This window comes from Rhinolophus sinicus, linkage group LG06, assembly GCF_036562045.2.
Source record: "Rhinolophus sinicus isolate RSC01 linkage group LG06, ASM3656204v1, whole genome shotgun sequence".
In the NCBI taxonomy this organism is placed as follows: Eukaryota; Metazoa; Chordata; class Mammalia; order Chiroptera; family Rhinolophidae; genus Rhinolophus; species Rhinolophus sinicus.
Window position 1 is genome coordinate 103392353 of NC_133756.1, and position 261596 is coordinate 103653948.

Sequence of the window (261596 nt, forward strand, 5' to 3'; positions counted from 1 at the left end):
ACTCTGGTTTCCCAGCACTTCAGCCAGCTAACAATACTGAGAATACACACAAGGCAATGCTCTCCTCTGCTTTGCGATGCTAAGGACTGGAGGCTTTATTCTGAAGCCAGAATAGTTGTAAGAAGGGAGAGTGAGGTGATCAGATTTGCACACACTAGCTGGATTGTCAAGAACTGATTGTAAGGAGTGAAACCAGAGGCCGGAGACGAGTTAAATGAGTCAAGGGGAGCCCTCAGATTTCTTCTCTGGGTGGCCCCCTCCTCCTCTTAATTACTCTGCTTTGCAAATTGCAGCTGCCTCAGCCTCTCTACACTCCAGTCTCTCCTCAGCTCAGCTAGACCACCATGATCTGCATGGCTTCTCCCTCCCTGCGCTAGTCTGGAAAGTACTTCTAGGCAGCTGGAGTGATCACCATCTTTGTTTCTAGTTCTCTGATTTGCAGTTTTAAAACTCCAGTCAGGCTGTTATGTGGAGAATAGAATGAAAGATAGCAATTATAGAAACAGGAGACCCATTAGGAGACTACTAAAGTCGTCTGGTTAAGGGTAGGATAGAGCAATGGTGGAAGTGAGAAGGTAAGAGTCTGGATATATTTTGAAGGTAGAACCCACAGCATTTGCAGACTTATTTATAAGTAGAGGTAAAGGAAAGAGAAAAATCAAGTATGATTCCAAGGCTTTTTGACTTTATCAGCTCAGTGAATCATGGTATCACTTACAGACATGGAGAAAATTGCATGAGAAGTAGGCTTTTGAATTGTGGTGAAGATAAACATTTTGGTCTCAGGTATGTCAATTCTGAGTTTCCTATTGGCCTCCCTGAGAAGATGATACATAGGAAGTTAGTTATCTGTGTCTGGAAAGTAGGGGAAAGTTCAAGATTGAAGATCTAAATCTGAAATACAGAATGAACTTTAAAGTCAGGACTAGATAAGATCACCTAGAAAGTGAGTGTAGCCAAAGAAAAGGTTCAACATTTAAGACTTGGGGGACTTTGACATTTAGAAGGCAAGAAGCCAGCAAAGCAAATTGATATATCCTCCATATAGTCATAAAGTCATTGCTCAGTGGCATATAAGATGCAAGGTTTCCAGAAAAAATACAACATACATGTCACAATGCAGCCCTGAAGAGCCCTGTGCAAAGCCTAACAACCCCAGAAAGTGCAACCACCCCCACATGACCCACAAGGATCTGAGAGCCATCTGATTTGGAGTCAGTCCATGCCGGGCCAAGGTGAGTTCATAACTAAAGTGCAGCATGACACAGTGGCAAATGCACAGGAATAAGCATCAACAGACATGCAGCCCAGTCCTGACGATTGGTTTAATTAACTGAACTCAAGAAGCCAATATCAATCTCTCTGGACCTGAGTTTATTCACCTGTAAAATGAAGAGATTGAACTAAGTGGTCCTTCAAGTCTCTTCCAGCTTTTTATTTTAAAAATCTTAGAGAAAAAGGTCTAAAGACCGAGAAAGAGATATTTGTAATCCCATCCTCCACTGAAAAGATCTGCCTCCTAACTCACCGATAAGGAGACCTCTCCAAATGTTCTAGAACAAGCAGTGCCCGTGCCTCTTTCTATAGCTAGCTGCTCCATGCACTCTGTGCCTGCCTCCCCTCAAGGTCAAAGAGGACCCACTAATCTCTACAAAGGGAGCTACTTCTCATTAGAGCTCTCAGGGTTTCCTAAGACTCGCAGTATCTGTCAGAAGAGGGCAGGCCACACCACACCAACTGCCACACCAGTTATTGGAACAGAGATAATTTAATATAAAGTATGGTTGGCTAGGTCTGGAAAAACCGAAAAGGCAAAAACAGAACTCTAAGGTATCACCGAACTAACAAAGGCGGGACACAGTTATTACCCCTAGGGCTGGGGAAGCAAAGGGAAGAGGATGGAATGATTAAAACCTACAAGCTTGGAGGAGGGATCTGGGATCCAGACCTCTGAGGAGACACTTGACCAACTGGAGCTGATGGCCCATGTCAGGGAGGGAAGAGGGCTGCCATGAGGCTGATTCTGTGAACGTCGGGAAAACTGCAAATGGATTCGCCAGCTGCTATTGGAACAATCTGACCCTGCCAAGGTGAAATGGAAGCATTGCCTGGTTGATGCTGAGAGGCACCAGAAGTAAACAGATAGGGCCACGTCCATGTCTCTTTTTCCTCCTCCAGCCTTCCTCTAGCGCCCCCTCCTGGCACTAACCGGGTGCAGCTGACAGAGGAGAAAAGTGATTTGCAGTCTGCCTCAGAGCCCAGTATGGAAGAGTAGATTTGAAGCTGGCGGACAACAGATACACTCAGTTATTTTGAAATTACTAGAAACAATACTGGGTTTGTAATCTGTAACACATAATGTAGTATGTTTAAAATTCTCTATTGAGACAGCTGGAGCTTCCTTTATTTTATATGGTATCTGACTTCCTATACTTAAGGGTATTCTTTTAAGTCCAGTAAATAAATGCTCCCCACAATACTCAGAAGGTGTCTACATATCACATTCCATTACACAGACAGTTATTCATCACCAGCCAACCAATGTTTGAGTGCCTATCATATGTCACCTGTTATTCTAGGAACTGGATTCTTACCTATGTGCTCTGAGAATCACCTAAAACGGAGTTCCTCTGAGTTGGACAATGAAGGAAAGAGCATTTTCTCCAGAAAACATAATTAAAATGCAGATGTGCCTTCGCATGTTGGTTAGTCTTCTAACCCTCCCCCAACACTATCCACAAATCTCTTCCTCCATATGGTCCCTTGCCATTCACATGCATCATCCCGTGGATTCCCAAAACAGCTTGTAGAAACAGAGAGAAATAGGAATATACTCATGTCACTAAGTAAAGAAAGCAGGACTCAAGAGAGCTGGTTGCTTACACACAGCTTTGCAAGTAGTTGAGCCATTATTTATACTCATGTCTTCTGATTTAAAATCCAGGACTCTGCCCACACCATAGGATGTGCTTTGCATGAATTAGTTTATCAGATTGGCTGGTGGCATAGACCTTCTGGGGAAATTCAGAAACTGTTCCATCCTTTCCCCAAGCAGTTACAGCTCACCTGTAGCCCCACATCGTTCCACCCAACCAGCCCTGCCACCTCACATGCCTGAACACAGATAGTATTTCATCTAAAATCCTGCAAGGAGGAAATGCTGGGCAGCCTGACAACCCAAAAGGCAAACTAAAAATAATGGAGAGCCTTACCAATGTTCTTGATTCAGAAAATCTGAGAAACGATTCAGAAAATCTGAGAAATGAAGGCCTAGAACACTCAGGATTCTTTCTATCAACAATGATATTGCTCAGCCAGTGGAAACAATTTTTTAAAAGTTAAATAAAAAAATTATATGTGTGTGTGTGTGTGTGTGTGTGTGTGTGTGTGTTTTCTAACCTGAGGCTTATCTTGGGTGAATAAGTGCCATAACTTCTGAGAAACCTCTCAGGCATTGCCTCAGATGTGTTCCCAGACCTGGTTTCCTGAGACTACAACTTTAGCCAAAATGTGCATAGTTCACAGGTCCTTCAGAGAGCTTTCACTGAAGCAATGAACTCTGATTTCTTCAGAGTTGAAAATTTTATTATTGCTCTGAATTTTGTTTTCATTACATACCCCAACACCAATATGCAAACATGCTCCTAGGAACCCCCATGTATTGACCATTGCGTGCTCTGATTGGCATGCAAAAGAGAAAAAAGAAGCATTCTCCATTCCTACTTTTTACCACCTCCATCCCTCCATCATTCCCCACATAAACATGCATGGAACCTCATAACTCCATGCCTAATTAACAGAAGAGGGGATGGTTGAATAAAGAAAACCAGAGCCAGTAAGAAAAGCCAGATGGCCCCCATCTTCACTTGTGAGAACAGACATTTATAGAGCTCCCAGTACACACAGGGAACCCTGAGTTAGCCAGTGAGGACACAAAGTGGTGTAAAGCATCTTTGATGTTCAGATTATTTAATTACCCTCCATCCATAATACCAAGCAAACAGATCAATGAGAACTAGAAAAGCTCCTTGAAAAAATGGGGCATGGCCTTTCATCTCAGAAATTTCAAAGACCCTTTGCAAAAACATTCATTAGGCTCAACCCCATTCCATAGGCTGTGGGTGGAAAACCCAACATTAGCCACAAACTGAACTCTACCTCCATCTCTTCCAGCCCAGCCTCACACAATCACCTCTGTCCATTAGGGTCTGGTTAATTAACCAGTTTGCTTTACTTATTTACTTCTTCTTTCATTCAGCTCTCCAGGAGTGAGCCAGGTGCCATCTTTACGTGGAAGCAGATATGCTGATGCAGGGTGGTCTCCTCCCTTTCCCAGGAGTGTGGGAGGATCAGGAGGAGAGCAGCAGATACAGCAAAAGAGAGTGACAGGGACTGAGGCGGGTCTCTGGCTTCTATCCTCAGGGCACTTGGTCATCACCGAGAGCTAAAGAAGCACCAATCTCACCATACTTCATATATTCTATTTATCATAGTAAATAATTTATTTTATGTGCCTACTGTGTTCTCAGAGCTTTACACATGTCATCTCACTACCTAGCTAAGAGGATACCTCTGGAGTCAGAAAGATATGGGTGTTGATCCATCTTTGTCAGATAGTAACTATAGGAACTTGAACAACATTAATTACCTTTGGAGCCCCAGTTTCCTCATCTGTAAAATGGAAATAATAATAATATTATCAATCTCATAGAGTTGTGAGAATTAGATGAAGAAACTCATGCAAAGCATTTAACATAATACCCACCATTAACTTATTGAAATTAAATGCTTAATAAATATTAGCCAATATTAAAGTTCATCACAACCCCATGAAGCAAGTATTAGATAGCATTAGTCCCTTTTTATATATGAGGAAACAAAGAGAGAGAAAGTCATTTACCAAAGTCACCAACTGTAACTGATAGAGCCCGTACTCAGTGGAGGTGTGACTGACCCAGATCCCATCTGGTAACCACCACAGCATACAGAATGGGTCAGTGTACCACGGCCAAGGGACTCGTGGTCACCATCCTAATCTGGCCATGCCCCAGTCATCCCAGCAGAGAAGTACAAAGAGCAGTCTGGGGAGAGCAGAGATGGGAAAAGCAGAAGATTGGAGGACTTCATTGGCCCAAGCATGAAGCTCAAACTCCCATATAAAACTATTGAAGTCGTGGCAAGCAAAGAAGTGCCTTGGTCTGAGATATTATTATCACTTATTTATTTAAATGAGGATATTGAGGCTCAGAGGGGTTAGGGGACTTGTATTAAGCCATGTGGCTAGTAAGTAACAGGGCCAGAACTGAAACCCAAACTTTCTGGGTCTTAATTTCTTCATGACATGACTGTGCCCGGTGTTATGGGTATGACACCATAGCCACCGTATGCTGTTGACTCTTTTCTGGGTCTGTAGCTACAGAACACGTTCTTGCCTCAACTGCAGGAGAAAAGAAAGTGAATCAACATTTACTGAGCACCTCTTGTGTGTCCAGCTCCTTGCTAAAGGCCTTACATACATGCGTTTAATCTTCACAACAACCCAGAGAGGCAAGTTTAATTTTACAAAGGACACAGAAGTTTGGTCTCTAATTAAGGTAAATCTCCCAAGGATACCACCTAGCAAGAGGCAGGGAACTTGAAATTCCAGCTTTGCTCACCCCACTACCCACATCACAGTACCCCTGGGGAAGGCTTGGGGACAGCCCGTTTATTCATGAGCATGGCAAGTTCTGCACTTCCTGTAGCCATGTCGATTTTCAGTTCAAGACCTTGGGCAGGATCAGCTCAGATGATTGAGAGAAGTGTATTCAAAGCTCATCAGGGAGATAGATAAAACCTGCCAACTGAAACCAGCCTCTTGGATGCTCTAAGAGGAATGAAGAGGTGCCAGGGCTGGCATGACAGCCTGAAGGCCCACAAATTCCATGGAGGACTCAGGATTTGTACCCCCCTGCATTGATCTAGCAAATAACAATAATACATAATAATGGTGCATAGTGCAGAAAAACATAAACTCAGATGACTCAGTTTGATTTAATTCTAAACTGAAAGCTACTTTTTCTTCTATGATTACATCTACAAGTTTGCTCCAAGATGATTTACTGACTATTTTTCCTTAACTGTGGGGACATGTTGGGGTGGTGTGCTATAGCTAGGGTGCTAAATATGCCACCAGCTACTGGCTATCATAAACTTTCATCCCTCAGGTTTCAGAGTCTATTCTCTTGAATTTTTTGTAGTGTTTGAAAAGCAAACAGAACAGAAAAGCAGGACCAAGTAGGAAAATCTAGAGTCTGAGGTAGAGGGTCATCAACGTTGAGCCAGACCCTTTCCCCAAGTTGTAGTCACAGAAGATGAGCCACAGTACAGAATGGTGCTGTCGTTTTGGCTTGAGATCAGGATGGCTTAGCTATAACGACAAACAGAAGCCATGCTTTTGAGCCTGAAAGTCTGCACATGTGGTCTGATCCTAGACAACAACGTATTTGAAAATAAGAGGGTTGTAGGAGACCTGGTGCGTCAGCGCACTAACCTCGCAGGCAACTCACCAACATGTCTTTCCCACACACGTGAAGAATGGCAGCAGCAAACCTGCGCTTCCCCTGGGCCGTCTTCGCAACTGATCTCATGAAGCTCTGAGGGTCCCCGAGGAACTAGTTGGATTGCATTTAGCATACAGGTTAGCATTTACCGTACAGCGGCGTTTAAGATCAGAGATGGGACGAGCACCACCACAGGAGCTTGGCTTTGAGGAAGAGGAAGGCCTGTGAGATGCAGCTGTAGCAGAAGAAAGAGCGTTGGCCGCCTCTAGAAACATGTAAAAAGGATTATACACCATACGTGGGATTTATCCCAGGAATGCAGGCTTAGTTTCATTTCTAAAAAAATCAATCAATGTAATACACCATATTAATAAAATAAAGGGGAAAACACACACACACATGATCATCTCAATAGATAGAGAAAAAGCATTTGAAAAAATCTAACACCTTTTCATTTAAAAAACATTCAACAAACTAGAAATAGAAAGGAGCTTCCGCAACCTGATAAAGAGATCTACGAAAAACCGTTACCACACTTCATTTGGAAGACTGAGAGCTTTCCCCGTAAGGTTAAAAATAGGACAAAGGAGTCCACTCTCTACTCTTCTACTAAACCTTGTACTAGAGGTTCTAGACAGGGCAATAGGCAAGAAAAAGAAATAAAACACTTCCAGAATAGAAAAGAAAAAGTAAAACTATCTCTATTAGCAGATGATATGGTCTTATATAGAGAAAATCCTAAGGAATCCACTAATAAATTATTAGAACTAATAAGTGAATTCAGCAAAGTTGCAAGGTACAAGATCAATAAGCAAAAACAAATTGTATTTCTATACACTTGCAATGAACAATCAAAAATAAAATTAAGGGGCCGGCCAGGTGGCTCAGGTGGTTAGAGCTCCATGCTCCTAACTCCAAAGGCTGCCGGTTCAATTCCCACATGGGCCAGTGGGCTCTCAACCACAAGGTTGCTGGTTCGATTCCCACAAGGGATGGTGGGCTGTGCCCCCTGCAACTAGCAACGGCAACTGGACCTGGAGCTGAGCTGCGCCCTCCACAACTAAGATTGAAAAGACAACAACTTGACTTGGAAAAAGGCCTGGAAGTACACACTGTTCCCCAATAAAGTCCTGTTCCCCTTCCCCAATAAAATCTTTAAAAGTAAAATTAAATTAAATTAAATTACATTAAGAAAAAAATTTTATTTACAATAGCATCAGAAAGAATCAAATACGTAAGAATAAATTTAATAAAAGAAGTACAAGACTTATACACTAAAAACTATACAACATTATTAAAAGAAATTAAAGGCCTAGGTAAATAGAAAGAAAGTCCATATTCATGGACTGGAAGACTTAATATTGTTAAAATGGCAATACTATCAAAATTAATTTGCAGATCCAACACAATCTCTATCAAAATCCCAGCTGTGTTTTCTACAGAAATAGGCAAGCTGGTCTTAAAATTCATATGCAAATGAAAGGGAGCCAGAATAGCCAAAACAATCTTGAAAAAGAACAGGTAGAAAACTTATATTTCCCAATTTCAAAAGTTACTATAAAGCTATGACTACCAAGACATTGTTATACTGCCATGAGGGTAGACATATAGATCAATGGAATAGAATTGAGAATTCAGAAATAAATTCATATTTATGGTCAACTAATTTTCCACAAGGGTAGCAAGACAATTCTACTTTAGGGGAAAAACTATTCTTTTCAATAAATGGTGCTGGGACAACTGGATAGCCACATGCAAAAGAATAAAGCTGGACCCTTATCTCACACACTATACAAAAATTAATTCAAAATAGATCATAGACCTAAGTATCAGAGCTAAAACCAAAAAACTTTTCAAAACAAAAACATAGAAGCAAAATTTTGTAATCTTGGGTTAGGCAATGGTGTCCTAGATATGACATCAAAAGCATAAGCAACAAATATTATATTTATATATATTATATATATTAAATATATATATATATATATATATATATATATAACCTCAACAAAATTAAAAAGTTTTGTGCTTTAAGGACACCGCCAAGAAAGTGAAAAGAACCCACAGAATGGGAGAGAATATTGCAAATTATGTATCTAATAAGGCACTTGTATCCAGAATATGTAAAGAATTCTTACAACATAAGAGTAAAAAGATAATCTAATTTTAAAATGTGCAAAGGATTTGAATAGACATTTCTCCAAAACAGATACACAAATGGCTAATAAGCACATTAAAAGATGCTCAACATCATTAGTTATTAGGGAAATGGGAAACAAACCCAAAACAAGATGGCTAAAATCAAAATAACAAATAATAACAAGTGGTAGCAAGAATGTGGAGAAATTGGAAACCTCACAAACTGTTGGTGGGAAACTTTGGAAAACGGTTTGGCAGTCCTCAAATGTTAAACGTGGGAATTCCACTCCTAGGTATGTCCCAAGAGAAATGAAAACACATCGACAAAGAAACTTGTAAACAAATGTTTACAGCAGCACTATTCTTAATAGTCAAAAAGTAGAAACAAGTCATATGCTCATCAACTGATGAATAAATTTTAAAATGTGATATATCCATACAATTAAATATTATTTGGCAATAAAAAGAAATGAAGTACTGATACATTCTACAACATCTTGAAAACATTATGTTAAGTGAAAGAAACCAGTCACAAAGGACCACATATTCTATGATTTCATTTATATAGAATATCCAGAATAGGCAAATCTACAGAAACAGAAAGTAGTTTAGTGGTTGGCAGAGGCTAACAGGGAGAGAGAAATGGGATTAACTACTAATGGGTACAGATTTTCTTTTTGGCAAGGTAAAAATATTCTAAAATTAGTTAGTGAATGGTTGTGAATAGAAATGTACAATATTGTAATTATCCACTTTAGAGGATAAATTTTATGCTATATAGTAAAGCTATAATTGAAAAAAAAAAGAAAAAGATATAAGGAAAAAGCACTAGACCAAGAGTCAGACTTGAGTTCAAATCCCAGCTCTGCACTTAGGACCTTGGCCAAGCCATAGCACCGTTCTGAGTCTCAGTCCCCCCTCTGTAAGATGAAGATAACACTAGCCGCTTTGTAGGGAGATTGCATGCCTGAGGCCTGACTCAGGGACGTAGCTCGGTACATCTTGTCTTCTCCCTTCTCTCCTCTGCCATCTAGCCTCACTCTTCCCTCCCAGATAACAGAAGAAAAAAGTATCCCATCTTTCTGGGACATGGATGATCTTCATAACTATTCACCTGGGGCTGGCACTTGGTCATCTCCATTCAAAACTAAAAGATAAAAGAGAGATAAAATTAATGAAAAGACAAGTTCATGAAACAGAAAGTAGACTGGTGGTTGCCAGAGGCTTCAGAGATGAGGTGATGGGGTGTTGTTCATCGAGTATGGAGTTTCAGTTTGGGGAATGATGAAAAAGTTACTGATTATGGTTGCCCAACAATGTGAACAGTTGCCCAACTACTTAATGCCCCTAAATTGTACACTTAAAATGGTAAATTTTATGTTATGTATATTTTACCACAGTAAAAAATATTCATTAATTAAAAATATATCATTAATGAAAATACATCATTAATTAAAAATAATTTTATTCAACTCAGAGCTACCTAGTAAGATAATACGGTTGAGCCAATAACAGGTAGAACTTTTCTCCACCACCTGAGTCTTAGGAAGCAATATGGCAATGGGAGATAAGCTTCTGGATTCCAAGATAACAAGCTGGGGGACAGACAAGCACAGAGCCAGTTCTGTTCCAATGGACAGAAATTGGGGAGGAGCACTGTGAAAAGAGTCCAGTCCTTGTCACAGAGTGCTGTTGTAGTGGACGTCATCCCATCCTGTTGGCATGACATTTTGAATCCCAATACTATTTCTCGAGCTTTGTTGGGAGATAAAATATGGCAATACATCCAAACAAAACATTGTCCCTAAGAAGCCATTGACACCATAAAACCACATCTGTAACTCCTTGTGTACCATACCATTTCCCACATTAGACCTACATGAATGTCTCTGGGGTTTCCCTCTTTCTTTTTGGACACCAAAATAATATTTGCAACTTCTTACAGAGCTAGTAGAAGCTGCCTTATTTATTTTCAATGCATTTCTCCAGAAAGTTCCCAAAGCACTCTACTATTCATTTTTTTGTTCCCCCAAGTATTTACTGAGCGCTTACGGGGTACCAGGGTCTATGCTAAGCCCTGGGGCCACAGTAGTGAACATGCCAGCCCAGGTTCTTGCCCTCGTGTTGTTTACAATCCAATGGTGCTCAGAATCTCTAATGCTCAGAATCACTGGCCTGTAAGCTCTTATTCGCCAGTGGATCCCCAGGACTTATACGCGACCTCAGGGTGTGGTGATACAAGTGTGGGATATGGAACAAATGAGACCTGAGTTCAAATCCTAGCGTTCACATTTCCCAACAGAGCTACCTTGAACAAACGTCTTAACCTTCCTGAGTCTTAATTTCTCATCCGTGTAGTATGGATAATAATCTCACCAGCTGCATGGGTTGGGAGAATTGAACTAAACCAAGTAATTAGATCAAACTATTTCAGCAGCTCCCACGTAACAATGACCAAAATGGTCAAGTGAACCATGGATTGCTAAAAAAAGAGTTTACATGTTGGCCTCACTTCCCAACTTTGTAGGTCCCAGCAGCACAGGTTAATACTAAAGCTTATGCTCACATGTTTAGTAGTGTTTAGTACAAAGCAGAGGCTATGTTCTCAGAACTTTAAAAAGTACAGCAAACCTTATATTATGAAACACTGCCAAGGACTAGCCACGCACTGAGCAAATATTCTGGTTAATAGAAAGCTGTCATATGTTCTATACACGGATTGTTCATTTAGACAAATTCTAGAATCATAAAGCATAATTTTGGACATTCGAAGGAGAGCTGATTTAAATCACACAGCTCCCCGGTGCCTGGGTCCTCTAATCACGTTTGTCAATTATTCATTGAGACGTTAATGGATGGGAATCCATCCCCAAGGCTGTCCATTCCATGTTGGGCAGCCAGACAGTTAGAGAGAACTTTTTTCTGGTGAGCCAACCGCGATCTCTCTGCAGCCTTGTAGTTTGACCCCTGGATTTAATGTCTTTCAGTTCACCTTCAGATACTTGAAGACAGTGGTCACACCTTCCCCGAGCCTTCCTCCTCTCCAGCTCTGTGAGTCCTTTTACCAGTTGAGTGTCACCTCCAGACTCACTCCAAATTCGTCAATGTCCCTCTTGAATTGTGTATCCAGAACTGAGCCCATACTCCAGGGCATGTTTTGATCAAGGAAAAGAGGAACAAAGCAACCGCCTCTCAGTTAATGGATTGCAAACAAACATAGCTAATGCCAACTTAATGTGTCCTCATCGGCTCACATATGAAGTCCATGTCCGAATACATTCATATAAATAAACATTAGACATTTACAAACAAGCTTTTTGTAAGCATTTTTAAATACTCAAAATATTTTTAAACAATTTAAAGACACATGGCTGACCCTCACCCCTCCTGAGCTCCTCTGCGCCTTCCATTTCAATTAGTGTGTGAATGCTGCAGGAGTTCATTGGAAGATCCTGGAATCAGAGGGTCTAAGGGCCACTACAGGAGCGGCCCCAGGTCCTCTACCTGGCCGTGTGTGGAGATGTTCCTGCCTACTGGGTTCCTGGGTTGAGAGGCAGGACCTGCCCCACTTCAGATATATAGTCATGACCTCGTATAGATGAGGAAACAACGGGACTCAGCCTCTCCTGGAAGCCTGTCTTGTGGTCAAACATCCTGGACACTTGCTCAGCTGCTTTATAAAAGCAGATTCAGCCCTCTTCAAGCCCACTGAGGGGAACGGAAGGGAAAATGGGTCGAGCACCTATTATGTTTTAGGCATTATGGTATTTCACCTGACTTCTCCCTCTTAGTCCCCTTACCACCTTAGGAGGGACATATGTTGTCCTCAGGGATCACAGTGTGTTTGCGCAAACTGCCCAAGGCCATGCAGCTAATTAGAAGCAGGTAAGAATGAAAATCCTGGCCTGGATGCCCAGACTGACACATCCCTCTGACAGGCCACCAGGGAAGTCAGGTGAGTCATCACTCTTTTCTTTTTTTAATTTTTTAAGATTTTTATTAAAATAGTGCTAACGTACAATATTATATTAGTTTCAGGTGTACACAGTAGTTATTCCACATTTATATACGTAAAGAAGTGATCACCATGAAAAGTCCAGCAACCACCTGACACGGTACCACGCTATCACAATAGTATTGACTATACTCCCCATACTATGCACTACATCCCCATGACTTATTTGCTTTATACCTGGAAATTTGAACCTCTTATTCCTCTTCATCTTCCCCCCCTTTTTAAATTTTTCAATTACAGTTGACATTCAGTATGATTTTATATTGATTTCAGGTGTATAGAATAGTGCTTAGACATTCGTATAATTTAAGAGTGATCCCCCTGACTAGTCTAGCACCCACCTGGAACTATATGTAGTTATTATTGTGTTATTAATCATATTTCCTATCCTTTACTTTATATCCCCATGACTATTTTGTAACTACCAATTTGTATTTCTTAATCCCTTCACCTTTTTCACCCTGCCCCTCTCAACCCCTCTCCCTTCTATCACCCTGACAAATCTAGTACCCATCTGACACCATACATAGTTATTACAATATTATTTACTATAATCCTTATACTATATCTTACATCCCCATGACTACTGTGTAACAACAAATTTACTTCTGAATCCCTTCCCCTTTTTCATCCACCCTCCAAACTCCACCCCACCCCCTCATATGGCAACCATCAAAATGTTCTCCGTGTCTGTGTGTTTGTTTCTGTTTTGTTTGTTTATTTTGTTCTTTACATTCTATTTATAAGTGAAATCATATAACACTTGTCTTTCTCTGTCTGTCTTACTACACTCAACAGAACACCCTCTAGGTCCATCTACGTTGTTGCAGATGGCAAGATTTTGTTTTTCTAATGGCTGAGTAATAGTCCATTGTATATATGTACCACCTTTTATTTATCCATTCATCTATTCAGGGGCATCCAGGTTGACTTCACATCTTGGCTATTGTAAATAATGAACATATGGATGCACATATCCCTTCGAAGTAGCATTTTGGGTCTCTTTGGATAAATACCCAGAAGTGGGATTACTAGATCCTTTTGTGTCTCTTATTATAGCCTTTGTTTTAAAGTCTATTCTGTCTTGTATAAGTAATGCTACTCCACCATTTTTTTTTTTCATGAAATATCTTTTTCCATGCCTTTATTTTCAGTCTGTGTGTGTCTTTTGCTGTGAAGTGAGTTTCTTATAGGCAACATATGTATGGATCTGGTTTTCTTTTCCATTCATCCATGCTATGTCTTTTGATTGGAGCATTTAATCCATTTACATTTAAAGTAATTGTTGATAGATATGTAGTTATTGCCATTTTATTATTCATATGTTTTTTTCTTTAGTTCTGAAGAAATCCCTCTAAGATTCCTTGTAATTCTGGTTTGGTGTTGATGAACTCCTTTAGCTTTTTCTTGTCTGAGAACTCTTTGTCTGTCCTACAATTCTAAATGATAGCTTTGCTGGGTAGAGTAATCTTGGTTGTAGGTTCTTTCTTTTCATCACTTTGAATAATTTTTGCCAATCCCTTCTGGCCTGCAAAGTTTCTGGTGAGAAATCAGCTCACAGTCTTATGGGAGCTCCCTTGCAGGTAGCTAACTGCTTTTCTCTTGCTGCTTTTAAAATTCTTTCTTTGTCTTTAAGCTTTGGCCTTTTAATTATGATGTGTCTTGGTGTGGGCCTCCTAGGGTTCATCTTGTTTGGAACCGTCTGCACTTTCTGGGCTTGAATATCCATTTCCTTCTCCAGGTTAGGGAAGTTTTCTGTCATTATTTTTTTCAAATAGGGTTTCAATTCCTTGCTCTCTCTCTTCTCTGGTACCCCTATGATGTGAATGTTGGTATGCCTGATGTTGTCCCAGAGGCTCCTTAAACTGTTCTAATGGTTTTGGATTCTTTTCTTCTTTTTGCAGTTCTAATTGGGTATTGCCTGCTGCCTTATTTTTTAAATCAATGATTCGATCCTCTGCTTCATCTAATCTACTGCTGATTCCCTCTAATGTTTTCTTCATTTCAGTTATTGTATTCTTTATTTCTGACTGGTTCTTTTTCATGTTTTTTATTACCATTTTTAAATTTTCTATGTCTTTGTTGAATTTCTCCCTAAGATTATTGAGCATCCTTAAAGCCAGTGTTTTGAACTCTGCATCTGGTAGATTGGTTGTCCCCATTTTGTTTAGTTCTTTTCCTGGAGCTTTGCTTTGTTCTTTCATTTGGGACATGTTTCTTTGTCTCCACATTTTGGCTGTCTTTCTATGTTTGTTTCTATGTATTATGTAGGGCTGCTACATCTCCAGATCTTAGTAGAGTGTCCTTATTTAGTAGGTTTCCTGTCGGGCCCAGTGACACAGCTTCCTGGTCACCAGGTATGTCCCTTGTGTGGGCTGTGTGGGTTCTCCTGTTGTAGTTGAGCCTTGGCTGCTGTTTGTATGTCAATAGGAGGGATTGACCCTCAGGCTAATCGGTTGTGATGACTGCCTGTGACTATAGTGGAGGAGCTATTGTACAGGGGCTGACCCTATGGAAGCAGAATTCACTTTAGGAGGGCTCTGGTGCCTTCCCAGTCTGCCCTTTAGGTGTGTCATTCTTGAAGGTGACCAGTGATGCTCCAGCTTGGTTCAAAGCTGGCTACTGGGCATGCCAGCCCTGGTGTCTCCTAGGAGGAGACCTGCTGCAAACCAAGTTTAACCACAGCCTGTGCCCTATCCGGGGCCCCCTGGCATGAGCAACAAATCAATTCACGAGGGAAGTGGCTTGGGTGTGCCCAAAGTTTGGGTGGGGCAGGGTCTCAGAATCACCAGGGCATGGCGGATGAATGTGTAGGCCAAGTTGAGGGAGACTCAGATAAGGTGGCCACCTGCGTCAGCACACCAGGAGTGGGGAGGGCTCAACAAAGAAACAATGGCTTTTGCCAGCTCTTCTGTCCAGGAGAAAGCTGCCCCTCCAGCCTTCCCCTGAAGCCAGACTACTCAATTCCTCCCTGTATCTCCCTGTCACCTTTCAAGCCGCTACCCCAGCACTGGAGATCAGAGCAAGTGAGTCTATCAGTGAGAAAGTCCATGTGCAGGCCCTTTAAGAGGAACTCTTCGGACTCCAGCTGCCCTCTCTCTCACTCAACCACAATCTCTGCTGGTTTCCACAACCAGAGACTTCTCTCCCTGGCACTGAAACCCTGAGCTGGGGAGCTTGGTGTGGGGTTGAGACTCCCCACACCTCTGGGGAGGGGGGGGACTCCACAGTCAAGATATCCCTCCTGGTTTTTAATGGTCACAGGTGGGTGTGGGACCAGCCCATTCTGTGTCTCTGCCCCTCCAACCAGTCTCAAGGTAGCTTCTTCTGTATGTCCTTAGTTGTAGGGTTTCGATTCAGTTAGACTTCAGGTGATTCTCAAGGTTGATTATTTTGTAGTTTAGTTATAATTTTGATGTGGTCATGAGAGGAGGTAAGCACAGCATTTATCTCCTCCATGATCTTCACCAGAAATCTCTGGGTCATCATCATCTCAATCTCAGACTGTGCTTAACATTGTGTTCTACAAGATGGGCCTGGAGGGGTCTGGGTGAGAACCAAAAAGCAGCAAGGGTCTCAGAAGCAAGGGTCCCAACTCCCAGGATCTTAAGGACCCAACAGGGTCTTAGCATTTCCCCCTAATAAGTTACTTGGGTTCCCACCCTGAGCAATAGGTCCCTCACTGGCTCACAGATGTCTGGGTTTTCTCTGTGGTCTGGACAAAGTTTGAATTGGTGCTGAGTTAATTGGTGTATATTAATTAACAATGATGAATATTTTCCTCTCCTCCCTTCACACTTGGTGACATGTTTTGGATTAAACACATTATTCATGATACATAAAACTGTCATGTTTCAAGTCAGATTATTTGGAGGGGATGTCAAAAGAGGGTGAATAAGAAAGAGATTTAAATCACATTTAGGATGTCTGTAGATTTCCAAAGCATTAAAGTTTTCTTGAGAGGCTAACCTGGAGGTTGTACAATCCCCTGTCTGAATGGGGAGCTGAAATGAAGTTAAATGACTTAAATTAGGAAGGCTGTCTCCCAGTGTGTTCGAAGAAGAAAAATATCATTAATCATAATAATGATGTATACTTATATAGGACCTTTCATCTGTGCCTCTCAAAGTATTTTAACTACCATTAATTATACCTCCCAACACACCTCTGAGGTAGGTAAAAACTATTATAACCATTTTATAGGTGAATAAAGGACTACCAGGGGAGGAGGAGTGAATTATCTGGGACCACATAAGTGAATTATCTGGGGCCACATAAGCTGGTGGAAGAGGATCAATTCCAGATCCCCAGGTCAGGGTTAGGGCTGGCCTGTGCTTGTTGGCTCTTTTCTCTGAAGAACTAGCTCTGGGAGAGAGTCAAAGATGCCATTGTGATGCCACTTCTTAGGGCCAATGGAATTGATCACTCTTAGCCAATGCTCTTATAAAAAGAAAAGTGGCCTATTTATGGAGGGCATTAAGGCTGAATAGTCTCATGCTTTGGGCATTTTCTCTTAGAACAGATGTGGCCAGTGATCGAAGAGATGTTTGGGCCATACCTTAGGCTATGACTCAGCTGCCATGAGGCCTGGCCAAGCCGTTCAATACAGTCACAGAGTTGGGTCTCAAAGTATATCTGAACAATAGCTATTCTGCACAGAAGCTCTTCCACATGACCAGGGCTCTGTCTTCTGAAAGTGTCTCTCCCTTGCCCCCTCACTTTCCATTTCCCATTTCTCACATCACAGGAGCACATAGCAGGAATATCTAACCTAGTCTTGGGGACTTGAGGAGAGTCCAAAAGAAGAGCATGAGCACACCAGCAGAAGGATGGGGAAAGGAAGCATTTTAGTCAGAGGTAAGAGCATGGGGTCCAGGGGTGACAGACAGCATGAGTGTGAGGAGAGCAAGTAGTTCTTTATGGATGATACCCAGTGTGTGTGAAGGAAGAGTGAGTGGTAAGAGCCAAAATAAGGAATTTTCTAGAAGGGCATCATTAGTGAGTGGTGAACTGTAGGAAAACAAAATCAAGTCTATATTTTTGGAATAATTTGCATTTTGGAAGCCCAGGAGGAAGGCCAGGTGTGGGTGGAGAGATGCTGAGCTCAGCTGGGACATGTTAACTCTGAGGTGCCTGCAGAGCATCCAAGTGCGGATGCCCAGTGGGCATTGGGTATAGGGGTCCAGAAGTCAGTCTGGGCTAGAGATAGAGTGAGAGAAACTGACTCAGATTTCCTCTATTCCAGCTAATTTATGCAGGAAAGGATTTGTTGCAGTATGACTTATAAAATTTCTGTGATACATAAAATTAAGCTTGGCTGCTACAAATTTAGGACAAGGTAGCCAAGATATACACACAACTACACCATGAGACTATTCTAATAGAAACCCCTCTCCTGCTGCTGTCTGTCACTTGGCATCTATGAAGCCAGGAACCAGAGAATAGACTCTCAACCGCAGCATCCAAGAAGATCCCATCTTTCTCCACATGGTCACCACCTTACATTCCTCACTTCTGTCATCCAAGTCTCAGAAGCTACATCTAGGTCACATGCAGAACCCTAAGTGCAAGGAAGTTTGGGAATTATTGTTAGCAGGATCATTACTACTACACTGAGAACCCGAATATGTCTGAAGAGGTGTATGTTGATGAGAAACCTCAACAGACCAATTCCCCAAGGACTACAGTTATCTAAGGCTTTGGGATAATCCAAATAGAACACTTTGGAGGCCTAAAATCATGAGAACCTCAAATGAAACATAGGAAGTGATAGAAAATAATGGAAAACTAGAAAAAGACAATAGTTTAAAACAGAAAGAGAACTGAGGCCACCTTATAGTGTTAAATAGTCTTAGGGCGGACTGTTTATAGAGAAAAGACTATAAAACCAGAATTTTCTTAACTTCAAAATATTTCCTAATTTCAAATATTCTCTCCCATAGCCAACATATGTACACATAGTCTTATCAGGCATGTGCTCTTGTTTTCATACTATTTTTATCCCCTCATTTCCCATATTATAGCCCTGCCACAACTGTGTCTATTGGAGACTCTCTTCTTTGGCTTCTTCAGAGAATAAATCTCCAGTTTTCTGTCTCACTTTGTGAGAACAGGAGGGGATCTGGAGTTTAACTCCCACTTAAACAGACTGTCAGCCAATCCTCCAATGTTTAGGGCCACCTTTACCCTTTCTTTCCAGAAGGACTAGGTGCAACCAACTTCTGAATCTGCAGAGGGTCCTGTGGTGGAAATAGGTCCTTGGCTTTTTCCCAAATTCCTCTTCTCCTAGCCCAATTCCTTTCTATCTTTCAAAGTCTTATTTCTATCATTTCTTTTCTCCTCCTATTAATCTTTAAGAGTTTGTGCCTTCTTTCGAAAGTCTTCTTATCTGTTCTCAATTTAGAGAGCAGATATGAATAGATGTGTTCACCCTGCCTCTTTTAATCAAAAGCCCAGGCCTTGGATTTTGGTCCCCATTAAATAAGCTTCAGTCACATTTGTTTGAGCATACTTTTTCTTAAATCTGTCCTGAAGTCTTTCCTATTCTAGACCTGGGTCTGGGAGCGAAATGAATGGTGTTCATCATCTGGGAAATATGATAAATGACACTTGTCTCCAGCACTTTCCATGATGGGTTTTAGGTACTTTAAGAAGTGAGGTGTTACCCAAAAGAAGAATTTGCCTTTAGCTGCACACATTTTGGAAAGATCCTTTTTAACCTAAGTATCTCTCCTATCCATGCTTAATCACATCATTTATCAATCAAATTAATGAATTGGATGAACAGTTAAGAGTGGGGGTTTGATGAACTTTCTGTGGGAAATCATCTAATACAGAGACTCCCAAACACCCGTCCACAGGAATATCCACCAATCCACAACAAAATGAGAAAAATAAGCCAAATGCATTCAATATATAAGGCTATTTTCTATTAATCCTTCCCCTCTCTTGATGTTAAAAATCTTCAATGCAATGCTAGAAAGAATGGATTTTAATTAAGATTTGTTGCTTTGCTGTCGTTTGTCCTTTCTCAGCAAAATCAAACCTTGTCGCTACCTAATTAAAATAAAAGTTACAGTTCCATGAAATTCATAAGCCTGGAAGCTATGGGTGTAATAAAAGTTCCCAGTGGAGAGAACTTCTGAGACTTGGAGGGGGCGTGAATGGGGCCAGCATTGGATGAAGCAGTGGAGTCAGCACGATGTGGTTATGACGCTGTCACACATCCATGCATTTCATCCTTCTCCTTCACTCCCATGCAGACTTTCTGGGGTCACATCTAGCTGTAAATACCTCTCTGTTGGCCACACTATCCAGACTTGACATGTGCCTGAATCCCATGATTGCTGCGGTATGTTGAGAGATGTTCATGAAAAGAGGCTGGAGGTGCTTCACTCATGCACTTTGTCAGATTTTATTGCCTTGTCTCTCATTGGGGTATTTTTGCCACATTGGAGCCACATTCTGGGACTTCCTTTCATTATATGACCACTTGACACATTCTTGCTATAAAGACAATATGATGCAGGAGAAAGAACACTGGATCCAGAGTCATGTACTGGACACCATTTACCAGCCGTGTGACTGGGGCAAGCTCTCTGAACCTCAGCCTCCTCATCTCCAAAATAAAGATAATGATGCCTCCTTCACAGTGTGGTTGTGGGAATTAGATTTTTTTAAGTACATGTGTTTGAGTCCATTTGGGCTGCTGTAACAAAGGTAATACTGACTGGCTTAAACAACGAGCATTTATTTCTCACAGTTGAGGCTGGTGAAGTCCAAGATCAAGGCATTGGCAGATTCAGTGCCTAGTGAGAGCCGGCTTCCTGATTCATAGATGGCTGTCTTCTCGCTGTATGCTCACATAGTGGAAGGGGGGAGGGATCTAATCACCTCCCAAAGGTCCTACCTCCAAACACCATCACATTGGGGGTTAGAATTTAATATATGAATTTGGAGGGGGCACAAATATTTAGTTGATAGCAGTATGTGAAGGCAGGCATAGTCTCTGGCATATCAAAAGTGCTTAGCAAATGTTATTTGAATCTGATGGTAAGAATATAAGAGCTGAGAGCAGTTCTTCCCCTAGACACCATTTCCCTTGTAACATGGAATGAAGTGTTGAAGCAGCAGAAGAAGTAGCTAATGGTGGAGTTGAAAATATGAGTGACAGGTTACTAGGGAGCTGTGAAGCAGATTCTGACTCTTAAACCAAAAGAGCTTCCAGCAGGCCTTACCTTCTCACTCTCTGCTCAAAAATTCCTCACATTTGAAACCCATCAATCACTACTGACCTGCTTGGCTTCCATCTTAATTTACATTTTCATGCCGTAACTCCTGGGATGTAATAACCCTGGGCATGGACCTGGCCTGAAAACCCACTGGACCCTGCCTCCACTTGTTCCTAGAATTCCTATCTCTGATTCTAGCTGTAGGTACCACATGTCTATGCTGCCCCAACAAAGGTCTTCACTCTGCCCCCCTCCACAGCCCATGGGAGAGCTGGACCACAGACACAAGTACAGTGTAACATGAGAAATTAGAGTCACCAGCTTGTTGGTGGGCCTTCCTGCCGCAATACCCAGCAAAGCCCTTCTTATGGGGTCAAGCAGAACCCTCCCCCAGCAGGTGCAGGCGGCTCTATCAGAGGGAGTTGTCTGCCCAGGTGTGTGTATTCTGATTCCGTAGTATAAACTTGAGGCACCATAACTGGCTTATGAGGAAAATACACAGGAACTAAAAAGCCATGTTTTCTTAGCATGTCTCAGTGGAGCATGAAAAGGTTGACCCCACTTCATCTAGAGGGTTGGTTATTCAATTAATAACCAGATGTCTATCCTATGAGACCTTGTCAGTTTTACTCACCATTGTACTCCCAGAACCTAACACATAGGAATAATTAACACAATTTTGAAGAATAGGTGAATAAAGATTGAGATGTACAAATTGCAAGGTGTGCAAACAGTCATGGGGATGTAAGGTGCAGCATGGGGAACATAGTCAGTAATATCTTAATAACTGCGTATGGTATCACCCTAGACTTATCAGGGTGATCACTTCGTAAGTTATATAAATGTCTAATCACTGTTGTACACCTGAAAGTAACATAATATTGTATGTCACCTATAATTGAAAAAAATATTTTTAAAAGAATATAATAAAAATTGATATAGAAATTTTTAAAAATGTAAAGAATGGGTAAATAAATGAACAAATGAAGGAATGAAACAATGTGAGTGGATAGGGGTCATCTTGACCAATATAAAAGACCCCGCTTCCATTACCACAGGAGTCAGAGCAGAGGAGGATAGATGGGGATAGGAGGAAGTTCAAAGGTGCAGAGTGAGGAAGCTGAGGGGGTCTCCTCAGGATGTCATTGATTAATACTTTGTGAATTGGGGAATGAAGGGTAATCTCCTGAAAGGGAGGGGTGGCAAAGAAGAGGAGGTAGGATTAAGGAGAAAACTGAAAGTTTGACAAAGTTACTGTAGGGAATGGGACCTGTTTTTCACCAAAGACTCATGGGGCCATTTCTGGGCGGCAGGATAGCTCGGAGGACTCAACCATGATGGCAGGGCACAAGGAGCCATCAACCAAGGCTGGAACAGAGCGGGAGGAAGCCTCATTCAGGGAAGAGTTATGGAGGCCAGCTTCCGGATAGAGCGAGCAATCTCAGGTCACCCACAATGTATCAGGCTCCTACTGTGTGCTGGAGATTGTACTGAGTGCAAAGGAAGACAGGACAGCCACTGACTTGGAGGAGTTAGAAAATGCGTCAAATATGAGGGAGCCGTAAATGCCTAAGTAAAACCACAAGAGGTCTCATCCTAGGGCTCAGCTGTGAATGCAGAGAGCCAAGGCCAAAGCTGTTTTCTCTTCCCCCTCTGCCTGTCCTTCTTTTAAACCAAAAATCACATTTCAACTTCTTGTCCCTGTGCCCAGAATTCTTTTTCAGTGTGACCTACACTTGGCAGTCTCGGAACGCCACCTGGTGGGTTCTTCAAGGTAGTAAATATTTAATTTCTAGAGGAAAGGATTCTAGATTATTCAGAAAAAGAGAAAAATACATTCATTCAGCAATATTTATTGCCCAAAACATTGTAACATGCACCACAAATACAAATATGTGGCATAAAGTTTCTTCCAATCTAGTAAGAAAAGGTGTAATAATTTATTAGGATTTATACTAATTTCTGAATTGAAAGTCTATATAAAGGCAAATTAAATGAGAACTAAAGACTGTTTAGTGAATTATGGTTCCCCACAGAAGAGAAGAGACCATAGTATCCACTGTTAAATAGAAAATCCAGTCCATGTAAACTGTTTTTCTTCTGGGCCTACTCTCTTCTCTCTCTAGCCCCCCAAATTTTAACCTGACCAGACACCACAAAACACTACAAAAACCCACTCTTCAAAGGTGCCAACATGGAGGCAACTATGGACAGAGAAAAGAGAACCAGACTAAAGTCAACAGTCCTGGACTTGAGCTAAATACAGCCAGGCGAACTTAAGGAAGTCTTTTTATATCTCTGAGCCTCTGTTTCTTCACTAGTAAAACAGAAATTAAAACGCCCACTTTTCAGGATGGTTATAAGGATTCACTAAGAAAATAAAGTGGAAAACACTTTCAAAGTGTTGATCAGGTGTTTGTTATTACTGTTATTAATCCATAGAAGGGTGCCTTCCATAAAGGAAAAATGTATAACTTTCCAGGGTGAGCCATCACGGACTCAGGTAGGTAAAAGAGCTGCTCTACACTGGTGGGGAATGACAGAAGCGGAGCTGAGATGCGAAGAATAAAAGACTGCTGGGGTCATCCTAGCCTATACAGCACCTCTGTGCGAATTAGGAAAAAGCCCCTTTTCTCAATTTAAAAGAACTCTTTGTCAATATATCATTGCACAACCTGAACAATCCTAAATCATAGGCCCTGAAAACAGGAATACAGGTGGCTGTGCCCTCTGCCATGTTTGGTGACCCTTCTTTTCTTTAAGCAAGTTTAAATGGGTTCCTATCACTCGCCACTGGAAAAGCACTGATTAATAAAACAAACTGACGTATAGAATGAAGGATAACCGAGACATCAGGGCCTGGAGTCCAGGCTCTGGAAGCTTCCAAAGTATCAAAATAGCAGTGGGAAGGAGGCAAAAAGAAAGCCGGTTAGGACGTCAAATATAAAGTCGTTCTTGGTAATGGCAGGGTCATGAGATGGATCATGGGAGTAGAGGCTGAAACAGAGGAAATGAAAGGGAGAAGGTTGAACTGAGAGGCTGGGCCATCCCCGCAGACAAGGAAATGACCCAAGCCAGTTGCAGGCATGAGACAGAAATCTACGTCAGAGAATTATGGGAAAACTGTTTTCCTTCCCCCTGAGAACCTCTCTGCTACTCTCTCCCACTTACATTTGATTGGTTGGTTTGTCCCTGAATTTGCCTGGAAGCCCAGCTATCCCAACTAACAAGAACTTTTCACTCTTTCCATCTCTGAGGGAAAAAACAGATAAAATCCAGTGTGTTCACCCCACAGAGAAGAAATCCTGAATTGCCCCTGAGACCTGGAGATGCACAGCATCCACCCTGCTACCTCCACCCCACCCCAGGGCAATTAAGACTTGCTGGAAGAATCTTCAGAAACTTTGATGTTATCACTTTGCTCTTCTCTCTCCAAAAGTACCCCAAGTAACCATGATGCAACGCAAAAAAAAAAAAAAAAAAAAAAAAGAAAGAAAAAAGTGTGAGCCTTGAAGTAAAACAGATCTGGTTTGAATCCGAGCTCTGACCATGCACAAGTTATTCCATTGTTCTGAGCCTATATTTCCTTAACTCTAAAATAGGGATAATAATACCCATCTCATAAGGTCTTTGTGATAGTTAAATGAAATAATTTATGTAAAGCTACTACATTAATGCCCACACATAGTTCCCACCTCCACCACCATCGGTCCTTCCGCCCCCGCCCCCGGAACCGCACTCCTTCAGAGGACCCCTCCATTGGCCTTCTCAGAATGATGGCCACAGGGAGCAGGGAAATGAGAACTGGATTCACCGTCAGGAGCCTTGTATTGCCGAGGTGGCTTTAGTACTTCAATTGGCACAACACCCAGTCTGTCTGGCCCTCAGTTTTAAGGGAGCTAATGTAATTTGTAGATATTAGCAAAAATGGACAACATGAGTAAGTTCATATTAAAGGACCGGTGAATGACAGCAAATTGGAGTGCTGCTTCCCTGAGAGTATTTTTCTCTGCAGTGAAATGTAATTAGCCATTCATTTAAGAAAACTGAATTGGGCAAATATCGTGTCCAATCGTGTGCAAAGAATTGTTCATAAATAATCCTTTTTCTTCTGTGCTACTAGATACAAGGGTTGAACATTTATGCATTCATTCATTCATTCACTCACTCAATAAATCTTTACTGAGCCCCAAACATTTGGAAGGAACTATAGTATTCATCTTTGACAGGATGCATTTCAGTCTTTTTAGTAATTTAGTTGATTGTCACTTCCTACTGAGTATACTGTGAGCTTTCTGAGGACAGGTGAGATCCAGGCAAGGTTCAGTGTCTACTGACTGACCAAATGAACCCAAATGACTGACCATTTCTCACATAACACAGCTGCCATACTCTGCTTCTCTCTGACCATTAACTACACTCACAGGCACTGCTTGTCACTCTGGTCAGGCCTAGGAGAGGGAACTGGATTCATCATGTTTCCATCACCCCAAATAAGCCATTCCTTACCCTCCAGATGATTCAGCAGTCTCTAGGCCCTGGCCTGGCCTCAGACCCCATGTTGGCCCAAAGAGGTGCCATTTCTGTGAACACAGCCTGGCACCTACCCAACCAACATGTTAGCTGTCGAGTCTCTTTGCAACCCTCAAGGTTCAGGGGCCATCAGGGCTGGCTGGGGCCTGTGATATTAACGAGGAATGCTCTCAGCACAACTCAGCTCTGCTTCCTGCACATCAGCCCACCAAGAGCAGAGACAGATCTTGCCGGCAATTGCATTTCCCTCCAGTGCTGGGCCATGGCAATACTGGCTGCTGGATTGGTAGCCCGGGAAGGATTTGGCTTCTCTCCTTTGCTTTCGTCTCCTCACTTCCTTATTTCCCATGTCTGTCCTCCCTTCCCTTCCTTGTTCCCACTTCACTTTCTTTTTGTACCCTTCTCCCACACCTACCTCTTCTTACGCTCTTTCGTTATCACTTTTCCTGCTTTCTCATGTCCCCCTCCTCCTTCATCCGATGCCTACCTCCTTTCCCTCACTGTCTCTATTTGTTTTGTGTCTAATTCCATCTCTCTGCTGCTCTGCCTCTTTCTGTCTTTTTGTATCCATCTTTCTCTGTCTCCCTTTCTATATTTTCCTCTTTCTCCCCTCCTTCCTTCTTCTTTATTCCTAACTCCTCACCCTCAATCTTTGGCCATTCAGAGGCAGGAAAGCATGGTGGCTCAGGGCACAAGAAAAGTCCAGTTCTAATGGACTTTTCTAATGTGCTGTGTGACACACTGGTGGGGGGGTGGGAGTTAATCAGAGGAGTCTGGGAAGGAATTTGAAATTATCTATTAGACAAACTTGAAGCCAGGTTAAAGAAGGATTTTTCCCCAAAAATAAAACATAAGGTATCACTTCACACCCACAAGACTGGCTAAAAAACTGATGTGACCAGATGTTGGCAAAGCTGAAGAAGCAATTGGAACTTCCATATATTGTTGGTGGGAGTGTAAAATGTTACAAATACTTTGAAAACGTACCTTTTCTTTCCTCATAAAGTTCAATGTACACCTGCTCTATGACCCCACAATTCCACTCTTTGTTATAGACCCAAGAGAAGTGAAAACTTATGATCACAGAAAGACAAAACATGAATATCCATAGCAGCTTTATTCATAATAGCTAAAATCTGGGAAATACCCAAGTGTACATCAATAAGAAAATGGATAAATGATTATGGTATATTCATACAATGGAATACTACTCATCAACAAAAAGGAACAAATATGTAACTTAATGATAAATCTCTACGCCATTATATTGAGTGAAAGAAGCCAAGTACAAAAGAATTTATTTCATTGATATGAAATTCAAAAACAGACAAATTTCCCTAGTTGACCTTGATTGCGACTTTGTGAGACACTGAAAGAGAGGGCCATCTTTCTATGTCATTAAAACTAATCTACTGTGATTAAAATGAGAACAGTGGTGGTGTGGGACTGGCAGGTAGGCAAGGGCAGGAGGGAGACTAACTGGAAAGAAGGATGGAGTAACTTTCTTAGATGATAGAAATGCGTTATTATTTTGGATGGCGGTTACACTGGTACATTTATCAAAATGTATTGATCTGGACACTTAGGATCTGTGCATTCTATTGTATATAAATTATGCTCATTTTTCTAAATCACCCATAATTACATAACCCACAGAAAGATACTGTTGTATGTCATCTAAATGTGGTGACGAACTTTGTGGAACCAACCACGTGGCCATACGGTCTCACAAATTCATATGTACTTACAAGAACAATTGAATAGCATATTTAAAATTAGAACTGTCCTAAAAATAAATAAACAAGCAAACATAGGACTGTCCTCAAAAATGAGAACCGTATGAAGATGTACAGTTGTCATAAAGCCAGAGCACTATAAACACACATCATTTGCTTCTCTTGGAAGTGAAGAATAGCTCCTAAGGCCTTCAGAAAATAAACACTGATGAGTATTGTTTTTATTCCAGAGTGGTTGGTTGGTGAGAAGAGTTACCAAATACCTGAGGCTATAGAATATGCCAAAGATTGCAGAGGAGGAGTCAACACTTACAAGTGTCCTCTATATTCAGTATATAGACTCCTCAAATCTTAGTCCCAATCTGCTTTTCTAATCTCCCTCCCTACTCCCCTCAATGCCATGCCTGGGATCTTGTAGGCATTTAATTAATATTTGTTGGAAGGAAGGAGGGAAGGGAGAGAGGGAAGAGAAGAGAGAGAGAGGAAGGAAAAGAAAACTGAAATTGTAAATCTAACCATTGCTTAATGTGCAGAGCCTAGCACATTGCCTGGTACAGGGGCAGGGTTAATAAAAGTTTGATGACTAAACAAATGAATATAAGCGTTTCTTGAATTCTTGGACTCATGGATATCTCCCTCCTCCCAACTATAGTATCCTACTCTAAAGAAAGGATCTGATAAACTCAGATCTAAGTGTCATAGGCATGACCACGAGAAGCTTCTAACTAATCTAGAGCAGTGGTTTTCCTGGCTGCACATGAGAATCATTCAGCTTTTGAAAAACATTAATGGCAGGACCCCACATCCAGAAAATCTAGTTCAATTGAACTGGAAAGAAGCCCAAGCTGTAGTGCCTTCTTAATAATGTGCAGACAGGGTTGACCATTTCTGTTACAGTCCAACCCCCTCAGAGGTCCATAGAATTGATATCACTTCTCCATGGGCAGAGAGCTGGTAGGTGACAGAAGTGGGATATGAACTCATAGAATCACTGAGTCACTCTAGCCTTTATCAGTTCTTTATCTCATGAAGTTCTTCCTTCTCTCTTATATATCTCAGACTTGGTTTTTCTCATTCATATATTCATTTAACAAATACTTATTAAGTACCTACCAGGTGCCAGGTATACAGCAGTGAACAAAACAACCAGTTTCCTCTCACCTTGGCTTCAGCAGGAAGAGCCTGTATACCTGGAGGCCTGTCTCAATTTGGATCATTCTTTCTCCACTAGTTTATGAAAGTCTTCTATTTTTGATCTATGAAGGGACTAGGAGCCATGAGCTATTCATCTTTGGAGATGCAGAGCCTAGCACATTGCCTGGTACAGGGGCAGAGTTAATAAAAGTTTAATGACTAACAAATGAATATAAGCGTTTCTTGAATTCTTGGACTCATGGATATCTCCCTCCTCCCCACTATAGTATCCTACTCTAAAGAAAGGATCTGATAAACTCAGATCTAAGTGTCATAGGCATGACCATGAGAAGCTTCTAACTAATCTAGAGCAGTGGTTTTCCTGGCTGCACATGAGAATCATTCAGAGAGCTTTTGAAAAACACTAATGGCAGGACCCAACATCCAGAAAATCTAGTTCAATTGAACTGGAAAGAAGCCCAAGCTGTAGTGCCTTCTTAATAATGTGCAGACAGGGTTGACCATTTCTGGTACAGTCCAACCCCCTCAGAGGTCCATAGAGTTGATATCACTTCTCCATGGGCAGAGAGCTGGTAGGTGACAGAAGCGGGATATGAACTCGTAGAATCACTGAGTCACTCTAGCCTTTATCAGTTCTTTATCTCATGAAGTTCTTCCTTCTCTCTTATATATCTCAGACTCGGTTTTTCTCATTCATATATTCATTTAACAAATACTTATTAAGTACCTACCAGGTGCCAGGTATACAGCAGTGAACAAAACAACCAGTTTCCTCTCACCTTGGCTTCAGCAGGAAGAGCCTGTATACCTGGAGGCCTGTCTCAATTTGGATCATTCTTTCTCCACTAGTTTATGAAAGTCTTCTATTTTTGATCTATGAAGGGACTAGGAGCCATGAGCTATTCATCTTTGGAGATGCAGAGCCTAGCATATTGCCTGGTACAGGGGCAGAGTTAATAAAAGTTTGATGACTAAACAAATGAATACAAGCGATTCTTGGATTCCCTTACATGGAAAAAAAGAAAACAGAAAAATGTCAAGAACACCACTTGTATTAGTCAGGATTTCCTCAATTATATGTCATAGAAATCCAACTTCAATTTTCTGAGGCAAAAGAGGGTATTTATTTGCTCATAACTGGCAAAGGCAAGTGCGTCGAATCCCAGAGCTCAAATCATGTCATTAGGGCTCTATCTCTTTTCTCATTTTGTGTCATCTTGGCTTCATTCTTAATTCAGGGCCTGTCCATGTGACAGGCAAGATGGTTCCCCAGTATTGTCAAGTTCCACATCCTCTGATTTTAGCAATCCCAACAATGGCCACATATCATGTCCAGAGAAGACTCTGTGGACCCCATCTGCCCATTCTTGAACTAAATACTTTGGCTGGTGAAGAGTGTACTCTGATTGGTCAGTCTGTCTCACAAGTCCATCCTGGGGCAGCCAGCAGGGTACCACTACTGTCAGCCTCACAAGAATACAGGGAATTGGCAAGGAATCCCCATTGGGAACCAGAAGAAGGAGATAGGAAAGTGTGCTAGACTACCATGGTCTTCTATCTTTCCATCTTTATGCTCTACCATCCTTACTTGGCATAATGGCTTTTGTCCTCATCCATGTAACTTCATGAATGCAAGACATGTCACAGATCTAAACATTATGATATCCACAAGGTAGGAAGAAAGGGGGAAGGGCAGCCCTAGCTTTATCTGTCATTTTTATCAGGAAAGTGAAAACTTACCCAGAAACTCCCCAAGAAGACTTTCTTTAGACACCACTGGTCAGCATTGGATTGCACTGCTACCGCAGCTGTAAAGGAAGCTAGGAAATCTAATTTTAACAAACTGGAATAGAATTTATGACTAGCTGGGACCAATCCTAATTCCTCTCCCACCCTATACTCCTCTCAGCCCCCAGGGTCAATCATTCCTGTTCTGAGTCCCCATAGCATCCTGGGCCTCCCTCATCAAAGTGACATGTGCTCTGTACAGCAATTGCTTGTTTTTCCAGTGCCCACCTTTTGCCAGGATTTTAAAAGAGATGTCATGTCTATTTTGTTCATAGTTGTATCCCCAGCACATAGCACAGTGTCCAGCTTCATTCCACCAATGTTCTCTATCTACCATGTGCCAGGCATTGTGCAAATAAGTAGGCACTGTGCACTGTGCAAAGAAGTGACCACTTCTTGGATGGATGGATGGATGGATGGATGGATGGATGGATGGATGGATGGATGTGTGGATGGGTGTGTGGATGGGTGTGTGGGTAGATGGTGGATGGTAGCTGGATGGATGATGGATGGTGGATGAATGAAGGAAGTTTGGGTGAATCGATAAATGGCTGGATAGTTGGATGGATGGCAGGTGGGTGAATAGTGGATAGATGGATGGTGGATGAATATCATCACTGTCCAATGGCTCCACCCAGAGCAGCCAGTCTGAGGCTCCCTTGTCCCCCTCTTCTCATTCTTCTCACCCCAACCTATCATTTCACTTTCCTAAAAGCCTTCTTGTTTCCCAGGGAGCCATTAGATGGTCCCTCTTGGTCCTGAAGCAATAGCTAGTGCTTTCCCTCCCTCCTGCCATCTAGCTGAATCTTGAATCAATACCAGTAAACTGGGTGTGAACGGAAGGAGACTGCTCCTTATTTGCCATTATTTACCTCTAAGTGTGTGCCATTGCTTCTCTCTCTCTCTCTCTCTCTCTCTCTCTCTCTCTCTCTCTCTCTCTCTCTCTCTCTCTCAATCTCTCTCTCTCTCCCACCCCACACCCCACCCACCCGTTTTCTTTCCAACTACTTGGGAACTGGCTCAACCAGAGTACAACCAGCTCATCTGCATCTGGCCCTAGGGGACTTGAAGGAGCCAGAGGCAGGTAGGCGGGCAGGAGCAGCGGCAGCAGCGGCCACAGCGCACAGCCTGGTCCGCGCGGCGCCTCTGGGAAGCCCATGCCCGGCCCGTGTCGCCCCGGGCTTTCTCATGAGGCCTCTGCCGAGCCGCAGGAGGAAACACCGCGGCATCTCCCTGGGACTCCTCGCCCTCTGTCTGGCCGCAGCCGGCTGTTTGCAGAGTAAGCACTGGGCTGGGCGGGGTGCGGGGACGACGCGTTGCGGGGCGGCGGAGGGTCCCGGGTGTTGCGGGTGCCTGGCTGCCGGCACTCACCCACCTCGGCGGGCGCTCATGGCTCGCAGGGAACGCGCCGCTTCCCGGGGGCTGGGCGCGGCCTGGAGCTGTGCGCCGACCGCGGCCACAGGGACCTCTTGGGCGACTTCGGGGTGCGCGCCCCGCCCCGCCCGGCCGGGCGTTATCAGAGCCGGAAACTGGCCGGGAGATAACCTGCTCCCGGTCCGGTGGCCGCCTTCTCTGCAATAGTTTTCATTTCTTTTTCCTGGAATAACCAGACTGCAGCTGAGGTGTCCGAGACCTCAAGGGCGCAGGGGCCTGGCTCTCTACTGTGGTGACCCCTCAGGCTTCTGGGTCAATAGCACGTTCTGTGGGTCCCCCCGATAACTCAGACGAACCCACCCACAGTAGAGTCTCTTGAGGAAAAGGGGTTCTGGGGTTTGGGGTTGGGTGTTGGGGCCTAAATGCACCAGTGGTCCTCCCCAGTCAACCCTGAGCGGGAGGCTTGGTGGGTGGACACTTGAATCCCCCTGCTCAACGCACAGCACAAAATCCCATTGATACGAACAACCGATTATAACGCAGCTTTACTTCCTCCTTTAATAACTGTCATTATTAGCATTCGCATTTTACAGATTAGTCAGTCAGCTGAGGTTTAGAGAGTGACTAATGCAGGGCCACTGAAGGTGGGAGGACCTATAGGAAGAGCCAGTACTTGTTAAGCACATATGCACTCACCGTCCCTCAAACTTTACAGGACTTCTATCATTTAATCATCTGAGTAACCTTAAAACATAAGTGCTACTCTTATCCCGTTTTCACAAGTGAGGAATCTGCGACACAGAGAGGTTGTTGTTACTTGCACAGAGTAGACATTGGTAGAGCTAGGATTCAAACCTGGGCGATCTAGCACTGTTGACCTTTGTGCCTCTTTGGCTAGTGCCCAGCTTTGCAGGCTGCAAATATCAGAAACCTACAATAACTGGCATGGGGTATGTGCCTCTGGCTGTCTGTGGGGCAAGAAGTAGCTGCTGTTAGTCCATCAGGTGGGTAGGTGTGTTTGGCATGGCAGTGACCTTTTCCATTGTTTTACACCCCTCCAGCACATGTTTCCAACCCCTATTCTCAGGCAACATCCGTAGAGGTGTTCCTGATGTTTGTGGGCTTGCCATTTGCTACAGTGTATAATTCGTTTATTCACGCACTCATTCAGTGCACTCTCCGCCTGCAGGAAGCAAGCCACAGTGGGTACTGGGATAACCATGGTTCTCAGTCTTGTTCTCATGCAAGCAAACAAGAGTGCCAGCTTGGGGTGGCGAGCTCTGAACGGCAGGATGTGCCAACTTTCTGGAAGCCCTAGAGGTTCAAAACCTAGACTGAGGGAACAAGCTCCCAAAGGGAGCCGCACCTCCTCAGACCTGACAGATGGACAGGAGCAACCAGGGGAATGGAACAGAGGGAATACAGGGTGTCCTAGACAAAGTTGAAGCATGTGCAAAACCTGGAGGACGGGTAAAAGTTTTGCAATTCTTGGACTGAATATCTGACTTGCACAGCTGTAAGCTCCAGGAAAGCAGGCACTCTTTTCCAGTTCTGGGTCCCTAGCCAAGGTCTACTCCTTAAATGACAGTGAATGGCTGTACCCCTGCCTGAATGAGGCCTGTCCTTCAGGGCCAGCCCTGAGGGTGTAGAGTGGGCTCCCTCACACCAGCTCCCTCCATTCTCTGCCTTTTCAGCCTCTGTCAAAAGCTACCACCCAGAAAGTCTGATATTCATCATTTCCACTGAAGTCTATGTTAAAGCCCACCCCACAAACACAAGCACACAAACTCCCTGCATTTGAAGCCTTTTCTCTATCAGTGGGACTATTATGGACTGCATGTTTGTGTCCTCCTGAAATTAATATGTTGAAGCCCTAACTCTCCATATGATGGTGGGGCTTGGAAGTGGGGTTTTTTGGAGGCAATTAGGTTTAGATTGAGGTCATGAGGTTGAGACATCTGTAATGGGATTAGTGCCTCTATAAGAAGAGGAAAGCACCAGTTGCCCCCTCCACCATGTGAGGATACAGCAAGAAGGTGCCATCTGCAAGCCCGGAAGAGAGGCCTCACCAAGCACTGAATCTGTTGCACCTCGAGCTCAGACTTGCAGCCTCTGGAACTGTGAGCAATAAATGTCTGTTGTTTAAGCCCCCCATTCTATGGTGTTTTGTTAGCCCGAGCTGACTAAGACAGGGACTTAAAGGTTATCCCCACCCCGAAAGCTTGCAGGCTTCCTGTAGCAGGCCAAGGTGGGCTGCCTGTCTAGGACCCCTGTTCATGTCCTTTCTCAGTTTTCAGCATGGTAAGGTAGCCAACAGGGAGTGGCCAGTGTTCCCTGGAAGCAGATGATCCAAGACTAAAGTAGGAAAGGTTAGTTAATGGCCTGGGGCCTAGTCAGCTTGCTTCCTGTGGTTCAACCCCAGCTTCTGAGAAGCAGCCTGCTCCCCCAACACACACACACACACACACACACACACACACACACACACATGCACAAATGCCCTTCGACATCTCTACTTTCCCAGGGAGGGGCCAGGGTAGAGGAGTGGTCCCCACTGAGTCACAGCCCAGTACCCTAGAGAGCAGAGAAACAGAATGGGGGCTCAATCTGGGTCTGGGGAGGGAGTCGATGGGCCAGGAGCTGCCACAATCAGAAAGGAATTGTGGGTTCTGGACTTAACCGGGGGTAAGATGGGTAGGAATGGGGCGGACAGCCAGTGTAGGAGGAATCCCCTTGAAGTCCCTGGGGAGACACCCAGATCCATCGCTCCAGGACAAAGCCCCACTGGTCACCTTGTGCTGCCACCCACGTGGCACATGTTTACTGAGCACCTACTACGTATCAGACTCTGCACTGGCCCCAAATGAAGCAGAGAACAATGAGGTGTCGTCTGTCTGCATTGAACTTGCAGATTTATAGACAAAATTTTGCATACGTATACATGTACCTACCAAAAACGTGGTGTTTGGATGTGCTTTCAAATAATACAATAGTGCTGTACTTGCTATTCAGCCACTTAGTTTTTATATTAATTTTTTAAAGCTCTATCCACATTGATAAGCAGAGATCTTGCTCATTCCTTTCAACCTCTATGTCATCATGTAAATGTGCTATTTCTTACTTAGCCAGCTTCCTCCTGATGGATCTTTAAGCTTTTAGCTTTTAGCGCTCACTTAGGGGAGAGCAGACCCTGAATACAGGGTGACAAGTGCAGTGCTAGTGACGTGCCCATCATATGCAGGATGTGGGGGTTCAGGGCCACCTCCAGCCTGACAGGGGCACCCTGCACACACACCTCCTCCCCACAGCGGTAATGCACACACACACAAAAAAAAATGCCTGAGGGATTAAATTGAAGATATTGAGGGGACGGTGGCATCAACCAGAAAGGGACCCAAATTTCTTCATTCCTGATCTCCAAAGGTGTCCTGAATGTACTTCCTGCTGGTCTGGGAAGGGGCTGCAGTCAGGAGACTCTCCTTTCTCCGTTATCCCCAGGACCTGAGGACACCTGTACATTTCAGCCACTACGAGACTTAACAAAATATATTTGAATCTGTCTAAAGTCAGGATGTATGTTACAAATCAATAGCTTTGCTATAATCTCTGTTGGTCTGGACTGAAGGTGTCCTGAAGTCATCAGGACACCTTTGAAGATCAGGAATGTCTGTTGGCTCTGTCAGTCACCAGGAGTCGTCTTACCTGGAAAGTAGGAAAGGCTTCATGGAGAAGGTGAGGCCAAGTCTTGAAAGATGAGTAAGTGTACATAGCAGGGCAGGGTGGAGAAGAGAATTCTAGGCATACAGCAAGTGCTCAAAAACTAGGCGCACTATTCCCCTTGGGGCCTCGCAGGTCGGAGCATGCTAAGCAAAAGAGGAAGTGGCTGCTGCCTTAGCATGCACACACTGGTATTTTAGCTGGTACCCCACTGACACGACATCTCCGTAAGTTCAGTGCACTCAGGACCTCAGTGATCTGCCTGCATCTGGGTTTTCCCTAGAAAAATGGGCTTGGGGTAGGAAAGTATTTACTTAAACTGCAGAAATGGGAGTAGGAAAAAGGCACGACTGGCAAGTTCAAAGTTGGAAAAAGATTTGCTCCCATAACAGGTGAGCTGGGCAGTGAAGGCACCAGTCAGCCCTGTGGGCAACGGGGAAATGACACACTGGACCATAAAAAGAGCACAGGACATTCTTTGTCCACATGTGGTCCAGGAAGCACATTGGCCTTTCCCCCCCACTGAGGCGCACCCCAGGGGGGCAGTTCAGGCCTGTGCCACGTGGCTCTGGGGTTTCTTGGGAACTCTCAGCTGACAGAAGGGGAAGGGCCTGGGGACTGGTCACAGCCCCCGTGCTGGCTCTGACCCCTGTAGGTGAGGTCACCTTCCTTCTCTGAGCACACAGGACAATGTGAGGGTGGGCTGGCTTACTGCTTCTCAACCAAGGCCGCACATTAGACCCACCTGGTGGCAGCAGGGGGTGGGGCATGGGGGTCTTGTAGGACCTACAGATGCCAACCCCCTTCTCCAGACAGTTGATTTGGTTTTGCTGAGGGCTGGACCCAGCACCACTTGTTTCGTATTTAAGGTCCTCGGGTAATTCTAATGTGTGCCAGGCAGAGAGCTCCTGGACTAGACCATTTCTGGGTCCCCCCCCCCCATTAGCCTCCTCCTATGGAATCAGTTGTCAGGAAGCCTGCATATTTCTCCCCCTTTCTGTTCTCAGAATACCCGCCATTGTGTGCAGCAGTCTTGTTTATATCTTATTTGTGGCTTGATCCTGACAAACCTATAGATACTTTCCCACCATGCTTTAGTCAGGAGACAAGGCTGCTTTGCTTCCAAGTTTGGTTTGGTTCAATAAATAGTTCATGAGCCACTCCTTTCTTCCTTCATCTTCCTGTTCCACACACATTTGTGCAGAGGTGTCTGAGGAGGAGCCCCGCTTCCAGTTCCCCAGGCTGGCCACTGGCCCAGGCCTGACCATAATTCCTGCAGCCAAGCTCTACAGAGGGCAAACCCAGCAGTGCCCCACCCCCCAGTGTGGTTCAGGACCAGGCAGCTGCCTCCACCATACGTGGTTTCCTTGGCATCTGAGTAGAAACACAGCACTAACTTGACCAAAGCCCGTGGCCATTCAGGAAAGAGTTCAGCTTTCTGGCAAGGGTGGCTCTTATTTAAGGTAGAAAGTTTCCAGAAGGAATTCCACAGGGAGGAATTTCAGTCTCTTGCCATACTTCCATAAAGGAATCACAGATTTACAAATGCTCATTCCAGTTCTACACCTACTATATGGTTTGGGCTGGAAGAACCAGCTGCCAGGCTCAGATCTACTATTTCAATCCCTGGTACAGCTCCAGCTTCTGCTTACACACCCCTGAGGATGGGGAGCTCACTAACTCCGTAAGCAGCTCAATGCATCTTCAAAGAATTCTCATTAATAATAGCTAATAGTTATTGAGTGATCATTAACCGTCAGAAACTGTAATAATCTCCTTACACGCATTGTCTCACTTAAACTTCATTCTGTTGCAGGAAGCGAGCACCACACTACGTAGGATACAGCAGGTCCTTGAATAACATTGTTTCATTCATCGTCACTTTGTTCACTGTCATTTCATTATAATATCGATAAGAAAAAAAAACAGGAATTCCCAGCTGGGGCCACTGTCTGTATGGAGTTTGCACAGTCTCCCTATTTCCGTGTGGGTTTTCTCCAAGGACTCCGGTTTTCTCCCACATCCCAAAGATGTGCCTGTGAGGTGAACCTGCGTGTCTATGTTGTCCCAGTGTGACTGAGTGTGGGTGTGAGTGTGAGTGCGTCCTGTGATGGAAAGGCGACCTGTCCAGGGTGGGTTCCTGCCTTGTACCCTGAGCTGCTGGGATAGGGTCTGGCCACCATGACCCTGAACTGGAAACAGCAATCTGGGAAAATTATCCTACTTGTTTTTATCAGTCGTTCTTAAATATATGCATAGCTCACATTTATTTCAATGTTTAACATTAGAAATGTTTGGGGTCTTCAGTTAGCAGTTTGGTGATGTTTTTGTGACCAGAAATATGCCGTAGGAACTTAACTCTTGTTTCTATCAATTAGCCTAGGGTGAAATTGGTTTCGTTATATGTTGTTTCACAGTTTCCAAGAACCTATCATCACCGATGTTAAGTGAGGACTTACCGACCTTATTTCATAGGTAAGGTAACTGAGACTGAAAGAAACTGTTTACTCCAGATCACACAGCTGTGACTGGCAAACCTAAATTCTGAACACAAGAGTCTGTCTGACTCCAGAGTCCACGAATGCATCCGTTGTACACACTGACTCAATTCTGTTCTCCAGAACCTGTCTCCTTTCAGTCTTTACCCACTTGTCCTCATTCTGGCACTGCCTGGGTGTCACAAGGCTTTCTTCTCCAAGAAGAGAAGTTATGCAGCAGAAGTGGCCACGGCCTGGCTGAAACGAAGTTAGCAGTGATGTTGGAGAGGAGAGGAGGGGCCAGCCTGCAGGGATGCTGGGAGCACCCTCAGTGCCCGCTTTGCCCTATGCTCTTGCAGAATCGTGACTGCTGAGGTTCTAAAAGTGTGGTCCTGGGACCAGCAGCAGCGTCACCTAGTTAGAAAGGCAAACTCCAGGGCCAACCCCGGGCCTACTGGGTGAGAAACTGAGACTGGGTCCCGGCAATTGTTTTAACAAGCCCTGCAGGTGGCTGTGGTGCAGCTGCATGTTGAAAAATACTGTGTGATAACATTGGAGCGGTGGAGGGGGCAAATGGAATTACTTCACTCACCCTTTTCTGGGTTCGAAAGGCCCTCTTTGCGGGGGCTCTGAGAAGAGATTGGGCTGAGTGGGTCAGGCGCCAAATTAACTAATAATGGACTTCCACATAGAGCATGAGACGCTGAGTTGATGCTCTGCAAATGTTAGCTCCCCTCGCTTCCGTTCCCAAACGCTCGTTGAATGGAATGAGACTGGGTTCAATTCTCGTGGCCTGGAATCAGGGATTCTTCTGGGTAAGAAATCAGGGAAGGGAGTTCCCCTGCCCCCTGGAATTGTTCCTGGCTGTCAAACTCTGTCACCCCCAGGTTTTTTGGGTTGTGTTTTCGTTGACTCATTGGCATCCAAGCCGTGATGATCCGTAATTACAAATGAGGAAACGGTGGGTCCCAGAGGTAAAGGGATTTGTGCAGTCACCCCACTAGGATGTGTGCAGCCAAAACAGAACCCGGGTCTTTGGTTCCACAGAGTGTCCATGGGGTGGCCCTCGCAGGGCTTTCCCAGCCAGCATTGTGCCCTCCTCTGCCACCTTCTGCTCCCACAAGCAGGTGTGCCTTCTCACCTCTGGGGAGAAGGGTGGAGCTGACCTCTCACCAAGCCTGCTGAGTTTCCACTCTCCCGTCAGAGAAGGAGCCGGGAAGAACACCAGGTGAGTGTGGTGGCCCAGAAGCCACATGGGTGTTTCAAGCAGGAGAGAGTGGTCAGCAGTGCCCCAGGAGGAGAAGGTCATCTACTGAGAATGAGCAGGAATTTGGAGGTCCAAAGAGATTGGAGGGAACTTGTCTTAGTCATTGTGGAATAAGGAAGAGTAAATTTACATGAAAAACAGTAAAATTGGCAGTATGGAGACCCTTCTTGAATTCGGTGACCTTGAATGTACCCTGGAAACAGTGGGCTTTGTTGTTTTGGAGAGTGTCTGCTGTAGGAATTCTGCTGCAGTGCTGACGCCCAGGTTTGGGCAGAGAGGAAGCAGAGAGCTGCTGATGGCAGGTGAGAGTTTTGCCAGGCAAAAGACAGAGGCCAGTGGAGTTTAAAGAATTGGCAGGAGTGCTTAGGACATGATGGGAAGGGAACCAAGATAGGGAGGGAAGTAAGGATGATGGATTGGGGAAAGTAGAAAGAGGAAGGACCCAGGAGGCCAATGGTAGAAGCTGAACAGTAAACAGGAAGAAGGTTGTTGGCTGAGCAGGCTGCTTTACTGGAGGCCAAGGTAGAGTAGAAGAAGAATGTTCTTGTAGAGCAAGGATGGAGTGTCCATGAGGATGCTGGAACTGGGGGCACAGTGCTGACGTTGTTGAGAAGAGGAGACAGGAATGACCTTAAGGGAACAGGGTGGGTTTTCTTTTTTTGCAAGAGGGTGGAAGAGTGATAGTCTAAACCCGTGCTGTCCAATAGAAATATCATGCAAGCCACAGATGTAAGGCACATACGTAATTTTAAATTTTCTAGTGGCCACATTAATTTCACCTGTTTTTTTTTCACTTTTCAGTTTTAATAATAGATTTTGTTTAACCCAATATATCCAAAATATTATCATTTCAACATGTAATCAAGATAAAGATTATTAATGAGATATTTTACGCTCTGTTTAACATACTAAGTCTTCAAAATCTGATGTGTGTTTTATATTTAGAGTGCGTCTCAACTAAGACTAGCCAATCTCAAGTGTTCAATAACTATGAGTGGCTAGCAGCTACCATATTGGAAAGCCCAGGTCTATACTCAGAGTATCTTGCTTACTGGAGGCAGCTGTGGGGCAATGAAAAGAGAGTGGAGTTCCAGTCTCAGCTCTGATTTTCTACTCAGCAAGGACTGGGGCACTTATGTTAGGCCTCTGAGCCTCAGTTTCCCCACTTGCGTTATGCAACTCTTCCATTTGGCTATTCCTGAGTCATACTGTACCCTTTATTATAAGCTGGTAATAGTTTCTTCAGTGATCAGATAAGCAAGTACCTTTAAACAAAAACCATAATTTCTTAACCCATCTCCTGCCTCACACAAGTTGAGATAATGCTTGTTAAGTACGTTGTCAATGTGTAAATGTGAATTACTAACATTTTCAAATGTGAAAAACCTGGGGCTCAGACAATGTTTGCACGCATTTCCTTTTGGACGCTGTTTTGCACGCTATTTTTATTTTTTAAGTAGCTCACAAACTCCCTAAAATGTTCCAACTGTTCAAAATGGTATAGAGTGAAATGTAAGGCTTTCTTCCACCCCAGACACACAATCTGCTCCCCAGAGACAACTACAGCTCGAGGTTTTTAGTATATCCTTTCAGAGGTCCATTTATCCGGGTAAGTGGGCATGTGTGTGTGTGCACTTTACTCAAATGGAAACATTCTGTACACACTATTCTGCCTTGTGCTTTGTCATCATTTTTGAGATCATCAAATACTAATGCACATAGGTTTGCCTCATTTTTTAATGTCTCTAGTATTCCCAGGTATGAATATTGGTAATTCAAAGTATGAATGTTGATCATTTATTTAACTGGTTGTGACATAATAAGAAATATGTATTTGGTCTCTGATCCTGGTTCTTGACACAGAGCTCCTAAAACCCTAGTGATTTCCTGAGTGACAGGTGTAACAGGAGCGTCTTTTGTTATACTATTTGGTCTTTAGTCCCTTGGAATCACCAGCGTGATAAGAGTGTCTTTTTGTTTATTAATGAGGAGACTCTTGGAAGGTGAGGGCTGCTTGGCAGAAGAACAAACCATATAGTTAGAGGGTTGGAACTTTCAGCCTCACCACTGACCTCCAGGGAAAGGACAGGAGCTGGGGATTGAGTTAATCACCAATGGCCAAGGATTTCATTCAATCATGCCTATATAATGGACCATCACGCCCTGCTAAAAAATAATAATAATAATAAAACCAAACTGAAGGAGTTCACAGAGCTTCTGGGCTGGTGAACACATCAAGATGCTGAGAGGGTGATGTACTCAGAGAGGAAGGGCATGGAAGCTCCATGCCCCTCCCCACAGACCCTGCCCTAGGTATCTCTTCCATTTGGCTCTTCCTGAGTTGTATCCTTTGTAGTAAACTGCTCATAGTAAAGTGCTTTCCTGAGTTCTTTCAACTGTTCCAGCAACTTATCAAACCTGAGGAAGGGGTGTTGGGAACCCCTGATGTGTAGCCAGTTGGGCAAAAGTATGGGAGGCCAGGACTTGTGATTGGCGTCTGTAGTGGGGGGCAGTCTTGTGAGACTTACCCCTTAACCTGTGTGATTTGTGCTGACTCCAGTTAGTGTCAGAAGAGTTGGGAGTAGAGTAACAAACAGTTTTCCTTCACTGGAGAACACATAGGTTGTCTCCAGTATTTACTACTGCAATTGACTGACTACATACTTTGCTTCAGTGGCGATGCTTGTACTTATATCATTGCATCTAGTACACTTAGTGCTAGTACGATAAGTTTCTAAAAGTGGAATTCTAGGTCAAGAGGTATGTGCTATTTAAATAATTCTAGAGGTTTCATCGTATTGCCCTCCACGTGGGTTACACCCATTTTTAATCCCCACGGTAATGTTTGAGTACAACTGCTGCACACTCCTGACAACACAATGTTATCAGCCTTCTTCATCTTTACCAGTCTGACAGCGGCCAAGTCATTCAGCTTTCCCAGCCTGGGTTTCACTGGTCTGCGATAATTGCGTATGACAGCTAGTCCCTAACAGGTGTTCCCAATAGAAATGGTGGCTATTGCCATTTTGGAGTGATTTTTGTTTGACTGGGGTACAAATACAGGAACCTGAGGAGGAGAGCAGTCTCCCAGCTTCTATCCAAACCTGCACCTGTCCATGGGGTGTGGGTTTGGCTGAGGTCTGGTGACTTCCCAAGGCCATTAAAGAGCAAGATCATGGGGAAGCCCCCTTGGGACGAAATGATCTTTGGTCTCTGAGTCATCAGGCACTGAGGGGGTGAATTACTACTTGAGCTAACAGGAGGGACGGGTAACATAACCCTGTAAGTTATGTGCAATTGTCAGTCATCAACACTATTCGTGACATCTAAACCCAGAAGCCATTATTTCGGGGGGGGTGTTGGCTTCCTACAAGAAGCTGTGTTTCCAGAATTCCAAGCTTGCTTGTTTCAAGAATGGCAGAAGTGAGGCATGGACATGGATAGTTTAGGTGTGCAAAACTGTGCCACTTCTCATCCTAGCTATTTGACTCTCAGCAGACGTAGGATTGGGAAAGGACTCTTGCCAGCACCTCCCTCAGTCAGATCCGTTGCCCTCCTCAGCTCAGCATAGATCCTCCCTTCCTGTTCTATCCAAATGGGCAGCAGTTTGACAGGCAGGGCATATATGTCTTCATTCATTCATTCATTCATTCATCCATACAATGAGCAAACATTTGGTCCTGTCCAAAATATCACACTTAGAAAATGTCCCTGGGTTCAAAGGACCCATAATGTTTATTTATACTTTTGGTTTATAGGATTCATAATAAAAAAATACTATCAAGTTTTATTGGTCCAATAATTGTGTTGTGGCTGTATTGCCAATAACAACCCTTCTCACCTCCGTAGCCTAGCTGGTCATGGCACAAGGGGGTAGGTAGATGGGTCTGGGTTCAAATCTTGCAGAAGAGCAGGCTTTATGTGAACTATGCAGACGAAATGTTTCCATGGACGTTTTGGTACAGGATCAAATACCAAGGACATTTTGGTGTGGACCAAATGTCTCTGTGGACATTTTGGACAGGACCAACTGTGCCACAAGGATTCATACGAGTACATTGTGAGCTCCTACAAGTGCCAAGCCCTGTGCTGGACACAGGGGTGGCCGAGGTGAACTGGAAGCGAGTTCTCACAGTCTGCCATGCACATGTGCACTTCCTGCTGTTTCTTATCCCCAGATAGGGCCACACCCAGCTGTTCCCAACTGTTTGGGCTCCAGCCAGCGGTCCTCCTGAAGGTACACAGATAGGACAAGCACATGTGGTGGGCCCAGAGCAGTGCGGGTGATGTGTGTAAATGATAACACTTCTGCTGCCAGACCGCCCTTCCAGGAGCCCAGCTCAGATCCTGCCATGTCTCTATTTGAAAACCACCCTGGGTCCTCCCTGCCTGAGGAATAACTCCATGGGGTAACCCCCAGCCTGTCACAGATTCCTCATGCTACAGCCAACCTGCACTTCTAGCTCACTGGGTCCCCAACCTGAGGATCCGCTGTGCCTCCCTAGGTGGCTTCACTCTTCCCCCAGCCGGGATTGTGCATCCTCGTTCTCCCATGCTTTTAAAGTCTTATCCTTCCAGCCTCAGCTTACATGAGTGTCTCTCCCCTTCCCCAGCTCCTGCAAACCTGATTCGGTTCTCAATAAAAGGGGGGTAATAATATTCACCAGGCCAGCACCCATGAGCCAGTGCCCTGCTATGGAGGAAGCGTGGCAAGTGTAGACAGGGTTCAACGACTGGTGGGAAGCATCCACTAAAGTGGGGGCGCAGTGGGAGTGCTGACCCTTGGGGGATATGTTTGGGAGCCAGGGAGTTAAGGGAAGAATGGTATTTGTCTTCTCTCAACTTACCCAGAGCTGGAGCTGGCTGCCCCGCACCACTCCTGCGAGGCCCCTCGATGCCTTGGAAATCAGCTATCGTATACCTTGGAATTTACTCTTTGCTCTTCAACATTTCTTTAAGCCTCAGACAGGGTGACCAGCTGTCTTGGTTAGCCCATGACTTCCTGATTTTAGCACTGAAACTCCCAAATCCTGGGAAAATTCAGTCCCAGGCAAACTGGGAGGCTTTGGTCACCCTGAGGCTTGTGACACACTGAGAAGAGTGAGTGGTGGGCCCGTGGTAAATGCTGTGCCCTGGTGGGCCTGACACTTATGCTTCCATCCTCATCTTCACAGCCTCCTCCCAGAGGTTTTCCCTTGTCTACTGAAATTGTGTTCTGAATACTATTGACCTCTGGTGTGATTTCAGGACATGCATCCTTCTTAAATTATCAGTTTTTAAAAAGTAGCAAAACACTACCTCTATAATTTATTTGTAAGAAAAGGAATAAGTAACCATTCTGAGTACAGTTAAGTCTTCACTTAATGTCATCTATGGGTACTTGGAAAAACGAAACAACATATATAAGAAAACCAATTATACCTTAGGCGTTAGGCGAATTGATATAAACAAGAGTTAAGTTCCTATGGTATATTTCTGGTTACAAAAACATCACCAAACTTCTAAATGAAGGCCCAAAATGGTTTTGATATTAAATATTGAAATAAATGTGAGCTAGATATATATGAGGTCTGACAATTAAGCTCATGAACTTGTTGCAATGATGTTGCTAACCTTTTTTGATATCAGAGGGATTATTCATTATGAATTTGTACCCACTGGACAAACAGGTAATCAAGTTTACTATTTGGAAGTGCTGAAAAGGCTGTGTGAAAAAGTTGGATGACCTGAACTTTTCACCAACAATTCATGGCTCTTCCATCATGACAATGCACCAGCTCACACAGCACTGTCAGTGAGGGAGTTTTTAGCCAGTAAACAAATAACTGTATTGGAACACCCTCCCTGCTCACCTGATCTGGCCCCCAGTGACTTTCTTTACTCGAAGATAAAGGAAATATTGAAAGGAAGACATTTTGATGACATTCAGGACACCAAGGGTAATACGACCACAGCTCTGATGGCCATTCCAGAAAAAGAGTTCCCAAATTGCTCTGAAGGGTGGACTAGGTGCTGGCGTCGGTGCATAGCTTCCCAAGGGGAGTACTTGGAAGGTGACCGTGATGATATTCGGCAATGAGTTCACGAACTTAATTGTCTGACCTCGTATTTAAGACAGATTGGTAAAAACAAGTTAGAATTCTTTTCCAACCTGCTATTCCAGTTCAGGGACATGGTGGTTGCAGCCTATCCCAGCCGCTCAGGGCGCAAAGTGGGTCCCACCCTGGACAGAATGCCCTTCCATCACACCCACACTCACTCACACTGGGGCAATGTAGACACGCCAGTTCACCTCAGGGGCACATATTTGTGACATGGGAGGAAACCAGACTCCCCGGAGAAAATCCACGCAGACATGGGGAGAATGTGGAAACTCCACATAGACGGTGGCCCTGGCCAAGAATCGATTTTTTTTTTCTCATCAACATTATAATTAGATGACTTGGAATGAAATTCCATTAACTGAAGACCTGCTGTATTATATTCCAGCCCATTGCTGGGAAGCTGGTTTCACCTGCCTGGTCCTTTCTCTCTAAATAGTTCCCAGAGGTTCTCTCCAGCTCCAGGAAACCAGGCTTTCAGGAAGCTTCAGTGACTTCTACCTTGCTAAATCAGTTCTGTGAATCAGTCCCGCACAGTTCAGTTCTGTGACTTCTTCCTTAAAGGAGACATTTGCATCTATCTGGGAAATGGGTAGAATTTAGGTCTCTGCTTTTCACATAGAATTCAAGTGAAGATGAAAAGCAAGGTAAACTTTTAAACTTTTCTTTGAACTTTGCCCACAAGATTGCTTCAACTAATCAGGGGAACTTAAAAAGATTTTTTTAAAAAACAATTTTTTTTATAATTATTAATTCAACAAATAACTGAAAAATTCAAAATTATATAAATGTGTAACTTAGAAAATAAAACTCTGCTGCTATCCATTCTCTAGTTAACAGTTTAACATATGTTACTCCAACATTCTTCTATACATAGTATATACATATTAACATATATTTACACAAATATAAATAAGATAATATGCTGTTTTATAAATTTATTTTTAACTTAGTAACATATCATGGACATCTTTCCTTGTTCTCACAAAGCTCATTCTTGTTAATGGCTGCCTGACATCCATTTTCAGAGTAAAATCTGATTTATTAACCAACCTCCTTGAGTAGAACATTTAAGCTAGGTCTAGACACTAAGTTTCTCCAGACTTGTTCTGGAATGATGTTAGCATGAGGTGCAGAGGTAGTTATTCATTAATTCAACTTTTTAAACAGTTGACAAGCAGTTTACTTTTAAAATCTTGGAACTGTTAATTTTCCATTTTTGCTATGGACCACTTATTTCTAATTATATGTGGTAGATTGACAGGAGGAAGAATTCTTTGCTCTTAAAACCTAGCTAAGTGCCTGGTTAGTTTGTCTGATTAGGAGATTTTTCTGGTCAAGAGAAAATACAGAAACCAGTACAAACTAGTTGGTCAGTTTCTAGCCGTATCAGTGTTAGCCTAAAAATAGCAGGCCAAAGTGAGAGGCAACAGGCATTAATTTGAGACTTAAAAAATATATGTAGCTATTCAGGGAGCACTGATTCAGGCAGAGGCCCAAATTTTGTTTCAGTTAAGAGACCAAAGCAAAGGGTGTTTATGAGAAAGGGAAGGGGAACAGTTATATCTATAGAAGGAAGGCATTTCTATAGGTGCAGATAAGCTAACATAATGATATTAATTCTAAAGAACGTTTTAAATTTTCAGTCAGGTCGTCATCAGTCCAGTAGTCATAATGTCTGCTTTTTGCAAACAGTTCTGTGGAGCACAACGTTGCTTTAGGTCCAGTCCAAAGGTTATTTGGCCCTGTTTTAATACTGCAAAGGTCTGAGGCATAAGATCTTTCAAGGCAGTTCCTCTAGTATGGAAGTTCGAGTGCCATTTTAAACTAGCTCCATTTATATTATTGTTTTACAACAGCATCTCAGAAACTTGGACTTGTTATTTTTGTTTTTCAGTTTTGCTGTTTCTTGGGGCAAAGTAATTGAAAGGCTCAAATGACGGTCCCCAAGGCTATTAAAAGAGCTGGCAGTCTCCCTTGATCAACATGGTTAACATGAGATGTATATGAAACACACATAAGTGATGACACAGATTTGTCACTAGTTCTAAATATGGTTCTCCAGATCTTTCAGTAATCGCTATTCCAACTGCTCGAATTTGAGGTCAGAGAAATCAGAAAACATAGATTGATAAATGATAGTTAGTCCTTCTACTTGGTAGTAGAATGAGAAAAACACGGATTTTACATCCGATAGAACTGCGTTCAAATCCCACCTTTGCATTGTGTATGGAATACTATTCTGCCATAAGAAAAGATGAAACAGTACCATTTGCAGCAACATGGATGGATCCTGAGATTATTATGCTAAGCGAAATAAGTCAGACAGAAAAAGTCGAGAACCATATGATTTCACTGATATGTGGGATATAAAACTGAAAACAACAAAGGAACAAGACAAACAAATAAAGAAGCAAAAACTCATAGACACAGACAATAGTTTAGTGGTTACCAGAGTATAAGGGGGCAGGGGAGATAGTAGATGAGGGTGAAAGGGATCAAATATATGGTGATGGAAGGAGAACTGACTCTGGGAAGTGAATATACAACGTGATACATAAATGATGTATTACAGAATTGTACACCTGAAACCTATGTAACTTTACTAATAAGTGTCACCCCAATAAACTTTAAAGAAAAAAACAGACAAAACAGAAACCAAATCCCACCTTTGCCATTCCCTAGCTATGTAGGAGTGTTGCTAACTCTTATGTAAAAAACAAGAGATAAGGATTGTAAAGTGCATAATATCTATATAACTATTACAGAAAGCCTTGACTAAGTTATAGTTCTTTCCTATCCATTTGTTAGTTTTTAGAGTTGCCTAATTTTTCAAACCACCCAAGCAGGAACAGTTCTATCAGGAATGGCTCATCCTTCTTGCTTTTATAAATATTTGGCATTTACTTATTCATTCACTCAACAGACATGTATTGACCAATCATTATGTCAGGCATTAAGTACAAGGGACACAGAGATGAAGAAAACACATAATTCCTACCCTCCACGGGCTGACCTGCAATTTGACCTCTGTTTTCTTCCTGAGAAAAAGAGAGAGAGAAAGCGAATGTGGCAAAGTTAATAATTGTGGTGAATCTAGCAGTTATATAGATATTAATTGTACTTTCAACCTTTCTGGGAGTTTAACATTTTTTAAAATACAGAGTTGGGGAGAAAATACATTTCTATTACTTGCCAACTATAATTCTTGAAAGCCATTAGTCCCAATTTTTCAGCACAGAATTTATCAGATTATTTATCTCCAGTTACCAAGCCAGATCTTAGGAGAGCAGCACAAATGGGACATGCTGGCGATGGGAGAGGACGATGAGAAAGGTCTGAAAAAGTAACAGGCATGGTTACCTGCAGCCACACAGCAGGGGCCCCCGGGCAACTGGACACCCAAAGAGTGAGAGGGCTAAACAGGAGGTGGAGGTGGAAACCAAGGGATGGGCTCCAAGCTTGAGTCTTGCCCAATTCACTCTCTGGTCTCCAGCCAACCCTTTCCACTCTTCTCAGTGTGGGGGCATTTGTCACATTCTGTGCCGTCAACTGCCAATCACTGACTATTGATTCAAGCATAGAGGTTTGATATATAAACTTTGGAATCGGCAGCCCTTGTGAGTCTCAGCTTTGAGGAGTGAATTGAACAAGCTAGTTAATCCTGGGGAGCCTGTTATATGTAAATTCTCAATAAAATCACAATAGGCTGTGTGCGGCGAAGAGACGATGTATGTAAAGCAGTTAGCACAGGGCCTGTGCCTGCTACCTACTTAATACATGTGTAACCACATACATTTCACCTTAGCCAATGGCACTATTCATCTACCCATTTCACTCAGAAATCTCAGCTTGATGCCTCTTTGCCCCACCCACTCCCACATCTACTTCGTCAGCATGTTCTGTCCTCCCTACTTCCAAATACATTTCCTAAGTCAGACCGCTTTTCACCCTCCAAGGTTATATCTCAATCTCTTATCCGGAGTCCCCTTTGGCAGCCATCCGAGTCCTCTTCCTGCTTCCACTCTGCTCCCCTCACCCCTAGAATATTCTCCACAGCAGACATTCTCAAACTGAATGGAGAATGTCACCCTCCTACTTCATTTTCCTATGGATTCCCACCCCTGACCCTCACGTCGCAACCTGGGTCCTGCCCAACTCTCCAACCTTGTCTCCTAAACTCTGCCCATGGCTCAGTGAATTCTCACACACTGGCCTTTCTGTTCCTCAAACACACCAGCACTCACTCTCACTTCGCGGTCTCGATGGTTGTTCCCGCTGCCTGAAACGCGCCTCCCAAATGTCTCCACCTGGCTGCCTCTTCTTCCTCCCTGTCCTTTAGGGCTCAGTTCAAATGCCGTTTCCTCAGTGAGGTCCTCCCTGCCTATGCTCTCTAATGGTGTGTACCACCTCCACCCCTACTGGTCGAAAGGGTGCTGTTTTCTTATCCTTAAAGCTCACTATTATCTAAGATGATTGGTTGGCTCATTTAGCCCTTGTTTGTCTCCCTTACAGAATGGAAGCTCCAGGGAACAGTAAACAGTAACCTTTTGTTCTGTTCACTGTCTTAGTCAGCTCGGGCTGCCATAACAAAACAGAGACTGGGGGGCTTAAGCAACAGAAATGTATTTTGTCGCAGTTCTGGAGGCTGGAAAGTCCAAGATCAAGCTGCTGGTAGATCTCGGTTTCTGGTGAGAACTCTCTTCCTGGCTGCCAGGCAGCCGCTTTCTTGCTGCATTTGCTCATGGCCTTTCGTCCATGTGTGCCCATGGAGACAGAGCACAGACTCTCTCGTGTCTCCTCTTACAAAGACCTGAAGGCTGTTGGATCAGGGCCATACCCTTATGACCTCTTTTAACCCGACTTCCTTTGAGGCCCCAACTCCAAATACAACCACACTGAGGGTTAGTGTCTCAACATAGGAATTTGGGGTGGGGGGGGATCTAAACATTTAGTTCATAACATTCACCACTGTAGCATCGGCACTAGAACCGAGAAGGGAGCCTGGCATGTCATGGGCACTCCATCAGAGAATATAGAAGTTCACGTCACTTTGAGTCCATATAAGTGGCCCCACATCTAGCACTCCATCCTGCAGGTCAGGGCGTGTCACTGTACATTCCCCAGGCTGCCATCAATGCCACGGTGGAAGAAGACATCCTGCTGTCTGTGGACTATTCCTGCCATGGCGTCCCCACCATCGAGTGGAAATACACATCCACCTGGGGCGTGCAGAAGATCGTAGAGTGGAAACCAGGGACTCAGGCCAACGTCTCCCAAAGCCACAAGGACAGAGTCTGCACCTTTGACAACGGCTCCATCCAGCTCTTCAGTGTGGGCGTAAGGGATTCCGGCTACTATGTCATCACGGTGACAGAGCAACTGGGGAGCAGCCAGTTTGGCACCATCATGCTGCATGTGTCAGGTAAGAGCCCCAGGAGCCCGGCGCCCCTGTGACTGCAAGTGTGTGTGTGTGTGGGGGGGGGTCAACTTCATGACATTAAGAGATTTATCTTCCCCTTGCTCTCACCCCGCCCCACAGAGATCCTCTATGAAGACCTCCACTTCGTTGCAGTCTTCCTTGCTTTTCTTGCTGCTGTGGCCGCAGTGTTAATCAGCCTCATGTGGGTTTGTAATAAGTGTGCATATAAATTCCAGAGGAAGAGAAGGCACAAGCTCAAAGGTAATTTTCGGGGACTTGTGACAATCAGTGTATGCTTTTACGGCCAGTGGTGTGGCACATGTTAATCTTGTTCTCACCAAATAACCACCTGGTGACTCATTTGCAACTCATTGACTTGTCTTTTGCTTTTCAGAGAGCACAACTGAGGAGATTGAGCTGCAAGATATTGAGTGTTAGCCAAGGCTGAGCCCAATTACATTCCTACCTCAAGAGGAAAATATTATTTTCCAGTGAAAGGAGTAAACACATCAATCCACCCTAAGAGCCTCCTGTTGTCCTGCCACGGCCACCCATTCCCGGTGGGACCGCCAGACGTTCACCAAGGTGACTGCATGCAGTTGAAAGCTGTGGATTGGACAAAGTCAGTTCTTGTACATGCATGAAGTTCAAGGAGAAGAGAGCTTTAGGCTTTGAGCCAGAGCTTTGCTTGGCTGCCGTGTCAGAGCCATGCTAACCCATAGCCAGTGGCACAGGGCTTGGGCCCGGGTCATGGCCATTGGAGGAGTCCCATATCAGAGGGCAGCGTATCTCCAGATCAAGTGTGCAGCTTTCCGTGCGTCTGTCAGCACTGCCGGTGCCCTCCAACCACCTGCTGTGAGAAAACATGAGGCGTTTAGACAGCCTGCCTAAGAAACAGAGGTAGGAAGAGATAGCGTGAGGTTTGCAGTGCTATCACGAGTTGCTCGGAGCGGGGCGAGGGCCCCTCGTGGCCTGGAACTTTAGGGAGAAGAGCTTCATTTGTTGAGGGACCGGCACTGGGAACAAGGAATAAGGAGAAAATTACCTTTCTCTTCCTCTCTTAAGTCCAGCATGAATTGGATTTTCCCTCTTGTGGCCCCAGTGTGAGGAAAACCACAGTTCTCTGTGGGCAGCATCTGGCCTTCAGATGGCCTCCCGACCAGCTGTGCGAAAGCGGGGCCTGCATGGTGGGTGGTACACCTGGGAAGTCGGGCAGCGCAGGCTTCAAAACCTAGCCTCCTCAGTCACTAGCACTTCATGTCTCAAGCCAGCCACACTTTCTCCCCCAAGTGGGCAAAGGAACACTTGGCATTCACCTACCTCACAGTCAGGATATCAAGTGAAGCCCGCAGAAGACATAGAGCTTTCCAAGCAATTTAAGACAAGCATGACGATTCTTCCAGGATCTGAAAAGCAGTGCAATACTGAGTACTGGAAATTGATCAAATGCCCTGGGGTATTGGGTGCCAGGTGAAATTAGAGACTGAATCACAGCTGGCCTTGGCCCTTCCTCTCTGATATTGGTTACTAGGTTTACCTGCAAGTTTCTCCATCCCAACTTCCATTTGGCAATCTCTAAAGCAGGCCTAAATTTATTTTCCATTTCTCTTTTCTCTCACTAGTATTTTTAGCTGCAGACCGAAGGTACCACCCCAATTATTGGTGAAGGCTGCAGTTTTTAGTTATGTCCCCAGCCCTCAGCTGCAAATTCACTAATGCAAAGGAGAAGGAGAGCTAGAACATTCCCTTCTCTCTGCCCTCCCTTCAAATCCCTAATGTCCACATCTTTTCTTCTTCCCAAGTGGCAGATAAAGAGTTGCCTGGCAAAGTTAGTAGGAGGCCTCTCCCCGAGTAATGAACCCAGGGTTGCAGGAAGAGATCTCTTGGAGTATTCAGACAGGAGCTATCAGTGATGGAGAGACGGGCTCTGAAGGCACCACCTGACTCAAAAGGCAAGAGGGCAGACAGTCTAAACAACTGATTTGTAGCTCTAGCAGCTGAGACGTTCTCACTTCAAGCCACCTCCTGTCCACATGCATGTAAACACGCACACCTGTGCCCGTTCCCCAGTCAGAGGAACCTGGCCTGTGCCAGGACGGCTTCTTTCCATGGGTCTCCGGTGCCCTGAAGAAGCAGGGTGAGGGGAACTGGAGAGAAAAGGGCAGTCAAGGATAATCTTTCTTTCTCTTTCACACACAACGCCCATCAGCTGGAAACCAATTTGGATTTGGTAACTGCTGGAATCTGTGTCCTATTTTATTCTACCTGCTTTTTAGAACTCTACATCTCAGTTTGTCAGAAATCAGGGGTGGAAATTCTCATAATAAAAGGAGAAATGGAAATGAATACCCAGTGAGTGGCCTCCACTGGGCAAAACCCAGGTGTAAATTGGCCCCCTGCCCCTCAAAATTTCATGAAAGGTTATACCCTCAGCTTTACATTTCTTCATTTTGCACTTTTAAATCTCTCTCCATCCTGAACATTCCTGTGGAAAGCTTTTGATCCCAGAAGCCTGAGGTTTTTGTCTGTTTTTCACAGAAGAAAATATGAAGTCATAAAGGTTAGCCACCCTAAATGTTAAGCTGTAAGTTATTATGCTTCAAACTGTGAAAAAAAAAAAAATGTTTTAAAGAATGAAATAAAACCTGAAACGAAAGTCCAGGTCCTTTGTGTGTGAGCCCACTGCTGCTGAGAAGTCCATGGCCCTGGGGAAGCTTCCATCAGCTGTGGGTGTAAACAAAACCTTCTGCCACAGTCCTGGGTCTGGCACATCTTTTTAAATGACAATAGAACGAATCGTGTTTGCTCTGTTACCGGTGGTGATAATATTCCTCTGCTCTTTGTCTTCTTGAAGGAATGAATTCAGTTGAGAGACAGCGTTTTGTGCAGGTAAAAGATAATAAGTTTATTAGCAAAGGCAGATACATTCCAAGATGTGGAGCAGACCAGTCCCAAGGGGGGAAGGCCTCTCCTTAGATTGCATAAAGGCTTTTATTTCTATGGGTAGAATTGCCTCCCCCTCTCCCTTCTGTTTATCTCTTTCTTTCCTGCTGAGGTGCCCAGTTCTCCCTTTTGGTTCTCAAGGCCGTTTCTGTCAGTTTTCTTTTTATGATTTGTTTGAACAGCTTACTAAAATGGTCCTGATAAGCCGGCTGTATACTCTGATAAGCGGAATGTCTTCCTCCTTTCTTTGGCTTTTAACAACACATCTCTTTGATTTAGGGGCATGTGTGAGCCTGGAATCCTGCTGGGCTTGTAAGGCTTTGGTGTCCTAAGTGAGGGCAGCTGCAAGGGGTCTTGACCCAAGTCAGAGCTGCAGCAAGGAGCTTTCTAACGGGGGATAGGTCTCTCCTGCTCGTTTCTATCTGCTCTATACCTACCCTATCATTCGAGTATCCATACATATTCTTTAGCAATTCAGAAAAGCAACACTTTATTATCACCATCATTCTTCTCTCTATTGAGCTAAAGGACAAATGGGAAGTTTGTGCTTCCAGAATATGAATAGTAACATAACAGAGTCCTATCTGCTCTGGAAAGGGCTGAAACAAGGATGTGACAATTGTACTACCTTGTTGAACAATGCAAAAGACACTCAACAGAACATACATGCTTTGTCAACAGAATATCCTCTTAGAGGATACTGTGATCTAAGAAACCAAAAAGATATTGTTAAAGCACAAAATTCAACCGAGTAAATCTGAAGCTTTAATTGGCTTTATGAAATGATTCATGAATTGGGCAGCATCCCATCTAGCAATTAGATGGGTGCTCAGCGGGATTGTACAAAAGTGTAAGTTTTTTTATAGGTAAAAAGAGGGTGGGACAAGGAAGTTAAGGGTGGACGGGCAAGGTCACCTTTCCGGGAAAGGCAGGGGGTTTTATCAAGATGACCTCATTAGTGCTGACAGGAAATTCGAGACTGGTTAGAAATTCCACTTCCAGGAGAGGCTGGAACTGCAATTAGGTTAGGTGTTAAGTCTTGGGGGGTTTAGCCAAAGTGACTCCGTTTGGGGTCTGTTTCTTTTTAATAGTATACAGTTGTTCCTTGAACAATATGGGTTCAAAATCTGCATGTAAATGGCCCCTGCAGTTTAAACCTGTGTTGTTCAAGAGTCAACTATATTTTCTTTTCACAATTGGGAATCCATGTTTCTGGAGGGTGGACTATAGTTATACTCAAGATTTTCAACTGTGAGGCAGGTTGATACCCCTAACCCTCGCGCTTTTCAAGGGTCAACTGTATATCATTCTTTCTCATTTCATGGTGTTCTGGGTATGCAAGGGGGGCTGCAATAGAAAACCCTGTCTTCCGAAGCCCTCATGAGATGGTTACTACCGGACGGTGCTTCACGCTTACTCTGATTTGGCCTCATACCACACAGAGGTGAGGAGCAAAGGCAGTGAGAGATAAGAAATGTTATCAGGATATCTTACTCAGTGCAGAGACAAGTCCTGAGGGAGGATGCAATTCAGAAGGGCTGCGTAACATTGGTGGAGAAGAGGGGGCAGAATACAATGCCAGGAGATGTAACTAAGAGCAAGGAACCAAATATGCACGTGATGGAGTGAACCCCCAGGGCTATGACTCAAATGCAGTCTCCTTGACAGTACGGGAGAGGTGGGGCCTGGGGGGAAGAGAAGCCCTCTTTCTGTCATCAGCTTTCATATAGCCAGCAGGGTTTCCTTCTGTCCAGGTTCCAGGAAAACATCAAACACATGCCTAGTTTATTGAAAACAGAGGAAATCCCCGTGGTTCTCGTTAGCATGTCTATCCACAACTCAGCTTCCACTAAAGAATGGTGAGTTGCCAGCAGATGCCCCTCTGTGCACACCCAAACCCATCCCAGCTGTCTGCTTTTCCTTGAGAACATGGTTGCTGAGTTCACTATTTCCACTGCCTTTTAAACCTTAGGTGGGTGTTTTGGGTTTGGTTTAATTACAAAGGTTATAAATCTTTCTTTAAAATTAAAATGATACTAAAGTCTATATATAAAGTAAAAAGTAAAAGTTCTCCCTCCTTCAATCTTCCCCAGAGGGAACAGTTGTTAAATTTGGTCTGTACCCTGCTAGACTTGCTTAGGCATCTATGAACATATCTGTCTATATATATATATATGCATCACAATGTACATATTTATTTTTTATTTTATTATTTTTAAAGAGGGCACAGCTCAAAGGGCCCACGCAGGGATTGAACCAGCAACCTTGGTGTTATTAGCACGACGCTCTAACCAACTGAGCTAACCAGCCACCCCTACAATGTACATATTTGATCTACTTTCTTTTTAGGCACGTGAGATTCTACTATACATATTACCCTACAACTTCCTTGTTTTCTCTAATGTTTCTCGGGCATTATTTTGTGTTTGTTTCTTTTTTCTTTTTTTTTTTTTAACTAAAAGAGTTGAGAGTTTTATTTTCACATTTCACAATACAAATGGAAATTGCCTTTGGGGGAATCCCATTGCACCCTCCCAAACTCTTCTCTCTTTGATAGGAAAGGGGAGCAAGTCTTCCTTGTGATGCTGTTAGAAAACACCTGGAATCACAGCCTCATGATCTCCCGGTGAAGTAGAAATAAATATCTTGGGCAATCTTTCTATTTACATCAGACTTGTTGCTTCAACCAAGATGGCTTCATCTTATTAACTAATGTGTTCCATTTCTATCTCCTATGAATCTTTTCCTCTTTCAGGGAATTCAGAGTCAATGCTTTATAATATTGGTGTGATATATGTAAAGTTTATCAGAGACTGAATGTTTGGGGGAGGGAGAAAGAACATTGCTAATGTAAAATAAGTCTGAAGTTTTAGCTTTAGATTTGACCTTATAAAGTGCATACACAGGTAGGTTAAACTCATTTAATGCAACAGACCAGTGGTTGTTCAGGCCGTTCTGTCCCTAATGCTAGAAACATCATTCCCTCAGGTACCTCATGGTTTGAAAGGATGTTTCCTTACTAAATAAACTCATTAAATAATTCAGTTTCCTGTTTTTATTCATCAACAATGCATGAGTGCCAATTAGAATTCCTGGTCAACCTGAAATGATCAGGGGTATCACTTTGATTTGATGGTGTTCTGGCGAAGAAATCTGATGGTGAAGTTTTAGATGGTAAACCTGATTTCCATTCGGCTTTTTCAAATACCAAACACAGATTACAGATCTTTAGTACTGCGTCTTTGGATCCCAAGGGGCTTGGATTAAGAATACTTGTAAACAAAAAGAGGAGCCATGAATAGATTTGGGTGAAAGAAGATTCTGCCACTGGCCTCATCTCCTTGATATACTCAGTAAATTATAAGGAATTTTTCGAGATTGTACATTATTTTTATATCTCAAACTTCTCCCTCATCCATCAAGTTTCAAGTAATAGTCTGTTTTACAACAAACGTTTCATGATCAGTAAATAGGGAAACAAATACAGTATAACATGGATGTTTGTGGTTTTTATTTGCATTTCTCTAATGATTAGTGAGATTGAGCATTTTTTCATGTTGGTTTGCCATCTGTATGTCCTCTTTAGAAAAATGTCTCTTCATGTCCTCTGCTTATTTTTTAATTGGGTTGTTTTCTTGGAATTTTAAAAATAAATTTTGGATATTAACCCCTTATCATATATGTAATTGGCAAATATCTACTCCCATTCAGTAGGATCCCTTTTTGTTTTATTGATGGTTTTCTTTGCTGTGAAAAAACTTTTCAGTTTGATGTAATCCCACATGTCTATTTTTTCTCTTACTTCCCTTGCCTCAGGAGATAGCTCAGTAAAAATCTTACTCCGGGTAATGTCTGTAAATGGTCTTCATATATTTTCTTCTAGTTTTATGGTTTTAGGTCTTACATTTAAGTTTTAATCCATTTTGAATTTAATCTTGTATATGGTGTAAGGAGATGGTCCAGCTTCATTTTTTTGCATGTGCCTGTCCAGGTTTCCCAGCACCATTTATTGAATAGACTGTCTTTACCCCACCACAAATTCTTGCTTCTATTGTCGTAGATTAAATGACCATATAGGTATGGATTTTTTTTCTGGGCTCTCTATTCTGTTCCATTGATCTATGTGTCTGTTTTTATGCCAGCACCATGATGTTTTGATTACTGTAGCCTTGTAGTATAATTTGATGTCAGGTATCGTTATACCACCCACCTTGTTCATATTTCTCAAGATTGCCGAGCCTATCTGGGGTCTTTTATGGTTCCATATAAATGTCAGGATTGTATGTTTTATTTCTGTGAAAAATGTCTTTGGTAGTTTGATAGGAATTGCGTTCAATCTGTATATTACCTTAGGCAGTATGGACATTTTAACATATTAAATCTTCCTATCCACGAGCATGGTATGTGTTTCCATCTATTTGTATCTTCTTTCATTTCTCTCTTCAGTGTCTTATAATTTTCTGAGTACAGATCTTTTACTTCTTTGGTTAAATTTATTCATAGGTATTTTATTGTCTGTGAATCAATTGTAAATGGGACTGTTTTCTTAATTTCTCCTTCTGGTATTTTATTATTGGTATATACAAATGCAACTGATTTCTGAATATTAATTTTGTATCCTGCTGCTTTACTAAATTCATTTATCAGTTCGAATAGTTTTTTGGTGGAGTCTGTAGGGTTCTCTATATATAGAGTCATGTGATCTGCATATAATGACAACTTTACTTCCTCCTTACTGATTTGGATGCCTTTTATTTTTCTTGTCTGATTGCTGTGGCTAGAACTTCCAGAATTATGTTGAATAGAAGTGGAGAAAGTGGGCAACCTTGCCTTGTTCCTGATCTTAAGGAGAATGGTTTTAGCTTTTCCCCATTGAGTATGTTAGCTGTGCGTTTATCATATATGGACTTCATTAGTTGAGATATGGTCCCTCTATTCCCACTTTCTTAAGAGTTTTGTATCATAAATGGCTGCTGGATTTTGTCAAATGCTTTTTCTGCAACTATTGATATGATTTTTATTTTTCATTTTGTTAATGTGATGTTTCACATCGATTTGTGGATGTTGAACCACCCTTGCATACCAGGAATGAATCTCACTTGGTCATGGTGTATGATCTTTTTAATGTATTGCTGAATTCTGTTCACTAATATTTTGTTGACGATTTTTGCAGCTATGTTCATTAGGGATATTGGCCTGTAGTTTTCTTTTTTTTAATGAAGGGCATTTAGATTGGACTCAATTTTTCACTTTTACAGACCTCCTCAGTAATCCTTACACACTTACCTTGGTGAATCTGTGCTTTGTGAGATATGTGTGTAGGATGCATTTCTGGAAGTGGCCTAGCAGATAGGGAACAGCAAACTTTAGAATCAAGTCTAAACTCTGACTTTTGAGCAGCACTTGTATTACGGTGCTATGTCAAAGAGACAGGGTTTCTCAATTGTAAACTGCTTATTACATCAATAAGGCTTGAGAAACAGTTCCCATCCTACAGTGAGATTCAAAGAGACCTTACTCAAGCCTCAAGTGTGTAACATCTATAAATCTAAACAACATGGAACATTCTGAAATACTTTCTCTTAATGATAAATAATAATAAAGTTGGCATTTTATGTTTTTCTAACTTCTAATTGACTTTTAGATAACAGTTGTTTATTGCTTTTAGTTGCATAGCGCTTTAAAATTTAGCATCCATTGTCAACCATACTGAAACCTTTGAACCACCCATGAGGTTAGCAGAAGCACCTTTGTCCCCATTTTATGCATAAACAGGCGCAGAGGGTAACCTTGTCAAGCCGATACAGCTAAGTAGTAGTAGAGCAAATATTCCAACACAGCTCTTTTGCCAACTTGTTCAGTACTTGGTGAAGGACTAATTGGATTCCTCCAACCAGTCTCCCAAGTTCCAAAGTGCATCCTTCTTACTCTAGGTAATTTGGGTTGAAACGTTAGGCTGGAAAGTGTAATTACAGGCACACAAGTTGCTGGCACAGCAACTGAGCTGCCTGCTACATTTGCTTATAATTCCCACTACTCTTTAGGTAGGTTATGGCTAGTCACTGAACAGTGACCAAATAATGCAGAACGGAAGGCATATGATCTCGTCACTCTTAAGTTATTGCACTCAGATGAAGCTTAAAAGAACAGGTGGTAATATCTGTGCCTGTATTCTCATGAGTTCTACTCAAAATGTGGTCTGGTTACTGGTTCACGAAGAGATGATCATAGAAACAGAAAATAAAGCGTTCTGAAAGTTTTATATTTGATAGCTATTTTATGTCTCGTATAATAAAAGGGGTGGCTTTTATTTTGTATCTTTAAAAAGTTGTCCAGTAATACATTATTATCTTTTACCAAAGTACCAATTTGCAATAGATGGAAATTTTTTTAAAAAGCTGGTCCTTTGGTGGAAGTTTGAGATTCACTGTACTACAGTGTGAGCTTTTCAAAATCACTTAAGACTCCTTATGTGAGTAGAAACTGTACAGATTAGCTTAGTAAAATTAGCTAAGGCAGCTTTGGTGGGCCACCACAACTTATGATGCAGTACAGTAGGATTTTTAAAATAATTAATTGCAGATTCATCCCAATTCTTTCAATTTCCATGGATAGAATGATACAGTATTTTGATCAGAAAGGGAAAAAAGTAAGCAAAACCACAAAGGCGTTATGGTATTATAAACTCCGTTTTACTTTTTAAAGAAAAAAGGTGGAGAAATATAAGGGACTTTGAAATCATTACTTCACAGTCATGTTATAAATTCTTGAGAGTATCTTTTAAAAGTTGAAAGCATTACTCATAGGAAAACATCACCTATACATTATTTATAATGGTACTGAAAGGCCCATAAGCCTTCTCTTCTTAAACTTAAATCTCTTCTGAAGGGAAGTTCCTCAGGCATTTTTGGGTTGGGGCACTAATTCCAAGAAATGTTATTTGCAAAATGTAATCCATTAATCCATTAGTATTTTCCCTGTGAAAAAGCAGAGAGCTGATAGAATGAGACAGAAGACTTTAATTGGAAGAAGCAATCCAGGCTCACTGGGTGGAGGCTGGAGAATGCCAGAGGCAGGCGCATGCATTGAGTGTCACAGGGGAGTGAGGTTGGTCATTCAGGTGGGAGGACAAACCAAAAAGGGACCCAAGAAGCCCTGCCTCCTCAATCTGCCTCCTCCCTCTGTGCCTTCAGCTCGTGCTTTCTGTGGAAGTTTTCCAAGTACCTGTTTAGATTAGATCCAAGCATGCATCAAGACAACTGGAGGAAGAGGTATTTTATTCAGAAGACAAGAGGGCATTTTAACAGCTTTGGTAGGGAAGGGAGGCTAGGTTCCTGTGGTGGGCATGTACTTTGTTACACTTCAGGGAAAGGGTCTGCTTCACTCAGTATGAGTGAAGTCCTGTATGAACGCTGGGTCATAAAAATGTTTAAATATTCTTAAGCAATCTTTTTAAACAAATTGTGGACTCGAGACAAGTTGATTAAAGACACAATTCATATAGGTTGTTAAGAATTCAGAAAGTATCTGGAATTTTTAACCATATGTTTTACTTGATGGTAACATCAAAGGGATATTTTAAAAAGCAAGTTCAAACCCATAAGTTAGCTGCATAAAAAAAGTATTATTTTACATTTCCCCACACTGTAAACCCTGTAACTGTACATAAATTGCTACATTTCAAAACACTTGTCACTTATAAAGTGAAGGTTCCAAAATGTTAGGTAAATGTTTGCTAATTAACACTTTTTAAAAAATAACACTGCTTTGGAAGATTTCTTTTCCTTTTGCTTATAATTGATCTGCAAATACCTCAAGTCAAAGTTTCTGGAAACTTCCCCAGGGAAAAAAAAAATCTGGAAACTCTTCTGGAAAAAAATCATAACAGACAAGGGCTAAGTGCAGACATAAGTAGCTCCATTTTGTAAACAAAGTTTCGACCTTCCATTTTATTCCACTGAACTTCTTTAAATGGTCCACGAAGATGATTCCATTTGCTATCTTGTAAAACATCACTTTTTGCAAGGTCTTTACACTGGTTACGCGGAAACTGAACCATAATCTTGCTGCCACTTTCAGGGCCGTTACGAACTGTGGAACAAAACCAAAACATCAACACACTCATTTTCCAAACTAGTAAACAACTTCATTCTTCCATGAGTACAAAAACCTTGTCTGTTTACTAACTTGAAAGCTCTGTTTATAAGTGCTTTTCAGTTTTAATATGCTAGAAAATTATTTATTAATTCGTATGTAGTAGGCTGGTATAAATATTCATGAATTACTATTTGTACTGTAAAAATGGGGCAAGATAGAATTTTGGCTTAGGAAAGTCAAACGTCCTATGTATTTTCAGAAAATCCTCTATTTATTTTTTCTAAAACTTTATTTAATAATCCAAATATCTAGTATGTTGGTTAATATACAACATATAATGAAACTCAAATGTTCAGAATCAGGACAGCAAAGGATAAAGGAAATATTTTTCTGAATTAGAACTTCAGGTTTTAATGAGGCTTTAACTATTACTCAGGGAAGAAGAACAGGATATTTTAAAATTTGTATCAATAAAGATCTAGCAATACCAAGCTTGCAGGTTTACAAGCTGTGGGAAAAAAATTTCTGATTACCCACTCTTTCAAATATTTAGGACAGGTATTAGAAAAGATCATTCTAAAACCATAACTACTTCAAATATAATTTTCAACTGGGTAATTTGTGTAAGTGCCTATTAAAGTGCCAGCTCATAGCAGGTGCTTAATAAAACACCTCTCTCCTCTCTGATTCCTTCCTTTACCATCTTCAGAATCAGACATCATTCTTCTCATATTTGCAGCAGTACATTTTAAAAAAGTTTTTCTCCATTAAAGGTTTTGAACTACAGGAGTAACAATGCTGATGGCAGTTTTCAGATGTTCTCCTTGGAAAATGTGTTGCCAAGCAAAACATTTTTCACAGCTACCAGAGAGAGAAGTAATAATCTGTTGCTCTGAATAGTGTGGTCAGATATACGCTCAGCACACCCACTACGTGCACTCACTCATTGCAGATCAATTCCTCTTCAGGATATGTAACCATTACAGCTAATGTTAAGGCCAAAGAAGCAAAAGTACCTGAAATAGCATAGTCACCACTGGGGGCGGCCACTGTTATAGCAGAGGCATTGCCAATGCTCTCTACGGGTCCAAGTCCCACGTGATTACTGAAGCTCAGTACTTGCCAGCCCATGACCTTGGCTAGCTGCTGAACTGCATGCACCTGATGCTGTGACATCTGCGAAATGAAAAAGGAAACTTTATTGACAATCAGCACAGATATTTACTTTGTAGTGACCTGACATTATGACTGTAAGCTTGTGGTGGGTTTTCACTGCCTAGCATGGACCCCTGTCCTATGTATGAGGAATCCTCCCTCTGTGTGACCACTGAGGGGAGAGTAGGACCCCAACTTCTCCTGCAGAAGCTAAAATAGCCTGATACTCGCTTTCTCTGTCTGCCGGCAGCCTGAACACAGGCACGTGACCTAAACGTGGCCACTGGAGACTCCTACCTGGGTCCTAAATGTGGAGCAACATTGAGAGTAGCAGGCTGAGTATCTTCCATTTACCCCTTCAAATCTGCTCTCCACCCGCCTCTGCCCGAGGAGCCTGACCGGCATGGTTACATAACAGCTTTCCACGTCCTCTGGTTTCAGGCTGGGTTTAGACAATGGGAGCCAGTGGAATGGCAAGAAAGAGAGTGTGGTCAGCGCATTTATCGTCCTGGTACCTTCCCTGTGAGGGTGTCCAGGCTGGTTGTATCCAGTTAAAAAAGGCTGCTGTTCTTCTCAAGGTGGTCTGTTCTACCTGACTGTCCTCTTTAGGGCTCCTTCCCTGCTCCTCCTCTATCCTTCTGGCTTAAGACTGGTGACTACCAAGCCCCATGGGCCAGCTTATACGGTTACTACAGCAGCAGGTTACCACACTTTTCCTAGTGGTTCTCCTACACCCACACTTTTGTAAATAGACCCTACTAAGTGTGCCACCTGTTTCCTGTTGAGACCCTGACTGGGACACAGGGGCAACGTAGAGTACATTCTGCCACCAACGGTGAAGGCAGTGGGGTCAGGATGGCAACAGCGGCATTCCCCGGCTGTGGTTCTCACCATCCAGTGTCCCTGGGTCCCTATCCATTTGCAAGTCTGGTTCTCTGGACTTAATCCATTGATTCCAGGAGCTACCCAGCAGCCTTCCAATAGATTTCTGTGTATGTGTGCTTCAGTTGGCCAAAGCCATTTTAGATGCAATCAGCCAACAGCTGCTATACCTCACAAGTGCATTTACTTGGCACCAAAGAAGCAAGTCAGTGTAAAAGATTATTGCTTCCAGGATGGAGAGTGTCAGTATATTTTTTGTTTTATGTGAAAACATTGTATCTTACATTAGTATCTCAAAACCTACCCTTTCTCCCCTAAATTAACATTTCACTGGATCATCACAACTCCAGGAAGAGAGAAGGAAAAATACTGTTGTTACTTTCTAGTTGACGAAAGAAAAGTCCAGAAATCTACCCAGTGTCACAGAGCAAGTTTGTGGTGGGGCTAACATCAGAACCCAGCACTTTCCTTACTGCCCCTTAATATGAGGAATTCTTTCATAGGGCTTAACATTAACATATTCCATTTAACGTTGCGGATAATGGTCACCACTATAGTTTTGCACCTAATCCCCCTTTCTCTGGTTTTCTTGGGTTAATACTTCTCTGCTATCTTGTGGTCCTGGAGCGGTTGTAAACCTTGGCAAACATGAGAAGTAAAAAGTTTGCTAGTCTCACAATTGGTCCTTCATTCTAAACATGAACTAAGTAAAAACAAATCTAGGATAGTTTATCAACACTTTCAACTAACTAATAGGTTGTAAAATGTGCACTAGACATTAAGTAAGATGGCAGGAAAAAATGGTTTTCTTTTTATAATTTGCTCCTTACCCACTTTGGTCTGTAAATGGTTATGAGAGGAAGGGGCTCGAGACTCATAGTCTGCAACTGTTACCTGAGACAGAAGGAAATCCTGTAGCTCCTGCTCCTGATAAGACAGTGTAATTACTCTTCCATCTCTGTGTACCACTCGGATCTGCTCAACTCCAATATTCAATTGCAGCTGAATGGACCTTTATAGATACAGATACTAAAAATCAGAAATTACCTTATACAAAGCCACAAATATTAAACCTTAACATCAAAGAAAAAGAACATAACAGATAGCTTTGATAACCTACACCAACACCCACGGGGCGAGGGTTTTCTCAGGTGCCACTGCACCAGCAGCCTCAGGCCAGACCACACAGGTCACAGTGAGCTCCAGTGTACAGACGGATACAGGGGAGGAGCAGCTCGCCAGAGGCCAGCAGCAGCTGCTCCTCTCTGGCAGTCCAAGCGGCAGGACACGCAGCTGTCAGGACAGCAGTGAGATGAGATCCACCCTAGGTGTGAGTGAGACCTGCCCTGACTTGCACACCTCATTCCCACATGAGCCACATGCTCTTGTAACAACTCCACAGGCCTGGTTTCCAGGGTCCCCACAAGAGACACTGCCCGGTTTGAGAAGTCACCCCATCCATGGAAATCCAAAGGCATCCCCATCAGGTATTTACAATTCCTCCCAATCCAGATCCATTTTACTAGTTTGGGATCATTTGTGCCATAAGCAACGTTGCCTAGTAACACGGATGGCATCTTTTCTTATCAGGTTACTAGAGGACTAGAGCTAGAGAATTCACCAAAGGTCACGTTCTCATACAGAAAGGGAAAGGGTTTAGTTAACTCTTCAGCTTCTCCTGAAATAATCAGCAAACAAGTCACATTATGGACACCCTATTAACTTGCCTTAGGTCAAACAAAGAAACTCATAAAATAGTCAATGAATAACATGCAAAACACGACACAAACCAATGTACAAATTTTTAGCATATGACATATATAAGAAGCACTAGGTTCCCTAAGTCAAATAATCTAGATGAACAAATGCACAAAAAATAGCACTTATATCTGTCCACATTTGATATTACCTCTTTATAAAACTTCATTTTACAGTGAATATTTAAAAATAAAACACTTTAGCAATTGTTTACATAAAATTGTAATTCTGATTAATTAAAGTTTATGTATTTCTTTTAAAGAAAAACACAAACTTCAGAAGGCTTAAAAAAAAACTTATAAATCTAACCAAATTCTTTAAATTCTTTATTTATTTTTTTTTAAACAAAGTTGTCAGAGAAGAGGAATTCTTATTATTATTGGTAGGAGCATTACCACTTTAAAAAGCAATTTGGTAACATTAATCAAACTTTTAAATGTCCTCATCTTTTGACCCAGCAATTACACTTGTAGACTTTTCCCATGGATATGCTTGCGCATGGACAAGTTATTTTGCTGGCATCCAACTGAAATATTCATCAATAAATGACTAATTAAAAGTCTTTAGATAGAACACAATAAAGCTGTCGAGAAGAATGAAGTAGGTCTGTATGTGCTGATGAGGAATATTTATTCAACCAATACACTACTACCGAATAAAAAAGGCAAACTAAATGAGAATGACTACTAATAGGTACAGGGTTTCTTTTGGGGGTGATGGAAATGTTCTGGAATTAAGATAGTGGTGATAGTTATATAGAGAATATACTTAAAACCACTGAACGGTACACTTTAAAATGGTGAATTTTATGTTACATGAAATATCTCTTAATGTTTAAAAAGCATATGATATTGTGTGAAAGAGGCAGGGTATAGGTAGGCTATATATGCTTGTAAATGCGTAGACTTTCCTAGAGGATATCTAAGAAACTAATTTGAATACTTGCTTCTGAGGAGTTCTAAGACAGAGAATTACTTCCAGCTTGTAATAGCATAAGATGACCCCAGCTATAAAAGATGAGGGAAAGGCATTCTACTACTTCCTTCTACTTTCTCTCCCCGCTCCTGAGTTTGTCAAGGCTGCATTATCACTAGCCTGTCTTACAGATGTTTACAATGTTTACACTGGGTCCTGTCACCACAATCCCACCGCTATTTGGTCTTAGTTCTAGATTTTTTTTTTCAGTTCTAGATTTAAACAGTGCAATGCTAATAATTTTTTCCCCTCTTCTTTGTGCTCACTCTGTCTCTTTTCATTATGGAAAATGTTGAACACAAATAAAAACATAGTACAATTTAACGAAAGCTAATGGCTCCATCACCCAGCCTTGACAGTTAAAAACGCACACCAAACTCGTTTCACTGTATTCAACACCTGCGCTCCCACCCACCCCCAAGTCACCCCAATTATTTCATGATTTCCTTAGGTGTAAGGGAACAATGACGCAGCTTCACTCCACCATCCTTTCCTAGAAGTTTCAAGACTGATTTCCTTTCCATTGTGTATTCTTTTATCTTCTATAGTTGATCTTTTAAATCATGCTCATCTACTAGTTTTTATTTTTTTTAAATAGTAAAATTATAACCTTCATAATAAAATATAGCATTATAAATAAATATGTTATATTACCCTACTCCTGAGGGTGGTGACTTTCTTTCAAGGTATGCTGCTTTGCTCACTGGAGAGACCACTATGGCCAGTTAGGTCTAAGGAGGTTTGGTAGCTTTCTGCTCAATGCCGAGGTTCATTTTTTACCACAGCTCAAATATGTGACATTTACCTCATAGAGACTATATTATTCTTACTTCTCACTGTAATAAACACTCTATAGTTGATATAATTTACTAGAATGTTATGTCACCCTAGCAAATAAAAACCAAAATCTTGATATAATCACTCAGCAAACATCAACACATAATATACTAAATAACAACACAAACATACTAAAGGAATAACTCATTTTTGCACTTACTTGCATATTTGTTCATAACCTTGTGATGTGATTAAAACTTTCACACTAGATTCATAAACATCATTAATATTTGACCAATGAGCCTGGATCTGAGGATCCTCAATGCGACTGGCTAGGCTGTCAATAGTTGCAGCAGTTCTTTTAAAGAAAAAAAGTTAAAATTGATCAAAAGTCAACCGAAAGTAATAAGATTATAAATCACTTATCAATTGTATGGCGATTTGAAAAGCAGACGACTACTTTTTGAAAATAGCACCAATTGAAAAGCAAGATTTTAAAGCAAGGTCAGTTGTAGCTGAGGCCTTCCTTCACATTGCTCTGACGTGCTGGTTCTCAGCTTCACATTACAACACTCTCGCACGCACAGGCTGATTTCCTTTACCTCCATTTGCTTTCTCCCACTCAGGAACTCTTACCAGAACACAGTGAGAAGGATACTCCCAGGGTAACCTCAGCTCTAAAGAAAATCATTTGTGAATATCAATACTTGGTCCCTGATAACAAATGACTTGGGACACACCCACACCTGAGACCTATTACTGTAATGGAATTACAATTATTTCCAAAAGAAGCTAGAGAGGCTTTTTGCACAATTCAAACCTTAACTCCAAGAAAGATAAATATAAGTATAAATGAGAGCTAAGATTCATCAGGTGCTAATTATGTACTAAATATTACAATATGTGCTTTCATGAATTATATAACATTACAAGCAAGCCTGTGAAGTAGGTACTATTATTAGCTCCATTTTTCAGAAAAGAAAAAAGCAGTGTAGCAACATTAAGTAATTTGCCCACAGTTACAGAGCTGTAATCCATAGTACAAAACTGAGAGTCTAACTCCAAAGTGAGTAATCTTTCCTTTGTATCTTATACACACTAATCAACGGCCACTGCCTAGAGCCAAAGCATAAATCATGAAGGTAACCAAACTAATGGAGGTCCTCAGTTTCTAATGATCTGATTCTAGTACTTGATTGAAAAGAGTAGAAAAAGGCAGGAGGAAATGATAACAGCCATTGAGGACAAGGGGTTTTACATAAACAGGGGTTTGCTCTCTCACAATAAATATGTATGTGAGAGTGTTCATCTCAACATTATGTGTATCAACAAACTAGAAATATAAAATATCTAGCAACTGAGACATGGTAAAAGAAATCATGGAATATTCACTTAATGGAATATATTAAAATATCTTTGAAGGCAGGGTGTGAAATTTTATGATCCCAGATTAGTTTTTCAAAAAAGATACACAAGCCTTGACACATATATATCAAAGTATACGAGCATGTGACTAGATGATCTTGCTGTGTATGGTTTACAGGTGGGGTTGATATACTGGAAGACTATTTCTATACTTATGGAAAAAAGGGAACATTTTTAAAGCTTTGCTGCTTCTAAGACTATTACTACTACTCTGAAATTTATAATGGTTCTACAGATAGCTATTTCCATGGCCCTCATTTATTTCAGGGAATATTTAACTTGATAGTCAGCAATTTGAAAGATTAACAATATACTTAAATTAACAGCTTTTATCATTGAAATGGACAAATGAAAAGTAACAGGAACCTACCATATAATATTTCGTTTGTAAGGAACTTCTTACAAACATTATTTAATTTGATCCTAAGACCAGACTCCTACATCCCGAGGAATAGACTGAGGGCCATAGATATTATTAAGTAACTTGCCCAAAGTTACTTAGCAAGTGGTTACTTAGCAAACAGACTTTTTCACTCAGTACCAATAACAGAATAGAAGAGCACACTTTAACATTTGAAAAAGATACATTTAGGTCCAATCATGTCAAGTTCCTTTGTAACAAATGTGTATGGAAGTGACTTTGCTACTTTTTAGCTGTGTAATCTTGAGCAAGTTACATAGTTTCTCTAGGCCTTAATCTTTTCATCAGCAAAAATGGGTTAACACTATCTACCTCAAAGAACAGGGATTAAATAAGTCAACATACAGGAAAGTACTTTCCAAAGTCCTAAAATGTGTGACAACCAAAAAATACAGAAATCTTTAAAAAAAAAAAAAATTTAAATCAGTTCAGGAATGAGTATATTAAGGATGGGTTGCCACAGAAAGTATGGTGTTCTAAGGCACATGCATAGTCAGTCATCTTTGAAAAGTTTAGTGCCATGTTAGAAACAGCAGATTAAGTTACATGGGCCATAGATCTGAGGTTTCCCCAAATTTGACAGGACCGTCTACAACCATAAATTCTTACACTGCCGTCACCTTCCTCTCTCAGGAAAAAAGGTTAAAGCATTCCAAAAATAATGTATAGGAGATAACTAGTAAACGAAAAAGAACTGCAGTTGCAAAGAAAAAGAGTAACTTTGTTCGTCCTTACCTACTCCTCAGAAAAATATGCTTTGCTTGTTTAATTATTTTTTCCAGAAGCCCTTCACTGGACTGTAATGAATTAATTTCATTTTTATCAAAAGCTTGAGGACCTGAAAGTCTTATTCTCTTGTGGCCAAAAGGTGCACTTGCTGGATGAGGCATCGTGATGGAACTCAAGGTCTGTTTATGGAACTGTAACAAGAACAGCCATTATAAACGCCCAACACCCACACATTACATACTACACAATGCTCAAAGCACAGCTTACAGTTTGGAAACATGAAAGCCATGGATCTGAACCACATATAAAGGCAGTCTTGGAAAACAGATAAACCTTATCATCTACTGGGCCTTGTGTAATGTGAGTTTGTAAAGAGAAGGGTCCCTCTCAGCTGCCATTTTTTTTTAAAACAAGTTTTAAAGTACAGAAACAAACACAACTCTTCAGTAAATCTCATTGACAAAACACATGCAATCAGTATACAGCTATTCCACTATACCCTAGGTTAAAGGTTCCCAAATCTGGCTGCCTAACAGAACCACCCAAGGAATTTTAAAAGAATACTGATTCTTTCACCATCACAAACACCTGACCACATTTTGGGGTGAGGCAGGCGAGGCTACAATACATACTCCGATTCAAAGTTTCTCGGGAGGAATTCTTTTGAAATTAGCCTAAACTATCAACCAGCACTCAGGAAACACAGTTCTAGATGACCTGAAAGTAGATAATGTCCCGAAAAGCTCAACTATCCTGTTCACAGGCTGTAGCCAAACATTTTCCCTGATAACCCAATCAGAACCACTTCCCTCTGTGCCCTTTGGCATATATTTCTTATATCTCTCTCTAAAACTTACAGTGTGTTTCTACCACTAGAAGCTGTATTTCAATCATCTCTGTATTCCCTGAGCAGATAGCAAGGATCTTTCACATCACAGACAGTGAAGGCAGCTGCAATGTGAATAACAGGACTCAGCAGAGGGGAGCTTGCACAGGTATAGTCACTGCCCTGGATATGCTTACCACAGAGCAAACAAAAATATTCATTTCCTTACCTCTCTAATCAGTAGATGCAAATTATGCTCTAAGACATAAAGGTGGTCCTCCGGACTTTGCTTCTCAGTAGATTTTTGAGATTTCTTATCATTTGAGGAATGGCACAAAGAAATAGATAACTGCAAGCCTATTTATAAAAAGAAGTAGAACAGATATAAGTAACTGAAAGTATAAAAAGGCACAACCTGTCTTTATATAAAATCACAGCCGATTTTCAAAAGACGCATTCTAAACTTGAAGAGGAGGCTTCCTGAGTAACATTTTTACACCAAAACGCTATTCATGAAGGCAATGAACTACTATGTATTTTAACAATTCAAACTCTGTTGATCTACAATATGGCTGCTGACTTTGAGCTGTGGCTAAAGACAGGAATGGAAGCTATCTATGAATTAATTTGTTTCTTTTTGCCTTTAAATAAATTTTTTAAAATGCCCTTAAAAAAAAAAAAGAAAACACACGAAGTTGGTATTTGGTCTCACTAACTAGCTGATACCCTTCCCTGCTCCCAGGTGAACCAGGATGAAACTTTTTATCCCCAAAACCGATTACCTCCACAAGATCTAAGATACTCCTCAGAATGTATGTAAAAAACAAATGCACAGCTAACTACAAACTGATCTCCAGTCTAACTGCTTTTAAATAATATAATTGAAACAAATTTCCACCAACTTAGGAACATTATGGGTACTTAATGAATTAAGCCTTTTCTGATTGACGTCTCATTTAGACAATAAGGCAGGATCCCTAAAAAATCTTCCACAAAAGATGTTAGTATAGACACTCAAAGCAACTGTTGCTGAATAATGGCCCTGCTAGTGCAAATTTTTAATACGTACTGTTTAGAATCCAGGAGTTACAGTATTTAGGGCACAGAATCGTTAGCAGTGCAGTTTGTGTTGCATGATTTACCAGCTGTCACTACCCCTTTGATCTTACTGTTCTTTCAATACACCCTAATAACCACTCACTTTGTCCTGTTCCCTAAACCACAAAGTCCTATTTATAAGTCTCAAAAGGGTTGGCTGCTCTTACTTGGAAAGGGCTGAGAGATAATCTGGTTTTTCACCACAATGTGAGGGATCTGTGATTTAATTTGAACAGCTTCCCGAGAGAGCTGTGCAAAAATTTCTTTACACAAGAGGACATTTTGTGCTGCTTCTAATTTCATCTGCCAATGTGGAGAACCTAAAAGACAGGAGACATATGCATATATTATCAAACTACATGATGCATTAACTAGCTTAAATGGTGATCTGAACGCATACAACAGAAGTTCAGAAAACATTATGTTACAGCATATCCTTTCCAAAATATAAAAATTATTTCATTTACACAAAGAAAACTGGTAAATAAGTTGTCTTTTAAAAAAAAAAAGATTGCACAGCTATTCACTAATGGTTAATTAACAAATTATAAGTAGTACATTTTCAATTGTTCTTACTCCAAAATACCTATTATTCCTATTTATCTTCAGTTTATTTGTACACGTAAGCTCAGATCAACTAGAAGTTAGAGGACAGAACATAACTGCACCTGGTTTGGATTTGGGCAGAGGTCGTTTGAAGAGGTTAACTGTGCCGAGATCACCTATGTCTGGAGCCTGTTTTTGAATTGAAACCTATGTCACAATAAAAACACAAAAATGTTAGCAAATTAGCTTCTCAGCTATAAATAAAAAAATTAACTGAAAAATACTCTGACAAATACCTTGATATATGCAGATCCCTCTAAATCACTAGGAATTTGAACATCAAGAGGACAGTAATCTTCAGGTATCTTCTTATCCAGATCAATATCTGTATTCTTTATTACTTCAAAGGTACCATGATGGGGAAAGAGAGATCCTAATAGGGTATTAAAAATAGGAAAATTAAAAAGTTACCATATTTAACATACATTATTAAGTAATATTTCACATCCACATCACTGAATCCTAAATTAAGTTTCCACCAAAACGTGTATTTCAGGAGGAAAAGGGAAGGAGCGGTAAGCAAAGGGAAGAAGGGAAGCAGGAGAAAAGAATTATGTACCTTAAAAAAGTAACACTCCTCAGTCTAATGGTATCATTATCATACAAACTCCATGAGCCATACAAATTGTTTTATTCCAATGAAGTTTTGATAAAATCAATGTACTTCTAGAAAATACTTCTCAGATTTAAACTGTGGAGATTAGATATTTCTGGAGCTCAGCCTCTGTAATAATGCTGCAACTGAAGTGTTCCGATCCACCAAGAGAAGGACAAAAGGACAGGGCACAGACCACTGTTTTTTTCAATCAGTTCCTAGATTTATATGTGATGTCTTTTTGTTCAGTGCCAAAGTGTGGGTAAGTTGTTCTGGTTGCTACATTATGTGAGGAGTGGGTGGTTAAATATAACTGCTATTTTATAAGAAGGAATTGTTATAACATTGTTTTAAGATTTTCTTGCAATTAAAAACAGAATGTAACAAATCCTTTTATAATCATGGGTGACTATTCCAAAGAGAAAAATTAGGTAAAGTACTTGCACGTAACTATTTGTTGGGAAGAACTTACAATGTCCAGAGCCAGAAAGTACTGCTTCTACAGACCACCTTATGCAATGCAAAAATGTCTCTGTCATCTTGAATTTATCTTTGTGATGGGACTTTACCTTCAGAATTCACAATTTCCCAATTCACATCAATGCTGAGGCATGAAGGTCCTCCAGTGTTGAACTTAACCACTTCAATTTTAGGATAAGGATGGCTTGCTCTGGCAAATGAATCCTTTTAAAATAGTACTCCACTACTGTTATCTCACCGATTACAGCCAGGGTTGCTTTATCCCTTTGCATTCAGAATCTTTACCCCACTGAGCTGTGACTCTTACAAACTTTTCCTGTATAGTTCCCCTGAATACACTTCAGTTCCCCTGAATACACTTCAGCAGCTTGAAGACATTACCATCATTACCTTGAGAAACGTGGCATTATAGCGTAACAACAAAGAATTTATACCAAAAGATGTGAATTCAGGATCAGCAAACTTTGGTATACTCCAACAAAATATACTTCTTAAGTTAGTGCCACAGCCCTGGTTGAATGGGAAAAGGAACGCTAAGTGTTTTCACCATACCCTGCCTTCACCCAGCATGTGACAACAGCTTAGCAGACTAAAGGGAGGGAGAAAAATAAGAACAATGAAGAAATGTTTCTTTTCTCCTTTTATGCCCAGTTTCTGAGGGTTACAGGTGAGCCCCTGATTGGGGAGTCCAGTCCTACCTCCTTACTTCTGACTAAAATGTCAATTATACTTCAGGGTGTGTTAGCACATAAGCCCTATCTCTTAACTTTCAGTTTCATGTAGCTAAAAGGTTTTCAAAGTGCATCTAAACTATTTATATATATTTACATAAGGGTATGAGAAGAATAATTTTAGCTTCTTTCAGGCTTGTGTGTATAGAAATTAAAACTTCAAAATGTAACTGAGAAACAATATATTATAGAACATGTAACATTACAATCAACTCTGTACAGTTTTTTTTGACAAACAACTGTTTAAAAGCATCGTTTTTAACAAGTCTATACCTGCACTTCTGTAGCTGAGGTCTCCAAGAATTTTATCTCCAACTTTTCGAAGTTTCCAATGTTGCCTTAATCTCAAAAGCTCAGAGTTGAAGTCTCTTTGTAGCTTATTTTCTTGGTTTTCAGTAACTGATTTAGTCAGTCTTTCTGCTCCCTTCAATAGGATTTGTGCTGCTCCAGCAAGTGACTTCTTTTTAGATATCAACTGCAATGTCTGAGGATTCTATCAAAAACAATCCAAAAGTATAGTTTTTCAATGTATTGTTTTTAAATGATTTTAAAATTATATATTTTCTCAATAATAAAATACACACTCAAGACCAGTTTCATTAAAATATCACAATAATCTATTGTTCATATTAGGACCTAATTCTAAGTTCTTAGAGAGCTCAAGAAACTTCTGGAGACTCTTTTCTGAGAAAAGCACAGAATGGTAGAAAAAGCAATGGGCTATGAGTCAGGTATTGGAGGTGTAGGCGTGGCTTTCTAACCACTGGCTTTATGAAATCTTCACAGATCTGGGCCTTAGTTTTTTTCTCTATAAAGTGAAAGAAGCAGAGTTAATTATCTCTACAAAGTCTTCCAGTACAATGTTTCTAGACTCCGAAACTATTATCACATGAGTAATTATATTCAATTAATTTGATTTACAAATGAGTTCTTACAACCATCGCTTCCTCTCTATATCCTAACTTGGTCATGGTCCTGATGCTGTTTTCCTTAAGGACCTAAGTGGCCTCCCTGATTTCAGATTCTGTGTTCACCAATTCATCCTTCTGCTGCCTCCCTTTTATCTTCTAATGCTCAAAAATTAAATATACTTGCCATCAAATCTCAGTAATTCTACCTTACTTTTAGTATCTTCCATAATTTGGCCTTTCTCATTTTTCTAACCAGGGGCTAGGGTGTTAGATGGGAAAATTGAGACTTAGAAAAGAATTTGTCCAAAGTTACAAGGCCAGTGAGGGCAGAGGAAAGATTTGAACACAGATTTGACTCCAAAGTCATTTTAACATCACATTTTTGTATAATACAGTACAGACCAAGGATCTAGGCTGTAAGAATTTAAGATTTGGGAAACTTTTAAAGTATTATATTATTGAGACTTCACTCTTCTGAGGGTCACAGGTATATTAATAAAATAATAAAGAAGATGTCGTTTTATGCCTTTTTTTGAACCAGTTAGTCTTTAAATCTTCAGCTTGATTTAATTTTGCATGAAAAGAAAAGGGAACAAAGCCTAAAAACTGATCCTGGGACTTAATAAAATGGTACCATTGTTCAACGAAAGCCCACAAATACCTGTTTTGGAGGAAGTGCATCCTGAGAGACGGGATCAAGAGTCATAAATTTTTTATCCCTAACAATACTGAGAACATCATAGAGAACGCACATTTCTGTCAGGGCACCTCTCAAATTGTTCCTCACTGAGTCCCAAGGCCAAAGGGAAGGTTGAAATTTTACCAACCCTAAAAAGAGAAAAGAAAAAAAAAAAAGAAATACATAGGTTTTAGTTACATTGAATATAAGATACAAAACTCATTTAGAGATTTAGAAGTACTAACAGAAGAAATAATGAATTTTATTTCAAATTGTTTCCTCTTCTGTCTGATCTCTCCACCCTTTCTTGAATCTTTGTTACCATTTAAGTAAGCAATTCCTACATGGCGAAACAAATATGATACCTAATTTCCATAGATTAAATCTAACATTACAACATGAGGCATTCAAATATCTTTTCAAATTTATGTAGGCTTTTTTTTTTAAGATTTTTTTTTTTTAAGATTTTACTGGGGGAAGGGAACAATGTGTACGTATTTTATCGGGGAACAGTGTTTTTCCCAGGACCCATCAGTTCCAAGTCAAATTGTTGTCCTTCAGTCTTAGTTGTGGGGAATGCAGCTCACTGGCCCATGAGGGAATCGAACCGGCAACCCTGTTGTTTAGAGCTCGCGCTCTAACCAACTGAGCCATCTGGCCGCCCCTGTACAGGCCTTTTTAATAACCTTTTTTCTTCCAGCTTTTAAAACATGAATAGTAATCACAGAGAATTTCCAAAATACAGAAAAGTACAAAAATAAAAATGACTTATAATGGCAGCACTCAGCTATTAAATACCAATAACATATCTTCCAACTTCTTAAACATTTTTAAAATTAAATTTCATGAACACATGCTTACTGTACAGAGTTCAAACAACAGAGTTACAGAGTAAAAAAGTGAAAGTTTTCCTTTATTCCTCACTCCTAATTCCCCCCACTCCTGAAAGGTAATCACTACTAATAGTTGGGGTGTAGCTGTCCAAGTGTTTTTCTGTGTATTTACATACGTATACTCCCATCTTTCTATTACTTGCTTTTTCCCCTACTTTATATGTTTTAGTGACACTTTCATGTCAGCACATATAGATCTACTCCATTCTTTTAATACAGTATGATATTCTGGAGCATGGATATGGATATACAATAAATTTAACCATTCCTATTTGTTGGACATGTAGATTGGTTCCAACAATGTTAGGAGCAGTAAACATCTTTTATTTTTGGACCCATTTACATTTATTACCAGATTTATTTGTTTGGACTAAGCATCTATATATGCCTTCATTAATCTTTTTTTTCTTTTAAAATTTTTAAATTTAAGTATAGCTAACATACGGTATTAATTTCAGGTGTACAGCATAGTTATTCAACATTTATACACCTAAAGAAGTGATCCCCATGATAAATTTAGTAACAATCTGACAGCGTACAATGTTATCACAATATTTTTTACTATATTCCCTATGCTGTACATTACATCCCCATGACTTATTTATTTTATAACTGAAAATTTGAATTGCAGTAAACATCTTGAACAAACATTTGTGTACATGTGCATTTTGTGTAGGTTAAATTTTAGGCGTGATATTAGTGGGTTAAAAGTGATACACATTTAAGATTTTGACATATACTGAACTGCCCAACTGTCTTCCAAAAAGGCTCTATCAGTACGCATTCCCAACCCTGGATATTAACAATCTTTTAAACTTCTGCTAATCTTACGCATGAAAATAGTATCTTAAGGATGTTTTAGTTTGTTTCTTCCTACTAGTGAAATCTGAAGTCTTTCCTCTGTGAGCTGACTGTTTATATCTTTGGTCTATTTTTCCTTTGGTCTGTCTTTTTCTTTGCAGGTTGAAGGGCCTCTGAATATCAGGGATATCAACCTCTTGTGTGTCATGTATGTTGCAAACACTTTTCCCAGTCTGTCACTTATCTTTTTACTTTATTTACAGAATCTTTTTCCATTAATATTTTAAAGTTTTATGTAATTAACATCTCTATCTTTTCCTTTTTAACTTGTATTTCCTATCTTGCTTAAGAAAGTCTCTTATTCCCAAAGTTATATGATTATAACTTCCTTCCAATATTTTGTTTTATTCTCTTCATCTGAATTTCAATCCTTGTGGAAATAATTTTTTGTGAGGTACAAGGTGGAATTTACCTTTGATTCCCAAATGGACCCTCAATTTTCCCAAGATCACTAGCTTGAAATTCCATCCTTAAATTCCCATGTACATAGGGTCTGTTGCATATAACTAAATCAAGAATTGTGAATCTTTTTAATCCTTGACAATAATGATAATCATACTTTTTCTACAATTCTCTAACTAGCCTCCCTCCTTCCAGTTTTATTTTCCATTTACGACATAGCATCCTGCTTATCTTGGCGTACTGGCCCTACACGATTTGGCCCCTGCTTACCTCTTAAACATTATCTCACACTTCAGTGAATACAGACCTCATTCCGGTAGGTGTTATTACCAGTTTTAACACTGCACAAGGAAACAAAGTTCAAGCTCACACAGGTAGAAAGATGCAGAGCCACGCTATGAACTACAGGGATCTTAACCAGAGTGTGCCACGTTAGTACAAAAGCTCTATTAAAAACGTATTAAGCACGTCACCAGTGACAGTGTCTCAAATGCTCCAAGTCAAGGAAACCTGCAGAAGGATAAGGAGTAATAAGAGTCAAGCAGTGCCCTAAACTGACACATTATTTTTGAAAAAGACGAGCAGCACAATCACAGTTCCGCGCGGGTGTTACTTTCAAACAGACGTGTTACTTTTTAAAAGACGCACAGCAGCTCACCTGGCGCAGAAGAGGCAGACTGTCATTACCTGGGATCCCCGGACCCGCTCAGTCAACTCGAGCAGCTGACACGGACCTTACCTTCTTCGTCGTCCTGGTCGGCGCTGGACCCGGCACCTGCCCAGTCCTGCGCATCGCCCTCGGCCCCCGCCACCTCCTCCTCTTCGGAGCCCGAACCCTGGCTGAAGTCGATCCGCTGGGCCAGACGCGCCAGGTTCTGCGACATGGACAGCGGCTGCAGGTACGTCTCAGTGCCATCCAGGCCCACCTCCTGGACCTGCTTCTCGCAGGCCGATTCGATGCTGATCCGCACAGCGCGCACCCCAGACATGCTGGCGGCGAGGGCGAGCGGCGGGAGCAGCCCCCACAAGCAAACACCGAGAGAGGAGGAAGCAGCGGCGCCTCCGCGGGGAGCCCGGAACCCAGGAACTGCAGTGCCTCTGCGGGTCCTGGGGAAAGCGAACGTAACTCCTCTGCCGGAAACAAAGCCCAAGGCTCAGCGACTTTCCCAGGATGCACTGCAGGACCCACTCCCCGCTCGGAATCTCCCGGAAAGAAACTAGCGGCAGGCGCGGGCGCTCGCGACTTCCGGGCGAGGACTTCCGGTGAGTCCCAGCGCTGGGTCCGGGAAAACGTACCCTCTCCTGCAGAAGAACTGGACCGCGGCGGGAGGTAGGGATCCGGGTGCAGAGAACGTGGAGAGGCTGGTCCCTGGTGTCCGTCAGCATTTTAAGTGTTACTTGTTTGAAATAGGAAGGAAAAGCTGAAGAAGGCCGAAAAGAAGTGGGGGAAAAAGAAATGAATGGGTCCCTGGATCTTAGCAATGAGAGTTCCTCTAGCAATACTGAGATTTGAGGGCTTACACCTGGAGTAGATACATGTCTGAAGAGTTATAAAATAAGGGCGTAGTTTGAGGAAAACAGTTGTGCTTATTACTACTTTAAATTATATTACATAATTAGTGTATCTGTTTTCCCGTTAGTTGTAAACTGCATGACGGTGACTATCTCCAAGATGCTTGTACGTATATGCACTTAATAATATTTGTTTATTTCATGCCTAAGTAACTGAGAATAAGTAATATTTATAAGATTAAGAAGCAGTGGTATAACTGAAGTCTCTGAGTCCCCAGGAAAGTATTTCATTGGTAGTAATTCCACAAGGGAAGATGGATTACTTTCTATTACAAAATTCTGCTTAGTTTAAGGAATTATGTGTATCACCTATGAATCTTTCCATGTTTTGTTCTGACCAAAATTAAGTTTTTGAACCACTTTCCAAAGGCGTTTAGGAAAATAAGGTTTTCGTAAACTACCTTGGTGTCAGTTTCTAGCTACCAAAACAATACATGTGGCAGAGTGTGCTGGGGCATGTCAGTTTTCCATAGCAACCTGTTTTTGGCAAGCTCATCATTGATTCTGCTGCAAAATCATTTTGAGAACTACTGTACTCTTTATGAATACATTTGTAAAAAGTTTTAATACTTTATTTTAAGTTTAATACTTATCATGGGCTCTCTTTGTGCTAGTCACTTGTGCGAAGTATTTTAAATGTATTTTTCATTTAATCTTTATAAGGTGCTCATAACCTCTGCAGTTTGGCTGGGGCAGGGACCATGTCTTATACATCTTATACAGTGCCTGGCACATTGATGATGCCCAGTAAATTGGTGGTGAATGATACAACAGGCCATACAGAGGCTTCACAGATGGAAGCTGGAGTTAAACCAAAAGCATTTAAATGGGGTCTACTTTTAGATATCCACCGTAGTGGCAAACATTAGGTTTGCTAATGGAACTAAATCCCAAGCATTATTCTAAACTTAAGGAAGTCAGTCTTTGCTGTAGTTAATACACTTCAGAAAAAGAGAACGTTTCAGAAAAACACGATGTATCAGAGAAATAAGGCCAAAGATGGGAGTTCCAGAAACAGCAACCAGAGATTTGACCAATGAATTTACTAGATTTTCTGTAGATAACAGTTTTTAAGATTTGATTAGTCACATAATTGCCCTTGTATCTGTCAGATTGTGTTCTAATTATAGGTTTGGAAAGATGATATAAATACATCTAATCACCAAGCTTTTTGAACTTCTGTCAGCAAAAAAAATTTCAGCTGACATCCTTAATATAATGTAGTTTAAGAAATATATGCAACAATGAAATTTAAAAGGATGAAATAAAATACGTAAATAGACATTCTAATATTCCTTCAACCCTTGGAATGTCCGGTGCACTTGCTATGATTCATGCAAGAGAACTTTGGAGAACACTGATGGAAGGGTAAAGGCAGTATTCCCACTTCCTAGTCAGGGGAAGAGGCCCTGGAGTTTCTCAGAGGACACACCTTCCCCTAACCCCCATATTTGAAATCAGATGGGAAACAGCGTTTGAGTGTGACCCAAGCCAATTCACTCAAGAAGTTTTTTAATAGAACAAAAGTTCTCAGTTTAGGTCCTTAAGGCAACTTCTAGAGACCTCAGGTGTGAACTCTGCAGGAGGACAGCTCACTTCCCCAAGGGCTTGTGATCCTTAGTAACTCAGCCCATCTCCTGGCTTCTTATTTGGAGAGGCTTCCTATTTGTAACAGGTTCTTAGCTCACTCTGCAGTTCTACCTTCACTTCTCTCTCGTTTAATACAGAACCCTCTTCCTGTTAATAGTCTTTTCAGAGCCAAGGCCTCTTAACTCTTTACCTACACTTGTGTTGATTTTTCTTTCATTCATAACATGCCTCATAAGAATTCGCTAGTATCCAAGACAAAGAAGTTGGTAGGTGATGATCCAATCTTGATAGATATTCCTATACATTTCATAGAAAAACATCACATAGTATATTGTCATTGACACTTTCCCATGCTCCCCAAAGGCAAATAGGATATCCTCACCCAACATGGTCATCCCTCCCCATTACTGTCCACCACTTTCCCCATTATCATAAGTGGAGGTCACCGAATATACAAAAGATAATTCCTTAGGAAAAAATGGTATTATAGGATTGGGATGTCAATATATCAGAAAATAATTTTAACCAAGTCAAGAGAACAGAAGGGAAATAATTAATTTAAAAATAATTGAACATTAATTACTAAATCACCATAATTCTTTAGTATAAACTTAAAGCTATTTTAAGAAAATATATGAAAAATTAAGTACCAAAGAACATACTTCCAAAAAGATTCAAGGTGCTATGTCCTTTAAGAATTAAAAAGAAGGTAACAACAAACGTCTCTGTATTCACACCATTTTATTAGAAATAAAACATTACTGATATAGTTGAAGTTCCTTTGTACTCTTCCTAGTTCCCATCTCCCTCCCTTCTAGAAATTACCACAACTTATTATTTCCATGTGTTTAATTTTAAATCAGTTACCTATTGCTTGACTTGGAGCTGATGGGCCCTGAAATAGAGCACCCTAAAAGTCACAGGTTTGAAACAGAAATCATTCATACTTGAAGCATCTATGGGTCCTAGGGGTTGGCTGACCTAAGCTGGGCTTCCATTCTCTCCCAGATACTGACTGGCCGAGTAGTTTGTCGCTATCTTGTTAACTCTTTACTACCTTCAAGGAGGTACTTTTATGTTTTTCCAGTTTTTAAAATTGTTTTTAGTGAGAGGATTTGTCTGAATTGTCTAATCCATTATTACTGGAAATAGAAATCTTAACATTTAACACCAACCATTGGTTTTTTTTCCTTTTCTGCCAAATGCCAGTTCACAATTTCTGCCTATTTTTCTATCGGGTATTTGTCTTTTCCTTATTGACTTGGAGATGTTCTTAATGCAATCTCAATATGAATTTCATCAGCTGTTTTGAAAATATGTTTTCCCAGACTGTAGTCTACAGTCTTCATTTTTGAGCTATAGTTTAAAAAAGGACAGTTTTACATTGTAATGTTGTCAGATCAGATTTATCTATCTTTTATAGTTTGTGCCTTCTGTTCCTTAGGAAATCCTTCCATACTTCTGGGTCATAAAGATATCCTCTTATACTTCCTTCTAAAACTAAAAATTTTAATATTCACATGTAAGTCTTTAGTTCCTCTAGTGTTGAATCCAGGCCAATTTTATTTTTCCATATTAATAACTGGTTGTGGCAGCACTATTTGAGTACATTGTCCTTTCCTTATTGATCTATGAGGCCACCTGTCAAAACAAATCAAGTATTTACGTATGTGTGGATCTTGTTTCTGGCCATGGTTTTCTGTTCTGTTGGTTTGATTGTCCATCAGTGCCAAAACCACAATCTTACTTTTAATGAGTTTATACATTTTGATACCTACTTAATCAAATACCCGTCTTGACAATTGTCTTTGCTTATTTTGGCCCTTTGCTATTTCATATATTTTAGGATCAACTGGTAAGGTTCTGTGAAAAACCCTACTGGGATTAGACGGGCATTGAATTGAATTTATAGCTTTGCAAAGAATTGATACTTTTATGAGATTGCATCTTCCTATTTATAACTATTTTTTGGTACTTATTTAAATTTTCAACAGTTTTATAACTTTCTCCATAAAGGTTACATTTAATTTTTTTTTTAAAGATTTTATTGGGGAAGGGGAACAGGACTTTATTGGGGAACAGTGTGTACTTCCAGGCCTTTTTTCCAAGTCAAGTTGTTGTCCTTTCAGTCTTAGTTGTGGAGGGCACAGCTCAGCTCCAGGTCCAGTTGCCGTTTTCTAGTTGCAGGGGGCACAGCCCACCATCCCTTGCAGGACTGGAATTGAACTGGCAACCTTGTGGTTGAGAGGATGCGCTCCAACCAAGTGAGCCATCCCGGAGCTCAGCTGCAGTGTTCAGTCTCAGCAGCAGTGCTCAAGGTGCTGTGTTCAATCTTAGCAGGGGGCGGAGCCCACCATCCCTTGCAGGACTCGAGGAGTTGAACCGGCAACCTTGTGGTTGAGAGCCCACTGGCCCATGTGGGAATCGAACCGGCAGCCTTCAGAGTTAGGAGCATGGAGCTCTAACCGCCTGAGCCACCGAGCTGGCCCACATTTAATTTTTGTTAAATAAAAATATTACATACTATGTACTTTTGATACCATTGTACTTGATAGCTTTTTCATATTTACATTTTTGTTTCTTGTTGGTATGCAGAAATACAACCCATTGGTGTATTGAGTTTATATTTAGGAGCCTTCTTGGTTTTTCTTTTTTTTTTTTTTTTTTTTTTTAAAGAGAGCACAACTCACAGTGGCCCATGCGGGAAGCGAACCAGCAACCTTGTTGCTACCAGCACCACACTCTAACCAACTGAGCTAACCGGCCACCCCCATTTAGGAGCCTTTTTGAACTCAGTCTAATAATTTCACTGTAGATTCTGTGGTTTTCTAAGAAGTCAATCATGTTTTCTGCTAAAAAGCTTACTTCCTTTCTTCCTTCTCAGTAGTTACACTTATTCTTTCTTACCTGTCTGTTTTCCTGGTTGAAACTCCAATAGTTAATGATATTGGGCATCCTTGTCACATTCCTAATTTTAGAGTGAATATGGCATTAACATATAATTTTGTGAGTGTATAATTTTTAAATTGCTTCTGAGAGAATCCTATTATTTTCATAGCGGCCTCCTTGCTGTTTCTTTAACATACCAAATTTTCTTTTGCCTCTCGGCCTTTGAATCCAGGATGTTTTTCCAAATACCTTCATGGTTCACTCTCATTTCTCTCTGGTCTTTGCTCAAATGTCTCTTTATCAGAGGCTTTCCTTGATCTCCCTATATAAAACATTCAATAGAGTCTGCTTCCATTTTTGATGTTTGACTGCTGACAGCTGTTTTCTTCCCCTTCTGTCCCACTTTTGAGCAAGCTGATAAGCAAGCCTGGCTGCTCCTTCCTTCCACACCTGTGAGAAACTCAGACTTCATGCAGAACCATGAACCTGCCCTCTAACCACCATAAAAACCCCAAGCCAGTCTCCTTTCCCTGTTCGCTCAAGCCATTTTTGGACTTGCTTGGGAGCTGCCCTACTTTCCCCAGAGGTAACCAAATAGCACCCACCTTTATAGTCCATCCAATGCTTTACTTTTCTTCATTGCACTTGATACCACCTGACATTATTATTTGCTTATCTGCTTATTAATTTGTCTTCCCTACTATATAAATGATTGAATGATCGATCCCAGCATCTAGTGAAGTATCTGGCAAAATCATCCACCCATTCATTCATTCAACCAATATTTACTGAGTGCCTGCTTGGCCAGGCACTGGTAAGGCACTAGTGCTATAGTGGTGACCAACACCCTTGCCCTCATAGAGCTTCCATTCCAGAGCACTGGGTAGGTGTTCAGTACTATTTGTTAAATGAATGAATATGAGCACTGATATTTTTGTCAGGAAGAAGAATATTAAAAAGAAACACAATATCACATTATGAATATAAAATTTTTATTTTTTTGCTACAAACTAGTGCTTATTTTTAAATATTTAGTAATTTATACTCAAAGGACATGTAATAGCTAACATCCAAAGAAGACAATCAAAAAATATTTTTTGAAGATTTATTATGTGCTTAGTACTGAAGAGCTCCTAAATCTACACAGTGTTGGTATTAGTAAAATTAGAGAGTTGATTTTTGGCTAATAATTATTATAGAAGAACACTGAAGAAAATTTGAACCATAATTAATAAGAGTATAATTTTATATTTCATGGACAGTGGTCATGTTTAGCAATAGCCTTATTTATAAATTAAAGTATACTCACTACAATGTTGTATTTTGATGCTGTTTTTTTTTCCCTTCTCTTCTTGCAAATAACCAACCAGGCACAAACTGCTTCCAGTCGGCAATCCAAACAAAGCAGGAATCACGACTAATATTTGCTAACCTAGTTACTAACGTTTGTGAAAGGCAAATTGAAAACTGAGTTTGGTTCAACAGGCACCAAAAGGGGTAAAGTTGCTCACTCTGACCACCTTATTCCATGAAAAAAGTATACTTTAACTTCTAAAATAGATTTTTAAAATTCAATACAGAGTCAACAACTATCAAACTTCCAATACTGATTTTCCTAATACTCAGAAATATCCAATTAGCAGTTGTGAGACTAATTTGAAAAATTTAATAATGTTAAACAAATGTAAGTTATTACTCTTAAATAGTAAAAATAACCAATCACATAATTCCAGATCATGTTTCTATTTAAGGTATAAATATAGGACTGATTTTTAGAATAAAAAAAAACGAAGAATATCTCCATCATGTATCTTTGTTCCCAATAAACTTTTCAGATAGATCTATGAAATAACACAGAGCAATGTCAACATACTTTTCATTTCCTAGGCCAGAAAATTAGGGTGTAAATAGTGAGATCATTTTTGTTGGATTTTATATTTGTATCAATTAATTAGCCTTAGTTAATCATTTCTTTTTCTAAATATCAGTTGATTTAATCTCGCCCAAATGAATGGGTCTCTTTTGGTTGATCAACGCGATAGAGAAACTCTGCAGGTAAGAAGTAGCCAAGATACTCCACTGTATCTGGGGTAGTGTCATAATGGTAGTGTCCACCTTCTCCATGATGGCTAAAACAGTGAGTGTGCTCCAATCGCAAATCAAACCCCTAGGATGACAGACAAGCTCTCTGTTAATACTGAAATTATTTTGGATAGAATTTATTTAAGGGGGAGGGAGACCTTTTTTATTTTTTACAGTAGTTTTTATTTTATTTTTAAGTAGGTAATACATTCACATGATTCAAAATTCAAAGGCTGCAAAAGGATATATATTCAGTAAAAAAAATCTTTCCATCTCCTGACCTCGCCATTCTCTTTCCTTGTAGGCAACCAATGTAAGCAGTTTCTCCTATATCCTTCTAGAAAGGTTTATTATTTTTTTACTCAAATGGTAGCACTCTGTACATACTGTGCTGTATATTGCTTTTCTTCATTTAACAATATAGCTTTGAGATCTTTGTATATCAGATCATGAAAGAGCTTCCTTATTGTTTTACACCTATACGGTATTCTATTGTAGGTACATACCACTTTCCAACTGATGTTTAGATTATTTCCAATTCTTCTGCTATTATGGCAATGCTGTCATGAATAACTTTTTAACTCATCATTTTACACACTTATGAAAATACTTAGTATTCCTAGATATGTAATAAAATACATCACTAGCTAGTATTTTGGTAGATATTTGCTTTGAATCTATACTATAATGTTTCTTCCTAGTGTATAGTATTAGAATATAACAAAGAGTATAATGAACAACAAATAAAATAATAGGAGACCTGAATCCAATCATGAGTCTAGTATTTAATAACATGACTTGGGTGTTGCCTATGGGTTCATTTTCTCAAAGTTGAAATCTGCCCTGCCAACTTACAGGGTTGTTAGCCACCTGTTCCTTTATCTTTGAAGATAATTCTAGAAACTCTCCTACTTCTTAAACGAACAACATAAAAAGTGCTTAATTCTAGAAGAATATCCTAAAAATTGAGCATTATCATTGTAGGTGCTGCAATGTAAAAGACAGATGTAGACTTACTGGGTCTCTGGAGACAAAAACTGGGAGACAAACCAAAGGAGCCTTCATCTCATAAAAATGCAACCATTTATTCACCTCTTCATCAGAGTTCAATGGGCAGGAAGAAAATTCTGCAGGCTACAATAAAAGATCATTAAACAAGTAAACATAATGTTGAGAATTAAAATTTTATATTAAGTTAAAAACTTTAAGACTTCTTATGTATTCTATTGACTATCTTTGCCATCAAAAGAAGTTACACACCCTGGTTTTCAAAGGGATCAATGTGTACACACTAAAACATATGAATAAATGAAGGAATGAGTCTATTATATTTTTATTGTTCATTGCTTCAGTTTTCCTGTGAATATATCCTCATCCTAATCTTAAATGTCATCCTGTACTTATTCAAGTACACAATATTTTATTATTAACTATAATTACCACAACGTACATTAGATTTCTAGAACTTATTCATCTTATAACTGAAAGTTTGTACTCTTTGGCGAAATTTCCCCATTTCCCCCCACTATCACTCCCAAGCCTCTGACAACCACCATTCTACTCTGTTTCTCTAATTTAGACTTTTTCACATTTCACATATAAGTGATATCATGCAATATTTGTCTTTCTGTTCTTACTTCACTTAGTATATAATGTCCTCCAAGCTCATCTACATTATTGCGAAAGGCAGGATTTCCTTCTTTTTTAAGCCTGAATCATTTTCCATATATATATCACAATTGGATGGCTGGATAGATAGATAGAAATAGATTAGATAGATAGATTAGATAGATAGATAGATAGATAGATAGATAGATAGATAGATAGATAGATAGATACCGTGTTTCCCCGAAAATAAGACCTAGCCAGACAATCAGCTCTGATGCGTCTTTTGGAGCAAAAATTAATATGAGACTCTGTATATTACATTATATTATATTATAAAGACCTGGTCTTATAGTAAAATAAGACCGGGTCTTATATGAATTTTTGCTCCAAAAGATGCATTAGAGTTGATTGTCCAGCTAGGTCTTATTTTTGGGGAAACACTGTAGATAGATAGATGATCACAATTTCTTTATCCATTCATCCATTGACAGACAGTTAGGTTGTTTCCATAACTTGTGAATAATGCTGCAGTGAACACAGGAGTGCAGATAATCTCTTCAAGATACTGCCTTCATTTCCTTTGGCTATATACCCAGAAGTAAAATTGCTGGGTCATATGGTAGTTCTATTTTAAAAAATTTTTTGAAGTACCGCCATACTGTTTTCCATAATGGCTGTACAACTGTATAATAATGTGGTATTTACAAATAGATTTGTCCGTAATTTTCTTGTAAATAATTTGGAAAAGTAAGTAGTTTCACAAATGTTGTATCTTTCCTTGCAGGATAAGCTGGCTTGCCATTTAAAATTATCAGGATAAAAAAACCCACTAAAACAAAATGTTTTCTAATGGCTTTACTGATAAAACAAAAAGGAAATTAAGTTGTAATCACTTTTACACTTCATTCATTCATTTATTCATTCATTCACCTACGAAAAATCATTTTATAAGTCCTGAATGCCCTGGGTCTGTATGCATATAGTATTCTATGCTTAATGTCTTGTAAACTTATTGTATTTAGCCTGTAACATTGTAATTTTCATGAGTTCTTGCCCCAAAACCACAACCATCCTAATAGCAAAGTCTATGTACAGAGTTTGGGATTCTGTCAATAAAAATAATAAGCAATTTCTCAGGCTTCCACTCACATCTATCTCGATCTTAAAAGCAAACACATTGAAAAGAAAGTTCTAATGTATTGACATGAAAAAAGGACTCTAGCTAGACATTATCGCACAACATGATTCACAGTTTTGTTTGTCATTTAAATTTTAAAGTAATGCAATCTAGTAAAAGGATTTGTTCAAGGTGTATTTAAAGGTAGAATTGTCAATGTATATTATATGTATATTTAAAAAATCCTTACGATCATCAGCATGTGCATACATACATACCACACATGCATGCATTCATGCACCCATAGTCCCTTACCATAATGTGAGTCTTCACTTTTCCCTTTTGAATTACAAAAGTGCCTCCCATCCCTACAGGCTTATCTCCATAATGGTTTTCAAGAGTCTGTCTCATACAAGTCACAAAGTTAAGTTTTCCAGTTCTTCTTTGGGCTTTCACCTCAATGACCTAGAGAGGACATAAATATGCATAGCATTGTTCTAAGGTGCAAAATTTTATGTAAATAACTACCAGAGTGAAATATTATATAATCTAATGCCAACAAGCAAATATTCAATTGTGTGCTTAGAGTACCCAAATATGAGTTGAGGTATCTCAATTCTGTGTCAAGTCTTCATCAATTTTACACACACACACACACACACACACGGTCCTCAAAAAATGTATACACATTTTAAAAAAGGAAAAAAACTGTATTAAAATTGTAATACAATGAATGATGCTAGCATTCATTAGATAAACGCCATCTTTTGAGTGAATGTCACCATAAATTGCTACGTAATTCAACTTCAAAAAGTAATACATAAACAACATGTCTTAATGTTATCTATTCATGAGGCATTAATTTTCTTTACCTCCTTCCTGCTACAATTTTTTACTACCATCATTTCTATCTAGTTCAATCAATAGTCAGGAATAAATGAATTATTTGGAGCATATATATATATATACATATATATATATATATATATATATATATATATATATATATGCCAAAAAAGTGTATATCAGTGGACACTTTGCTCAACGTTGCTCAAGCAGTAGTTTGCCGTAATCAGAAGTGTCTGACGCTAATGGTAACCACTTTGAGCACCTCTTGTAATTGCAGAAGTCAAATGTGACTTATAGGGGGCTGGCCCGGTGGCTCAGGCGGTTAGAGCTCCATGCTCCTAACTCCAAAGGCTGCCGGTTCGATTCCCACATGGGCCAGTGGACTCAACCACAAGGTTGCCAGTTCAATTCCTCGAGTCCCGCAAGGAATGGTGGGCTCCGCCCCCTGCAACTAAGATTGAACAGGGCACCTTGAGCCGAGCTGCCTCCTGGATGGCTCAGTTGGTTGGAGCATGTCCTCTCAACCACAAGGTTGCAAGGGATGGTGGGCTGTGCCCCCTGCAACTAGCAACGGCAACGGCAACGGCAACGGCAACTGGACCTGGAGCTGAGCTGCGCCCTCCACAACTAAGACTGAAAGGACAACAACTTGACTTGGAAAAAGGCCTGGAAGTACACACTGTTCCCCAATAAAGTCCTGTTCCCCTTCCCCAATAAAATCTTAAAAAAAAAAAAAAAATGTGTCTTATATTCCTCTTTTGTTATCGGTATATATTGAGTATCACAATTTTAATACAGTTTTCTTTTCTTAAAATGTATATGCCTTTTTTTGGCACCCTCTGTGTGTGTGTATATATATATATATATATATGCAACTAGGATATATATATATATATATATATATATATATATATATATATATATAATTTACATTAATTTACTCTAATAATAAGTTTTATTCATGCTTTCTTGGACTGAGAAAGAGTGATAGCTAAATCCTACACTGGACTTTAGAGATTCTTATCATCATATATCAGTGTGGTCATAGATTAAGAATTCCCTGGCTTAAAAGGCATTGCTTACTTAGTATTATTCTTAACCTAAATTTTTTTAACCTAAGTTTTAAATGAGACTTTCACTCTGCCTGTAGTACTCTCTGAATCTTTCATAACTGAGATTATTTAATTGCAGGCGAGGAGAAAATGATTACATTTTCTCACTTCCTTTAAAATTCTGGACTTATATTACCTCTACTTTATCAGAAATTTTTAGTTCACTACCTCATTTCTCAAAGTAGCTGAAGTAGCTATCTGTGCCTACAAAAATCAGAGTTTTCACAAATGCTAAAACTGAAATCAACTTTTTATGTACTAATAGGAAGTAAATTTGAAGTGAGACACTAATTTTCTTTACCTCCTTCCTGCTATAATTTTTTGCTACCATCATTTCTATCTAGTTCAATCAATAGTCAGGAATAAATGAATTATATATAAACCAACTATAAGTAGATATTATGTATAACAGCTACTTGGTTCATCTAATTGACTAACTCACTCCCCACATGAATATCCTGTTACATTTTTGTTCCTCAGGAAAAAAAGAGTATTGCTTACTAGATATTATTCTTAACCTCAGTTTTAAATGAGACTTTTTCACTCTGCCTGTAGTACTCTCTGTCTTTCATAACGGGGTTATTTAAAAAGCTCTGACTTAGGTACTTTGGAGTTTCTTTAGAAAACCATATTTGTGGCAAAAAAAGTTCAAATTTTTAGCTGAGAACTTTTAAAGAACAACATTCTTATGAACAAAATCACCTTTCCAGGTTGGCCCTCACTGGCAAAAAGATTAGCCAGTAATGCACACCCAAAATCATGATATTTCTCACTATATTTCTCTAGTAGGCACCCGCCATCTTCAGGGTTAACACGTGCAAAGTAACTTCCATTTACAGGAGGTTTCTGTTCACTTTCTGTTTGAATGACTGGCATAAACTAAAAAAAGAAAAGTAAATAAGGTAAAATTAGTCAATCCTTGTATGTCTTTGAAAACAGAATATCTTGAATAATGCGACACAACTTTATACTAGACTTTAAGATATTTTGTTTCAAGACCTAACAAGAAAACATGAAATACAAACTATTTAATTTTAGGTTCAGAACAAAATATTGAAAGCTTTATAAATATCAAAAAACTGAAAAAACATTTTATAAAATGTTTATAGTATTTCTTACAGTGTTCCCATAACGTAACATTTGCTTTAAAATGTCTTAATTTTATATTTTTTTTCTATCTTGCACACTAGGCAAATTATATTAATGATTCTGCAAAAGAACTAGTATGATTATTGACTAATAAGCACATCTGTAAAGGTTGTGAGAGAATGGGCAGACTGAAGCAGCCATTCACTCTTCTATTCGTGAGATGTGAAGAAATAGTGATTTTTTTTTATGTTGTTATATTGACGTTCACAGTAACAGATATTTCCTTTTGTAAATAATCATCATACTACTGGAGTAGGTTCCTACTATTTGGTCTGAAAGGGGGAGTTAACTAGATCATTAAATATTCCATTCATCTTCTGATTGAAGAAGCATACCAAAAGCAAAGATTCACAGAGAAGCTAGGAATCCTCTGATGTGTAAGGATTAAAATTGTTCACAATTCAGGGTCCTCAGCAGACCAGAGTAGGACCTTGGACTCATCTAAGACTGTGTATACCCTAAGAAAATCTGAGCACTACAAGTTAGTGCTCCATTACAGTAGGACCAACTGGAGCATGTGCTATAGTCCAAGTCTGTATCAAACAGTATCAAACCTGTAGAGAGATATGACATCAGCCACTTACAATTCATTCAGAAAGCAGGATTTCTGATAGGGCAGTAAAAGGAAAATGGCAAAATGTCAAATCAATAAAATATACACATATAAATCAATAAAATAATTATATATATGCTGACCTCAGAATTGAACCCAAGAGTCTGAAATGGGCCTGCCCCTGCTCCAAGAATAAAAGCTCCAGGTAGCTTGATTTCTTTTGCAATCTTATTTAGATCATAAACCTATACAAGAGGAAAAAAATGTTATTTAAATCACAACTTATACAAATATCTGGTTTACTTTTTATTACTGAGTCCATTAACACTTCCTTGCCACATTGGTCAATGGATCTTCTATTACTAAAAAGAGGAATCAACTCAACTTCTACAATTTTTATGTGAATGTGAAGAATAAAAAAGTACACTTACTTTTTTTTTATTTACAAGAGGCACTAAGTAAGGCACACCTCCTATTTCTGCAATTCTCGTTTTCCCACAGATGCCTAAAAAAAGTAAGCCATCTTAAAAATAGGCAAACATCTAATTCAAGTATTATAAAATGTCAGGAGACACTAAGAGTATATAACTTTTCCATTTTCATAGTTTTACAAATAACGGGTTGGGAGATGTAAGCAACTAGGACTTACGTCCTATTCTAACTACCTGTGACGCCAATATTGTCATTCCAAGCATGATTTCATACAGTTGGTAGCACAAAGGTAACAGAAATAGGGCAAGGGCTAGAATTGGGGCCAAAGCCTGGATTGGATGAGGTTTCTAGAATTAGTACACAATTACTTATTCCTTTAAAAATCTGGGTTTGTGGGGCAGGGATTTATATAAAATTGTATTTTAAAATATTTTGCTGTGGTAGAATATAATATTAGTTCTTTCAGAAATCCGTATTTGGAAATCCTCTTGTCAAAGTTGTTTATTCCCAAGGTTTATAAAAATGACAAGTAATTAGAGGTAACTTCATAGGTTAGGAATGTTCTACGTAACATTTTTAACTAACATCACAGGTACAGCTAGACACAATTTGGGAGAAGACATTTTATTTTTTAATGTAGGGTGGAAAATAATTACCTTTTGTCTGAGAAAAAGTAGTCTCATCAGTTTCATACTAACATCAGTACACAGTAGAGATAACTGCTCTATTTTTTCAGCTATGCACAGAGTAGACATATAAAATCCTTTTAGGTCCCATTATAATTAGGAATTTTGGAAATGTTTTCTATGGGATCAGCAGAAATTACTCATGGATAAAACTTTTTCTCATAGGTGACAGTAACGTTGAAGTTTAGAGAAACCATTAGAAGACTATTTTAGTAATCCAGAGCAATGACAAGTAATGAACTAAAAATGGTAACTTGTAAAGACAGGGAAGAGGAAATTAAGAAAAAGAACAAAGAATAGGCAACTATAGTGAAGTAATGAGTTAAATTTAGATATGTTGACCTCAAGTTGTCTTTAACATACGTGTATATACGAGTAGGTGGGGATGTCCTGTAGATAGCTGGAATTACTGATCTACAGCTAAGACAAAAAGAGACCTAGGTGAGATGTACAGATTTCAAAGTTGTATCCAAATGGTAATTAAAACCACAGGAGTAGAAAGAAAAGCCCAGAGAGACTGTACAGAATAAGAAGAGACTGAGGAAAGAATTCAGGAAAGAATTAAAATTTAGGCGCCTGCCAGAAAGAAAGGAACCAGGAAAAATGAGGAAGAAAGAACATGGAGGTAGGAATAGCACCAATGAAGAAGAGGCAAAAGAACCAAAGACAGAGGAGAACCAAAGTTAGAGAGAATGTCAGGCAGCCATGGCCAAACAGTATGAAATATGTAGAGAGATCAGATAATACTAGTAAACATACTAAGGTCCTTCAGCAAGACCAGCTCATGTAGAAAAATCATAAGTATATATTACATACATATCTGGCTTCCTTAGCATTGTAATTTAAAGACTCGGAAATTATTGACCAGAAAACTCTTCTTCAAAGTATAATCCTTTGGGTGACAGAATTAAGATTAAACGTTTTTTTTTCCTTTTCCTTGTACCTTTCTGTGTTTTCTAAAATTTTTTTATTTATTTATTTATTCTTTAGGAGAGAATGTATTACTCTTATAATTAGAAGAAACTTGGCTATAAAAAAATCATGCTAAATGCTTTTAATGTATGAAGAGAAACTGCTATCTGGTATACGAACCTTCTCGAATTTACATGTCTACTTAAAAATCAAAGGTTGCTTAAACTGGAAAGACGCCAAAATAACATTTAACCCCAATCTGCAGCCCAAATACATTAATTGGTGTTTCATTACCCAGGTAAATGAAAACTGAAATGTGGCAGAGAAAGAACTAGAGTCCAGGACTTCTATCTAAAACTACTATTTAACAAAGATGTCAATTACTTAATAAAAGAATAAGTGAGTGTGTTTAGTTCCAAATTCCTCATCACAGTAGGGTATAATGTTGAACTTTGGAAGCAGACTGACCTGGATTTGAATCCTGATATGCTTCACACGGAGCTTCCTAAGCCTCTCTGAGCTTCAGTTTTCTATAAATTAGGGCTAGTATCACCTTGCAGTATTATTGTAAAAATTAAGGCAGCAAATACAGATATCATACTGACAAATTATATTTACTCAACCAGTATTCATTTCCTTTCCTTCTCACTTTAAATATTGGATGACCATTTGGCAAATTTGTTGAAGGGATATAAGTATTTAATAGATGATTCAGATACAAGATCCCTTCTGGTCTTGAATGAATAAATAAAAACATAAAAATCAAAGAAAGTTTCCACAACAGTCACTTACCCAATTAAAAACAAAATTCTCATGTGACACCAAGGATTCTAGTCTATTGAATATTATGTAACTTGTGAAAATTATGAAAGTACATAAAACACAATACTTTTCCACAAGGGTACAAACTGAAACTTGACCAATATAAAAAAACAGTACAGAAATTAAGCACTATTTAATTTAAAAGTTAGGACAATGTCCTTTATGCACAGATAATTTTAGATAATCTTTAAACATAATTCTGGTTTCAGAAAAAGATTAGGACTGAAACACAAAAGCTAATTGCAAAAATTGCTTACCTTTTACAGGAAAGGTAAATGGCTCCTTAGTCAAATCAGGGCAATCAACTACAGAGACCTGGACATCAGCAAAGTTATCCTTTAGCCCCCTCTGCAGAACTACGAAAGGCAAGGAAAAGGGTTATTTCACATTTGGTAAAAATAGTCGCCACATCAAATCTTCCCTCAACTTTTTTGTGTCACACATTCAACCTAAACTTATATAATTTAAAAAGAAAGGGAAATGGTCTTATTAATGAATATAATTTGATGTTAGACACATAATTAATCACAAGATATAATGTAGACTAAGACACAAATACAAGTGTAAATCATAGTGATTATAAACCACTGAAGATAAACACTGCACATAGGTGAGGACTTCTTTTGGGGAGAATTCCAAAGACCTATTGAAATGTAAATATTTAAACTTAGAGTGTAATTAATTACATGCAACAGTTTCCTTAAACCTTACAGACCAAATGTTGAGCAAAAGAAGCAAGATGCAAAAGAGTACATACTATATGATTTTACTTATACGTATTTCAAAACTAAGTTGACAGAAGTCAGAATAGTGGTTATCTCTTGGGGTATAAATATTAATGGAGAAAGTGAAGGAGCTTTTTGGAATGCTGGGAATATTGTATGTCTTGATCTGGATGGTAATGATGTGGGTGTAAATGTGTTAAAATTCATCAAGCTATATACTTCAGATTAGTGCACTTTACTATAGACATGTTATAACTCAATAAAAATATAAAAGAGCAAACAGATGTCTCAAATTTATAAATTTAAGAGCAATGTACTTTTAAGGATGAAAAGTTCTTATGAAAATGTCTCTGACAGTAGTGTCACTCCATAGTTCAGGTTTTGTAGAATCAGACTTTCTAAAAACATGAAGTCATCCTAAATCTAGCCTGATAGATATTCTATACCAGATCTGTTGTCTATATGAGAAAAGAAACCAAATCAACTGGAAAATTCCTCTACCTAGACTAATGACTGTAGACTTATAAATAAGAATTAAGACTCAGTGTGTGGAAATATATTAAAATCTATTTTTCACCAATTACAAAGGGAACAAGTTCTTGCTATAAGATATTCTATAAAAACTGAAAATTTAACCCAAAAAACATAGATTCCATTTCTGTTTTGTACTGAATGTATGTTTTATATGAAGAAGGAAAATAAAAACGTAAGTACTCAAGAGAAGAAAGGTATTCAAAGAAAAGATTCCTAGCTGTCCTATCAGGGAAGACAGAAAGACTGATAGAAAAACACACGCAAAGAATACTAGCAATACAGATTGTTTACTAGCTGCCATTGAGTTTAGGAAAAAATAAGGTTATATATAAGAGGAGAGCTGCAACCAAGCAAAACGTTGAGTACACTTCTTGACTTCAATCTGAGATATGAACTACCAGGAAAGACACACGTTGAGAAATAAGGGTAGGTTTTATAGTTACCATCGGTATACAACCAAAAGGTTGTCAAATGTTAGCATTCAGGGCTATACAGTTTTGGATTAGAACTACTGGCTTCGTTTTACATTTCTATTTTTATTTTCATTTTCTTATCTATCTTCCTTCTAATTAATCTTGTGAAACTGCTTTAAATTTTTGTTTGAACAAGGTGAAATACATAGAATATATGCAGACAGAGAGATATAAGCAAGTTCATTGGCAACCTATCGTATCAGGAGAGGGGGAAAAAGTATATTGGGAATATGATTAAAACACCACAGATTATATACAGAATATTGTAACTGGTAAAAAGTTAATAAAGCAAAATTGTGCAACTCTGGGCATCACACATACTTAAATCTTGGATTATTATATTTACTTTCATTCTGTAAAGTTGATATCTTAACAAGAATCTTCAAATGGCGAGTTTAGGTTTTTTTGAAGGGGCAAAATTTTGGACTTTCTCAATTAAAATACTACAGAACAGATACTGAAAAGGAAAATGAGCTCTGTATTGAAAGTACTATTGTACAAATCATTTCTTAGAATATTTTTGGTTAATTTTTTTCCTTAGAATAATTTAAAAAACTCAAAGTTAGTATTGTATTTACCTCCAGCAAGCTCCTCTAGACTTGGCACATGAAAGGAATACTCAGCACAAGCCATTTTCTTTCTTCTTTAGGTGTAAGAATGTACAAATAAAGCTACTGTAGGCTAATTATCACAGGCATTAACGGTGTACCCAACAGGAACAGCGGCTGCTCTGGAAATGAACATTAAGAGTTCAGTTATATAAAGAGGGCAAAAGGGTGTTTAGGTTTCTGTCCTCACAGAAAGGCAACCACAGCTAATATTTAATTCCGGGTAAGAAATGTCCAAGTAACCTCTTTTAAAACTGATACGTTAAACAGTTGACATTTAAAGTCAAAAGACAATAGGAAACGCAAACCAAGAGGGCACAAAGTTCATTTTCTTTAGTTACATATCTGGGTTGAACATGGAGTTTTCTAATTGTTGGAGTAAGGAATATAGGTCCTGAAGCAAAAGGTAGTTACTGAGGTTTATGAATATGTGTAAAATGGTTGCAGATAACAGTACAGGATTCTTAAGTACTTCTGCAATAGATCATTTGTGTTTTCCATATTTGACATTTAGGTTAAAAATTAAGTTTCTTAGATTATCACTTTTACAAAAGAAATTTAAATTACTAAGAGAAATGGAAACTTATACAAAGATTAGCTTTTGAAATTCAAATTACTTTCATTTCTTGGTAAGCAGCTTTAATGTTCAATTATTTTGATAACCTAACCAATTACAATGATATTTTAAAAATATATGGTAAGTATATTTTACAGTAAGTAGGCTATATACATAGAAATTAGTATCTTACCTCAAATGTTCAGGTGATGAGGTGTGCAAGCAGAGGGAAATAAATAAAATGAAGGCAAAAGAAAAATATAAACCCAAACAAACGTAATAAGGGGGGTGGGAAATCCCACTGGAGGCTAGTTGCAACAAGGTATAAAGGCAAAACTTGAGAGTATCTCTAAGAGCACTATTGGAGTTCTCATTAAAATTGTTAATGGAAAACCTCATTAATCTGAATAGTCTGGTCCATGCTTACTTAGTAAGTGAAAGCTGACCTTCAGCATCCCTGAAAAATTCTTTCAAAAATTTATTTTTAACTTTTCCAAAGATTCACAGGTTTCTTAGAAATTGGGTTTTTAGTTTTGATGATAATTCCAAACACATCCCCTACAAACATGCTATTGCATGCATTTAGGACTTGACATTTACTTTAATATTTTTATTATCCTTTAATTACTTAATAGGCATAAACTGGTCTCAAATAAAATATAAACAGTTGATAATGGGCCCCAAGTCCTATATAATCATAATTCAATTTTCTCAAACATATTTTTGAATTGAATAATCTATAACTGTTCAGGAATTAGCCATTTTAACTTTTGAAATAATGTCAGATGGGCAGAAAATTACATACAAATAATTCTGTATACTCTTCACCTATATTTCCCAAGTGTTAACATCTTACCACATTTTCTTTATAGAAACCAGCAAGTACTAATTAAGAACATGTCAAAATCTGCTCAATGAATAAATACATTTATTATGAGGATAATAAAAGCACTAGATATTTCTAATTATAGTAGAAATAATAGACTCGAGTTTAAATTCAAACCTGATTTTACACCCTTTAAAAGATGATCAGTTGTTTTTTTTGCTTTTTGTTTTCCCCAAACCCACCAAAATAGAAACAAAGTCCAACCCTGGGAGGCGACTCCCTGAAATTGGTTTAGAAACGTAGAACTTCAGCCCCGCCAATGTCCTGGAAGGCAGTGTGGTAGTGTGTGTATAGTGTGAGAGGGAAGAGGAGGTTGGAGTTGGGGTGATGAGAGAAAGGAATTATAAAGGTTCTAATACAAAGTCAGAGTGGCCCCAGGGGGACAGCTTTGAGCCACAGGGAGGCACACAATATTTATTCTTCAGATTCCATTGCTGGGAGTCAGTGGCCCAGAAGTAAGGTCTAGAGAAGGGAAGAATAGAAATAGGCAGTTGGGTAAGTGGAGCTGCAGAAACAAGGCCCAAAATGGGTAAACCAACTATGGCAACCAAGCTATAACTGTTTATTAACTGCGTATTATGTACTAGACACACTGTTAGGCACTTTACATTCTCTCAAAACCTCTCACAACCATGTATGTTATCCTTCTCATTTCATAAAAGATAAAGTCAGTTAAAAACACTACATTGACTTGAGATCACTCAGCTATTAACTGGTCGAAACAGAATTCACACTAAGTCCAGCCCACTGCAAAGCCATGTTGCAGAAAAGTGGCAAGGCCCGAGAAACCCAAGCGGCTCCCAGAGGGCAAGGAGAACACTGCTTTATTACACTAGTGGGCCCAGTGGGATTGTTCCCAAAGAACTGAGCACTGACTGGGGTCAGGCGCTTTGTTTTATATGTTTAGGCCTCCAGGTTGGGGGGGGGGAATCTGGCCGGGGTGCCAGGGAGATCCGTCCCTAGCAGCTGTGATCCCTCAACTTTGTTTTGACAGGGAGGCCTCTAACTATGGTGCCTGCGGGAGATAGCTCTGATAAGGAGGGAGGAGGAGGGGGGTTGAGCTCTTAGGGGGGGCCTGCAGGAAAAACCGTCCCAACACTATGAGGGCTGGAAGACCACAAAGAAAACTCACAGGCCCGGGAAGTTCTGACTTAGATAGATGCAGGCACTATAAGTCTAGAATCTGTCCTTTTCTTGACCTTAGTTTATTAGCATAGTACAAAACACACCCCTGGGAGATTTCATATGCTAATTAAGCACGCTATGCATGAAGCAGTATGTTAGAATATGTACGGCCACTATGCCTGTGCAAAAAAGTCATGAGGTACCAGCAGGCGGAAGCCAGCAGTTTTCCCAGAGCAAACAAGAACAAAGGACTGAGAAACGTGTAAAAGGTGGACTCAAAGCCAGATGAGGAGCCACTCCAGCATTAGTTGTGAGCTCTCTTGATGCATCAAGCCATCCCATCGTCCTTTAATAAAAATTCTTTTCTCCTTTACTGACAACTGGTTATTTCATTGTTTCTCTTGCGATTTCCATCCAGGGAGAAATGAAAACCCAACCCACAAGTTGGGTAACAGGAATATACCTGTGACCATCTGTTGCCTGTTTCTTCCCCCAGGCTGTGATCCCTGAAGGTAGAACTGTGTTTCTCTTATCTGTCTTCTGTTAAAGAAGAAAATTCAACTGAGTAAATTTGAGGATCTAATTAGCTTTATTAAACGATTCATGGATCAGGCAGCATCCCATCCAGCAAGTAGAAGGGCGCTCCCAGGGGTTGTACAAAATAGAAGGTTTTTATAAGCAGAAGGGTGTGGTGGGCAAGTTACTAGCAAAAGAATAGAAAGGATTATTTTTAGGCCAGGTCATCTTTTGGGGTAAAGGGAATGCCAAGGGTTTTATCAAGCAGATTACCTCACTAGTTTTGATCAAGATATTCTATACTGATTACTTAAAAATTCTACTCCTGGGAAAGGCTAAAATTGCAATTAGATTAGTTATTAGGTTTTGGTTTGGTGAATGTGCTTAGCAAAAGTGATCCCATTTTGCCTTGTTTCTTTTTCTAGCACTTCCAAGTGTGTAGCAAACTGGGCACCAGTTCAGCCTAATTATTTATTGAACATTAACAATGTACCAGACTCAAGGCCCTGGGACAGAGCTGGCTTCATGGGTGTGCAACTAGGGTAGTTACACAAGGCAATATGCTCAGAATGGCTCTTGATTTAATGCTCTGTTGTCACCATCTTGAGATGCTTAATGTTATATTTGAACTTTTGTTTAAGACTGATAGGACAAAGGAGCATGCTTGGGATGAGAGGAGAGAGGCACGATGTGCATGCCCACCATCATTCCAAATTACCCCCATTCACATAAAGCATTTGTGAAGCTGGGTAAGCATAGAATTCTGGTGGACTCATGATACATGGGGATTTCGGAAGACTCAAAGTCCTCAGATTCCATAGTACTGATAGCGTGTACATCAAAAAGTCAAATAAATACAGGGGAGTTAGTTTTGTGCATTTCCCACTGTTCTAGTAAGAACAGTAGATGTTTATATGAGTTATGAAACATGAATTGTGAAATTTCAGTGATTCTCCATACGAGTTAAATGTTCTATGTGTATTTAAAACTGGCATCGCACAATATAAAGAATGGTAAAATTCATGCTAATAATTTAAATTTAAAATTTTTCTTGAGTGAATAGCAAATTGATGCTAGTAATTAATAACAGCATAATTAATATCACAATAATCCTATCAATAATAAACTTTTTCCCCCTGATTTTTGAACAAGGGACCTTGCATTTTCAGTTTGTACTGAGCTTCACAGATTACATGGCCAGGCCTGCTCCTGAATATGGCTGTAAGATATGTGATGCTTGCCCTGGAACTTACAGTATTTCATAGGCTGGAAATGCCTAAAGGATTAGACTTTATGCCTGGAATTGTTCAATATCTGGAGGAAAACTGAGTGAAGAGACCAGATTACCTTCCACGTCTGTCCAATCCTGAGATGACACTAACTATAAACTAACACTAGACAGCTTTACTGGTTTGTCATATGATAAAAGAGGTATGAAAGTGGACAAATCAAACCAGCTAGTTTCTTTATGAAACTATTTTGGGAAAGAAACCCCACCAAAATTTAGCTAGTTCAAACTGTTTTAACACTCAGTAACCGTTTAGGGAACTAAGGAGAAAAAACAGAAAAAAAAAGTTGTTTTCTCTTGTGATATGTTAATCAACTCCTGGGAAGCTGACCCCTGTTTGAAGTGAAAGAGAGAGTTAACAAGTCCAAAGGTGGAGAGAGGAATTGGGTGTGCTATAGAGTAACACTGGCTTCTCGTACAAAGGTTACGTATTTTGAATAATGGTCAAGGCATGATCCTTTCACAATTTAACAGAGAACATTTTTTTTTGAAGACAAAACTATCCATAATATGACAAAACACACTCGGCACCGCACACAGACACCCCACTCACCCCCCCCACACACACACACCCTGGACCACAGCGAAGCAAAGGCGAGACCACCGCAAACAAATCAGGCTGAGTGGCTGTTTCCTCTCAGTTTGCATCCATTCCGTTCATTTGAGCCTACAATTTCTTCTTGTCATTTGCTGAAATGTTCTTGGCTGTCCCACTTACCTAATGCGTTAGGGAAACCTGCACCAGAATCCTGCCTCTTTCAACCCCGCCTCCTCTGAGTTCCCTAAGGCTCCGCCCACTTTCAATCGCTCGTCTTTTCGCGGAGACCAAAATGGCGTCTCCCGCCTCTCATTTTCTTTCCGGAAGTAAATTGTTATCGCGAGATTTTGGCCCCACTATTAACTGGATCTCGCAGTTAGCTCAGCCTTTTCTTTCGGTCCATTGAAGAGGTTGGTGGATGTCGGCGCATTGCAGTGCTGAGCCGGGAAGGTTACTGGGTGCAGACCCCTGAGGCCTGGGCTACGGGCTGCGAGCACGCTGCTGACTTCCGTAGTGAGCCGCTCCCTTTTGGTGCAAGCTGACTGCAGACCTGGATGGGTAAGGAAGAGAACATGGCCGCACGGGTCTGGTGGGTCCGGGAGGGGTTGCTTTTCTACCTTTTCCCGGGACCCCCACGTTGCTAGGGAATATCAAGCCGTAGAAGTCAGGCCTTGAGGGTGGAGGGCTCGCGGTTGTTTTGGGCGTGATCCACTGTGTCTGGGTTGTATTATAAAGTATTACAGACAAATACAGGTTTTCTGAGTTAATTAGTGCGAAGTAACAGTTACGCCATTTTCCAAGCTTGAGGTTAGGTCCTTCCTGGAAACACTCGCCCCAAGGTCACACATGGTAAGTGGTTGAAAGGTATAGTTAGCGCTGGTCAAGTGCACTCTCTGGCCACGTGGCCTCTCATCGCAGAATCTTGGAATAGGAAGCGACGCTTAAGTAGGAATGCTTTCTAAACCAGTTTCCGAAAAAGTGGCTTTTGAGTTAACTCCACTTTAACCTCAAGAATACCAGCAGTGCCTTTGGTCCAAATTTTGTTGAATTCGTTTTTGTGCATTTATTTCGTGACTTAATTAGAAGTTGCATTAAAAAACCTACAATGAGACCATGAAATTACCACTTGAGTCTGTTGGATAATTTGTAAATCTGAGATCTTTGTGACTATTGATTTCCTTTATTTGAAATATTTTGCTATTTTATCCTAAGATTCCTTTCATTTTTATTTGTCGTTCCCAGCTATGCAAAAATGGCAGAATGATAGCATCTTCTATAAGAGAGATGCAGTATTTAGATATTATCTTTTTTAAAAATTATTTTGCCCAAGCTACTGTAAAATCTTCCGAGATTTTTTAAAAGGAAGACAAAGGGCACCGCTGTAGTCTTAATCTTTCATTGAAACATTTGAGAATTCAAAACTTTTAAATTAATACCCATAATGGCAAAGAGATAATATGTCAGGAAAGAGGTTTCAGTGATTTTGATGAATTGTATTATGAATGGAAAGAGGCCATAAATGAAAATTCCAGGCCAGGAGTTTAAAGTGTGGTGTATTGGATTGAGATAGTAAATTGTGATGATTATATTTCCTGGTATTGAGGCCACGATTTGCCTTCTTGCTTTGTATGTAAGTTTTTCCTAGAAGTTCCTATCTGCTCTTGGAAAGTGGATTTTGGGCCACTAATTGAATGTTAATACTCGTAATTCCACATTACTATATGGCTAGTGATGAAATTATATTTTTTACTGTTATGGGAAGATGTTTGATATTTTTCTTGGGAATGACAGTACTTTTCTAGAATCTTGTTCCATTGGATAGCTTTGGAGATAAATGAAAGAACTTGTGAATAAAACTTCTAGATTTCAGAATTTGATCTGAAAAGGTTGCTTCCTAAATGAAAATATTAAAGGCCTGTAAATGATTTTTGCCATGATTTACATATAATGGCATAATCTAACTACATCAGATTTTGCACTTTTGGATATTAGCTGTTTGTGCTGGCATTTATTTGTTCAAGGAAACTACATATTTGTTTTTTATATTGTCAGAAATTTGGTTAAAGCAAAGAACAAGTGACAAATAGTTTTGACTTGGAGACTATACATACCAAGAATGGATTCTCTTGACTATGTAACAGCATCTGATTCAGCTATGGAAATTGACAATCAAAGGTAAGTGCATATTTTTTGTGTGTGTTAACCACCAGTTTTTTACTGGAAAACACTAGATTTGATGATAATATTTACTGTACTTGAATTACCAGGAAAGCATCAATCGTTGTAGATAATGAGTGGTGAAGGTAATTTTCAAGAATTAGGAAAGAAAAGAAAAACCTGGTTTACATAGACCTTCCAAGTTTATGTACTTACATAGTCGAACACTTTCTTAATCCAGGAAAACAGTATATTCTCTGGGCCAACTTAGTATCTATCTCTTCCTGACTAAATCCAATTTTATAACAAGAAAATGGACATCAGTGGGCAACCTTGCTTAAAAATCAACTTTGGAAAATGAAAAAAAAACTTATTGCACATTATGCTTGGCTTATGTCTTTGATGGCGGTATCTCCTTACTTCATTCGTTGTTTTCAACGGGTAATCAAATCAGTATTTCTAGTATATCTACTAGGCAACTCTTGTGTTATTTAAAGGAGCCTCCAGCAGTGAACAAGACTGCCTGTGTAGAACTTGTATTTCTCTTGGAAGTTTATTTGGTGAGTGCTTTGGCATTTGGGGCCATTTTAAAGTAGAGCGATCAGAACTAAGTGCTTGGCTAGTAATGAGCCCATCTTTAAAAATTATCTTGAGCATGTTTTCCTGCTTTGGTGAAAGAAAAGTGCTTTACTGGTAATAAGCATTCTGTTATATAAAAAGGATGCAATTAAGTTTCCCCCTTTTTTTCTAGTGATAACTCTTCCTCTGGAAGCAGCTTATTTAAAACTCAGTGTGTTCCTCACTCACCTAAACGGAGGCAAAGAAACACAATTAGAAAGTTTGTTCATTCACCTGAAAGTGTTGAAGCAAGAGATTCATCTAGTGACTCATCTTTTGAACCAAGACCATTGACTTTAAAAGCTATTTTTGAAAGACTGAAAAAAAAGAAGTACAAAAAGAGGAAATATAAGCCAACGGGAAGACCAAGGGGAAGACCAGAAGGAAGGAAAAACACTAGAAGGTCACAAATAAGTAAACAATTTAAAGATAAAGGACCTGGGTTCCCATTTTTAGAATCAGAGAATGGGAGAAAATCACTACCTTGGAGGAAAATTTTAAGCTTTGAGGTGAGTCAGTATTTTATATATGTGGATATACTATAGCAAAAGTGCTTGAAATGGTTTGTTGGTCACTTAGATTTTGATGTACTTACTGGCACTTAGAAACCACCCTGTCCTTCAGCTCAAACTTCACATGGGCTTCTGGGTGGAATCTTCCCTGGTATATTCAGTGACAACCTGTACATGACGTGCTCCAACGCTGGTTATGTAAAATCCCTTGATCTTATCCTTTCAGGTTTTTAACAACCCCAACACTCAGATGATTCTCAATTGTAACCTAGGTCAAATCCACACCCACCTTTCATTTTCATGTTCAGTAACGAGTAAATTTCATTTTCTTACAGATGCTGAGTATTCAGTTTCTGACAGAATTGCCTGATAAATACCCTTAATAGCAGAATACTCAAATATTTGAGTTAATGTTTGTGTAGTTAACTTATGATCCCTCGATCTAGTATCTGATTTATTTGAAGAGATTAATAACTCCTTAACCTTTTATGTTTTATGGTGATTATAATAAACATTAGAAATTTCTCTCTGCATGTAAAAGTGTTTAGTAATTCCCAAAAAATGCAAGACTTGTGCTTCAGTTTTTCTTGATACCAGCTTAGGTAAGATTGCTCACTTGATAGGTAGCGCTGAATTCTTTTTACCAGCCTTAGATATTACATGTGAACTGCTCATATATATGGCAGAGTAGTTAAATCAAGGTCATTGAGCTCTTGGTAGAGGATCCTTGCTATTTTGGAACAAAGGCATCTGCTGAGTGATTGAGGAAAAACTTATTTTGTAAGGCCATGACTTAAAAATATGGTGGTTTTGATACACAGCAAGCAGTGGCAAGAGGATTTTTCAACTACCTTGAAAAACTGAAGTATGAATACCACCTGAAGGAATCCTTGAAACAGATGAATGTTGGTGAAGATTTAGAAAAAGAAGATCTTGATAGTCGTAGATATAAATACTTGGATGACGATGGATCTCTCTCTCCTATTGAAGAGTCAGCGTAAGTTTAATCATGCGAAATGATTTTGGTCATAGATTTTACCAAATAAATGTGTTTAAATATTAATGTAAATTGCTCCATATTATGTTATTAATTTGTTTATACTTTAATAGTGATGTGAGCATGGAATCAAGGAGCTTGGCACATGACATTCATTTTGGGGTGTTACACATTACAGTAGTTTTTCTCCTTGACTAGTATTGCTACTTCAGTTGTAGTCATACAGTATACTATTTAATTGCGTTATAGAAGAATTTGTTATCTGAGTGATGGTGTATTTAATATTACAGAGGAGAGGATGAGGTTGCAACGAATCTTGAACATGATGACGAATGTGATATTAAATTAGTGGTAAGTGATATTTTTATCCCATTTCATTTTGGAAGGGCAACAGCAGTTGGTATAGGAAGAATTTTATCCAGTAGTTGTTGTCTTATAGTCTATTTAATTTTTGAAAAGCTCAATGCATTTGGTGCAGGGAATACAGGGATAAGAATATGAATTTTTTGGATAGTTGGTGAAATGTGGACTTCTCAATTCTGTTTTAATATGTGGTATTGCTACTAGGATGTCAAATGGGTAAATAAAAGCAGAAGTTAACCTGGATTTGTAACTTGTAGATGTAGTCTCCAGGTTATTTGAAATAACCTGGAGCTCAGTTATGTGTAATTACTAAGGCAATAAAATTTTAGTTGTTGCTTAATATTGGTATTTTTTTATGCAGGCGGATAATTATTTTATAGTAAGTTCTGAATTCCCAAAGATGAATGTATATTTAGACCAAGAACACAGTGAAGAGGCTGCTGTGTTTAAAAAGAGTAAGTCAAAAAGCATTGGACAGAAGACAGAATGACCTGAAAGGAATATGGGAATTTGCATGTCAAACAAGGTAAAGAGAGAAAAAGAAACTTGACAGAAGGAAAGTAAAGATAATGTGAATATATATGCCAGCACAGTGACTAAAAATCTAAGAAAAAAAGAACATCTGAACAAATTTGTGAAAGAAACTGCTAGAGTTAAGTCTTAGGAAAATCAGCTTAAAACAATGAAATTATGTGTAAAAAAATTGAAGCTTTTACAGCAGAAATAATCACTTGATTAATAATAAATAGGGTCCTATTATTTTTGCCTATACTTGTTTATTTCAGGGTAAGAAAATGTAAACGTGTCATTTAAGCATTGAATCAAAGAAGTATAGATTGTCATCCTAAAAAGAAAATTTTGGTTAAAAATATCACTACCAACCACTCTCGTTAGGATATCTGAAATCCCTACTGTATTTTTATCCCAGTTTTATTTAGACAAGTGACCTTTATTGTGAAATGTTTACTACTGTAATGAACACAAATTTCCCTTCTTAACTAATATTTCAATTGTCACTTTTTGTCACCACTGTACATTGATTATGCCACTATATATTCATTGTATTTTATAATGGCACTTGTATTTGTTTTTGTTTAATTTGTAGACAAAGACTTACAGACAGGTGCAAAAATAAATCCTCTTTTGCAACCCAGGACTCATCGTTCAATATGAGTTTTGATACATATAAGAAGGAACATGATACCTAAAACAGATTAAAGTGATGGGAGCATTTGATAAACATGAAAGTTGCTTCCAGGACTGTAGAACGGATCATTGAAAAGCATAAGCTATAAGGGCAGGGAGTCTCAACTGTATTGATTTAGTATTCCAGTTTTAATGTTGACATGAAACAGCAATGGCTTCTTTTTTATTAAGGTTTTATCTTGAGAACACAATGTCTGGACTTAAGGACATAGGTGAGTTTTTGGATCCGGTTTGTTTAAATGTAGCACATTGTCAGATAATCTAAACCTCTGCATGTTTCATTTTTGCTAAATTTAATTTCTGTTTATGATATGATTTCAGAAAATTATTCTTAGGAGTCACATGTTTTATATTGTACTGTGACAGCTTCACTTCACTTGCAGGAAAGGGTCTCAAAACCAAGGCTATAGCAATAATCAGAATCTTGAATATGCCCACTTTAAGTACATGTAAAATTTTTAATTAATGCCTAATGCAAATAAATTGAGGTAGATTTAATACTGTAATGTTAGAAATGATGACACAGGATATAAGATTTCAAAATTTGAATGATGTAAAGTTTTAAAAATGCCTGATTTGTGTTCCAGTGTTTCCCAAATAGTGAGGACATAAATACAGCCACAGTAAAATTTTCTGTATTTTTATACTTGCTTTCAAGTAAGGAGAAAATATTTTATATAATTTTTAAATTCTGAGGCAAAAATTTCAGTTAAAATTTTTCTGTACTCTGGGAATTTCATAGGTGAAATACTGCAGTATCGAAGTTCATAACATAAAAGTCAAGACGTCAATTTATACATGGAAATCTTTTTCTTTGGATTATCTATAATAGTTATTTGGCAGTTTACATGTTTTTATTGTCAGTATAGGAGTATACTCTTATAAGCAGCATTGTTAAAATTATGATTAATTTATGGGATGATTCAAGTTCATTTTAAATGGGCGAATGTTTTACTGTTTGCACAATTTTCAACTCATTGAAGAGGCTGCAGCATATCACAGTTCTAGTAATTGTCTTTTTGTGGAGTGTTTATATCTTTTTAAAAGTGTAAATAATGGTTGAGGTCTATCCCGATGGGGCTTTTTCTGTAGACCTTCATCGTTGGAAACGCCTCATAGAGTAAATACATGCTTTCTTTTACTCGCAGAACTATGTGTTAGATCTGTGGGAAGGAACGGCAAGACAGCTGCTAAAACTATGATAAAGACCTAATAGTGAATTTTTTTTAATCTTAGGTATTGGTATAGCCCAGCGATCTATTCTGGGGTGTGATAGCTTAGGTAAGTTTTAATTGGTGACAGTATAATTTTGGGTTGCCATTGCAGTTCAGATGATGAATTTAACTGTTCAACTGCTGAATGATCCAGACATGAACTAAAACTTAATTCTGACAGAACCAAATATAGCTCTATAGGTTTTAGTTTTTAATCACACACTTGTCAATCTTTTGTTTGGTATTTTCTCTGTAGGAATGAATATGAATTGAACTTAATGATGTTTAGAGGTGAGTGGAATATTGATTGAAATTTATTAAGGATTTATAGTTCTGGAAAAAAAGTTAATTTTGAGTACAATAAGTCCTCAATGTCATCGAAAGGTTCTGTGACTTTCACTGAAATAATGGTGTATGAGGGAACCTTTTTAACATTTATTATCAAGGCTAATTGATAATAAACAAAAGATTAAGTTCTTATGTCATCTCATCAACGTTATCAGGAAGGATTGAACAAAAGGATGTTATTTGACGTATAAAACAATTGTCAAAATCTTGGCAAATGTATTTTCCCTAATATTTGCATTTATATACAGAATTGGTATAAAAAAAAGACTTCATGTCTAGGCTACCAAATGAAAATGCCCTCTTTTTGCACTTGTTAAACTGACAATTCCATATGGTTGATCCTAATAACGTGTACTTGGATATATTAATAGTAAAACAGGAAAGGAATTCCACCTAATAACAATTTGAGCGACTGTCATCTTTATTTCTAGTGCAGAGAAAGACAGGAGAAATAATGATGACTGGGTTTATAATGCAATTCATGTGGTTGCCTCATTGAGACAATTAAGGACTAAAGGTCAAATTGTTTTACCTGTTGTATGAACTTAATTTTAGAGATTTTTGTGAGAATAAAATAAGTTTATTTGGCAAACTTGAAGTAGGCGTTTATAGTTCAGGCACGATTGCACTTGTATGGTATCTGCATTCAGCAGTTTCTTCCTGCTGGGTGTTCAAAGGACAGTGCAATATAAATTCAGTATGTGGCATCGTTGGTTTTCTTGTCTTCGTGCATGTGAAACCTGGTATTTTTATTGATACAGTTTTCCTATAGTTTCTCATTCTGTTCCGTGTGACATAATCTTTAGTATGAACTAATGTTTCTCTGTTTCTAGGGTGTCTGAAATTAAGAACCAGACAGATCCATCTACTCTGACCCGAACCGTGTAAGGCTTTCTATTTATTGCTTCTAGGAGCTTATTTCTTTATTGATAGCATGTAAGCAGCAGAAACTTGTATATAGAACTCTTTTGCATGGTGTACAGAGAAGCTTGAGAAGAACTTAACTAAAGCCTCATTCTAGATGAAAATGGGCACTGTTGTTCATGGTGTCCAGAAGTTAATGTGGCTACATTGAGACACAGGTTATGCTTCCATCACAGTAAGTTTATTGCAGTGGTGACAATGAGACCTGTAACATTTTTTGCTAGGCTCAGTGAGTAAAATCTGGATGTAATAATACTCAATATTGGCGGGGGTGGGGTGGGGGGGAGACTTAATAGTAGAAACAATTAAGGAATAATATATTTTAGATCATTTGCAAAAACAGCAATGTACTTAACTTCTAGGGCCTTAAAGTAAACTGCTTGAAGAAATTCGGTCCCAATGATTATAGGTAAGATTTTCGTTTATTCCCTCAAATTCCCTCCTAGTTGATAGAGACTTAAACTTTATAAAACTTCAGCATTCATGTCCTTGCATGTATTTATCTAATTCTTCCAGCAGCCCATCCTGGTAGTTTATTTAATCACCACAAAAGATTAGATGTTAACTAGGCCACCGTGTGTTTGTATGTTTATCAGCATGATGTTATGATGATGGGCAAAATGTTCAACTGCTCTGAATGGGCTGAATGAGAATAGCCTTTCTGAACATCCATCTACCTTAAACATGTACTACGTTTTAAAACATGAAAGCTCTAAGCCCTGAAACACGCGTGTTTCAAAAAGTTGCCTTTGCAGTTAATGATTGGAGAGCATTTCATATCAGTCAAAATTTATTTTAAATTAACTGGATTGAAAAGATGCTTATTCCAACTACTTGCAGTTTTAAGCTTGGAATTTTCAGTACACACTGGTTGGGAACTGGGTTTCAGGATACTTTAGAACCTGATAGTCAACACCTCATTTTGAAAAATTTAGTCCAATATGAATTTTAAAATCTTTTTCCATAGGTGGGGGATTTTTGAAGTATGTCCCTACAAGTGGAGATCAAAGAAGCCCAACTAAAAGAATTATGGCAAGTTATTTGTCTTTATCTTACCATGCCAAATTATTTGTCCAAGTATAATGTAATGGTCATTACCAAGGCTTTTAGAATGCTGTTTCTCATTTGCCGTGGACATGACCACAAAACATTTTTCCCACTAGGTTTTCTTTCTGCTACATTGCTAGCATTCATCCTATTGGGAACATTTTATTATCCCTTGTTTTATTTACATTTCCTAGAGCAGACTGTCCAGTATAAATACAAGGTGTATGTGATTTTGTAATAGCCATTGGTAAGCAGCAAGATTTTACAATAACCATAGCTAGTGGCTGTTATATTAAATAGTGAGTGCCTAGATCTGTGGAGTCATGCAGACGTCCTTTGTGTCTCTAATCCTTTTGGGTGCTAGTGACCAGATAGTTTGATGTGATCACATGACCATTTCTATTCCTGTTAAATAGGACTAAGAGACATGACAACTATGGATTGAGCAAAAATTGTATTTAAAAGGTATGTATGCATTAAAAAATTGAAAAATTTGTAGGTCATTTCAAAGAGAGCTTATGGGATCAAAACCAGGAGCTCTTAACGCTGTGACCAAAGATTGAAGTTCTCCATAGGATACAGTAGTCACTCAGTAGTGCTATGTTTTCCTGAGGAGATATATAAGATCAATGAATGGTGATACGGGAAAGTAAATAAATGTCTCCCAAGTTTAACCACTGCCTACTCTTCTTTTTTAGGGGTTAAGACTCAAACTCAGGAACTAAGGCAGTGAGTGGAAGGAATCACAACATGGGAAATTTCTTAAATAAAAATTTATTTAAATAATTGTGCGTATGTTACACATAATTTAAAAAACAGACATTTTCTACAAAGTCAGCATGTATTTTTGGCTCGAAGTTTCTCTAGTGTTTTCTGTGGAGGGAAAAAAAATAGGATTTACCAGTTAATAGTTGTGTTGTGCCTTTGATAAGGAAAATTGTAGGGAATCCTGCTCACCTTGTGAAATTCTTTTGCCCTTGCTCTGTTTTGGGCATAAGCTGCTTGCTTTGCCTTCTCTTCCCTTTGCTGTTTTACTTCAGCTAACTGATTATAAAACCTGTAAGAGATTTAAATGGAATTAAAGACGGATGTTTCAGAAATGTGTCTTACTATTCATACGTATGTACACTCATACCTTAGTGCCTTTTGGTGCCTGAGGGCTTGTGCAGTCTTTCTGTCTTCAGGAAGGGACACTCTGTTCATACCTTTTAGGGGACTTACAGATGAACCTAAGTAAAGAAGAAGTAATTTGATATGCCAGATTCTCCTTCTGAAATGGATACAAGTGTTTTTGAGTACATACCTGGAGAAGATTTCCCCTTAATTATTTTGCTTTGAGAATATTCAGACACGCGAATTTTACTCCTTATTTCTTTCTGTCTCTGGGAGGATCTCTCTATAAATGATTTTTTTCTCTTTACAAATGCTTCTTGTAAGCTCCCTGGTACAGGTGTAAACTTTGGAAGCATTTCTGTTAAAACAAAAATGAAGCTATTTTCACTTCATTGAACTTTTTAGGCAAGATTGTGGGGTTCCTACTCAAATGTAGAAACTGCCACTAGAGAATGACGAGTAGGGAATTCGCAGTGGCCCCTGGGTTCACTGAACAATTTCAGATGCTCAGGGCATACCTGTAGATAATGTAGTTGGCTTCTCCACAGAATGCTCTGATACAGCTGGATAATCTGAGGTTTCTGTTTCTGGTACAAGAGGCATAAATTCACTCACCTAATTGCAAGAAAGTCATAGGTGAATTTACCACTTTTTACCTTGTACAGCAAAGGCTATAATCATTACCAAGTTCTCTAAACCTTGGGTCTCCTTGGTGGACAAAAAGGTGTGCTCTTAGGGGAGGGGGGTGCTGGTGGGTGGGTTGAATGACTGCTCAATTCTCAGCTGCAACGTCGGACTATATTTTCAATTGACTTGGCTCCCATGCTCATTGGTTCACTGCTTTGTGCTGCCCTCACATTTGTCTCAATAGCTTTAAGACTGAATTTCTGAGAAGGGAAAGTAATGGTTTTACTCATATTAAAATGCTTTGACCATCAGTACTAGAGAACAATTAGTCTACTTTTCCATCCTACTCTAGCCAATAGCTTTTCCTCATCTTGTCAAGTCTTTTTAATTACCTAACCTTCCAAACCACCCCTACTGTATCTTCACTACTTGTCCATTGCCTTTACCCTTGTCAGTAATCACAAAAACAATTACTAGAGGTGAATTCTATAATTTGGCATCAGGCTACAAAAATTAAAGACATCTTGGAGTCCTTACTAAGTTAGAATGACATTACTACCTTAAAAGAATTGAAACGAGCCAGGCAAATATCAAATGGTTTCATTACAGTGGAAAAAAGTATAGGAAACAGGCAGTCAACAGAATTTGAAATACATTTTTTCACTTTAGGAGGGAAAAGTGAAACTTCCAAAGCAATAAAACAACCTCAGTCTGGATTTCCTTTCCTATCTTCTGCCTCTGCTGCCTCACAGCTTTGGAACAAAGATCTTTCATTGGGGAATGGAAAGCATGAGTTCCATGTATTTAAGACAATGTTCCTGGGAGTTTGAGAGGCTTTTTCTATCAGCTGGCAAACTAATGGGGAAGGAAATTAGTTTGCAAATAACTAATGGGAGAAAAAGCCATGTGGAAAGAAACGAAAACTGTCCTTTTTTATTCCCCAATTCTCAGCTACAGGTGGCTTATAAATGAGGTATATTAATATAAATGAGGTGTATTAATACTAAGCTATGAAATTTACCTGAAAACTTTTTGCCTGATTCTCTTCCTTTTCTTCAAGGGTTAAGTTTGCAAAATCCATTTCAGCCATACTGATATCACTGGTGCTCACTAATGTGAGTTCTGGTTCTTCCATTATACCATGGCCAGACTCTGTCTCCTGTGCAGTAAAATTAAAAAGGAAACCAATAGCCTTAAACATTCAAAATGTGAAAATGTATATTATGGAGGAAGGGTAATACAACCCCACTTTCAGAAATAGGGAGGGCTTGGGGATGGGTGAAATAATTGAAAATATCTCCTGCATGGATTACAAACGCAAATGCTCACAGCATTAGAGATGTAAGTTCAGATTAATGATTGGGGTGTAGAGTAGACCCTATCTAACGGGAGCAGTAACTGTTGGATTGCAGCCAAATGGAGGCCACTGCTGCCAGAATAACTTTTTAAGGGAAATACCATCTTTTATTAAACAATAAGAATTTGCAAAAATATCCAAAAGCAGCCAAATCACATCTGTGGTCCAGATACAGCCTTTATTTTCAATCTATTATAACATGCTTATTTGTGGAAGGACAATATTCAGGTGACTGGAGTTGAAACCAAACAGATTAGTTCAGTGTAGTGCAATGAGAATGAGGTTCAACACAAAGTGCTGAGGCATAGGCCGGCCACCATTCCTCAGGGAGGCTGGAGCAGGGGTAGGTGAATTGGGAGGAAATATCTTCTGTAAAACTCAGATATCAAGAGATTTCCAATGATTACGAGATTGACTATCTCAGGTATATTAACTAACAAGAAGCTTTGTTTCTCTTGAATTTTGTTTCAAAAGTATTACCAGAAAATAAATTTAAATGCTATTTATACAAACAGATTCACTCACCCAGACCGGAATAGAGCTCTGTAGTGAAAATGATCCAGAACTTGAAAACAGCTCTGACTGTGATAGCTGAGGTAGATTTCGTATGATTTTTGGAGTTTCTGTTTTAGTTGAGTTCTCATATTTTTCATTCTGGAGAGTTAATGAACATAGTGTCTGAGTTGAAGTTCCCATCTCCTCTGTTCCTACATGTAATTGTGAATCAGTTTCCTCTGTGTGTGCATTTACATTTAAAACCCCACAGATTTCATTTTTATTATCTTCAAGGAGTCCTTGACTTTGTAACACTGTATCAGCCTCCCTTTCTGATAGTTCTTCAAAGGCCAGTCTTTCTTTCCTGCCTTCTGGTTGGTCTTTCACCGAGCATTCACTAGAGGTGGAACCACACGGAGTGCTATGCTGTAGATTTAACTGATGAAATACATTAGCCTCATGAGATGAGATGAAGATTGAACTTTGCAAAGTTCCTACAGAGGGCTGGAAATGAACACTTTTTTTCTTATTTTGTAATATTTCAGTCTGTTCAGAGGAGTAGTTCTGATTTTCTATGCCTTGGGAAGAATCTCTTGCTTCAATGCTAAAAATACTTGGTAGATCAGCATGCTGGCTCCCCTCCTGAGAAGAAAATTCTGGCAGAAGTTGTTGAAAAGATTGTTCAGATCCTGCATTAAGAAGGTTAAGAAATCAGTTAATCATCATGTCAACAAACTTGGATACAGATATAGTCCCTAACAGTGTGAGTAAATTGCAAAGGTTACTTCCTACAATTTTAGGAAAGCTGATATATGTAAACATGAATGGAAAGTTAAGGGATGGTCGCAGTAATGTTCAAATAACTGCCGCTCACACCATGTATTTCCACCTGACAGTAATTTTAGAAACTATGGCTGTTAGACACAATCAGGACATTTTCCACCATAAGAGAAAAATACTGATTTTGTTGTAATAACAAGGATTTAGGTTAAAACGTGCATGTGTATCATGCATGTGTGTGTGTGTGTATAAAATTTATACAAAAGGATTTAGAAGGGTGCTTAAATTGTTAACTGTTAAAGGTTGAGGTAGGGAAGTTGAGCAAAAGGCAGCACTTGGTTTTTTTAATTAAGTTCACTACTGTGAAAATGCAAACTGAGCATACATTACCTCTGTTATTTAAACAAATACATACATAGAACTTGTAACACTGGGACGGGGTGAGGACAGGAATGGAGGACTTAGGTTTGGGTGAAATAATGGGATAACTGAAAATATCTTCTGCAGGGGTTACAAACCCAAATGCTCACAGAGCTAAGAGATAATACAAGTGCAGGGTAACGGGGCTGTGCAGAACCAGAGGCTGGATCCTATCTAAAGGGAGCAGCAGCTGTTGTGTTGTAGCCAAATGGAGACCACTGCTGCCAGGCACAATTTCCAAGAAAAATGGATGTAAACAACTAAGAAAAAAGGTATTCGGTTTCACTTTTTCTAACTTAATCATACATACCCTCACCAATACTTCCTGTGGCAAAACTCTGAGCTGCAGTTTGAGCCACATTAGGGTCAGGTTGCTGATTGAGGCTTGTGTTAAGAGGAGAACGCAGGCTGCTGCTCCTCAGTGCTGTAAAAGCAGCTGTACTTTTGTATGATACAGTTGCATGGTGGCTTTCACATGAAGAGTCTGAGCTCTGATGGAAAACAACAGGGAAATGCTGAAACTGATTATGCATTGCAAGTTGAGTCAATAAGCATTATGTTCCTTTGAAACTACTCTTCCTTAATTGCCACTCTATTACCACACTAATACAGTGGTACCTCGGTTTTCAAACGTAATCCGTTCCGATAGACTGTTCGAGTTCTGAAATGTTTGAAAAATGCCGACAGCTAGGCCTCAGGATCTTGCACTCAGCAGAAGCTGCGTGACCTGTTCGACTTTCGAAGCGTGTTCGAAAACCAAAGCATTATACTTCCGGGTTTATGGCATTCATAAACTGAAATGCTCGTCAACAGAGACATTCGAAAACTGAGGTACTACTGTAACTTGCTTATTCAAACCCAATTCTTCCATTTCAGTCAATATGAGATTTTATAAAAAGATGATTTAGAAAACAAACTGAATTAACCAGACTGAGTTTAGGACATGATGAGATTTTGTGATAAGCAGGAACTAGTATGTACAGAAGCCAGGGATGTTGGGATGTGGAGTAGAAAGACCCAGGCTGGAATCTTAGCACCTTTACTAGATACGAAGAGACTTTAAATTTTGCAAAGTTACATTTATCTGAACGGTTTAAGGCTGAATTCCATTAAAATAAAACAGACAAAAATATAAAAGCAAACAAAAATATTCTCAAGCCTTTTATAGGTCACACTCACTAGCGGGACATAAGGCTGATATGACAAATTCTAATGCAGCTGTTTTCAATCTTGGTTCCACATTAGCATCACTTGGGGAACTATAAAAATAAATCCTGATATCTGAGCACTCCTAGAGATTCTGATTTAATTGGTCTGAGGTGCAGTCTGGGCACAGATTTTTAAAAGCTTTCCACACAATTCTAATTGGCAGCTAAGGTTAACAATTGTGTTCTAACAATACAATTTGACAGACTTCTTGGAAATTCATTGCAATGAAGCATCTACTTTAATATACCTGGTAAAAGTCTCTGCTCTCCTGAGAAATCCCAGAGGAAAATGATGAGAAATCAAAATCTGGCTGTGGTTCTAAGGGTTTAAACAGCTGATGATGAAAGTTTGGAAAACTGTGTTCCAATTCTGGAAAGTCAAGGTCAACTGTTGGAATTTTGAGAAAAAAGGATAAATTTATTTTTAAAATAAAGCCCAGAAAAATAGTACTAAGAAATATTCCTAAAAGCTTACTTTTAGGTAAATCTAATTCAACAAAATTACTTCCACTTTTTTCATTATGAGATGTTTTCAAATTAAGTCCTATCATGTACACAAAATGGGGATACTCTCAATGACCAAACCTTCGACAAACATGTCTCCATTTCTACCAGGCCCAAAGTCTTACGAGGTTATTTAGGAGTAAGAGGCCAATACGATCACTGCTTTGCTATAAGTTTTGTTATTCTCACTTAGCTCACTTCAGGTCAATAATTTAAAAAAAGAAGAAAAAAAAAAGCCCACTGTACTGAGTGTTATTATGGGCCAGACATTGTACTTTATGTGTATTATCTCATTTAATCATCAAGATCCCTCTTAGAAGATGAAAAAGTAACTTGCCCATGGTCTCACAGCTAGTAAAACAGTCAAAGTAGGAGTCAAATACAAGTCTGTGATTTCTGAGCTCTTGTTCTCAATGTTGGGTGTACGACTGCCTCAAGCTGTTGTAGCCAACTTTTCAACAGTAAAGGAAGATCTGCTAAACTCTTCAATGTGTTCTTCTGTCAGTTAATTGGTTCCAAATCCCCTCTCGCTAAATGCGCTCAATGTTTTCCATGGCATAACTTCTGTAGCAGGCCATAAAAACATGGAGCTCAATCACTACTTAAAACTAAAAAGGATGAAAAATTAAAAGTTAAAAACAGTTCATATGAATGTATTTCTTCAAAATAATTTTACCCCACAAGTCTGTTTTTTCAGTCATCAAATTTGCTTCATTTATGTACTTGTCTGTCGTGCTGAATATGCGCTCGACCAGATGTAAATTTTTCCACTGTTGGCAACAGAGGTTTATGAACATCCCAAGAGTCCTGCCTTTGATAAATAACTTGTGATGGAAGAACTATAGAACTTAAAATAATTGTTCCTCTTCTTTGCCAGGGGTAGATTCTTGTTCCCTATGGTCCACCTGTTCTGAAAATGACTATGAAAATTGAGTTGAGTGAACATTTTAATGGCTGGGTACTTCCTTCGAGGCAAATTTTGGAAGCCAGGCATAGCAGTATCTATTGATAAGGGATCAGTGAAACCAAGAAATTTGTTCAGATAGCTTCCCACTGAAAGGGGAAGTGTGACGTTAGTGGATGCTTCTCAAAGTGTCATTGAGGAGCCACACAGCATCCTCAAGGGTCTGCAGGCATGTGACTGCCACCGTGTTTAAAATATCATAGTGTCCAATATTCTATCAGGCATAAAACTTTTGAGATTTAAAGAAAAACCGCCGTCTCAGCACAATGTCAAAAGCAGTGTTTGCTCTCACCATTGTATTATAACTGAACTGGTGCTGGTCTTTCAATTTATTTACAAATATTTTGACATTATTACCTGGATCTGTAAAGCTCAAATCCGTGTTTTCGTAACTTAAGCTCCCAGTAGAAATAGTTATTGAAGATAATGGCTCATGGTAAATCTTTTGCATTTCAGCCTAAAAATTAAGGGGAACATTTGACCACAATGTACAAAGTAATATCTAGAAAAAACCCAAATCACCAATATCAGCAGTTACAAATTCTGAGCTCAGATCAAGTGTAGAAACCTTCATAGTTATAAAGGTCAGTAGTAAAACCTTTTCATCATTGCTCAGAACTGATTAGACTTTCATACACACGTATCTCCCACCCCCGATTCTCATTCATCCATCAGCAAGTCCTCAGTTACCTGCCGCCACCTAAACACACACACACACACACACACACACACACACACACCCTTATTGTTTATACTTTTGCTTCTCAGAACTATAGAGATCATGCATCAGGTAGACTGGAAGGTCTTCTGATGCTCAGATTTGGCTATTTTCATCACTGATCCACTTAAGTAACAGCAGATCTCAGAGAACACACACTTGAATATTTCACAGCGTCTGTGAACTAAAAAAATACAAAGCCAAATAGCTCTAACAATGTAGTGCACATTAAGACATGACTAACCTTAGTATCTGGCTTCACAGCTGGACTCAAATATGTATGTTCTTCCTCTACAGCATAACTTAATACTGCATGATTCTCAACCACAGCCTCCTTGACCTTGACTGAAACGGGAAAAAAGGGTTGGATTATGACATACTTAATTCTTGTCACCAGAGGACATCATTTCCTGTTTTCCAACAATTTTCTTTCATATTTTGCTTGTACAGTTGCCTTATCTTAGACCAAAAAGAAAAATACAAACAAAATATCATTCATTTTATTATTCAAATATTTACTAGTCAGCACAATATACTTTTTTTGTGGAAAACTGCAATTATCATTGTTATTCTATGAATAAAACCCTTTTGAAAAGAGCCAATGTGTTGGGAAATATTTTTGTCATCATTTTAAGTGCAGAAGCAAGAATATTCGATCATAAATACAGTATGATCTCAAAGTTGAGAAAAATGCATATAACAAAGACAGAAAGAAAAACATAATACAACCAGTGGCTGCTTATGAACAGTAGGGCAAGCAGGACTTTTATGTCTTGGTAGTGCTTTAAAAAAATCACAATGAGCATGCATTGCTTTTTTTATGAATTATCATTTCTAATTATCTTTGAAATACATGTAAAATTATATGTTTTGTCTCACTATTAATAATTCAAGAATTCTGAGTTAATTTTTCTCTTATTCCCAACAGTCAATGTTGGTGAAAAAGCCAGTCAAGGCATGTGGTTGTGGTTTTAAAATAGATTAAAATTGGGCAGCCAGATGGCTCAGGTGGTTCGAGTGCGAGCTCTGAACAACAGGGTTACCAGTTCGATTCCCACATGGGCCAGTGAGCTGTGCCCTCCACAACTAGATTGAAGACAACGAGCTGCCACTGAGCTTCCAGAGGGGCAGCCAGATGGATCAGTTTGTTAGAGCACGAGCTCTCAACAAGGTTGCTGGGTCAATGCCTGCATGGGATGGTGGGTTGCGCCCCCTGTAACTAAGATGGAAAACGGTAACTGAACTTGGAGCTGAGCTACACCCTCCACAACTAGATTGAAGGACAACAACTTGGAGCTGATGGGCCCGGAGACAAACACTATTCCCCAATAAAAATTTATAAAGAAAATAAAATAGATTAAAATTAAAACTGCTCCACCAAGTACAAACTAAAAATTTTTCTCATTACCACCATATTATTAAAAGAGATCATGTACATTAAAAGTATGTTTCTTAAGTGTGTAGGAAATGTTTTCTAAAAGATAACCCAGAACACAGACATAGACACACCCACACCCACAAACATATCTGTATATGTGTGTTTATATACCAGGAGTGCCAAAAAATTGTATACAAGTGGACACTTTGGTCAACGTTGCTCAAGCAGTAGTTCATCGTAATTAAAAGTGTCTGGACGCTGATAGTAACCACTTTGAGCACCTCTTGTAATTGCAGAAGTCAAACGTGACTTGTATTCATCTTTTGTTATTGGTATATATTGAGTATTACAATTTTAATAGTTTTCCTTTCTTGAAATGTGTATACAGTTTTTCGGCATGTTCTGTGTGTATATATATATGTATACATATATATATTTGTAAAATAATGTCTATATTATGCATAATGAAATAAGATAAAGCTAATACCAAATATTATAGTAAAATACAATTTATTAATATAATTTTTTACTGTCTCCTAGTCTAGTTCATTTAAAAATATATTACTGTGACATAATTCATTTAACCATTAAACTGTTACTTGCTTCTATACACACTAAAATTTTAAGTAAAGAAAATAAGAGATGGTGAAATTTTATAGGGAGTTATTTTTTTTTAAGCATCTCATTTCAAGAGCCAGTTGGGACATTAGAAGTTTATCTGAGGTTTTTAAATTTGTACTCACAATTATATACTATTCTCTATAACATGGCAAGATTTCCCCCAGAGGAGAGATGAGTGAACAGGGTAGCATTTCAGTAGTGGTAAAAAGTGAAAAATAACAATTGGAGAAAAGAGTCAAGTCAGAGTTATTTAAGACATTGAAGAATTCAACGAATAGGTCCCTGAAAGTAGTTGGAAGAGAAATTACTGTCACTGGTTTGGAACACGGTTCACTAACAGTAGGGACCCATTAGGCGGTTCCTCAAAAGGAGAAGTAACATCAGGAAAGTAATGCCTTACACAGAGTAATCCCATGCTATGCAGGAAGGCAACATTTCCTGCTTTCCTACGCAAGGGGTACCACTAAAAGCTTTTAAGAAATAAAGGTGAGGTGGAGGACCTGAATAAAGTGGTGGGAAGGGAAATGGAGAAGTAACAAAACTAAGACCCTCCGTTCTAAGATAAAAATACAAGTGGCCTTGGTGTTCTCCTGTTAAACATTAACAATTTCACAGAACAGTAATATCACAAAAGTCTACTCTGTGGATCAAGACAAAAATCAGACCACCTGTACTCATCTCTGAATATAGACAAAATCATGACTATTATCCAGACCACAGAAATGACGGAGCATCTCCTTATCCTGGCTAATGTGAGTGACTGCTTAGTTACAGCTTTAATCCCAGCTTTAATAAGCCTCACTCCCTTATTCCTACCTCCTAAATAAGAATTTTTTAGGTACCCCCAAATAGAATTACCCTGCTCCCTGATAACATCCAATACTAATAAGCAAAGCCCCATTCACTTGAATCCTCCCCCAAATCACCTAATACAAGGAAAACCTTACAGGTAGATCCTTTCTAAGACCCTCTTATTGAGACACCTCACGGTTCTGGGTGGTGGCATTTTACCTCACTGCAACGAGTCAAAACACCTAACTTTGTTCAATTACAGGTGTGTTCCTGGTAGTCTTTGGCTAGAGAATATCAATGGCAGAATAAAAAGAAAATACAACTATCCAATTGGCTAAATCTAAAAGAATGATGTAACTTTCACTTTAAAATATCAAAAATTATAATTAACTGGAAATTATATGCTTTGCAATTATTTCAATCTCCAATTAAAAAAAGGAAAGATGCTAAAGTCAATTTTTCTATAAACTCTCAAAAAAGAGAATAGGTGTCTCTCATCTCATTTTAAAAGGTCTTTAGAACTCGTAAAGCAGAAGTATCTTTTGTAGCGTAAGCATATTATACTTATAAAACAGCTTGTTATATACATGCATAAATTCAAAAGTGAGAAAATTAACATTGGTGGGCTTTGGGTGGCAGAATTAAAGAGATTTAAAGTTTTTTCCTTATAACTTTATTTTCCAAATATTTAAACATAAAATAGCTCATTTAGAAAGCCACATATAGAATTTTTTAAAGATAATATTTATAACATTTAATAGTATTTAATTAAATGTGAATTGTTATGAATAGGCTTAAACACAGAATTTATAGAGATTGTCAACTGTAAAAACCTACCTTCACATACTTCCTACTAGCATTTATTTAGTGAAACAATTGAAAAGCAAAGTTAATTATCCTTTAAATAAACTTCACTTCCCTCATTCAACTTTTTCTGTACAGAAATAATACATGCTTCTTGTATAAAAAAAAAAAAAAAAATCCATAATACGTGAACATACAGAATAGAAAGTGAAACCCAGTCTCCAACAAAGGTAAACCTGTCCCAGTGCTTTGGTGATTATCATCCAGACAATTTTCAAAGCATGAACAGATTCCCCACACCCTCATTTAACACTACCCAGCACTGCACAGGATGCTGCACCATGATTCTATTCCCAACAGTCATGGAAGGTATTTAACATTTTTTCATTACAAATAACACTCCAGTAAATATCCTTTCTCCACATACCCTTTCTTGCTCACAGCAATTCCACTTTCAATGCCTTTATCTCTCACCTGCTTCGTCGGAGTCAGCACCACAGACATCACCACAGACGTTCTCCTGGGCAATTGGGAAGGGACAACCAAATGGATCATGGTCCAGTGGGGTCCCAAGGAAACTGTGTTCTCGACTTATAGAGACCCTCAGGGGGTCTCTGTCTTGATAAAAGTCTGGTTTACCTGATAGGGAAAAAAACTGACTGATTAGATTTCCACTTAGATCAGGCACATGCAAGATTCATTTCTAGCGCTAGACAAAACTAAAATGGCAATTTAGATTATGGGGCAAAATTCTAAACTCTTAAAGACTTGACCTATGTAGCAAGAAAATAACTATCTTTCACAAGGCCTTTAAGTTATTTTACTAAGTTTTTAATGAAACACCTACTTCTTAAGCCAGATAATGCTTCAGAATTGACTAATCACAGGAAAAATGCCTAGAGAATTTACTAACCGTTAATACTATTAGAAGACGTAATATGCATTCATAATATTAATATAAAGCTCAAAAATACCCAGAGCCAATCTGGGGCATAAGAAATCAAGAGGGATTCACCCTGGGGAGGAGCAGATGGTTACTGGGAGGGTACAGGAAGGGTTTATGGAGTTCTCTCGCATTCCACTTCTTGACCAGGGTGGTGAATATTACACTTTGATTACTTGGGACAAATGCCTCCCATCCAGGGTCATCCCTAGAGTAGACTAAAGGTTTATTCTCTGGAGAAAATTAGTCTGATACACACTGAATGCAGGGGGGTCAGGCACTGCAAGGTTCATGGGTTGAAGGAAGAGACAGAATGCCATTAAAAAAGACTCGGGGTATTCAAGTCTGCATCCTCAACCCAGATCGCTCAGGTCTGGCGTCTGGCTACGTAACAGCAGCAGCCAGGACTGTATCACACTTGCAGGAGCTATGTGTAAGAAACTGAACTGTAAACTGCCTTAGAGAAAAGAACTGCAGATACTAAGTTGAGGGTCCCCATGAAAAGCCACCTTTTCCAATGAAGTCCTGCCGTACATCAGGTGTCCACCTACAGAATTCCCAATTAGTCTTAGCATTCCACTCCAACATGCAAGCTATTAGAGAAAGTCTCTAAAATGTCACAGGAACAACAAAAAAAGGAACAAGAAAACTCAGACAAACAGAAAATATAGGAACCTAAATAAACGAAAAGTATGAACATTCAAAGCAGCTAATATTTGGCATCCGTGAAAATGGCAGGATGCTATGAAAAAGGAAAAAAAATCAGGAAGAAGAGCAAGTTTTTAAAAACTATTATTTGATTAATAAAAAACGTTCATAAGAAAAGTTAGAAGAAAAAGTCGAGGAAATTCTCTCAGAAAGTAAAACCAAGAGAAAAAGAAATGAACTGTAGAAAAGAAAATTGGAAGATCAATATAGATCAACATTACTTTTATCGTCAACTACCTAAGAAGCCTTTTTAAAAAGTTTAGTTTTTTTTTTTTAATTGCCTCCTAACTCCATGAAATTTTAATAACCACAGATATACTGTGTATCTTTCTTTGTACATCTGTGCTTTGGTACATAAAAAGAGTTAAGACTTTTTCACCTCATCAAGAAACAATTTTCATCTCCTTTGGGGGCAACACTCTTGTTAAAAATCCATGAGATAGGTCATCCAACTTTCAACTAAAAGGTTTCCCACAAACAGAAAATGATGTGATCTCAAATTATATTAGAGATATTTAATAGAAGTGTTAGTGTGGGAAGACAGCCATTCAAAAGAAGCTTTAAGCAAATGAAAAAGGAGGCAATTTACTATAGAAAAAAATGTTTTACAAACAGAAAACATAATTATAGAATACTAATTGTCTCAGCAGTGAAAAATATTTATACATCAGTATAATGATCATTTAGCCTAATTTTTGCTAAAATCCATTGCCAGCTATAGAGGTAAAACAAGAAGAAACTCTTCAAGACTTGAAAAGTGACTGCCTCTGTGAGTAGGAATAAGAGGTTAGGGGGAGGGGAGGGCAGGAAGAAATGTTGTTTCATGGTATAACCTTCTAGCACCATTTGCTTTTTTAAACTATTTGCCTATAATATTTTAATGAAGTATTACCCCAAATGGTATGATAAAGGCTATAATGAAAACTCCCAAAGAGCACATGAGGGAGATACTTGACAATTCAGGAAAAGTTTACCAGACAAGTGGCACTTAGGCCAACCCTAAAGGGAGGAGCAAGATCATAAAAGGCTTGGTAGGTGAAGGGGACTTAGCCTTAATTTGGGCTTATTCTTTGAATCAAAGGGAAACCACTGAAGACTTTTAAATAAGGAAAAATAAAGGGAGATTACTCTAAATACATCATGGGAAAATGAACTAGAGTAAAGCTAGACTAGAACCAGGGAGACACTGGGAGATGTAGCAGTCAATCATGGAAGAAAGGATGGCCTGAATTAAATGAGTGGTAGTGGGAATAAAAGAAGTGGACAGATTCCAGAGCTGACCAAGTAGAACTGAGAAGATCTCAGGGGGGAATTTTTGTAGATAAGTGGATCTAGGAAAAAGTACAGTGAAGAAATATACCTAATTGTCCCTAACGCCAGGATTTTAAGCATAATACTTACCCTATTAAAGATACAGGAAAAGAACAACGAAGGCACTGAAGTAGAAGAGCAACAAGGGAAAAAGAGAAAAAAACTGAGTTATATCCTAAAGAGACAGGTTTAAAAGGCAGATATCAAAGGAAGCGGATGGAAGCGAGAGTCAGAATATGGGATAGCAAAGAATTTTTGCCTACCGTACACCGGTCTCCCCCATATACAAGAAAAAACTAGTTACCTAATGCCACATTTCTTTAAGTCCCAATTTTATATACAGTTTATGTAAACCATTTTTTTCCTAAGTACTCAAAGACAACTTTCTTCACCGATAACAAAAAATTAGCATCTTTTAAAAAATGTAGGAAACTGGCAAACTATTAAAAAACCATATATTATCAAACCATCTGTTTACCTAGTACAGAAGGTCTGCCACTTGCCGGTGATTCTACCTCTTGTATAGCACTAAGTTCATGTTGGTTCAAGTCCAATCCACATTTAACTTTTGCTACAGGTGGCTTTGAGGCGCGTCTGCCCAGTTCTTTGTTCTGATTCTCACCTATCAAGTCAATGATAGAGGCAGGCATGATAAAATCTATTAACATACTACAAACTTCTCTTCAACTAGCAAGTTGCAGGAAGTGAAAGCAAAGAATAATCAGTGGAATAATTACAATAAAATCCGACTGTCTTACCATTTATCTTACTACTATCTTCAGAAAGCAGCTGATTATCATCAGAATTGCTCCTATCTGCAGGCCTAATGTTTTCACGATCATCTCTTGCTTGGTCTTGGAGATGAGGAAGCCCATCCCGGAGCATCTGGGTTTTTAAATCATTTTCAAGTGTGGGCTTACTTGTCAGAAACTGTGGACAGATGAGGGTGGGGATGACACAGGATGAGGGATCGTGTAAAGCCTTTATCTCCCTCTTAAATTAGAACCTCAACCAAATAGTTACATCAATCACACTATCACAACCCTTATCCACAGATAAAAATGAGAAACACTTCTAATATTGAAAGGGTGATATATTTCCATCAGAAAGTCCAACCATTCACAGGCTTCACCTAAAAACGTAGCCTCCATTGTACCTTTCAATATGCGGTCTTACTTGAGTATACCCCTCTGCCTTTCTTTTCCCACTACTTTTCCTTCAAATGACTAGTAAACCAATAGAACTCAAGTTCTCATGAACTCAACTCAAGCTTCTCCTGAACAACAAGGATTTATAGAATTCTATTTAAGCTAAATAATAAATTTAGGAAATGGCCTTTTAAAGTAAAAGGGACACATTCATATTTAAGAGAATATACTCTTGTCTCCCATATATGAATGTCTTGAGTGACCGTGCCAGAGTCTTCTCAATAATTCAGTAACAAGCAGCAGGTCAAGCTGTCCATCAGCCTAAAATCATGCCAATTATACAACAGGTGTTAATGTTGTCACTTAAGGAAAAAGATGGTACTGCTTTTGATTCATAAACAAATGTCAGCAAAGTGCTATAGAAAGCACAAGGTCTGCTATTTGCATAAAAGAAATGCTGCTAACCAGTTATTTTACAATTTAATCTTCTTATGGTAAGCCAAAAACCCTTTAAAACAAAACTTCAAATGACAGTCTACATTTTTAAGTGTTGGCATTTGGTTGTATCACACTACTGGCTGATTAGTTGGGCTTCAAATAACTATTAACCTCATAAATACCATGTGAGGTAGTTCAATTTTTTGTTTTAATTTCCACATTGTTTAAGGTAGAAAATTAAAGCAGTTAAGGTAAAACCACTTATTCTCAATAACTAAGAATTTATTTAAGCCTAAGATTAAAACAAACATTTAGCTTCTGAGTCTGGTTAACTACTAATATTTAGATACTCAAGTTTAATACATACCTGACTGTCTTTAAAGAAATCCTTCAAAGTCTCTTGGTGTTGCTGTATCTGCTGTTGCAATGCTGTTTGTCTCTGTACTTGTAGTTCTTCCTGGGCTTTTTGGCTATAATGCAGTGCTTCTTTTTGTAGATCCAATTGCTTCTGAAATCCCAAGTTATCTTGCTGAGCTAAGATAGGCTGTGAAAAACTCAAAAGTCTATCTTGAACTTTTGGGATCACAGAATCGCTTGAAGAAACTATATGTTCATTCTTGAATGAATCTAGTTCACAAATGTATTTAGATTCAACTTCAGCAAAAGGAAGTGGAATAAGGAAATGCTCTCTTCCTTTGGGTGGAAACAAAAAGGGAACAGCGTGCTCAGAAGATTCACTTTCAATCAACTTATTTTTTTGGTTTAGAAGCAGTTCTTCCTGGGTCTTCTCACTCGAATGTACCACTTCCCTTTGCAAGTGCAATTGTGCTGTCAAATGATCTTGCTGAGGCAGCTGTGATAAACCCAAAAGCCTATCAGGCAATCCTGATATCTCAGAATGACTTGAGGGGGCTGTATTATCACTCTTAGTGGGGCAAGGTTCTTGGATTCTATCAGATTCAGTACAAGGTAAGGAAGCAAATGAATGCTGCACGCTTAGGGGTAAGAAGGAAGAGGTATCAGCCTGCTCGGGAAATATTCCTTCCTCCCACTCACTCTGTTTATGTAAAAGTAATTCTTCCTGAGCTTCCTGTCTAGATTGAACAATGGCTTCCCTCTGTGTGGCTAACCGTTCTTGTAGTGCCTTCAAGTTATCTTGTTGAGGCTGGATAAGTTGTGATATCCTCAAAAGCCTATCCTGCAATTGTGGGATCTGAAAATGACTTGAAGGAATTTTACCATCACTCTCTGTTGAAAGAGGTTCCTGGGTTGTACCAGATTCAGGAGAAGGTAAGGAAGTAAATGAAAGCGGTCCTAACTGGGGTGTGAATGAGGAGGAAGCAGTTTGTTCAGAAGATGTACTTCTTTGGGTTATTCTGTTACAATGAAGGGCCTCCTTCTCTGTGTCTAGCCATTCTTGGTGTGTCCCCAAATTACCCTGTTGTGAAAATCTCAGAACTCTGTCCTGAAATCTTGGGATCTTTGAATGGCTTAAGGAAACTGTACTGTCGCTCTTGATGGACATAAATTCCTGGCATCCTTCAGATTCATCCACCTGGGGTAGGGATAAAGAGGTGCCAGTCTGTCCAGAAACTCTTTCTAATTCACTTTGTTGGTGTACAAATTCCCGAGTTTCTTGTTTAGCTCCATGCGTTACCCTCTGTATGTGTGACTCTTCTTGGAGTGTTGACAAATGTTCTTGCTGTGGCAGACTATGCTGTCGAAAACTGGGAGAGTCATCCCGAAATGTTGGGATGATCAAGTGACTTGAGGGAACTGTACCCTCCTTCTTAGACAAGCAAAGGTTTTGAAATCTAGACTCAGTTTTAGCAGGAGCTTGCAAAGCAACTGAATGTTGAGCAACCGTTGGTGGGAATGAAGAACTCATGTGGCCAGACTTGCCATCTGCCAAATCCCTGTGTCTGTGTAAAAGCAATTCCACCTGGGCTTCATGTCTAGCCTGAAGAGCATCCTTCTGTGCAGTGAGCTGCTCTTGGAGCAACTTCAAACTATTATGTAAAGGTAGGAACTGCTGTAGGAAACTCAAAGAGCCATCCTGAGATTTTGGAATTTCAGGCTGGCTTGAGAGAAGGCCCTCCCCACTCTTTGATGAATACTGCTCCTGGATTTTTCCAGACTGAGCACCAGCAGAAAGTAGTGAAGTAAATGCATGCTGAGTGACCTGAGATGGGAGGGAAGGGGGCTCAGTCTGTTCAGACCACATTCCTCCATCCAGTTCACCCTGTTTATTTACATGTAATACTTCCTGGGCTTCTCGCCTGGCCTGAAGGCTGTCCCTCTGAACATTTAACTGTTGCTGAAGAAATTTAAAATGATCTTGCTGTGATAAGACAGGCTGTGAAAAACTCGAAAGCCTATCCTGAAGTTGTGGGACCCCAGGATGGCCCGAGGAAACTGCAGTATCATTCTTGGCTGGAGAAGATTCCCAGATTCTCCCTGATTGAGCTTTGGCAGACGGCAGTGAGGCAAAAGAATCCAGATGTACCGATGGAAGGAATACAGAGACACCAGTTTGTCTTTCCAATTCTTTCTGTTTGCACAAAAGCAATTGTTCCTGAGCTTCCTGTCTTGACTGAAGAACTTCCTTCTGTAGGTCTAACTGTTCTTGGAGAGCCTTTAGATGACCTTGCTGGGCCATGACATTCTCTGAGGGTGGCAAAGACTTATCCTGCATTTGGCTGATTTTAGAATGGCTTACAGAAACTGCACTTTTGTTCATGGTTGAAAAGCGTTCCTGGATTTTTCCAGATTCAACTTTGGCAGGCAGAGAAGAACTAAAAGAACGCTCAGTGACCAGTGGTAGGAATGAAGGTTCAGCTAGCTTAGAAGATGTATTTTCATTGTTCTCTGACATTTGCTGGGAGTCTAAAGCTTGAAAAGTCATTGCCCTAGATGTTTCAGCGATTTCACCAGAATGCTGTAATGTTAGTGGCCTATCATCTGACAAAGCCCTGGAAAGTATAGGAGATTCTTTAGGGACTGATTTACAGTCTCTCTGCTGTGCTTCAATCTGTGAAAACTGCTTTGGCTGTTCTTGTGGCTCCGAACATTGCTTGGCTAAAACATCTGTTTCTGTTGTTTCAACCGGTCTTCGTGGAATGAGATTTTGTCTTGGAAGCTGAAAATAATCTTGTTCTAATTTGGGAATCTGGATGGGCTGTATAGGTTGACATTTGTTAAGACTCAACTTGGGTCTCTGACCTTGATCCCAATGGTCTGGTATAATGGTGGGCCTTTCAGGTGGAGCTGATGTAACAGAATCGGGTAGTAATGATGTAGCTGACGTGGATGGGTACTTTCCTCTTAACATAGTCTGATATTCGAGTAATCGTTTCCTGGCTGTTTCAACAGACTGTCTGTGAAACCTACCAAACACAAACACAAAAACAAATATTCTTTTGTGATTAAAAAAATGCTCCATATTCTCAAGGGTCTATACATTACATTTAACAGCAATTTGGGTTGGCCATAAACATGGCGGAAAAGGAACAATGTTCACATTGCCCTTTGAGAAATCTATATGCCCTAATTCTAAGGGAATCCTGATCAGATCTTCATATACACAAAGTAATAAATTCTGAAGATGTAGCCAAACACTAGAACATATGAATTGTACCCAAGCTAATACCTGTTTTGCTGTAAAAGGTGATACTGATAGTTATGAATCATCCGCCTATGACCATCTTCATCAGTACTTGTGGTGTATGATGCTGAAGCAGTGCCAACCTAAAAAAAGACAAAGCTCCTAATTAAAAGACAAATACAGAAACAAGTACTAAAGTATTTAATATGAATGAAGTTCTATAATTGTAACTTCCATATAGCTTTATTTTTTAATAAAAAAGACTGGCACTTCCATTATTAAAAAACAAAGTAATCTACCATTCTCTTTTGGTGCCATGTCCAAGAGCTCGACATACCCATTGTATACAAATCAGTCTTGTTTCCCCAAAAATAAGACCCAGCTGGACAGACAATCGGCTCTAATGTGTCTTTTGGAGCAAAAATTAATATAAGACCTGGTATTATATTACTATATTATTATTTTACTATACTATACTATACTGTTATATTAGACCTGGTCTTATAGTAAAATAAGACCAGGTCTTATATTGATTTTTGCTCCAAAAGATGCATTAGAACAGATTGTCCGGCTAGGTCTTATTTTTGGGGAAACACGGAACACTGGCACCCTCTAGAAGCTGAAAGATGAAAGCCATTAGGTTTATATAAACTTATTTATATATATATACATTGTTAAAAAGAAAAAATTACCAAAGAATTAAAAAGGCATTTTACTTTTCCGGGTGCTAAGATTATACACATTTTTTTATCCCCCGATGATCAATGTAGAGATGAGATTTCCCACATCCTACCCCAGTCTGTTGAGTGTTTTTTCTTTTTGCTTCTTCCAGCTGAACCCTGAAACAATCAGTTTCCAATCTTAACTTCTGTTGTGCAATTTGTTCAAGCAATTCCAACTGTTTTTGCTTCTGCTCTTCTATTTCCATTATCTAAGTAACAAAAAAACTATCGATCTATGAACAACAAACTCACACAAAAGAAAAGTTCATAGTATGCATTACATTGAAAAGAAATAGGCCTTATCACCAAGAGTACCAATTATCAGAGAACAAAGTGGTGATGTTTAATCTCTGTTACACCGCTGACAGAGGGAAGAAGAGAGTGAGAGCAGGGAAAGGGGGGAAAAGGAGAAAAAGTGAGAGAATTAAAAAAGAGGCAAAAGGAAAGAAAAAATAAACACATTAACTATTATATTTCTGTTTTCTGGGAACATAGGGAAACCCTGATCATCACTGAAGACCCACTTCCAGACAGGCAGCAAATGATGCCCAGCCAAATACTGTTTTTCATGTCTTTAGTTTTACATTGTTCTCAGTAAGAATACTACTAAAGAAATTAAATAGCAAAACCTCCCTAAACACATTGATTTCTTAGGCACACCCATAAAGGGGTGCAGTTACCTAAAAGCCAAATAATACTACAGTGAACAACATTCTGTATCTTTTCTGTCAGGCAAGAAACAGATGGTCAGAAAATGGCAGAGGGATGACACCTAAACTTTTCTCTTATACCAACACACACACAGAGCCAAGTAATAAGAACATATGTCAGACTGACTAAGTTTCATGAGGACAGGGACAAGTCTGCCTATTGCCTGCTAAATCCAGCACCTTGTACACTTCCCGATCCATACGTGACACATTCATATTTACTGAATAAGTAGAAAAAGATATGTGAAATTTCATTAAGAGGAACGCTTTTACTAGAGGTAATGAAGAATGACCTTGTTTTCAAAATAAAAAATGCCTAAACCTGATACTTTAATTATTTCTAATCAGGCAATAGTTAGTATCATCAGGCTATAGCTGAGTCCCTATCTTCATCTTACTTTCCCTCACTCATCAGAGCCACTGAATTTAGACTGCTTACTGTTTTGTAGTAGCTCTAGAACTGCATTATCAATACAAAAGTCACTAGCTACATGTGACTATTAAACTTAAATACAATTTAAAACGCAGTTCCTCAAGTGCACTAGTCATATTTCAAATACCCAACAGCCCATGTAGCTAGTGGCCACCAGACTCGACATAGATACGGAACACTTCCATTAGCACAGCTAGTTCTGTTGGACGATACTGCTTTGGGATATGGTTCGATAACATTTGTCTGAGAGTACTAGCTCATAGAATTCGCACTCCCCAGACATATTTTTATAAAAAATATAACTATAAACTGGCTTAGTAATAATTAGCTTCTTTCAAGGTAATTTGTATTTGAAAGTTCTTTTATTAAAGTAGATGGGACAAAAATTACAGTTGAGGTTGAATTAAAAATTTTCTTCTGAAATACCGTTTTTCAGAAAAACTTGTGGGATTACAATGCCCAGCTGAATGTCCAATATTATGACAGGGATTCATTTATTCAACAAATATTTATTGAGCACTTCCTATGTATAAGGTATTGTACCAGAAATTATGTAGACTTGAATTTGTTTAAAAAAAAAAAGAGTCTCCACCTTTAAAAAACTTATGAACTTTACAGGAAGATAAGAGACATACAAAAGCATAAAATACAAAGCAGAATGTCATAAGGGTCAAAAGAGTAGTATAAGAGAAGGTGAGGTGCCTTCTATCAGTTCAATGTGTAAAATAAAATAGAAGAAATGGTATCAAAAGTAGCCAGACATTAAGACAAAGTTCACTGGTCAAACAAAATTATAGTACCTAGGGGAAGAAACAAACTTTTAAAAAGAAAAATTACCTGTTTCTGCCTTGCTGCCATTCTAATTCTGGCTGCTTCTTCTTGAGGATGAAGTAGAACTGAACTCTGAGCTACAGCTGTGATAGGTTGAGTCTCCTTCATTTCTAAAAGAATCCTCCCAAAATTAGTTTCAATAATTTAGAATTCTGACACCACCAGGATACCCTTAATTCATTCATTACATGTAATTTTATTAGGGGAAAGATTTGCAGAGTCAACGTTTAATTTGAGGATGTCATAAAAAGAAATACCTTTTTCCTTTTCAGAATCTGTATCACAAGAAAGTGGTTTATCTTCACTAGTAAGTGGTCCAGAGTCAACTGTTAGCGTATCACTTTCAACTGTAACAACTGTAACAGGAAATTATTATGAACATATTATCACTGTCAAACTTAAATCTGAACAAAGTAACAAAAATCTGCACTCAGAGTAACAACTGAATCTTGGTCCACCTGAATGTCTTATTTAATTAAGATCCAGTCCCCTTCCAGATGACCACATATTTTATACATTAAATTCAAGGCTAACGTAAGACAGATGGAAGATTAAAATTGTGAACAAAAAGGAAAGAAATGAACAAGAACCCATTAAAAAGGCACACTGACAGTTTTAAACAATGGAAAAGCATCGGAGTAGAATAAGCAAGGCACCAGAGTTTAAAAAGAGAAGCTAAAAAAATTTAATTGTATCTTTGACATATATAGAAATTAGGATTATTTATGAAACCAAAGCAGGGAAGAAAGTTAAAGCAATCATATCAGGACAGCCAGAAACTCTAATTCTGCATCAAGCACTCATTCATTCATTCGTTCATTCACACACTTACTCATTCAGCACCTACCTATGCGCTGCATGCTGAGAACACCATGGTAAATAAGAAAAGGCCTCAAAGGGGTTTTACAGGGTGAGTGGGGGCAGAAACATTACATAATCATACTAGGGAAAAAAATTATAAAATTATAAAATTAGACTGTGATAAGTACTATATAAGAGAAACAAAGGGTTGTACAACAGAGTATTACAGGGGAATTTGAATTAGACTAGGGGCTCAGGTGAGATTTCTCTTAGAAAATAACACTTAAGCAGATACCTGAAAGGTAAGGAAAAAATAAGCCAGGTAAACAATGCAGGGATGGATAGGAGACCTTTCCACACAGATCAGCAGGTCCCTATGAGGATAAAAACTTGGCTCACTCAGGGACCTGAAAGAGGATCTATGCACATGGGTGTAGAGAGACCAGGGGGTAAATGCAGCAAGAGGAGACTAGGGAAAGCCTAGTCCTACAGGCCTTTCTCAAAATAACCTCGTTATGGCCGGAAGATGAAAGAGCCTCCTTTTATTGCTACTTTTTTGGCTACTCCTTTTAACTGCCTTTGCTATTTGCCTCTTTTCTCACCATGTTACAAATGCTAGAGTTCCTCAGATGGTCTTATAGGCCTTCTTCTCACTGAACTCTTTCCCCTAAAAGACCTCCTCCATGCCCATGGCTTTAATGATCATATTTTGCTTGACTTCCAAATTTACCTTTCTTGTTTTAAGCTATTCAATCAATTCAACAAATATTAACTGCACCTTTGATGCACAAGGCACTAGTCTAGGCTCTGGGGACACAGCAATGAACAAAACAAGTTCCCACCCTCGGGGGTGTATATTCTGTGACTGGAGGGTACTCAGGGTGGAGAGGGATAGGTGTGAAGAAGAAAATAAGAAAATAAATTTATGGTCCATCAAATGTTGGTAAGAGCTATGGAGAAAAAAACAGGGTAAAGGGAATAGGGAGGAACGAGTATGGGGAGGGGTAGAAGCTTGCCATTTTATATAGTGGTACGAGAAGGCCTTATTGAGAAAGCGATATCTGAGCCAATATCTGAAGGAAGAAAGAGTGAGCCATAGAAATAGCCAAGTGCACTGTAGGCAAAAAGTCCAGCAGTTGCAAAGACCATGTGAGTCACGTCTGCTGTGTTTGAGGAATAGCAAGGAAGCCAGTGCCTAAGGTACAGTTGCTGAGAAGCGAGGTGTGGTAGAAAATGAAGTCAGAGAGAGAATGAGAATGAGACAAGTGGTGGGGGAGAGGTGTGTGTTGTGTGGAGATCATGTAAGTCTCTGACGCCCCCGTAAGCATTTTGGCTTTTACTGAGTGAAATGGGTGGTTGATGGAGGACTTCCCCCAGAGGAACAACATGAGCTGATGTATATTTTAACAGGATAACTCTGGGAATAGACCACAGCAGGAAGGTGAAAAACTGAAAACAGAAGACCATTTAGGAGGCTAATGCAAGAATCTACACTAAAGATTGAACATGGCTTAAACTAAGTGAGCAGGCGCTGAGAAATCGTTGGACTTTGGATATTTTGAGGGTAGGACCAATAGGATTTGCTGATGGTTTGGATGTAGGATATAAAAGAGGGGAATCAGGGGCCAGCCAGGTGGCTCAGGCGGTTGGAGCTCTGTGCTCCTAACGCCGAAGGCTGCTGGTTCGATTCTCACATGGGCCAGTGGGCTCTCAACCACAAGGTTGCTGGTTTAACTCCCGCAAGGGATGGTGGGCTCTGCCCCTGCAACTAACAACGGCAACTGGACCTGGAGCTGGACTACACGCTCCACAACTAAGATGGAAAGGACAGCAACTTGACTTGGAAAAAAATCCTGGAAGTACACACTGTTCCCCAATAAAGTCCTGTTCCCCTTCCCCAATCAAATCTTTAAAATAAATAAATAAAAATAAAAGAGGGGAACCAGAATACCAAGGTTTTTGGCTTGAGCAAGAGAATTTTACTACCACTTATTGAAATGTGGGAGAGTCCCTATTTCCCCCAAAATAAGACCTAGCCGGACAATCAGCTCTAATGCATCTTTTGGAACAAAAATTAATATAAGACCCAGTTATATTATATTATCTTAGATTGTCCGGCTAGGTCTTATTTTCAGGGAAACATGGTTATTGGAAAAGCAGGTGTAGGGTGGAAGGGGATATCAAAAATTCAGTTCTGAAAAACTCTAAGATGCGATTAGATATACAAGGGAAGATGTCAAATAGACATTTAAATGAGTGGAGTTCAAAGGAGTCCAAGCCCAGAAGGACACCCTTGGAAATCATGAGTGTATAGATCATAAGTCATGACATTAGAGATCAAAACTAAGGAATGTTGCTACAAAGAGAAGAGATTTGAGAAACAAGCTCTGGGGGAAATGACTAGTGGTTGTAGAGATGAAGATAAGCAGCTGAGGAAACCCTGAAGGACAAGCCAGTGGTAGGACTCTCCCTCCGCGCCCCGCCCCCCAGAGGGGTCAAGAGGTCAACTGAAGAAACTGTTTCCAGAAGGCTTCCTGTTGTACTTAAAATAAAATCTAAAATCCAAACTACAAGTCATTTCTTTTAGAATCCAGGTAGCAAAACATTTCCATACAAATCCAGTCACATTTTTTTAAAAAATCCAGAAGATAAAACTCTAAGAATAAATACACAGTACACAGTATACTCTAAAGCTGTTAACATGTTCATCTCCTTCAGTAATTCTTTCAAGAGTTGTTCTTAAGGATATAATTAAAGATGCGGGCAAAGACTTTGCTAAAAGAATGCTCACTGCAGCATAAAAAATAACAAGAAAACTTAGACCCAGCCTAAATTCATTAACAACCGGAAACTGGTTAATTTTGTTTCATCAAGTACATTGGGATTAATATATATGAATAACACTACTATACTGATAGTGGTCTGGAAGGAGATTCACTAAAATTTCTAACGTATGTTGTCTTTAAATAGCAGCATTCTGGGCTTTAAAATGTTTTCTTGCTTTTGACCTCTATAAGACTTTTCAGGAATGAGCATAGTTTTGAATAACTTAGAGAGGGTTGATGCACTACAAAATGAGACTATTGGAGAGAAGCACCTTGCTCCTGCTCAGATAATGTTCTCTCTTCGATAGTCGTTGTTTCTGATTCAACTGTTGGTGCTTTACTCTCAGTTTCACTAACAGTCGTAATCATTTCACTGTCATCCTCAGACATGGATTTAATTGTCCAGAGAGATTTTTGGCTTCGGATCTTATTTAATAATTTTTTAAAAAGAATTTTTGAAGGGAGCTGGTGGGTCTTCATTGCCAAGGGAACTAAAAAGGAAAAGAAAAAAAAAGTATTCAGCACCTATTATATATCAGGCTAATTTTTCTATCTTTATACTTAGTTACCACTACAACTACCAGTTAAAACAAAAGCACAACTTTATTTTCCTCTTTATTTAACACTATATACTATGATATTCAACCCCAATCACAATTTTATAACCAGAAATAATTTTTCAACTTAAATTTAAATAAAGGCACCAAAATTCAACTATTTCCCAACAATATGCGTACAACACAAATTTCCAGCTTAAAAACTTATCAGGAACATGTTTATTTTGTTTGCTGAATGATGTCAGAATGCATACATCTTAATTAATTTGTGGGCAACATTAGCCTTCAAAATATGTGCTATAAGGTTCTATACTCTGTGCTAGAGAAGCATCCCAAATATGGCTCTGTGCCAAATATGGCACTATGCTAGAGGAAAACAATACTAGTTATAAACTAAAAGCAAATCAAGTGCTTCTAAATTATTCCCACTTATCATGATAAAGAGACTTCTACAGTTAAAAAAAAATTCTTCAGTTGTTTCCTCAAAATATTCTTCCAAATAGTACAATGCCAAAACTCAGTAACAATACTGACAATTCTTGAAGGGGACAAAACTAGGTTGTGAACACATAGTTCTCTGCCTTAATCAAGGAATACTATTTTAAAAATCTACAGAGGTTGAAAACTGGTAGACTATGGTTTTGTCTGATCCACATTTTTCTTTAAACTTTCTAATTGAGTTATAATTTACAAAGAATAAGTTGCACAAAATCTAAGTGCACAGCTCAATGAACTTTACATATATATCCATGTAACACCATCCAAATCATAATGTGTGATATTTACGGCACCTACTAAACTCCTTCGTGTCCCTTGCCAGTCAATGCACCCCTAAAGATAACCACTATTCTAACCTCTATTCTAGACCAGATTAGTTTTGCATGTTTTTTTCCTTTAACTTCATATAAATAGGGAATTACACTTAAGTAGTCTTTTCTGCCTGGCTTCTTTCACTCACCATTAGTCTGTGACTCACTCATTTTTAAGAAATAAAATTAATTGCCAGTATTTAAAAATAAGGATTTAAAAACAATGGGATTCCTAGGTTCTTTTGAGCAATCAAGACAGTTACCAACACCAAGCCAGCAATCCCAAATGGAAGAGGCAGGAGCAGAAGAGTAACTGTCCCGTTAGATAAGGCAGGACTTCTAATTCTGACAAACTAGAGATCTGAATGATATCCCCAATGAAAAAACTAAAAAGGTTGGGTGAAACAGTAAAATATCTTCTTAAACGCACTGCTGATCTGGCAAGAAAATGAGAGATTCTGTAGAGGGCAGAAATGAAGTGTAAGTGGGGATTCTGGAAGGCAAGTGAGCCCTGAAACTATCTTCTGAAGTTTATGCCAAACCTCAATAACCTGACACTTTGGACAGACTGTGGGCACAGGGGCAGGGATAAAGCCTAGAGCCCTCACCCAGGCAGTCTGATAGGAGACCCACATAAAGCTGGAACCTCAAAAAGCTACCCATCCGCAGTGTAGGGTGAAAATGATTAAGAAAGCCTGAGTGGTTCTGAACAAAGGCAATACCAGTATTGTGGGGGTAAAAAGAGGTCAAAATGAAAAGGACTTGGTCTTTAAGGAGATGTCGAGTAAAAGAGTGTGGTGTTAGAAGTAACTTTCACTGGTCTGCCTTGGATAACTGCAGACTGTGGTATCCTTCACTAAGACAAGGAAGACAGGAAGTAGGGTTTCCAGGCGGGCGGGAATTCCCCCCCATTCTCAGGAATTTTTTCGCTTTCCCATTCCCGACTCCCAAGATACAAACTGTTTTCTGTTCTCCACGATGAATTGTTTCCACAAAGTGTCGGCCAATACTACCAACTACCTGGCTTCAAGGAGCCGATTTTCCCGATTTCCCGACCAACTTTTCTTGGGATCCGGAAATGGAAAAGTGAAAAAAATTCCCGAGAATGGGAAGGAATTCCTGCCCAGAAAAATTCCCGCCCGGAAACCCTAGCGATAAATAGGAAAAATGTCTAAGAGAAACACTGTGAGTAGTACGTTTATTTCCCATTGTGGGTATTACTGGGTTCAAGGAGCCGATTTTCCTGATTTCCTGACCAACTTTTCTTGGGATTTGGGAACGGGAAAGCGAAAAAAATTCCCAAGAACGGGCGGGAATGGCCACCCGGAAACCCCAACAGGAAGGTGTCAGTAGGCAAGAGAGGATAAATTTATGTTAGACAATAAATTTTAAGTACCTGTGCGACAGCCCAATGAAAAATTTCAGAATGTGAAGAGCGAGAGAGTTTAGAAGAGAGATCTAAGTTTGTGCTATTCATCATTACACATGAATGGCCCAGCAGTAATGAACACAATAGGATCTCTGGTGATTTGATGGAAGTCTAAAAAAATTGCTGACCTTACAAATGAATTCAGAATTAACTATCTCAACGAAATAACCTAAAAATCTTCAGACTATATATATACACATATGAATAAAAGAACTTTCCTCCTATGTAATGAAAAGGATCTTTAATGATGGAAATCTGAAAACATTGTTTCTTCCTTCTGTCACTCCTATGAGTACTAGTCATTGCTTACACTTAAAAGTAGACCCAACTTTCCTAACTGTTGGCAAATGATTACCATTTTTTCTATGAAATATTGTAATATTCAGCTCAGTTTTTTACCATTTGCTTCACTAGAACATATTGTCACTGGAAGGTTTTCAGTTTCGCCTAAATTTTCTTGCTCCATGGAAAGGTCCAGTTCTTCATCTTGGATCTGATCAGTCACAGTGGGCAAAGGCTCTGGTTCAAGGTGCAAAATCAGGTTTCCTTTCACCTCTCAATAAAGAAATAGAGAGACATGTTTCCATTCCAAAACGACTAAAAAGAACTTGAGCATAAAAATTTAAAGGACATCATACATAATTTTTAAGTCTAAAATGTGAGGTCCTCCCCTTCAAATGGAAAATTCATTTCAAAATAAAACTTGCTTCATCAATACAAATATATTTTCCCACCAAAACATTTAAAATAATTGTTGAAAGTTAACTGAAAATATCTTACTATTGTCTGCATTGTACATGTCTTCGAAGGCAAATTCTAGCTCTCTCTGCCAATCTTCTTTCATTTCACTACGTTTGTATGGAAGTTCAAGTAGTTGTGGTGGCATTCTTGCTACAGTCTGTCTCCTACGTGCCAGGTCCTCTTGTTGTAGCTGTTTGAGTTCTTGCATTAGTTTTTCTTGATTCTTCAAGAATAAAGAAAATTAATTAACAACAGCTGAGTCACAAATGTTGGATAGTAACATTAATAGAGAGGGAAAAGTGGAGAAATCCTGAGGAACAAGGCCTGGGGTTCCCTTCCCTCTACCATTTGTTCTGCCCCCAAAGTATATTAGTTAATTTATTCATTCAAAAAAATATTTACTGAATGCCAGATACCATGATAGATGCTAGAGACATAATCTCACCTACAGCCTACAGACCAACAAACAGGTAATTAGTATTCTGTTAATAAGTACTGTAAGATGGTGGTACTGATTAGGCCACAAAGCTTCAAAAGTACCTGCCACTTACAGTCTTTCTCAGGATAGTCATGAAGTTACGTCCTATGTAAGTTGCCATGGCTCCTGCAATGTACTTTGTGCCAGGTCTCCTCAGAGCCAGCAGCATATACCAGTCTCACGTAGGCACCAAGAACCAGTGACTGTGCTTAACAGAGGATACTTTTTATTACTTGACACTTTTAGGAATCACCATGACTAAAGGAGATCTGTAAGTATCTCTTTTAGCATAAAGAGTCTAGCTAATATGGAAGTTTAAACAAATGTTTTAGTGAGGTTACCCAACCGAGTTTTGGTGATGGAGGACAGGGCAGGGGCATGAAAGCTCTCAACCCTTGGGATGAGGATTTAGCAAGACAAAAGTGGGTGAAGGAGGAGTACGAGTGAGAAGTAACAACTGAAACAGAAAGGTATGGAGATGAAGGCATGGGGTGTTCAGACAAAGTATGCTGTTCATTAGGGAGAGGGCATAGAGGGCAAAGGTAGCAAAGCAAAAAAGATAAAAGTGAAAGAGGCAGGTAGAGGCCAAATAGTTACAATAGACATTAGCAGGAAATAAGATCCCAAAGCACAATGGGGTCTACAGCAAAAACGTTCAGAGAGGGGGAAAAAAATGCTCTAACAGTAATGGGATTGCACGGTTTTGACGCCAATTTTGTGTAAGAGACACCAAGTCTACAAAAAGGTGGACAGCCTCCTGTATGATAACAAGGTGTTTGTCAAGTGATAACATTCACACACTACTTATTCTTATGTAAAGTTTTAAATATTTTGTCATTTGAAGATAAACTTTTTAGCCATGCCCTGAAAATCAAATTATGAATGAATTTCATTTACATTAAGATTCAAATCATCTCATTAAATTCTCTAAAATCATTACATATTTTTCTACTTGAATTACTTATAATAACAACTACCTCTACCACTGAGCTTATAAAATTCCAGGCACAATTCTAGGGGCTTTACTAAGCTCATTTCATCCTCACAAAACAGATGACGAAACAGAGTTCAGAGAGGTTAGGTAACCTGCTTGAGATCAAACAGCAAAGCAGTGAAGAAGGGAGAAAAATTCAAGCAGACTACGGAGTCTACTTTCTTAACCATTAGATACTATTGATTTGTGCAAGAACGTGATCAGTTTATGATGCTTTCACATTTCTTTCCTATAGGCTTAAAACTTAGATGAGAATTCCTGGTAATAATTCAGTCATTCAGTTATTTTAGTCATAGTTTACTCACAGTTTATAAAAGCTAAACATTTAAGGGAGAATGTCATAATTCAGTTCAAACTATACAAGATAGTTTAATAAAACAGGCATTTAATTCCTATTCAAAAGTATTTAAAAACTCATTCCTCGGATGAGTATTTAAAACACCCAAATGCATTAGTCAAATTCAGAATATAAAATCAGACTCCTAAAAAGACGAATCATTTTTCTGCTGTTTCAAGAATAAACACTCACTGAGTAGGCATGACAGAAGTGAAGCAAATGTGATAAAGCCAGTTTTCATTATATGCATTTTGCAACTCTGCAACAGTTGCTTTTTCAAAGCTCGTTGAGCAAGGACCATGTCGCTACCTTTGAATCAATTCTCTGCAAAGCCATCAAGCACTTTTGCTCAAGAAATATTTAATTAATTGAATCCTAAAATTTGCAGATCACAAATGCAATTCAAGTAATTAGAAAAGTGATTTCTTCTCATGCTATTTTTGAACTGATTAAAATATTAAACTTTTAATAAATTCATCATTAGTAAAAGTTTTAGAATAGCAATATACTATAAGTGAGAACAGACAGATTCGCCCAAGCTGAATTTGAAACAGGAGGTAAAAGAAAGTCTGGAAACTTGAAATCATGACTCAGACCATATTTTCACATTCTTCATACTTCATACTAATGTGAGCACATTCACTGATCAGCTCTGCAATGCTATCCGTAAATCTATCAGTAGTGGTCACAGCCAGAATTTAATTCTTACTTGAGCCAAATGGATCTTTTTCATTGCTTGGAAACCCCGTACATGTGCCTTTTCATTCTGCTCCATTCTCTCTTTCGCTGCTTGTTTTTGTATTTCTTCCAATCTTTTAGCTTCTTCCTCAGCAGCCAAATGAGGATCTGGCTAGCAGTCAATCAGTAATATTTTAGACAATTTAAAAGTGTGAAACAAAGCGATAACTGAAAAACAAAGCAACTTTAAAATGTTTTTCTACTTGTCTAAAATTAAACTATAAAGAGAGTTCTGTTTTTAAGTGCCCACCATTATTATCAGCATGTATCTACGAAAAAGATCAAATTGCAGGTTTAGTTTTACAAGTTCATTTCAAACCAAATTACACTATACTCATCCAAATGCATTCCTCCATCATTTTTTGTTAATAGAGAAAGTCTATTAAAATTGACAATGTTGAAAGGTAAACACCCACAAAGCTAGTAGTTCAGAAACCACAAACATCAAAGGTTATTTAAGTCATTTAGAGAAGCACAGAGATTTGTCTTTGGTTTTCAGCCAACATCTGCTGCTTGGCTTCAGCCTTAGGAAGGCCAAATCACCAAAACACCTACTTTAACATAATTTCTGGCTTCCTAGAACTTGTGCATAACCAATGATTATGAGATTGTTGTCAATCATTATATCTCATTAACATAACAATAGTAATACGAAAAGGGGGGAGAGGCACATAACCTGAATTTACTATTATATCTAAACATTCACTTTCAAATATAGGTAAACACTGAAAATGTAACTTTAAGTAAAAATCTTATGTATTTTATATGTTGAAATCTATTGGTCAGGTGAAACAATAATTAAGGATGACCATGGAAGCTATTAAGTATGTATGTTAAATTATTTAAAACTCTCAAATAGGGAGATAAATAGGTAAAGAGACTGACAGTTAATATATTAAGAAAGAATGCAGTGGCCAAACAACTTTATGAAAAATATTATATACTTTTGAGCCTATAACTATGCAATCTAAATATGCCGGGCAGAACAACAAAAGTTAAATTAAATCAAAATTATAATCTCCATAAAATTATTTAGTGCATTAACATGTGTAACATTAAACAAATGACCTTCAGGAACAATATTTCATTCCATTTAGGGGATTCTTCACACCATTTAAGGGTAAACTAAAAGCAGAATGTGGATTTTGGTAAACCAAAATTTTAAGGGAAGAAAAACTTTAAAACATGCAACATTCATGATTAACATTTTAAGTCCAGACACAATGAGGAATATAAAGGGTAGGAAGAAAATAAAGAGTTAGAGAACAATTAAGTACCCCAAACAAATTTTATTGTTATTGTCCAAACCTTGAAACAAGATTTTACAAGAATGCTTTGGGAAGACAATCCTTTATGGATATGTGTCAATGCAATTAAAAATTTAAACAAAAATCTGACTAAAATAATTATTAGATTCCATTTTCAGTAGCTGATTTCAAAAGGTATGTGAAATTTGCAAAAACTGTGAATCCCAAGCAAAAATTCTTTTTAGAAAACATGTTTCTGAAAATTTTTTCATGAATTATAATCTGCAGTGCACAGAATGATATTACATAATGCTACTTCTATATCTTGTACATCAGACATTTGGGTTGTACATCAGAATTTTTTTAAATTGATGAATTTAACTGTTTCTGCTTTACTTGTCTGCAGATATTCCTGGAGACCCAGGAATATTTCTAAAATGAAAAATCCATTTTTCAAAAGTGCTATGCAACTGTCACTGTCAAAGAACAGACATGATGAAGGCCGTGAGTAATTTAGGAATTTTAAGCATATGATGTTTTGTTTAGCTGCATGTATAGAAAGTAAATGCAGCAAAACATAATTTAGAGAACGAATGGTTCTAGGAATATAGCAGGCCACTTTCATCATTCTTCAGCTAACAACAAATTTTGTGGCATACAAGAGATTTTAGAAGTACTTTACCAGGATATTCAAACAAAACATAATAGCAGCTCTCAGATGTTAAAAAGGCTGACTGACTAAATGAAAATACTTTATTTGCAGGAAGCTACTGAAGAAATAACCAAAGATATATGCCAAAAGTGTAAGTATTTTTTTACAGAAACCTGCTAAAGAGCCTATCATGCCACTCCAGGAAAGACGCTAAATTATTGTGCATGTGATATAAGCTTAGATGCAGATTAAAATTCAGAGATAAATTTGTTATTTTGCAAACCAAGCACATTGTTCCACTGCCATATTTTAAACCCAAGGTTTAAGGACAGATGTTTTCCTAAGTGATGGTGTGAAGAAGTAAAAAGAAAATATTAGAATGCTTTAGTTTGTGGGACTGCTTTTATAAAACTGCATTATAGCTACTGATCCAATCTTCAAGTCCAGAAATTGAAGGAGGTAGGTCTTTTAGTTACTGTTAAAGAGGAAGGTTTAATAACTTACTGTAACACCAATAGTGGTAGCCTATATTAGGGCTAGGCAAAAAAAGTCTTTCTTCATTAATCTTAGTTGAAAGGGAACATCTATCTAATACTACAAAAATGCAGTATTAGTAACCACAAAAGCAAGTTAGCAATAGACTAAAGTTATTATTCCTGTATTACAACATTAAACTTGTGATAATTTACGATTTTAAACAAATCTCAATATTTATTCTTACAAGTTAATTCTATGACGATGATATTTATCTTAGGTCTTGATTGAATACTGATTTTAATACCTGCTATTAAGTAGTCAACCAAAATGTGTGTTTGTGGCACTCTAAACTCCAAATGAATGCTATACTTAAAATGCTGATTTTCCTAGTAGCCAAATATATCCAACATGGAAAAAAAATTAAAACCCACTGTTACAAAAAAATAGCAATTATAACAACGAGATATCATTTGTCATTATTAAAACTGGAAATAGTTTTTAAGCCATAATATTCCACACAGACAAGGGTCTGATAATATGGCCATTTTCATATATTGCTAATGCTTTTCAAAGGCAATTTAATGATCCATATCAAGTATCTGCCGAATGTTACAGTTTGGAACCAGTAAGTTCTCTTCTAGGAATACAGAGTTGTAGACAAAAATGTGTAAGAGCATTATGTTTGCATTATTTACAGAAGAAAAAAATGGGATAATAGAAAAATGGTTAAATAAATTCTCTGACGAAATATTAAGCACCTACAAAAATATTAAGCACCTACTTTACTATAATATAAGACCGGGTCTTATATTAATTTTTGCTCCAAAACACGCATTAGAGTTGATTGTCCGGCTAGGTTTTATTTTCAGGGAAACAGGGTAATTCCAAATTTTTCACAAAGAGCATGTGTTATTTTTACAATAAAAGTTTTTAAATCAGCTACTTTAAAATATAACCATTTAAATAGCCAACTCCTTTCATTCATATTAAACCATCATTCATATTAAACATGACATGATAATTGAAAGCATATTTAAAAGATGTTTTCATGATTACTCTATAGCATTGGTAGAATTGTTCAAATTTTGATATATGGAAACAACACACACACAACCAAGCTATAACTCAATTCAATGAGAAATAACAAAGTGAGGGTCATGAACAAAAAGTAAGTCAGTCACCTGCTTTGTGTCTACCTCTCTATTCACGAAAGTATGAAGATGATGGTAGGTAGAATTACTTGTTTTCACATTAGAAATCCTCTTTACTTCGATGTTCTGAAAAACGGAACACAGAAAATAGATTAGGTTAAACGCATTAATTTTCATTTAAAGCTAGACCCAATGCAAAAAAATAATTTTGTATTTTCATCAGTTATCCTTATTTGTTTTTTTCACATGGGATCATGCGCACTGTATTTCCATTAAACTTGAATTTAGGTTTAAAAGCTAGATTATATTTAGTCACGAATATTAAATAGGTGATGCTGTATAATTTAATGTATCACATCAACAGGCACATAAAGGTAAGATGCTCCCCTATTACTGATTCTAAGTTTGATCATTTGGTTACGGTGGTTCATGCCCACTAATAAGAGCAAGTTCTCTTTTCTTTTTTCAAATAGAAGTAGGTCAATGAATACATGTAGAAGAATAATAGATACCTGTTTGATACCAAATATCATCTCCCACATTACTTGGTAATTAAAAATAGAAAAATATACCTTTATGATGGCTATCTCATGCAATCACCACCATAACTAAACGAGACAAATACATAGTATGAGAAACTAGTCTAGTCTCTTCAAAAAATATGAAATAATGAAGTTGGCTAAGGTTGGGAGAGATAATGTTCTATATTAAAAGAGACCAAAGAGACAAAATAATCAGAAGCAACAGGTGAACCTTGACTTGGATCCTGTTATAAAAAAAGAAAATATGCTGTAAAATAAGACAATTTAGGAACAATTGGAGAATTTTTATTATAGATTGTATATTAAATGGTTTTAAGGAGTTAACAATAATTTTCTTAGTGTGATACTATAGTTGCATAAGAGAATATCAGTATTCTTACCAGAAGCATTGTGAAGTATTTAGAGTAAAAGGTGATCTCTACAATTTGCCTTCAAATACATACATACATACAAACACCTATTTGAAACCTACACACAATGCAAACAGCTATTCATTGCACTCTTCTTTTAACTTCTCTGTATTTTGAAAATTTTGAAAGTTTTCATAATAAAAAGTTTTGGGAAAAAGCTATAACCTCACATTTACATGTAATTCATATTTGCCAAATCACTTACACACACTGTTTTGTTTGCTTTTTGTAAAGTTTTTTGACCTTGGCTTGTTAGGGACATTAGGAATTATGACAAAGGCAATCAAAAGGCATCATGGATAAGACACTGCCTGCCTTTCAACACGGAATTGAGGGAGTGACTGAAATCTGACTCCTCCATTTGAATTTTGTTGGATCAAATGTTACATGGCAGATGGCTCAACATAAAAGCAGGAAGGCTGACAAAAGGAAAGGCTTAAGAGGCAAATATCTAGTACTTACGTTGATCACACATATATACTTGTATATACAACTAAATTAGACATTCCTGTGTTTGTTTAGGTCTTAATTTCCTTTTCTATTTAACTTATTAGATAAAAATAACTGTTTAATTCTGATAATCATCCAAATAGCCATCTCAATAACCACAATGAGCTAATGTGAACAAGGAAACCAATACCTTTGAAAAATAATTTCCACTTTACTTAATAATTTCTTTTTTCCAAAATCAGTCCCAAGTCACAAAAGTACACATTTTACTCCCATAAAGAGAACTCTCTCATTATTTTATGTAATCTTATGTAAATTTATTAACTTATCTGAACCTAATTTCTTTATTTATAAAATGATATCTATGTACAATGACCAAATCCTGAGTGTGGGAAAGTCTATAGGGCAAATAATCCAAGGCTTATTTTTAAAAAATATATATATAAAGGACTTTTTTTAAAGGGCCAAACTTTCAGTTTTTAAAAAAATCAAAAACACTGCAGGTTTTTTCAAACAACAAAAAGATTTTTTGAGACAACTGGGGAAAACTGAACCACAGACTGGATATTAGATGAAATAGGGAATAACATTAGTATTGTGCTTAAAAAAAAGTCCTTATATATCAGAGATACATACGAAAGTATTTACAGGTAAAATGATACATAGCACTATTTTATTTATTTATTTATTTATTTATGAGGGTGCAGCTCACAGTGGCCCATGCAGGGATCAAACCAGCAATCATGATGTTATGAACACCACGCTCTAATCAATTGAGCTAACCGGCCACCCCCTGCAGCATTATTTTTAAATACTACAGATATACTTGTGTTACTCATACAATTTAAAATTAAGTTAACAAATGGTATTTTGATCTACAGTGAATTCTAATAGTAAACAATTAGTATAACCTAGTTTTTAACAGTCAAAATAATTCACCTCAAAAAGAGTTGGAGGAGGAGGTGGCAGACTTGTAATTTTGGCAGATCTCTCTTTTTCCACAAGCAGTGCTTCCTTTCGAGCTTTTATATGCCTTAAAAACAAGAGATGTCATAAATTAATCTCTCAGGTAATATTACAGCAACTGTTGGAGTTAAAAATATAAAAACCATAGGATCTGAAGAAACCCTCCAGTCTGATTCCACAGGCTCAGTATGCTGTTTAATAAAGAGTCTATACACAGTGGGCATGTAAGAAAATGTTTACCAAGTGAAAGAGATGTATCTAAACATGTGAAGTGGAACTGACCCAACACACATCCAATGTTCCTTAGTTTAGGATAGTTTAGAGTAAAACACTTGAAATGTTGATAAGGATGGGCCACTGTATATACAATGACCACTGCTGATCAGTAACAGCCTCTTTCATTTTTAGAATATGCAAAAATACTCACTAATGACTTCCAAAGAGTCTACAACCTCTTTTAATATTCTTAATTGCACTGATTTTTTTTCTTTTTTGACACCAGCAACAGAGATTTTGGTTGACATGCATTCTGAACTAGCCATACACTTCTATAGAAACTTAGTAATTGTTGCTACAGTCAGACTAGAAGGAAAGCTCACTTGTGACTATGTTCACCTCAGCAAACCACTCCCTCACTGCATTATTTTTAAACCAAGTTAACAAACACAATGGATATATGATGACTTTTATTTAATATCTGCTTAAACAATATCCAATGCAGCCTCTACTTCCAGCTATATCAGTTTCCGTGGAAAATAGGGTAAAAATTATTACTTTACCAGGTTTTCTGTTTCATTAACATTTCTTTTTTATTTTTCTGTACTTTCAGAGCTTCTTTATGCCTCATTTCTGCTTTTCTTTTTCTTTCTGCTGCCCGCTGTGCCAGAGCATTCAAGTCAGGTTCCTAAAATATATATATTACTTAAAATGTTATGTTAAACAAGATTAAAAGGTAATACACAGTACAACCCCTGGTTGGTTCCCCAGATCAGGGCAAAAATCATGAAGGTGGTATTCTAATGACTGAAGTTTAGTAAATATTGAACTAACACACAAAGTTCACAGTGGCATAAATAAAGCTACAAATATCTAATGTCAGAACTTAAGGTTTTTACTAAAAACACAAACTAAAACAAGGGATCCAAGGAACATATTTGATTGCCACATTCTTTACAGATATTTCTTTTCCTTGCTAGTATTTTGATATCAAATACCTCCCTTCTTTGGAACCAGCTTGTTTATTTTGTGTGACTACCTCTGGGACTGCAATCTAGTACAGGCACACTTCGTTTCACTGTGCTTTGCTTTATTGTACTTAATAGTGCGTTTTTTACAAAATGAAGGTTTGTGGTAACGCTACATTGAGCAAGTCTATTAGTGCCATTTTCCAACAGGCTCAGATGATGGTTAGCATTCTTTAGCATTAAAGCATTTTTTTAATAAAGGTATGTACACTGTTTTTTAGATACAATGTGATTGCACACTTAATAGACTACAGAATAAACACAACATTTGTATTCATCGGGAAATCAAACAATTCAGGTGACTCACCTTATTGCAGTGGTCTAGAACAAAACCTTCAATATCACTGAGGCATGCCTGTATTTTCCAACCATGAATCACAGTAAACATAGTAAGGCCGGGAAGCAGTCTTAAGTATTGAGTTAAGTTCTACGTACTTTGACTTTCTGAAAGTCATCAAAGAATTTTTTTTTTAAACTTCATTTCTCTTTTCTTTTTTTTTTTTTTAAAGATTTTATTGGGGAAGGGGAACAGGACTTTATTGGGGAACAGTGTGTACTTCCAGGACTTTTTTCCAAGTCAAGTTGTTGTCCTTTCAATCTTAGTTGTGGAGGATGCAGCTCAGCTCCAGGTCCAGTTGCTGTTGCTAGTTGCAGGGGGCGCAGCCCACCATCCCTTGCAGGAGTGGAGCCGGCAACCTTGTGGTTGAGAGGATGCGCTCCAACCAACTGAGCCATCCGGGAGCCCAGCGGCAGCTCAGCTCAAGGTGCCCTGTTCAATCTTAGTTGCAGGGGGCGAAGCCCACCATCCCTTGCGGGACTCGAGAAATTGAACTGGCAACCTTGTGGTTGAGAGCCCACTGGCCCATGTGGGAATCGAACCAGCAGCCTTTGGAGTTAGGAGCATGGAGCTCCAACCGCCTGAGCCACCGGGCCGGCCCCATCATCAAAGAATTTTTACTATGTGTGAATGAAATCTAAGTGTGTGCACATTCATCTATACATGTTTTACAAAAGTACACATTTTATTGATGTGAAAAGTACACATCACCTATACAGGTATGAGGAATAACAAAGTGGGAAATTTGAATTCACCCCACTGGATCTTTCCAAAATGCTTGAAACCACAACTTCTGATTCAGAAGGTATTTTATTTGCCCACATAGTTAAGGAACGGAAAAGAATAATGATAATTTAAACAACACAGGAAAATAGATTTTACTTAACATGATTCTTACTAGGAAATGAACCTAGCAGCATTCTTGAATTATATTAAATTTACAAAGTTCAGGCTGCTCAAAAGAAATTCTATGTGAAAATATTTTTATCACACAAGCATTTAACAAGTACAATTTACTTTTAACCAATATTACTACCACAGAGAAGTAGTCAAATAAGTGTTCACTTACATTTTCTTTGGCTTGTTGATGTCCCTCTCCCATATTTCTTAAACTTGCCAAATAAAGTTTTTCCAAGTTCTTTATTTTCTGAGTTTGTGATTCTTCCCATTCTGTCCTTAGTGCCTCTGCCAAACGAATAAATTGCTGATTTCTCCTCTGTTTTATATCCTCTCTTATCTGTAAAGCGATGCCCCTTTCTTGTTCTCGAACCTAAAGAATATTTAACAGATTATATGACAAGAGGATTACTTAAAGTTTTTTGAAAAGCTATTTAGAAATAGGAACCCAAAGGAATTCTCTTTAGGTCTATCAATTCTCCCAAATATTCATATTATATTAGACAAGCAAAAAATCCAAGTGATATAGAAAAGAAAGTAAAATCTCAAGACAACTTCTAAAGTTTCCTGATTGGTTATTGCCCCCTGAATCCTAACAGTACTGCCATTATCATTCTAATAACTTAAGAGGCTAAAATGGTTAAGCATGATTCAATAAAATTTATAGCCCAGATGAGCACAGATAAGGCTGGATTAGAACTCTATACCTGTGGTACATCATCCCCAATTCTAGGCAGAATGGCACCTAAAACATGCTGCATGAAGACTTAACTAATTTATTCTAAAAAAACAATTTCTTAATAAATTTGTCTTGTAGCTAATAATCTTTCCAGTAAGTTGTCTTCAAAGTCATTCTAATCTTCCTGCTATAATCTTCCTAAAATCAGTTACACATAGTTTTAAAAATATTTAAAGAGGGGACAACCAAGATGGTGCAGTAGGTAAACGTTGTGTTTACCTTCTCTCACAACTACATCAAAATTACAACTAAGCTACAAAACAACCATTACTGACAATCGTCTAAAATCATACTGAACTGAAGCCCTTCAACTAAGGACGTGCAGAAGAAACCACCTCCAGACTGGTAGGGAGGTCAGAGACGCGAAACAGGCTAGTCCCACACCCTCGTGTGACCGTTAAAGATTGGGAGGGCTGTTTTGGCTGTGGGGGTCCCCTCATCCCTTAAAGGAGCGAGAGATCCCAGCCCCACCCCAGCCCAGGGTTCCAGTGCTGGGGAGAGAAGTCCCCATAATTTTTGGTTGTGAAAACCAGCAGAGATTGTGACTGAGTGAGACTGAGTGCAGCTGTATTCCCAGGTGCTCCTCTTAAAGGGACTGTGCACAGACTTACCACCAGTGGAATCACTCTCTCTGAGCTTCAGCGCTGGGGCAGCAGCTGGAAAGGCGGCAGGGACAAACTGTGGGGAACTGAGTTGTCTGGCTTGGGATGGGGGCTAGAGAGGTGGCTTTCTCCTGGATGGGGGAGCTGGTAGAAGCCATTATTTCTTTGTTGAGCCCTCCCCCTCTCAGCGTGAGAACATAGGCAGCCGCCATACCTGAGTCTCTGCCGGATTTGAGACCTGGCCCGGCCCAACTTTTGGGCACACCCAGGCTGCTTTCAGTGGCTTTTTCATGCACACCACCTGCTTTGGCTCAAGCTGCAGACTTTCCTATAGTCTCTCAAAAGTTCACAGAAGCCAGACAAGCAGCATCTGGCTTAAGCATGTCCTATACCTCGGGCTGAGTATCCCTAAGCTGGGACTAGCAGCAGCCAGCCTTGGTTAGCAGCTTGGCCTCTGAAGGAGCTCCAAAGCACGGCAAGGGTGGCAGCCATCTGCGGATTTCTTTCTGGCTCCCACTAGGTGGCCCCGGGGCACAGGCTGTGGCTGAAGTAGACCCACAGCGGATCTTCTCCAAGGGAGTCCTGGGGCTGGCACCCCCACTGGCCAGCTTCAAAATGAGCTGGAGCATCACCCAGCCACCTCCAAGTACAATACACCCAAGCAGCAGACTGGGTAGACACCAGAGTCCTGCTGAGGCAGATCCTGCTCTGTAGAATCAGCCCCTGCACAGCAACTCTTCCACTGTAGTCAATGCCAGTCCTCACAACCAGTGAGCCCAAGGGTCAGTCCCTCACACTGATGTGCAATTATCAACCAAGGCTCAACTACAAGAGGAGGGCAGACACAACCCACACAAGGGACACACCTGGAGTGTGTGGCTCAGGTGACCAGAAAGACTGCGCCACTGAACCCCACAGCACACCTACTACATAAGGCCACTCTACTAAGACCAGAAGACATAGGAGACCTACCTAATACATAGAAAAAAACACACGGAGGCAGGCAAAATGGGGAGAAAAAGAAACATTTCCCAAATAAAAGAACAGAACAAAGCTCCAGAAAAAGAACTAAGAGAAATGAAGATAAGCAATCTATCAGATGCAGAGTTTCAAACACTGGTTATAAGAATGCCCAATAATCTCAGGGTGAACTTCAACAGAGAGATGAAAACCATAAACAAGAAACAGTCAGAAATAAAGGATACAATAACAGAAATGAAGAACATATTACAGGGAATCAACAGTAGAGTAGACAAAGCAGAAGATCCAACCAATGATGTAGAAGGTAGCAGAAAACACCTGACCAGAACAGCAAAAAGGAAAAAGAATCCAAAAAATTGAGGAGAGTTTAAGGGGCCTCTTGGACAATATCAAGCATACCAACATTCACATTATAGGGATACCAGAAGGAGAAGCGAGAGAGCAAGGCATTGAAAACCTACTTGAAGAAATAATAACAGAAAACTTCCCTAACCTGGTGAAGGAAAGAGACATACAAGCCCAGGAAGCGCAGAGAGTCCCAAACAAAATAAACCCAAAGAGGCCAATACCAAGACATATCATAATTAAAATGCCAAAGGTTAAATACAAAGAGAGAATCTTAAAAATAGCAAGAAAAAAGTAGTTAGTTACCTACAAGGGAGATCCCATAAGACTGTCAGCTGATTTCTCAACAGAAACTTTCCAGGCAAGGAAGGAGTGGCAGGAAATATTCCAAGTGATGAAAAGCAATCACATACAACCAAGATTGCTCTACCTAGCAAGGATGTCCTTTAGAACTGAAGGACAGATAAGGAGCTTCCCAGACAAGAAAAAGCTGAAGGATTTCATCACTGCCAAACCAGTATTACAAGGACTCTTAGCGGGACTTCTTTAAGATAGGAGGGGGGTTAAGGACGGGTGAAAGGGGAAGGGATTAAGAAGTACAAATTGGCGTTATACAGTAGCCATGGGGATGTAGGGCATGGGATAAGGAATATAGTCAATAATACTGTAATAACTAGGTATGCTGCCAGATAGGTACTAGATCTATCAGGGTGACAGATGGGAATGGGGTTGGGGCCAAGGTAAAAAAAAAATGAAGGCATTAAGAAATACAAATTGGTAGTTAATACAGTATAGAGAATATAATAAACGATGTTGTAAAGATCATGTAAGATGCCAGATGGGCACTGGACTTATCAGGGGATCATGTCACAGACGGTGTAGATGCCTGACCAATGCGATATACACCTGACGAGCTGAAGTAGAATGATATTGAATATCAACTATAACTAAATATATAGGTATAGACAGTCACAGGATGTGGAGTACAACATAGGGAAGATAGTCAATGGTATTGTAACAGCTGTATAAGATGTCAGAGGGGTAGTAGCTTGGGGGGGGGTTATCACTTTATGAGGGGTTTAAATGTCTATTATTAATACATTGCTTTGTACACCTGAAACTAATAAAAAAATTAATTAATTAAAAATAGTTAAAGAACTGTTTTCCAATAATTATTGAGTCAAATAATCCCTATCTTCAAATTCTTCTTCAATCTATTTACCATTTCAGCCTATTTTTTCAAATGCTCCAAAAACTAGTTAATATGCAAGAACCAGAGCTCCTGTACAGCCAGAAAAGGTTTTCACAGGAAACATTTTATTTAGAACATTCTAATGTAAAAATTACTAATAATTTGGAGAAGACAAAGAATTTGAAACTTTGTTCCAAATAAACTTTTACCTGTAGTAATCTTAGTTTTCGTCGTCTTTCATAATCCTCTTTTAAAACGAAGGCTTCCTCATTAGGACTCAATCTCAGTTTGCCAGCATTTATTACCTTTCTTTTCATTTCTGTGTCTGTATGTATAAAGGTTCTGAATTTGAAGAGAGAAAAATGTCTATTAAAATAGGGCAGCAAAGATGAGAATAATTTTTAAAATATATATTTATTTGATAAGGGCTGTATACACACAAATAGAGTAATTTGGGTAAACACAGTCCAACTTATTACAGATACCAGTTATTAATTCAGCACTTAAATCAGTGGTTCTCAGATGGATGGGAAGGGGGTAAGTGGAGGATGAATCAGAATTACTTGAAAAAATTTTTCCCCATCTACAGCAGATCACTGTCTACACAGAGTATCTGGGACATGACATTCCTGACTGGGATTTCCAGGGTTCACCTGGCTTACGTGTAAAAAAGCACAAAGACTTAAAAAGATGTGTTAGCACAGAATAAATGTTTTCACAATTACAATCTAACACTTTAGACATTCGATAACCGTTCATAACCAGCAAGACTGCTGTAATTGCAAGGGCTCCTGGTCCCTAGATTCAACTCCCCATTGTATATAACTTGATCACCAAGTGTTACCATATCATATGGAATCACATCAACCCCTGAACAGTAAACAGTTCTTCATTAATTACAATGGTGTGATTTTTTAAGTGAATAATCATTTTAAAAACTTCCTCTTGGAACAATTGTGTTGTTTGGATGAGTCAGGTATTTAGATCCCCAGTTCTGTTTATCTAGGGGTACTGTTTACACTTGTACTGTTTAATACATTCACACTCTCCTCACCAGATTAATGTGCCCCTATCTGGGAGTCTGCTAGGGAGAAATGGAAAGAATGTAAGAATCTATAAGGTTCTATAATTTGAAAACACTCCTCAGGTGATTCTGGTATCTTCTCATTCCCATTACTGCCATTTCCAAAAATTAGACACAATCAGTTTATGACCATGGTTTTATCTGAGGTAAGTCAGTATTTCTCAGGTCCCCTCACAATGACCAGGCAGGCAATCTGGGTGATTGGATACTAACATCTTTCTGAAGCTTCGCTTAATTAAGCCTCACTTCTCCAAGAGGCTGTTCTCTAGTAATTCTTGCTCCACCCACCCATCCACTCATTCCTGACTTGCTCACCGATCATACATTCATATGGTGACTAATCTTATGTTGTCTTGGTATTACTTTCCTCTAGTTTTTCATCAATTACAGTTTGCCCTTTCTAGTTAGATTCCCAACAATTGAAGAACAGAGCCTATAGTTTTCTTTTAATATTAATTTAATATGTAACAACTATCAGGCAGTATTTCACTTACGTGGATGGATACTATCTTTACTAAAGTGTAAACAGAACAGTGGCTAGGAGAATTCAGAATTACCTAATGGGGACTAATACTTTCCCAGTGAATTCTCCATCAAAACACAAGCTCAGTGAGGGCAGGAACCGTCTTCTTCATGGTTTTATGTCCACAGACTAGAAACAGAGCCTTGAACATAAATAAATACTAGGTACTTTGGTAACTGTGTGGACTAAAGAAAATGAGTTAATTCAGCGAGTTAATAATCAGAAAGTGCTACAGTGGTATACTTCATTGTTACTATTTTCAACAGGACTCTGATGCCAAAAGGAATAATTGCTTGTGCTTGAAAATGTTTTCCAATACATCGCACTCAGCTGATATTCACAAGGCTTTGGTAATAGCAGGTAAAGTGCCACTTGTTTTTCCCATTTTATACATGAAGAAATAAAGGCCTCTTGGGTTAAAGCACTTGACCTAAGTGACAATATTTACCGGCAAAGGAAAGGGAAGAATCTGGTTTCCTTATTCAACATGGCTCCTGACTTTCTGACTTGCTAAAACATGTAAAGTGAGAAATTTTGTTTAGGCTGGTATTTTTTTGCAAGCAGGGCTTGAAGAATAGGAAAGAACTGAATAAAGAAAAAAATCAGCAAGATTAAATTCAGTCTTAACAATGGGTCTTTATTAATTTGTCTGAAGGTCTTCAAAAATTCACTCACATTGAGACTATTAAAACTAATTCCTGATAAATCTCAGATATAGCATCAAGGGAGGGGAGAGAACATTCTATAAAATTCCATTATGTGAAGTTCAAAAACACGCAAGACTAATCCATGATGAGAGGTTAAAAATAGGGGGTCATCTTTCTGGAGGTTACCGACTAGGAGGGGACACAAAGGGCTTGCTGGAGTGGGGGAAATGTTCTCTGTTTTGATCTGTGTAGTTATACAGGTGTATAACTATGTACAAATTCCTCAAATGGTATATTAGATTTGTCTAAATTATACCTAAATAAAAAAGGAAAAAAAAACGAATTTTTCAGATTGTTTTGAGGATTCATCATCTCATTTGCTAGAGGATTATAGGAAAATATACACACATTTGTTATTTTCACCTCCTAGGATGGGATAGAGTAACTGTTTTCTCTTTTACATAATCAAAAAAATTATTTGGAAATAATTTCAGAATTAGAATTCCCATATGCTCTTTTCCCAGTGTGGGGACAGAGTCCCAGACAGCAGGTTCCAGGCTCTCGACCTCACATGGGTGAGACACGGGTAGTAGATGGCCATCAGCTATGACTAGTTGGCCATCAGCTGTAACCAGTTAGCCATTGGACACTGATACAACTGCTGTGGCTGAGCTAGCAACGGAGGATTGCAGTCGGCAAGTGAGGTTGGGTGGCAGAAAAGTGGCCGTTGGGTTGCGGATTGTGTGGCTCCTGCTTCCTGTTTCTCTAGCCCAGCCGCCAGCAAGACTATAGTGGTATGACTCCTCTACCTATGACTCCGTGGGTGTTCCTTTTTGGCCTCACCATATCCTGCGTTCTTATGTGGGGAGCGGGAGCTGAGACCCCACATAACACCCCACATGACAGCCAGCATCTCTAAATGTTAACTAACATCTTACATAACCACAGTACAATAATCATACCAGGAAATTAACACTGGCACAATACTTTTAACTCGTCTACAGAGAAAGTTAAAAGTTCAAATTTCATCAATTATCCCACTAATGTCCATTTTCTGCACTAGGACCCAATCCAAGGGCAATATATTGCATTTGATTGTCGTGGTACTATGCAGGTACCAAGATGAGATTAAATCCACAAAGATTTTATTCGAGGAAATGCTTGTGTGAGAAAAAATGGGAAGCTAGTAAAAGCTGGGAACAATGCACTTTCATGCAAATCTGACAGAGTGAAGGAGGGAGAAAAGTTGGGTAGATGCCTCTTAAGACTGCCATGCAGTCTAAGGAAGGTTCTGCAAGACCTCTGGGAAGTCCTCAAGCTAAAGTCCCTTGTTTCTCAGGAACAGGCCTACTATGCTCAATTATTGGCTAGGCTCTGTCACTGGCTAGGAGCAGCCCAGGGGAAGCATCCATGCATATGAACTTCAGAATGAGGCGCTGAAAGTCTGTGAATTACATTCTCATGGCTGCAGAGGTTGTCGGTTGTCATGTCTCCTTCAACTCCTCTAATCTGGGCGAGTTCCTCAGCCTGTCTTTCTTTTCAAGATCATGACATTTTTCAAAAATACTGGCCAGTTATTTTGTAAAATGTCCCTCGATTTTGGATTTGTTCAATCTTTTCTTGTGGTTAAAATGAGGTTATGGATTTGTGGCAAGAACACTGTCGTGCAGGAGACCCTGCTCGCTGTGCCATTTGTCATGCGCAGAGGCCTGCGGGGTCTCTGCTCCCGCTCCCCACACAAGAACGCAGGATGTGGTGAGGCCAAAAAGGAACACCCATGGAGCCATAGCTAGGGGAGTCATACCGCTATGGTCTCACTGGAGGCTGGGTTCACTGGACATGCGACCTGCTGTCCGTTTTTCTGCCAACTGACCGACGACTCTCCTCCACTCTCTACTCGGCTCCTCTACTCTCTTCTGCTCTCCTCGGCAATCCTTGGCTCTCCTCCGTAGCCGTAGCAGTTATATCAGCAGCCAATTGGCCAACTGGCCACAGCCGACGGCCAACCAGCCTCAGCCGACGGCCATCCACTACCCGAGCCAGCACCCTTCCTCGTGAGGCCGAGAGCCTGTAAACTACTTTCTGGGGCTCTGTCCCCACAAACACCACAGAAGTGATAATGCACCCTTCTCAGGGCATCACATAGAAGGTAAATGTGGGTAACCTGTCTTACTACTAGTGTGGGGAATTTTGATCAGGTGGTTAATTAAGGCAGGTTTCTACTAGGTTTCTCCACTGTAGTTATTACTTTTCCTTTGTAATATCTGATGAAGAGATACTTGAGGCTATAGAAATCCGATGCTCATCAAACTTTTGCCCACTGTTTAGCATCCACTGATGATTGTTGTCTGAAACAATTACTGTGGCAATTATCAAAAAGCATTTTCTATTTCCCTATTCCTTCTACATTTATCCATTGGAATTCTACTGCAAGGAAGGAATTCCCCTGCTCCCTCACTTATTTATATCAATATAGATTTTTAAATTCTATGTATTATTACTATCCAATAAAAGAAAGACTATGTATCTTGCAAAATTTTGTTCTGATTAAATGACACCTGGCATATTGTAATCAAAAATACTAGATTTAGAAGACTGGGTTCAAGACCCAACACTGCCACTTATAGCAGAAGACACTGGTCAAGTCATTTGGGCCTTTTCTTAAACTACACACTGGGAGTAATCATACCTTACCCCACGCGATCTGATGATTATGTCCCTTACTGAAATTGAAACTGCCAAATGCTTTCTAGATAAAGACTCAAACGTTCCCCATTGTTTTAAAAGCTCAGTTTGGGGCAGGACTTAATGCCCAAAACATTAAAGGTGACAGATACCAAAAAAGAGCAATGTCTCCGCATGAAACGATTCCACGCGGTGCTTTTAAACGGCTACCAGGTTTCAGGCCACGTCCGCGCCTGACCTTGGGGGGGAGATGGGCAGGACGCACCGATTCGAGTTTTCAGCAGCACAGGAACAGCGGAGGCCGCCCCGGGTACCCCGGCCTTGGAAGCTCCGGGACCCCGCGCGGCCCGACCCCGGAAGAGCGCGCAAAGCCACACGCGTAAAGGCCCCGGGGAGACGCTCACACGGAGCGGGCGGGTCTGGGTCCGGGTCCGGCCGTGCCTCACGCCCCGGAGCTCTTTAAAGCCGAGCCAGGGCCCGTCGCCCGCCGAGGCCTGAGAACCGCGGCCGTGCTGGATTCGCGGCGCCGCAACTTTCCGACGTCCGCTTCCTTCCCTGCACACTCCCAGCTCCCGAGCGTCAGGAGGTCGTGGGAACCGTCACTCACCTGAGAACCGGGAGCCGGGAGCCAGGAACCGCAGCTCAGACAGCGAAGGCCCCGGCGGGCGCCGCCGATCGGCTTCCGAACAGCCGTTCGTGCGCCTGCGGGGCAGCCATCGCCCAGCCGCCGTCACTTCCGTCATTCAAACCGCCCGCCAATGGCGGGGCCACACCGCGGGAATCCGCCAGGTCCCGCCTCCCCCGAGGCCAGCGGGACAATCGCGCCGGAAAAGCCCGCGCCTCGCGCACGCGCACGGGCACGGGCACGCGCACGGGCACGGGCACGGGCACGCGCCAGCCTCTAAGTACGTAGAGCCCCGTTATTTCTCATACCGCGGTTTGAAGTTTTACTTCATCTCTCTCAATATGTTCATTTCACAGGTCAGGAGACAGATCTCCAAATAGGGAAAGATATTTGTCTAGAGCCAGGAGGGTGGCTATAGTCTTAAGGTACAAATCATGAAGATGCCTTGGGATTTGCATCTTTTTGTGTATTGAGTACACAATTCGTTTGGTACGATTATGCTACAGTTAGTTTCTGCTTGCTTTCATTAAAGGCTTCCAACTCGTACAACAGTAAACCATGTCACGATCCGCTGTGCCTCCAGAGGTCTGACACACCTAGAACATGTCAAGGATTTATCTGCTGTAAATAACCTCTAATCAGAGAGGGCATGAGTACAGGTTCATATTTATTGAGCATCTATTACGTGCGAAGTACAGTCGGCTAGGTGCAGGGGTGACAAGGGTAAATGGATTGTGGCCCTTATCCTAGCTTTTGTAGTCTAGTTAAATATACCAGGAATCAGGATTAGAAAATGGGGTGGGGGGGTTGGAGAGGGACGTTACTGACATGATCATTTCTGTCTTGGTTTTAAAGCAGAGGTCACAGGGAATTAAGACTGAAGACTGAAGGCAGGGAAACCAATTAGGATACAACTGCAGGAAGTGAAAGATGATCACACTGAGAATGGAGAGAAGTGGGTAGGTGTGGGGACAGAGCCAGGAGTGCAGTTTCCAGGCTCTCGCCCACACAGTGGAAAGGTGCTCACTCAGGTAGTAAATTGCCATGAAGTGTGATTGGATGGCCAGCTAGTTAGTTGATCGTCAGCTGTAACCAGTGAGCCATTGGCCACTAATATAACTGCTGTGGCTACGCTAGCAGAAAATGGGGGCTAGCAAGAAGATGGTGGCTGAGCTAGCAAGAGCGGATTGCAGTTAGCATGGCAGATTGCAGCTAGCAAGTGAGGTTGGTTGGCAGAGAGAAGTGGACGGCAGGTTGCGGATAATGTGGCTCTTGCTTCCTGTGTCTCCAACCCAGCCACCAGCGAGAATAGTGGTATGACTTCCCTATCTATGGCTCTGTTGGTATTCCTTTTTGGCTTCACCGTATCCTGAGTTCTTATGTGGGGAACGGGACAAGAGACCCCGCATGACACCCTGCATGACAGTAGGGTTAAGAGGCAAATAGGAGGCCAAACATCAGGAATTGGTAGTTACCTAGTTATATAAGGCAAAGGAGAGGGAGAAATCAACTGTGATGCCAGAGTTCCATATTTGGCAACTGAGTGGATCGGGGACAACATCCTACTCAGGGAACACAGGAAGAGCAGGTTTGAAGGGGTCATGAGTTAAGCTTTGAATAATTGACTTTGTGCTGTTTGTGGGATTCCGAGACGAAGGAATGAATTGCAGAAGTATTTAGGAAACAAGATAGCACTGCTAACAAACAATTGCATGTGAAGTTGAGAGAAAAGGGAGAGTTGAATTAACCTCACAGGCTACTAGCTTGGGGAGCAATGTTGGTGATGGTGCCACCAACCAAGAAAGAAATCAGAAGTGGGAGTCAGTGAAGTGGGCAAGGTGATGAGCTCAGTTCTGGACATGTTGAACTTCACATGCCTGTGTTGAACTTCACATCCAGTGATGTGCTGTAGGCAGATGAATACAATAGTAGCCCACAGAACTGGGCTAGCATATAGACTTCGGGTTCGTTTCCATATCAATTGTAACCAAAGCTATAGAAGTAGATGAGATCGCCTAACTTATGGTGATGGAAGAGAAGTGACTCTGGATGGTGAACACACAATGTGAGATATAGTTAATGTATTACAGAATTGTGCACCTGAAATCTATGTAACTTTACTAACAATTGTCACCCCAATAAACTTTAATTTAAAAAAAAGAAAAAAAGAAGTAGATGGGATCACTTAGGGAGAATTTGCAGAATGAGAAGAGTGATGAGCTTAGGACCAACTCTGAGGAACACCAAAACTGAAAGGAGTTGGAGAAAGGAACTGTCAAGTACATGGAGAAATAGTGTGACCCCCCACTTCAGTTTTACAAAGGAAGCTGAGTTACAGAGAGGTTCAGTGACTTGGCCAAGTGAAGGGAGGAACCAGGGCTAGAATTCATGTCCCTATCCCAAACACTAGCATTCTTTATCCCTGCCTCCCTCCTCACTTCCTGTAACATTCTTTGGATGGGTAACTGTTCATTCTAAATATGTACTTCAACATCCTCAACACGGACTCAGAAATACCCTCCCACACCCAACAAAAAATATGCCCATTATTTCATGCCTTGGGCTACATCTAGTGGTCCAAAAGCTCCCGGTGTATTCCTCATCATGACACTTATCTGTCCTTATTGAAATGAGTTATTTATGGGGCTGGTTTTCTATTGATTAGACCCTGAATTCCTTAAGAACCGGGAGTGCTTTTTATTCAGTTGCCCATCACATAGAGCTTCTCAAATGTTTGTTGAAAGAAGTAATTATATGTTCCACTTCCCCAACATGGGGACAGAGCCAGCAGAACAGTTCCCAGGCTCTCGGCCTCACGTGAAAAGGTGCTAGCTTGGTTATTAGATGGCCATCAGCTGTAATCAGATGGCCATCCACTGTGGCTGATTTGCCATCCGCTGTTACCGGTTAGCCATTAGCCACTAATATAACTGGCTACTGCTGTTATAAATGTGGCTACGCTGGCAAGGGGTTGGTTGATTGGCAAAGAAGCAGACGGCAGATTGCGGATTGTGTGGCTCCTCCTTCCTATGTCTCCAACCCAGCCGCCAGTGAGACTATAGTGGTATGACTCCCCTATCTATGGCTCTGTTGGTGTTCCTTTTTGGCCTCACCATATCCTGTGTTCTGGTGTGGGGAGCGGGACCAGAGACCCTGCATGACACCCAACCTACATCCTGGGAAGAAATTCTACAACTGGAGGCTTGTTCTATTTTATTTTATTTTATTTTATTGGGGAATATTGGGGAACAGTGTGTTTCTCCAGGGCCCGCCATCTCCAAGTCGTTGTCCTTCAATCTTAGTTGTGGAGTGCGCAGCTCAGCTCCAAATCCAGTCCTGTTTTCAATCTTTAGTTGCAATCTTTAGTTGCCCACCATTCCATGTGAGAATTGAACCGGCAATTGTTGTTGAGAGCTTGCACTGTAACCAACTGAGCCATCTGGCCACCCCAGCTTGCTCTATTTTTAACAGAAGGCAGTGAGGAATCAAAGAAGGCCCAGTAGGGTCAGAGTGTCTGGTTTAGCATCACAACTCTTGAGACTTTCTAGCTGTAGGAAACTAAGCCAAAGCTTTAGTTTCTGTTTCGGTTCTTTATTGTTGCCAACCAAACCACCCGGGAATGTCCAAAATGGCTCACTCACTACAGCTGGCCGTTGATGCTGGCTGTCAGCTGAAAGCTCAGCTGGACTGTTGAATGGAGTGCCTTCCTGTGGCCTCTCCATGTGATTTGGACTGCTCAACAGCTGAGTTTCAAGAGGGAGTGTCCTAAGAGTCAGCATTCCCAGAGAAAGAAAGTGGAAGCTGCAAGTCTTTTTAAAGGCCAGGCAGAAAAGTAGTTACAGTAAGTTCTGCCACATTTTATTGATTAAGTATCCTAGGGCCAGTCCAGATTCAGCTGAAGGAGAAATGAACACCATCTCTCTATGGAGAGAGTGACACAGAATTTGTGGCCATCTTTAATCCACCACTGTTTCCTTGGTAATACCGTGTTTCCCCGAAAATAAGACCGGGTCTTATATTAATTTTTTCTCCAAAAGTTGCATTAGGGCTTATGTTCAGGAGCTATCTTCCTGAAAAATCATGCTAGGGTTTATTTTCCGGTTAGGTCTTATTTTCGGGGAAACACGGTACTTGACCTGCCCTCTTCACAGAGTGGTTGTGAGACTCAAAAGGCATGAATCCTATGAGAGCACTGTAAACTCTAAAGAGATATACATGTTAGGGAGTTTAACGGCTATTTTATTTTTTCTGTCCAGCACCTTTCTGCCCTCTCCTGGTACAGACGCAGGCCTCCAAGCCACAGGGGTAGGCTTGTGACTCAGACGGGAAAATCATAGTTCTCTATCTCTCTTGTCACTGGGATTGACCCAGGGATGGGTATGTAATCTGAACTGGGTCAGAGTCTTTCACATGAATTTTTCTTACCTGAGACAGCAGGGACAAATGTTTTCCTCTCTGGGCTCATGTCAGGATATAAAGCTGGAACTTCTGCAGTGAGATTCCCCACCATGTGGACCCCCACAAGCTGGTATGGAAGAAAGAGGCTGACATTCAGCAAGGAACACACAGAGGGAGTCCTGATGGGGTTCAAGTTCCTGGATCCAGACGTCCCTGATGTCAGCCCGTTGTGTAACCTACTGATAGGAAGTCATTAAATCCCCCCACCCCCTTTTACTTAAGCTGCTTCAAATGGGAGTTTCTCTTTTTTTTGCACATTAAAAAAGGCTGTAGATTTGTATTTAAATTCTCATAGACAAACAACATCTGGGTGTCTTGGGAAATAGTATAGAATAAAAGTTAAGATCTTGGACCTAGAGTCCAACTGCCTGGATTTAAATTTCTGGCTTAGCAACTCTGTGACTAGTTCCTGACCCTCCCCCAAAGTCGGTTTTCTCATCTTTAAAAGGGATGTAGTATAAGTGAGGTTTAAAGCTCTTAAGACAGTGCCTGGCACAAAGTGTGCAATAAATGTTATCTTTTTTGGCTTTGGTTTTAATACACTAATTTTAGACTATAGGAGGCAAAAAAAAAATATCCCTTTTAAATGTGTTCATTGGTGTTTTCAGTTTAATTTTTCATCAGGTCCTTTTGTACTTTACAGACCTAGGAAGAAATATGCATGCTAAGCTTTTCCTGTTGTTATCCCAGTAGGAAGGAGTGTTAATAACATTGAGGAAGAGGAAGCATTGCCTCTAGGAGGTAATGGCATTTGTGTGACTGGTTACCATGAAACGCTGCCTCATCTCAAAATGCAACTGAGGCTATTTAAGGATTGGATTAGTTTAAGATGTTTCTTTGATGGTAACAGTTTCACTGTTCTGAGTTTACTTTAATCTTTATCCATATCCACTGTGAGAGACTGACATTAAAGTGAGGGGAGGGAGGCTCAATAATTCTGTATAAAATCCAGAAGAAATGAATCTCTGCAAGAACAGAAGTAATCAAACTTCCATCTGACCACCTGCAAACTGCCCTCTTTCTCTCTGGAATAAACATCACAAAAGCTTGAAAAGTGATAGTATCTCAATAGGATCATTGACAGCTGCTACCAGGAGAGAGATTAAGAGTGCCCAGCAGGAGAGAAAAGATGGGCTGGGAAAGGCTTTTAAAAGCTGTCAATATTTTTTTTAAAGGTGTGTGGGTAGGTATGCAGGTGGGGAGGAACTGGGCCATTTATTTAAGGAGAGAGAAATGAGAGGAAAGAATGGGGAAATTAACTGATTTTATTTCATCTTTTAAATCGTTTCAACGCATTGCTAATATGATACTTATTAATACTGTTAATATTAATTAAGCCATAAGTGACTGTGAGTTATATACTTAAAAAGACAGGGACACCTGACTGAAAAGGGGAGAACAGGGAGATTATTTACAACCCAGAAAAGTACATAGCAGTTGAAGAGGATTGGGTGGAGTGGGGAAGCCTTTTTGGGGCTACAGTCAGAAAATGTGGGTTTGAACATCTGCTTTATCGACAGTTAATCTCTCTGAGGCTCAGTCCCTATCTACAAAATGGGGATAAAAATACCGCAAATTTATTGGGCATTCTATGTGCCAGGAATGTGAATACCCGTCCTGTCTTATAGAGTAGTTGTAAAGACCGAACAGAAAAGTTGTAAATAGCCTACATAAAAGTACATGAATAACTAGAAAAGATCATACCACAATTTGGCCACCAGTGCAGACGCAGGGAAGGTAATTTCTGTACTGCAGTTTTTTTGTTACTGTCCTTTGACCTGCTTTCACGGACCCAGCTTTATACAACATGAATTAGCCCTATTTTGTCAGAGTTCTCTTCATCCAAAATTGTTTCCATTTACTGTGAACATAACAGGAATTGACACCCTTGCTACCCAAAGTGTGGTCAAGAAGCATCTGGGAGCTTATTAGAAATGCAGATTCGCAGGCCCCACTCCAGGTCTGCTGAACCAGAATGTACATTTGAACTAGATCTGCAGGCAGTTCGTACACACATTAAAGTTTGAGAAGAAGCGCTGCTCTACACAAAACCCCACGTGAGGTATATTTAGGACAAGGTAATAGAATAGGAAATGGTAAGTGTGTGGGTCATAATATAAATAACTAACAGGTAGACCACGCCCCCCTCAAAAATGAGATAGTGCTTCCTTTTACTAATGTAAAACTTGGCCACTGGTGTTGTAGGTATGAGGTGTGATAGAAAGAGTAGACTGGATTTGCAGTTCTCATCCTAACTCTGCCACTTAGAAAATCAGTCACTCTGATACTCAATTTTCTCACCTGTAAAATGGGGAAAATAAAATGTAATTTACGTGAAGCATTGAGCACAGAGCTGAGAACCCATCGTTCCTTTCTACTCCTTTGGTGGAGTGTGTCCAGGAGGGTAATAATATAATGGGTGTGATCTTTGTCATGTATTTCCCTTCACGGGAGCTCTCACCCAGAAACCTGGGATGTGTCTATGTACTGGGCATCTTAATAAGATGGTAATTATCCATTTATAGGCATTTTGGCTGCATTATATTAATTCATTGAATATTCATTGAGCATCTACTAAGTACCAGGTACTTTGGTTGAGAATACAGTGGTTGACCAGATATTGAGACTACAAATATGCACACGATAGACATGATCCTGCCCTCAAAAAGTCAGTGCAGAATTGTGAACGGGCTCTTTCAAGACAGTGCTAAGTGCAATAACAGTCTGTTCATTCCTTACACACCTGTATACCGAGCCAGGGCCTTGTTCAAGCCTAAAACGGGGTTCCCACATAACTGATGAACTGAGGGCTAGGATTAGCAGAAAGAAGGGGACAATGACTATTGAGGGCACAATGGATGGGTCTGCTACACCAGAGATCCAGCACATATGGTAAATACTCTATGGTTTCCAGAAAGGAGAAATTCCTGCTATAATTCTTTGGCACCAGGAAGAAGACAGGTGAGGATCTAAGATCGTCTAGCAAGTTCAAAGGGAGCAATGTCTTATGCATATGGTATTATTGTGTGTTGATGGTGTAAAATATTAAAATATTTATTTAAATGACTGTAGTTTAGTGAAACAGGCATATTGAAAGGAATTCTGCTCTTCTAGAACACTGCCAAGCATGGCTGACAGAATAAATTTATGCTGTCAATGTCTGTATGTTTGGGCTTGTTTTTTGATTCAGCATTCCAAAAAGTGGTGACATGGGACAAATCTTGCAGCCAGACATTCCTCTATAAGCATTCTTGCCCTGCTTAAAACCTACAGTCGTTCTCTTTTGCATAACACATCAACTCCAAATGTCTCTTAATATCTTTCCAAATGCTCTATAATACAGCTCTAAAAAGAGCAGAGCTCAGGGTGTGAGTTTATCACTCATAGCTTTGAGCCTTACTTTCTTTCTTTATAACATACAAATAATAATATCCACCATGCCAAACTCACAGGACTGTGTGGCAGTCAAACAACATGATGCATCTGAAAGCACTTTGTAAACTACCAAGTGCTATGCAAATATTACTATTATTATTCTGGCGCTCTGAGCCATCCCACCTTCTTTCATGACACCCCTTCTGCTGCCCTTCAGCTGGGCTACATCATGCTGTGATCATTGCCATCTCTGAGTTGGTGTCATTCCCCAGCAAGATGGCGGAAGACCCTAGGCCCTGAGGCCAGACTGCGTGTGGTCTGGATGATAGCTGGTACTTGCTTATAGGGCTGTCCTGAAGATTAAATGAGTTACTGGTGTGACGCACTTAGAATGGGGCCTGGCGTGCAGTAAGTGTGATGTGTGTTTGCCGCGGCTGTCACTTCTGGTGCCATTGTGGCTAGTGCTCCTGGTACCCTAACATGTCTTTCAGTTCTAGTTCATGTCCTATTTCCTCTGAAGTCTTCTCCTTCCGTTTTCTCCTACCTAGGTGATGTTACACATAGAGCCTGTGTGTGTCACACAGGTTATTATTTGTTTATTGGAGTCTTCTCTCGAGGTGCTCATGGCTGGTGGGAAGGATGTTCACTCCCCCATCTATGGCCAGATGACCAAGCAGACAATTACAATGGGAGGGTCTATAGATTGAATGTTTATGTCCCTCACCCCAAATTCATACGTGAAATCCTAACTGCCAATCTGATAGTGTTTGAAGGTGGAGCTTTTGGGTCATGAGGGTAGAGCCCTCATGAACGGTTTTAGTGCTCCTATAAAGGAAGCTGCACAGAGCTCCCCACCTCTTCTACCAGGGGAGGACACAGCGGAAGGACAGCCATCTTTGAACCAGGAAGCAGGTGCTCACAAGACACTGAATCTGCTTTTGACTTGATCTTGGACTTCCCAGCCTCCAGAACTGTGAGAAATAGATGATTGTTGTTTATAAGCCAGCCAGTCTATGGTATTCAACACATGGATTCTTAAGGGGGTGGGGAGCACAATTTAACCCATAACGCTTCCTCTTGAAGTTAGTGCAAGGACTGTGAAGTACACGAAATGACTCTGTTGTTCCCATGCTTACAACTCAGGACTTCACAACATAAAATCACAATATCATCGATGTGGAAAGTGTGTGAGATTCCTCGCTCCTTACTAGTGTGGGCCTAATGTTGTGTGTCTCCCAGGGTGGCTTTCCACTTCCTAGCATGCTGCTGTGTTGCTTGCTTATAACGGGAGCTTCTGGTTTGGAAGGATGATTTCTTAGAGTGTCAAGCTTGATAAGTAGTAGGATACAAATGCCCTTCTCTTTATTTTTGCACATCTATTATACAACATACTCATTTTTCAAGGCCAAGGTAATCTTCAGCATTCATAATATCTCCCATTTTATTGAGCCCTTACGTTGCCTGGTGTTACATGGCTCAAGTGACAGAGCTTAGTTTTTACCCAGGTGTTTCTTACACTAAAATCCATACTCTTCCCATTCCTCTCTGTTCACTCCCTGTTTTCTATTCCACTCCAATCACTCAATAAAGATTTACTGAGTGCTTGTGGGAATAATGCTCTGTGCTTTCTGTGCTTCTCTTCAAGCCAGTTGTGATCAGACTGTATCATGAACTATCTCTGTTCAGCATCCGTGGCACCTTCTACTTAGTTTTGTAATTATTTTATAACTATGCCACATCCTCCAGTAGACTGTATACACCGTGAAGGAAACTGCCCTGTCTAATTTATCTTGCACTCCTATAGTTCTGGGTAGAGGACAGCATTTGAACTATATAGTCCTCAATAAATATCTGATGAACAAGCGAAAGAATGTATGGACCCACAATTACTAGACATTAGACTGCTTTCAGGTCTGTGTTCTGATTATTATAATATGACCTAGCTTTGAAAATACCTCTGGGCTTTAATTGAGAAAAAGCCTTGTCATATTTCTGTGAGTTAAGTCTCTTATTTCCAGTTCATCGGCACTCAATCCCTGGTCTTTTGACCCAAAATATAAGGTTCTTTATGCCAGCACAAATGCATACTAATGCATATATTAAAGAGAGTCACCTTTTAGGCTAGGAAGTTTTGCATTCTTTTCCTTCAAGACCTAATTTCCAGTTGTATTACATCAACTACTGTTCTGTGGTATTACTCCCAGATAGATAATTGCAATTTTTGAGGGAGAAGAGGAAGCATTTTGGGGAACTCTTGCCTTCTGCTCGTCACCCTTGGAATAGCCAGGGGCCCCTTAAGCTTGTTTTTATGGCTAACATTCCATGGACTTTTCCTGATCCTCCTCCTGCTGAGTCCCAGGCTGTCTGAATTCAAGCTTAAGGATTCACAGGCAGACGACTTCTCCTAGGCACAGGCACAGGCACAGGTTTGCATTTTAAGAAAGCCTTTCAAAGCCTCAACACAAGGTAATGAGTGAGCCGTGGGCCAGTTTTAGGCACTTTCCCACCTTTACATGGTAGTGGCAGGACCGGTAGCGGGAGGTGTGGCAAACACCTCAGATGCTACCCTTGATGGGCATTTTCTATTTCAACTCTAATTGGAGGAAAAGTGGTGGCAATTATTCTGTCTACCACTAGAGGGCAGATTCGTCAAATTTTGGAATGTTTGCTGGCTATTAAACCGTGGGAATTTTTTTTCTTGTTTTCAAAAATCCCCGTGCCTTGGGCAAGAGAAGACACCAGAGTCACCAGAAATAGGAAAAAGCAAAGTGAATGCCATTGCTATTGGATAAGAGCAGGTTCTCCTACTTATCTTTTTCTCTAAGTGTGTATAGCATACCCTAGGGAAGTAAACAGATAACACATCCAGGCAGTAACAGCCTAGTACTTAGTACCAACAGGCACCATGCTAGGCGCTTTTTCTCAATTACATGCTAGGCATTTTACCTACATTATCTTCTTTGATCCCACAACAGCCTTCTGAGGCAAATTTTTTAAATCACTATTTTACAGGTGAAGAAACAGGCTTATTAACATTAAATACAGAGAGTGCCAAAAAAATGTATACACATATTAAGAAGGGAAAAGCTATTAAAAATGTAATACTCAATATATACCGACAACAAAACATACATACAAGTCACGTTTGACTTCTGCAATTACAAGAGGTGCTCAGAGTGGTTACCATCAGCATCCAGACATTTCTGATTACAATAAACTACTGTTTGAGCAACATTAACCAGAGTGTCCACTTGTATACATGTTTTTGGCACTCCCAGTATATTGCTCAAAAGCAAGAATCTAATTAGTAGCAGAGGAAATTTGAACTGATGTGTGTGAAGGAGGGGGAAGATGAGTCTTGAGAGGGTAAGTAAGTCACCATTCAAAGCCTCTAAGAGGGCTTCAGGTGGGTCATTGTCTGTCTTATGTCAGCAGCTATGACTTGAGAAAACGTCTTTAAACAAATTATATATAGTCATTGTAAAAAAAATTGTTTTTTATTGTGCATACATTCCCACTTAGGTAAAGATTCTTCAGTATCAATTTTAATGATGGTGTTTTATCCTATTGTACTTAGATCCCTTAAATCACTTGTCCAGTTCCTATTGATAAACTTTTCATTAATGTCCAGTTTTTTTATCATTATAAACAATTGTGTAAGAAATTCTTTGTGTCTGCTTCTATCCAAGCATCCCTTCTTTTGTTACTTGGGTCCCATCTTATCTCCCTTAGTTCCTTTGTCATCTTTTCCTTTCTGCCACACTGTGTCTTTAGCAAACAGATATCAAATAATAGCTCCCACCTTAAAAAAAAAAAAAAAAGTCTTTCTTGATATCACTCCACCTCCAGCAACAGCATATGTTTTGTTTCCCTAGACATCTAAAATTCTTGAAAAAGGCGTTTATACTTTCTATCCTCCTGCTGTCTCTTGAACACGCTCCCATCAGGTTTTCATCCACAGCCCTCCACAAACAGTTCTCATGAAGGTCATCAGTGACCACCATGTTGTCAAACCCAATGGTTGGTCCTCTGTCTTTATCCTTCTTGCAGCATTTGACACATTGACTATTCCTCTCTTTCTTGGAATTCTTCCTTTGCCTTTCATGAAAGCGTTTTCTTGGGTTTTCTCTGATTAATCACTGCTTTTCACTGCCTGCAGTCCCCTTTGCTTATTTCTCCTTGTCCTCCTCACCTCCCGTTTTGGGGCATCCCAGTGTTCAGATCTCAGACCTCTTCTCTTCTCCATCTCCATTCATTCCTTAGGAGATCTCACTGGTCTCAGGACTAAATACTATCCATAGGCCCAGACCTCTCTCTGAACTCCAGATTCCTAATCCTAGTGCCCACCTGACATCTTTACTTCGATGTCTAATTGACAACTCAAGCTTGATAAGTTGAAAGTCCTTAATTTCTCTGACCTCATCTTACCCAACTTCTCTTTCTATAGGCTTCCCCATCTCAATAAATCATCTACTTCTCAGCCAAAATTCTCAGAGTTGTCCTTAACTCCTTTATTTCTCTCACAACTCACATCTGCTCTGTCGGGAGATCCTCAAGGCTCCACCTTCAAAACATAGTATCTAGAATTCAACCACTTTCAACCGTCTTCACTGTCACCCCCTGCCATCGTATCTCACCTGGATTATTGTAATCATATCCTAAGTGGCTTTCCTGATTACGCCTTTGCCCACTTCTAGCCTCTTCTCCACACAGGAGCCAGAGAGTCTTTACCAACTTGTGTCATAGACCATCATTGCTCTGCTCTAAGCCCTCCAATTCTGCCTGTTTCATGAATGGTAAAACCCAATGGCCTGACCGTGGCTGACAGGGCCCTGTGTGGTCTCAGAGCACCACCCCCTCTGCTTCTACCACTTTGTGCTTCCCTCACTCTGCTCCAGTCTCACTGGTCCCACCTTTGTACCTGCTCTTCCCTCTGCTGGAATCATCTTTCCATAGGCATCCCTATGCCCTGCCTCCCTACTTCCTTCAAGTGTCTGCTCAATGTCTCTTTATCAGAGAGGCCTCTCCTAATCACCCTGTTAGGAGCATCACATTCCATTTTTTATCGCCCATACCCTGCTTTAGTTTTCTCAACAATATCACCACCACCACCAACAATAACACACACACGCATGCGCGTATGCACAATTTATCTCTCGGTCATTATCTTCCCTGACTATAATACATACTCCTTGAAGGCAGCATTTTGCTTGTTTTATTCTCAGCTGTACTACTAGCTCCTAATCCAATGCCTGGCACATACAAAGGTCAGAAAATTAAGTTTGCTAACTTGTTGCAACAATATTGCTAACCTTTTTGATATCAGAGGAATTATTCTTTAGGAATTTGTACCAAGTAGACAAACAGTTAACCAAATTTACTGTTTCGAAGTGCTGAAAACACTGCGTGAAAAAGTTAGATGACCTGGACTTTTCGCCAACAATTCATGGCTCTTGCATCATGACAATGCACCAGCTCACACCGCACTGTCTGTGAGGGAGTTTTTAGCCAGTAAACAAATAACTGTATTGGAACACCCTCCCTACTCACCTGATCTGGCCCCCAGTGACTTCTTTCTTTACCTGAAGATAAAGGAAATATTGAGAGGAAGACATTTTGATGACATTCAGGACATCAAGGATAATCGGATGACAGCTGTGATGGCCAGTCCAGAATGGTGGACTAGGCACTGGCATCAGTGCATAGCTTCCCAAGGGGAGTACTTCGAAGGTGAGCATAGTGATATTCAGCAATGAGGTATGCAGCACTTTTTCTAGGCTGAATTTGTGAACTTAATTGACAGACCTTGTAGAAGGGCTCAAAAAAGATCTGTTGAGTAAATGAATATTCATTTTCTTCTAGTGCAATTATCTCCTTAGGGTAGATTTCTAGGAGTGGGATTTCTGACTATAAGGTTCTGAATTTTGAAGGCATATTTGACACATTTGACCAATTTATATTCCCATCAACAGAGTACATGATACTTCAATTGCCTCAATGGTCAGCAAAAGGGATTTTGTCAATACTTTTCATTTTTAGTAATCTCATAGACAAAACATTTTCTTTTCATTTGCATTTTGGGATTATTTTCATGTTTATGCATAGATTTATTGACCATTTGTACAGGCATTATTTGTGTGAATTCCTAGATTATGTTCTTTGTCTGCTTTTCTATTACGATCATTTCCCTTATTGATTTGTTCTGTGTGCATTAAATCTCTGTTTAAGTTGACAATATTTTTTCCAGTTTTCCACTTGTCTTTCAACCTTGTTTTTGGCATTTTTGCCAAAAAGAAGTTAACAATATATTATGCAGTCAAATTTATTCATTTTTTCCCTTGTGATCTTTTATTTCTCCAATAAGAATATAGATATGTGAATGAATGTTTGATTAGCTTGCTCAGGCTTTCTTGCTAATGTTTACTATGTATATTCTTTTCTTGTGAATAAATTTCCCGCTAAAGTATTATATGATGAGTGAGGTAGAAGGAGATGGTAATAGTACTACGTGGCTCACCAAACATACAGTTCCAGGAATTTTGGAAGGTAGAAATGCTATACCCCACCCAAATGTCAGAAGGGTGAGCTGACACAGCTGTTAAACATCTATGCATAAAGCAGGTGCTGGAGAGAGAGAACATCGGGTAGCTCCTGGAAGCTCACACTGTTCTGCTCCAAGGCGAGGCATGCAAATGAACATAAGTACACAGTTCTGGAGAACCACAAAGGTTTACCTTGACAGGTTTCCCAGCTTGCAGACCCGTATCGTCACCTGCTGTGTCCCTTCCCATCAGCAGTTATTGGCCGACACACATCTCACCACAAAGTGGTGCCACACTTATGGACTGAGGTAGGTAACTTCCAATCCACCCTCACCCTGTGTGCATCAGGCCCTAAAGATGTCCTCAGGTATAGGAACCACACTTTATGGTCCCAATGTAAATTATGAGTTAGCTCAAATTCACATAGTGAGGATAGCACTTCCCGTCCATTGTGCCACAGATGTGTAAGGTGTAATGACATGTCGATTCCTCTCTGGCCCTCAGAGCTGCTGGTACTGGGCCTAGGTGGCCTGAATGGCCCATCCTTACTCCTCAAAGCGCTATCCATGGACTAGGAGCATGGGCATCTTCTGGAAGCTTGTTAGAGTGCAGACTTTCAGGCCTCATCTCAGAACCTGCATTTTCACAAGATGTCCATTTAAGTTTCAGAAGCTGTGCCCACGACAACTGACTCCGGTCTTGAACAACCCCATCTTTTAATCCCACTGCGATGTGTAAATATTAGCGTTATTTGTTCCTTGATCGTGAAAATGTCTGGAGAGCTCTGATTCTTATAATCAGAGCTAGAAAGAATGTCAAATGATGTTGTTGTTGCTGCTGTTGTTTTTTAACAGCTCTGGTCTCTGGGAAAGTATGGACACTCCTTAGCCCTTGATTTTGTTGGCTTTGTACCCATCTCGAATTGTTCATGTATAATATATAAGACTTCCTTCTTTCCAATGAGACCGTAGCACCCTAAAGGACAAGGCCTATTTCATCTTATAACACTTCCCCTGTAACTTTTTAGTACCATAAAGCAGTGGTTTGTGTAGGAATCACTGGGTGGGTAGAGGGGAGAGTCTTGTTAAAATGCAGATTCTTACTCAGTAGCTCTGAGTCTGCATTTTAAGCAAGCTCTCAGGCCATGCTGGTCCTGCTGGTCTGTGGACCACACTTTGAGTAGCAAGGTTATAGAGTATTCATTTGACTTTCACAACAAGCTTATGAGGTAGGTGGGCTAGATGTCATCCCCATTTTATAGATGAGGCATTTGAGGAGCAGGGAGTTACTGTACCATGTCCAAGACCCTACAGCTATTCAGTGATGGAGTTGAACCCCCTTATGGTGTTTGCCTCTAATAATCCTTTCTTCCTTTGTACAGTAAGGGATAGAAAATCAACTGAGATTGGCTCTATAATGAATTGCTAGAGCAGTTTAGGAGCTAAGATCAAAGTTTTCTCTTTCCTTTATTGATGGTCATGACTCAGGCATTACATTTTAGACTGGCATTGTAGCGTCTTAGTCTGTCTGGGCTGCCATAATAAAATACCATAATCTGGGTGGTTTATAAACAACAGAAACTTATTTGTCACAGTTCTGGAGGCTGGGAAGTCCAGATTCGGTGTGTGGCAAGGCTCCTCTTCTTGGTGCATAAGTGGCATCCTCTTGCTGTGTCCTCACATGGTGGCAGGAGCAAAAGAGCTCTCTGGGGTCTCTTTTATAAGGACATTAATCCCATTCATGAGGGTTCCAACTTTATGACCCGATCACTTCCCACGGCTTCACTTCCAAATACCATCACTTTGGGGGTTAGGATTTCAACATGTGAATTTTGGGGAAGACACAGATAGCGAGTCTATAGAAATGTGAATAAACATTCTGTACTAGGGGAACATTTTGACATCTTTTAGTGACTGCAAAATAAGTTTTGTTCAAGATACTTATTACTTTAAATCCAGTGATTCTCAATCCTGGCTCACTTGCTGCATTTTAAAAACAGATTCCTGGCCTCCACCATAGAGACACTGAATCAGAATCTTTGGAGATAGGGGCCCAGGCATCTGCATTTCTTCAAAGCACCACAAGTGATTATAATGAATGATGAGATTTTAAAACATTACTGCTCGCTCTATTTTTCTGACCTTGCCCATTCAATTCCTATAATGGAATAGCTAACATTTATTCAGAATTTACTATGTATCTGGCAGTTACTCAAAGTGTGGACAGGGGACCAGCAGCATTGGCTTTACCAAGGAGCTTGGCAGGAAAAGTCCGAATCTCAAGTTCCAACCCACCCCAGTGAATCAGAATCTGCATTTTAACAAGGTCCCCAGGTGATTCCTATGTATGTGGAGTTTGAGAAGCCCTGTTTTATATGCATAATCTTATTTCATTTTATCTTTCCATAGTCGTTGGTTTTTCAGAGTGTGGACATTGAGGTCTAGGGAAGTTAGGTAACTTGCCTAAGGTCACATAGCCAGTAGGAATTCAAACTAGGTCTCATCTGCCTCTAGACCCCATGCTCTTAACAGATATATGGGTGATTCTCTCAATTTTGTGTGCCGGAGATTTTCCTAGGGAGCTTATTAAAAATATTGATTCCTGTGCTTCCTTCCCTGAAATTCTGCTCCAACCCATCCTGGGCAGGGCTTAGACATCAGCATTTTTACCCAGCCATCCCAGGAATTTTGAGGCAGGTGGTCACGGAACACAATTTGCAAAGTACGGCATTTTACTATACTTTCTGCATATGCTTTTGGGAGGAGAACTACCCTGTATTTCCAGAGCACTTCAAAACGAGGGCATGACTGATTTTTCCCACCTAGATGGCTCCAGACACCCTGGAAGCCTGTTGAACCCATCTTAAGCTTTGGGAGAGAGCCTGGAACAGTCCCACTACAGCTGAACAGATGTACCAAAGCAGGGGTTTGGCTGAGTACCAGACAGGCACTGAGGACAGGTGTGGGAAAGATCAGGATCTATTTAAGAACAAAACTCAAAGCTTGTTATTTTTTCACAATCCACAAAATTGAATATAGGCCAGGATGTTGGCTACCTTTTTAAATTTTTATTACGATTTCATATATAATTTAAATCACTGGATGGCTGTAACTCCTTCTAATAAATTGTGTATACCCCGAACACAGTAAAAATTAGCCAGCACAGCAGAATCATTCTGCTCATTGCTGAGCCCCTTGGGGCATGGCAGAGTTAAAGAACGATGAATAATAACTAGCCACAAAGGTGCAGAAGCGCTCCTCTCCAATTTTATTTCGACTGAATACATTTTTGAACGTATATTTTTTTGACACAACACACTCTTCTAAAGAGCTCAGGGTGTGATGATACACTCACACTCACATTTCCTTCTTTGAGAGAGGTAAGGGGAAAGAAGTGGCAAAAATAAGTCGTAGTAGATTATTTTGTAAGACTCACCATTTTGAGTTCGTTCATACATTATTTCATTGAACAGCCTGTGTTGAACATTTATTACACTCTGAGAAATTTGGTAGCTACTTGAGTCTATCACGACCTCCACCCTGAAAATAATATTGTGTCCTGGAGATGTGGGAGGCAGTAGGAGGAAAAACAAAGAAATACACAATTTTCACACATTAACCTAATGGAGCAAATGCCTCCCCAAAATATATCTCCCTGGAATTTTTCTGTTATCAATAAGGAGGAAATCCAGGGCTTGGAAATTGTGACAACAGTGAGCAGCTCCAGGGTTAGGGAAAGTCTTCGTGCTCTGTGTCAGACCAACCTCACAGCAAGCGGCAGGCTCTGAGTAGTTATCCCAGACACACAGGCAAGGAGGGGCAGGCCTAGGAGTGTACAAACACCCCCAGGCTCACACTGGGGAAACATGGTATAATCAGGACCTATGTTTGTGAGAGCCTTAGAGCAGTGGTCTTCTAAATTTGCCACTTTATTTTCATGGTTGAGAAAGTGCATAGGGAGAAGAAAGGAAAGTCCATATGTGAAGAAGATTTGACATAAAAAGTAACACCTCTAATGATTATTGCTGGGTTTTTAGAAATTCAATTCTGTGATAATGGATAGAGTTTGGTAATTTTCTAGACAAGTAGATGGCCTGGACAAGGCCAGATGGGGCATTTCCTCTTATAAGGCTTGAAGGAAGGCCATGTCATGAGATTTCATGAGGGCCTTCTAAGATGATAATGCTTAGTTTACCCAAAGGGACCCTGGTATCGTGTAGCATGCTAGATTCTGGGATGAGATTTTGTGAAGGGGCCTTAACCCTAGAAAGACAGGTGAAATCAGGGGCTCAGAACATTACAAACCACTTCCCAGGTGCTGAATCATCCTAGAATCCATGAGCATGTTGTTTTTCCCTGGCCGACGGGTCTGTGTTTTCTCTCTGATCACCATGGTGTGCTGGGGATGGGGTCAAATCTGGCAGTTTGTGTGTGTGTGTCTAAAGTTTCTGTGAAGGGTAGGAATCCAAGGATATGTGAATCAGTTATGCTACAGTAACAAATAAGACTCCCAAATCTCAATGTTTGTGATAACAAAGGTTTATTTTATCACTCCTATGTCCAACATGGGGCAGCTGCCTCTCCATTCCACATTTCCATGCTGGGACCAGACTGATGGAGTAGCCTCTCCCTAGAACCTTTCCTGTCATTGATGAGACAGAGGGAAAAGAATGATGTTGAGCCATGTTTTTAGGGTCACTTCTGCCCACTTTTCATTGGCCAAGTGAGCCCACAGCTGCTCCAGAGTTCAACAGGGCAGGTTTTCATACTCCTCTCGTAGGGAGAAGAATCAGAATATTTGGTGACGAGTAAATCCAATCTACTACAATAAGTGAAGAGTCCTGAGGGTCAAATTTTGGATCTAAATTTAGGGGTCAAGTGCAATGGATGACAGTAAAACCAGAATTGAAAGGGAAGACCAGTGAGGCTACCAGAATTTGAGGAGCACAGGGATTTGGAACTAGGGTGGGGTCAAGGGTGATTGCTCTGGGTGGTTTGTGCCCACTGATTGGTGACTGGCTGGAACATGAATGAACTGACTGGTTTAAAGGTTCACAAATGTGCAGACTGGGGGAACAAAACTCAGTGTCTATCAGGGAAGTGTGAGCTACCCATTTTGTGTTTGCTTGGATTTTGTGTTTGCTGTGCTTTCATTGTCTTATCTTTAGCTCTCCAGATACTGATCACCCTGGGGAAACTGAGACAGCATGTTACGCCAGTGAATGGTTCTAGAGCACTTCCATGTCTCCAGCCTTAGAGGATATTTTTTTAGAACCCTGAATGTGTTTTTCTTAAAATAGGTAACTTATATTGGACAAAAGCCTTCCAGCCCACTTTAAAGGACTTTTGATTAAAAGATGGTACACTTAAGAGAGCCTTGCAGATAATTACTTGTCTGGAATAAATAATGATTTACAATGAGCAATAGTCAAGATTGTTAAATTAGCTTTGTTTGTTTTTCCATTACCTGGAGCAGTATCAAGCTAAAACTCTGCTACCAAGAGGTAAAGGCAAATTATTGGCCCAGAGAGGGAGTCAGACCAGGCAAAAGAACACAGGATCCAATTCTTCTTCCCTCTTTAGATCTCGCAAAAAAGTATAAAGTGAATTTTTTTTTTTTATTAAATTTATTGGGGTGACAATTGTTAGTAAAATTACATAGATTTCAGGTATACAATTCTGTATTACATCATCTATATATCCCATTGTGTGTTCATCACCCAGAGTCAGTTCTCCTTCCATCACCATATATTCAAAATTCTCTCTTTGCTCCACTATCAAAATTACCTTTCAATTCCCTTGGTTGGGGAGTTTGTTTAAAAGCAGCATTAAAGGAATCTGTGGATAGACTAATTCAGAAAAAAAAAGTGTAAGAGACTGGTAACCAGTCAATAAGTTAACCTTTCCTAGGAGTATTTGCATTTCAGAGCTTCCCAAGGTCAATGCTTCAACTCAGCAAATACTGCTGTAATAGTGGAATATAGGGCAATGCGGCTTGCCGCTGGGGGAACTCCTTTGTTAGCGAGTCTTTTCTGGATTTTTCCTTGTCCCTTTTAAACAACCTGTATTATTACACCTTCCACAGTTTGTTAGCACCAAGCTTGACATACAATTCAGGCAGCCCAGAAACCGATGACTTCTGCACTGGGCCATTTTCAGTACAATAGTGTGAATTTTAAGTGTCTGTGCCGGTATGACCAAGAAAACACTAGACTTATAACACCATACTTATCACCAGGCTTCATGATAAAAAAAAATCATGAACTCCCAAGCACTTTCACATGGATTAACATAGTTAATACTCAAAAAGCCTACGATGGAGGCAGGGCAGGTCTGTTATCCCCCATTTTATGGATATGGGAACTGAGATTCAGAAACATCAAGTGACTTATCCAAGGTCACACAGTTAGTTCATCTTCCCATACCTGTTCTAGTGCTTTTTCTTGGTGGAGTGCTGATCCTTCAGCCTCTGGCTCTGCCTGGACTGCGGGTACTTAGAGTTTGGGTCAGGCAGGGCAAAAGTGCAGGATGGTGGGAGTGAGGTCATCAGTCAAAGGACATTTGGCCCCACCTAAGACATGCCTAGCGTTTTGCTGCAGGGGTAAGGAGTAGGGGGATATTTTCTATATTGGTGTTCTGCATCTGTGTGGGTATTGATTTCTTTCTCAAAAGGTTCCATCTGCCTTTTATCTAATTGTATTACTAATCTTCATCCCAGCCCTTTGAGGATTTTTATCTCTGTTCTATAGAGGTGCAGGTTTCCAGGGTTACCAGAAATCCATAGATTAAAGCTTTTCTCTGGCTTTCTTATAAAGGTCCTTATCAGTGGAAATCTTACTTTTCAGCATCTTTATTTTCTGGGTGGTATATCGCTTACAGCTTTTCTTTTTTTTCACTTCTGCTTGCAAATAGTCTGTTAAGAATAACCCCTGAGAAACTGCCTTGTGCAGAAGAGGATGCAAAATAAATTATAGACACAATGTGCTCCATGACAATTAAAAGTAACCAAATCCTACAAGGTCAATGTCAGGAGGTGGGAGAGTGCTCTGCTCTTAGAATCCGTGGATCTGGGATGGACCTGGGTTTGTCAATAACTATTTGTATGATCCTGATTTAGTCATGTAACTGCTCCTTTCCGAGTCTCAATTGCTTCATCTGTGAAATGGGGAAATAACAATGGACACATTTGTTTGTGAGGACTTGATGAGATGCTTCTGTCAGACAGGGCTTCTCAGACTTTAATGTGCATGGAAACCACCTGTGGGAAATGCAGGTTAAAACGCAGATTCTGAATCACTAAGTCTGAGATGGGGCCTGAGATTCTGATTTCTATCAAACTCCCAAAATATGGAACCAAGGTTGAGAACCACTGTCTAAAAAAATGATGGAACAGCGTGTGGTTATAGACACAATCATGTGCCGAATACTGAAGTGATGGGAAATCAGAGCAGCATTTATAAACTTCCCCAATTCATCTTTCTTGATATTTCAGACCTGCTAGAAAGTAGTGTTTAAATGCGACATTTATTGTTATGTTCACATTACAGAAGTAATGAGTGCTATCTGTGGACACAAGGCTAACTCACATCTCCACACTTTCCCTGGCTGACATTCAAACTGATTTACAGTTCCAGGGGCTAAAGGTTTGAAAATATCCCAGCAGCCTACCACACAGGCAGCTAAATTAAACTCAATACCCAGGACCTGTGTGATGAGAATAATGAACTATTCCAATCTACCTCGAAGACCTGTCAGTGGGGGAATAGTGTGGGGGCAAGAGGAAGCCAAATTCAGAGAGCAGAACCTTTATTATAAAAATAAGAAGTCATACCAACTGTCTTCATATGAGATAAATTGTTTGGGATGGTGAGAAATTTGCTATTTCAGTTTGCCTTGAAGTTTGGTGGATTTTTGACCCAGAGAAACATTTTCTCTTTTTCCATTTGAGGACAGTGGGCAAAATCTTGTTATTGTCAACATCATGTCCCTCTGGATTCCATGTCCAAATTCTCCATCCCACCCCCAGGAACTGGACAATGTAGCGAAGGGTTGTAGGCCAACCACACTGCTTGCACCCCAAGGCTTTGTCATCTTTAGAATGATGAGGCAAAATTGCAGAGTGCTTTATGGTTTAAAAAACACTTTTACTTACATTATCTTATTTGATCCTATGACTGTCCTTTAAGCCAACAAATATTATTTCCATTATCAATTTTGGGGAATTTATGTGATATGTCCAAGTTCATACTGAAAGTGTCAGAGCTGGAAGGCAAAACCATCTTTTGACCATTTATTTATTGCTCTTTCCACAATAATATATCTATCCTTGTTCTAACAGAACGGTATCTTTTAATCCTGGACTCACAATAAAAGCTTTTAAAGAATAGTGATGCTCAGGTCCTATCTCACATCAATTAAATCAGAATCTTTGGGGTGGAGCCAATAATATCCATCTGCATTAAAAACAAATTTCAAGAGTGCTTCTCATGTGTACCCAGAAGTGAGAAATCACTGCTCTGGAAGAAGTATTGGGAACTGTTAGAGGAATTTTTTTATTTTTATTTTTTTTTCAGTCAAAAAGGAAGTATCTGCTTATTGAAGGCTAGATGTTTATTGCCATGGCTCTTTGTATGTGTGATTTCTCACACCTAGCTTAACGCCCGGCACAGTGGGGCAAAGGAACCAAAATTATAGAGGCCCTACTGTGGGTCAGGTGCCCGGTTGGTCATTTAACTGGCCTACATCTCAGTGGGATTGGTATCATTACCTCATTTTATAGGTGAAGACACTAACATATGCCAAAGTTAGTATATGTAACTAACTTAGTAATTACTAACTAGTTCGTAATTCATTCAAAATCGTGCCACTTGTAAGTATCAGGGCTGGGATTTGAACCGACATCTGCTCGTCTCAAAGCCCAAGTGTGTTCTGTCATGCTGCTGGTACTAACCCCTGGCTGTGGGTCTGATCCCCTGGACTGGAGTAAGGACCAGATGTTGGTATGTTTCAAAAGCCTCCCAGGTGATCCTAACGTGTAGTCAAGGCTGAGTCACTGCCGCACACCGTTCTGCCTTTCAACGTGCTTAGAACACGTTTGTTGAACTTGAAAGGTATTGAGGAAGGGCTTCCTTAGGCATGTAGACATATACACATATGCACACACACATCAATCTATCCACATCTCCCCCATGTTTCCAACCAAAATTAGGAGGGATAAAGACCTTCTTTCCGGAGGGAACACTTTGTCAAATAGGAAATCCAGTCATTTAAATCCACATGTCAAGCCTTTCCCGAGAACTTGTGCCTGAGGGCTGGGGCATCTCAACGGTGGCCGGGCAGGGAGGTGGCACAGAGGGATTAGGGGAGGGTGTAGAAAGCTGAGCTGTAAAGGAAACTGCCTTGTGACTGGAAGATCATTATGAGGTTTAGAAAACATCTTGTTAAAACCTTTGATCCCAGCAATATCTCTGGGAGAATGAATTCATATGTTGAGGAAAATATAGCAGATTCCCCCCCCCCCCCCTGCATTGGGTCCTGGCTGCGCTAATCTTCAGTAGGTCCCGTGTGCACGTATATCAGCGTCTGGGGTTCATGGATGAGGACGATGCATTTCAGTCTCAGGTAAAGTGATTTTTAAGCACTGCCATTGTTCCAAAAACCAGATCTAACTCACCATTGTTATTCAAGATTCTAATTAAATGCTTCAGAATTATAAGAGAGAGAGTGCGATCTGTCCATTAGTATTCTACCATGTTAGAAGAAAGCACAATATAATTTTAATATCAATGGTTGAAATTTGTCCAAATGAAAAATTTCTAGTCAATTGCTTTCAACTGGCTGCTCTCAACCTTAGTTGAAACTGAGATTCCAACTTCTAAATACCAGACTATTATCTGAGGGTCACAGCTCAGTGACACCAACCTTAAGAAAGGAAACCTTAAGCTCCAAATTGTATTGGGTCCAAATTAATTTGTTTTTGGCCAAAGTTCATATGCTGGCTAAGTGGAGAACCATTCATTGCTTTAGTTAAACATTTTGGGTCTCCTCAGCCAATATTTCAGAAAGGTACCCTAACCTCTGTTAATGACATTTGAATTCAATTCAAGAAGTATTAAAGGAAGGAATACTTAAGTCGAAGATTCAAAGTGGAGTAAAAAGGGGTCCTAATCATTTGTTCATCAAACATTAATCAAGCTGTTACCGTGTGCCAGGGACTGGCCTCAGCTGCTGCCTTTATTGTTGAGCTTCTAATACCGTGGGGGAGGCCCACGGTATTTCCTCAGCACCGTCCTGCAAAGTAGGAGCAGTATTTTCACATCTGGTGCACAGCTCAGAAGAAAAGGAAGGAAGGCAGTTGGCATGGGCTGTCTTTGTTAGCTCTGCATCGCTCCGTCCTTATGCTGACCTGAGCCACACAAGGCACCAGACCTTAGTCAGCCCAGCACATTGGTACATCCTGCACATTGAGATGGTTTGGCTACAGCACTTTTTGGAGCTGTTCAAGGTGGTGACTATACTTGCCAACTTGCTGTGTGGGGTGAGTTCATTTTATAATGAGGGAGGGGGAAGAGGCTCACTCCGCTATGGTAATCCCTTTTTTGATCTCTTAAAACCACAGAGACCTCTTTCTGGAGCCCAAACCTTATAGGGACCTGTTGCGTAATTTTGTTTGGATAAGGATAATGCATCATAGTAAGAGGAAATCTACCAGTTCTCTATTTTTCCATTATTATAACGTAACTCACTTAACTGAAGCAAGAATGCTGGATCTTGACCTGCTATCCAAAAAGACATAGGGTAGGACTCCATCAGGCCAAGGGGAGGGTAAAGTAGGAGATGTCTGGGGTCTTGGCATTAACCAGATCACTAGGTGAGGTTAACCAGATCACTAGGTGGGGTTAACCAGACCACTAGGTGGGGTTAACTAGAGCACTAGGTGAGCCAAAGGCCCAGGAGAGTTGGATATCAGGGGATAGGAACAGACAGAACTCAGGTGTATCAAAAGTCTAGGCACTGGCCAAGGAGTGAAAGGGTAGTTCTGGTCAGAAATAGGCCAGATGTGAGAAGCTTGGGGAACCACAAAGGACCAAGGTGCCACTACCGTGTTTCCCCGAAAATAAGACCGGGTCTTATGTTAATTTTTGCTCCAAAAGACGCATTAGGGCTTATGTTCAGGGGATGTCAGCCTGAAAAATCATGCTAGGGCTTATTTTCCAGTTAGGTCTTATTTTCGGGGAAACATGGTGGCTGCTGAGGTTAATACATCCATCCTGTTCATACGTCTTGAACATTAAGATGGTGTGGCTATAGCACTCTTTGGAGCTCTTCAAGGTAGTGACAATACTTGCCAACTTCCTCTGTGGGATTAGTTCATTTTGTAACTAGGAAGTGGGAAGAGACTAGGAGTTCCCAGAGGTAAGGAATCTTTGCAGCTGTCTTCGCAGTAATGTCTGTATGTGGGTAGGTGTATGCCTGTAGATGGGAGCGGAGAGGTGAGAAGGGAATGCAGCTGACTAGGGCAGAAGAATGTAGAGTTGTTAGGAAGCTGTTTCTACTCATTAAAGCAGAGTAAATTCTTCCCTATAAATTCTTACCTTTATTGCTGCATTTATCTTTATATATATATATTTTCACATGTTACCTCCCCAGCTGACTTTGAAGCTTGCAGGGCAGGGACTGCAAGCTTGCTCACATAGGTTTGGCACGGTAGGTGTTATTTGCTTTACCCGACTGTGGATGCAGGGTTCTTTACTGTTCCCCTGAGGTCTCCACGTGGCTCCTGAAACCCATAAAAAATGACATCTCTAAAAATTATCCAGGTTATTTTTGCCACCATTGTCTCTGACACAAGCGTTACACTTGATTGCAAAGCAGTGGCATTATGTTAGAGACCTGGCTTACATACGCTGCCAAAATATCCAGGAGAAATAATGTTTATTGAGAATGGCTGCAGGCTCGGCCCTATGCTGACAGTGCCAACCTCCGTGAAAGTTGCCATCAACCCAGATGGTTAAGTAAAGTCAGCCCCAAAGAAGCAGCTCTGCTCATCTCCTGGTTATGAGCTGTTCCCTGGTAGCTCCTGGTATTCTGCTCCCAGGTCTTTTATTTGGATTTCTTTTTCTGGGCTGACAGTCTTCTAATGAGGTGTGGCATTTATTCTTCCTAACTCCCCAAATGCTGTGATACAGTTAAAGCGATGTTATTGGCTTCTCTGCCTTACAGTGTTTGTGAAGAAGGTACAAAGAGAGGGAGAGTAGAAAAAAGGAAAAGGTCAGGTGTGCACCAAGGGAGAAAAACAGAAGGAAAAATAGATGAAGGGTGAAGAGAAATAAGAAAGAATAATAATATGAATCTTCTTGACAGTTTGAGTTTTAGCCTTATTCAGAAAGCTGTTTAAATCCTTCAGTTTCTCTTTCTAGCCAGTCCCCTGTGGAAACTTGAAATATCTTCTCTGCCTGGGATGCAAGCTGTAGGAAACTTAAAAGATGCAAAGATACCTATCTAGATACTTTTCCTATTTAAGGTGTGTGTGTGTGTGTGTGTGTATGTGTGTGTTTGTGCGCACGCACACCCCTTAGTAGGGCTGTGACAACCACTTCTGAGTTTGAAAACCAAAGATGAATTCTCTGTTTTACCCCTCAGAACACAGGCTCTGCTTGTAGATTGTTTTTTCACTGGACTGACTTAGTGGTGTGACTGAGGGGAGAGTAATTCAGTTATTTATTTTCAAGCCATTGGTTAGCCAGGGGGCAAGGGAAGGGAGATGATTAACTTTCTTATTTCTATGATTGCTTTATGAATTTTGCAGAAAGAATAAAAATGTCCCCTTCCTCCTCTGTCCTCCTGAAATCCCAGATCCCTGCTCTCCTCCTCTTTCGTGTTTCAACCTCTTGCTGGTTAGCCTTTGTTTCCCAGTTCCATGCCTGTTCTATTCTGGATTGTACTTTGCACAGGAGCATTTTTTTTTCTGTCCATGCAGCAGACACTCACCTGGTAGGTCTTTCTAGTTTCCTTTTCAGTGAGTCTTTTAGTGATACTCCTAAGGAAAGACGAAATAAAAAACCAAAACATAAGATCCTAGGAAGAAAAGAAACAAAATTCTCTACAGTAGAATCCACAGTTGTCAGGGCTGTAGTATGTGTGTCTGTTCTTATGAGTGGGGTGTGTGTGTGTGGTGGGGGTGCTGGGGGGATGGATGTGGTGATAGAGGATGAGGAGCAGGCACCGCTTGGATATTCCTGATGGTTATTTGTTCTTTGTTGTTTTAATTCTGCCTTCCCATCTCAGGTTCAACCAGATGAACTAAGATCATTTAAACCCTAATTTAAAAACAAAAAACATGATCCCAAATCCAAAATACATAAGAGGATTTAAGTACGAAAAGTAAGTCCTCCTCCCATCCCAGCCCAGATTCCACTTCCTCTCTCTACACCAGGGGTGTCCAAACTTTTTTCAACGTTTTTACCAAGGGCCATATGTGGTAAAATACACAAACAGCCCAGCCACTCACTCGAGGTGAAGTACATATTGCCTCACCTGGTTTATTTAAGGAAACTAAATATATTTTTGGAATTTGCTGCGGGCCAATTAACAATGGATTGCAGACCGCAGTTGGCCCGCGGGCTGCAGCTTGGACACCCCGGCTCTAGAGGCAAACACTACAACAACAGTTTCTTACATATTTACATAGATTCTAAATGTTCTTGTCCATGAAACCCCTTTTCAGAATATCCCACTCTTCTTTAAGCCTGCAGGAAAAACTAACTTTACATAGTCCCTTTTACACTTTTTTTTTTGAGAACTTCACAGCTCTCACAGCTGGTCCGGTTACCACCCCACAAACTGCTCACAAGTACAGTGCACTATGGGGAGCATCCAACATGAGACCAGGGAGTAGAGAGGACGGTACAAGATGTGCAGATGGGGCTGGGTGGGCAGCAGAGTGCCCCGCTCACGCACCAGAATGGCTCTGCCCACCTGCTCTCCCACCGGCGCCATTCATTTGCTTTCTGCTCTAGGATCCCCTCCCTCCCTGTGGTCCAGGCCAGAGTGAAGAAGGTTAATGCTAAACTAGGCTAATGCCGCTTGATTAGGAGAAGAGTAAACATGCTCAGGCGTTAGTTGCAGAGGGACGAAAGGGATGTATCCTTCTGTTTCAGAGCCTGGAGAACAGGCCTGTAGGGCCAGAAGGAAAAGTTCAACTAGAAAGTAAGAGAGAACACAGGGATAGAGTATCCCCCTCATGGATGACGGCAAAACTGAAAATGTAAGTGCTTTTTCCTTTCCTGTTGCTCCCAAACTACCTAATCTTATTCTTGCCAAAGATGACTTCATTCCTTCTGCTGTGCCACATGACCCTGTCCCTGTTGAATAATCATACAGCATTTGTTGATTGTTAGTTTTGCTGAGAAGCCCTCGCAGGGTGGCTCAGCCCCAGCTTTTACAGCATAGTCGAATTTCACTAATTTTATAAGGTCAACTCAGTAGAGACAAGTTGGGGGGCCTCAGAACAGACAATTCACTAGTCTGCGCAGCCATCCATTTAAAATGAGAATAATACAAGTTTTAATAAACATCAATATTTGCAGCACAGTTAGTTTTTGATCTCTCTTCACAAGCCAATTCCACAGTGATCTTTGAATGATTTCCTTTAATAGATGACCTCCCTGTTGTCACATTTGACCTTGACTCAATGCCATTATGTTACCCCACCAACATGTGAACTTGAGTTAAAAAGACTGTTGGCTGAGTTCCACATCTGAGCTCAAGAGTTAGACTCCTTATGGATTTTCATAAGTGGTGGTCACCTCTCTGCATGATTTGTAGAATTAAAACCCACTGAGATGGATGACTAATTTAGGCCCTCCAAAATCCAGTTCAGGGCCAGAATTATCTGGGCTGGATCTCTGGACAACTACTGAGTAATTACCTAACTTACTTCCAACTTTATATTCTGCTCTTCAGGTGTTGAATTACTAGGCCATGAAAAGTTATTAAAAACTGGTTGGGTTGGGTAATCGAAAGGTTTTAGTCACTCTTTGAGATTCAGTTTCTTCATCTGTAAAATGGGGGTGATAATAACCCCTACTTCTCAGAGTTATATCTAAGACAAATATGTATGTATGTATATTTATTTATATGTACATGTGCATATGTACATGTATCTTATTTAACTAAGGTATTGTATACTAAGTGCCCAGTGGTACCTGGTGTGTTAGCTATCGTTATAATTACTATGCAGTGGTATCCTATAAGATTTTCCCAAAGTTCTCCAGTCAGATGCATAAAAACAGTTGGCTTAGTTTTGTGTTTACCTGTTTTGACATATCAGGTACCCACAGATCATGGAAGCAGCAGTTAATCAGTTTGTGTCTACCATCTACCACCAAATGATATTCTTCCATAGTGTTTTTAAGTTCTTTTTCACTCATATACTCTCATTGATATGAATCTTTTACAGTAAAGCCTTATTTGGGGAATGGAGTGTTCTGTTTATTAAAAGGTTAACTTAAAATTAGCTCTGAAGCATTTTTTGTCCAGATCTATTGAAAATAGTTCCAAATAAACAAGTCCATTTTCCTGCCCTCAGACAGTTCCAAGAATATAGAAGTTCATCTTTCTGTGGTAATGGACATTCTTGGGGTGCCTGGGTCATTGCTCTGAACCCTGGCTTTTGTCATATTGACCTGAAAATATGAAAGCTGAGGAGCCGGTGTTGGCAACCTTTGACTGAGCCAAAGTCGGCATCGAGACTACATTTTCACTGGATTTACCAGAACAGTTTCTCAGACAGTTTTGTATTGTAGGCACTCAGTGAATGTTTGCTAAGTAAATGAGAATTGCCTCTTTGTTCCCCAACATTCTTATCCCTTGTGCCACTTCTCTCTCCTGTTTTTTCTAAAAGTATTTGATATAGTTTACAAGGACCCCTAAAATATAAAGAATGTAGGAGATATTACTTGAGGTTGAGCCAGTCCCAGCTACTTTTTCCCTTTCTTCTTGCTGCTGTGTGGTCATCTGCGGTAGGCCCAGTCCTGCGGCCACTGCTGGTTGGACCAGGAGCTGGGGAGCGGCTGTATTTTCTGCTCAGTATTGGCCGACAGAGCTAATTAGATTCTCTCTCCTGGGAGAATGACAGTTCTCAGTGTCAGTGTGATATATCCTTCCAGAAACCCCCCTTCTTGATTTAGTTAGCTTGAGTGGGTTCTGTTCTTTACAATAAAACAATCCCTGACCAAAGCTGGGCTACAGATTTGGCTCTAAGTCTTCAAAGTTTGGAAATGCAGAATAAGCTTATTTTTATACATTAGGTTAGTTACATGTTCAAATGTAAGTAATGGGTCCAATCGTTAATCTAAGAAAAAAGTGCAATATACAACAGGGTGGCAAGAAAGACAGTTTTGAAACAGAGAAAATAGTGGGTTTACTTTTTTTCATATTAACAATCTGATATTCTGTGGTGTATTTATTTTGGACACAGATCCATATTAGTCAGCATATTGTCTGAAAAGGTAACTCACATACTGTTTAAAAAGAAGTTTATCCTACGTTTCCAGACTTTTGAGACATCCTGTGGTAGCCAATGTGATCATGAAAAATTAATTGTTATTACAGTTGAGAGTGTTATGAGATAAAACAACATAACCACTCAAGTAGTTATGTTCTACTCTAAGACAGAAATGTATTCAGAATACCCTCATAAAATCTCACTGTTTAGTGAGCAACATCTTCAACTACATTTTTACACCACTAACACAAATTAAAAAAAAAAGATTTTTATTAAAATACAGCTAACATACAACCTTACATTAGTTTCAGGTATACACCATAGTTATTCAACATTTATATACCTAAAGAAGTGATCACCATGATAAGTCCAGCAACCATCTGACACCATACCATGCTGTCACAATAGTATTGACTGTGTTCTCTATGCTGTATATTAAATCCCCATGACTTATTTGTTTTATACCTGGAAATTTGGACCTCTTCTTCCCCTTCACCTTTTTCCCCGTTTTAAAATTTTTCAATTACAGTTGACGTTCAATACTATTTTGTGTTAATTTCAGGTGTTCAGCATAGGGGTTAGAGATTTGATCCCCCTGACTAGTCTAGTACAGTCCTCCCCTGGCACTATACATAGCTGTTACCATACTATTGACTATATTCCCTATGCTTTACTTTACATCCCCATGACTATTTTGTAACTACCAATTTGTACTTCTCATTCCCGTCGTTTTCTACACCCTGTCCCCAAGCCCCTCCCATATATCACCCCAATAAATCCAGTACCCATCCGACACCATACATAGTTATTACAATATTATTGACTATATTCCTTATGCTATACCCTACATCCCCATGACTACCGTGTAACAACCAATTTGTACTTCTTAATCCCTTCCCCTTTTTTACCTACCCTCCCAACTCCCTTCTCATCTGACAACCATCAAAATGTTCTCTGTATCCATGAGTTTGTTTCTGTTTTATTTGTTTATTTTGTTCTTTAGATTCCACATATAAGCAAAATCTCATTGCATCTGTATTTCTTTGTCTGACATATTCCACTCAGCACAATACCCTCCAGGTCCACCCATGTTGTAGCAGATGGCAAGAGCCCATTCCCTTCCCTGGTTGAGCAACATTCCATTGTATATAGGTACTATGTACTCTTTATCCACTCATCCACTGATGGACACCCAGGCTGCCTCCACACCTTGGCCATTATAAACAATGCTGTAATAAACATATGGATACACATGTTCCCTTGAAATAGCATTTGGGTTTCTTCAGATAAATACCCTGAAGTGGGATTACTGGGTCTTTCCTTGTCTCTTGTAGCCTTTGTTTTAAAGTCTATTTTGTCTGGTGTAAGTATTACTACCCCAGCTTTTTATTTTTTTGTATCCATTTTCATGAAATACCTTTTTTCCATCCTTTTACTTTCAGTCTCTGTGTCTCTTTTGATCTGAAGTGAGTCTCTTGTAGGCAGCATATGTAAAGGTCTTGTTTTCTTATCTATTCAGCCATCCTGTGTCTTTTGAGTGGAACATTTAATCCATTTACATTGAAAGTAATTGTTGACAGATCTGTAGCTATTGCCATTTTATTATTCATAATTTTAATCTTTTTTTTTCCATCTTAGAAAAGTTCCTCTAACATTCCTCGTAATATTTGTTTGGTGATGGTGAACTCCTTTAGCTTTTTCTTGCCTGGGAAGCTCTTTATGTGTCCTTCAATTCTTTGCTGGGTAAAGTAATCTTGGTTGTAGATCCTTGTTTTTCATTACATTGAATATTTTGTGTCAATCCCTTCTGGCCTATAAAATTTCTATTGAGAAATCAGCTGACAATCTTATGGGAACTCCTTTATAAGTTACTAGTTGCCATTCTCTTGGTGCTTTTAGAATTCTCTTTTTAACCTTTGCCATTCTAATTATAATATGTCTTGGTGTGGGCCTGTTAGGGTTCATCTTGTTTGGGACTCTGTTTCCTGGAACTGTATGTCTATTTCCTTCACCAGGTTAGGAAAAATTTCAGTTATTATTTCTTCAAATAGGTGCTCAATCCCTCGCTTTCTCTCTTTTTCTGGTACCCCTCTGATGAGAATGTTGTTATACTTGATGTTGTCCCAGAAATCTCTTAAACTGTCCTCATTTCTTTGGATTCTTTTTCCTGTTTGCTGTTCTGATTGGGTGTTTTCTGCTACTTTGTCTTCCAAATCACTGATTTGATCCTCTGCCTCATCTAGTTTGCTGGTGATTCCTTCTAGTGTATTCTTCATTTCAGTTATTGTATTCTTCACTTCTGACTGGTTCTTTTTTATGGTTTCTATGTCCTTTTTTATGTTTGCTATCTCTTTGTTGAAATTCTCACTAAGTTCCTTGAGTGTCCTTATATCCATTGTTTTGAACTCTGTATCTGGTAAGTTGCTTGCCTCCATTTTGTTCTTTTTCTGTAGTTTTTTCCTGTTCTTTCATTTGGGATGTATTTCTTTGTTTCCTCATTTTGGTTGCCTCTCTGTTTGTTTCTATGTACTAGGTAGATCTGCTACGTCCCCCAGTCTTGGCCCAGTGGCCTTATGTAGTAGGTGCCCTTTGGGGCCCAGTCTCTCTGGTCACCTGCACTGGTTGTTCCAGGAGTGTCCCTTGTGTGAGTTGTGTGCACCCTCCTGCAATAGTTGAGTCTTGGTTGATACTGACATGTCAGTGTATAAGATTGACACTGAGGCTGATGGGCTGTGGAGTTTTGCCAGCTTCCAGGTTGCTGTACAGGGTGCTTACCCCACTGAATGGGATTTGCCCCAGCAGGCTCTGGTGCCAGTTAAGACCACCCTGTATGTGTGCCACTTGTGGGGCTAATTGTGCAGTATTCTATTGTGGTCTCAAGCCAAACTTCAAGTATGTTGTTTCTGGGGCATCTTGCGAGGGGCTCTGGTATAGGCCCACATCAGCCACTGCCTGTGATAAGCCAGAGATTACCTGGTCAGAACTACAAAGCAATCTGTAGTTGTTCGTTGCCTGTGCTAACACTGGAGGCCCATGTGAGAGGCCACGCTGTGAACTGAGGATGTCTGCCATCAATACCAGGCATGGGGTAGCTCTGCAAAATGCCAGGGCACTCTGAGGCTTGCTGCTAGCTGCCAGCTCCCTTAAGGTTCAGCTACTGATAAAGCCTCGTGTAGAATGCAAATTGGGCGAGGCAGAGTCTCAGAGAGTCACCAGAGTGGAAAGAGTTGTGGTCACCAGGTTAATGTAAATTCTGGTTTGGTGCCAGTGCTGAGCCTGGAGCTACTCAGCAAAAGTCTCAAAGCACATTGAAGCCAGTTGCCGCCTGCCTGGGATCTGCATTGGGTGGCGTGGAGTCCCAGTGAGTCAGCAGGATGGAGCTGCAGAGCTCACCAGACGAATCAGATTTAGATTTGGCCATAAGTGTAGGGGGTGGGCTGAACAGGAAGAGGACCCCTCCCAGGGAAAATGCTGACTGTCTTCCCGACCTCAACCAGAAGCAACACAACTCAGTCTGCCCCCCATATGTCTCTGACACCCCCTAAGTTCCTGTTCCTCTGCTGGAACCCAAAGTGAGTGCCTGGGAGTGAAAGAGTCTGTATGCAGGCCGTTTAAGAGGATGCCTGCGTTTCCTGCCACCTTCTGTCCCACCCAGATGGTTGGAATCCCCACTGTTTTTCACAGCCAGATGTTGTGGGGGCTCCTCTTCCCAGCACCAGTACTCTGGGCTGGGGAGACCAATATAAGTCTGAGGTCCTTTGCTTCTCTGTGAGGAACCTTTGCACTGAGATATCCCTCCTGATTTTCAACCACCACATGAAGTTTTGGGGTTAGCCAGTTCCGCATCTCCACCCTCTACCAGTCTCGACGTGGTTTCTTTACGTCCTTAGTTATAAAACTTCTGTTCAGCCGGACTTCAGATGGTTCTCCAGGTTGATTGTTCTATAATTTATTTGTAATTTTAATTTGTTCATGGAAGGAAGCAGGCACGGTGTTTATATCCTCCAACATCTTGCATCTCCCCTAACACAAATTTTATACTACTGTTTCTTGTAATATCTTCCAATGTTGGCAGATGCTGTTACCTCCAAGTGCAATTCAGGAAAAAAAAAAAAGCATTTTGGGGCAAAGGGGACAGTGGGCATCAATCACCCTTTGTTGGCCTTGCTTCAATCCTTCCAATCCTTTGGAAAGGAAAGGAAAGCTTCTAATCCTTTATTCAATGCCTCTCAAGAAATATTTATTAAGTACCTGCTATGTATACTGTGCTAATTGCTAAGGACTCATATGTGAATAAGGTAGAGTTCTTGCACTCATGGAGTTTATCATCTGGCAGGTATTAGAGACATTGATTAAGAGATTACAACTATGACCAAAAAACAAGCAAACAAACAAAAAAACCCACCTACTAGATGCCAGGCCTTCTCCTGGATGGACACTTTACATCCATTATCTCTGTTAAGTAGATCTCATTATGCCCATTTTACAGTACTGGTATTCAGAGAAATTAGGTCGTGCAGATTTGGGATTTGAATTCAAGTTTGCCTGATTTCATAGTGTAGAATCTTGTGCTATCAAATATGACAGCCACTAGCCATGTGTGGTTATTTAAGTTTAAATTTAAAGCAATATATATTAGGTAAAATTTAGTTTCTCGGTCATGCTGGCCACATTGCAAGTGCTCAGTAGCCACACATGCTAGTGTCTACTGTATTGGTCAGGGCAGACATAGGATACTTCCATCATCACAGAAAATTCTTTTGGTCAGCACTGGTCAGGAACCTTGAAGTGTGAGACTGACTCAAGCTCAACTTCAATATTCTATGCCCAGAGCAAAGTTACAAAACCAGGAGTCACTATAATCAGCACTGTTCCTTTTCCCTGAGCCATCAGAAGAGAAGCTTCTGAACAGGGACCTACCCTGGCACACTGAAATATTACTCACCTTGGATGTAGACATTTGGAGGTGGACTGGTGGTTTTGCTTGTAATGGAATGTGTGGACGATTGAATGAGATAATAAATCACACCCCTTAATGTGAAGCCTGGGACGTAGTAGGAACTCAATAAATGCAATTATGATATTAAAGAATGTGGAATGTGGGGTCACAAGGGCTGCATTTGAGTCCTAGTTTATCATTTTCTAACCACACGGCCTGTACAAATGAGTCAATTTCTCCGAACAGAGTTTCCTTAATTATAACATGGAGCTTATATCTGAACTCCCTATTTTGGAGGGTGGTGATGAAGACCATGAACTAATAGATATCAAAGCACTCTGTTAAGTGAAGTCTTTGAAAAGTAAGGTATTATTTCTGCCCTCCTTTGTGGCCTGAAAAAATGATTAAAATCATAATTTCCTGATAATAACTTGTTTACCTGTGATTTGCCTCTTTTTTCCTGAAAATGGAGTACAGAAGAGATATGGTTTATTGAGCACCAGAATTAGATAAGATTCCTCAGGCTTTATTGCAGTAGAAAGAGGAAAGAAAGAATTGGGGAGTAGTGCGAGCCAGAATAAACCTTCGTGATTCCCTGACTGTCAGGACCAGATCTTCTGAGACTGCCCAGGTGTGTGTGGAGTGATGCTCTCCTGTGTCTTGCATCAGTGAGTGCAGGTAGGTGTCAGGGGAAGACTCCAGGTGGACCCCATTGAACACCCATGACTGGCCAAGGGTCTCTGCACAAGTCCTGGAGAGCAAATGCCTCTGTCCTCTCCTAAACAGAATTGTCCCCAGAGAACTGCTAGGTATGCAGGAGAATCTATGCACCTTAAATCTAATTCTTTCTGTTACCTTACACAGAAAGACCAGGACACAGGACCGTGGGGTGAAGGGCAATGAAGGAAAGATGTGCGGGAAACAAAGAACGGAGGAGATGAGATCGTTCTTAAGAAAAGGTGCAGCTACAGCTAAGAGTGATAGATTATAATACTATTAGCATTGCGAGCAGGGAAAAAAATCTCCATCCCCTCTGTTGCTATGACAGTTTCGACAAGAGCCAAGTGAAAACAAGGGGAAAGAGTGGTCAGTGGAGACCCACCCTGCGAACACCCTGGAACACCTGAGATGCCACCCCTGAATATTTTGTGCCCTCATTTAAATATAATCAAGTTTCTTTGTTCTTTGGTGTAATTGCTCTCCTTCTGGGCCTGTCCACTCCCGCAGTTTAGGAATGTATTCTTTTTCTTGCTTTCAGTAAATCCTCTGCTTGCTTGGTTGTGTTTGCATGGCTTAATTTGTTATGTCCTGGAATGCTACCCGTGATGTTTACCAAGAACACCATTCTCTAGTAACACTTTATGTTGAGGATAAAAAGCAATGATCATACCAAGGGGACTGAGGTAAACGACGACTTTATGAGGAAGTTCTAGCTCACTTTCCAATTGTTAGGGTCGTTCCTCTGTATCCACATCTGCAACTCACGCTTGTAACCCCAAAGTCAACCTCCTGCGCTGAATGTCACTTCCCTGCGCTCATGGCCCTGAGTCACCGGGGTCATTTCTGTGTTGCCCACCCTGCCTCACTGCCTCCCAGCTCTGATGAAGGTCACCGCTCATTTGTCTGGCTGCCTGCCCCTCCCCCAGGGCGCAGTCCTCCCAATAGGATGCTGCCCCTTTGTGTGGACATCAGTCAGCAGAGGGCTATGCGTGGGCCGTTCACACACCCTGTCTACTGTCCAAACCCTTTTCTACCCACAACATCTTCACCCAAAGGTCAATGAGTTGGTATGTCAGACTTGACCAAAGAGCTAGTGTAACGAAAGGGAATTATAATAAATGAGGCATGGGAGGGAAGGGTCTTAAAGAAAAGGTCTTTAAAACTCCAAATGACTGTCCTCAAAGTCAATGGGAAGCAAGAGCTAAGTCCCTTCCTGAACAGGGGACCCCTCAGGACAGCACGCCAATTCCTAGCCAGATCTCCCTCCTCAGGTGGAGCACATCCTCTTGGAGAGCATATTAATTTTTAAAGCTCCGAAGTGCAAAAACCCATCACTTTTTAGGGAAAGCCTGCTCTCTACCCTTAGGGTTTTTCTGGCCCTAAGTTCTAACTGTCCATCCCTGGGACAAGCCAGGAACACAGAAATCTCATTAGATCATTTCACAAAGTCTGAGTTGTACAGTCGAGTCTGAAATTCAGCAGAAATGTTTGGGATGGGCTTTAACCGTCCCCCTTCAAATTCTCTTAGCCGAGATGAGGTACACATAAGCCTCCTCAGCCTTCTGAGAGATCCTATGTGTAACTATTAGGACACTTGGACACACTCACACAGTAACAATGCACAAACACACTATGCAATCTAAATTCATATTGAGGAAATAAAACATATTTCTAATGGCAACGTGGCCCCCTGAGATGCTCTTGCTGGTAATGGAGGTAGAATATTATATTATTATGTAGAGTTTTTCAGTCTCTCTAAATGTCTTTTCCTGTGCCTTCTTGGTGTAGAAAAACACTGGACCCATTACAGCCATCTACCGCTTAAAAGTCACCACTTGGTTATTTAAATTACCTTGCCAGAGCTTGAAAATTAAAACTGTTCGTTCAGTTTTTACTTTGGGGGATTTGTTAGTTTGCTAGAACTGCTATAACAAAGTACCATAGTCTGAGTGGCTTAAACAGCAGGCATTTATTTTCTCACAATTTTGGATGCCTGAAGTCTGAGATCAAGGTGTCAGCAGGGTTGGTTTCTTTTTCTTTTTTTTTTTTTAAAATTAAAGTTTATTGGGGTGATAATTGTTAGTAAAGTTACATAGATTTCAGGTGTACAATTCTGTATTACATCATCTATAAATCCCATTGTGTGTTCACCAGGTTGGTTTCTTTTGAGGCCTCTCTCCTTGGTTTGTAGATGGCTGTCTTCTCGTTGTGTCTTCACATCATTTTCTTTTTGTGTATATCTGTGTCCTAATCTCTTCTTAAAAGGACACCAGTCATATTGGATTAGAGCCCATCCTAATGGCCTTATTTTAACTTAATTACCTCTTTAAAGACTATCTGCAAGTACAGTCACATTCTGAGGTGCTGGGGATAGAACTTCAACTTACGTGTTTTGGGGAAGGACACACAAATCAGCTCATAACGGGACAAGATTAAATTCTTGAGCTGGGTATTTTTCAGCATGTTGTAAAATCTTTGTACTCTGGAGAGAGACAGCAGGAGGCACTGTAATCCTCCAATCCTAGTGACCCTTGGGGGGCACAAAAGAGCTGGAAAGGAAGCAGAATTACAAAGTAGGGGTCTACACAAACAGCTAATTCATTCTATACAGTGCGGAGGGACTAACCCTTGTTCCCACTGGCAGGGTGTCGCTGATAACCTATTTTCCAAGAATGCAAGGAGATTCCCCATGACCTCTAACATCAATTTAAACCTGGATAATGAGTTTTCCTCTCGCTCTTTTTTGCTGAAACAATGTCCTGCATACTATGACTCCTTCATAAAAAGTTGGAAAGAGAAGCTATTGTGATAAGGCTTTGGAATTGAATGGAAATGACTGGTGCAAAATCTCCACCTCTTGCTCACTGTATACTCCGATCACTTCACAGACATTTCCTATGCACAGACCATATGCTAGGCATTGTGGTAGGTAGAGACACAAAGATGAATAAGATAAAATTCCTCCCTCCAGGAGTCAAGTAGAGGCTGACAGAAAAGGAAATGAATAATTACTGCGAAGCATATAACAGGGGCTATCAAAGTGTTAAATGCAGGCTGCTGTGGGAAGTCTCATTCTCAGAGGGTGGTAATGACTGAGTGAGCCCTAAAAGATAGAGAGAATGTGACCAGAGGACGTGGGCTAGGGCTGGTTAGGGAGAAGAGTGCTAGTGGTGGAGATGAAGTCATCACCCATATCATGAGGCCAGGAACACCTAACTCAGAGGCCTGTTATAAGAATTAATGGTGAAAAGACATAGTATGTCTCAAGTGTCTAGCCCTGCTCATAATAGGTGCTGACCAAATGTGGTTCAGGAAACCCATCTCAACCTCTCAACCCTGGGGTTCTCTCCCCTAGTTTCCTCTTTGTGGCAAGACTGAGCTCTGCACATGGCAAGTCTCCCCAAGATCAGTGTGAGTTTAGAGTCTACAAAGATCATACTTTCTTTGCTATGGCAAAACTGCCCATATTTTGTGCATTGTAGTTTCAGAGGTTGCAAGGGGCTTCGGCCACCTTCCCAACTTTTCCCCATGGCACGTGGAACATAAGGGAGTCCAGTAACGCAAATTGAAGCACAATATACAGCTTTGAGCATGCTGGTGCTTACACTGAATTATTCTCTGCATAATAATTTCTATCACTGTAATTAGACTGTAATTAAAAAATCACTAATGTTTCATGACAGCCTGCTATTGGATTTGGGGCACAAAGGAAAATGTTGGGGTGTGCTGGTATGGGTGGGGATACCACGCACAGGGATCTCTGTGCTGGGAAAAGGTGTCATCCTTCAGGGTGCCTCACTAATAAAAAGTCTTTTCATTTATATACAAAAATAATAAGGCAAAGGAATAACTTTAAGAAATAAAAAAAGATAGTGAGGGAAGATAAGCAAAAAAACCCCAAAAAAACTACAGATCACTTAGAAAACCACAGTAATTTACCTGCCTGCTTTCCTTTCCTGGTTAGATTTTTATCTCTGTATTGCCATGAATTACTAAGTAAAGCTGGAGTCAAAACTGGTTTTCATTTAGTTCCACATGTGACCCCTGTGTAAACAAGAAGCCACACTGGATTTCCTCAGACTCTTAGCTGTGTATCAGCCCCAAGAAACTGAGATTTCTCTTTCCAATTGACAGTGACTCTGGATCTAACAGATCAGTGATGGCAGGGAATTAAAAGTAGGCCCCTGGCCCTGCCACAGAGGGAATCTCCGTGCTTCCCCCCAGGCCTGGCCACCTGCTGGGTTAAGCGGAGCCTGTCCTTGGTATCCCAGACACGTGCAAAGCAGCCAGGAAGGGAACCTTGGAAGAAATCTAGTTCCATTCTCACCCTTGTCAGAAAAAGATTGTTTTCCTCCCTTCTCTGAGAAGTTCTGTGTCCTGAGAAAGTAAATTAGGTAGAAAATTACTTTTTGACAAACTTGACTGAAGCTGTGAAAGTTGTTCTGCCTAAGTTTGAAAAGTGGTTGGAACGGAAGGGATTTTTTTTTTCTTTTTTAAATAATTATTTCTCTCTTCTTTCCTTTTTAAAAAACAGATTTCCCTGAGGGAAGGATAGGAATTCAGGGAGACTGAGTATTTTTCTGATTTTTGTCTGATTTTGATGGGGAGTTCTGGTCTTCATTTGCATGTCAATACCCAGGGCCCTCTTGGATTTTCCAGGCATTCTGGATAATATGTCAAAGTTTCTATTTTGTCTCATTGCAAATGTATCATGTTTATGGATTACATACAAAGGCTTTCCGACTAGTCTTGGGGGAATATAAGCATCATATTTAAGCTGTTGCATCTATGATTGTTTCTGTTACCTATTTCCAGGTAACAAAGTACCCCAATACTTAGTGTCTTAAAACAGTGAATTTTTATTTTCTTCATTTCTGTGCATTTACTGGGCAGTTCTGCATCCCCACGTGGTTCTGTCTGGGGTCACCCATGCAGCTGCATTCAGCTGGCAGATGGCCTGTGCTGGAAGGTCCATGAAGGCCTCTGTCACATGGCTGGCATCTGGGTGCTGACGTCAGCTAGGGTACCTCTGTTTTCCTCCATATAGTCCATTTCTCCATAAGGGTCTCATCCTCTAGCAGCATAGCCTGGGCTTCCTTACAGCATGGCTGCTGGGGTCCAGCAGCATGAACTCAGAATGCCAGACCTCTTATATGCTTAAGGAAGAGCCCCAGAGCTGGCACAGTGACACTTTCATCATATTTTGTTGGTCAAAGCAAGTGATGAAGCCAGCCTAGATTCAAGAGAAAGGTAAACTGGCTTCACCTCTTGGTGGGAGAATCAACATGCACAATTGAGGGAGGAGGGGGCTGGAATTGCTTGTAGCTATCTTTGGAGACATCCACCACAGCAGTAAAATACATCCTGAACGGATGCTTAAAACCTTATTCCAGTAAACTGAAGATTGGCAGTATTACTGAATGAATGAATCCTGGGTAAACAGATGATAATTAAGAATGATTAAAAAGTGTAGCTACTATTTATTAAGCACCTCCTTAATGTGTGCTAAGAATAGTGTTAGGTGCATTATTGCTATCTTCTAGAAAATAACTCTGAAAAGGTGGTATTTTATACCCATCTTACATATGGGGAAACTGTGGCTTAGAGATCCTGTAAAGCAGGGGTTCCCAGCAGCAAGCTGTGAAAGATGCTGAATGGGGCTTGCCACCTTGCTTTGCTACCTCCACTTCCCCTAAGCCCTCCAGCTCCCCTTGACTCTTCACTAGCCTGAGCCACACCAGTCAGACCCCCTGCCTCCTTTCCCTATCTGAATGTCTCTTCTGAAAGTTTAAGCTCCCTCCAAGCCTGCTTTCTGCTCGGGAACAAAAGGTACTAAAGGGCTTTTAGAGAAACTTAGTCTATCAGATATGTTATTCCTTTAAGTCGTCAGGCTTGACTCACCCAGTATAATATTTTTCTTTAAAAGGAACCTAGCTCAGAAAAGTCAACAGAATTTCAAAAAATTTAGAAGGGGACTGGCTATATAGCTATAAAACTTATTATAAAGCTACATTAATTTAAAAATGTGGTCTTAGTACCAGAGTAGACAAGTGGGACAGAACAAAGAGCTCAGGGTTACTCCCACCTATACAGATGAGTAATTACACCAACAGAGTGGAGCACGAATCAATGGAGAAGGAATGGATCTTCAAAGAATGGTTGTGGACCACCAGCCATTCCTATGAAAGGCATACAACTAGATCCCTACCTCACACAACACACAAAAACAAATTCCAGGTGGATTAATGGCCGAAATGTACACAGGTGAAGAAAATATGTGACAATATCTAGGACCTTAAGTGTAGAGAAGGATTTCTTAAATAAGACACAAAAGTTCTAACCATATTGAAGAAAATGATTAATTCAAATGACATTAAAATTTATGACCTCCATGGAGTTGAAGATGCACATACCCTATAAGCCAGCAATTTGGGTTATGGGTAGGTCTAGATAAACTCTCATTCACAGGCATGAGGAGAATGCAAGAGGTTGTTACTGAAGCATTGGCTATGATAAAATAAAATAAAAAGTTAGAAACAGCCCAATTGTTCCTCGGTAGGAGAATAGAAAAAGAAACTAGTTTGGTCACTTAATGTAATAATATTTAGCAGTTAAAATGTGTAAACTAGATTTAAATAGAGCAACATGGATGTCTCAAAATCATGGTGAGTGAAAAAAGCGAGGGCAGAAAGATATGTACAGAATAATGCCTTTTATGAAAAGTTTTAAAGGTAGGAAATGACACTGAACATTTTAAATATGACTATCTCCTGATGTAGAAAAGCATCAATACATTTACGGAAGGATACACCAACTTCCAAACAGTGGGAAGGAGGAAGGAAAATGGGATTATATACTGGAGGTTTCAACTGTATCTTTCTGTTTCTAGATTTTTGTTTTTTCTTAAACAGAATCTGAATTAAATATGATGAAATATTAACGTGTTCAATTTGGATGAGGGTAACATACTTTTCTTATATTACTTACTATATTTTTTATGTCTTAAAATGTTACTGTTTTTAGAAATCCTAAAGGATGTTAGCAAGCCTGTGAGGTGCAGGTCACTATGAAAGATACGATTTGAAGGCTGTAGGTTGCCTTGGAAGTTGGGGCTTGTGAAGTGCCTGATGGTCTGTCAGCCTTTCATCCAAGGACCATTTCCTTCAGGCTCAGCCCTGGTCCAAAGGAGGCTCTAGCCGCTCTCCTGCTTTTCCCTGACCCACTCACCCAAGGTGCCTTTGAGGACACCCTACGCCAGCAGAAAATGTGCCGAGTCCTTGTCTCTAGTTATTGATGCCAGCTACCCAAGTTCATACCTATCCTTTTTTCATTCTTGGACATTTGAAAACCAGAGATGAATGATGATGATATTGTTGTAAAAGTAGAGGTAGACGAGAAGGCCTTACTGCTTGAAAAAGTTTTACGTTTTCTGAGGTTGTGTTATTTACATTATTTCAGTGGCTTTTCACATCAAATGTGTAGAGAGAGTAGGTGTTTTTATTTCTATGTTATGAATAAAGAAACTGAGTCATTGAAGAGCTAAGAAAACTTGGCCAGGGCATCAAAATAATCAGCGAGATGGCTGAAAATAGACCCTGGTCTGAAGTTCCAGCTGAAGGCTCTACACTATAATGAATTGATGGTGGTGTGTGGTAATGTAATACTATGGGTCCCCAAGGGAGCAATGAGAGGGTTCCATCACTGTAGTGGGTTGAATTGTATCCCCCTAAAAGTTACGTTCAAGTCCTAACCCCCAGTACCTGTGACTGTGTCTTTGTTTCAAAATAAGATGTTTGCAGATATAATCAAGTTAAGATGAGGTCATATTGGATTAAGTTAGTCCTAAATCCAAGGACTGGTGTCCTTGTAAGAAGAAGAGAGACATAGACACACACACAAGAGAGAAGGGCATGTGAGGACAGAGGCAGAGTGAAGTCAGGCAGCTAGAGTCAGGGAACACCAAGAATTACTGGGAGCTGCCAAAAGCTAGGAGAGGCATGAGGGCAGTCTCTCCTTCAGAGCCTCTAGAACAGGGGTGTGCAAACTTTTCAACGGTTTTCACCAAGGTCCATATGAGGTAAAATACACAAACAGCCGGGCCACTCACTCGAGATGAAGTACGTATTGCCTCACCTGGTTTATTTAAGTAAACTATATTTTTGGAATTTGCTGTGTGCTAATTAACAATGGATTGCGAGCCACAGTTGGCCCGTGGGCCGCAGTTTGGACACCCCTGCTCTGGAAGAATCAATGGAAAAGCAATCAACCCTACTGACACCCTGGATTTGGACTTCTGGCCTCTTGAACTGTGAGAGAATAAATTTATGTTGTTTTAAGCCACTTAGTTTGTGGTAATTTGTTAGGGCTGCCCTAGAAAACTAATATAATAGCCAGGCTGGGGGTGATCCCAATGGAGGTGATAGCTCAGCTGAAACCTGAAGGGCTATGATAGGGATGGCATTGGGAATGTGTTCAGCTGCACTTAATGGAAAATGCATACAAAGTGGCTTAAACAAATAGAGTTCATTTATTTTCACATAACAAGAGGTGCAGAGATAAGCAGTCCAGGGCTGATGTAATGGTTCGGTGCCATAAGGTGCCCAGGCCCTCCCCATATTTCCACTTTACCAGCTTTAGCTTCTTGGATTTTTCTCCTCATGCTTGTTGCTTCATGATTTCAAGATGGCTGCTGAACCACTCAGCCACACATCTGTGTTCCAGGCTGAAAGAAGAAGGAGGAAAAAGGGAGAGTCTTTTTCAAAAATTACTGGCAGACTTCTATTTAGATTTCAATGGCCAGAACTGGCTCTCATTTCATATGGTCCTTCTAGCTACAAGGAACGGAAGTAGGTATTTATATTTTCAGCTTTCCAACCTCTGCAATAGAAGGACACAAATAAGAAGTTGATAAATGGTGTTAAGTAAGCCATTATACAATACCTCTAAAATGCCATCATTTTAGATCAAGTTTTAGGCAACAGACACCAAGGGAACCCAAATAATAATAGTATAAACACATAAGAGCCTGGATGTAGGCAATCTAGGGCTGGTATGGAGGCTTCACAATCATCAAGGAGTCAGATTCCTTTCATCTTCTTCCCCCAACCCCCATCCATAGGATTAGCTTCCATCCTCATTGTGGACTCAAAATTCAAAATAGCTGCTGAAGATCCAGACATTACAGTTTCATTCCAGAAAGCAGGAGGGATGAAGAGGGGAGACAAAAATAACCAATTGCCCTTCTTTTGAGGAGTCTTCCAATTGGTATCTCCTATTAAATCTCATTAACCAGTAGCAGAGAAAAGAAAAGGTTGTTTTTATTGAATAAAACGACGGTCTCAGTAAGGAAGAAGATAGATAGATATAGAGTAGGCAATAAGCAGCTTCTGCCTCACAGCAAATACGTTTCATCTTAAGTGGCATTTATGGCTTATTTGTAGTGATTCCCTAGAGCATTGTGTTAAAATTTTTCTGAGGCAGTGTTTTGGGCTCAGTGGGTAGAGTGTGATGGTTGATTATAGATGTTGATCAATGTCATGAGATTGGTTGGGGGGGCAATGATATTTATGCACATGACTTGAATTTGCTATTATTCCTGGATAGAATAACTTAGCCAATGAACGTTGGGGTTAAGAAAAGAACAAAACAAAATGTGCCCTATGTCCCTTCTCTTCCCTTTGCAACTCCTGTGCTTAAGCACGATGCCTAATGCCCTGTGGTTACTGTGCAACAACGGGTTGGTGAATGGGTTCCTCTTCCTTTGGAAGGAGTGAGAGAAGCTCATTTGATTATGACAGGGGTGACTGTGGGAAGATGTATTTGTTTGCGAGGGATGACATAACAAAATACCACAGATTGGGTGGCTTAACAGAAGAAATGTATTGCCTCATGGTTCTGGAGGCTAGAAGTCTGAGATCAAGGTATCAGCAGGGTTGGTACCTACTGAGGGCTGTGAGGGAAGCTTCCAGGCTCCTCTCCTTGGTTTGTAGATGGCTGTCTTCTTTCTGTGTCTTCACATGGCCTTCTCTCTGTCTGCCTATGTGCAAATCATCCTTTTCTTAGAATATAAAGACACCTGTCATATTGGACTAGGGCCCATCCTGGTGACCCCATTTTAAATTAATTAAGGCCTTAAAGACCCAATCACTAAATGTAGGCACAGTGTGAGGTACTGGGCATTAGGACTTCAATATCGGAATTCTGGGGGAGGAGGGAAGTATTGTTCCAGAAGACGTTTTTCCCCTCTGACTGAACCCTGTTCTGTCTCACCCTTTGCACTGCAAAGTAGGGATGTCTGCCTGGAGTAGCCAGTCTGTGTGTGTGCAGGTAATGCAATAGGTACCGACTGGGTAAGGGTTCATTCACCACAAAATTTCCTTAGTGGCCGAGACTGTGGCTGTAGCTACGTATCCTCCCTCATTATTACTATTTATTTATTTACTTATTTTTTTAAAAAATAGACCTTGCCCTACTAATCATGGAAACGTTATAAGCACACAACTCAGGCTGGGCCAGTTATAATATACCATTCCCTTATCCTCAGAGATTGATCCATGTAGAGTCATGCAGGTCGAACTAAGCCAATCAGGGCCCGTCCCTGGAAATTTTCACCTACATCTGGAAGAGAGAAGTTCTCCTTCCTTTAGGATCAGTAAGCCAGAAGGCTGTAATCCCAGAGCAACCTGTGCTGTGTCCTTTGCCATGTGGAGAACTTCCACTTGCAATAAAATGAATGAAGCCAAGATGCAGAACGCAGCAGAGACAGATGGTAGAGACAGAGTCCCTAGAGCAGTTGAATCCTCAAATATAGGCATCTCGAAAACCAGTTCCATCCTCACTCCTTCCATGACTGTAGGAGCCAATACGTCTCCTATCTTAGGATAGTGGAGTTGGGCACCTGTCCCTGGCAATCAAAGAACCCAGATAATTGCCCAGTAGATACAATATAAATACTTTCAGTGAGCTTTCTATCTAATCAATGGGATAACTAACCACAGACCAAACACTTTGATTTGTAGGTTTGTTTCTGTGGACCCTTTTCAATTTATGGTTCCCCAATTTTTAGTGAGCCTGTTCAGAGCAGTAGCTAGCCTATAGCTAATGTGTGGTGACTCTCAGAAGAAAATACGGTACCTTTCGTTGAGCAGATATCTTTGGGAACAGAAAATGGGATAGTACCAATATTAATTCATACAGAAAAATTTATTATGTAAGTTCCATTGAAATGTTTCTTACTTTAGTTTAGTAACCTTACTTTAGTAACCTTATAGCTTTGAAGTTTCTTTCTTTCTATATGGATGTGGCATTCCAGATGAGCTTCTAACAGTGTCCAGCCCATGACTTCCCTTTTTGCTTTCAACTATGTGATATTTAAAACATTTAAAAAGCCTTTACATTTGACGGCTGGTTGTTAGACATGATGCCCAAATTATATTTTAAATAAAGCATCCCATGTAAATTAGCATACTTATATCTCTGCTCCCAATAATATTTATAGGAAAACTTCATATTGTGACAAAATGTGCAAATTCCATTCTGGGGAGGAGGTGACATTGCTAGTGGCAGAGGCCATGACCTGACAAGTCTATTTTCTCACAGGAGATATGTAGAAACACTTGCCATTGAGGTTTTGTTTGCCCTTTAAAGTTAATGAGTTGCATGATCTAATAATAACTAATTGTACCTTCCTTCTGTCATAAAGCTCTTAAAGCATTTCACAATCAATTAGCAGTTCAAGGATGTCATTATTATTGGACATTTTGCAATATGAATATATTCAGAGTTAATACAGAGTTGACTTTACTGCGAGGCAGCTCAGGATGGGGCTGGGTTGCGAGCCAACCAAGCAGGCTTTGAAGTTTATAAGGAAAGCTTTCAATGTCTCAACAGATTACTGGCAAGGTTTCTTGGTCCCTTGCTTTTATTTTTCACATATTGCTTTTCTCATTACTTAAGCATTGCCCATTAAATCCAGTGCTGGAGCTGAGGTCTGATATTTTCTACTTTTCTAAGATGCATTGCTGCTTTGCTGCTCTTGATTAGATAAGCTAAATGTGTGTACCCAACCGAAGCAAAGTCCAATACTGCATAATTATCCAGTATATTTGGTTGGCACAGGCCAGCAAGCTAGGTGATTTAGATCAGAATGGATTTTAGGTTAAGGTCATGTTAGAAACCATTCAAGACTTATGGGCCAAATCTAAACATTCAAATGCCACCAACCTTGAAAGGCTGTTGAAGCTCCATACAATTAACTATTTGCTCATAACAATGGGTGACCTGAAAGGTGGCAAAACGATATGGTACAGTTTCCCTAGAACCTTTAGATACAGACAATGCTCAAGACTTTTTTAGTTTACATGGTATGTTTGTTTGAATCAAACACGAGCCAAATTTAAACAGGTCTTTATGAATCCTCCTACGGGGAATTTTAAGGTAGCTTGAAAAGTCTTATATAATTTACTTCTGTTATTTGGAGTCTGTGAACCTGACCGGAAACTGAGTATTCTGTCTTATTTGGTCATTTAAATCAAGGAGGGCCCTAGCAGCCTGGGCTGTCCTATAAGGGGTCCCAAGCTGGGATGGACCAGTCGGCTCTTTTCTCTTAGCCAAGCCCTGCCTTCAAGTGACAGAAAGTCATGTTTTAGCAATCAGTAACAGTGTGGCAGGCTGAGTAATGCTCTCCTCATACCCCCTACAGAAATCCTTGTCTTTTACCTTAAAGAGCAAAAAAAAACAACTTTGCAGATGAGATTAAATTAAGGATCCTGAGACAGGGAGATTATCCTGGATTATCTGGGTGGGGATTAAATGCCATCATTTGTATTCTTACAAGAGAGAGGCAGAGGGAGATTTGACACCTGTTAAGAAGACAAGGTGGCCACATAGCCAGAGATTACAGTGATGCCACCACAAGCCAAGGAATGCCAGCAACCACCAGACGACGGAGAGGCAAGGGATGGATCCTCCCTGAGCGCCCTAGAGGGGGCCAACACCTTGAGTTTGGACTTCAGGCCTCCAGAACAGTGAGAGAATGAATTTCTGCTGTTTTAATCCTCCAGTGTGTGGTAATTTGGGATAGCAGCCCTGGGAAAGTCGTACAGTGAGGTGAAGCGATGTAAGGGAACAGGGAGGAGGATCCACAGCCGAGCTGGGACCTGCCTCAAGTCAGGAAGTCTAGAGAAAGCATCCGTGGTCCAGAACTGGGCTCCCAGGATGTCCAAGACTGATTATTTGAGTCCAATAACATGAATTGCTAAAGAAATTAAGGTGAATGTGAGACTGAGGTAGAAGTTTTGTGACTTCCTCAAACACGGCTTACACCCGACACTGCAGCCTGTACAGTCTCTCAAATCCGCTGTTGTGTTTGTATTAATATAAAAACCTTACATGCTAATGGTCTGTGGAGGCATGAATTGAATTAGGCTTTCCTTTATCTCAACTTCGCCTTTATCTAATGGAACTTCGTTTTGAGAGTTATTTTCTCTGTTTCACTTACCTCTCTTTTTGGTAGGAGACTTTTTACAGGATGGCTCCTCAAATTGTACAACTGAATTATGAAACATGTTTTTGCAACCCGGCATGTCGCAGGTCGTTTCAGGCAAAAAGGAAAGTTTGGCATGCTGGGGGCTTTGCCTGGTAAACGTGGACATAGTCCCCCCATTGGGGGCTAGGGCGGCTGGAAAGGGTGAGCCTGGAGCTCCACAGAGAGGAACCCCTTCCCTGTCCCTGGGCTACATGAGTTTGGATATGAAATAACATGTCTACTGCGCAGGGGCTCTGCCTTCTGACAAGAAACCCTCAGGGAAGCATCAGGGGTGCTGCTCACCATCGGGAGCTGGAGGAAATTCAGTTGAACAGAACAAAGTGGTTCTGAGGACAAAATGGCTCAATCAAATGAAAAGCAATGTCAGAGCTGATTTCAGAGCGGACATCAGCCTGACAGTAACAACCAGGTTCTTATTATTATCTGCGTTTGAACCTTTAGTAGGAGAACTTGACTACCTTTGATACTGTGAGCACACTGTTTCATGTTTAAAGATTAAAGCAGCTTTCTGGCTTGTTAGAAAGAAATCACATGGGAATGGGTTTCACAGCCAGAAGCTGGGCTCCCTGAAAAGGATGTCACTCTGCAGCAAGATTATCTTCCCCTTTCATGAATATCAAAAAAGCCCATGATTAATTCTCTCCATTAGGAGTCCCATCTCCCACTACCGTTATATTTAAGACTGAAACAATATAGTCTGATTTCCATTGTGTCCTGGGCAGTTTGGACTGTAAGTGCAAAATGTGAAATGTAAGAATTTTTTTTTCTTACACATCTTGTCACTCCAGAAGAGGTTATAGTTTGGAAGTGGCATTAGAAACAATGTGATGGTAATTAAAGACTGGTGTCTTCCCTGGGACTAAAACAGCTCACAGTGCCAAGATTTTGATTGGCAGTATGTAATTAAAAGTTGCTTTAAATGGTTACTACACATAACCAGTTACAAAAAGGTGACAGAGAGGAACAATTTTAATATATGAAAATTTAAAAAGTTAGACACACTTAGAATGTGTGTAAAACACCTGATTAGACATTTAAAATTAAATCCGTAAGGTATACTGAAAGGGTTATACTCCAAAGTTTTTGTTTTCTTGTTTACATAAAGCAATAATTTAGTGTACTATGTATTTGCAAAAAATTACCAGTTAATATATATACATTTTTAGGGAAAAGGAGAAATTTCAGGACTATAGAGGATGGTATTTTAGATGATAAATTCCAATATGCTTGAATTTATCCCTTTTTATTGTACTTATTTAATACAATTAAAATAATTAAAATTTTTAATTGTTTTAGTGTATATAAATTATACCTCAATTAAAAAATGTAATTATTGGTCAAAGTGAGTACAATATTATGGTGGGGAAGGAGGAAACGTCTAAGAGAGGGGAAGGTAACAGCACAAAATGCTTCCTCCTGCTCCCTAAGTAACATTTACAGGAAGGCCCATTTATCTGCAAAACCACCTCAGTTGCAATGTCACTAGGGAGTTACCAAAATGCAGAGAAGAGCTTGATTTAAAGATTGAAAAAAATTAAATTGATTTAATATAGGTATTTATGAGCTTAATTTAGTTCACAGTTTGTCACTGTGAGTTTTGTTTGTTTTTACTGGAAACATTACTCCTGATGGTCAAGTGTTGTCACACAGCAGTTTAGCGGACAGTCCCCCGGTGTCTTTCCTTGAGGAAAGAAAAGTCTGTGAGACTGTGCCTTTTTGGGACTTTGCTTATCTCAATGTTTTACACCTTATGTCTCTCTGTCTGGTCCCCAAAAGATGGTTTGCAGCCAAGGACGGGTAAGATATCTCACGTGAGATACAACCTAAGCCAGGTGGAAACGAGTGGGGACCACTAACGAGCTGCCTTAGAAAATCCAGGTAGAAGCCTTGCCTCCCCTTCCCCACTGCCTGGGAAAAGCCATTGCTGACTCTGGCTTTCCTCTCTCACCTGATTGTGAGAGAAGTCAGGAGGGCAATAAAGATCAGCTCTCTCCACTTATCTCAATGGAACTGTTACAGCATGAGAGACTTGCCCCCCAGGGAGATGCATACCTCACCAAAATCATCACAAGACTTTCTGCTCTGGCTTCTTGGGGACAAAGATAATTGGTTTGATTCACTTTTGTGACGTGATGTATGAGATTCACAGACCGTGGAAAAGATAATGCTACTTCCTTGTATGATTATTAATAAAAGCCACCAGTTGCCCCGATTCGGGGCTCCAGTCTCTGGTGAGTGCGAGACCCCCTGACCTTCTGAGATTTAACTGCATTAAGTTTCTGTTTCTTTCTTTCTTAAAACCTAACCCAACGCTGCCCCTTCTCGCACCCTCACTGCCCGTGTTGCGCTGGATGTGTCAAGCCCAAGGCCACCTGGTTATCCATATCCAGGCCCAGAGCAGGGAAAAATCACTGATGGAATCAAAGAGCACGAATCCAAGTCCAGCAGGCCCTCCCAGGTCCCCTTAGGTGACCGGTCATTTTCTCACAACTGCACTTGCAATGCAGCAGACCCTGGTAACAATCCATGTAACCAGCCCTGAACTTTCTTCTTTGCTTCTTTTAGAACTTAAGGAAAAGATGGAACTTACTTGACAACAAATAAACAGTCATAGAAACTTGTGATTGGCATTATTAATTTCTAAAGGAAAACACAGCAGGGCCCTTTGAAATGTCAGGTAGAGAACATTCAACAAATCCGAACAGCCCAAGAGAAAAATGTTGTTAAATGAGTTCAAAGCCGGCCCCTCACATCCCTACCTTCCATTGTGAATTACTTTGCAACAGTAGGAGACGTGGAGAAGATTTTTATTCCTACTGGAAAAACGTGGGCTTTTTGTTCCATCTTGACTCTCAGATCAACTATGGTGACAATTTAGATTACTGTCCACAAGGGACTCACTGTCTTTTTCAGCATTAGCAGGAAACTCTGTTGTCTCATCAAGCAGCCCAGTCACCCATGGAAAAGGCTAGTACTGCTGCTGGTAGATGTGAGGGGACAAAAATGTAAACCATGATCTTTACCTCAAGGAGCACTGAGCCTGCTGGGAAGATTATTCACGGACACGATGCTTATTTGCCACTACAAGAAAGAAGGAAAGGAGGGACAATTTTGAATCAAACCCCATTGTTTTCCATGTGATCCCTGTTCATTATTTTTAAATTGAGTTACTTAAGATTAATTTACTAGAGTTTCAATGCTTAATTTTTGAAAAAAAAAACGAATGACTTAGTATTTTAGGAAACAATATTTAACTCTTTCACTGCATTAATGATTTCAAGTTTTTTTCAAAATGTGTCAAAAACCCACACACACAAAACAGTTGATATTTTGACTATTTTATGCATTTAATAACATCTTGAGCTTCTTTATACATAAGGGATATTATTTTTATTTTAAACCTTTGCTATAGGGTCATAAATTTACCATTATATTGAATTTTAGCAAAAAAATACTCAAAACATACTAAGTGGCATCAATTAGATTTAAGTATAGATAAATCAGAATCTAATGCCATTGATGACATAAAAAATTTATTACAAAATATTACACAATATGGCATACAAAACATCTTTGTTGTTGATAGTGCAAGCCACAGGAAAACCTATCCGAACATCACAGGAAAAGAGTTTAATACCCAGTAATGAGGGTTTAGAACATCATACCACGAATATCTTCTTTTTTTCTTATTAGTTTTAGATGTACCAAACAACATAATAATTAGACATTTACACCCCTCACAAAGTGATAACCCCCCAAGTCTACTCCCCCTCTGAAATCGTACATGGCGATTACAATACCATTGACTATATTCCCTATGCTGTACTTTACATCCCATGACTACATATATATATTTTAAATTATAGTTGACATTTAACATTATTTTATATTTGTTTCAGATGTACAGCACAGTGGTTAGGCATTTATATCATTTATGAAGTGATCCCCTGATAAATCTAGTACCCATCCAACACCACACATAGTTTTTCAACATTCTTGGCTATATTCCCCATACTGTATTTTACACCTCCATGACTATTTTGTGACTACCAATTTGTACTTCCTAATTCCTTCACCTTTCTTTCCCATCCCCCTACACCCCTCCCATCTAGCAACCATCAGTTTGTTCTCTGTATCTATGAGTCTATTTCTGTTTTTTTGGTTTTTTTTCCAAGTCAAGTTGTTGTCCTTTCAGTCTTAGTTGTGGAGGGCGCAGCTCAGCTCCAGGTCCAGTTGCTGTTGCTAGTTTCAGGGACGCAGCCCACCATCCCTTGCAGGAGTGGAACTGGCAACCTTGTGGTTGAGAGGACAGGATGCATTCCAACCAACTGAGCCATCTGGGAGCTCAGTGGCAGCTCAGCTCAAGGTACCGTTAGTTGCCTGGGGCGGAGCCCACCATCCCTTGCCAGAGTCAAGGAGTTGAACCGGCAACCTTGTGGTTGAGAGCCCACTGGCCCACGTGGGAATCGAACCGGCAGCCTTCGGAGTTAGGAGCATGGAGCTCAAACCGCTTGAGCCACTGGGCCGGCCCTATTTATGTTTTATTGTTCGTTTATTCTGTTCTTTAGATTTCATATATAAGTGAGATCATATAGTATTTGTCTTTCTCAGTTTGACTTATTTCTCTTAGCATAATATCCTCTAGGTCCATCCATGTTGCAAATGGTAAGATTTCATTCTTTTTTATGGGAGAGTAATACTCAATTGTATAAATGTACCACAATTTCTTTTCTTTCATTTTTTTTTTTTTTTGCTTGTTACTACCACAATTTCTTTATCCAATCATCTATTGATGTGCATTCAGTTGTTTCCATATCTCAGCTATTGTGAATAGTGCTACAATAAACATAGGGGTGCACATATTTTTTTTGAATTAGTATTTTGAATTTTTTTGGATAAATACCCAGGAGTGGAATTGCTGGGTCACAAGGTAGTTCTATTTTTTAATGTTTTGAGGAACCTCTATACTGTTTTCCATAGAGACTGCACCAATCGATTTGCAATCCTACCAGCTGTGCACAACTGTTCCCTTTTCTCCACATCCTCGCCAACACTTGTTTATTTATTGATGATAGCCATTTTGTCAGGAGTGAGATGTTATCTCATTGTGATTTTTATTTGCATCTCTCTGATGATTAGTGATGTTCAACATCTTTCATATATCTATATGTCCTGTTTGAAGAAATGTGTGTTCAGGTCCTCTGCCCATTTTTTTAATTGGATTGCTTATTTTTTTTTTGCCGTTGCGTTGTATGAGTTTTTTGATAAATTTTAGATATTAACCCCTTATCAGATGTATCATTGGCAAAACTCGCCCATTCAGGAGAATGTCTTTTTGTTTTGTGGATTGTTTCCTTGGCTGTACAAAAACTTTCCAGTTTAATGTAGTTCCATTTGTTTATTTTTTCTTCTGTTTCCCTTGTCCGAGGAGATATATCAGTAAAAATATTACTAAGGGTAATGTCTGAGAGTTTAATTTCTACATTTTCTTCTAGGAGTTTTATGGATCTTACATTTAAGTTTTTACTCCATTTTGAGTTTATTCTGTAAGAATGTGGTCCAGTTTCATTTTTTTGCATTATCTGTCCAGTTTTCCCAGCACCATTTATTGAATAGACTGTCTTTACCTCAATGTATATTCTTGCTTCCTTTGTCATAGATTAAATGACCATAAGCATGGATTTATTTCTGGTCTCTCTGCTATCTTCCATTGTTCTGTGTGCCTGTGTTTACGTCAATACCATGCTGTTTTGATTACTATAGCCTTGTAGTATAATTTGATATCAGGTAATGTGATACCTCCAGCTTTGTTTTTATTTCTTAGGATACATCAGTTTCAGGCATCCACTGGGAGGGGTCTTGGAATATACTCCCCATGGGTAAGGGGAATACTGTACATTCACTATTTCCTCCTTTACTATTTCCCTCTAACTCTGTTGAATGTGAAAGGTACTGCATTAAGGAATTAGTGATTAGGGAATGGTGTGAAGGCTATATGAAAGTCCTTTGTACTACTCTTGCCGTTTTTATGTAAATGTGAAATTATTTCAAAAAATGTATTAAGGAATTATATTTTAAACAACTGCTTTTAAGTCAGTCTGTCACTCCCCTCCTTTTCATCTGGGTCTGCTGGCAATATTAACCGTTTAACACAATTGCCTTACTATTCTCTCTCTTTCCATATATATTTACACATATAGGTTTTTTGACTCTTTGAGAAAAAGTTGCAGGTATGATACCTCATTACTCCCTAATACCTTCAGTGTATATATCCTAAAAGGAAGGACATTGTCATATAACCACAGACGGTCATCAAAACCAAGAAATGAACACTAATACAATACTGCTACATAGTCCTTAAAGCCCATTCAAATTTCTCTACTTTTCCTAATAATGTCCTTTATAGTTCCAGCATCAAACCCAGGATCACTTGTTGCCTTTAGTTGTCACGTCTCCTTCAATTGGGAACAGTTCCAGTGGTGTGCTGCTAAACTGGCTCACTAGGAGAAAAAAAAAACAAAAACAACACGCCCTAATTTGTAGTGATTGGCAGTTTTTTTTTTTTTTAATTTTTATTATCTTTTTATTTTATTTTATTTTTATTAGTTTCAGGTGTACAAAAACAATGTAATAGTTAGACATTTAACATTTGTACCCCTCACAAAGTGATAACTGCCTCCCCCAATCTATTACCCCTCTGACATTGCATACAGCGGTTACATTTCCACTGTCTTTATTCCTAATGCTGTACTCCACTTCTTGTGAATATATATGTGTATATATATATATATATATATATATATATATATATGAAATTATAGTTGACATTCATTATTATTCAGTTTCAGCTTCAGGTGTACAGCGCAGTGATCAGGCATCTACACTATCCCTGAAATGGTTTCCCTAATAAGACAAGTGTCTATCGGATACCCTACAAAATCTTTACAACATTATTAATTATATTCCCCAAACTGACTTTCATTTTCCTGTTGATTGCCAGTTTTTATGGTGTAAATATTCCCATTCTGGCTAATTTCAAGTTACCAACTTGATTGATATCACTATCAGTGAATTGCAGAGTTAGGAAGAGATGAATGCAACTGATTTTCTAGAGTGGGTGAGCCATTCCCAGCTGGCTCCAATGTACCATTGACTTCCTCTGTCTTTTCTTGCTTTTCATGGCTGCAATATGATTTTTGTCTTAAGAGTATAGACCAGTTAGTCTGTAGGATGTACTTCATTTTGGATCTGTCTCATTTTGGGTTGTCTCATACTTCCTCATTTAGATTCAGGGTATCCACTTTATGGCAGGAATGCCCCAGAAATGATGCTGTGTTCTTCTCATATTAGGAGGCTCATGATACTGATTTTCCCCATTACTAGAGATTATAAAAGAGATGCCCTATTCTTTTATCATGTGTTAAGATAGTATCTAACCAATTTTCTTCGCTGTAAAGATAAATTGTATTTTATACCTCATGTAATAAGTAAAAACAAGCATCTTATGGGAAAATACTTTGAAACTTCTTAAATATCCAATTCCTTCTTAAACTTTTACCTTCCAGGTGTAGCGTCCATTAATGATCCTTGCTTGAATTAGTTATTACTGTTATGATTGCCAAATAATGATTGTTTAATTCCATCAACCCTTTATAGTTATTAGTTCTCATTCTAATATAAGATAGATCCTTCCGTTTCCCCCAATTTCTTTGTTTATATGAGTATGGACTCACTGTTTTATTCAGTGGGTTATAGTTTGTTACTATCATTATTTATCATGCCAAAACATTGCAGAGTTGGCCAGGTTGAGCCTCTTCAAGATGGTGTTTATGTTTTTTTGACAGAGTCTTTTTATTCTTGGATCAATTCCTTACTTTAGGGCACAAAATGTTACAAGTGCATCTTTAACTTTTCCTGCATCAGCCCTGGAATTTTCTGGTTCTTTTGACAATGGTATTTAGCAACCAAGATCTAGGTAGTACATATGCTCAGTCCACTGGGGTTTCATTGCTTCTTGGCCTTCTCAGACCTAGGAAACATGTATGTTCATGCACACACATACACACATGCATTGTGGTGGAATGTGATAATGCACCACTCAGATATCCCTTCAAGGAAGGACTTGTTGCAGAGAACTGCCTTGCCCAATATCATACCTTTCCTGGGGCAGCCAGCCCACATCTAATGACTGATTGAGAACAATGTATAAAGACTGGTCATTTTGGCGCATCAAGGAACAACCCTGACAGGCCACATGTGCTCCAGAGTAGAGCTGGCCAAAATTTTTCTTGGGCCTGCATTGCAGTTCGGTATCTCCTTTTGTCCAACCTGTTTTCTTCCACATGTTTTGATCCCTATTAATTATTCTATATGCCAAACTTCATTTTAGTGTTTGCTTCCAGGGAACCCAATCTGCAACCTATACACACACACACACACACACACACACACACACTCACACACACATTTCTATATAAATATATAAGTTTGCATCTATACTTCCAATTCCAATCAATCATCATGGGTTTATTCTTGTCTTCCCCTCTCTCATAATCATCAATATATGTACTTATTTTCTCCATCCCTCCATATGTAAGCAATCTCCAGACCAGGCAGGATGTCTCTTCATCCACAACCACACCAGCCCAGCCACGCTGATACTGCTGATGTCACAGGCTAAGTTAGCTGAATCCCCAGAACTGAACAAGAGAAAGGGGACTCCAATTCATTTGATAAGATAGGGGGCTGTAAAACTTCATATAAGTAGTAACTTTTATTTGGTTTGAATGTACATTTCAACAGAGTATGAGGCTTATTTCTTTTTTACTGGTGACCAAGGTCTATTAAACATGAAATTCTATAGTATAGTTTCATCTTGAGTCAAATGGAGAAAGAGTTTTCAGAATCAGCATTCTTTTTTCTTTTTTTTTAAAGATTTTATTGGGGAAGGGGAACAGGACTTTATTGGGGAACAGTGTGTACACTTCCAGGCCTTTTTTCCAAGTCAAGTTATTGTCCTTTAAATCTTAGTTATGGAGAGTGCCATTCAGCTTCAAGTTGTTGTCCTTTCAGTCTTAGTTGTGGAGGGCACAGCTCAGCTCCAGGTCCAGTTGCCGTTGCTAGTTGCAGGGGGCGCTGCCCACCATCCCTTGCGGGAGTTGAGGAATCGAACTGGCAACCTTGTGGTTGAGAGGATGCGCTCCAACCAACTGAGCCATCCAGGAGCCCAGTGACAGCTCAGCTCAAGGTGCCATGTTCAATCTTAGTTGCAGGGGGCGGAGCCCACCATCCTTGTGGGACTCGATTTGTTGAACCGGCAACCTTGTGGTTGCGAGCCCACTGGCCCATGTGGGAATCGAACCGGCAGCCTTCGGAGTTAGGAGCATGGAGCTCTAACCGCCTGAGCCACTGGGCTGGCCCCAGAATCAGCATTCTGGCACATATGATAGAAATGTCAAGAGAAGGCTCTAATTACTTTAGGAAGTTTCTCAGTAAAAATAGCTATCGTTTTCAGCTGAGATAGAAAAGCCTTTGTAGAGGAAGTGAGCTTTGAACTGTCTTCTCTCTAGGATGTTTTGGATTTCAATAAATGGATCAGAAGTAGATCAGGGGGAAAAAAAGATGGACACAGTGTCAATGAACAGGCAGAGTGGGTAAGAATAAGAAATATCAGGGGGAAGTGAATAGATCAATTTGGCAGAAGAGAAAGATTCATGTAGGAAGAATGAGGAACATAAAACTAGAAAGTTAGCTTGTGGATTGCTAACATCCTGACCATGCTTCAGATTTTATTTTGTAGACAATGGAGAGCTACTCTTTATCGTTTGAGTGTATTGTAAAGATGAGTCTAGCAGCAATGGTCAGGATGCATTGATGTGTGAGGGGGACGGGGGGGGCGGAGGGAGAGAGAGAAAGAATGTTAGGCCATTACTGTCATGGTTTGAGTATTGATGATAAAGGCACTGGTAGGGCTGATGGATCAGTCACGATTCAGTCAGAGAAGCAGACCCACTACGAGTACAATGGAATATGGATTTATTGCAGGAATAGACCCTTATTGTTGTGAGAGAAGCTATGGAAGTAAGGGTCCAGAAAGGGGAGTTGGAAGGTCTGAGAAAATTCATTAACTAGACCTCCTGAAGCAACAGCACAGGTGGAAAAGTTGGAGATGTAGGGAAATCTACATAGGATAGGTATGTGCAGCTTTCAAGGTGGGATTACAAAGGAGAGGGTAGAAAAGTTTATAGAAATTTGTCACCTCTGTGTAGCTACTGTTTCTGTAGGTCTGCAGCCAGACATCTAGTGTTAATCATCAGGGTCAACATCGGAAAGAAGAGCTAAAGATCCAATAGGGGAGAGCAAAGATGTCTGAGATAAGAAAGAACGCATCTACACCTCTGCATCTGTCTGTTACTACTTCTAATCTCAATGACCTTCAGAGACTAATGCTGCTAATTCATTCCACCTTGCAAAACTTGCATAAATTCTTTGTGTTATTCTAGGCCCTCTGGGAAGTAGAAGCCAAAATGGAATTAACTTTGCAAGAGACTTTTTAAGGGAAACATCTGTGAAGAAAAATGGAAAGAGAGCCAGGGTAGGAGGGTGGCTGAAAGAGCCATCAGACCATGATAATGCAGGTCTGATCCTGGGTGAAGGAGAGAGGGAAGAAAGGAAGGTTGGGTGGATCAGTGCAGTGCTAAGAAGGTTCGGCAAGGCCATCAGGGACTCCTCAAGCCAAAGTAGGAAGTAGAGCCTTAGGGAAGAAATCACCCAGAATATCAACGATCCAGAGAGGCCAAGATGAAGGACACACCACAGTTTCCATTAGATTCAAAATTAGCAGGTCATTTGTGTTTTTGTGTAGCGTAATTTCCCGTAAGAGGTAGAGGTGAAAACAGATCTGTGCGCATTAAGAAATGAGTGGCAGGTTAAAAGAAATGTAGGTAAGCCAGTGGGGGAGTTTGACCAGCATCAAGAACAAGTGAATGATTTTCAAGAGGAGACAGATTTGAGCAGAATTATACATCGAGAAGGAGGAGCCAGTGAGAAAAGTAGAGACTGACAATAATAAAAAGAACGAAATTCCTCAAAGATCCTGGAAGAGGTGGAATCAAGAGCTCAGGGGAAGGAGTGGTTAGTGTTAGAAAGAAGACACATATTCTTTTCACAAATACACACCCATCCCCTGCCCCAGGCAGAGGAAATCCTGGCTCCTGCTATAGAGGTCCTATACATTTTCCTTAGACTGATTAGCACCATGCACTTTTACTACTAACAATACCACATAAGCCAATCATATATTCACAAACTAAAAATGTAAGTCACTTCACTTTTTACATAGCTTTTGCTCATCAAAACTAACTGCATGGAGCAATTAATGAAGAGAAATATCTTGCAGCTCACTGGAGAAGGATCATCCATGGATGGCAGGGTTCTGCTGTTTTATTCCAACGTTAAATTTAAGGACATGAAGGCTTGTTAAACTGGCTTTTTATTTGAGGATATGTGGAGTTAGCATATTCTGAACGTCTTCCGCAAGATAATTTAGGTAAGAAAGTTTGTGCATATCTCTCACACAGGTGACAACATTCCAATGAAATATTTTACAGCATGTAGAACAAAGTCATTAATAACGTAACATCCTCAACAGTCCTACATATTTCTTTTTTATAACAAGCATCTTGTTTGGTAATGGCAGGACAGCAGAGTGAATATCCTGCCACATTGAAATTCATGAAGTACAATCCATTTTATGAAATGCACATATAAAGACTTTCTGCTCTACTCTTCCTAAATTGCTCTCTATCCTTATGACTTAGGGATTTGGGAAATACTCTCCTGGTGATAATACTTTAAAATGCATCTTCCTTGTAGTATACCCATTATGTTGATTGAACTGCATAAGAAATTCTTAAAATATAGCCTGCCTTATCTCTATCAAGATAATTATCTGTGGAGGATGCCGTGCTCAGAAGTCGGGGGAAATGACTAATGGCTCCAACGGAGGACTGTCCTGGGACTCAGCATCTTTGTAAGAGCAGCTAGGAGTACATGCTGCCAAAACACATCAGGCAAATCAAAAGATTAGATTTCCTCTCCTTTTGTAAGATGAAAGGGAAAAATGAATACAGTGCATACACACTATTGCTCTGGTTCAATTCTTTTCTCTGAGTTGCTCTGGCAAACCTTGCTTATTGAGACTAACTGGGGAGAAGAAAAGTCTGATTCATGGAATGTTTACAAAGAAATGCAATTTTAATACTCCTAAATACAAATAGTAACGCAAACCAGGTAGGAATTTGGCCAGGTGGGTATTCTGGGAGGGCCAGTTTCATGACTAGAGCTGATAATGATTTGTAATTAGCATAGTGACTATGTGTGCAGTAAATTGATGCTTTGAAAAGTGCTGTCCTTAAGCACATTTTTTTTTCAATCTTTGATGTTCTCCTTGCAACTTGGTTTATCCTAATAAGTAAACTTTCAGAAATAAACTTCAGTCATGTCCCTGTGTTATGAATTCAAAGTTAGTGGGACCTCAATGAAGGAATTGTGTGTGTGTGTGTGTGTGTGTGTGTGTGTGTGTGTTAAGCCATTTTATTTGTAACCAAGGAAGGAGAAAAAGAAAACACCAAGTTATAGGCCACAATGTCATGTAAGTTTTGAGGATGGCAATAAGGGCATCATTTCAAGGGAAGTGAATTGATATATTTTTAATGTATACCATGTGGCAGAAATTGAATTAAATGATTTTTGTATTAGAAACCAGAATTTCTAAATCCCAGTTCAGAAATTCTTGTATTCTAATTTTCTAGTGACCTAACTCTTGAAATACCAAAATATGCTCCCACAAAAGACACAAAGTGGCTTGGGACTTGCCATTGGGATAGAAGAGTAATTGCGATCACTTAGGGAGCAGACTAAACTAGCTGAAACAAAGTAGATGACCTAGAATAAAGCCAAAAATAAATAAATAAAATCTGCCTCTTTCAAACTAAAAACAACAACAAAAATCTCTGAAGGAAAAATCAAATACTGAGCAAGTAAAACAGATGGCCTAAAATCAGCCAACTTAAAGTTATGCACTTTTCTTATAATACAGCTTCAGGACTCTTCACTCAGAATAGATTTACTCTTATATTGGGCACAATTTTAACAGGCTTAAATGACTGGTTTCTTAGCCAGCTGGAGATTAGAAGCAATCTGTTCTATTAGGGTGCTGGTAGTGGCAGCTGTAATTGCTAAGAGAAGGAGGAGATATAGTCTACCAAGTCTAGCAGACATCAAACTCAATGACTGCCATTCCAGAGTCTCTGATATAGAGGATAAAGTGCTTCAATAATTCCCAAGTATACAGAGGGTGGCAAAAAGTGTATATACATTTTAAGAAAGGAAAAAACTGTATTAAAATTGTAATACTCAATATATACCGATAACAAAAGATGAATACAAGTCATGTGTATACATTTTTTTGGCACCCCCAGTATTTCTGTATTACTGCATAGAAAAACACGACTCTGAGTAGTCAAGCAAAGATTAATTTATGTCCCATGGACTCATGTTAAGGTGAGAAAAATATCTAAAATTTTAAAATATTTTGGAGTAGATTTTCTGTACATTTAAATTTTATTGATAAGGGATATTTCATATGTGGCAAAGCCAGAAAAAGTTTTCTTTTTCTTTTATTTCATTTATTCTTTTCCTCAATCATTTACTTGTTCATTGTTTTTATCCATCCAACAAAATTTGATGTGGCCAAAGTGTTACTACATGAAGACAATAAGGAAATACTATCATTTCAGATGTCCTGATTTACAATTGATCTGAAGTTACTTATACAGGTCCTGAAAAACTCAGGATCCAAATACTGGGGAAATGTTTCTCTGATGAAAAGGAAATGAAAAATTTTAGAGTGTTAATGAGAACTGAACCACAACCCAAGGCAGTTCCTTGGAGAAAAGATTGTGACTGAATGAATGCTCCTTGTCATTAGTGTAGATCTTGTGTATGTCAAGAGAGATAAAAACATTGAGGCAATGTTATATATTCAAAAGAATAAAAGGGAAAAATAATAGGGGAGACACAAAAAAAAAGAAAGAAAAGGAAGAAAACAGACTAAAACAAGAGAATGAGGCTACCACTCAGAGCAATGCAAGTACTTATCAAGGTACTTCTCAGCTCAGGATGAAATAAACTCTTCAAGTGCACCAAAATAATGCGCCAACCCAAGAGGCGCAGACCAGCCCGAACTATGTCTTAGGGCAAAGTTCCGTTTTGCTTGAAAACTCTCTTTTGAAGTTCAGTTCCACGTATACTTTCAGTTCTGTGCAGCGAATTTATCAGGCATTTACTGAGCCTTATATGTCAGGCCTATTGAATCTATGCAGTCTATTAAAATGATCCCTTTTGGAGGGCTTTCTTCCTGGAACAAGTTACTGGTCATGGCACACCCTCCAGGTAAACTTTTGTAATGGTTTCATGTAGGCCAGTGAACTTGACTTCTTTTGATAACAGGCTTTAATTTGAGCTTCTATTCATTGAACTCCCCGGTTCCATCCAGTGTTATGCTCTTCCCTTTTCATCTCCCCTGTCTTCTCCATACCCAGCCCTCTGACCTGATGGAGCGGATTTCCCTGGGCTGTGAGCTTCTTGATTACTGACTGGTATAGGTGAAAAGAAGGCCTCAGAATCATTGACTCTGCACTCCTTAGTCTATAACTCAATGACCTTGGACAAGTGACTTAATTTCCTAAACCTCCATTTCTTCAGCTATAAAGTGGAGCTCGCTAGTAACATCTGCTCCAAATGTCTCTGTGAGACTATGTATGTGAAACTTTCAAATAATAACGAATACTTTTGAGCACTAGTAGAATGCCAGGCACTTTTCTAAATACCTGACATATATTTATCTCAGTAAATCATTAAAACCAACATCAAGTAGAAACCCTTATTATTATCCTCCTTTTATAGAGATGGAAAGGGGGGGAGAAGAGAAGGCAGAGATGCTTGAGGTCAGTGGTTATTTAAGTGCTAGAGCTGGGTGTGGGATCCAATCTGTCAGTTTCCGGAGCTCTGGTTTATAACCGCTGTCCAATTGGCAGCCAGCGCAGGTTTCTTGTCTCTCTTTGAGAGTTCCCTAATGCTTGCCTACTGGCTGCTGCCTTTCTCATAGTTGTCCTCTCTGCCGACCCCTACTGGACACTAACATGACAGCACCGGTATTCCCTTTTGAGAGCTGAGGGCTCGCTTTGAAGCTTGTGGCTCTGGCAGATGAAACCTGGCAAGAACCACCTCCTCAGGGGTGCCCCCTCTCTCTGCCCCATTGCACCAGAATAACAATTTCCAGTCCCTGCTCTCAGACTAACTATCTGCAGAAAGGCCCCCAGGTCTGGAAAGCAAAAACTAAACTGTGCAGTGGTCTGGCATTCAGACCCTTCTCTTCCAGTTCTGACCCAACCCACAGAGTAGTCACTTACAGGCAGTGAAACTGGTTTGAAGAGTGATTTCCAGGCTCTAGGTTTGTTAGCTCCTAATAGCTGTTCTCAAGTATTTGAAGGCCTGTGGAGTGGAAAGAAACTTCCTCGGTGTATTGCAATGAAAAGAAACCACTAGAGGCAAATTTTGGCTCATTAGAAGGAATACCTTTTAAATTAAACAATAAAGCTTGTTTCCAGCTAGAAAACTCAGAAGGATGAGTTCTCTGTCCATGGAATTATTCAGGCCCAAGGAGGACTCCTTGTCAAGGGCAATGACATGTCATCCTTAGAGGTAAGAGCAACATGGACTTTGAAATCAAACAGAGTTTGAATCCCCTCAACACCATGCTAACAGTGTGCATTGGGCGAGTCACTTCTTGCTGCGTTTCCTCATGTATGAAATGGAGTGAGGGCTGGGTAGAGGGTTAAAGGATACAACCTAAGTACAGGACCTTGATTGGTACCCACACTTAGAAGACACTCAACAAATGATGTTTATTTATTTAAGCGACACTCATAAAGGCCTTATGTGCTATTCCAAGTGCTTTGCAAATATGAAGCCAGTAATTCTCTTAATAATCTGAGGGTGTAGTACTATTACTGCATCTGGGTGGAATATTGGATGCAGTGATTTCTCGAGCCCCTTCCCATTCTGAGATTCTATGACCAAGTTCCTGTGATGGCAATGCTGATGACAGATCCAGCCAGGCAGCTCTTTGGGAACAGAACTGATGTTTGATGGACTGTTTGATTATATTAGCTACCAGCTTTCCTGATTCTAAGGGTCAGGCATTTAGATGAATGCTATCTCAAGTCTCATAGAGCTCAGGACCCATGAAAATACTCCTAATCAAGCATTTTTCACCCTTACAGATATGTCCATTGACAAATTCTTCCATTATCCTTGCAAGCACACTCTGGATGCTCCCTTCTGCCTCCACCTCTTGCTCTTTTACCTCCTCCTTCTCCTCCTCCTCAAAATTAATTGCTACCAATTAAAATTAAGTATTCATTTAATACTTATCTGCGCCAAGATCCACATTAAACTACACGTGTATGTGTGTATATACATACATGTATACACATGCATACATACACACATGTTTGAGTCGGAGAGTGACAGGATCTAGTTATGCTTTGGCAAATGATTAACTATAGGTCCAGCCTGATCTCACTCAGGCCTTATTTACACAGCTAGTCTAATGTGCCGGTATCTACTCCTGTCCCTGAGAATCCCTTACTCCCTGTCTGAGAAACCCCAGCTACAGCTAAGTAAATAGCAGAGCTGAGGTTTTCCATGATGACTTCTCATTATTTATAAGGAAAAAAAATTCTATATAATGAAAGGTGATGAAAACCAGACTGAGGTAAAAGACAAGATGATAAGAAGGTAGAAAATGAACATGACATCTAAAGTGCCAAATAAGGCCGTGAGAGACCAGGTCACTACAAACTGGTAATTATGTGCTAAGACGATGCAACATCTCTGAATTTCTTTTACGTTAACATTTTGTATGTTGGATTTTCTGCGAGAAAATGCAAGAGTATTTTTCTGGTTCCTATAGAGTTTGTTTTTAAACCACAGAAACTCCTAGCCCAAAAGAAAAGAGGGAACAAAAGGATATTCATTCCTTCTTTTATTCATATAATTATTCAATAATCGTGTATTAAATGTTTATTATGGTTAGTTTGGGTACCATAACATGAGAAACATTTGGAAAACTATAAAACAAATTGAAACAAGGGTAAATAAATGGGCTTTGCTAAAAGGCTAAAGAAAGTTGGTTGTTTGCTCAAGGAAAAAAATGAGAAATTTATCAGTCCATACCTTTAATTATATGAGTAGTTATTGTAAAGAATAGTGGTCAATTATTTTTACTTGCCAGGTAAAAAAAATAAGAAAAATAGGTTTCACCTATAGCAAGAGGCTATAATGACACCTCATTATAGAATTATTAAGAATCCATGTGACTAGGCTGTATTAACAAAGGGCACGGCCTACGCATGGCTACAAGGTAAGGAAAATGAAAATGAACACCCTGCTTTCTGTTGATCTCCATTACCCACCACACACCCACACACACTCAATCTCAGTTCCAGCAAGACAGATTATTGGAACTACCTCTGTCAGCATTGCTGGACAGTCTCTGCTGAGTCTAGATTTGACTCCCAACAACATATTTCCCAGGCCCCCACCAGGGCAGTGGACAAAGCAACAGACTTGCTATTAGGAGACCTGGCTGGCAGGTCCCACTCCACATGTTGTTTTCCTTCTTTGGACCTCAGTTTTCTCATCTGTAAAAGGAGCAAGTTAGTCTTAATGCCAGTGGCTCTCAATCTTCAGTGTAGATGAGAATCTTTACTATTATTGGATTTTTTTTGGAGGGGTGGTAGAAGGTGCTTGTTGAAAGTCCAGATTTCTCCCTCCTTCCCCACAGAAATTCTTATTTAGTCTGGAGTGGGGAACAGGACCCAAGATTGTGTTTATTAGTAAGTATCTGATATGAGTGATCCTGGGCTAGTGTTTTTATTTGCTTGGGCCGCCATAACAAAATAACAGAGACGGGGTGGCTTAAACAACAGACTTATTTTCTCACAGTTCTGCAGGTTAGAAGTCCAAGATCAAGGTGTTGGCAGGTTGGGTTTCTCCTGAGACCTCTCTCCCGGGCTTGCAGATGGCTGCCTTCTCGCTGTGCTCTCACAGGCCTTTCTTCTGTGGTCACATCCCTGGTGTCTCTCCTGTGTCCTAGTCTCCTTTTCTTAGAAGGACACCAGTGAGATTGGATTAAGGCCCACCCTAATGACCTCATTTTAACTTAGTCACTTACTTAAAGGCCTTTTCTCTAAATACAGTCACATTCTGAGATACTGGGGGTTAGGGCGTCAACGTATGAATTTTGGTAGATTCAAAATTCAGCCCCTAAAAACCAGGTAATCTGTAAAATTCTATGACCAATAAAAGCTAGATCATACCTCTTTGCAGGCTCAGCCTCCATTTTGAGACTTCTTCTAGAACCAATGTGAGATTGCTAACCTCCTATTTTTATAGTTTCTACACTTCTCCAGCCAAAGTTACCAACCCTAATCTGATGACATCTGGCCTTAATCTCCTTGCACTAACTGGTATTACCACACTAGTTATGGCACCTGCCACCCTTCTTCCCCCTCTTACATTGATTTCCCGTCTGTTATGGCCTTATTTATTTGTTTCCTTATTTCCTAGCTTTCTCCCCTGCTAGACTGCAGAGCCAACCTGTATAGTATACTTTGTTCCCAGCACCACACACAGTGCCTTGCACATAGTAGGCACTCACTAAATATTGACGCATGAATAAATGACTGAACAAGGGAGATGAGATGACCTCAAAGGACCATTCCAACTGTAGAATTCAATCACTTTTTCCTTCTTTATTCTTCAACTGGGATAGTGTTTAAGAGATTTCTTCCCAGCCAGAGAAAATACATAAAACATGTGGAATACTGAACCACAATGATATCTACCTAGAGGCCTGGGGGAGGGGAAAATTATGCTCACTTGTCATCCTGCCAATGTCTTAATACTGTCCTGGACCAAGACAGCCTGAACTGTACTACCCAGAGATAGGTCAGGGACAAGGGAGGCAGCTAATCAGCCGAGAACAAATGTCACACACCACCCATGAGGGCTAAAGTCCTGCAGCCGTGTCTGCGTGGGCCCACAACTGGAGTCTGCGTGGGCCCACAACTGGAGTCTGGGTGTGATTATCAAGCTTCTTGCAGTGGCCAAAAATTCTCATTTATAAACTTTGGGCCTGAGACATTTGCTAGCGCAATGTAAGCAGTTCAGTTTTTCAAATTATATAATTCTTTCAGGTGGATGGAAAGATGCCGGAATGTGTCAATAAAAGCAATAATACTAATGCAATGAAACTCATGTTATAATGGAAAAATTAAAATATCAATAATAGTTTAAACACAGACTGAGGTAACAGGCAAATTATAATCTCTGGGTTGGATCTACGCACAAGAAAACTAGGTCCTGTCTTAAGGTTATAGAAGGCAATATTTATAAATAGCTCTCATGTATATCTTCATTGAGGTCCTCGAACCCAGGCTGAGTCTATTGCTTTTTCCTTATATTTATTACATTTGAGAGCAAGTATTTGTTTCTATATCTGTTCCCTCTACGGGTGGTTCCTTGAGAACAGTGATCATGTGTTATTTATTTCTGCATCTCTTGCACCTGCTGCACAGCCCTCAAAAATTGTTTACAGAATGAATGACTAACGAGGAGATTTAAATATTATTAACTAGTAGATATTGACAAATGTTTTATGGCAGTCTAGACTGGGACTCACTAATTCTGCTGTGATCATTCTAAACTACCTCGTTCTTAATAATTGTATTTCTAAAATTTAAAAAATCTGATATTTAGTCTAAGACCAAAATGTCTTAGAATGGGGAATGTCAAGCATGTTTGGCAAAATAAAGAAGCCATGAGAGGATACCTGCATGGCCCACCCCTGGGAATGAAAAAATGATTTTCAAATTATCCCAAGTCAGGCATCATCAAGAAAGTAAATATATTGAAGGAAAGTCAAATACCTGTAACACCATGCAAAGCATTTTTAAAAATCGTCTCTTGTTCCAAATTATATACACTGTTGCACCACTCAATAGTGTACATAATAGTAAATTGACTCTAATTATTAATTCCAATAGTCCCATTCACTGAAAAATCAGTTTACAATACAGAGTTATTTAGCTTCCAAGCTCCTGGGGCTATAGCCAAGGACGCGCCAGAACGGCAGTCATGGGGGATTATTATTAATTATCTGTCCAATTATTCCTCTCTCCCTTAGGAACAGCAACAATATGTGCTCCACAATGAATGAGGGCAGGAAGTACTCAGTTGTGCCTACCTCACTATTTCGGGGTTCTTCTAACAGAGAGAGTGTCCTGGGTTGGTCCTGAGGACTGCTCAGCAGATAACACAGCTCCTTAAGACGTCTTCAGAGCTGCATATAAATTTATGCCAAAGAGGGAGACCAACAGAAGTTTTCTGCACAGGAGAAATTGTTCCTCTGTTCTTCACATTCATCAACAGATGACTGAATAAACAAAATGTGATATATCCACACAATAGAATGCTACTCAACAAAATGAATGTACCAATTACTGATATAGACGCAATCTGGATGTATTTCAAAAACATTATGCTGAGTGAAACAAGCCAGACAAAAAATAGTGCATACTATATGCCTCTATTTATACGTTTTAGAAAATGGAAAACTAATTCATAGAAAGCCTATCAGTGGTTATCTGGGTTGAGGGCTGTGGAGGAGTTATTGACTAACTGTAGGGGACATAAGAGAACTTTTTGAATGACAGCAGTATTCTGTGTCTCGGTTGTAGTTACATGGGTGTATCTGTTTGTCAAAACTTATTAAACTGAATACTTAAAATAGATGCATTTTTATTTTATGTAAATTCATCTTAATTTAGCTAATTGGAATTTTAAAATGTGTTCATCCTCTTCCTTCTCTTTCTATCACCTCCTACAACTAATCACTTATTCAATTCTCTTGACTCAACTTCAAACACGTTTCTCAAGTGAGTCTGTCCTCTCTTGCCCTCTGTTGCCCGGTGTTAGTTCAGGTCCTCAATATCTCTCCCCTGTACCCATGTGAGAGCCTCCTGTCTCTCCCCACTCTCACTCCCCTGAACTCCAGCCAATGTTTTCCTTCTCACCACTCTTAATCATAACCTGTCACTCTCTTGATGAACTACTTCCATTGGCTGCCTTTTGCCTAGTATAGGTTGAGATACAGATTCCTCTCTCCCTCTCTCCCTCCCCCTTCTTTCCCCCTCTCTCTCTCTTCCTTCCTTCCTTCCTTCCTTCCTTCCTTCCTTCCTTCCTTCCTTCCTTCCTTCCTTCTTTCCTCTCGCAAATATTTCTTGAGAAGAGGTAGGCATTTAGCTCACATGCAGAGCCATTCATAAATTGGTTGCTCTCAAGGCTCATTTTAGTCACTTTGAACTTTCACAACTCTAAACCTTTATACACTTTGTATCTGTCACTTGGTTTGCCCTTGCCTCTCTGTCTTCCTATTTATATCTATTTCTTAGAGATTTTCTCCTCTGTGAAGCTTTTCCCCACGTACCCAGGAAGACACAGTGTGTCTCAAAACCTTTTATTTAAGCCTAACTAGTATTGACCGGTTATCACTTCATTGTGTCTATGAAGTCTGTTCCCCTTTCTAAACTGTGTATGATCTAATGTTACAGACTCCGCCACAGTCATACATGTACCTTGAACAACTAACGTGATGGGGCTTAATAAATGTTTACTGAATTCAAAGAAACAGACACATACATTGTCCACATTTCTGTTTATGATGAAGTTAACAAAAATTAATTTAAAAATTCTCCTGCTAGAATTTTTTCCTCTCCTATCCTCCTAAAATCTTTTATCAATGTCTCATATCACTTACTTTTCCCCCACTAGACTGTAAACTTTAAAATATATACTTTAAGAACTTGCAAAAATATAGAGAACAAAAAAATAAACTGCCATTCTTGTCAAATTTTAGCATTTTTGCTCTATTTGCTTCAGATGTTTTAAAAAATAAATATAACATTTATAGATACAGTTGAAAGCTCCCAAGTACCCCTTCCAAATGCCATTCCATTTCCTCCATTTCAAAGGCAATAATTCTCTTAAATTTGGTGTTTATTTGCATATTAAAATTGTTTAAATGTTCAATTTCACTAGCTATTAGGGAAATGCAAATCAAAACCATGATGAGATATCAATTCAAACCTGTTAGAATGGCTATCATCAGCAAGGCAAACAATAACAAGTATAGGAGAGGCTGTGGAGAAAAAGGAACCCTCATACACTGTTGGTGGGAATGCAGATTGGTGAAGCCGCTATGGAAGGCAGTGTGGAGGTTCCTCAAAAAATTAAGAATAGAAGTACGATATGACCCAGCAATCCCTCTCCTGGGTATCCAAAAAATCTGAAAACATTTGTCCATAAAGACATGTGTGCTCCAATGTTCATTGCAGCTTTATTTATGGTGGTCAAGACATGGAAACAACCAGTGTCCTTTGATTGATGATTGGATAAAGAAGACATGGGGCGGGGACCTGCATCTGAAGTCGGTGAAGATCTTCTGAGCTCTCGCAGGGATGGAATCCCTGGCTGAATAGCAAATAAAGTTATAGCCCCTTCTCTGGGTGAAAAAAAAAAAAAAAAAGATGTGGTATATATGCACAATGGAATATTACTCGGCCATAAGAAAAGATGAAATACTGCCATTTGGGACAACATGGGTGGATCTTGAGATTATTATGCTAAGTGAAATAAAACAGACAGAAAAAGTCGAGAACCATATGACTTCACTCAAATGTGGGATATAAAACTGAAGGTAACAAAGGAACAAGACAAACAAAGAAACAAAAACTCATAGACACAGACAACAGGTTAGTGGTTATCAGAGGGTAAGGGGGGAGGGTGTGGTGGTAGAAGAGGGTAAAGAGTAATGGTGATGGAAGAAGAACTGACCCTGGGTGGTGAACACATAATGCAATATATAGATGATGTATTATAGAATTGTAAACTTGAAACCTATGTAGTTTTGTTGACCATTGTCACCCCAATAAATTTCAATTAAAAAAAAAATCCAGAGCAAGAAAACCAATGCCACACTTCTTAGTAATTTTTTTGTTTTTTCTTTTGTTATCTTATTCATGTTAATATATAATGGCTTTATTATTGTTATATTTAAATGAATTAATAAATACATACTTTTTAAAGTTCTCAAAAAAACTACAGTTGACATACAATATTATATTCGTTTCAGGTGTACAACATAGTAATTAGACATTTATATAACTTAGAAAGTGATCACACAATAAATTTAGTACTCATCTGACACCATACATAGTTATTACAATATTATTGATTATATTCCTCATGCTATGCTTTATATACCCATGACTATTTTATAACTACCAACTGTACTTCTTAATACCTTCCCCTTTTTCAGCCACTTTCCCCAAACCCCTCCTCTCTGGCAACCATCAAAATGTTCTCTGTATTTATGAGTTTGTTTCTGCTTTGTTTATCTTGTTCTTTAGATTCCACATATAAGTGAATTCATATGGCATTTGTCTTTCTCTGTCTGACTTACTGCATTCAGCAAAATACCATCTAGGTCCACCCATGTTTCATTCTTTTCTATGGCTGAATAATATTCCATTGTATATATATACCACCTATTCTTTATCCATTCATCCTTTCAGAGACACCCAGGTTGCCTCCCTATCTTGAATACAGTAAATAATGCTGCAATGAACATATGGATGCACATGTCTCTTCAAAGCGGTATTCTGGGTTTCTTCAAATAAATACCCAGAAGTAGGATTACTAGGTCCTTCTTTTTCTCTTGTTATAGCCTTTGTTTTAAAGTCTATTTTGTCTGGTATAAGTATTGCTATCCCAGTTTTTTTTCTTTTTGTTATTATTTCCATTTTCCTTAAATAACTTTTCCCTATCTTTTTACTTTCAGTCTATGTGTCTTTATATATGAAGTGAGTCTCTTGTAGGCAGCATAGGTAAGGGTTCTTTTTTCTTACCCATTCAGCCACCATTTTTTTTGAGCATTTAATCCATTTTGTATTGAAAGTAATTGTTGATAGATAAGTAGTTATTGCCATTTTATTATTCATGTTTTTTATCTTTATTCCCCCCTTCTCCTCCTCTTCCTCCTCCTCTATCTCCTTCTTCTTTCTCTAACATTTATTGTAGTACTAGTTTGGTGGTGATGAACGTTACCTTTTTCTCATCTGGGAAGTGCTTTATCTGTTCTTTCATTCTAAATAATAGCTTTGCTGAGTAGAGTAATCTTGGTTGTAGGTACTTACTTTTCATCACGTTGAATATTTTGTGCCAATCTCTTCTGGCCTGCAAAGTTTGTGTTGAGAAATCAGCCGACAGTCTTATGCAAGCTCCCTTGTAGGTTACTACTTTTCTCTTGCTGCTTCTAAGATTCTCTCTTTGTTTTTAACCTTTGGCATTTTAATTATGATGTGTCTTGGTGTGGGCCTCTTTAGGTTCATTTTGTTTGGGACTCTCTGTGCTTCCTGGGCTTATATGTCTATTTCCTTTGCCAAATTAGGGACGTTTTCAGTCATTATTTATTCAAATAGATTTTCAATCCCTTGCTTTCTCTCTTCTGCTTCTGGTACCCCGATGATGTAAATGTTGGTACTCTTGATATTGTCCCATAGGCCCCTTAAACTCTTCTGAATTTTTTAGATTCTTTTTTCTTTTTGTTGTTATAATTGGGTGTTTTCTGATACCTTACTTCTAAATCACTGATTCTATCCTCTTCTTCATCTAATCTGCTGTTGATTCCCTGTAATGTACTTTTTATTTCAGTTCTTACATTCTTTAATTCTGGTTGGTACTTTTTATGTTTTCAATCTCCACTTTTATGTTTCGTATCTCTTTGTGAAGTTCTCCCTGAGATCATTTAGCATCATTATAACCAGTGTTTTGAACTCTGCATCTGGTAGATTGCTTGTCTCCATTTTGTTTAGTTCTTTTTCTGGAGCTTTGTTCTGTTCTTTCACTTGGGACATGTTTCTTTGTCTCCCTATTTGGCTGCCTCCCTGTGTTTGTTTCTGTGTATTAGGTAGGGCTGCTTTGCCTCCTTGTCTTAGTAGAGTGGCCTTATGTAGTAGGTGTCCTGTGGGGCCCAGTGGTGCAGTCTCCCTAGTCACCTGAGCCAAGTGCTCCAGGTGTGTCCCTTGTGTGTGTTGTGTGTGCCCTCCTCTTATAGTTGAGCCTTGGTTGCTGTTTGCACATCAATAGGAGATTGATTGGTTTATAGGACTGGCCATGACTACACTGGGGGCACTGTTGTGCAGGGGCTGACCCTACAGAGCAGGATTCACTTTAGCAGGTTTCTGGTGCCTGCCCACTGTGTCTTTTTGGTGTGTTGTCTATGGAGGCAGCTGGGTGGTGCTCCAGCTCGGTCTGATCCAAAGTGGACCACTGGATGTGCTGGTCTCAGGGCCTCCTGGGAGGGGCACCACTGCCGCAGCCCGTGCTCTGCCTGGGACCACCTGGCATGAGCCACAAAGCAATCTGTAGATGGCAGCCACCTGCACTAAGCTTGGAGGTGCTTAAAGAGACCAACCCACAAACTGAGGCTATTTGCCACCGATGTTGGACTTGGGCTGCTCAGCAAGAGGTAGGGGTCCCACCAAGATCAGATGCTGCTTCTTTGGGTTTTGTGAATCTTTGAGAGATTTTAGGAAAGTCCACAGCATGAGCCAAGATAGGCTGTTTGTATGGAAAAACCACTGGAAGTGGCTTGGGTTGATCCTCTATTTGGATGAGACAGGGTCTCAAGGAATCATCATGGTGGGATGATCCATGTTAGCCAGGTTGATGGAAACTCATACAGGGTTTGCATGCTGGGAGTGAGGAGGGCTCAACAAAGAAACAATGGCTTCTGCCAGCACTTCTCTCTGGGAGAAAGCTGTCCCTCCAGACATCACCCTGAAGCCAGACAATTCAGTTCCTCCCTACGTATCCCTGGCACCTTTTGAGTTGCTACTCAAGCACTGAAGCTCAGAGTGAGTGAGTCTGTCAGCGAGTAAGTTTGTGTGCGGGCCCTTTAAGCGGAACTCCTGGGACTCTATCCACATCTCTCTCACTCAGCCATAATCTCCACTGGTTTTCACAGCAAAAAGCTATGGAGACTTCTCTTCCCAGCACTGGAACCCTGGGCCAGGGAGCCTGGTATGGGGATGGGACCCCTCGCTCCTCCAGAGGGACCCTGTAGCTGAGATATGCCTCCCAATTTTTAATTGCCACATGCGGGTGTGGGATCAGCCCATTCCATGTCTCTGCCTCTCCTAACAGTCTGGATGTGGCTTCTTCTATATATTCTTAGTTATAGGACTTTAGGTCAGCTAGATTTCAGGTGATTCTCAATGACGGTTGTTCTGTCATTTAGTTGTAATTTTGATGTGGTCGTGAGAGGAGGCAAACACAGTGTTTACCCACTCCTCCATCTTGATCAGAAATGTATTTACATATTTTAAAACCATATATGTATGAATTCATAAACAATTCATAGTACTGTTTTACATATTTTAAAACTTTATAATATTGCAGATATTTTTCTGCAAGTTGGTTTTTGTTTTGGTAAGCATTGTATTTTTAGATTTATCCATGTTGTTACATGTAACTCTACTTTAAATGAGTGAGTTAAAGAATATGTACCTTCATAAATGTTCAAGTAGGTGTAGTCCAACTCTGTGTAAGCAGATAAGATGTTATATTGCACAACTAGGATTCTTATAATTTCCCTGCCACATTATATGACATTCCATAATTAGGTTTCCTTCTTTGGCTATCATATAGGAGGCTATGCCACAACACAGTACAGATATTCCTGAAGAGACAATACATTAAGAATCAGGACTGGAAAACATCTTTCATAAGCTATAGAGATGGACTAAATCTACAAATTTGAAATTTAACAAGAACACATATAAGGTACTGCATTTTGATAAAAAAAATTCAATGGTACAAATATAGGATGAGGAGACATGGCTTCAAAGAAGAACATGAATAGGAAATGGGGTGGTTTTGTTGACAAGTAAGCAAGGGTGTGAAAGGAAGCTCCAGTAGAGAACCACTGAGATGGAGTCTGGAAAGAGGAAGTTTGGTGATGAAATGCACTCCCCAGGCTGCTTGGACTATACCTGGAAAAGAGTCTTCAATTTCTGAATGTGGAGCTTGTTAAGAAAAAAGTAGTGAGACTAGTTGAAGGAAAAGGTTATATATCACTTCAAGAAAAGAAGTACTATCAGGTCTTGGCTAGACCACTACAATAGTCTCCTAATTGGTCTTCCTAAACACTGTCTGACAACCTCCTTCACTCCTTCTCTACACAGCTGTTAGGTTATCTTTCCAAAGGGTATATTTGATCACACCAGATATGAACCTGATCTTAGAACCCTTGAAGGCACCTATTATTCTTAAGAGAAGGATCAAATACTTAACTAGACCCTGAAAGCCCTCTCTGGTCTGGCTTTGCCCAGCTCTCAGCTCCCCTCTCCTGCATCCCAGCCTTTGCATGGAGATCTCTTTGTCACCCTCCTCACTCCTTACTCTGTACTCCTCAATCTAGGTCAGTTTCCCTTATTATCCACTCTTAAAAAAATCTTAATTTTTCTCCTGAGTCTATTGGCCTATATTTAGTATCATGTATTCACTTGTGTGATTGATTTGATTGATTAATATCTAGTTTTTGGCTAGACTCTAACTTCTTGCAGGCCTGGAGCAGGTATGTCTGTGTTTGCTTTTCCATGTATCTGGACCTTGCTCATAGCAAATTGTTCAATAAATATTTGTTAAAGAGTGAATGGACCCCTGGGAAATGGATTAAAGAAATAGATCTGTAGGATGATGCAAGTGCCTTTAAGTCTTGGGTCAGAGAAATAGTTTCTTTGAACAAACAAGATTCAAAGACACCATAAATTGCAGAGGTATATGTCCTGTTAGGCCAGGAAACATATCCTTCCCCAAAGGTTAGGACTTGGCAATTCCTGAATCCTATGCAGAAAGCCAGCTGGCTGCCCACACTTTTGAAAACACGGTGATATATTAACCCTCAAAGGCAAAGTCCAAGGACACGACTTTGCTGTCAGGGCTCTCTGCCTGACTGCAGCTTTAATAGCCCGTTCTCCAAATGTGCACTGATGTCAGTGGGAGTTTCTTGTGCTCAGCGTGTCTGACTCAGCCTTCATAGTGCAATTTGGAGAGAAGGATTTGGCCTGAAGACATTTCACCTTTTTGGGGGCTTAAAGTGAAATTTAACCTTTAGACTTGTTTTTTTTTTTTTTTTTTTGGCCCTGATGTAATTTAACCTTCATTGCTGTTTCATTTGTATTTCTTCCTATTATTTACAAACTATTAAATAAAAATCTGAGTGTGGAGCTGGGATTGGGGGAGGAGAGCCAAATCAAGTACTTTTTAGTCTTTCGACAAAGTTCCAAAGTGGCATAAAGACACAAGGAGAAATATTTTGTCACTTTAGGATACAATAGAGGCTGCAGAATTTAAAATATTTTATGCTGAGCGTGACATCAGAAACATGGCTGCATGAGGGGTCTCCCTTGATCTCTCTCCTTGAAGCTACAACAACTTGAACAGCTATAATTCAACAAAGGATTCCTTATACAACACACAAACATATCTGAAGGATTCTTGCAACCACACATCTGAAGGTGGGCAAATCAGTGTGAACAGGAGAGTAGGGAAGGGAGAAGTGAAGAGACAGGGGCCGTGGGACAGTGGGATGCATCCTGGAGCTCACTGTCATCCTGGAAGAGGAGAGACTTGATACTGCAGTTGCACTCTCTGTGGCCCCAGCAATCCTGCCTGTCTGCTCAGCATATAATACAACTGAACCCAGCTATTGGAGCAGAGACCTCGGGGCAAAGACCAAATACAGAAGTGCTACAAATGTAGTCTAATAGCACCCACTGCCAGGCAGAAAACAAAGCCACAGAGCACAGCCACCTACCCCCCCCCCCCCAGAGCTTGTCTCCCTCACACCCTCATAGTTCTACCAGCGGGCCCCAGAAAAAAATGGTAGCAGTGTTGGATTAAAGAGCAGAATATCTACAGCCCTGAGAACTGGAGAGACAGTTGCTGAGCAGCAGATGCGCACTGCAGCTAATTCCAGTGACAAGGGAGGAGCTAAAGGAGTGAGGTAAATATAGGTTGTCTGGCCATTGCCATCACTTGGAGCACAACAAAGACACAAACAGATCGGCCACCTCTCTCAGCACACATCATCTCCACCTTTCTCAGCTGATCCCAGAGGGAGCATCCAGGGCTGCTGAGGTGCACAGCTCTGCATCTGGTTGTAGGGGCAACACGGATTTCTGAAGCTCAGAACCCCATAACCCACCACAACCTCCCATGGTGGCGGGTGTCCTGATTGAGGTGACCTGGTTACCCACCTTACCGGGAAACCTTCCACTGTGAGAAGCTGGAACAGGGCAAGAGAAAATAAAACACTCCAGTGCTACATTCTAGAAAATGAAAGAAAGGCCTTTTCATATCAACCTGCTGCATAATTCACTCCTGTAGGTGCCCAGGAAGAGAAATAATTCATTAATTGCCATGAATAATCAAGGTAAGAAGGCAGCCGAAAAAGAAAATAATCTCCAGAAAATAAAGTTAATGACATGGAAATATGTGACTTAAATGACAGAGAATTCAAGATTTCAGTTCTGAAAAAAGTCAACAAGATGCAAGAAAACTAAGATAGCCAGTTTAAGGAACTCAGAAATAAAATCAGTGAACAAAATGAATGTTTTACTGAAGAGATTGAAAATTTTTAAAAAGAACCAAATAGAAATTCTGGAGCTAAAGAACTCACTAAAAGAGAGTAAGAATGAAATAGCCAGCTTAGGAAATAGAGCTGACCAGATGCAATAAAAAATTAGTGATATCGAAGATAGAAATCAGAAAACGATGCAGATTGAATAAAAGAGAGACTTGAGAGTCAAAAGAAATGAAAGAACTATACAAGAACTTTCTGACTCCATCAGTAAGAGCAATATAAGAATAATGGGCATACCAGAAGGAGAAAACAGGGAGAAAGGCACAGAGAGCCTATTCAAACAAATATTCAGAACTTCCCAAACCTATGGAAAGAACTGGATCCTCGAATCCAAGAAGCAAGCAGAGCACCTAATTACCTCAATCCTAGCAGGCCTTCTCTAAGGCACATTATATTGAAGCTGTCAAAAATTAATGACCAAGAAAGAGTTCTCAAGGCAGCCAGGGAAAAGAAGGCAGTAATCAATAAAGGAAAGCCCATTAGATTATCATGAGACTTTTTAACAGAAACTCTACAAGCCAGGAGGGGCTGAAATAAAATATTCAAACTATTGAAAGAGAGAAATTACCAGCCAACAATAATATATCCTGCAAAGTTATCCTTTAGATATGAAGGAGGAATAAAGACCTTTCCAGATATGTAGAAGTTCAGGGAGTTTTCCACCACAAGGCCTGCATTACAGGAAGCACCAAAATATATAAAGCTACTACCAATAGAACTAAAGGGAGAAACTGACAAAAACAGAATTACAGTAGGGGACCTAAATACACCATTGACAGCTATGGATAGATCATCCAAACAGAAAACCAATAAGGAAATACCAACCTTAAATGACACCTTAGACCAAACGGACATAAGTGACATTTACAAAGCCTTTCATCCTAGACACCAGATTATGCATTCTTTGCTAGTGCACATGGAACATTCTCAAGGATAGACAATATGTTGGGACACAAAACTAGCCTCAGCAAATTTAAGAAGATTGAAAACAAAAAGGAAAGTAGGAAAAACACACACATATGGAGATTAAACAACATGCTACTAAAGAACGACTAGGTCAAAGAAGAAATAAAAGATCAAAAAATACATAGAAACAAATGAGAATGAAAATACATCATATCAAAATTATTGATAATGTGGCGACAGCAATAGTAAGAGGGAAATTTATATCATTACAGAACAAGAAACAAAGAAGACAAAAACAAGAAAAATTCCAAATAAACAACCTAACATTACAACTTAAAGAACTAGAAAAAGAAGAAAAAATGAAACCCATAGTCAGCAGAAAGAAGGAAATAACAAATTAGAGCAGAATTAAATAAAGTAAAGAACAAAAAGACAATAGAAAAATTTAATGCAGAAAGAGCTGGTTCTTTGAAAAGATTCTTAAAATTGATGAACTAACCCCTGGATAGTCTCACTAAAAAAAAAAAAAAAAAAAGAAAAGAAAAAGAGAGAGAGAAAATACACACATCAATAAAAGCAGAAATGAAAGAAGAGAAGTAGTTACTATGGATACCACAGAAGTACAAAGAATCATACAGGAATACTGTGAAGGACTATATGCCACCAAATTCATTAACTTAGAAGAAATGGACAAGTTCTTAGAAATACTGGGGGTGCCAAAAAAAATGTATCCACATGACTGCTATTCATCTTTTGTTATTGGTATATATTGAGTCTTACAATTTTAATACAGTTTTTTCCTTTTCTAAAATGTATATGCATTTTTTTGGTACCATCTGTATATAACCTCTTAGATTGAATCACAAAGAACTGGAAAATCTAAATATATCAATCAACAGTAAGGAAATCGAAACAGTCATCCAAAACTTCCCCAAAAGTAAAAGTCCAGGACTGGATGGCTTCACTAGTGAATTCTACCAAACATTCAAAGATGATTTAATACCTGTCCTCCTCAAACTCTTCCAAAAAACTGAAGAAGAAGCAATACTTCCTCATTTTATGAGGCCAAAATTATGCTGATATCAAAACCTGGGAATGGTAACACAAAAAAGAAAATTACAGACGAGTATCTCTGATGAATACAGATGCAAAAATCCTAAACAAAATACTAGCAAATCAAATAAAACAATATGTTAAAAAAGATACATCACGATCAAGTGGGGTTCATTCCAGGGGCACAAGGATGGTTCAACATATACATATTGATCAATGTGATACACCATATAAATAAAACAAAGGATAAAAATCATATTATTATATCAATAGATACAGACAAAGCATTTGACAGTTACAACATTCATTTATGATTAAAACACTTAATAAAATGGATATAGAAGGAAACTACCTCATAATAATAAAAGGACACATACAACAAATTCTCAGCATACTGAATGATGAAAAACTGAAAGCTTTTCTTCTAAAATCAGGAACAAGACAGGGATGCCCCCTCTCACCACTGTTATTCAACATAGTATTTATTGGAAGTCCTCGCCAGAGCAGTCAGGCAAGAGAAAGAAATAAAAGGCATCCAAATTGACAATGAAGGAGTTAAATGGTCACTTTTTGCAGATGACATGACTCTTTATACAGAAAACCCTAAAGACTCTGTCAAAAAATATTAGAAAAAATAAACATATACAGAATCAATGTACAAAAATCCATTGCATTCCTATATACTAATAATAAAATTTCAGAAAAAGAAATGAAAAAAATCAAACAAAAACAATTCCTTTTGCAATTGCAATAAAAAGAACAAAATGCAACAAAAAGAATAAATTTAACAAAGGATGTGAAGGACCTATACAATGAAAACTATAAGACGTTACTAAAAGAAATTGAACACACAAAGAAATGAAAAGATAGTCTGTGTTCATGGACTGGAAGGATCAACATAGTTAAAATGGCCATAATATCCAGAGCAATATACAGATTTGATGCAATCCCCATCAAAATCCCAATGGCATTTTTTCAAGAAATAGAACAAAAAAATCATTAGATTTGTATGGAACCACGAAAGACCCCGAATAGCCAACGCAATCCTAAGAAAAAAGAACAAGGCTGGAGGTATCACACTCCCTGACTTCAATTTATACTACAAAGTGACAATAATCAAAACTGCATGATTTTTGCAGAAAAACAGACACACAGACCAATGAAATAGAATTGAGAACCCAGAAAGAAACCCACAGATATATGGGCAGATAATTTTTGACAAAGGAGCTGAAAACATACAATGGAGAAAAAAAAAGCCTTTTCAATAAATGGTGTTGGGAAAATTGGAAGTCATGGGCAAAAGAATGAAACTAGACTTCTATCTGTCATCATATACAAAAATTAACTCAAAATGGATTAAAGACCTAAATATAGGACCTGAAATAAGTTGCATAGAAGCAACATACTAAATTTATGGACCTTGGGTTTAGAAATTTTGTGAATTTGACATCAAAGGCAAGGAAAGTAAATGCAAAAATAAATGAATGGGACTATACCAAACCTAAAAGCTTCTGCACAGCAAAAGAAACCATCAACAAAGCAAAGAGGCAACCCACCAAATGGGAGAAGATATTTGCAAACAATACCTCTGGTAAGGGGGTTATATCCAAAATATACGAAGAATTCATACAACTCAACAACAAAAAAACCAAACAATCCAATTAAAAAATGGGAAAACACCTGGACAGACACTTCTCCCAAAAACACAAACAAACGGCCAGCAGATACATGAACAAATGCTCAACTTCAGTAGCTATTAGGGAAATGCAAATCAAAACTTCAATGAGATACCACCTCACATCTGTTAGAATGGCTACTAACAATGAGACAACTAATAAGTGGTGGAGAGGTTGTGAAGAAAAAGGAACCCTTGTACACTGCTGGTGGGAATGTAAATTGGTACAGCCACTGTGGAAAACAGTATCGAGTTTCCTCAAAAAATTAAGAATAGAATTACCATACGACCCAGCAATCCCTCTCCTGGGTATCTACCCAAAAAATCTGAAAACACTTATCCGTAAACATTATGTATTCCTATGTTTACTGCAGCATTATTCACGGTGGCCAAGACATGGAAGCAAGCAAAATTTCCTTTGATAGATGATTGGATGAAGACGATGTTGTTCATATACACAATGGATATTACTCGGTTATAAGGAAAGATGAAATACTGCCATTTGCAACAACATGGATGGATCTTGAGATCATGCTAAGCAAAATAAGTCAGACAGAAAAAGCCGAGAACCATATGATTTCACTCATAGATGGGATATAAAACTGAAAGCAGCAAACGAACAAGACAAACAAACAAACAAAAACTGATAGAGACAGACAACAGCTTAGTGATTACCAGAGGGTAAGGGAAAGGTGGTGGTAAAGAGGATAAAGGGGGTCAATTACATGGTGATGGAGGGAGAATTGACTCAGGGTATTGAACACAGAACGCAATATATAGATGATGTATTATAGAAATGTACACTTGAAACCTATATCATTTTACTAACCAATGTCATGTCAATAAATTTAATAAAAATTAAAATTTTTTTCAACCTTTTATGTAAACATATTAGCCTATAGGATTCCAGAAAATCCTCACCAAATGAGTAATCAGAGCATCATACTTTAATACAAGAAATATGCAATTAACAGAAAAGATGTTCTACCAAGTGTTCATAAAAAGTTGTCACATGAAACCCTAAGTTTCATATGGGTTTCCTTAAAATACAATATAACAAGATATTACAATGTTGTCAGAAATGTTTGCAAAGCCCTTCGAATTAACTTCTCCTACCTTAGTGCTCTCTCGATGTGTCTTAGGCACACCTCAGCGTAGTGCTTATCAGGGCATCATTATACATTATTTAATCATCTCTTTGCTGAGATTGTGAGCCCCTGGAGGCTGGAGTGCATCTCTTAGCTATTTGTGACAGGCTCAGCTTCCATCAGGGTGCCTGGCACATGGTGGGTGCAGAGAGAACAGGAATTGGAATCAGAGAGCTCTGTGCTCCAATCCTACTCTCATATTTTCAGATTCTTGGACTTTGGCAAATACCTAACCCCCACGGGTCCCATTATTCTGTAAAATGAGGAATCACACCTCCTCACAGATCAGCTGTGAGAATGAAATGAGATGTGTGGCCCACATGCAGTAAGTACTCAATAATCATATTATAAAGGACTTAAGACCTGGGATGCTGGGCTCTGCCTTTTGCTAGCTGTGTGACCTTGGGCAAGTCCTGTAACCTCTTTGAGCCTTGGCTTCTCATTTGTAAATGGGAACAATAAGATCTATTCATCAGAATTGTGGTGAGGAACAGATTTTAGACTGTTGGAGTTAATGGACCAAAAATAAACAAAGTCTAGTGACTAATACAGAGGTGCCAATCTTATTTTTCCAAGTAGGAATGTGCCAAAATAGAAATTGTCATCTACCATCACAACAGAAAGAGTATTTTAACACCCAAAAAGTAGGAAGGATTAATTTCTTTAAATGAATGTCTATCTTTTTAAAAAATGCTTTCCAATGTCTTTATTTTAGACTGGTGAAAACTTTCATCTTGTTCCAGAACTAGGCGATGTCCAGCCTTTGAAAACTATAATTAGGAGGATTAAATGAGATGATGTGTAAATAGCTGAGCTTAGACCCCGACGCACAGGAAACACTAAATATTAACTGCTGCTCTTTAATATTATTTTTGTCATCATCATAACTTAAAATACTTATTTCCATCAGAAAATTTGATGAATGAATGAACTAAATGCCTATGTTTATAATCAGTGGAACTAAATAAGTAAAAAAAAGGTAATGATACAAGTAATTAACCAAAGGCTTTGAAATAAGAATATTATTGGCAAACATTCACTGAGGGCTTCCTACATTTCAGGTGTTCCTCTAAGTATTTTACATGTATGACCTCATTTGTGCTTTCTAAAAATCCCCATTTTTATAGATAAGGCAACTGAGGCACGGAGAGGTATGGAATCTGTCACAGGTCACCCATTAGTAAGTGGTGAGGCTTGAATTCCAACCCAGGCAGTCAGACTCCATCACCATGATCTTCTGCCTCCCAACAATAAGGATAAAGCATATAATAAATTCCAAAGTAAATGAAGATATGGTATAAATAGAAAGAAGTACAAGATAATTGAGAGGAAGAGCAACAGACTGTGTCATCGAACTAGACATGAGGCAGCAAAGAGAAGCATTAGAAGATGGGCACACAGTCCCACAGTCATATCCAGTTTTACGTAGAAGTGTCATGCTCTAGAAATGCGTCAGATACGATTTTAAGTGCAGCTGAAGAATTTGATGTGTCAAAGGCTTGGCACATCACCTTTATTTTTCTGCTGGGCTTCTCCAGTTGGGTTTTCTGAAGTGTGACATATCTTTGATAGTGATGGTTGGAAAGAGTAAGAGAGAAGAGTCTGAGTCTTGGTTCTGAGTCTTGTTTTCAATCCATGGTGTTGCCAAGGCAGCAAGGGAAAAGTGCTGGGAGGGCACTGTTCCAGCTGGAGTAGAGATGAGAGGCCAGGCAGACGAGGTAGCCCGCTTGCTATTAAATCACCTGCATGGAACCCCGGTTAATGAATCTATGTCTCCGTGAAGCAGCCATTGCTTTATTGCTCTGCCCCAGCTCCATGGCAGGGGCCAAAAGCCAGCTCTGGACATGGGCCTGGGCAGAATATAATGAAACAAAAGGTCACATTTTCCCAGAGCCTCACTGCCAACACGTGGCCAGCGCCCAGCAGAAATTGGCAGTAGTGGCCACTCAAACCTCCCTCTAGCCAAAAGCAGAGTAACTCGCTTCTTGGAGATGGTTCAGCCACAGTCATGCCCTGGATTGTTCCCAAGCTGTGTCTCCACAGCGAGGACCAGTGGAGGACCCATGAAGTTCCCGGTGTCATGGAAGGGGCTGCCAACTCAAGTTGCTCTGTTGAAGACTGGAGACCTCTCTGCCAGGTTGTTGAGGTTAAGTCTCCATGGTTCACAGGATGTCAAAACACACAGGCTTTCCATCATCTCATTATTAATCTTGTTTCTTATTAACCCAAACAAACACTTTAGCCTTGACTCCAGTGCCACTCAGCACAAAATGAGAGTCTCTTTGGGGTTCAAAGTGATAGCGTTTTCTGTGTTCCAGGCCTTGCTCTAAGCACGGTAGGTAGATTTTCTCCTTCTCACAACCACCCTTCACAGACATGACAGGCAAGCACAGAGAGGTGAAGTAACTCAGCAAGAGGCCACACAGTGAGAGTGCTTAGAGCGCAGGTTAATTCCAAGGTCTAAGAGTTTTAGCCACAAAGCGGTACCTCTCTCCCATGAAGGCTGTGAAAAGAATTATTATTTCAATGATAATGTCTCTGTTTTCTTCCCAAATGGATTACAATCTCCTTGAGGGGAGGGACCAGGCGTTTCCAGAGTGTCTCAGTCAGCTCAGGCTGCTACAACAAATACCACAGACTGAGTGGGTCAAACAACAGGCATTTATTTCTCATGGATCTGGAGGCTGGAAGTCCAAGATCAGGGGCCAGCCTGGTCGGGTTCTGGGTGAGGGTCCTCTTATGTACTTGCACGGCCTCCCTTTGTGGGTGCATACAGAGAGAAATCGCTTCCTCTTCTTATAAGGACACTATTAATTGCACCCAGGAGGGCTCCATCCTCATGACTTAATCATCTTCCAAAAGCCCCACCTCCTAATACCATCATCACATTTGGGGTTAGGATTCCTACATACAAATTGGGGAGGGGACACAAACATTCAGTATATAACATATAGTATTCATCCATGCCTTTGGGAAGCATTTTCTGAGCACATATTATGTGCTAGGGACTGTGCTAAGCATCTGCCAGGACAAAGACAAAAAAATCATCAGGCTTGTTCTTTGGGAGCTAAAGTCCTGTGAGGATAATATCCAGGGAAGTCCATGAGTCATTACAAAATAACCAAATCTAGCTGGCACGACATATGCTTTTCCAGCAGATCTTAGCAGTTATTAATAGATTATTAACATATTTTATTTTAGATGCAATGAACGCTAGTGCTATTCTCAGATAAAATACTTAAATTAGCCCAATGGTGGGTGTGGCATGATCAGAAATACATCTTTTGTCTTTGTCCTCAGTTCCTGACACAGCTCCTAAATCCCTTGGAATTTCCTGAGTGATAGGAGTGCTAGGAATGTTTTTTGTTCTAATGAGGTACTCCAGGGGAGCCCCCAGATGGCTTCAGGATGGGGCATGTTGGCAGAAAGACCAAATGTTCATTAGAAGCCTGGAACTTTACCCCTCCAACCCCACCTCCTCTACCACCTCCAGGGAGGGGAGAGGTGCTGGAGATTCAAGTTAATAATCAATCATGCTTATATGATGAAACCTCCACAAAAACCCCTAAATAACAGGTTTTGGGGAGAGCTTCCGCTTTGTTCTATGCACCTTTTCCATATGGCTGTTGCTGAGTTTTATCCTTTATAATAAAACAGTAATAGTAAGTAAAGTGTCTTCTTGAGTTCTGTGAGTCATTCTAGCAAATTATTAAACCTGGGCAGGGGGTTGTGGGAACTCCCGATTTACAGCTGGTCTGTCAGAAGTACACGTGCCTTGGGATTTGTGATTGGCATTTGAAGTGAGGGCAGTTTTCTGGCACTGAGCCCTTTAACTTGTGGGATTTGATGCTAACTCCACATAGTTAGTGTCAGAATTGAATTGAACTGTAGGATATCGAGTTGGTGACTAGAGAATCGGAGAATTGATTACTGGTTTTGGAAAACACCTCAGTGGCCTTCTTGAGAGAGCAGCACAAATTTGTCCATCATTAAACATGGACCTCAGAAAACATGAACATCTGACTAAATGTGTAGCAAGCTCAAAAGTGCATAAAATTTCATTTTTATAAATTGTATTAAGGTCAAAATAAGACATGGGTGTTTATTTTATGTTTTTAAGTTTCTGTCCAGGTTATTATAATGGCCTCCTAACTCATCTTCCTGCTTCTACTCTAGTCCTGCTTGAATCATTGATGTATGGAGCATCCACTAAGACTTGAAACCCTTTCTCATTTAATCATCATGACAGCCCCAGCTCTCCTGCTTTCTCATTTACACAGTAGCCACACTCTTCTCTTTTCCTTTACCACCTGTGCACCTTTGCAGTTTCTGTTCCCTGGGCCCAGGATACTCTTCCTCATGTGCACCTGTCAGGCGTCAGTGCAAACATCACCTCTTTGGAGAGGCTGTCCTTGACCAATCTAAGCATCTCCCTCCAATCTGATATCTTTTCCTGCTGAGAAGTTCTTGCTGACGAGGCCTTATTGGAGCCTGTTGTGCTTATGGCCAAGATACATAGTCATTTCTGATGCCTTCCTTAACTTGGGTCAGATAAAATCAATTGCTCTGTTCTGTATTTCTGTATCATTTGCATTGAAGTCTATTATATAAATATATATTGGGGCACAATCTTGTGCTGATAAACCCAGGCAGATTCTAAAGCCAGACTGCCTGGGTTTGCTCTTGACTGGTCACGTAAGTTACTGAACCGCTTTGGGTTTTAGTTTTCTCATCTGGAAAATGAAGATTTAATAGTATTTCTGAAAATACTATCCATCTCACCAGGTTGTTGGAAGGATCTGATGAGCTGTTACATGTGAAATGTGGAGACAATCTCTGGCATGTAGTAAGGCATTATGTGTGTTAGCTATTTTCCTGCTCCACTGTGGATTTCTGAGGGTAAAGGGTGTAGGTCCTTTTCCTTTCTGTAATCCCAGAGCCTGGCCCAGTGCCTGGCCCACTCTGGTCCTCAGAGTGCTGCTGAGTGAATGGATTGCACAGATGAGGAAACAGAGGCTCAGCACAGTTAAGGGACATGTCCATGGCCCCATTGGAACATGCACCCAGGGCCTTGTGAGCCCCAGTTCAGCGCTCTTAGGTTGGCCATTGAATTGCTCGGCCATTGTGGAGTAAGCTATTCTGTCTGTGTGCCTTTATAAGGAACACTCGGTGCATTTAAACTCACTGTTAGGTTGTCTTTTATGACATCTATAAGAGTGACATTTCCAGGTACAGAACATTAAAAAAAATGAATGTAAGTGTAAACTTCTGAAATTACTGTGATTTAGGGAATGATAGGTGTTATTTTTTCACAAGTTTTATATAATGTGAGTGCATGCTATGGAATAATGTGAACAAAAGTTGTAAATAAACCTGACGAGTATTTATGTCGAAGATGGGGCATGATGGCAGTGTATGCCTTATCTTTCCAACTTTTGCAAAATGTGTGGCATTTCTAGGAGCTTAAATGTGAGCTATTTTCTCACAATATTTATTGGCCTAAGGCATGATGAAACAGAGGCATACCCATGTTTTGGAGCTCTGACTTAGAACCTCAATTCCCCAAGTGTGCGTGCTACAGAGAGGCAGGAGGGCAAGGTAGGGTCCAATTTCCTTTGAACTAATGCCTTTTGTCGTCTACTTGCACGTGTCGACCACACCCTGAATTTGGGCTCAGTTGTAATTTGAGGGGGAATTTAAAGAGCCCACATCCATTGCAAGTTAGCTCTGCTGTTGGGTCCACACGGATCTGGGTCCCAGTGCCAGTTAAAGGAACCAACTTGTTGATTGCCCTCTCCATGTGAGGCTCTTACATGCTTTATCTCATTTAATCATCATAGGAATTTCACATGTGATGAAACAGATGACCAGAGAGGTTAAGTGACTTGACTTAACCAGATTCAAAACCTGGTTCATGGTGAAAATTCAAGTGCCCATCAACTGGTGACTGGGTAAATAAAAGGTGGTCGATCCATACAGTGGAATATTATTCGGCCATAAAAAGGAACAAAGTAATGAATGATACATGTACTGTATTAGTCAGGATTCTCCAGAGAAACCGAACCAATAGGGGATAGATATGCATTAATACATAACATGTATTAATATATAGTATATTCATATTTAAATATTACATACAAGGTCTGACAATTAAGTTCATGAATTTGTGACAATGATGTTGCTAACCTTTTTGGCTATCAGAGGGATTATTCATTATGAATTTGTACCAACTGGACAAACAATTAACCAAGTTTACTATTTGGAAGTGCTGAAAAGGCTGCATGAAAAAGTTAGACGACCTGAACTTTTCACCAACAATCCATGGCTGTTGCATCACGACAATGCACCAGCTCACACGGCACTGTCCATGAGGGAGTTTTTAGCCAGTAACCAAATAACTGTATTGGAACACCCTCCCGACTCACCTGATCTGACCCCCAATGACTTCTTTCTTTACCTAAAGATAAAAGAAATATTGAACTGAAGACACTTTGATGACATTCAGGACATCAAAGGTAATATGATGACAGTTCTTGTGGCCATTCCAGAAAGAGAGTTCCAAAATTGCTTTGAAGGGTGTACTAGGCACTGGTGTTGGTGCATAGCTTCCCAAGGGGAGTACTTTGAAAGTGATAGTAGTGATATTCAGCAATGAGGTATGTAGTACTTTTTCTAGGATGAATTTGCGAACTTAATTGCCTGACCTCATATATGAAATAAGGAATTAGCTCACACAATTATGGAAGCTGAGAAATCCCAAGACCTACAGTCTGCAAGCTGGCAACTCAGGAGAGCCAATAGTGTAAGTTTCAGTCCAAGTCTGAGTCCAAAGGCAGGGAAAGACTGATGTCCCAGCTTGAAAACAGGCAGACAGAGATAAAAGTCTCCCTTACTCAGTTTTTTGTTCTACTTAGCCCTTCAATAATTAGATGAGGCCCACCCATACTGGGGAAGGCAATCAGCTTTATTCAATCCATCAGTTCAAATTTTAATCTCATCCAGAATTACCGTCACAGACACACCCAGAAATAATGTTTATCCAGATAACTGGGCACCATGTGGCCCAGCGCAGTTGACACATAAAATTAACCATTATGTGCTACACCATGGATGAACCTCAAAAACAGTATGCTAAGTGAAAGAAGCCAGATACAAAAGGTTACATTTTGCATGATTCCCTTTATATGAAATGTCCAGAATAAGCAAATCCATAGAAACAGAAAGCAGATTAGTGGTTGCCAGGGACTGATGGGGAGGAGAGCATGGAGTGACTGCTTAACAGTATGGCGTTTCCGTTTGAGGTGGTGCAACTAGACAGCAGCGATGGAGGCACAGCCCTGTGAATGTACTTCATGCTACTGGATTGTAACACTTTAAACTGGTTAAAATGATAAATTTTATGTTATGTGTATTTTGCCACAATTAAAGCCAAACAACCTGATGCATCTGCCTTTGAAGACGTTGTTTTTCTCCTACAATAGGATGTGCTTTTACCTCGTTCCTGATTCTCAGTCCCTATCTTGTAACTGGATCTCTCTGTGGGGAAACTGCTTGGTCCCGCAGTCCCCCTGTTGCAGGGAATGCTTGTTTTTTAAAGCCACCGTTTCATTTCTCTTCCTTCTCAGAGGCTGTGTTGGATTTTTGACTGACGGTGAGAAGCTATGATGTTACTCATTCCAATTTCTGCTTGCTTATGGCTATTGGCTGGCTGTTCCTTTATCTCTCTGTGGCTCCACCCGATATCAGCTGCTTGTCTAAACTCTCATCTTCAGTCTGTCATTGTAGGGGCTGGATTTTCATGGCCTGGTGCTGGGCCAGCTTTGGGTTGTCCCATCTCAGGGAGCTGGTCAGGCTGACCGGTGTCAAGTGCTGTCAGCATCCTCTTCCCCACTCACATTCAGTTCTTTCTCCCGTAGGCATTTCTTTACTCTCCTACCCTACTCCTGACTTACCTGTCCTAATTTCTTGACTCCCTGTACCTGTCAAAGTATCCCCAAAGTGACAATTAGTCCTCTGCAGATATTGAGTGAAAGCTATTCATTCTAGCCTTCCTTGACCTTCCCCAACTGGGTCCACCTTCCCAGAAAATATGTGGACATTACCCACCTTACCAACCTGTGCATCTAGGAGAAATGGTGTAGCAGGGAAGAAACCATATAATCTAAAACAGAGAAGAACTGAAATGATAGGAATTTTGAACACAGGAGGAAAGAAGAAGAAACCATTACAAATTCAAAGGAATATGTTCGGGGACACTTGGGGTCTTACAGCACCTTTGAAATCACATAATGCAGGAAGCTATGCCTTCCATCCATGTCCCCCATCCCAAGGCTCCTGTCCTCTCCTGTGGGTGCTTAATGCCATTGAACCCCTTCTTCCTGCCAACACCATCCACATACCACCCCGTCAGTAGTCTTCAGATACCTGGAGACAGGGTACAACCTGCTCATTTCTTGAACAAGCAGCCAGATTTCATTTGCCTTGACATTTCCCAAAGTCCCTGTCTGAAAAGCATATTGTCATTAGATGTGTAAAAGGAAAACAGAGCCCTTTTCCTCTTCCAGCTACGAGGGAAGCAGGCTGCCTCTAGGACAGATGGTGTAACAGGGGAGAAGCCCTGAGTGAGGCCGGGCTCACGGGTGCAGGGCAGGCTGGACAGAATGAGTCGGAGCCCATTGGACTGCCCAGGGCAGGGTGGGGGAGGGGGATGAGAAACACAGAAGCTGGGAAATAGGCTCAATGCTTCGTCCTGAAAAAAGTCAGTCTCCTGCTTATTGAGAGAATCAAGCGGTTTCCATCTGTCTATGACATGGATGAACCTTATAATTCAGTGGCATTTAGTGTATTCACAGTGCTGTGCAACCATCACCTCCGTCTAGTTCCAATCACGTCTCAGTCCTACCAGGTCCTGCAGCAAATACAAAGAAAAACAAGACACAGTAGCTGCCCTCAGGGAGGATTTGCTTGACAGGGGAGGCAGGAGGCTTGTGCAAACATTCGATGAGCAGTGGTGTAATAAATGGGGACTCGGAACAGGGGGAGCCCTAGGATCTGAGAAGGCCTCTTGGAAAAGCCACACCTGAAGGAATGGGTGAAATTTGGAATGTGAAAGACTGAGGCATTCTAAGGGGAGGCCCCTGGTGACAAGTCGGGGGGACGGTGAGTGGAGGAGCCTGAAGCAGAGTATAGAAATGGCAGAGAAAATGTTGGAGAGGAAAGAGGCAGGGAAATGTGGTGAAGACTTGACTACTTGTGTGACTTTGTATGACCTTGCACCTACTTTTCTCAACCCCCCAAATGGCCATAATAACAGCTTGTAGTGCTGAAATTCAGGGAGATGCTTGATGTGAAGACTTAACCCTGTCCTCAGCACTCTTCGAGCCTCAAAAAAAGTCGGTTTTGCTTCTGCTTTTCTGGGATGAGCTGCTTGGGCATGATGCTGCAGGCTGTGTGGAGCCACAAGGGTTGATGAGCAGGAGAGGACTTTCAAAACTGTGACAGGGAGGGAATTATGAAGATTGTGAAATGCGCTAGTGGGAGGTTAATCCAAGCCTGCTCTGACGGAGTCTGGCATGGGCCAAAAGCTCTAATGGGATACACCGAGGTCCCGGGTGCTGGGCAAGTTACTGGAATAAGACGCCTTTCAGTGATCTCTCAGACCCTGCTTGAGGCAATCAGATCATGTTTGAAATCTTTTCCCGAAAGCTCTCTAGGGCAGTAGGGGCTGCCAATTGCTAGTCCCCCAGGCGGAAGCAGAATGTGTGGGATAGAATGTGAAAAACTTTACCCTGCTCTATCAATCATCATTGCCAGCCATTTCTCGCTCCAGCTAAAATTTAGTGGATATATTAAAACACATCCAGGCACAATAAAATCTAGTTTGAGGTTTAAAATATAGCTTGTCAGATGAGTATTTAGTGCTGTGTTTTAATATGCATAAGTACAAACCAGAATTTAATGTGTAGGTTAAAGTACACATTAGCAATTTCATAAGTGACCTAAAATCACGATATACACGAGCAACTTGAGGGGAAGAAGGGAATCAAAGGAGGGGACAGAGGGAATCAAAATATCATAAAACCTCTGGATCGTTTTTCTTTATTCCTCTAAGTAGGGCTTTAAATTCCCAGGTGAATTTACAATGAAATTTCTTCCTACTCGTTATTTTTTGTTATGTTTTATTGAGAGAGAATTCACATAATGTAAAATTAACCTTTTTACAGTGTATAATTCAGTAGCATTTAGTTCCTCGACAGTGCTGTGCATCAATCCCCTACGTCTAGTTCCAAAACGTTTCTATCACCCAAAAAGGAAACCCTGCCCCATTAAGCCGTTGTCCCCACCACGAAGCACTCCTCATGTCACCTCCCTCCAGTGCCTCCTAACCACTAATCTGCTTTCTGACTCCATGGATTTACCTATTCTGGATCTCAGTCTCTCACTTTATTTTTAAAATTTATTTCTTGTTTTGCTGTTGTTTCTTTCCTGTAATTTATAGAAGCTGTGTGTTTCTCTGGACCACAGGCAACACCTGCTGCTTTGGAAGAATTCAGAAATTGCAATGCTGGGAGCCAATATGTCAAGTCAAGTTGTTGAAAGGAAGGGAACTAGCTTTGCAGAACCAGTACAGGTAAGCCTGGGAGACAATCCCACCAAGTTTATCTAATGGGGCTATTAACCATTTTGCATTATTCGTCCTTTGGAAGTTTGATGAAAGTCTTGGTCCTCTTCTCAGAATAATAATTTGAATAAAATGAAGCATACAGGATTACAAAGGAAACTAATTACATTGAGATGCAATCGTAAAATGTTAAATTATTTGGTAATAAAATAATGTATACATCTGTCAATACATTGAATAATAAGATTTAGCTGTGAGTCTAATAACAGTATAATTTTAAAATAGTGAGAGGTGTAAGCTGTATTTTGAGATGTCTGTAACACTAATGTGATATGAAAATATCTGATTTCTATTGATGGCAAAGGCACAGGGATGGCTAATAGTATTGTGGTTTGGTGATTACATTAATAATGGAAAGGAACATGAACGGAAGTTAGTTAAAACAAAGATATAATTTTCCCTCATCCAAGTTCATCTACAGACCTTGATTAAGAACCCTTGTTCTAGGATCGATGGTTTCTAAACTATTTTTAGCCACAGATCCCTTTGAGAATCTAACAAAAGCTGTCTGTAGACCATCTCACCAAAAAAAAAACAAAAAACCCAACCAACCAACCAAACAACAACAAAACCCCAAACCAAAAAAGCATTTATCTATAAATACAAAAATTATATCATGTTTGTGGAACCCCTGATACTCATCCATGGACCATTTATAAGTCCATGGACCTCAGGTTAAGAACTCCAGTTCTAGATGTACCAACAGTCAAGGGCACTATACCATTTAGCATTCTTTGGCTGTAAATAACAGAAACGAACTCTGGGACCAGTTTTAGAAGGTCTTTGTAGCGGAAACTTCTGAACAGTCTTATCTATATCCCACAGTTCAGAAACTCTGAAGAGTCTTATCTGTTTCTGGAACAAGGAAGCTCCATCCATGGCCAGGATTTTTATCCTCATCATTCAAATATCTGAGTGGCCTAGGTTGGGTCAAGTGCCCATTTCCTCACTAGGGGAAAATGGAAACCTTCATGAAATACCTCAGTATACACCTGTATCTAATGAGGGAGAACAATTACTCAGAAAGAATTTGAGGTGCTATTCAAAAAAAAAAAAAAAAAAAAAAAAAGAAAGAAAGAAAAGAAAAGAAAGAAAAAGGAAAAAAATGGTATAAACATGATGCAGGCAAAGGAAAAAATAAAGTTTATTTTAGGTCCCATGAAAAGTACTGATGAATACTGACTTGTTTTTTTTTTATTAGAAGATGTACTCTCAGGGAACATTTAAATATTTCTAAAATCAGGATATGGCTCTCAATACAGGTGCTAAAAGCAGCCCTCCACCCTCTCCTCTCCCAAAAAAGTAAACTGTTGTTAAATCAGTGTTGCATCCTCCAAGTTGAGCAGTCTTAGAACCTGAGGAAATGTGGCCTTACAGAATCAGTCAAAACCATACAAGCCAGACTCCTTGAAGCTTTGGGAAGTGCTTCCACATGTATGCTCTTCATGGCATTTTCTTTTCTTTTTTCTTTTTAAAGATTTTTATTAAAATATAACTAACATGCAACATTATGGTAGTTTCAGGTGTACTCCATAGTTATTCAACATTTATATACCTAAAGAAGTGATCACCATTAAGTCCAGCAACCATCTGACACTGTATGATGCTATCACAGTATTATTGACTATATTCCCCATACTGTACATTACATCCCCTGACTTACTCTTTCACACCTGCAAATTTAAACCTTTTATTCTCCTCCACTTTTTCCCCCTTTCTAAAATTTTCAATTACAGATGACATTGAATATTATTTTATATTAATTTCAGGTGTATAGCATAATGGAGAGACATTATATAATTTAGGAAGTGATCCCCTGACTAGTCTAGTACTTACCTGGCACTAGACATAGTTATTACCATATTATTGACGATATCCTCTGTGTTTTACTTTGCAACCCCGTGACTATTTTGTAACTACCAATTTGTACTTCTTAATACCTTTACCTTTTCACTCTGCCCCTCAACCCCCCTCCCATCTATCCCTCCAATAAATCTAGTACCCATCTGACACCGTATATAGTTATTACTTTAATCCTTATGCTATATCCTACATCCCCATGACTACTGTTAAACAACCAATTTGTACTTCTTTTTTTTTTTTTTTTTAACATTTTTTAAATTAGTTTCAGGTATACAAAACAATGTAATAGTTAAACATTTATCATTATATCTTTCACGCAGTGATAACTACCCTCCTCCCATCCACTACCCCTGTGACATTGCATACAGCCATTACATTTCCACTGCCTCTATTCCTAATGCCGTACTCCGCTTCTTGTAAATATATATATATATAATTGTAGTTGACATTCATTATTGTTCAGCTTCAGCTTCAGGTGTACACTGCAGTGATCAGGCATCTACATCATCCCTGAGGTGGTCTCCCTAATGAGACAAGTGTCCATTGGATACCCTACAAAATCTTTACAACATTATTGATGATTACATTCCCCAAATTGACTTTCGTATCCCTGTGGCAATCTTGTGATTACCAATTGTGCTTTCTAATCCCCTCACCTTCACCCTTATCCCCACCCCCCTCCCATCTAGCAACCCTCAGTTTTTCCTCTATGTCTCTGAGACTGTTTCCGATTAGTTCATTTATTTATTATTTTCTTTAGATTCCACATATAAGTGAGATCATATGGTATTTGTCTTTCTCTGTCTGACTTATTTCACTTAACATAATGTTCTCTAGGTCCATACATATTGTTGCAAATGGTAAGATTTCTTTCTTCTTTATGGCTGCGTAATACTCCATTGTATAAATGTACCATAGTTTCTTAATCCAGTCATCTACCAATGGGCATTTCAGTTGTTTCCATGTCTTGGCTATTGTGTATAGTGCTGCAATAAACATGCATAAACATGCATAGAGGTGCATAAATTTTTTCAAATTAGAGTTTTGAATTTCTCCGGATAGATACCTAGGAGTAGAATTGCTGGGTCATAAGGTAGTTCCATTTTCAGATCAATTTGTACTTCTTACTCCTTTCCCCTTTTTCATCCACCCTCCAACCCCTCTTCCATCTGGTAACCATCAAAATGTTCTCTGTATCTGAGTTTGTTTCAGTTTTGTTTGTTTATTTTGTTTTTTAGATTCCATATATTATAAGTGAAATCTCATTGCATCTGTCTTTCTCTGTCTGACATACTTCACTCAGCACAATGCCCTCCAGGTCCATCCATGCCACCGCAAATGGCAAGAACCCATTCCCTTCCTTGGCTAAGCAACATTTCATTGTATATAGGTACTACTTACTCTTTATCCACTCATCCACTGATGGACACCCAGGCTGCATCCATATCTTGGCTATTGTAAACAATGCTGCAATAAAAATATGAATGTACATGTTCTCTCAAAGTAGCATTTTGGGTTTCTTTGGATAAATACCCAGAAGTGGGATGACTGAATCCTCCTTTGTCTCTCTTGTTATAGCCTTTGTTTTAAAATCTGTTTTGTCTGGTATAGGTATTGCTACCGAAGATTTTTTTGTTTGTTTGTTTCCATTTTCAGGAAATATCTTTTTCCCATCCCTTTACTTTCATTCTGTGTGTGTCTTCTGATCTGAAATGAGTCTCTTATAAGCAGCACATGTAAAGGTCTTGTTTTCTTATCCATTCAGCCACCTTACTTTTTGATTGGAGTATTTAATCCATTTACATTGAAAGTAATTATTGATAGATATGTAGTCATAATATTTTATTATTTATATTTTTTATCTTTTCTTTCTTTTTTTTTTCATTGTAAAGAAGTCTCTCTAAGATTCCTTATAATCCTGGTTTCCTTATAATTCCTTATAATCCTTATAATTCCTTTAGCTTTTTCTTGCCCGGGAAGCTCTTTATCTATCCTTTGATTCTAAATGATAGTTTTGTTGGGTAGAGTAATCTTGGAATTAGGTCCTTGCTCTTCATCACTTTGAATATTTTGTGCCAATCCCTTGTGGTCTGCAAAGTTTCTGTTGAGAAATCAGCTGACATTCTTATGGGAACTCCCTTGTAGATAACTAACTGCTTTTCTCTTGCTGCTTTTAAGATTTTTTTCTTTGTCTTTAACCTTTGGCATTTTAATTATAATGTGTTTTGGTGAGTTCATTTTGTTTGGGACTCTATACTTTCTGGGTTTGCATGTCTATTTCCTTTGCCAGGGTAAGGAAGTTTTCTGTCATTATTTCTTCAAATATATTTTCAATTCCTTGCTCTCTTTCTTCTCCTTCTGGTACCCCTATAATGTGAATGTTGGCATGCTTGATGTTGTTCCAC

General features: G+C 39.8%; 5 protein-coding genes and 10 non-coding genes across 35 annotated transcripts; 10 read left to right on the top strand and 5 right to left on the bottom strand.

The window, feature by feature from the left end:
* Positions 1-31022: 31022 nt before the first annotated feature.
* Positions 31023-53153, top strand: VSTM5 (V-set and transmembrane domain containing 5). Its single transcript, XM_019737554.2, has 4 exons — positions 31023-31418; positions 50174-50500; positions 50618-50758; positions 50892-53153. The coding sequence occupies exons 1-4, from the start codon at positions 31328-31330 to the stop codon at positions 50933-50935; spliced, it is 603 nt and encodes a 200-aa protein (XP_019593113.2). The 5' UTR covers positions 31023-31327; the 3' UTR covers positions 50936-53153.
* A 7547-nt stretch (positions 53154-60700) lies between these two features.
* On the bottom strand, positions 60701-78937 carry MED17 (mediator complex subunit 17). The gene is made up of 12 exons (XM_019737553.2): positions 78481-78937; positions 75568-75734; positions 74269-74488; positions 72426-72562; positions 72252-72336; positions 71751-71903; positions 70715-70842; positions 69666-69850; positions 67305-67442; positions 64469-64586; positions 62554-62713; positions 60701-61531 (listed from the first exon to the last, which is right to left on the bottom strand). Exons 1-12 carry the CDS (start codon positions 78728-78730, stop codon positions 61320-61322), a joined length of 1953 nt encoding a protein of 650 aa, XP_019593112.2. The 5' UTR covers positions 78731-78937; the 3' UTR covers positions 60701-61319.
* A 5825-nt stretch (positions 78938-84762) lies between these two features.
* LG06H11orf54 (linkage group 06 C11orf54 homolog) lies at positions 84763-102661 on the bottom strand. 5 transcript variants are annotated; one of them, XM_019737514.2, is made up of 9 exons: positions 102544-102661; positions 97425-97576; positions 95372-95470; positions 92694-92767; positions 92406-92507; positions 91263-91439; positions 88915-89064; positions 86892-87008; positions 84763-85959 (listed from the first exon to the last, which is right to left on the bottom strand). In XM_019737514.2, exons 2-9 carry the CDS (start codon positions 97477-97479, stop codon positions 85786-85788), a joined length of 948 nt encoding a protein of 315 aa, XP_019593073.2. In that variant the 5' UTR covers positions 97480-97576; positions 102544-102661; the 3' UTR covers positions 84763-85785. The 5 variants fall into 5 exon arrangements, with proteins under 5 accessions (XP_019593073.2, XP_019593075.2, XP_019593074.2 ...); XM_019737516.2 differs by having other exon boundaries at positions 97425-97571; positions 102544-102565; XM_019737515.2 differs by lacking the exon at positions 102544-102661 and adding an exon at positions 98204-98396 and having other exon boundaries at positions 97425-97571.
* Positions 102662-102723: 62 nt separating this feature from the next.
* On the top strand, positions 102724-112849 carry TAF1D (TATA-box binding protein associated factor, RNA polymerase I subunit D). 13 transcript variants are annotated; one of them, XM_074335609.1, is made up of 13 exons: positions 102724-102921; positions 104416-104538; positions 105272-105647; positions 106472-106647; positions 106938-106998; positions 107372-107536; positions 108388-108428; positions 109453-109497; positions 109687-109721; positions 110612-110662; positions 111065-111111; positions 111670-111734; positions 112166-112849. In XM_074335609.1, exons 2-6 carry the CDS (start codon positions 104480-104482, stop codon positions 107498-107500), a joined length of 801 nt encoding a protein of 266 aa, XP_074191710.1. In that variant the 5' UTR covers positions 102724-102921; positions 104416-104479; the 3' UTR covers positions 107501-107536; positions 108388-108428; positions 109453-109497; positions 109687-109721; positions 110612-110662; positions 111065-111111; positions 111670-111734; positions 112166-112849. The 13 variants fall into 13 exon arrangements, with proteins under 13 accessions (XP_074191710.1, XP_074191705.1, XP_074191701.1 ...); XM_074335604.1 differs by having other exon boundaries at positions 107372-107465; XM_074335600.1 differs by lacking the exon at positions 108388-108428 and having other exon boundaries at positions 107372-107465; positions 112166-112214; positions 112448-112849.
* Positions 108084-108210, top strand: LOC141572585 (small nucleolar RNA SNORA40). The gene has a single exon (XR_012497908.1). It is a non-coding gene; the product is annotated as a small nucleolar RNA SNORA40 (small nucleolar RNA).
* On the top strand, positions 109275-109405 carry LOC141572574 (small nucleolar RNA SNORA18). The gene has a single exon (XR_012497898.1). It is a non-coding gene; the product is annotated as a small nucleolar RNA SNORA18 (small nucleolar RNA).
* LOC141572596 (small nucleolar RNA SNORD5) lies at positions 109542-109613 on the top strand. The gene has a single exon (XR_012497917.1). It is a non-coding gene; the product is annotated as a small nucleolar RNA SNORD5 (small nucleolar RNA).
* LOC141572561 (small nucleolar RNA SNORA8) lies at positions 110403-110541 on the top strand. The gene has a single exon (XR_012497885.1). It is a non-coding gene; the product is annotated as a small nucleolar RNA SNORA8 (small nucleolar RNA).
* Positions 110787-110918, top strand: LOC141572567 (small nucleolar RNA SNORA1). The gene has a single exon (XR_012497891.1). It is a non-coding gene; the product is annotated as a small nucleolar RNA SNORA1 (small nucleolar RNA).
* On the top strand, positions 111301-111373 carry LOC141572560 (small nucleolar RNA Z40). Its single transcript, XR_012497884.1, has one exon. It is a non-coding gene; the product is annotated as a small nucleolar RNA Z40 (small nucleolar RNA).
* LOC141572572 (small nucleolar RNA SNORA32) lies at positions 111791-111912 on the top strand. The gene has a single exon (XR_012497896.1). It is a non-coding gene; the product is annotated as a small nucleolar RNA SNORA32 (small nucleolar RNA).
* Positions 112247-112373, top strand: LOC141572564 (small nucleolar RNA SNORA25). The gene has a single exon (XR_012497888.1). It is a non-coding gene; the product is annotated as a small nucleolar RNA SNORA25 (small nucleolar RNA).
* Positions 112505-161999, bottom strand: CEP295 (centrosomal protein 295). Of its 5 annotated transcripts, none has more exons than XM_019737512.2 (28): positions 156529-156661; positions 152633-152833; positions 150762-150886; positions 149956-150049; positions 147645-147740; positions 144059-144199; positions 141580-141763; positions 141199-141354; positions 138277-138495; positions 134636-134734; positions 134385-134488; positions 132476-132613; positions 131728-131825; positions 128446-131464; positions 127251-127422; positions 126971-127114; positions 124005-124169; positions 120180-120280; positions 119575-119674; positions 117998-118137; positions 116852-117032; positions 115372-116030; positions 114511-114648; positions 113381-113477; positions 113053-113220; positions 112885-112978; positions 112707-112806; positions 112505-112622 (listed from the first exon to the last, which is right to left on the bottom strand). In XM_019737512.2, exons 1-28 carry the CDS (start codon positions 156634-156636, stop codon positions 112584-112586), a joined length of 7080 nt encoding a protein of 2359 aa, XP_019593071.2. In that variant the 5' UTR covers positions 156637-156661; the 3' UTR covers positions 112505-112583. The 5 variants fall into 5 exon arrangements, with proteins under 5 accessions (XP_019593071.2, XP_074191696.1, XP_074191697.1 ...); XM_074335595.1 differs by lacking the exon at positions 112505-112622 and adding an exon at positions 161866-161999 and having other exon boundaries at positions 112647-112806; XM_074335596.1 differs by lacking the exon at positions 112505-112622 and adding an exon at positions 161524-161952 and having other exon boundaries at positions 112647-112806.
* Positions 119762-119831, bottom strand: LOC141572579 (small nucleolar RNA U2-30). Its single transcript, XR_012497903.1, has one exon. It is a non-coding gene; the product is annotated as a small nucleolar RNA U2-30 (small nucleolar RNA).
* On the bottom strand, positions 119980-120059 carry LOC141572582 (small nucleolar RNA U2-19). The gene has a single exon (XR_012497905.1). It is a non-coding gene; the product is annotated as a small nucleolar RNA U2-19 (small nucleolar RNA).
* Positions 162000-261596: the final 99597 nt, after the last annotated feature.

Coding starts and splice junctions, on each gene's coding strand:
- VSTM5 (XM_019737554.2), top strand. CDS start 31,328: ATGAGGCCTCTGCCGAGCCGCAGGAGGAAACACCGCGGCATCTCCCTG. Junction 31,419..50,173: donor CGCAGCCGGCTGTTTGCAGA/GTAAGCACTGGG, acceptor TCCATCCTGCAG/GTCAGGGCGTGTCACTGTAC. Junction 50,759..50,891: donor GAGAAGGCACAAGCTCAAAG/GTAATTTTCGGG, acceptor TTTGCTTTTCAG/AGAGCACAACTGAGGAGATT.
- MED17 (XM_019737553.2), bottom strand. CDS start 78,730: ATGTCTGGGGTGCGCGCTGTGCGGATCAGCATCGAATCGGCCTGCGAG. Junction 74,489..75,567: donor ATGCACTTCCTCCAAAACAG/GTATTTGTGGGC, acceptor TGTTTTTGATAG/AATCCTCAGACATTGCAGTT. Junction 71,904..72,251: donor TCTGCCCAAATCCAAACCAG/GTGCAGTTATGT, acceptor CCTGTCTTTTAG/GTTCTCCACATTGGCAGATG.
- LG06H11orf54 (XM_019737514.2), bottom strand. CDS start 97,479: ATGGCTTGTGCTGAGTATTCCTTTCATGTGCCAAGTCTAGAGGAGCTT. Junction 95,471..97,424: donor TCTAGAGGAGCTTGCTGGAG/GTAAATACAATA, acceptor TGCCTTTCGTAG/TTCTGCAGAGGGGGCTAAAG. Junction 92,768..95,371: donor ATTTACCTTTCCTGTAAAAG/GTAAGCAATTTT, acceptor TACTTTTTTTAG/GCATCTGTGGGAAAACGAGA.
- TAF1D (XM_074335600.1), top strand. CDS start 104,480: ATGGATTCTCTTGACTATGTAACAGCATCTGATTCAGCTATGGAAATT. Junction 105,648..106,471: donor GGAAAATTTTAAGCTTTGAG/GTGAGTCAGTAT, acceptor TTTGATACACAG/CAAGCAGTGGCAAGAGGATT. Junction 106,999..107,371: donor AATGTGATATTAAATTAGTG/GTAAGTGATATT, acceptor TTTTTTATGCAG/GCGGATAATTATTTTATAGT.
- CEP295 (XM_074335595.1), bottom strand. CDS start 156,636: ATGAAAAGAAAGGTAATAAATGCTGGCAAACTGAGATTGAGTCCTAAT. Junction 152,834..156,528: donor GAAAACTAAGATTACTACAG/GTAAAAGTTTAT, acceptor AATATTCTTTAG/GTTCGAGAACAAGAAAGGGG. Junction 132,614..134,384: donor TGGCAGCAAGGCAGAAACAG/GTAATTTTTCTT, acceptor TTTGTTACTTAG/ATAATGGAAATAGAAGAGCA.